We start from the raw sequence: 238,178 nt of genomic DNA on the forward strand, positions 1-238,178 counted from the left end.
TCTTCTGCGGGCCACATTTATATATTTGTAAAGCTACGCGGGCCGCAACACTATACTGCTATGACAAAATATATCATGAAACCCACCACCCCCGTTATAAAAGTTTAAAATGAGTGCTCCCCACAAAATATTTGAAATCCATGGGGGGGGGGGTTGTTACAGAACTTCGCTGAAAAAAAAATTCCGCACAGCCAAAAACATCATATGTAATTCCCCACAACAATTTTTCGAAACCCATGGGGGGGGGTACCTACGGAATTCCATTTCGAAAAATTCCTCACATTTTTCCGGTCGCAAAAAATATTATATCGCCCTTTCGATTTTTTCGTCGCCGATTCTCGTTCTGAGTAGCCTAAATGGCGATAAATCGCCTTCGGTTAGCAGCACTGGTAACCATTTAACTTTGGAGCTGTAAAAAATCTATGTGTTGCCACGAGCAAAATTATTTGCGCGCATATTTGTCTGTCAAATCTTTGTTTTTTGGAGATAGATCTAGCGTGTGCAGTAGCAACACTCTTATACCAGATCTGATGTTGACACGACAACGGCTATCTTCTTCGGTTTCAATGTCTGTACGTCAAAGTCGCAATTAATCTCAAATTAACGTGATAGGCTAGCTTTAGACTTGTAAGTTTTTTCGTAAATTTATGACTTCTAGCCAATGGGTATATTGGATTTTCAAAATGCAATATGCCCATTGGCTAGAAGTCGTAAATTTACGAAAAAACTTACAAGTCTAAAGCTAGCCATATAGAATGCCAGATTTTGTAAATCATGTTCCTGATATTAAATGTATTGAGGGCCGCACAAAATAGCTTGGCGGGCCGCTTGCGGCCCGCGGGCCGCAGGTTGAGTATGACTGCCTTAACCCATTACCTCCATGACGATGTCTATAGGCATCAAAAAAATAGATGAAAAGTATGATTTTTTTTCACTGTGAATAAAGCTAAATCCCACCAAGTTGTTATGCAGCATTTACAGATTGATACGTTAGCTTTCAATAATTAACATAATTTAATAAATTTTATTAATTATTCTATTTTTAATATTTTTTTTACTAACAGTAAACTGTTGCGTTCCTGAACCGCTGAATGTGGTGCATAAAGATATGTACGAAAAGCTGAAGTCTTATAATGCTTTTTAAGTGTTTTCATTATTCTTTGACGACGAAGTGATTCAGTTTATTCTTGAGAGGATGATCAAATACGCTCGATTTAAAACCAATACCGAATTCCAGTAAGATATATACGAATTGAAGCGTTTTCTTGGTTTCTGTGTTGACCGGCTACAATACATTGCCATCTACCACAGATTATTATTCGTCTGAACCGACCCTGGGTGTAAGCGTCATCAAAAAAGGAACCAACGTCCACATTTCGAGCTTATAAAGCGCTATATACATTTTTGCGATAACAACAATCTAGATATAACCGACAGAATGGCTAAGGTATGATAATGAACCTAATCCCGATTTTGAACTAAATCGGCAGAGAACTGAAGAAATCCAAGATGGATGCTGAAATTATGCATTTTGACATTAGATCCGAGTTCAGTGCACATCCAAACTCCCTAATCCCGATTTTGAACTAAATCGGTAGAGAACTGGAGAAATTGATTGATGCCGAAATAATTCATTTTGAAATTAGATCCGAGTTCAAGCCACCACCTACTCCGTTTTACCGACTTCGATAGAAGTCGGTAAAAATTTGTAGAAAACGTGTCCATCGGAATGATGTATTTTGAAAAACCTTATTCTTCTTTTCCTCCAGTGGAGCGGTCTCTTTCGGCGCTGTACGCGCGAGTCCCTTTATTATTTCCCATTTATGTGCCCCTTTATTATTTACGTATTGGTACCTGAAAAAGGTAAAAAAAAGTTGAGACCGTAACACAAGTTTCAAATTATATATTACAAAATAAATAATATTTAATTTCCACTTACCCCTTGGCTATAGCACCAATCTCCTCTGGATTCCTATTAGAAATTTGAAAGTTGGCCGAGGACTGGAGAATAAACAAAATAAGCGTGCTCTCACTTCCGAATTCACCTCGAGACTGACAGTGACTAGCGGTGTTCGGTCAAGCCATGGACAATGATTTCATCCATAGGATTTTGTATGACGGAAAATAATTGAAATATTCGGGAAGTTTAATTGAATCACAACAAAAATCCATATATGTTAAAGTGTTTTTTATTTATTTAAAATGACCTGTATCATATTTACTTTGAGATGACCGATGGATTTAAAAAAAAAATCTCTCTGATAGGAGCTATTCTGCTTCCAGCGAAGGCATTTTTGAAGTTTTACGTAAAGTTGCAATGTGTATTTCATATAGAATAAAAAAGTTTACGATAAAAAAAGTTAATTCACTGGTAACATAAGACATTTTTCTAACTAACCCTATAGAATTTTTAGATAAATTATTAGTGGTATTCCCTTTACTAGGTAAATACAAAGTGATGTTTAGCGCTATTTATGATACTTCCCCCTTAATAAATTGTATTTTCATTGAATTATAAATCATACAGTTTACTGCATTTTACCCATAGTTGACGTAAATTTTGCTTAGGGGGGTTACCTCCAAGCGTTGCGTTTAGGCATCAATTTTCTAGACGCTCCGGTGAGAGGGTGGGCTGGCAGAAAATTCTAAAACTGATTTTGGGCTCTCCTTTAAGTCTATACTATCGGATTATAATGATGATTCAAGTTTATAAAAATAAAAATAAAATCATGGAGGTAATGAGTTAATATTACGCAGACGAAATTTCACTAACTGGAGGTGTGGGTCATGTCCGAGACGGACTAACAGAGACAATAAGATGAATATAATTATGTGCTTCAAAGAGACAGTTATAAACGTAGGTCGGGTAGTTATACAAAGTGTAAACGTAGCGTAATATAAATGTTTTTTTTAATTATTTGGATAATTCGGAATATTCTTTTGCTACTAGCTTTTTGCCCGTTGCAGGCAACTAATGGGTAAAAATTACAACTAAAGTGTAAAAAAAAAAAATGTATTTTGGTGTTGAATGTGGATGAGGCAAGGAGTGTGTGCCTACAAATATATTAAAATATGTATGTTTGCATGTGGATGAAGCAATGAGTGTGTGCCCATAAATGTATTAAAATATATGAATATTTGAATGTATGTGTCTTAAATTAGCTTTTTGCCCGTTGCAGGCAACTTATATGTAAAAAAAATGTAGATGTTTTATGTATGAAGTAAGATGTGTGTGCAGGCAACTAAAAGGTAAAGAAAATATTTTATGCAATGAATGAATGTGGATGAAGCAAGATGTGTGTGCCAAATTACATATTTATGATTTGGTGTTTGAATGTGGATGAAGCATGAAGTGCATACTTGTAAATAAGCTGTTTGTCCGTTGCAGGCAACTAATTGGTAAAAGTGCTAAGCGATTTGATGTTTGCATGTGAATGAAGCAAGGAGTGTGTTATGTTGGAAAAAACATTGCTTTATAAACACGCAAAATGTAAAAACTTTTAATAAAAAAAGCATATTTAAAAAAACAATTCAATTAAATAATTTCTTTTTAATAGTAAAATTACTTTCCCAAGCTTCTGTGCTCCTGGTAGATTACAGTCATTTTTCGCAGAAATGGATTTATAAAAATTATCATTATGGAGGAAATATTGTCATTTCAAACATAATTTAATTTCATAAAAAAAATTACCGAAAACATATATACAAAACGCAATTAGGTACCTACTCATTAAAAAATAAAGGGATCATACTATATATGAATGGCTCCTGGGGCGACGGTACCCATGCCTGCTTCCCAAATTTAATGATTATTATAAACACGCGAAATGCAAAAACTTTTAACTAACTCTTTGCACACGGCCGTATCAACTGTTGTTACGGCAAAAAGTCCATACTCACACGCGGCTGTATCAACTGTTGATACGGAAACTTTGAATGCCGATATTCCAGCAGTCTTTCGACATAAATTTATTTCCCGCTCGCTTGAACATTCGTAGAACTATCACGATGCTGACATCTACAAGAATTTCTCGAAAATAAAATTGTATTTCATTAAAAAAAATCGATAATCAAGTGAGCCTCTTTGCGCCTTCGAGTGCTATGGTTTACAATTTTGTCAACGGATGGCGTTAGTCCAATTTTGTTATTATATTAAGTGACATTAAATTTAAGTGTTCAGTTTTAGAAAAAGTTTTCATAACTAAAAATGATAAGTGCTCATGGTGTCCCACTTGTGTCTATCAACGCAGTGGCCTAAGTACACACACGCCGAGTGAATGGCGGGACCACATTCAAAAGATACGGTACGTCTTTGTATGAAATTTTATGTTTTTGTTTTTATAAACATCTAAGAGTGTTGACACACGAGGATTTGTTATCATATTGTGGAGAATAATCTGTTCTGTCTATATAGTCCAATAAATCATGCCAGAATGCTATAATTTGACATTTAATTGCGTGCATAGGTATTTGAAAATCTGTACCGCGTACGGGTATAGATAAAACGGAACAAATTAACACATTCAAAAGGTTAAAAAACTGTTTATTTTACAAAAAAAATCGTTGCTTCAACCTACAAATACAACTGAGGAAATATAGGAATCCACTATTGGTTAGCACTGCATTGCATTAAACATCAGATACTCTGACAGGGGGCATGTTGTATTTTAAACAAATAGTCATTCCCATTTTGAGAACAATCTTAGTTCACTTAATCGCTGACCATATACCCACACCACGGGCCATTTTAGAAAGTACAAATCTATCATGACTGGGTATTAATAAGCAATAACATAATTAAAAATGTTATATTTAAAATAATTTATTTAAAAAAATAACACATAAATTTATACATAATAATTATAAAGCTAGTGAATACAGAAGATCATTTTATTTTTCGAGGGCTTAATGTCAAACAATGTCATCTACAAAAAACATACAAATAATTTTGTGACTTAAAGTCAAGCAACGTTATCTACAAAAAAACATACCAACAATTCAAGGGGCTTAAAGTCTAATAATGTTATCGACAAAAAAACATACCAATTATGTTATTATTATTTTGTTGTTGTTGTTGTTGTAGAAAATGTTGTTTAGCTTTTAAACCCTCGAATTATTGGTATGTTTTTGTAGAAATCATTGTTTGACTTTAAGCCCCTTGAATTGCTGGTGTTTTTTTATAAGTAATGTTGCTTGACATTAAGCCCTCGTTTTACAACTGCTGATAAGTGAAAGACAGCGCCAAGTTAATTGGGATAAAGCATTTATTGTCATCCTTCAAACCTTTTTAAGAAACAAATTAAGTATCTTTTTAGACAACATTACAATATTTGACATTAAGTTAATATGTTTTTTGCCTGTTGTTTTTTATGTTTGTTGCCTAATGAAGCAAGATATTGATTGTGAAATTTGTATTTGGAATGGTTCAAAAGATATTATAATAGTTAGGACACAACGTTATATTTAAAATTGAGAAATTATACAACAGATTTTAAGAATCAGTGCTCCAAAGGAACAGGAAACCTGGAGCATTGTACAGTATTATAAAGATCAATAGAATTTTTTGATCAAGAATTTGCTACCGCAAAATAAATTAGACCCTTTAGTCAGTAAAGACTTCAAAAAATCTTGGACTGCTTACAGCAGTACCTATAGATATTTTCCCCTTTAAATTGATAAATAACTAGGTTTGAGTTATATTAATATTGTATCCTTTTCTTGGTCTGAATATCGTCCAGCATGATTCTCAGCTCCTCATCCTCAAACCTCCCCTCCAGCGAGGGCAACAGAGCCTTAGCTTCCTCTGCCGCTTCGGGACACAGGTTGGCAATGCTGGCCACCTCAAACTTGTGGAGCTTTTTCTGCATTAGGAGGCTGGAAAATAACATTACTTAGATACATTAGATGTTACTTAAATATTCCCTCATTACAAAATCTAGAGTTCTATTCTAATCAGGGCCATTTCTACCACCAGGTAGAACTAGTCAGCAGCAACAGGGTGTTATTTAAAAAATAACAGTAACAAAATTGAATAAACTAAGCCTCAAGATGAAAAATTCCAGAGTTCCTAGGATTTGTGCTACAAATTGAGCACTAACTCGGCTAAGTTGTAGAGAAACCCATATTTTCTAAAGAACAGTGACGCGGCAGCTCTCTGCTCTGAACTTTCAAGAATGAGTCATTGAATACAAAAAATCTGTGCCAAATAAGTTAGGAAATGATTCCTAATTTGTTCCTATGAATAGAGCTATCTCTTCGTATTCTTTTGACTTTACTTCACTTTCAGTGAAGTAGAGTTTCTTAAAACTCAAATCGGTTAATTTTTACTTAAGATGACCGTTATTAATATGCATAAAAAAAACCTTTTATTCAACTTAATAACAATAAACAACAACCTTTTACATTTACGTTTATGGAAATAGTGATGTTTTACAGCTTCAGCATGGCAGGCAACCATTATGTTGATAAAACTATAGCCTATAATTCGTACTAAAATACTTTTTTAGGCCTTTCTTTTATTTGTGGCAGTCTTATGTAAAAATTTATACCTAAATAAATATAAGCCAGGAGACTCGCGGTACTAGCCATAATAATGTCAGTAGAAAAAGATATGGCTTACCAGATTGAAATTTGAGATTTTACTAAAGACTTTGCTAAAATAATTCAATGAAGGTACCATTGAATTGAGAGATAGAAACCAAAACATCATGGATGTTAGAAGAGAGAAATTTAAAAACTAAATAAAAATATCATGAATAGTACTTAATTTAGTTATTTAATGTTTGGTGTTTTATTGTAATGCTGTGAATATGACTTATTTTATATTTAACGCATTCATTCTTTTAACCTGGATGACATGGAGATAGAGGGAGTGGGATGTTTAATTCTCGCCTAGGACAGCAAACCTAGAAACTGCTCTAGTTCCAATCATGATATTAACACACTTCCGGCGGGAAGGGTAGTTCTACCTTTTACGCAGATCCTACTTTAATGGCGGAAAGGGCATGTATCAATCTCTTTGTAAGGGTAAATGCAGAAGGGAAAAGCAAGAACGAAGGGTCAATGCAGGTAACTCCATTAATGAAGGGTTGAACGCGGCTGGTGCTAATAAAAAAATTGTCCAAATAAGCGAAACTAGCAGTCCACAATGGAGTACTAATACCTACCCTGATGAATGGCAGGGAGGCATGGAACTGGCAGAGGAAGGATGAAAGTAGACTGAATGCTGTAGAAATGAGATCCCTGAGGCGTATGTGTGATAAAACCATAAAGAATGCAAGGCTGATGTAAGCGTAATGAGTGAGATTAAGAAAGGGACGCTTTGATGGTTTGGGCACGTAGAGCGAATGAACGAAGAAAGGAGAATATAGGACGCAAATGTGAATGGTAGAAGAAGTGGGGGCGCCCGAGGAAGATTTACTTGAAAGAATGCAACTTTCAAAATACAAAATACAAAACATTTTGGTAAATAAAAAAATTTTGTACATAAAAATGATTTAGCTGCATACATGAAAATCTTAAAAGCACTCGGGTCAAAGAGGTTCACTACAGTGACCACAAAAACAACTTTTCTTATTTTTGTAACCCTGTAGATCACATTTGGAAACATAGTAAGGTTTGTCAGATTTTTTCAGCCAATGAGCCCCTCCATTTCGCCTAAGCTAAACTTTTTCAGCAAGCCTTTATCCTGACTCTTTTCTTGCCTTCTATTGGGCTTCAGGATGCTGGACTGAATGACTGCATCCAGTGTATATGAGAGATAAAACAAGAGATATAATTTGAATTCTAATACACCCAATGGCTCGTTGTTAGGGTTCATTCCCCATTAAATCTAACAGTTTACTATTACAGCCGCAATTCTACAACACGTAGACCTCATATGAGGTTGAATAGTTTTTGCAAAGATATCAATATAAAAATGAAATAAAAAATGTTCCGATAGTTTCACACACAAGAAGCAAAAACAGAGCACATACATATATTTATATCCAGTTTACAATGGTCAAATTTCAATAATTATACATATGTTGTACAAAGGAGAAACTGAAATCGACGAAAAAAACTTTGATAATGAATTTTAAAATCAACATATGATAAAATGTCAATGTTCTTCAAGGAAGGTCTAAAATGGTATATGGTACAGTTGTATTTGAAAATATCATTGGAATGATGAAATGGTAACTTGTCAAAGATGACTAATTTTGGGGATTCATATGAGTATCTCGTGGTCGAGAGGGGAAAAACAGAGACTGGATATTGAAAGCAGAAACACTTTTAAATTTCCTGATTTCTAAGGTACCATTTCGATTTCAAAATCATTGGACATCTAATGTCATTAGTGAATTTTCCAAGGTTGTACAACGGCGTATTATAATTTTCCATAAAAATCTCAATCCAATTATATTAACTTAATACTACCATCTCATTTTAGGGAAGCAAGTATATTAATGTAAATAATTACAAGAAACTTACTTTCTCACACTCTGAATGGTCTCCTTGTTCTTGAACCGTTTGAAGCGATTCGTATAAGTTAGAGTCTTCATAAATACTTCAGAAAATTCTTGTTCGTCTTCTGCTGATTCGTTTTGAGCTTTCCTGTGCTCCAATAGCATATGAACTTCAGATATCAACAATGTTTCAGCATTCTCGAACTCTAAAACATAACCTCAAGTTAGCGGATACACGAATAAGTCGTTCGGACTAAGTTTATAAATGCAAGTCATAAAATACCTTTAGGAAATTGAAGATCTGCCGCGTCTTCTTCGACTATTTCGGTTGCATTTGGAGCAGCCATCGCTAAATTACTCGATTATTCGTGAAATAATTAACCATAAATAAAGCATTCACAATTGACCTGATTGACAATTGATTGACCATAGATAAGTCCATAGATCAGTCATAAACAAACCACGATCCAGTGTTGCCATACCCCGAAAATTAAAATTGGTAGATTTAGGCGGAATAAATCGGTAGATAGAGACAATGGTCGTCAAAATATATATTGGTGCAAAATCTGAAAAATAATAATATGAATTTTGAAAAGATTTTGCTAAAAAATTCAGAAACTTCCGTGCGTGTTTTCCTAAATTCGGTAGATTTTCAAATATTTCTGTAGATTTTTAGAAAATTTCGGTAGATTTTCTACGAATTTTCGGTAGGTTTTTGCCGAAATTGGTCGATCTACTGAAATGTTGCTAGATATTGCATCAATGGCATTTATTCACGAATTGATAAACATTACTATAGGCCCCATATATCAGTCAGTCCTTATGTAAGTGGTTTGTTCATGGTCCGTATCCTCGTTGTGAGAGATATTTACTTCTGTCAAGTTGCTCCCTGGTAGAAGCCCTGGCCATTGCCATAAATCAACTATCTAGCCCTGGCAAGTAATACCATTAAAAGACGTACCACTCAATTATCAACGTATTACCCAGTGTTGCCAACTCAGCACCTTTAGGGCTAGATTTAGTTCTAAATTGAGGCCGTCAGCTCCAAAAAAGTCGTTTAACTTCTTGCTTCTTTTTTAATACAACATAAAAGAGAAAAATCATTTTTTAGGGAAAACCAACAGCTAAAAAATCGCCAACGTTTCACCCGATATGTACCAGATGACAAGAAAATATTGTGGAGAATTATTCTTCGTGTAATTCTCTAGCCAACAATAGATTCGGAAAACGTTGTGGAGAATTATCCCCCGAAATTCCCTTTGTAAATATTGGAGAATAAATTTTCAAGAGAAATTCTCCAGCCACGCTTCCCCCCTGGATTCGAAAAATATTGTGGGCAAACATCCCTTGAAATTTCCTCTATTTTGTGGAGAAGACAGTACTGACCAAATGGAGAATACCCCTTACAAATCCATTCTGAAATTTAGAAGTTTTATCTTATCTTATCAGAACTCTTTCGGCCCCAACGGTTTTTAGCTCTTTTTTACTCCTTTTCGGGAGAAGTCTAGCTTTATTTTGAAAATCGAGTTGGCAACACTGATAAAAATAATAAATAATATTTTGATTATTTTGTATAGCGCCGTTTTTGTGCAAAATCACCTCAAGGGCGCTGTGATTACCACTCAAGACTTTATTGTACTCCATCCATAGATATACCACTCACCTGCAGTTTGCTAACTCGAATTTTAAAATAAAGCCAGACGTCATCCGAAAAGGAGCTAAAAAGAGCTAGAATCTAGCTCTGAAAGAGCTGAGTTGGCAAAACTGCACACCTGTACCAAATGTCCAACTCCAGTAAAATATTTGCAATATCAACAACTCTGGTCGCTAGAGGCGATAGTGTCGCATATTGAGGTTGACTTATTTATGACGTTGACATTCCTTGCAATGGCGTCAATTCGAATTTATGTTGTACGGGGTTTTCCAATAAGAGGTGTTATTTTGATATTCAATCGTAAAATATCAATGGTTTCGTTGCTTGTGTGGCACGTAGCGCCGTCTTGTTGAAAGTAAACGTTGTCCAGATCAATACCATCCAATTCCGGCCATAAAAAATCATTAATCATCTCCCGATAGCGCAATCCATTCACCGTAACTGTTGCTCCAGCCTCATTTTATAAAAAGTAAGATCCAATGACTCCGCCGGACCATACACCGCACCAAACAGTCACACGTTGAGGATAGAGAGGCTTTTCAACAATAACTCTTGGGTTTTCCGAGCCCCAGATGCGACAATTTTGCTTGTTGACGAAGCCACTGAGGTGGAAATGGGCCTCATCACTCAAGATGATTTGCATTTGATTCACTCAAGTGAATTTTAATAATTTCGATGCCTTGTTGAAGCGTGTATCGTTCCATTTTTATCAATGGCGTAGTTTCTACTTATTAAATGTCAAAAAATGACAGCTTCAAAAGTAACATCTACCGAAATAGCGGGCTATTCAAAATAACACCTCTTATTGGAAAACCCTGTACTTTTGGGAGCGGTGTCTTGCGTTTTCTAATTTAAAAAAATGTATAAAATTGTTCCAAAAAGTAGTTATAAATTCTTTACTTTATTTTAAATTAGACGAATCGAAAAAAAAAAATTAGGTAACCTACATACGATTTTATCACTTTTTTTGGTCACACGTTAAAAATATTTGAATGGATTTTGTCTTTGATGGCTTAGAAATGTAATTAAATACTCAGGGTAAAATTCGGTTTAGGGGAGTCACTCGAATAACCGAAATTGAACTTGATTTAGACTAATTTAGGGCTGGGGAATCCGAATCTGTAAGAATTAGGTGGGGGTCGGCACTATTAACTGAGTTATAGGGTCTTGAAATTTCGTACGCGATACATAGAAACCAGGATTCCCCAGCCCTAAATTAGTCTAAATCAAATTATTAATATTACTGGGTATTTGGTGTATTGTCCCTATTTATTGAAAAAAATACCTAAAAAAGTGCATCTTTTAATATTTTGAGTTTAAACATATATTTATATGTACAGGCAAGCAGTACATGGTTTCAGCAGCTTCTCGATGTTAACTGCTTGACCGGTCGGTGGCTGTGTTGACATCACGTTTGGGTCCCACCCAGGCGTAGTGTGTTCAAGTCCTCCATCATGACGCAAGCAACATTTTCCGCTTACTGTGGTGGTAGTAGGAGTTTTTCTAATATTGTCAGGTTATTCGTAACCCGGGAATGTTTGTCTGTTTTGTTTTAATTAATATTTTTTTTATAAGAAATAGGCACAATAACAATATCACAAAAGCATTGCAAATATATATGTAAATTTTCATAGTCTCGTCATCGCTCGACTAACTCGACGACATGCTTTGATGATGACATCCAATGGTAAATGCGGACGATAAATAGATCTGCAATAAGAGTTTACTGACTTAATATATACCTATAATACCGGTGTGTGTGTCCTTGCAGCGGGACATCGCACTACTGTTTGCACTATGCGACGGCAATGTTGATTTCACACAGGCCGGTTGTTTATGGAGGTGGCCTTAGTCGGGCACAGGGGTAATATTTTACAAGTAGAAATGTTAAATAAAAAAAAAATTCTTTGAATGCTTTTATTGAATAATAAACGAAACATCAATCACAATAAATGTTCCATTTTTACTAGATCAAGTTTTATCACATCAGTGGCAATGTATGTAAATGCATATTTTAATCTATGAATAATTCTGTATGATTTGTAATCTTTTGCCACCAGAATTTCAATATTATGTACACAAAATCCAATAAACAGAAGTTGAATATTAAAAATATGTCTAGCTTTAACAAATCAACATTACTGTACTTACAATATAGTTTTTAGTATTTTGCAAGTGAGATAATTTATAGGGATACAATCGTGTCAGCTTTAGACATTAACTTGGTGATTTATAAGGATCAACAAATATTTGGTCCCAATACAAAACACATTTCAATTTAAAATTAATATTTACAGATTAATAAGTACAAACATAAACCATAATAATGTGAACAATTTATTTTGATTATAGGTAATAATTTTATTATGGTATCTCGTACCACAATATTAACATACATGACAAAATACCTTTTTCTTTTTTAGAAATTAAAATCAGGCACAGAATGGCTAAGGCAGTTTTAGCAATTATTTGACCCACTTAAAATAAACCCACAGAAATCAAAAGAAAGTGAGGTTTGATAATTTAGAAGTTTAGGGGTAGGTACCTAACGTTTCACACTGTTACATGGGTTAATCTAGACTATGATTGCCCGCAACCAATTCAATCAATTTTGCAGATATTTCTTATATTATAATTGATATTAAAACAAAATAAATTAACGTGTATCATCTTCAGATTGTCTTATTAACGAGTTTTATCGAATCATTAAAGTAGGCAATCACTGTTATCAGGGCCGGCCCTGTGTAGGTGCAATTGGAACAGTATGCTTTGGGCGCCGACTTGTCAAGGTGCCAAAGAGCTAAGGGCCTGATAATACCTAACACAGTGCCATTGAGGTTTTTCCTAGCACCAGGCGCAGTTATTATTGTGGCAATCAGTATGAACAAGTGGGCAATCACTATATATTTAGCAACATATATTTTTTATTTCATGTAGTTATGGTGTAATACAATCGATGGAAGGATTTGATAGGAAATTTATTAAATATTATGGAACTATTTATTGTTTTGTGATAAGGATCAAACCTATACCCATTCAAAGTCGATATTTCCTTAAGCGGGGAATCCTTAGGTACCTATTTTACCCCTACCTACATTTATAAATGAATGAGACGATCAATAAAGTATTCAGTGCAATTTTTTAAAAGGGTAAGATTATTTTATTACAAATAAATTTCTAACACAGTGGAGTACTATTTTATATTCATTTTCATGTTTTATGAAAGTTCTATTCAAGTTCTGTTATTATTTCAATTATGTGAAATATCTGGTCAATAATGATATAATAAAAGGACCTTTACAGAACTTGAAGATTGATGAAATTTCATGAATTATTGAAATTCTGTGAAACAACCCATTCTAAATGTACTAGGTATGAAATTGTATTCATCAACACCGAACGTAATGACCTTCTAATGAGTAGGTTTATGTTTTAATTTTTTTTAAATTTTAGGTTCCCAATATTAGTTTTTATTCAGTCAAAGCGTTTGTTTCCATCAATGCCATGCACTTTATTTAGTATAAGTATTGTATATTCTCCTGTTCCTCTCAATATTATTACTATTCAATAACTACCTGTAAAACAATGGCATTTTGGTTAAAACTTACACAAAGAAGTAAAGGTAATTGAAAGTATGAACATCAATTAACATAATTGGTGCTTGTTGCCATTATCTACATACGAATATTGCTTTCATTGTAATTTTAGAATGCACATTATCACATTTTAAAATTTTAAATACATACATCTTTGTTTAACAACTACATCAATTTTATGATTGTTAGTTAAGCCTAACGTTTAAGTATTTGTGATGATTAAGTATCTACTACATCGAGATATGTTAAATGTAAGATTTTCAATCAGATTAACTCTTTAAAATTGGTGCAAAAGATGTTCATCTAATTGTTCTTAGTGGTCTGTACGGAGGAGGTGGAGTTTTGGGTATTTGTGCAGGAATATGTTGGCTTTGGACCACAACAGTTTCCAGCTGGCCAGGAATGGTTTCTCTAGAACCGCTTGCAACCGGTGTGAGAAGAACATTCAGAGCTGCAGCTGAAAGAATGTGAGAGTGGTTGTTGCTTCTGTCGCTCCCTCTCATGGAAGCATCCACACTCGTGGATCTTTGAATGCTGCTTCGGCCGTTGTTGGGAATGTGAACTCGGGGCAGGTGGTAGCCAGGGTTCAGCTTGATGGCGTCGTCGTAAGTGGGCGGAGCACCGGCCACCGAATCGTAATCTGGAGGCTTCTGCTGCATCACCTCATCATCAGATGGAACTGAGATGACGTGGATCGGGTCGTCAATCTGCAATTAATAATGTATATAATACATTAGCGAGCTAAAACTGAGTCAATGGCAATAATGGTGTACAAAGTACAGGCATTGTATATGTTTATATTATATACTAATGTATTGAAATACTAGAACTTAATATCACCACATCACAGTTTACTTCTCATAGGGATGATAACGATACAATTTAGGTCAAATATACAATATGACTGTGTAGTACGTATGTGCTATTTGCGTTGAGTGAGGCACATTCTGTTAACAGCCAAATGATGCATGATGAATGAATATCATGATACTCATTCAGTAGGTACATCTCATTACAGACTTTGAAAGGTAATCAGGCAGAGAAATGAGAAATAGCTTTTTTTAACTAGGATTAAGCTCGACCATAATTATTATTAGTAAGTAACTAGTGCAGACCCTTGAAAACGCACAGGATTTAAATAATCTAGAATCAAACTCCGATCAGCTGCTTGGAAGGCAACTACGCTGACAATTACACCAATAACAATTGTAAAACGGCGGCATAAATTCATTTTAATTAGGTACTGAAAATAGGTAAATATTTTTGAATTTTAGAATATAAAGTACATATTGATATATCACAATACATCTGAAATTATATTATTTATTAATAATAACCTGATGTGTTTGCGGGGGCTGCCTGGGTGCTGGGGCTTGTAGCCAGCAGCACATTGCGGCGCAGATGAGAAGCGCCCCGGCGATGATGCAGGCCACACCGATGTACCGCACGGGCTCCACGTAGTTCTCAGCCAGGCCCAGCCAGTTGATGAGGGCGCCGATGCACAGGAGCACCATGCCGTAGCGGTACGGCCGCTGCGACTGGCGGGTCTCGTCTAAAGACATTGCTGCAAAGGAAAACAAATGCACGTTAGCAAACTACATCATAAACATAAAACCAAATTTTGAAGAAAAGTGAAAAAAAAACAAGCCTAACCATATAACCTAACTTAACTTATTCCATCATGCTCTGATTTGTCACTGTTCTGTTTTAGATGTTTACCATTACAATATCAATTGATTCCATAATAGTTCTCAATATCAACTATCTACGGTTCTTATTAAGAATATGCAAAGTTTTGTGCTAAGACTCTAGAAATGTTGTTTTGTTCTTTGGTCAGAAGTCGACTGGAGTATTTATTTATTTATAAATACGCCTAAAAAGGCTTTTACATATAAGTGATACATGATGCAGTGTACATAGGAGAATATCTGTATTATACAGGAGATACTGACAGTAAATAGATGAAATGAATTGTAAAAAAGGTACAAAATACACAATTGTAAAATTGTGATTACAAGTATAATGAGAAAATATTAAGGAATAATTAAAAAAAACTAAATAAAAAAAAACTAAATATGAAGCAATATTAGTAAAACGTAAGAGTAACATAAAGTAAAAAAGAAATTACAACAACACTACATGTAAGACAAATCATTAAAACTAATTTACCAACGCTACTCTAATTTGTAGGATTCGACAAAGTGTTGGTATAGATTATGCTTAATTCTATAAATGCAGTCAATAAATAAATCAATAGCACCCCATACTTGTTGCCCAGATCATGCATCCTATTGGTCAGTGAGTGTGTCTGATAGTTGGTCGTGTATGTATTGCAGAAGAATGTTATATTTTGTCTTGTATTCCTAGTCGGCACATGTAGTTTAATAGTGGCAAGGATGGCAGGACTATCAATTAAGTTGTTAATGACTCTGTGTAACACAACCAGGTCTGAAATAATTCTCCTGTCAGACAGTGTTATTAGATGCAATTGATTCATCAAACTGACATAATTAATGTAATCAATAGGAATTCCGAGCTTAAAATTTACGTACTTAAGAAATTTGTGCTGAACTCTTTCTATATTATTGGAGTGAACTTTATGTAAAGGGGACCAAATAGGTGAATTATATTCCAATTGACTTCTGACTAATGAAATATAGAGGGTTCTCATACAATCTATGGACTTAAAATCAGTTAAATTTCTGCAAAGGAAGCCAATCATCTTTAAAGCCTTATTAGTTATAGAGTTGATGTGTGCAATGAACGACAAGTTTTCATTGAATATTACACCCAAGTCACGAATTTGTGACACTGGTATTAATTTAATATATATTCATGTAAGATATTATAACGAGTTTTGGAAAATCGTATTACTTGACATTTCTGAATGTTCACAAATAAAACATTTTATTCACATCATTGATGAAGCTGTTCTAAGTTAGTCTGTAAAATTTGACAATCGTATACATTTCGTATTCTTTTATATATTTTTATGTCGTCAGCAAATAGCAGAACATCTATATCATTAAATTGGTCAACAATGTCATTGATGAATAATAAGAAACATATTGGGTCGAGGTGGGACCCTTGAGAAACCAACCCCACCAAACCAATTCCTTATTAAATGCACCCAACAAACAAATTATAATATTATTAAGTATAAATTAAAATAATGTACTACAAACTATTTTAAAATCGGGTTAAAGTATTATTTTATCTACACTTACGATACGTACTTATTTACCATACCTACGTTGTGTTTTTAATATAATTTTCAGTAGCAAATCATAGAATGAGATTGTTATTTTTTTAACCTTTTAAGGACCACGCCCGAGTATACTCGGGCGGCTATTATGTGCCAGAATTAGGAATTCGTACTAAAGAAATTTTTTAATTTTATTTTCACACTATGCACCACAACATCAATATTCAGTCCCATTTTGGGTTTATACACGGTGTCCGGAAACTCGTAGTACAAGCGGGAAACTGGAGAATCTACACCACATGGGGAACCCAAATAAACATAAAGTTTTTTGATTTGAGCATTTTCACAAAAAAAAAAAACCAAAAAAAAATATTTTTCGGCTATTTTAGGGTTAAAGTTTTTTCTGGCGTTTAGGGTTGAACAAAAGATGTTTTAACCCTGCAGAGCAGATATATTTTATGATTACACCGGATTAAATGAAGGGTGATTTCAAAATAATGCTTCAAATCCGAGTTTCTTCATTTGTTTTACTTTCAAATAGTTTTAATTAGTTGGGTACTTTGATCTTCAGTAATAATTTATAAGAATTTGATTAAAAAAAAAAAAAAAAAAAATCAACTTCTAACTCGATTTACTCGATAACGAAAGCTCAAATCAAAAAAAAATATACTACAAAATCGACTCCAAATGTGATGTAGATTCACCAGTTTCCCGCTTGTAGATACTACGAGTTTCCGGACACCCTGTATAATGGGTTTTATATGAGGATATATATTTTGAGTAAATAAAATTCATTGATAAAAAAGGTGTTTTTTTTTCATTTTTAATTTTTAAATGATTACTGAAGGGGTTAATGAAATCTTCAATTTTATCTGCTTTCAGTAAGTGCCCGGGTGAAATACATAAAGCAAATAATAAAGCACATTGAAATGGCTTTCCCTATGTTTAGAGACCAGATTTGAATAGGCAGGTCCACACAGGGCCCGAGCGAAGCGACGCCTGGCGCGAGTAAAATTTTGACGCCCCTTGTCCAAAACCAGTAAATCCCTAGGTAGGTGATCACTGTAATCAATAATATTAGGATGATTTGCATATTTGTATAGCGCCGTTTTGAGAAAAATTATCTCAATAGCGACGTGTTAGAATTGTTAAGTGTTAGGTATCATCAGCTCCTTGGCGCTTTGAATCAATGCTCCAATTGCATCCGCATAGGTCCGGCCCTGACTGTCCACAAATAATCATAGGCACGTTGCTTACGCTTTCTTCTTATAATATTGTTAAAAAAATTGCTGACAACTAGTCCGTCAACTATTCCGATTGAAATTGCTAAACGATTATCCTGAAAATGAATGTTTATTCTTAAAACAACCGATCTCAGAAGAATTTAGGTGTACCCTAAAAAAACGAACCATAAAATATATGTTTTAAATGCGACAAGGAATTGAATTCATTAAGGATGCTGTTATTAAACTAATCCCAGCGAGAGCTTGTACGGGCGTCATCGACATTCGTCCTCTTCCTTCTTATGCTACGTATACATACGCGAGTTAAACTGCCGAACTGAACATCAACTTATGGGAAAAGAATGAAGCAACCGCAAATGGTGCGAAACACCGTTTGCAGTTACTTCGTTCCTTTCCTATAATTCGTGGCTTGTTTCGCATTTCGGTTCGCAAATTTATACTTACCATAACGCGTCTTGTTTGAAAACGAAAAGGAGTTTGGAACAATATGCAATTTCGTTGTTCGTTATGGACCTGCTCAAATGCAATATGCATTTAACTTGCAATACAGTCACAGAGGTTGACGTTCAAATAACTTATGTTATATTTTTATAATGTTAATACTAATTTGATTGAGTTCAGCGATTGTGGACGCCACAATGAAAATCATTGACCTTCTTAGCTTTATTCAGCGCTGAGATATTTACGATTACGATTCGATTGTATATTGAAGTTATTGAGAATATATCTTCAATGTCAATATTATTCTCAGATATTTGAACAATAGATCATGCAACTCATTCTCCTTGACTATGACCCAATTCTCAACTTAAACTTTATAAAACCGCGTAAATATTTCATATTTTATTTCACATAATATTTGTGTCTTCTATACGGTTTCCCGCTATCTATCAATTATCTTATTAATGGGAGTTATAAGATTTGTACTGCTTTCAGCTCGCAACGTCATTTCCATTAAGAGCTATGGACCTTTTAAATTCGCAGATCATCAAGAAATGAGAAGGCCATATTATAATATACATTTTAAAATGTCATATACTTATAATTTTCTCCATTTTTTTATAAGGCGAGAAGCCACATTGTTTGTTCCTTATTTTTAAAATGTTCAATAAGAAAAAAAAATCGAAAATCGTGTCAAAATCTACAGATAAAACAAATAATTTGGTTGAAACAAAATTTTAAAACGTTCAAAAATGATATACTATAAGTATGGGTTGTTTCAGAGAATTTGAACAATTCTTGAAATTTCAAAGTTCATTTTTAAGTTCTGTGAAAGATTTTTTCAAGTTCTGTTATTATTTCAGTTCAGTCAAGTAACTAGACTATAATGATGTAATAACAGAACATGAAAAGGACCTTCAAGGAACCCAAAAATGAACGTTTAAATTTGATGAATTGTTCAAATTCTGTGAAACAATCCATCTTAAGAACGGGTTGTTTCAGAAAATTTGAACAATTCTTCATCTTTCAGAGTTAATTTTCAAGTTCTGTGAAAGTTCTTTTCAGATTCTGTTTTTAATTCAGTTCTGTCAAGTAACTGGCCTATAATGATGTAATAACAAAACTCGAATAGGACTTTACGAAACCCGAAAATGAACGTTTAAATTTGATGAATTGTTCAAATTCTATGAAAAAAACCATCCTCAGTTGTCCGTCTTTCCGGTCAATCCGGACTATCTAGTGATTAGAACTGAATAAGATTTGAATGAATTTAAAAACAAAAAACAATAATATTATCATTGTAACGCGTGATGCAGGAAGATCAAAGGCTTCCAGAATCGCTTTGGTGATAAATAAGTACGATCTGTGGCCGCCGCGAAATTCCAATGAAATAATCCAACGAATTTGAGATAATTTTCCTGGGAAGGAATTTTTTTATCAACGGATGAGAGTGCGCATTGTGCATAAAACTGTCTGCACTATGAAATCAACAGTAAATATGTTATTAGTTAGTAGAAGAGTATTATTATAAATTTCGCTGAAGTAAGTTAAAACTTTAATTTCCAGTTTCCTCCTTTGATCTAATGTTTAAAAATATACACATCAAGTAAAATGTAACGTTTTATTACAAATTAAAAAAAAAAATCATTATGATACAGTAATAAAACGACAAGTACAACTAGCATTTTTATGAAAGTAATGCATTTATATCAGGTTTTAAAATTTCGTCGAAATTGATGACATTATTTATCAGAAAATTTATAAGTACTTCAATCTGTAAAAACAGTTGATCGGCATCTAGTTGCATTCTTGGGGGGATAATTATTGTTACCTAGCACATCTGACTGAACTCCATACTTTCCATTGTCAACATATATCTTGTTTTGGTAAAGGTTACGAATTCCGCTTCACGGTAAATATGAAATGTTTACTTTGAATTAATACTTGAATTTAGTTATATTATTACTAAAATATCCCAGTTTTCAAGTAGTTTGTGGGCTACGCTAGGTTTGTATAGACTGGTTTGTTATTTAATTCTAATACGATATTATGAATATAATCCAACTCTTGATATGAACATAGTCGCCGTCGGCTGCGACTATAAGCGCGCCGCATACTAATTGACATATCGCGTAAGTGACTTAATAAACGAAATTAAAATTAAAAGTGCGTATTTTTCCGTCTCCCCCGACATAATAAATCATGTTTTGAATTAATAAAGCTAAATCCATTATTTGAAAGTGAAATATTGCGTATTAAGAGAGAAGCGGAATAAGAGAAAAATAATCTTGTTTTATTCTGTAGATTAGAATAAAATATCAAATCCTCGCCGTCCGCCCGTTTGCCCGCCCGCCACAGACACTCGGTGATGACCATGATGATATAAAAATATTTTTACAATAGATCAACTTTTCTATACATTCTATAAATATAATATACATGTACATTATACATATAAATAAAGAAAGAATTTATCTAAATGATAGTGAAAACCCTATCTAAATCTAGAGGATGCCGATTTTGTTTTATACTATTTAGAGATAAATAGATGAACTGAAATCTCTGTTTCACCATGAATCAAAAACGGAAATAAAAGCAGTATGTTTTTGATTACACAGATAGGATGAACACGGGATTTCAGTATCCAACAGCAACAAAAAAATTACACCTGCGTACTGCAACAATACATGATACCGGCCGCGGGTTGAACACGAATGATTTTGAGTTTAAAATTCAAAATTCTCAATACTCTCAAATCGTCAATAGTAATACTCACTTTCCTATTTAATTCGTCGAGTTCGATTCTTCAAGTAATGCACTTGAACCTGAGATATCAAGTATTGTGTATTGTGTATTGACATTGAATTTGACTTATGAAATTCATATTGAGAAACCGTGTATTGACTTGGATGAAGACATTTTTGTTTGTTTAAAATTCATCGTAATTCGTACTCACGCACGACCTCGAATAATGTCTATTGATAAGTCACACGCCTTTATTCTGACCTTAGTGTCGCCTTAGGTACTTGAAATATTTTTGATTCCAGTGCGTTTGATGTTCTATAGAAATGCAACGATAACGATAACCGGAGGGTATAATATATATTTTAAAGCTAAGTTAGTAAGTAGTAAAAGTATGAAAAAAAAGTGTCTGTTAAAATTTTATACCTACTTTATCGTATGTCTGAATCTTTCACACAATGAGTTCTAATCATGAAAATGACACTTACATTCAAAGCAAAGCGTTCATTGAACCAGAGTTACAGACAGACACACGACTGATTTTTTTTTATCTCGTTTTTTTAAATCTTACGGCACAAGTGTCCAAACTGCCCAGAACAAATTTAACGGTTGTATTTTATTTTATGAAATGTTCGGAGGATGGAGAATGCGTGGGAAGGAAACGATAAAGGGTTGAGTAAGGTTGGAAAGTACCTTTTTTGATAATCAATCCTGATCACTAGCTAAAGCCACTTCAAACAACGTTTATATTCTGATTGGTAGTCCCACAACATGGCGATACTGCTTCCGCTCTAGTAGTAGGTAAATAGGTATTCAAACCTGAACGTAGAATACTGTATTTTTTAATTATCCACTATAGTATTGTACATATGTACATGGAGAAAACTTACTGATAGGAAATACTGTTAATTTATTAAAAATCTGGTCAAATTATTCATTATCCTTTTCAAAATGGGACTGCAGGCCTATAACGAATGAATTGAAAGATAGCACGGAGAACTTATAGTAAATACTGATAATTTGTTAAAAATCCAGTTAAATGAATCATTTTCCTCTTCAAAATGGGACTGCAGGCCTATAACGAATGAATTGAAAGATAGCACGGAGAACTTATAGTAAATACTGATAATTTGTTAAAAATCCAGTTAAATGAATCATTTTCCTCTTCAAAATGGGACTGCAGGCCTATAACGAATGAATTGAAAGATAGCACGGAGAACTTATAGTAAATACTGATAATTTGTTAAAAATCCAGTTAAATGAATCATTTTCCTCTTCAAAATGGGACTGCAGGCCTATAACGAATGAATTAAAAGATAGCACGGAGAACTTATAGGAAATACTGATAATTTGTTAAAAATCCAGTTAAATGAATTATTTTCCTGTTAAAATGGGACTGCAGGCCTATTACGAATGAATTGAAAGAGTTCCTAACAAAGTTTCAGTCAAAAGCGAATGTACGATATTGTATGTATGTTTGTATGATATTGATATTTACATAATGATATTGTCGTATTTCGTCATGATATATATTAGGAAAAGAACACGTGTTCTCGATATATACTGAATGGCAAATATTTTATCAGGAAGTTGGCACGCTGTCACTTTTTAACAGGATCATTTTTCTCAGTATGTTTTCACGTTGTAATCACGATCATCTAAGCAGGAAAAGTTCTAGCACTGTTTTTGTTATATTTGTACGATATAAATTAATCCAAAATGAATAAATCTTGAGAACTGGGCTTAACTTTCATTTACGATATAATTTCATATACCGTCCTTTATTCCAGTTCTATTATCTCAAATTGCATGACCCGTAACACCAATTGTAACATTACGTCCAACGAAACTGGCAAACTAGGATTTACGTGTGAACCATGGACTAACAATAGTCCAATACAAAGTTAATGAGTCAACAAATCTTGAGTGGCATTGTCCACTTCAAGAATGTAAGTCAAGGAATCATTACATACTTGCTTATACTGTTTTCAAAGCATATATTGTTAGTCATAACATTGATTCCTATATTTAGGTATTTTACACTTACTGCACTGATGTGTATTCTGTGATTTTTTGTTTTTACTAGGATTCGGATTTGTATTCTACTATGGTACATAGGTAATTTGGTGACAGGATAACTCATCAAAATGACAATTCAACACACCTATAAACATTACATTTGTAACCAATTTAAACTAGTTTTTGTTTCATCACTTTTAATAATTTTGTAACAATTGCCATTTTGAGTAGGGAATTTTCAAATATCGTCAGGTTATTCGTTACCTGGAAATGTTTGTCTTTCCTCAAAAAAATGATAACTCCTCAAAATGACAATTCAACACACCTATAAAAAGTGCTATAAAGTTATGAAACAAAGTGTGTTGAATTGTCATTTTGATGAGTTATCCGGTCACCCACCACCACTATTCTAATTGAAATATAAGATACAATCAATATGGCGTCTGAGGTTCCATGGCTAATGATGAAAATAACATAGGGAAAAGAAAATAAATGCGTTAACCTAAAAATTCATGTTAGAAAAATATAGAATAAATAAAACAGATGAAGTGCCTCGTGATCAAATATAAGCCCAATTTGGGCCTACATTTCCATACAAAACCGTGTTTTACCATGATTACGAAATTCAAATGTGACGAGGAGAATGTGTGATATACAATTTCGGACAAGTGTAAGAGAGACAGACCGCGTGCTAAAGGGTCTAGAATCAAAAGGTACTAAGTAAATGCCACATTTGTTTCCATTCAAATTTATATGGAAGGTAATTCTAGTTATCTTCTTTTTGTATGGAAAAAAATGTGCACATTTTACGATCATAAAGCTCACTGTTGGAGTTTTCAGTGGGATATGTGTATAAGCATAATTTGTGCTTTATAGTTAAGATGCATCAGGAGACAAAATGGTGCTTATTATACGTACAGAAATAATTCCCTCGAAAACCAATTAAAATATACATCAATGTTCTTTCGAAGGCCTCTGACAATGGCTCATTGTTGATGTTCCCAATGGTTTTCTGCAGAATCGTGTCGCAAGAGACAGGAAAGGTCACAGTAAATAATAATTTAAACATTTTTTATTAATTAAATACTGCAAATATATTTTTATGCATCGATCACTGACCCCCCAGATAATTGTTGGATTTGCCAACTCTATTTTTATGGTGTGAAGAAATTGTGTTCTTGAACTTTGTATGGAGATACCAAGATGGATATGGTTTTTAATTTATTTATTTTTATTTTGAATGATCAACCTCACAAGAATACGAGCATACGGTGTAAATATTGAGTAACTATACAACCACCCGGTTGGACAGCGTTGTGAGCTGGGTTAAGGTAGATGCTGTAGACCATACCAAGAATGGAGTATTTTCACAACTATGAATATCGTTAAAAATGTGTGGAAGATTAATAAAGTTAATCCTTCTGATTCTGATCATGATACTAAAAGCGTATAATTATTTTTTTTTTATTAAAAATTCCATGTGAGGTTTCAACTGGCTACAACGTCATTATGACTTAGAAACACTAGTGACTGGTAAGACGGCTGTCACCGACGTTACCTGGAGTGACGTCAATACCGCTATATTCACGAATAAAAACGAACTTTTCGTTTTGGCGGCAAATCGAAAACGGTACAATTTAAGTCGTTTATTCATTCGACAATATAAAAATAAAATAAATATACCTTCACTATCGTATTTTTTTCCAAAATAAACAGTGAAAATAACCTATTTGGTGATGCCATAGTCCCATTGCCTGCGGACAGATGGGACACTGCAATATTCACAGTTAAAAAAACTCAAATCCTTTTGTTTCACTACAGATTTTTCACCATTAACATTTTCCGTTAATAATAAAATCTCTCGTTCAAAACTGCCAAAAGTAGTTTTTTTAGTGTAGATTATTTTACAAATAATGATGGAACACATAAGACAAAATTACTGAGGAAAATATTATTATATAGTATCTACTGTTCTGAAATTTAGCATTCGATAAAAATTGATAACGCGGCGATCGTTTAAAAGGTATTAAACATATTTTTATTTTATTTTAATTTTTTACTTTAACCAAACTGTGGAAAAGTTCCCAAAGGAGATAATAAGACAATTTTATGTTAAAACTTTTTTTGCAAGGAAGATAATTACCCCGAACTGTCAAACTCGAATGTGAAGAAGTTTAATGCGAAGAAAAAATTTCAAAGATAAAGTAAGTTCCTACTCGTAGTTTGGTAATGAAATATTTTAGTAGACAATTTTTTATGTCAAGCCCTTTGTTACAATATTTTTCCGGAAAAATGCATTTCATTGCAGCAACGGATTTGCATTTACGCTTGTGAACTACTTACGCGTACTTGGTTTAAAATAGTCGATGAGCTGGCGCGGCGTGTTGACTGTCACCCAGGCGATTCTTAGAAATAAAGTCAGACAATAATAGAAGGATCTCCATTGACACTATTATTTTTATAAATTAGGTACAAAAAGTACAAACAATCACAACCTGACGTCGTCAGAGTTTCTACTCACTTTTTTCATATTTTTTCTCATTGAACAATTTGAAAAATATGGCCAGTAAATTGTATTATTTTTATTAACTAGCTTATCATGGAAATGATGATGATAGTTGAAAAAATGCTTTGTACTAATAGAGCTACAATTAGAGGCCCTACTATGTACCTACTAATATATCTTTTCGAAACTTTTTCCACTATCGATAGACCCGATTCGGTAGTTTTAGTTAGAGCGTTGGGAGACTCGGAGGTCAGTTCGAGGTAAAAAAGCGGAACCTATTTTTTCGCTTCCTATCTCATCTACATATAATACATCAATGTTTGTACTAGTGCACAAAACCAGAATCGTAAGATATTAGCTGCTTCAGAAAATAGAGTTGTATGTATTATTTTAAAATTATATTTAGCGTTATAGAATGTACGATAATGAATGGAAAAATACACACCATCTACTCTTGATTTTTTTGTCAATTTTTCATTAAATTATATTTGTAATAATTTTGGTAAAAACCTAATTTTTCTTATTGTACTGATTAAATGTGGGCAAAGATTTAATACAACTTGTACCCAGTGCCTGGTTAGGTCGGTACGTGTACTTAGTAACGTATTAGTCATTCATAAATGGGCTGCTTAGTGCTTATCGATAAGCCACTGCAATTTTATTATCCATTCAAAAACATGACCATTAATCAATCTAATGAAATGTTATTACTTATTACTTATTGTCTTATTATGCTAACTCGGCTTGCTTGCACAGGTGACAAAAAACAACGTGATTTAATACAAACTCAGTCATTTAAATTAAAATAATGCACACGTATTTACTGATGTGTTTGTAAAGATTCGTTAGAACGGAGTCTTTTTACGCAGTGTATTTATTGAAAACTTTCTCCGCCACGCGCTGCTGTGGTTCAGTCTGTCTGTGCAGACAGAGATAAAATAGCGTGTGTTGCTTTTACGCCCAACAGATGGCACTGTTTAATAAAAACAGTTTTATCCAACAGATAAAAAAAATCACAGGTGACATCTATATATAATATATATGTTTTTCTCTAAAAGCAATCTGGGAAGAACTTTCGGAGATTTAAGATTTTGAACAAACGTACATTTACATTTTTATTTATATATATATTGAAGCAACATCAACACAACCTACAGTCAACCAACATGAAGATGTAGATGTAAACAAACATAGTCAACAAACATGAAGATGAGGAATTCCATAAACGTAGTCAGCAAAAATGTAGATGCGGAATTCAGCAAACACGAAGATGAGGAATTCAACAAACTTGAAGCTGAGGAACTCAACAAACATGAAGTTGAGGAAATTATGATGACACACCAACACAACTACCTTCAGTCCGCCTCGGAACAGGAATCCCTAATGAGGAGGATTATGAATAAACTACTTAGTATTTAAATCGCCATTAATAAATTTAAAAACTAATTTTATATACAACCTGATTTTTAGAGTCTAATATTGGCACGAGTATGTGACTAACGACTTGCTAGTTGATATAATTGCATAATAAAATAAATTTCAAAATAAAATGTCTTTGGGTTAGTGGGATGCAATTATCGTCATCCTGTTTTTAAACGTATATCTACATTAAGGTAATTACGACCAAGACATTTTAATCGTTTGTAATGTCTTTTTATCACTTTTTAAAAGTGTGTTGAATTGTCACTGTGTTGTGTTATCATGGAACCAAAAATACATATATGGAACTGGCATAAGTTATTATTTTGTTATCTTACTAATAAGATAAATTTATTTTCTTAAAACTGTGTGGAAGCATAGATATTAGATGTTTATAGTAAGCATTCATATATAGATAAGAAATGAAGCAAAAAAAAATGTTTCTCTTTTTTTACCTCCAACCATACCTCCAACTGACCTCCAACGCTCCCAAGGCTCTAACAAAAACTAGCGAATCTGGTCTACGCGCACCGCTTATCACGTTCTAATAGTCGAACATGTTTCGGCGAGATCTTAGTACGCAATAGCTCCTCTAATTGTATATCTTTAAGTGGGAAAGTCTATTTTATATTTTCCTTCAGAGAACCATATTTCTGCTTTTCACTAAAATCTATTAAAATTCCGTAAATTCCTACCAATACTACGTCGTGTATTACTTAGAATGGAGATACTCGTAAATAATGCATGAACAAAAATATAATATATTGCTTAGCTTAGGGCTAATGATATATTTAATCTAACCTACGTCATAATCTGTCAAATATGGCCTTAGGTATGCCCCCAAACAGAAATTAATTAAGCATTTAGAAGAATGACTGCAACGTAATTAAATTATAGATATACGAGTATGTATCCTGGATATTCAGACGTCATGATATTGATCCGATGCAATAAATTATTGTTTACTTTCGTAGGATAATATTACTGGATAATAAATTATGGGAGAGAGGGAGATGCTTACATATATATATTATTATTATTCTACTACTCCATAAGTTGAGCTCCAGGAGCTCATGTGTATGGGAGGAGTATTAATGATTTTTTAAACAATAATCAAAAACTTATGATATAAATACAAACATAATATTAACATAGGTACACAAATTAGAAAAGTGTATTTTTAAAGATGATTAAAATAATATATCTTTTTACAGATTAAGTAAGCGTGAGGAAATTAAGGGTACAATATAATATCAGGTCCACAAATTAGAAAAATTGGTTTTTTGAAGACAATTAAAATAATATATCTTATTACAGATTAAGTAAGCGTAAGAAAATTAAGGGTACAATATATCAGGTACACAAAATCGAAAAATATATTTTTAAAGACAATTAAAAAATGTATATTTTTTTACAGATTGAGCAAGTGTTAGAAAATTTATCATTAAATCATATAGGGTTTTAGTTGAATTCATAGAGTGAAGCTACGTTACTGAGACAACGCGCGTGGTTTCACTGAACTATGTAGGTCCAGTGGACGTACTACAGCGGGCCGTTCGAATAGCTATTTCACTCGTGCTCACATATTCTTTGAATGGCTATCCTTTTCATAAGCGGTGTTACATTTTTTGTTCGATTAGTATGAATATAACGTGTCTTGATATTTTCATAATGTCTTTGCATGTAAGTAGGTACATACAAATATCTTCAACAAATGTTTTTATTAATTAATACCGGCATATCTATATTTTTGGAATTTCTGTAATCATTGATATAATTAATAAAACAGATGATACCGACAAGAGCTAAGTTTGATAGTCACTAAAACCCAAAAAACCATTTGTCATCCATTTTCAAAAGTTCTGTTACTATCCGAGTACTGTGAAAGAATCGGCCCATGATGAAATAATAACTGAACTTGAATAGAACGTTCATATAACTAGATTTTGATGAATTGTTCAAATTCTGGGAAAAAACCCGTCCATTATATTTCTGCCGCATTAGTTCGACAACTATAACCAATTTCTCCGTTAGAACGGTTCGGGAATTGAATGAAGCAACTGCAAGCGGCGTTTCGCCCCATTTGCGGTTGCTTCGTTCCTTTCCCATAAGTTGAGGTTCAGTTCGACAGTTCAGCTCGCGTATGTATACGTAGCATTAAGCATCGCTTTGACTGTAGCTTAATTTACCCCTCCCCCTCTCCGCATTCTGTTGAGAACTTTATTATGGAAAATAAACAAAAACAATTATGGATAAATCTTAAACATATTTATATGGCGTCTAAGAGTCACACACGGTTATTTTTTATTTATTTATTTTTTTATTATTTATTGAGTTAGTTTATACATTTGAATATAAACTAAAATAAACAAGATCATATTTCATTTTGTAATTTTACATATTTTTACAATAAATATAACATTTCTTTTTAAATACATTCATTCTTCCTTCATTCTTCAAACTTTCAGGCATTTCATCATACATTTTTAGTCCTTTGTACATTAGGCAGTTCTGTGATTTTGTTTTTTTCATATGTGGCAATCTAATCCTATTTACATTTCTGGTTTCGTAATTATGAACATCTCTATTAAAAACAATTTCATCCTTAAAATATTTTGGCATTTGGTTGTTCATGATTTTATGTATATAAAATTTCATAAAATATGAATAACAAAAATTAACACATTATAATAGTCTATTTTTTATAGAAATCCAATTTAGCTGTTCTCTCATTTGATCTATGCTTGCGTATTTTCCTTTTCCTAGTATACATCTCATAGCTCTATTCTGTATAACATCTAGCTTGTTCAAGTTTCCTTAATTGGCCAAATACAACATAGTAGAGCAATAATCTAAATGTGGAGCAACTATAGTTTTATAAATCAGCTCTGTAGTGTTTCCATTTAGTTTATTTCTTAATCTTCTAAGAAAATTGACTTTTTTAGATACCTTCTTTAGCACATATTCAAAATTTGCTGCGAAAGTTAGTTTTGAATCTAGTATCACACCCAGGTACTTAATTTCATTTACTTTTTCAATTTTTTCGTCATTAATTGTCAATTTTAACTCTGTGTTATGCGTTTTGCTGCCTATTTCCATATATTTTGTTTTGTTGACATTCAGTTTTGATTTGTTTAATTTCAGCCATTTCGCTATATTTTGTAGGTCTTCATTTAATTTATTGATTGCATCTATGTACTCTTCACATGAAATATAGATTAATGTATCGTCTGCAAATAATCTAATTTTGCAATGTTTTATGGTTTTAATTATATCATTAATGTAAATAATGAATAGAATTGGACCTAATACCGACCCTTGTGGAACACCGAGGTTGTTTTCTATCGGTTCTGATTCTGAGCTTTCCACTTTTGTTACCTGTTTTCTTTCATGGAGATATTCTTTGAAAAGATTTAGGGCTGCTTCAGAAAGACCTATATCTTCTAATTTTTCCAAAAGTTTTTTTCCTTTCTATCGTTTCAAATGCTCTTTTAAAATCTAAGAATGCTGCAATGGTGATTTTTTTATTATCTGTTTCTTTCTTCCATGTATCAATCAATTTTATGGGAAATAATCATACATATTTACCTCCTTACTAATAAACGTGCTTTAAATTTAACTTAAGTGACAAACAACCATTTACCCCTCTATTTTAAAGACAACCTCGCTTGTATAATGGTGTACTGGATGGCTAAAAAAATAATTTTGTTTTTATTAAGAATGAACATTATCGAATTGAATCGCGAGTTTAACTTGAAACGGAATTGATGCACATCGCTACGCACACAGTATCTTTGGGCATTTTCGGGGTAGGAGGGGACTGCGGACGGTGTCCTCAATTACTTTTTGAAACTTTCGATACTATCGGTGTGCATAAATTTTCCTGTACCTACATAAAATAAATTGAATACAAAATGTGCAAATGCAACTAATGTGTAATAAACGTAACATTTAATTGCAATAATAAATAAATACATAATTAGAAAGGGTTGGATATTGACGAAAGGTTAGCATAGGATGTCGTATACAGGGTGTGCGGTGGTAAAGTACATTAACTTCGGGAGGTGATTCTACATTACCTACATTAAAAGTAAAAAACGATAAACATCTTTTTTCGAAATTTCAATATTTATTTTCCAAAACAAAAAATTTCAACTTTTTAAACTAAACTTACCTTAAATCACACATCCTGTAAGTGGATCTTTATAGGTCACGGAAAAATAAGTAAATTTATCATTTTGCTATCATATATAATATGTAGATATTTATTGCTAACCACATAAAATCCGGAAACTGACCAAACCTACATTGACATAATTTGTATTCGGAAATAATACTTACCAAGGAAAAATATACTAAAATCGGTTCAAATTCCCAGAATTACAATATATGAATAACTAGATCTTTATCAATTACTTTAACATTTACTAACCAACCTAACAATTTACAATATTTAATCAATCTATCATTTATGTTGGTTATTATGAGCAATTTTCCTTGTTTGGAAGTTTGATGGATTTTCCTACAATTTCTCGGTACACCGAATGAATGTGTAACTTTATCGCGTATTGCTAACCGAGCTTCATCCACACAGAATAGATAATATTAACCTTTAACATAGAATACCAAAGAGAGCACAAAAATGCCATGTGGACGTGTTTCATGAACTAAAGTGAGAATTCTTCTCTTAAATTTTATATGCGGAACTGTATTTCTCCATCATTAATTCAAATTGTATAGCGATATACAATGTCAGACAAGTGTAAGGGCCAGTTGTTTCACAGAATTTGAACAATTCATAAAATTTTGTTATTATTTCAGGTCTGTGAAACAACGGACCCAAAATGGAATGATAACAGAATTTGAATAGAACTTTCACAAAACTGGAAAATTAACTTTGTAATTCAACGAATTGTTCAAATTCTGTGAAGCAACTGACAATTATGAAATTACCATATTCCTGTTAAAACGGGACTGCAGACCTTTCACGAATGAATTGACAGGTTTCCCAACAAACTGTCGGTAAAACATGGATACGTTATGGGGATGTCGGAACACGTGTTCATAAAAATTACAGATATTTTCGCAATTCGTCATTTTATTTGTTAGGTCACGCGCAGCTGCATGCACACGCGTTCAGATATATGTACTGATAGTTTGTTAGGAAACGGAGTGCCATCACCATGATTTTAATATATCAGCCATACTCATTTTTCTCCGTGCACATCGCAATTCTTGCGTGTTCTGTTTATTCTATGTTCATCCACAATGATGGTATTACAATATTTTTACTGCTGCCCGGTTTCGTCAGAGTAACATGACAAATTTTTGCATTTTCGAATCGAATTTTTTGAAAAAAAAATATATTCCACCACAGACATAGGAATTAATAGACGAGAAGATAATGGCGAGGGGTAAAATCAACTGTTGAAGAACGAAGGGAGTGAAGCTGACTGTGATTCGTCAATAAATCAATCTGACAGTAAATAGGCATCTCGCATTATAATATCACCATTTACTTCTTAAAAGTAAAATCTGCTTTTGAATGGTGCTTAAGTGCTACTATTTTAACGGAGACCACCAGTGATACCGCAACATTGGAACCATCAAAAAAAGTGACCAACAAAGCTTCAACGCCCACTTACCAACCATCAACTAATCTAGAAGAACTGCAAGAGTTAGTCATTTATAAAACGACTAATTTGGAAAAAAAACAAAATGATATTTTGGACCAAAATAATAAAATTCTAGAAAATATCCAATTCATAAGTGCGCAGTATGAGGACTTTCTTGCCAGATTTCGTAACATGGAGCAACGGAATGATGAGCTCACGAAGAAGAACGCCGTTTTGGAAGCCAGAATTACGGTCCTGGAGAATGGTCTAGAATTTCAAGAGCGTGCCCTCAAAGCAAATAATGCCGAAATAAGAGGCATTCCTGAAATCAACGGGGAGAATTTACAAGACGTAATGTTCAACATCTGCCAGACTACAAAATCCTCGATTCAAACTAAAGATATCGACTCTATCTATCGGTCAGCTAAAAAAAATAATAAACAGAATCATCCGAGAGAAATAGTTATCAAGTTAAAGACGAATCTAGCTAGAGATCAGCTGCTAGCGGATGTGAAAAATTACAATAAAAATCAACAAAATACCGAAGACAAACTTAACACACTGAACATTGGAATTGCCGGTCCTCGCTCGCCTATCTACGTTTCCGAACAACTGACCTTTCGATCAAAGCAGCTCTGGTTTAAGACACGCCAATATGCCAAGGAACGTATGTTTCGATTCGCGTGGGTTAAAGGAGGGAACATATATATTAGAAAAGAGGCGGGATCAAATGCTATTCTCATTTCCGATGAATCAAAATTGTCAACACTGTGATAAAATTGTACCAATTTCGCTCTCGAGGTATATTTCGTCTCGCTTGTTTACTATTATATTTAGTCGTTGTTCCCGCTTCATCAAGTCTATTGCTTTCCACTACCTGCTAGGAACTTGTATTATCACCAGCTTCATAGTAATTTTAGGTGTCAATAAAACTAAATTAGATATTGTATTAAAACTTATATTATGCGAAAGTTTATCACAGCACCACGTTAATCTAAAATATAATAACTATGTTACGCAATACTACACTTATTTAAAATATACTAAATATGTTTCGTTTACCATATAATAATTATAATGATTCCGATATAAATTATAACACAAATGTTATTTATGATCTAAATAATCTAAACAAATACAATTGGGGCTCATATAGTCTAAAAATCATTCATCAGAATATCAGAAGCATTTCAAAAATCGATGATTTTTTATTATTTCTTGATCAATTTAATTACTCATTCGATGTTATAATTTTGTCGGAATGTTGGATAAATAAAGAATACACCTCCAAAATTATACAAAATTACTCTGAATATCACACTAACATAAGTTTAAATAAATCAAGTGGAATCGTTGTTTACATCAGAGACGGAATACAAGCACAAGTAGATGAAATTTTATTATCACAAGCAAACTGTCTGAAAATTGTTTTGAACAACAACTTATGTATCTTTGCAATCTACAGATCACCCGCTTTCCAAAACATCGACACTTTTTTGAGCTCACTTCAAGCAATCATCAATAGTTCAAAAAAAATAGAACGTCAAATCATCATAGGCGATCTCAATATTAATACTATTCCCGAATACCATCGTCAATATAACGATTATTTATGCCTGCTTACTGAAAATGGATTCATTCAGACAATTAATAGCCCTACTCGAGAACAGGGCATGAGTAAATCTTGCCTAGACCATATCAATGTTAAAAATGTTAACCTAATCAACTCATTTGTTTTTCACACTACAATTTCAGACCACTACACCACAGCTCTCTGTCTTAAAAACAAACCTCCCACTGATGCTAAAATTAAATATGTCCCTCGAACAAATTACAATAACTTAGTCGAAGACTTGCGATCAGAAAACTGGCAAAACGTTCTAGACCAAATTGATACTGACTCAGCAATGAATGAATTTATCACAAAATTACATTCATATATATCTAAACACACTAGTCACATACACATAACAAATAATCAAGTAAAACTCACACCTTGGATCTCCCCTGGCCTTGTCAAATCTATTCACAGAAGGAATCAATTACACGAAAAAGCGAAAAGATGTCCTGAAAATATTTTAGTACAAGCTCATTATAAAAAGTATAGGAATTTATGTAAACATTTAATTAAATCGACCAAAGAAAATTATTATAAAAAAATTATTTACGAAAATAACTGTACGCCAAAACGTCTGTGGGAAACTTTTCGTAATATATCTAAAACAAAAATTAATAAATCTTCCGAAATTAAATCGTTATACATTAATAATATAAACTGTTCAGACCCAAAAATTATGGCAAATTTTGCCAATAATTATTTCACTTCAGTGGGTACTGTACTCACATTTATTCATTGTTATTGGCAGTTAAATAAAAAATTCCTACCATGCATCTGATTTATACAATGCGATTGATAATTTTTGTGATTGATAATGTTTATACAATATGTTTTCATGTACCTTGTTTATATGTTTCTTGATTATGTATATTATATTATATGTACCTTGATTATGTAAATTAATACACAGCACAGTAACAGCGATCAAATTAAGAAACCCACCTAATATTTTTCTTATATTGTAACTATAAATTGAATTAATTTAATATGTTATCATGTACCCTGATACAGTGTTCCTTAATTGCATATTATTACATGTACCTTGATAAAATTTATCAGGTGTTTTCATAAAAAAAACTAATATTCGGGTGTACAAATATGTCTGAAAAAGTTTTTATTTTTATTACTTTGATAAATATATATGTATATAGACTATATTACTAGCGTAACTATTAATGTAAAGTATGGAAATATAATTCATAACAGCAGCGTGTACAAATGTTAACTAAACCAGGCAATTTGGCTGTCCTAAAACGGGAAAATTTCCTAGTTGGACAGCCAAAGCTTCCTTAATATGTATGTAATTATTTGTATCTAATAAATAAATAAAAATAAAAAAATAAAAAAAAGAATGAATAGACATTTTTACATGGGAGCGCAAATTACTCGCCACGTTATGAACAAATTTGCGAAGTCCAAATTCGGCAAAAAAATTCGGTTCTATTTTCAAATTCGAGTCGAATATTTCGTTTAAGTATTTAGTTAAGACACTTTTATAAATGTTCATAATTTACTTCCCAGCAACCAACCAGCTTTGTGTTTCGCGTCCAGACGTTTCTCGATGTGATAGTAACAACTGATTCATATTATACGATGTGAATATGCTTAAAATAAAGTAAAATAATGCTTATATATGGAATGTAATACGACAATTGGGTTTATTCTCTTTTTCACATCTATTTTTACAAGTTTTCATAGTACAAGTCAACATTTTGCCGTGTTATTTCGTAAAATGAACCGATGATGCCTCGACAATAGTTCGCACAAGAATGATGACGTCACGTTTTCAAATTTCACTTGAGGCCATACGCGAGCACAGCCGGCTCCAATGGATCCGGTATGGGGAGTGGGGATAATACGCTTTTAATCACTTAGGGCTACTAATATTCATATGTCTATGTATTCCACTCACGACGAAAATTACATTGCAAGAATGAAAATAGTAACATTTTACTTTAGTATTTTCAAATTAATCGCCTCTACTTGCCTATAATAATCAAATTATAAATTCAAAATAGATAGTAAAAACGACTTAAGGCGAAGCTTAAAGCTAAACCACTATTTTGATTAATCTTTATAACGAATACATTATGAATAACGAGTACATTATGAATACCAAAAATATGCTTTAGATAGATTGAAGGTTTTCCTATAATTTCGCTTGAGTAGAATACAAATAAAAAATAAATTACTCAATAAAAATAATAAATGTAAACTACAAAAAGAAATTTTTTTTCAATAGAAATGTATGAACGCGTAAAGGAAACAACTTTAAAAAATACAGTATTATAGCTAAGATTATCTGTGACAGTTTCACTTGATTAACTTTTTTGCTTTCCTATAAATTTACAAAATAAATAAAAACCAGTTTTGTGTTTGAAATCGAACGTTTCTAAACTCCGTTTGTTAAGCGATTTTAATGCCTATCACCTACAATATAAGGTATATCAAGAATATACACATTTTTGGCTTGTAGCTTCCTCTCAAGCAGGATAAATAAAATAACGCAAGGCGTGTTTGAATTTCAACATTGAAACTTTAAACATATCAAAAACAACTCTGTAAACGCTTTATAAATTCTTCATTCTTCAAAACAAAGCGAAAACTACCGCGGAATTAAAATATATTACGTATTCCAAATAGCTTCTTCCACGGTGTGTCATTAATATGCGAATCACAATTATATAAAAATAATATAACCTGACAAAAGTGTGTTCGGGACGTGCTGTTGTCTTGCATCGGGTTTGTATAGTATTTAAGTACGACCAGTGTATTCTGAATTAACAATATAGTGACATCGTGTTCTGCATACGCATTATAAGAACAAGAACCTACCACATGCCACCTTATTCACTAAGCTAAGTACTCAAGCTACATAGGTAAGCACATAGACTTGAATCGAACTTATTGAATCAAAATGAATCGGTCGCCTAATGTGCTCGTTCATCATTATATGAATAGATAATACAACGTTGATTTTCGTAGGGTGAGGGGGGCATAATTATTTTATATTCACGTTGTTAAAAATATTGAATCTGTATAAATTCTCGATTTTTATCATTGTTTAATTTCACTTCTAAAGTTTGATTTTGTATGAAGATTTTCTGGAGCCCAAGAATTGCTCCATTGAATCTTTGACCAATTCACCAAAATAAAATTATAAACTCCGAATGACGTTAAAAAATTATATAATACACACTAGTTAAACTAGCAAACATCATAACAATATAACTTAACCGGGATGTTTTAAAAGAATAAATAAGATACATTTTAAAGATTTAACTTTGTACAATGGCGGTGTACCGTGACACGCAACAAGATCATAATTCAATTTGTTTCTGCGTTTTATGTCAAGGTGAATGATTTTTTCAATCATCTATCACAATACTTTATAGTCGAATTCAATATTACGGTGAAGGTTTTCAGGTAACGGAGTTAGCTCGCAAAAAACTGAGACACGTGATAGATGAGTTAGTTCAACTTCTGGATTTCAAAATGCCGACTTCTATGGTTGGGAATCACCGACGAAAAGTAATATCAATATCTATGTGCTCGAATAAGGATGTGTAGGTTACAGGACTGTTTCCCCATTGGAGTTTAAAACATAGACGATTGTGTCGGGGTTGAAGTTGGAGTTGAAGGTGAAGTTTTATTGGAGTTTAATACATAGAAGATTGTGTGAAGAACATAAAAGTTTTTTTTTTGCTTTAAATATTGATCTAATCCTATTACAATACACATGAAACATACAAAACTTTAAATGAAACACTATATTTTAGAGTTCTTGCCTAAAATGACTTTTGAAATCTTCAAGGCCCCTCTTGTCATACTATGTTGGGCCAGAACGTCCGTTTTGCCGTGTAGACTGTGTAGAGTACCTACAGAGCAAGTCGTGGCGTCGAACCTGACGGTAGTTGTTCGGTACAAACAATTTATAGCATTCCAAGAGGTATGGGCTTTAAGGGTCCCATTTCTCCTAGATTGGAGACTTTCGTAGTTTCGCGTTTCGGAGAGCAAATCTATGTGATGCATAAATCGTGGGTATTCACCATGCGTTCTCATATAAAGATATATTTTCTGAATTTGTTCTAATAATTCTATGTATTTTTGCTGGTATGGGGCCCAGACAGCAGAAACGTATTCTAATTTAGATCGTATAACGCAGTTGAACATCGATGTCATTGCTTCGGGCTTGGAGACTTGTATGCTTATTCTTATCACAAATCCAAGAAGTTATCATGTATTGTTTCATAGTGCTTTCATACAAACTAAGTATTGAATTCCGTAATTCTAAACTGAGCTTAAAACAAGTATCAAATGTAATTTATTTAAATTATTCTAAGTAAAATCGATTAAAATTAAATCAAATTTCATTCGAAACATTTCAATTTTTAAAATGGTCGATTAAAAATTTATTATGAATGTTTCGATTCCAAAAAGAACCGATTCATTTAAAAATTTAAATTCATTCTAATGCATACGTACTATCAGGTATCAACTATTGATACTTGAATAACAGTTTGCATTGACAGCAAAACATAAAAAGGTTGATGACATTAGTATATGAGGATGGTTGTCTAACATGTACATGTCGTAAAATAAATGGGTGTTGTTAGAGTGATTAATTTGATATTTTTATTATATTTCTTCGTTCGTCATAATGTTTTGATAATGTCGAATATTAATTTATTCGTAGTTGATTTCATGTTTAAAGTTGACCTTCGTCAAAAGTGACTAAAGATGCCGCAAGGTATATTGATTATAAAAACATGGAGGTAATTTTATTATATTTTAACAAATTGGTGTTTTCAACCTTCGACATGCATTAATGCCTTTGCACAGTTTTGCAAGAACTGCTGATCTTGTCTTGTCAACATAGAGCTAGGTATATGGCTTTTCAACTAGTTTTAATGGTGTTTTCCATAGAAATCTAAATTGATAGACTTGCCCTAATGTGAAATCCGAGTTGGCGGCAAACCACGTAACCATTGTGGGACTCTTCTGAGCAGGATCGCAATGTTAATAAAAACGGTTACAAAATCGGGGTAAAAGTGTTTAACCAAATATTCAGTTTCGGAAACAAGTCCGAATTTTTGTTCAAATATATGTAGTTAAGGGTGACCAGAAAACTCATCAAAATGACAATTCAACACACCTATAAAAAAGTGCTATAAAGTTATGAAAAGCGATGAAACAAAAACTAGATTAAATAGGTGACATATGTAACTATTTAACCCAATTTTTGTTTCATCACTTTTCATAACTTTACAGCACTTTTCATAACTTTACAGCACTTTTTATATATGTGTGTTGAATTGTCATTTTGATGAGTTATCATGGAACCGTAGTTAAGTTTTTTAAGCAGCAAGCAATTTGCGTGCCATTGCAAAAATGACTAGTAATTCGTAAGCAGATTTTATTTTCTCGGACTAAATAGTGATATTACAATGCGAGTTGTGTATACTGTCCGATTTATTTATAGACAAATTACAGAAAGGGAGTCGGTCCCGGTTTTTTCCCTTACCCTGATGGGTTAGTCTATAAATTTTGATGTCTATGGGCTATACGATCATCAATGCTTTTCAACTAGTTTAGGCGTGTTTTGCAATCTCGAGGTGTGCAATGATCCCTTCTAGTTACAAAGATTGCCACGAAGTGTAAAACCACCGCACAAAGCGTAGAAATGAAACATTTTAGTGCAGTTCAGAATATCCACAAAACGCTATAGTTTGCCATAAGTTGGTAATTTTTCTAATGTTATTTATATTACAGGAATGATTGGTCAAATAATTTTACAACCGCATATAATACAAATGATATTACAAATCACATAAATATGAGTAGGTTTCAAGTGCAGTTATAACAATAAAAATTCAAGTAATTGAACTCAACTAATGTATTTTATAGGCTATTTACTGTAAAGACGCGTGGGTATATCTGACGGGAAGTACTGAACCGTTTAAATAACTTTTACGATACCATTACGGTAATGGATGCCACGTTTAATAAAAAAGACAATATTGGTTATATTAGACAAATGTTTGTAGATTTTTACAAAAAAGTAGGTAGGCATCATGTGAAGTTATCAACAAACATAGAAGAGCTTGAAAAACTCATAAAATAAATAGTTCAACAATTGCTTTGAAAGTTTTAATAACTGCATTTTATTTAGATTCAGAGTGGTTGTGTGTTGCGTTCAATACAGTAGCCGCTGCATTATAAAAATAAAATCGTTAAAAAACTAACGCAAATGTCTTTAATGCACTTGGTAAATACGTCCTTTGAAAAATATCGTCGAAACGCTGCAATAGCGCGGGAGACCAAATACCGTAGCTGTGTTTTAGAGTAGCTGTACATAATTAATATTATAATTTAATTAAACAATATAACTTTGTTTAAACGCCGACCGGTTTCGGAACAACCTTCATCAGAGCAAAATGTGTACTAACTTAACATAATATTACAATGTTTTGGGTGAACATTAAGTGTCGAAGTGGGGGTGGAGGTGTGACTAGTAACATAAAAATATAGTGGTTTAGATTAAGTTATATTGTTTCATTTGATTACAACGATATCCGCAAAGTGACAGCAACAATTTAACAGTATATATATTAATTATGGATATTCATTAAGAATGATCAACGGCGTAATATTGTATATTTCACTTCCTGATAGCATCGATAAAAGCGACTTGCACGTATTTCTAACTAATTTTATAAATGCAGTATGTATGCAGTGCTTGCAAAACTTTTTACGAAGCATAAAAAGCGGTTGGCATATAAGATACAGTATTTTCTGACGATGCCTCCATAAATTGTAACGGAGTGTCGTTGCCACCTGCAACGATCTTCCAATCGCCTCAGTAGAGCGCCTGGTGGTTATTTTACAGTTAGAGGTTAGACAACATTGAGTTTTGCAGAGATGGTTCGAGAGAAAAGAGGCTGTACTAGATCCCACTCAAAAGCCTATTAAGAATGAGCGTACCGTATGAATAGTTTTTTGTAGGACTACTTTATGCGCGTAACAATGCAGGTCACAAGAATTGATTAAGTATATTCTGTATAACCATATAATATGTAGTATGCAGGTAGGTAATCTAGGTACTTAACCTATTTGTTTAAATAATTATTCTATTTGTCTGCATAATATTAATTTAGATAGACAATTGCTTTAGAAACGTAATTGGAAAAGAGAATTTAGCTTGAACTAGCTATGTTCCCGACGCTGTCCGGGCTTTACGCACAGTTTTTTGAAATTAGACGTTGTCAGTAATTATTTTACTCTCGTCTTAAAAATATAATCAAGAATAATCATAATTCATGTCGTACCTAAATACTGTGAGTTACATTCATTACACTCTAAAAACTAGACTACTAGAAATTTCAAAACTAGAATTAGATTAATATTAAAAAATAATAATTTCTCCGAGTTCGCTAATCATTTGATAGAGACAGGCCATAGCTTCAACCGGGATAAAACTACATAAGTTTAAACATTCTAACATTAATAAATATTTTAATTTGTGCGCATTAGAAACATTAGAAATTAACAAAAACATCAATTCAAGCATTAATATAGTTAATAAAATAATAGCACCTTGCAAATCACCTCTATTGACAATGTTCCGCGTTATGTTGACTCCTCCCTCCGTTTCCCTCTCAACCCCCTCCACCTCCCTCAAATCCCCTCCCACCAAAGAACCAAACTAAACAAAACCCCATATTTCTGCACTTAAAAATTTAGTTTTAAAATAGCTAGTTAGTGACACGGACGTGTCGAAACCGGTCGCTAATTAATAAAATTTATACGTAATAAATGTACATTGTGAATAATAAAACTCATTAAAAACAAAAATGTATAGAAATTGTTACAAAGTGAATGCCAAAGAAATACAAAAAAAAAACATATTTTATAACTTTGTTAACGCAAAATCTTGATACAATATTTCGCAATAATTATTTATGGTCATTAAAAGATAAAATAATATGTTGTTATTATTATCAGATTAAATAAAATTGATTCGTTTTGTCGATGTTTTCAAATTCTCTAATTGAAGAGTCTCGGAGAACAGTAATTTGACATCATTTAAATTCATAGATACTTGATCAGGAACTTGATTCAACCAAGTCATTCGACTCGAACGAGTGGTTCAACTCACTAGTTGTTCTGACGCACAATTCTGACGTTTGGCGTATGCAAGTATGTACCTTCGATGAGACTCAACAATAAGAATGTCGAACAATGTATGTACTTTCGAGGGCGATTGTGAGCGGTCATATATCCACTACCTACTACTTGCGGTCTGGTCGATATAATGTCACGTACCTAGTACCTACTGTACATACCGCAAATCGGTTGTATGACTTACCTCAGTATATTTTTAGATATGACAAAAATCAATCTGATGACATTATATCGTCGTTATTATAACACGTATGACGTCGCGATAACAAAGGAAGTCCCTTTACCTATTTTCCCAGGGGGGAGGAAGGGAGGTGGGTTCAGGGTGATGGGAGGTGTGATGTGACAGGTGAGGAGTGCGGTGGGCCGGGCCTCCAGCATTAGCAAGTATAACAATTTAGCTGTGTTATTTTATTCGTAGAACACTGTCGCTATTGCAATAATGAGCGACATTATCGTTAGGCTACCGACGTTTGGTATAATATATGCTGTTACTGTCGCTAGCGGAATACATGTCATTAAGATAATGCTTTGAAGTGACTTAATTAATAAAAATTAGAGGCTTATTTTCTCGTGATAAGAAATTTAATGGAAAATTTGTAAGACATGAAATACAATTAATGCATCTTGTTTAAACAAAGTAGGTAGATACATAAAACTAAGAAACAAAAAGTTTATAAATAAACTCATTTCATAAAACAGTCTACTCAAGTTAAAAAATAAATTATTTACTCTACAAAGAAATATGCAGTATTATTCTATAAAATTATTTAATGTCCTCCCTTTTGAAATAAAAAAACATTAAAAAAATAACTGACTTCAAAAGAAACATTAAGAAATGGATTATGGATAAGGGAAGGATGAATATAGATATAATTTTGCAACCCAACAAGGACTAAAGCTTGTATTATGTTTTATTTTTCTCTAAATATTGTTTTTTTAATTTTCTATATAGTATTTTAACATAAGTACTTATACTTTTTCAAACACACAACCACGTACAATGTGTCCTTAGAACGGGGTACCCCAGTAAGGACACATTATCTTATATAAAAAAATTGTTAAATAAAAAATAAAAAAAAAATAAAAAAAAGTAACGGAAAAAAACTCAATTGGATAGTAGCTTAAGAATTGAATTTGAAGGAAAGGAAAATTATACACAAGTTATTGGAATGACTTTGAAGGTTATACCAATCAACGTAATATTGAATCACTGAAGAAGATAGTACTAATAAATCAAAACAGAACAAGACATAAACAATAAGAAGGTTACGGTTGCAACAGGGAATCGAACCCAGGATCTCTATCTTACCGGAACCTTACTTAACCAATCCCTGCCATGTTTGGTGACTTAGCAGGGATTCCCGAGTTCACGGGGTGAGTTTTGTCTAAGTCTTGGCGGAGGATGCGTTTGCCCACCTACTGCGTGGCGGGCCGAATCGGAAGAAACTGGTTGAGAGAGACCTTTTGACCTCTCCAGCCGGACTCTTTCGACCCATCGCCTTGCACCACAGTGGGAGGGATGGATTCATCATCATATTTGTCTCACCTGGACACATTGACCCACAGATTCCTACCCACCCCTCATACTTTTTTCCTTCCTAGAACTATCACTTCCTTTCCATAAAAAACATTCATCCCCAAAGATGACATAGGGCCTGAAGGATTTTTCCTCAGGCCCTCCTGTGTAATAGATAAAAAAAAGCACTCGGCCATTGTGACCCGATTTTTTTAGTATTTTTGGTCGACCTCATATTTCATTCTCAGAAATAACAATATTATTATACTCAATTAATTTTTACCTATTTTAAAATTTATATTTATTTTATTTTCTGTGCCTTGTTCTGTTTAATGATCAGATTTATTAGTATTATCATTTTTTATGATCACGATTACATATATTTATTAATTACTTATGCAACTAATGTTTATAGCACGGTAAATTTTGCTGATACACATTTATTTATTTTTTTAAAAGAAAGACAAACATTCCCGGCTTACGAATAACCTGACAATGTTTGAAAACCTCCTACTACCACCACAGTAAGCGGAAAATGTTGCTTGTGTTGTGATTGATGGTGGACTTAGCCAGCCGGGAAATTGAACACACTACGCCTGGGTGGGACCCAAACGCGATGCCAACTCTGCCACTGACCGGTCTATCGAACATGTTTTAAGACCTTTGGTGTGCGCATTATTTTGTATGCTCGTTAATCTAGTATGTCATCATATTATTGCCGCTAATGAAGGGAGGTCATCACCTGAAGTGTTTAGAGTTCAGTTTGAACTGTGTGGGTTTTTTGGAAAGGTTAAAGTTATTCTTGTAACCAGTTACCACTTATATTATAAGGCTTATTTTTTTCAAAAATATAATCTAAATTCTCGTTACTCCGTTAGTAACAAAATAAAAATAATTAGTACTGGATAAAACACTCACAATACAAAAAGGTGAACACGTATCTACGCCATAGAGGACTTATAAAAAACAAGATTTCTCTAAAAAAGATGAAGAAAAACAAAAAGTTTAATATTTATCATTCAGTGATCATTAGTCAAATAGTTCATTGCACAAACAAGAGTTCTCACTTAGTACGTCAAATAGTTCACTGTACAAACAAGAGTTCTCATTTAGTACGTCAAATAGTTCAATGTACAAGCAGGAGTTCTTATTTAGTACGTCAAATAGTTCACTGTACAAACAAGGGTTCTTACTTAGTACGTCAAACAGTTCACTGTACACACAAGAGTTCTCACTTAATACATCATTCACTGTACAAACAAGAGTTCTCATTTAGTACATCATTCACTGTAAAAACAAGAGTTCTCGCTTAGTACATCATTCACTGTACAAACAAGAGTTCTCACCTAATACGTCAAATAGTTCACTGTACAAACAAGAGTTCTCATTTAGTACGTAAAATAGTTCACTGTACAAACAAGAGTTCTCACTTAGTAGGTCGAAAAACAACCCGTAAAAAAGGTTGTTTTTTTACCATAATATATCTATTTTTAACTATCGACATAGTTGCGCCATCTCTTGGGCTAGCTGCAGCCAATTTAAAAATATATTTTTTGGTTAGACTGAGGATTGAAGTTTCCTCCCCAGAGACTAGAGTCAACACCGCTAACACTTTAGCTAAATCTTGAACGATAGTACTGACATTCATTTCGTATATTAACTGCTGTAAATTTTTATATATAATCTCATTTAATTTCAGAAAAATGCGTGTGTTTCACCAACAAAGAGTCTATCTGATGTCGGGAAGTGGGCTATTTGCCACTTCCAAGATTCCATTCCATTCATTCAAATAGATGTATTTAAAAATGAAATTTTTTGCCCTCAGTTCAAAGTACCTAATTTGATCAAATAATGTCATAAAAGATATACGTCACCTACCAGTTTTTGTTTACTGTTTCCATTCGGTAAATAACAAGTCAATTTTCAGAATAGAATAGACAGAATAGAATAGAACAGTATACAATATAATAGACAGAATAGAATATCCATTGAATCTCTACTTTATTACTACATACTCTAAATAATATTTGTCTTAACTCTAACATTAACATTTTTGCATTCACTGCCCAAATTCAAACGTGGCATCATGTCAATAATTTAAACTGTTCAATGCGCATACATACAAACACACACATGCACACACCCTCTCACACATACATTACACACGTCACAGACACACACCTATATACTACACACGTCACCTTGAAATTAAGGAATAAACATACCACTTAGCAGACATTACAAGGAAACATATCATAGGTACACAACATGAAGTATCTTATTCCTGTATATTGTTTCATCTCTGTAAATCATGTACTGTTTGTTTCTATAATATAAAATAAAATAAAATAAATAAAAATAACCTCACATTGACACAACCATTCGTGTCAAAAAGCTCATAAAATCTTAGTTTTGTCGGGAATATAAATATGTAGGTAAAACGGTATTTGATTGGCTTTTGATAGCGTGTACATTAAAGTGAATGTATTCGCTCCAAAGACCTATTTTCTGAATATGCCGTAATGAACAAGTTGCAGTTAGCTCATAAACCAAAACTTGATTTTGCCTGAGCATCAGATCTTACCTTCCTGAAACCAGTTTCAAGTACCAACAAAGGGCGTTTGTCAATATGTGCGCCGTTATATCGATTTTGAAATTCCGCTGTAGTTATATATATAATTTGACAACATAAATACATAAATCAATAGTGTATATCAGGATTTCCAACCTTTTTGAGTTCGGGTGCTACTTTTACCATTATTTTCTTAGATAGACTTCTAACATAAAAGTATTTTTTTTTATTACTCTTTTTGCTCTTCAAAACTTAAGTTTTCCATAACAGCTTCGATAACTTATAAGCATGAATATAGCACGTACCACTATGTCCTCAGACCACGATATTATTATTTTGTCAGTCTATAAAATTTTTAAAAAGTACTATTAGTTTTGTGAACAGTAGACCTCAAGTCCACAAAAATATTTTTTTAATTTTCTCTTATTTTATAAATCAAAATAAAAAAAATGATCTGCATTTAAATTAACTTAGATTATTTATTATCCAAATTTAAGGCAAAAAAGTCCCTATAAACTGCTTTTTAGAAGTTTTTCTAGCGGGTTCTTTACATTATAAATCTTATTATAATGAGTTTACAATTATAAATATAAAACAAAAAATTAAAAATTTTACAGAAATATAGCAAAAGAAAATTATGAAAAAACATAAATAACAATTTTAAAAGTCTTCGGAATAATATTCTTTCAGTAAGTCTTCAATAAGTTCACCAATTATTGTTTGTTTTGGGCACAGTTTTTAATTTCAGCAGGTAACATATTAAAATAACTGGGAATCATATAGGTAGTTCAACGTTATTTGTCCATATTTATTTGTATGCTTAGGTACAATAAGTCCTTCATTAAAGTTAAAACGAGTTTTATGATTGTGTAATAGCCTGTTTATATATAAGGGGTTATTTATGTGGTGAAATATAATTTTGTACCACAAAATTGCTCTCACTGAAAGAATTTTGAGACTCGAAGATGAAAACGAATTTAAATGAAATATTTAGAAAAAAAATAATAAAGGCAGTAATAAAAAAATTTGCAATATATGTTTGTGAAATATAAATTACCTTCTTACTTAATTTTATTAACATGTTTTTTTTTTATATTTCAAATTAGGAATTATACAATTTGTGCAAAGAGATGGCCACATCTAGATGGCAATTTTTTTTCAAACTTTCTTCAGGCCGTTAGGTATCATAATATTGTTATTGAGATAATATGACCACGATCGAATCGTGAACTCTGGAGTAGTATCCAACAAGGCCACCATCTTGAACCGGAATGGAAAAAAATTACAAACAGATGAAATGCCAAATGATCGAGTTAAAACAGGATGCTACGGGACGGCTACGCTCAGACAGTTATTATTTTTCAAATTGAACATTCGTAATTATTAGGATCAACCAAATTTGAATCCGCGATCGACAGGTTGACTGGGATCGCTGGTTGCACGTTTATTATTATCTCTAGGGGTAAAATAGTCATTGCTTTGCCCTAATACCAAAAGCAGTAGTTTGGACTCTACAACAACTGCGTCAAAAACTTTATTCCCTTTGCACGGACTGTGAAGTTTCCATAATATATATAAAACTTTTTGTTTTGTATACAACCAATTACTCTAGTATACTGCCGTGGTTACTAAAAACACAGTACCTTCCTTGAGAGTCTCAAGCAAGACCCTGCGTTTCTAGTTACCACGGCAGTATAATGATAGATTAGTTATTTCACTACACCCTTTTTAAATTCTACATTCGTCGTTCAGAATAACAACACATGAGAAATTTGCTTTTATCTTTCAGAACTCAGAGTTCAAAGGAGTGAAATCTTACAAAAAGTGACACATTGTTGATATTGAACACACTTTTGTTCATTAACAAGTGCACACTGCTGTACACATTAGTTATCACAGAGTTTGTTAAACCCACTTACTCCGGATGATTAGTGACTACAACAATGGACGTTACAATCATTTACGTCGGAACGGAATTGATTCGACGTGGAGTACGACGGACTTTATTGTAAGCATGACAATATATTTATTTTCATAGACATTACATTTTTAGTGATTATGTTACTGCGAATGTCTAGAATGGCCAATTAATTCCTTTTGGAGGACTCAAAATTCAAACATAATAATTTTTATTTTGTAATTAGATAGATACTCGACACAAAAAATGAGGAAAACAGAACATTTCACAAAAAAATTAAGAAATGGATTAAAGAACAAAAAAGTGATTTATTGTTCATATTTTTTTTTCATTTAAATTCTTTTGATTTAACATATTTTCAATACAATTCATTTTATTTACACACAATGTGTCACATAAAATTGGGGCCTCAACACGGTGAGGCTCACTTTATCAAATAATATTTTATAAAAATAAATACTTGTAGTGTATCACCAATAGTTTCCCCCCGAAATAATATTATAGAAGCACCTACCTAATTTTTTTAAACCTAGCTTTGTGATTTGTACCTTACACTTTCTTTGTAGGAAATATGAAGAAAAATTGCATTGGAGCGTAAAGTAGTGAAACTTTGAATTTGTTCCTGATGATATCTGATAAAATCATAAACTTACAATTAAGATGATAGGAATAGTAAGTTCTAAGATAATAGAATAATATTAAAATAAATGGTATAAAATGAAAGGCTGTAAAAATCCGGTCTGTCTTCAAAAACGACGCCATCGTTAGTTTGGCGAAAGTGAGAGGAAAGATTCTCTACGAGACATTGAATTTATTCGAAATAACTAGTTAAACCTGTAATTTTATTTAAAAAGCGTATAGTAAGGAGGTTATCAAAATGCCAAAATTCACACATGAAGTCTTTTTTTGCCTAAATTTACATGTTTCAACATCCTCGTAAATTATTAAAACTTTACATGTTGTCACTATAAATCATTGATTTACACCAATTAAGTTGAATTTTTAAATGATTTATTATTATTCTTAATCGAATCAATAATTTATTAATAAATAGTTCATTATACTGTTAAAAAGTTATACTGAATGAATTGATAGGTTAATTTTGAGTTTTTTTAACACAAAAACGGATGCTGTCAGGAAGATATACCAATGATTGTATTTTTTATTTTAATTCTATACATTCGCGAGAATTCTTTAAAATCCACGGCATGTACACTTTTAGCATGCATACGTATACTGCATAATTTATAGAAAATTCCTATACAAATTTTAATATGAGACTAAATCAATTACAGAAGGAAACGCTTGAAAGTAGATAAAGAATTTATGATTACTATAGGATATAGGGTAACCGGATAAATCATCACAATGATAATTAATCACATCTTTAAAAAGTTATATAAAGTCATGGAAAGTGATGAAACAAAAACTTTATTAACTGGGTTATGTAGGATAGGTTAAGTTAGGTTAAAAAAAATTTCATCGTTTCTAATGACTTTATATCACTTTTTAAAAGTGTGTTGAATTGTCACTGTGTTGAGTTATATAATACATGTACATTATACTTGTAGAAAGTAGAGAAAAGTCGAAAATTATTTCGGGTGCTTACATTGCTAATGCTGGCTAAACCTTCTGAGATACATCGAAATAATGTAGTACAGCATTGTACGACTTGAAAAGGCCTACAGAAAAATCCAAGACGGTATATGTCTATCTCCAAAGGATAACCCCCAGCAGCGCCTGGTTATATGTCAGCTAGTTGTAAATAAGGCCGACTTGCAAATTGCTCAAGTATGGTTGACCCGTAAAATGACGAAGAAAGTTGATTTTCAAAACGATGTAAAGATTTCGTCAATAAATTAATTTTACTGATTATTGATGTTAATTCGAGTTATGCGTCCGGTATTTGTATCTGTGTGTGCCTACCTATAAAGCTATAAAAGATCTCAGCCAACTGCAATAAGAAATCCCATTGAAAAATACTATAATTTCAATTTTCGTACCTGTTCCGTATATACTCGTACATAATACGTAGAATTAATAAAATTTTCTCAAAATGATATGCGATTGATATCATCAGTTCAGACGTCTCAGTTACAGACGCCACTAGCTACGAAAGTGCCTAGGAGACGGTCAATATACACTGTCAATAAAGCTTTGTTACATAAAGGATTAGTATCAAGGTATGTGGCTACTTCTAATTGATGTATATCTATGGTTTTGGTGTGTGGTCCCTCTTGTATTTACTCGATTAACCATTGCGCATTGGTTAGATTGCCAACGCTGCAGTATATTTTAGACACACTTCGGTAGCCACACTTGCGCTCTGAAGAACACCTGAGCAGTTCAAAATCAAGGACTGCCATTCACTGCCATTCCTTGATCGACAGCCGAGAGCATTGGGCCACCTCTGGACTGACGGAAGACGGACGATGAAACTCGTTAAATAACGCCACAATTATTAGTGAAGGATTGTACATTTCACGATAATTTAATTTGTTGCCAACTAATACCTTGGTAACAGCTTTAATCAAAATAGTCATCATTCGCCGCCATACGGATCGCTTCCATTGCCTCTGCCTTTTGTTACAATCAATAAATTATTGGCATTAATGATGCGTTATTAATTTATGTTGACCGTCGTCTCTGGGCCGTTTTAGAGTGTAACAGGACAAATCAGAACACTTGTAAAGCTATATAAAGTCTGGAAAAGAGCTGAAAAACCACACTATCTTATTTGGCTAGTTTTTTGATATTTTTAACAACTTTTCAAAAGACGTAATATTAAAAAATGCTACTTATTTTAGTTATTAAACATACTTATTTCAGTTGTCAGTGAATGGGTGAATTTGAAATTCTATTTCTGAGTAAGGTGTAAAATTTAAAATAACGTTGAACTTTTAAGTTTAAAAATATTTTAGAGTACCTACGTTCATATAGCGGTGCTACATTTATAGTTCGATCAATATGAATATAATATTTAATATTTATAGTGTCTAATATTTTTATAATGTCGTAATTTTAAATCCTGGGAAAAATATATTTTTTAATAAATACTTGTAGCTTCACAAATCCTACAATTATCTCGTGATTTTTCATTTAGACCTCTTTTCCTAATGAAATCTGCAATACGGCTTTGTTCAAGTTCATTTGATTCTAAATGAAATGACCCGTGTTTTTAGAGAGCGTGACTCTTTATTAACAGTGTTGTAAATATATACTTCTGTAGATTTTATTGAGGAAGTAATTCCAATGCAGCAATGGCTTATCACGTATTTTATTATAACGACAGTATAGTTTTAATAAAACAAATATTTTAAGCACGAAATTAGTATGTTACACGTGCGTTCGTTCAAATGTAGCCAGCTATCACGTGTTTACGATTTCACAAAATATTTTATTTGAAAAATCAATTGAAGCCAGAGGTAATGAGCTCAAAACTCAACGTGGACGATTAATGGGTTTATTAAAATACAGGACTTAAATAATTTGAAATTACATAAATAAGCGTATGTATAGCTTGGGTCAGAGTTCTAGATCCTCACAGCATTGCTCTGGTGAAGAAGAACCCTAAACATTTTTTGAAATTACCCTATCTGAATCTCTAAACTTCCTCTTTCCATCTCCTACTCCTGCCCACTTCTTTCAAACTCACGAAATCCCCCAAATTGAGGATACCATAGTCCCACTGAACCTGGTAGGGACTCTTTTTTTTCAGTTACACATTTTATCTATCTATTTTTGTACAGAAGAGGGAGGACGAGTGGCGTGGCTTTGATTTTTTATATATCAATCTACAGTTTTATTGAGAGATTGGTGAAATTTTGCTCATTGACATTCAAAACAAAAGGAATATCATTGTCTATAAGGGATTTAGAAAAAAACCATCCCCAACTTCTTTTTCTACCTTTTAAAGCAGAATCTTAATACTTATTGATGAAATTTTGCACACCTGGCATCAATGCTATCTACATCTGATTTAGAAAAACTCTGCTTAAAGCCCTGGCAACGCCGGGGACTTCAGCTAGTCTATCTATTTACATAAAGAAGAGCGTCTGCGGAAGGCGGTGTCGGCGTGGATTACATTTTTATACAAATCTACAGTTTTATTTCGAGGTTGATGAAATTTTGCACAATTGACCTCCAAAACAAGAGCAAGGTCACTATCTACATGATATTTAGAAAAACCATCCCCATCCCCTTTTCCCACCTCTTAAAGCAGAATTTTGATACTTCCAGAAGAAATTTTGCACGTTCAAAATACTAGACAAAAAATATTGCCAACAACTGATTTAAAAAACGGGCAATGCCGGGGACTTAATTATATTATAGACTTTATAAATTTAAAACCTTTTGAAAATAAAAGTATATTGCTGGTAGTTAACTGCATATAATGCAAATGCTATTAAATATTTATGTGCACGGGTGCTGCATGTCAAAGTGAAATAAATCTCATTGAAGGAAACCCCTCTACTGAAGGCTTAATATCCGGCAAAGGTGTGTCAAAATATTATTAATCGTTGGTCTCCACCCTAATATATATCTAATTACCCATTCTTCCATAGTTTCATGTTTATTTTTAATGACATATTTCAAGCCTCATCAAATGGTTATTTGATCGTACAACGGACTTACGACGGACTATCGTACAATTTTATCGGACAACGAAAAATTATACATCTCTACAACATCCTCACGCAACAACACTCAACAACTCAACACTCAACATTCCCAATATTCGGGGTACAATTAAAGTTGCAAATCTCCAACCCTTTTCAAAGCCCGCGGGATTGGGGGATTTTTACTAAAAGGTGTTAAATTGAAATATACTCAACGCTTTGTAAATATATTTAAAAAAATATTTGTTATTAATCGTCTTTATAATACAATTTAAAAATTATTTGTATCGGACAACGAAAAATTGTACATCTTTACAACATGCTCACTCAACAACACTCAACTCAACACTCAACATTCCCAATATTCGGGGTACAATTAGGGTTGCAAATCCCGCACCCTTTTCAAAGCCGGCGGGATTGGGAGATTTTTACTAAAAGGTATTAAATTGAAATATACCCAACGGTTCATCAATATATTATTAAAATTATTTGTCATCACTCGTCTTTATCAGTACCAGTAATACTATAAAAAACATAGAAAAGGTACATAATAAGTCAAAAGTCTTCAATAAAATAAAATAAGATCGTTATAACCATAAACTATGGAGAATGAAGAATCCTATCACCCATATATGAACGGACATTCAATTTGTGCACAAAATCACGGCAGCAAAAAACGCTTCCATACTAGTTGGTGGGACTATCATCAAGAAGCTGTGAGAGTTATCTGAAGGTATCCACATCTGATATCTCAGTTCTCAAAAACGGACATCTTTCCGAGCAGGATATGCGCTATATATGGCTAATATTGCTAATCGCAAGTGCGTTCAAATCAAAACAGCACGTTTTTATTTATTTCTATCCTTTTTTATATACAGTTTACACAAGTTTTGTTAACACCTCATTAGGAAGACCTGTGCTGAGGTATTTGCATATATTAGGAAAGTGTTATTATGATCGTCCTTGAGGTACTTCAGGGAGGATACTATGGTTTCACTCATGGCGGCAGTAATGTATACATAATAGTTTAATAGTTGTTACATATTACATAAACATAATTTTGTGAAAATAAAAGGATAGTACATGAAGTGTACTTAAAGATACAGTTAAGATGAAAGATATTTGTTATTGTAAATTAACTTTTTTTCTATCCTGCAATCCCGCGGGATCTAATATTGCTGAAACTACGCGAGATTGCGTGATATAGAATTGGAAACCTTTGAATTAAAATGCGATTGGTGCACGCTTATTGGTTTTAATTTCAGAATATAAATGTTTTTTATGGCGGTAGATTTTTTATCACGTACAGTAATATAAATTTATTTCCATGATTAAAAACAAAGCAAAATAATATATTTTATGCTTTCTATAAGCCGGTCAACATTTATGTTCCACTATGTTTACTGGCGGATATTTTTTTCTTATTGACAATAGAAATAAAAACGAAGAATAATACTATGGTGACTTGTTTTATTATACAGTTGAAAGAATAGTCTTTCAAACTACAAAAAGAGTTCTGACGACCTAGAATATACAGACAGTATGTTTTATCGATATATTCGATTAATTCACTGCTTCATAATATTCATACGCACGGATTTTCTAAATTAAACTTTATTTACTAAATTACAACACATAAATTGGTTGCAATATGTTGTTCAAATCATAATTGATTCAGGCAATTAATTAATGACAGCTTCCGTGGTCGAGAGGTAATTTGAGATATTTATTTCACTACTTATTCATTAAAAATAATATATAGTATCGCCCTGGTGAAAGACCTCCATCCAGTATTGAAATATGCCAGATACTTTCCAAACCTTCCTCTTCCCATCTCTTTCCCCTCCCCACTACCTTCAGCTTCATTGACTGCAGACGGTTGGGAGCAGTTACAAATCTTGTGCGGTATTCACACAGAAATATCCACAGAAAACAAAGGAGATACGTTAATTTATTTATTACTTACATTATTTGACTAGGTGCAATACGTCGTACACGTTTTAGTCGTTTAAAGTTCACAATAATATAAAGCTTATTATATATACAAGTAAAAACCAAAAAACAAACAGCTTTTTCAACCAGTCTGACATGACTCATGAGCTCAATATTTTCGTACGGATCAAAGAGTCGACTCAATTGAACGACGGCTCAATTGAACGACTGCTCAATTGAACGATTGCTCAATTGAACGAAGGCTCAATTGAATGGAGGCCATGAGCTCAGTTTAGTTTGTGCAATACCGGGTTCTGCCGGTAGAACCGTGTACAACTACCTATCCTCAGTCAGTATGCTAGACCCTGCATTGGAAATGTCGTCCTTTCGATTGCTGTGAATTTTTTGGTGATGGTTGTTTTGTGTGTTCGTCATTTTTTCGAAGGCTGATTTTGACTGTGAAGTTTTTAAAACTGGTAGAGAAACTCTTGAAATGTTGAAAACGGCCTATAATGATGATTCTACGGGAAAACGACTCCTCTCACATCGAACAAACAAATCAGCATTGTCTTGATGTTTGATTTGACTTGACGAGCTATTTTGGGGGGAGGCGAATTTGGAGTTTTCCATTGGATTGTCGCTTTGTTTAAGAGTCTTATCCATAACGATTCGTCACCAGTGACGACCTTGGATAAAAAATTTGGGTCATTTGGAAAGCGTTCACGAAAATCAGCCATCACAAAATGACGACCACAAAAAACAACAGTCACTAAAAAATTCACACCTGTCGAAAGGACGACTTCTTCAGCGCAGCGCTTGGCATACTAAAGGTAGCTGTAGACGGTTCTACTGGCAGAACCCGATGTTACAAAAACTAAACCCCCGCAACATGTATGAAAGCGAATATGTATGAATGATCGTATGATTTGGTACCGGTACGAGAAAAATAAGATGCTAGGTAGTTAGCAGGTGTGGGTTGGTACACAATATGTCCAGATATCGGACTGTCAGACCCCGTTTACGTAACTGGGTATATAATAACGATTAACACTTGGATAATTTTAATGGCGCTAATTTTCTATAATATCTTCCGATAAAAATAGTAGTCGTTCAATTGAGCCGTGGTATACGGCTCATCGAGAAGAGCTAGCTCAATTGTGCGGCTCTCTCATGAACGACTCATCGCACCAACGTAAAGATGCAATTTAATATAACAACGAAAAAGATCATAATAAACCTCGGAACATTTCGGTGAATAAATAAACGGCGACTCGGGACAGGTTTATTATGGATGACATCTAATGGCGTATTCAATAATCTAATAACTTCACCCGATCCATTAAATATTAAAGCGGCATAAGATGGCTGAGCCATGAATTCAATCGATACTTCCCGACCTTTCCGTTGCGAACGTTACTCTCTGAATTAGTGAACGACATTTTGTTGACCCGGTTCTATTTTAACGTCTGCTAGATGTACGGGCAATTCTTCCGACACAATTTAACGGGACAGCGAAGTTTGGTTCAGTTTGTACTGTGACTCGCGAAACTGAATTACTAAATCATTGAGCAGGCTGCCCTAGTTCAAACAACTTTCTGAATTGGATGCGATTTGAAGATCGATACTAGACATCAAGAAAACAAAGCCTTCAATCCAAGTAGGCAACAAATAAATAGGATGGAACTGTTTTTATGACAGTTGGGGATGATTTTGGCTAAGATTAATAACTGGTAGTTCTGTGAACAGTAGACCTCGCGTCCAAAAATTATGTCTCTAATGATCTCTTATTTAATAAATCAAAACCAAATTTTCTTCTGAAATCATAAGATTTGCAAGTAGGTACTTACTAAACATACCTACTGAATTTTAAACCATATTATGTTTTTCTAACATTTTTTTCTTTCAAATAAGTGATCGTACAATTTGTTCAAAGAAACGTCACTATCTCTATCGAATTCTTTTTAAAACTTTCTTCAGGCAGTTAGGTACCTATTATAATATGAAAAAATTCGAATAAGAAAATCGAAATAAACACGGAGACTTCACATTTGAAAAAATAAACTTTACTGAACCATTAAAACGGCCACCATCTTGAACCGGAAACGGAACGCACAATGAAATTTACAAACAGAAAAAATTACGCTTATTCAACCTATAGTTTTTGTCGTAAATATGTCTAAATGTTTTTGTTGCCACTAAGTAAGTTAAGAAATATAATTATTATTACTACTTCTACTGAGGTCATGACAAGTCAAGACTTGTCACTTATATTTTCTATGTTCTTTCGTTTTTGTTTTCTTATATCTTCCTTTACTTATAATTTATATTTTTCTTCCAAATTTGTGTTGCTTGTTTTGTAAATCGGACGTTCAGTCCGTTAATAAATAAATAAATCAGCTATTTCTTGATAATGTTTATGGCAAAAAGTGTAATCGCACGTCATTCTTTTGTTAAAAGTTTCCCAATAGATTATTTTTAAATGCAAAAAGGCCCCGCCTGTAGATATCTAACAAATAATGACAAAATTATATATGTATGTAGGTATTTGGATTTTTTTTTGAGATGGGATGAGAACTTTTTTTCTAGTTGCGAGTATATTAATTAATCCATAACATTTTACACACTTTTTTTAACGTTGAATTGTAAAAAGCATATTTTTATCTCAATAATAAAAGCACTAAGTACATAATTGGTTTCTTAACGAGTAATAATAATATAAAACAGTCGCATGCGCAGAACACTCACGGAACTGCTCAGCGTTCGAAATCGGTTGTCCTGCAGAGTTTTGTTTAAAAAAAAATCCACAGATTTCAGAATTAGTCCCTATGAGGTACGTAAGTACTGAATTCCGCCTTGAATATTTATTTATATCTTGTTTGTTATAGGTTCTAGAGAAATTTAAAGTTTCCAGATTTAGCCACAGAGTATTTTGAAATTATCTCAGATTTTTCCCCAAAAAAGTTTTTTTCCATACATGTAGGTAAAATAGTAGGCAAGCATCTCATACCATCATGTATGAGATGCTCTGTGTGTGTCAGTAAAGCCATACCGCGAAAATGAAAATCGGTAGATTTGGATGAAAAATAGGTAGAATTTCAGAATGGATTTGTATGGGGTATTTCTCACTCAGTACTGGATTCCATATTCACGGGAGGGGGGGAGGTTGCTAGAGAATTTCTGCGAATAATGATTCCCCACAAAATTACAATTTTTCGGTAGATTTTCAAGAAAATCGGTATATTTTCTGCAAAGATTGGTAGATTTATGCCGAAGTCCGTAGATCTACCGAAATTTCGGTAGGTATGGAATCGCTGGTGTGAATTCTGCGCTATTATAAACATGCAGTATACAATTTATGTATATGTGCCTATTTTGTTATTATTTTTTAAGTACTTAGTAATATGTTTGTGTAGTACGTGATCACGGACAATTATTTTATCACCCTATAATTTGATTTTAATTCAGGTGCACAGCCAATCACGAGACGACCAAAACGCTTAGGTTTACATTCCTCCATTCATCTTGTAACTGTAGGTAGTTTTATGATAAGCTGATATTAAATCTAAAAAAGCTATTTAATCCTTCTTCACTGAAGGAATTAACTGACAACTTAATAATGAAGATTAACTATGCTATTTTTTGCTGTCCTTTTATTTTTGAATCGCATTAAGTATTTCTTATGGATTATTTATTATTTTATGATAATTTAATGCATGTATTTAAAACGCACGTTACTCAAGGATTGGAGACATATATCCTGATATACTTCATGACTTGCAAAAGACAATAATGTCTAGTGGGTAACACGTAAGCATAGATATGGAATTAATATTGTGAACATGACCTGCTGACAAACTGCTTGGGCAGTTTAGCGGGTGTTTATATGAAGAATAAAAAAAAATAAAAAAAGGTTGTAAATAAAACGTTTTGACTGGAAAAAAAAAGATTCATATTAGTGTGCAATTAAACACTGATTACATTAACTACTGTTGATTTGATTTAAATCATTTCAATTAAAATATGACTTTCTTAGTAAGTATTGTTTAATCTAGATAACAATAACTATATAGAAATTTTCCAGGTGCGCGTCTTAGATTGAACCCTTCAAACTCACACAAGTCACACAGCCATCTGTCGTCTAGCGGTTTATAAATAAAATTCCGCTGTGTGTTTTAAAATTTAGGTGATTTTTTTTTTTTAGGTTTTACTGAGGATTGAACCTTCCTCCCCAGGACCTGGAGTCAGCCGCCCTAACAACTTAGAAAAATCCTGATTGGGTAGGACCGATATTTATTTCGTATATTATATTAAATCTATAAATTTGACTTAGTACATGTGTTTATTCGCCTGAATAGGGTTTTTTTAACTTTCTACCTACAGCAGGATACGGAAATTGGATGAAATTGGCATCTCTAAAAAGTGATTTGACGTCATAAAATATAATGAAACAAAAACTAGGTTAGGTTTGGAAGATGTTTATTCATCTCTCTTAATCAATGATGTATACAGGGTGTATCGGCACTAACCCGACAAACTTTAACCAGCTATTCCTTAGCACATTTGGAGTAAAAAATGTTATGTACACTTTGCTGTCCGGTAACATTTTTTTTCTTTTAAAAACAAAAAATAAATAAAATTTCCACACTCCGCTACTGCCCACAGTATAGGGGTAAAATAATTGGCAACGCCGCGCTACTGTCATCTCTTTCACACATATTCTGTCTCAAGTCCCGTGTGGTTCCCGCCACCCCGTCTCGTATCAGTGGTCAGTGCTGTTTTGGGAGTTCGCATGTCATCAAGTTTCTAGTTTCGTTTTTGTTTTGTTATCTAAGTTTTTACTGTTGAAATATGCCCCTCAATTATCCACCTGCCGAGCAAGCAGATATTGTTTTTGTTTATGGATTTTGCAATGGAAATTCACGAGCAGCCGTAAGGGAGTATCGCATGAGGTTTCCTGGAAGACGCGTCCCACACCATGCTACCTTTGTCCAGGTTTGTACCCTATCAATTGTTTATTGAAACTATTTACATTCATTGATAATGCCAAAAAGCGCTTTTGAAATTTAAACTGGGAACATTAAAAACATAACAAGGGGCCACCAACTTTAAAAATGTAAATTGTACTTTAGGTGATTTGTGTTCAGTGGTCACTAAACGGCGTTTTAAAAAGTTAATTAATTTTAATCTCTAATAAATGCATCATTCACTGCAATTGAATTCACTCCCTTTCTCACCATGGGATTATTTAAATTACTTGAATTCAATTTCACCCCTGTGAATCCAAGATATCAACCGTACCTAGTTAAGAAAATTATAATTTAAAACACTTTGTTATACATTTTACTATAAAAAAATGAAATAAATGAAGAGAAAACGTAAGTTTTCTGATATGTGCCTAAAATAAGTGTTCTTTAAAAATAAAATGAGTGAAAAAGCCCGCGATTGTTTATTTGACATTATTACTGAGCTGAATAATAAAAGCAGTTGTTATTTGTTGTTTTGTTTCAGATGTATCAACAATTGCGTGACTGTGGCATCGGACGGATTGAAGGCGCCGGCGGAGGACACAACATCGTTCCTGTGGCAGTTGAGGAGAGAATCCTGAACTTAATTACCGAAGACCCCACGCTGTCCGTGCGTCGGGTCGCTCTGATGATAGGACACAGGGAACACATGGCGGTATGGAGAGTTCTGAAGAAGCACGGGCTCAAACCTTTTCACTATAGGCGCTGCCAAGGCCTCATGGAGAATGACCACTTTTCCAGAGTCGTGTACTGCAGAAGAATGCTGCATAATGTCATAAGAGATGCAGACTTCATGAAAAACATATTGTTTACCGACGAAGCACAGTTCACTAAAACAGGAGTGCTAAATGTGCACAACTTGCACCATTGGGCTGAACAAAACCCCAAGCTTGTTCGGGAGTCGTCGAGCCAGGACAGATTTTCCATCAACATGTGGGCAGGAATCCTGGGAAATCAAATACTCGGTCCAATCGAGTTGCCTCCCAGACTAAATGGACCGATGTATTTGGAGTTCTTACAAGTGCAACTGGGCGAGATTCTGGAAGATGTGAACCTCGAATTACTACGGAGAATGTGGTTCCAGCACGATGGAGCCCCACCACACTATTCGATTGCCGTGCGGAACTACTTGGATGTCGAGTTTCCTGGTCGTTGGATAGGCCGTGGAAGTCCGGCCATTGCTTGGCCACCAAGATCACCCGACCTGACCCCCCTGGATTACTACCTGTGGGGGGCTCTCAAGGAAAAAGTGTATGCTAAGCCAATAGCCTCAAGAGAGCAACTGCTCGAACGAGTGATGGAAGCCGCTGCAGAAATTAAAGCAAATCCTGCAAACTTAAATAATCAAAATATAACAAGACTACACGCTTGCATCGAAAATAATGGTAGTCACTTCGAACAAATGCTCCAATAAAAAAATTAACATAAACTACATGTCCGCATTTTCATTTATTATTTATTGGTAAAATTCTCACAATGTCATTCATTTACACATCAATATTACCTACATATCAATATTTAATAAAATCTGTAGAAGAGTATGCCCGTCGGCATTCAACAAGTTTTTCGACAAGTGTGTCGAAAAGCGTCTTCTCTCTTTCCTACACACTAAATATTAATGGTTAAAAATGAGACGACTGATGCTTGTAAGCGCGCCAATACGTAAAAACAACGAAACTCGAATAAGAATTGCCAGGTGGGTTTTTTAATCGCTTTAATCTGACTTTAAACAATAATTAAACACGTAAAAATTATTTAATATAATATTACAGTACAGTACTTTGAACCTTCGCAATAAATTTATTTGATTTTAAGTTTAGTTTGTAGAACTCCATTTCAATTTAGAGATTTTTTTTATTTTAACAGTCTTATTAAAAAATTTATAAAAACAGTGTGTTTATAAACAAGTTCTGCTAGTTGTAATTATTATTACGCGTGACAGCTGTTTCACCTTCTGACGGCATTATCAAACTTTGGTAAAGCCACTTACAGACGACGTAAGTGATAACTTTCTTTTTTTATTATTCTGGCTTTATTGATTTCCGAGTAAATTGTCGTAAATTATTATTTGCTAATCCCAATATTATTTGCTAATGCTAATAATTAAGTGAAATTTTAAACAATGCAATAATAGGATTATTGCATTGTTAATTTCACTTAATGTCGTTGGTATTTCCAACTGATGACTCAGGGGTTTATTTCCCTGAATAATTAAGTATTTTGGGGTCTAATTATTATGCATTTCATTACATCCGATAATTTAAACAATTTTTATGTTGAATTGGGGTAAGTTTTATGGCTAAGGGAAGGAGTGGAAGGTGAGGAAGTACCTGGATATTCAGATCTGGTCACCAAATACGGCTAGTCATTTCAAGCAACGTTTAAATTCTAAACCTGGATATTCAGATCTGGTCACCAAATACGGCTAGTCATTTCAAGCAACGTTTAAATTCTGAACCTGGATATTCAGATCTGGTCACCAAATACGGCTAGTCATTTCAAGTAACGTTTAAATTCTAAACCTGGATATTCAGATCTGGTCACCAAATACGGCTAGTCATTTCAAGCAACGTTTAAATTCTGAACCTGGATATTCAGATCTGGTCACCAAATACGGCTAGTCATTTCAAGCAACGTTTAAATTCTAAACCTGGATATTCAGATCTGGTCACCAAATACGGCTAGTCATTTCAAGCAACGTTTAAATTCTGAACCTGGATATTCAGATCTGGTCACCAAATACGGCTAGTCATTTCAAGCAACGTTTAAATTCTAAACCTGGATATTCAGATCTGGTCACCAAATACGGCTAGTCATTTCAAGCAACGTTTAAATTCTGAACCTGGATATTCAGATCTGGTCACCAAATACGGCTAGTCATTTCAAGCAACGTTTAAATTCTGAATTAATTAATCAATTACGAAAAAGCGTGGGGTTAAGAATATTTTTTTTAAATTATAGTTGTAATTTATTGTCGATTTTTTAAAAAAATTGCGATATTTTAAATAAAATTTAATAATTATTGTTTAAATAAATTAGCAATCTGGCAGCATTCATTTGCAGGTGGTCAATCCAATGCAGTCATGACGTTTGTGTGAGTGCTTTCCTTTGTCTCAGTGTGTTGCGCAGCAGTTTTATATGAACCGTTTTTTGATTCATCGGGATTGTTTTTAAAACTATACATTCTTTGTACCTTCAAATTAGTGGAAATAAACTTAAGTGTGTCAAGCTGCTCGTTATATTCCGGTAATTCTGGAAGGCTTTTAACATAAGCAATAATATTCATAAATCACATTCCGCGAAGTTGTAAATAACTAAATTTATTAAAAAATATACGTTGTAGGATAGCCTAGCAAGTAACATTTTGACAGAGCACTTACGGTGATTTAAAAAACAACGGCGCTGTTCAAATAATCCAATTATTATTATTGATAAGTACCTAAGTGAGGAAAATTGTTTTTAAAAGTGCTCAGAATTATTGGACTTCGATTATAAATTCAGGAAATCTACTAATTAGTTTCTTAGTTTCAAAATTAGACTATTTAATACGTGAAACGCGTAAGAGGTGAAACCAAAGCATTCCAGAGGTGAAACAATTTAGATACAAAAATAAAACTGATGTGTACAATACAAGAAGACAATCAGTGATTCGCATACGAAAAATGTGAATAATCATTATTGTTAAATAAAATATTTCTTTTCTGGTACTGGATTATGTAATACGGGCTTCGTTCGCAGCAACACGCGAGAGTTGCGATGTTGCTTTCAAATTTTGACAAAGGATAAAACAGTGGTGACATGTGGTGAAAATATGTTTAATTAATTTTTTATTAAAAAAAAACGTTACCGGACAGCAAAGTGCACATAACATTTTTTACTCCAAATGTGCTAAGGAATAGCTGGTTAAAGTTTGTCGGGTTAGTGCCGATACACCCTGTATAGATAGTCAGATTTGGCGTTCGAAGTATTGCATATCCGATCATTGTCCGATGTTAGATATCACGGGCATCTGTCGGTTACAAGCGTTCGACGGGCACAGGTCGCCGGCGATAACTTAAAAATGGTGAAATGCACACTGAGATATTGAACAAGTCGTACTGGAAAATATAGGGAAAGCAATGGTTAACCCTTTCATCGGTAAGTAGGGTTTTACCATAATCAGTAGCCGTGATTGACTTAGTAATGTTAAAAACTAGTAGAGCATTTGCGTGGCGGCGAGCGGCCGCCGCCGGTCTCCTTCGACACGTTCGTTGAGTTCGTTCGCGGTCGGAAGGATTCGGGCGACACCGACAGCCGCCACACCCCCCTTCCTACTTCCTGCACGGGAACAATATTTCACAATGATATTGCAAGGAATGCAGACTCTATTTATATATAACTCTTAATGACTTTATATCTCTTTTTGAAGGTGTGTTGAATTATTATAGAACCGATGAAATTACTGTAGGTACCTACGTATGTATGCAATTTAACAACGTTTACATTCACCACTAATGCACAAATTTGCATTATTTATTTAAAGGCGACTAAGGTTAATGTATGCACAATATTACGTTAAACCGGTCTTTTGGCAAGCGGCTCAAAACGTGAGGTTTTCAATTAGGCGTAGCAGGTTCAATTACGTACAAGGGATTCATCATACCGCATATTTCGAAAAAGAGAGTAAATCTACCGATATAAAAATTCAATTCCTGAGCAGAGAAGCTGGAAGCAAAGATCGTATTTTTTTTTCGACCTGATTCAAATATAACGAGATAAATTAGGAGTTACCTGTTACGGCAAGCTGTTACCTTGTTGTGATTGTTCAACGCCTCTAGATTCAATTTGAAAAGTATTCTTAGTTCATAGAGCTTTGTGTTTGCGATAAAAACCCTCTTTGGGTTCAATATATTATGACATAATATTTAGTAGTTTGCCTAAGAAAGTTTTCAAGCGCTTAGCCATGGTTACGTCCGCCTAGTTTTTTGCAAGCCAAAATCTTACTGGTTTAAGCGGTGACCGGATAAATCATCAAAATTATAATTCATCACATCTTTAAAAAGTTATTAAAAAGTGATGAAACAAAAACTTTATTAACTGGGTTAAGTAGTTTAGGTGAGGTTTAATATTTTTTTCATTGTTTCTAATGACTTTATATCACTTTTTAAAGGTGTTTTGAATTGTCGATGTGTTCATTTATCATGGAACCCTTTCAATCCGTAAAAATAATATCTAACCGCACGACACGTAATTTGCTGTGCCAAATAATATTACTCAAAACTTGAGGAATATTATTTGGCACACGTTGAGTTTTAATGTCAGTTAAAGCATTTTTTGTAAAAAAAATTTTTTTAATTTGAAGTATGCGTTCGGGTCTACATTCTTTAATTTAAAAAGGGCATGACTAAATTAAATGGGGATGGGATTTCGCATTTCCTTTTATTACTGACAAACAATGCTGTAAATAATTCATCACAGTCTGAAGATATTATTTCGAACAATTTTTTATGCCGTAAAAATATATTATGCCGTTTTGTCGTATATTTGACGGTTAGATGGATATTTTAAAGATCTGTAGAAGTTACGTGTAAAGTTACAATAAAGCTTTGAATATTTATGACGCGAGGTAAGCATTTCGTCCGAGATCATTTTGGTGTTCTTTTATATATATATAAAAACATATATATAGTTTGTACACTTGATAATATGTCAAATTTCTTTCCAATTTATTTTCGTTTGTAATTCGATGTGCTTTTTCTTATTTCAAAAAATTCTAGGTTAGTTTATAAACTGCGATGTAATTGCATACGACGTAATGTTGTTTTAACATTCCCAAAAGCTTTTGGATATCTACCAAAAGTTCTTCAGTGTTATCATTTTGGAATAAGAAACCTTAATCATCGTGGTGCATTTTGGAATAAGAAACCCTGAATCATCGTGTTGCATTTTGGAACAAGAAACCCTTAATCATCGTGTTGCATTTCGGAATAAGAAACCCTTAATCATCGTGTTGCATTTTGGAATAAGAAACCCAATCATCGTGTTGCCTTTCGGAATAAGAAACCCTTAATCATCGTGTTGCATTTCGGAATAAGAAACTCTTAATCATCGTGTTGCATTTTGGAATAAGAAACCCTTAATTATCGTGTTGCATTTCGGAATAAGAAACCTTTAATCATCGTGTTGCATTTTGGAATAAGAAACCCAATCATCGTGTTGCCTTTCGGAATAAGAAACCCTTAGTCATCGTGTTGCAATATAGCAAGAGAATAATGAACTCACACGAGTTATGGATTTATGTAGGTATGTCTTTAATTATCCATCAAGAGACCTTGTCGAGCGTGATAATTCGTTCCATAGGCACGGGGATACCACACCTAAAAATCATTATAAATTGGCATTTTTTTCCTTTGATGTAATGGTGGCGAAAAACACAAGCAGGTAAAACGCAGCAGGTAGGAAATATTCGTTAACACCTTTTTATTTCACGTTTTAAGGCTGCATTCACCCGGAAAACCAATTCGGCTCGAATCAATAATGAAAGAACTATGGAGGCAGAAGCAGAAGTAATTTATAATAGACCATTTATTTGGAAGAAATTGTTATTCCTGGCACAATGGACAAACGTTTCTAATTAGTTCAAATATCCCGGCACGTTACGTAAGTTTATGTCTCTCAATTCTGATATCAAATTAAAGTTCGGACATCTTAGTTGCATTGTCCAGTTGTTTGGCAAATTTTAACAATTCACCAGTTGGTTAGTTCAAGTTCCGTGAAAGTTCTATTCAAGTTCTGTGAAACAACTGGCCTATAATGAAGGGCTGGCCCTGAACCAAATGGCGTTTGGCGCTAGTGAAAACCTCGAGGGAGCCGTATTACGCAGTATTAGGTATTAGGTGAGTACACGCAGTATTAGGTATTATCAGCGCCTTGGCTCCTTTCGGCGCCCGGAGCTGACTGCTCCCTTGCACAGGGCCGGCCCTGCCATAATCTCCAAATAGTATAAAATAAAGTCGCTGTCCTCGTCTGTCTGTGCGCTTAGTTCTTATAAACTACGGATTTTGATAGGGTTTTCACTTTTGTTTGGAGAATTTCTTCCGGAAGGTTTACATGTATGATACGTTCATATTATAATTATAGAAATTAGAGAAGGTATTTTATAATCAAGTCGTAAAAATATATTTTCGGGCACTACATTGATAACGCTGGCTAATCTTAAAAAGGCCTACTGCTATGGTATATGTCTATCCCCTAAGGATAACCCCCCTGCAACGCCGGGTCAGCTAGTGGAATAATAATAGAATATGAATGATAACTTTGAATTTGCAACTGACCCCTAATATTTATGGGGTTATTGCTATTTTCTACGGTATAGTCTTGGAGCTTTCTCTATCTATACAGTTGTTAAGGTGAAAATTATTTTACTATTAATATTCTGCTAAACAACTGGCCCATAGCTGAATAATAACAGAACTTGAATATTAACTTTGAAACTTGATGAATTGTTCAAGTTCTGTGAAACAACTGGCCCCTGATATTTTTGGAATTATTGCCATCTCCCACGGAGTAATCACGGAGCTGCTTTCTCTACCTATGCAATTGTATAATCCAGGCTGCGAACCCGTTTGTGTGCCACGTGACCTTAATTGGTTCCTTTCCGCTCCGCTAGATGGCTCTTGTTTCCCAGATTGCTTCGTTTCCCGCGCGAATGGCGGCGGGGATTCCCTCACAAAAAGATGGAGGCTAAGATTATTTCAATATTGCCTCCATGTCAAATCTATATTTACACCTGAGTGAAGATTGAGTGAGTGGATGTATGATTTGCTGATACTGGGTTAGTACTTAATAGTCAAATAAGCCCACATGAATACGTACAGCGTATACACACTCAAGGTGTATGTTTATCGTGAAATAATCGAAAGAAAATTCATTGCAATCGTTTCTTGATAACCTTTTTTACACTTTATGATAAAAGATCAACGTAACAACGAGTGGGTTCGTATCCATCGAACTTGAATTTGATTGCATTTTTTAATAGTTGTGTAATACGCTATTCCTCACACATTGTTTTGAGATGGGGTAAATAATAATATTTAACAAATCTGTTCAATATTGACAAAGTTCTGCCAACCTAAGTATAAAAAGGCAGATAGTAGCAACTAGCAACGACAAAGATCAAAGGTATTTGTTTGCCGTTTACCTAAGTAGCAACTGGCAACAACAAAGAACAAAGGTATTTGTCCTCATTAGTATTAATCCTCGTCTAAACTGCACACCAGCCAAAGAACAGTACTAAATTGATTGTGGGCGCATACTTCATCGTATACAACCCTCCCACCTGCTACTTAAACGTTTGTTTAACCCTTTCAGACCCGACTTAAAATTGGCAGTGGTAGAACATATTTGATGTTTGGAGTTATTTGAAAAATGTAGGTGTTTTTTTAATTCTTTATTTAATACCTTACATTAAGTCTCAGGGCGCATATTTCAAATTAAATGGCCAACTTGATGTGATGTGATGTGATTACAACCCAAAAAGTGTGAATGGATTACATCCCCAAAAAAGGGCCATGAAATGAAATACCCAAAAAATAATTACGATAACCTTATAACACTGCTGACTATTCCACCCCAACATAATATCTACCACATTATTTCCTACTAAAGTACCTAAAACCATTGGTAGGTACATAAAAATATGAACCATTCAAATTTAAAAAATAGTTAAAGTAACTTTTCTTTAACTTGTGAAGGTTATATCCATCAATATAATAGATAATTGAAGAAGTAGTTAGTAGACCATATTAAAAAAATATAAACGAAACGTGAAATAGAACCAGACGCAGAAAATGAAAAGATAACGGTCACAACTAGTAATCGAACCCAAGATCTCTGTCTTACCAGGACAGTGTAAAAGGTCACAACTAGTAATCGCACCCAAGATCTCTGTCTTACCAGGACAGTGTATAACGGTCACAACTAGTAATCGCACCCAAGATCTCTGTCTTACCAGGACAGTGTATAACGGTCACAACTAGTAATCGCACCCAAGATCTCTGTCTTACCAGGACAGTGTAAAAGGTCACAACTAGTAATCGCACCCAAGATCTCTGTCTTACCAGGACAGTGTATAACGGTCACATCTAGTAACAGAACCCAGGATATCTGTCTTACCAGGACAGTGTATAACGGTCACAACTAGTAATCGCACCCAAGATCTCTGTCTTACCAGGACAGTGTGTAACGGTCACATCTAGTAATCGAACCCAGGATATCTTTCTTACCAGGACAGTGTAAAAGGTCACAACTAGTAATCGCACCCAAGATCTCTGTCTTACCAGGACAGTGTAAAAGGTCACAACTAGTAATCGCACCCAAGATCTCTGTCTCTCCAGGACAGTGTATAACGGTCACATCTAGTAATAGAACCCAGGATATCTGTCTTACCAGGACAGTGTATAACGGTCACAACTAGTAATCGCACCCAAGATCTCTGTCTTACCAGAACAGTGTGTAAGGGTCACATCTAGTAATCGAACCCAGGATATCTGTCTTACCAGGACAGTGTAAAAGGTCACAACTAGTAATCGCACCCAAGATCTCTGTCTTACCAGGACAGTGTAAAAGGTCACAACTAGTAATCGCACCCAAGATCTCTGTCTTACCAGGACAGTGTATAACGGTCACAACTAGTAATCGCACCCAAGATCTCTGTCTTACCAGGACAGTGTGTAACGGTCACATCTAGTAATCGAACCCAGGATATCTGTATTACCAGGACAGTGTAAAAGGTCACAACTAGTAATCGAACCCAGGATATCTGTATTACCAGGACAGTGTAAAAGGTCACAACTAGTAATCGCACCCAAGATCTCTGTCTTACCAGGACAGTGTATAACGGTCACATCTAGTAATAGAACCCAGGATATCTGTCTTACCAGGACAGTGTATAACAGTCACACCTAGTAATTGAACCCGAGATCTCTGTCTTACCAGGACAGTGTATAACGGTCACAACTAGTAATCGAACCCAAGATCTCTGTCTTACCAGGACAGTGTATAACGGTCACAACTAGAAATCGCACCCAAGATCTCTGTCTTACCAGGACAGTGTATAACAGTCACAACTAGTAATCGCACCCAAGATCTCTGTCTTTCCAGGACAGTGTATAACGGTAACAACTAGTAATCGCACCCAAGATCTCTGTCTTACCAGGACAGTGTATAACGGTCACATCTAGTAATCGAACCCAAGATCTCTGTCTTACCAGGACAGTGTATAACGGTCACAACTAGTAATCGCACCCAAGATCTCTGTCTTACCAGGACAGTGTATAACGGTCACACCTAGTAATCGAACCCAGGATATCTGTCTTACCAGGATAGTGTATAACGGTCACACCTAGTAATCGAACCCAGGATATCTGTCTTACCAGGACAGTGTATAACGGTCACACCTAGTAATCGAACCCAGGATATCTGTCTTACCAGGACAGTATATAACGGTCACACCTAGTAATCGAACCCGAGATCTCTGTCTTACCAGAACAGTGTATAACGGTCACAACTAGTAATCGAACCCAAGATCTCTGTCTTACCAGGACAGTGTATAACGGTCACATCTAGTAATAGAACCCAGGATATCTGTCTTACCAGGACAGTGTATAACGGCCACACCTAGTAATCGAACCCAGGATATCTGTCTTACCAGGACAGTATATAACGGTCACACCTAGTAATCGAACCCGAGATCTCTGTCTTACCAGAACAGTGTATAACGGTCACAACTAGTAATCGAACCCAAGATCTCTGTCTTACCAGGACAGTGTATAACGGTCACATCTAGTAATCGAACCCAGGATATCTGTCTTACCAGGACAGTGTAAAAGGTCACAACTAGTAATCGCACCCAAGATCTCTGTCTTACCAGGACAGTGTATAACGGTCACAACTAGTAATCGCACCCAAGATCTCTGTCTTACCAGGACAGTGTATAACGGTCACAACTAGTAATCGCACCCAAGATCTCTGTCTTACCAGGACAGTGTAAAAGGTCACAACTAGTAATCGCACCCAAGATCTCACATCTAGTAATCGAACCCAAGATCTCTGTCTTACCAGGACAGTGTATAACGGTCACAACTAGTAATCGCACCCAAGATCTCTGTCTTACCAGGACAGTGTATAACGGTCACACCTAGTAATCGAACCCAGGATATCTGTCTTACCAGGATAGTGTATAACGGTCACACCTAGTAATCGAACCCAGGATATCTGTCTTACCAGGACAGTGTATAACGGTCACACCTAGTAATCGAACCCGAGATCTCTGTCTTACCAGAACAGTGTATAACGGTCACAACTAGTAATCGAACCCAAGATCTCTGTCTTACCAGGACAGTGTATAACGGTCACATCTAGTAATAGAACCCAGGATATCTGTCTTACCAGGACAGTGTATAACGGTCACACCTAGTAATCGAACCCAGGATATCTGTCTTACCAGGACAGTATATAACGGTCACACCTAGTAATCGAACCCGAGATCTCTGTCTTACCAGAACAGTGTATAACGGTCACAACTAGTAATCGAACCCAAGATCTCTGTCTTACCAGGACAGTGTATAACGGTCACATCTAGTAATAGAACCCAGGATATCTGTCTTACCAGGACAGTGTATAACGGTCACAACTAGTAATCGCACCCAAGATCTCTGTCTTACCAGGACAGTGTGTAACGGTCACATCTAGTAATAGAACCCAGGATATCTGTCTTACCAGGACAGTGTATAACGGTCACAACTAGTAATCGCACCCAAGATCTCTGTCTTACCAGGACAGTGTATAACGGTCACACCTAGTAATCGAACCCAGGATATCTGTCTTACCAGGATAGTGTGTAACGGTCACATCTAGTAATAGAACCCAGGATATCTGTCTTACCAGGACAGTGTATAACGGTCACAACTAGTAATCGCACCCAAGATCTCTGTCTTACCAGGACAGTGTGTAACGGTCACATCTAGTAATCGAACCCAGGATATCTGTCTTACCAGGACAGTGTAAAAGGTCACAACTAGTAATCGAACCCAAGATCTCTGTCTTACCAGGACAGTGTATAACGGTCACATCTAGTAATCGAACCCAGGATATCTGTCTTACCATGATAGTGTATTTACTAAAGACTCTGTAGAAAGAGATTTAGATTTGCTAATATTATCTTCTTCTTAAATTATGTTAAAATAGTTTATTATATAGCTGGGTAAAGCGAAGAAAAATAGCGCTATGAAAGTTACTAGGCATTAAAATTGTTAATTTATTTCTTTTACATTTCTCGGTGTGAGTCTGAGTTCCGAACATGTCACCGGGTATGCAGTGTAAGCACGTTGACCCAAAAACTGTGTCATCCTTCCTTGATGACTGTGAACTGCGACTTTTTGGAAGTTGGCCAACACATTCTCTCGGCAGTCTTCAAGAGAAAATGTGACGGAAGGATTACCAGCCTATTGGAGCCAAATGCAGGCTGGCGTATTTTATTGGTATAATAACATACATGCAACCCAATCAGCGATAGCCATAATATGATATTCTTCTGTAGGCAGCTGTAAAATTAACACTAACTCTTATGATGTGAATAAATTCTAGCAGAATCTAGACGCAAACTGCGGTATATATTAGATGCGCACAATGCCAATTATAAATAATTTTATATTTTCAGTTACTAGGGATATCTACGTAGTATAGATAACCACAGTACGATTTTAGGAACATTCACCACTCACAATTCACATAGGAAAATTCACCGCGGAATGTTCACCGCGAGGAACATTTACTGCACAAAAAAGATAAAATAAAATGTCTCAAATGACTGTTTGTAGTATATTATATAGTTACGAGTTAATCTAACCTATCCTAAACTGTTTAACAGATCTGCTATATCATTTAATATTAGGCTATGATTAGTTCTAAATAATTTCAGACAAAAAATACACTTAGGATTTTTTCAAGTTCTGCTATTATTTCAGTTCTGTCAAGCAACTAGCTTATGATGTAACAAAATCACAGCTTTTTAACTGAAATACTCCCCAAAAACATACATTTCCAACACAAAAATGGAACACCACTTTTGCTCAACATCATTACATATATCTAGAGAAAAAATACGCCTACACGAAAATATCAGAACAACAGAAAATGATAAACACATACTAAAAGCAATTAAAGAGAAGTTCAATGTAAAAATACCAAAATGATGAAACTATCTTTCTAATCAATTATAAATTTTAATATTCATAATTACAAACACTAAGGACGGGTTGTTTCGGAGAATTTGAACAATTCATCAAATTTCAACGATCATTTTTGGGTTCTGTGAAAGTCCAATTCAAGTTCTGTTATTATATCATTATAGGCTAGTTGCTTGACAAAACTGAAATAAAAACAGAACTTGAAAAAATCTTTCACAGAACTTGAAAATGAACGTTGAAATTTGATGAATTGTTCAAATACTCCGAAACAACCCGTCCTTAATATTCTTCATCTTGATGCTCACCACTCTTTTAGACGTAAGCGCCAGCTTCTATAGAAAAGGAAAATTCAAAAATCCAAAGCAGTGAAAACTAATTGTATGTATTATTTTAGTAAGCATTATTGATTATTTTCTGTAAATTGATTAATTATTTATTTAATTTTTAATAAATATGTTTATGAATGTAAAAAAATGATACAATGACAGAACTTGAATAGGATTTCCGCAGAACCCGAAAATGAACATTAAAATTTGATGAATTGTTCAAATTCTCCGAAACAACTCGTCCTTAAAATGGCAAATAATTTTCCCCGCGGTGAATTGTGCTTAGTATATTTGAATAATTCTCTATGGGTAGATCGATAACAATCGGTCGCAAATAATACCTCGGATAATTGGTAATTGATATTAATGATAGGTACCACTGATTTGGAACGTTGTCATAGTTGAATATTGGGTTCAGTTTATAATTGTACAAGCCGAGAGATTGGACCATCCAAAGCCCAAGGTAAACTGCTCTGGATCATACGTAAAATTCTGTACCTAATTAACGAAATTGGGGTGCTGTAACATGTGGTTTTGATGGTATGGCCAATGTGTAATTCGAATAGTTTTCTGGTAATTATTTTGGTATGAAAAATTTCGTACCTTATTTAAGAAGTACTATTAATTTATGATGAAATCTCAAGGGCGCCATATTAAACAAAACTAATCTAATTTCCATAGTAAAAAAAAATACTGTAACATGATAAAATAAATACTGTTCCCAGAAGAAAAATCTTCAAAATCTCAGGCGTCCGGAGTTTAATTCCTCGTCTGGCAAAGTTCTCCATCGCGACACAAGCAACATCCGCTTATTGTGGTGGTAGAAGGAAATTTTCAAATATTTTCAGGTTATTCTTAAACAGGGAACACTTAAAAAATATGTTTCAAACAATATGGCGTCTTGATGGAAATAACTTTTCGAGCTTATATAGTTGTGCTGGCCTTAAAATTGAAGAAAGAAAAAGCTGTGTGACTTTCATGACGTCAAAGCTCACCGTTAGCTGCTTTAGCATAGAGTTATCTATAAGTAACGTCATCGGTCATAATTATTTCATCAAAGTTGTTTCTTGTCAAAATATAATTTTTAAACAGGTAGAAGCATAAATGATATTATATTTATTTACGTGCAAAGAGGTTAACTAGCGAGTGGGGAATCACGCAGCATAATTAGAATACATTAATGAAATCGAAGTCAAATCGTGTTTGAACGTTGCAAATGAATTTGTAGAATTATCAAAGTATTTCTTCACAAGAGACGAAATAGTGCAATAATATAAAAAAGTGATGAACATAAGCATTGATACTGAGAGGAATATTATAAGTTGAGAATAAGAATAGTTGATTTCGCCTTTCTATTCATTTTTTTGATAAAGTCAAATGAATTTACACATACGGAGAAAAATGACTATTTCTAATTTATTGAGAATGTCTTAAAATTATTGGCTTTTCCGTTGAAAAACGGGATTGAAGGACTTATGAATGAATTGACAGATTTCCTGAAAAAACTTTTAGTAAATTACTAATGTAAGTAATTTTAGTAATTTAGTAAATTATGAATGTTATCGTAATATTGCAAAACGTGTTTGTGAAAATTCGAATATTTTTGCATTACAACGAAATTTTTTTGTATCCTCAAGATATATTATCAAGGCAATTCAATAAAATATTCGTAAATTGATGTTGTTAGTAAGGTCTGTTAATTTATCGTGAGGGTAAAAAACGATTTCGCTTTGTGTAGACGTCATGTTTTTTGGTTTCTGCAGCAAATTTTATAAAATAAACGATAATCTGCAAGGTATAATTTGGGTATCATAATGCCTGTTTTATCATAAAGAAGCGAATTCAGTTGTTTGAATGTGCTACCTGTAATCTAATCCTACGAGGGGTAGATAATGTCGCAATTTGATCAATATGATTGAGTGTGGCTTTATTAGATTTTGAAATAAGCTTCAAGACTAATACTAATTTTCTTTCGTATAAACACAACATACACATACAAAACGTATGAGTAATAATGATTTTCATATAAGATAATTATAAAAAAATATGTCACAATAAAACCTGCAATGTTCGTGTGTTTATAGTGCACCTACATGCTAGTAATATCCGTAGGTAACTACCCAGCTTCGTTCGAATTCTAACAGTCTTTTTCGGAAAATATTTGTTTTTTTGACTTATTTTTTAAAGAATTTTCAAAACTACGTCACGATTGCGTAATAGTTACGTTTACCTTAAAATTCAATACCTACATAAATTTACTAATCAATAATTATTTTATTGATGTAAGAGCTAATAGTGCAATACTGTTTCCTGCTTTAGATATAGAGGAGCGCAGAAAACGACAGTATTTTTTTTTAAATTGTACTATTTTTTTAAATGCATTTATTTGTATGTAGGTATGTAATCATTAAGGTGGAAATTTTAGCAAGATCAAACAGATTGTAGTATTATGGTGAATATTATCGGGTTCAGCGCCCTCTAGCCAAGTCCTTGAATTGAGCGAAAAGACTATTGCCTCAAGTTGAACGTTGTCTGTTGAACAAAAAAAAATTCCGGCTGAATTCATTATGTAGCTTAACCCACACCAAGTGCAAAAACCTCGCTAGATTGCTTCGCATGCATTGACGAATTATGACATAATTATAAAATAAAACAATGTTCGCATGGTATGTATTAAAACCGTCAGAAATTACAATTACACGCCCAGACAGATTGAAACTAAACCATAGATAATTAATTGTATATCATTAAGACTTTGTAAAAATAGATTCAAACTAATTACCAGAAATAAGCATGAAGCAATGCACAGTGATTCGACCTTGAAGTGCAATGATTTATCCATTTCCGTGTAAACGCTTGAAAACAACAACCTACTCAGGTGTGATTTTGGCAATAGACAATAAATTGCGTGAATTAGCGTAGGATGGTTCAAAATGTAGTCTTCTGAATGCTGCAAAGTTCTTGAATCTTTTGAAAGCTGCAATTGATAAAAAAAGTCCGGGTAATGAACTCCATCGATGTTTTAAACAGAATAAAGCAATTCTTTGACTCTCACGGCCACAAATTGATGAACAAAAAATGTTATATCTGTTTTGTTTTTTTTTTTCAGATTTTCTTGATGAATTTTTCTTGTCTAAATAAACACAAATAAAGAGAAGTGAAAGATTTTTGCGGTTGGGTTTAATTTTACTGTCTTTTTTGTTCATTCAATGAATATTAATTTAACGGATTTATTTCTAGATTTGTGATCATAAAACGTTATACTCGACGGCCTCCGTGGTTGAGGGGTAAGGCTCTCGACTAGCAAGGCGGAGATCGCGGGTTCAAATCCCAGCGTTAGTAAATTTTATTTGATTCATACTATATGTTATTTCACAAAATACTCTTTTAAAATAATATATAGTATATTTGAGGTACGTTTGCTTGAAATGGCTTTGGACATGTTTGGTGACCAGATCTGAATAGCCAGGCACTTCCTCACCTTCCTCTACCCATCTCCTTCCTTTCCCCACTACTTTCACCCTCACAACATACCCCAATTGGAGTGGCCATAGTATCACTGGTTCCAGATGTTTGGAAGCAGCTCTTGTGCGGTATTCACATATTTTTTTTATTAAAAAGAGAAAAAATATATTTTTGCTGTGTTGCAGAAATAATTATTTATAATTCTTGACTTGTATATTTAAAATCTACAAGTATAAAGTTCTGCATAATTTAACTACATCGGTAAAAATAAATAAAAAATACATTGTTATATTCTTAACGAGGTCTGCCAAACTTAGTTAATTCTCTTTATAATCATTTAATTCATTTGTTTTGATGATTTTGGGAAATTAATGATTTGTTTATATTTAACTATCATATACAACTAATATTCATGGAGTTTTGTTTTAAAAATAAGAGAAGGGGCATTTTATTTAACGAAAACAAGGAAGTGTTGCTCATTTATTAAAATATGCTTTCGATCAGGATGTTAATGAATAAATATTTTTTGCGGTTTATATCCTAGATAAATAAATCATTAGTACAAACGTATGGTTCGTTATCCTAATGCCGGTAAAGAAAAAGCATTCACTAATTCTATCGCCAAATCCTTGAGAATATTTCGGAGCAAGGAATACGTTCAATTTAATATTATTGAATGATTTAATATTTCCACGGCCAATAGACGTAATTACTTTGATTGCTTTTTGGTGTGGGACCGCGGTACGACTAAGGTACTGAATAAAACTAAAACCAATAAACACGTCAACCCCAGAAACGTTCACTCCTTCTCTTAGAAACGTTCATTCGCAAGGGGGGGAAGCGTAAAATTAGTAGCGAATGCACATTTATGCCTTGATAATAAATCATGACGAAATGCTAAAATGTTAGGATTTACGCGTTCCGACATCGTGAAAATGTATTTATTCGCTAAGGGCCTGCAATCCCGTTTTTAACCGGAGGTTGGGGGAAGCTTAACCCTTTCAGCCCCAGTGTTAATTCAAATTAACACAAACTTTGTGATTTTTTTACCGTAACGGTAGCGATTTATAAAAGTCATGTTTGTGTTTTCTTATAGCTTGTAATCTTTTCTGTGGTGTTTATTTTTTCCGCTCGGTTGAAATCCTTATTCCCGCCACAAAAACGATAAATACTTTGACATCTGCTGATTATGAGTTTCATCGAATTTCTGCCGTCATTGATTATTTCATTGAAGGTGAAATATCAATATAATCTACTCGAATTGCAAATATTTTAACGCAAAAAGATGTGTTCTATAATAATAACATCAGTTCAATTCACTGTTCACAGTCATTAGCCAGAATATCGTAAATGAAGTTCAATGTTCATTCAAATTAACATTGGTAGTGACGGACATATAATTTTTAAAGTCATTTTTGTCAAGACGCTCATTATTTCATGTTTCCAATTTGAAAGACATTTCTTATAGTCGATAGGCTTTGAGACTGTTGCAGACTTATAAGGGAGAAGCCTCTTGGATGGTCGGCTATCTCACATCTTTGACAAGTGTCCTGTCCTGTCCAGTGTTCAGAATTGCGAACTCGATTATTTAAATCTGGCTCTTCAAACAATTAATCGATACAGCTCGTGTTTCTTCCACACATGGCTCTAAAGATTCGTCAAAAGATCGTTCTATCAAAATATTCCAGAATAATATATGAAGTTTTATAATACTACTAGTGGACCCCGAAATGCCACGCTATTGCTAATTTCTTTCCCGGGCGTCTCTGAGGTCTTCCACCATTCACTACTGTATACCACAATGTTACTGTTAAAAAATTACATTACATCGACCTTAATTCGACTCCATATCTAATTTCATATTGCGTTAAGTATTCCTTAAGTTAGTTTCCGACCTCTTCTATCTACCATTTATAACACTTCTGGCACTAATAAGAACAAACTTAAAATTTTCATCGATATCGTTTGACTACTTTTAAACATAAGAAGGCTGAATTATTACATATTAAGATTAAATAATTTAGTAATGATGTCAACACAAAAAATTTGAATATAAACTAGATGATGCCCGTGACGCAGTTTGTTGTTATTGATGTCACGTAGTGGGCGTAGTGGTTTCCGTGTATGACATAAACTCTTACCAGCAAACTATGGCAGATTCTCTCAATTACGTCATAATGGGTAACACTTTGAAGAACTTACCTGCAACAAGAAAAATACATTGTGTTAGTAAATAGTAGCGAAAATTCTTTTTTTAATGAATACCTAGACATAAAAGATGTACACCATAGACATATGAATATTAGCAGACCTGCCCTAAGTGATTAAAAGCGTATCATTCCCCACTCTCCATACCGGTTCCATTGGAGCCGGCTGGGCTCGCGTATGGCTTCCCGTGAATCTTGAGATGAATGTGACGTCATCATTCTTGTTCGAACTAACGTCGAGCTATGGTCGAGGCATTTTATGAAATAACACGGCAAAATAGTGGCTTGTGAAAACTTGTAAAAATAGATGTGAAAAAGAGAATAAACCCAATTGTCGTATTACATTCCATATGTAAGCATAATTTTAAGCTTATTCACGTCGTATAATATGAATCAGTTGTAGAAACATATACTATCACATCGAGCCAACATTGGTCGAATGTAGCGATTCTCAAGTGTGCGCATCGTTGTTACTGGGAAGTAAATTATGAACACTTATAAAAGTGTCTTAACTAAATACCTAAACGAAATATTCGACTCTGAAAATAGAAGAATTTTTTTTTGCCGAATTTGGACTTCGCAAATTTGTTCATAACGTGGCGAGTAATTTGCGCTCCCATGTAAAAATGTCTATTCATTCAAAAGCAGATTTTACTTTTAAGAACTAAATGGTGATATTATAATGCGAGATGCCTATATACTGTCAGATTGATTTATTGACGAATCACAGTCAGCTTTACCCCCTTCGTTCTTCAACAGTTGATTTTACCCCTCACCTTTAATTTCTAGTCTATATATTCATATGTCTGTGATGTACACAATTAATTGAGACTGATCAAATCTTTCAGAAGCGAAAATGATAAAAAATCAATTCGAGTTTTGTGAAAATGTAGATAATTATATCTAAGTAATATTCTTAAGCATAAAACATATGTTTCACGGAATTTGAACAATTCTATGAAAAGTTTTGAAAGTTCTTCACCGATTGACACAACGTTGCATTCGAATACGCATGTATTTTAATGTGTAAAAACATGCTTTTTTGAAAACACTCGCTATTGTTTCTCTATTTGCAAGGACAGACTGCGGCACAGCAACGCGTGGTACGGTACAGCCAGTTTGTAACAAAATGCAAAATTCTCATTTCGCGACGTGACATTGATTTTTCCAATCGCTGTGTAAATTGGTCTCTGACGTTTTAAATTATATTTATTTAAATTGATAACTGGATTCATAAGCATTTGATAGTATGATAATAGAATATTTTGTTGTGTCGTCGCTGTGGGGGAGAATGTTAAACAGGTTGGTGTTAGTAACTTACCAGGAAACTAATAGATATGGCAGAAGTGTGGTTGGAATATTAGTTGCATGTTTGTGCAACTTTGGCACTTTTATTGTATGATAATAATGATGATCGTAAGCATAAACAGAATAGACAAACAAAGGATTTGGAGTTATGCTAAGAATGTTTTTATAGTTCCCCAGTTGTTTGGAATGATCAATAATAAATATATGGTAAAACTATTTATTTAACTGTTAGACTAATAGCTATGCTAACAATGTAATAACAGTAATAACTTTAAGCCTGTGACAGACAAGCTATATTTTCGTGGCTTTGCCTATTTCGGGGCATGCGATAAGCGTGTGTCGCCACTTTACCCAGCGTGCGTTATTTCAGTAATATTGTTCTTCTATAATCAATAAAAATACTAATGACTTGTTGTTCTCCCAGACAATTTATTTTATTGTTTCCTCAAACCTGTTCATTTAGACTTTATCGGTCATAAAGAGGATTTTGTAAATATGCAAGCACAGGTTTATGTCCAAACAAATTAATAACGCTTAAAAAAAACAATGAGATCAAAAGAGCATAACATGAAAAAAACTATTTTGAAACCGAAATCGGTTCTGAAATGTGGGTGTGGTATGGTATCATGTAATTTGCGCACTTCTTTCTGTTAGTAATCTCTAGCGTAATTTTTATCTATGAAGTTAACAACAAAAGTTAATTTTTATGTTTTTCTAACAAGACACAAGGACAGTCGGTCACTGTGACAGGAACTGTTTCTCTCATGGTCAAATTTATTTCCCAATGTAATTTTGACAAATTTCAAAAACACCAATACATGCTGGCAGATGATAATTTTCAAAATATCATCTATCGCTCCAGAAAAACAAAAAGGGCGTAAGCGACAATTTAGTCTAAAATGAGTTAAACGTACAATTTTGATTAGACAAAAATTCTAATTAAATTTGTATGATTAACTAATATTTGACAAAATTGTCGCTTACGCTCTTTTGCCTTTACGGCGTCGACATGATGAAGTGTTCACGGTTGCGTAAAAATGGGAACAAAAAGGGAAAGAGCCAGGTACGAAATCAATTGTTATTTTAAATAAAACAACATTGTTCTCACGGTGCATAAACACAACAATCAAGAGATAATTATATTATATTTTAACAATAATAATGATGTCATTGTTCCTTTTGTTTGTTTTCAACTTTCATTTCATATAAATATTGCATAATCGACATTCAACATTCACAATATTTATTAAATAAAAATTACTTTTACTTTGTGGATTATCGCAAATCGCATAAATAACTAAGCATTCAGATCAAATTGCAACCCTTTTCTCGCGATATGAAACAATGTAACCTTCAAAATCTTAAATAAACTTGCTGTGTAAACAATAAGGAAAAACTAACAGGATATCATTAATAAAATGGTAATATTATTCTGCTTTAAAACACGATATTTGATACGATGAATGTGGTTAATACTGTTTTGTTGCTTTTTTATGTGAATACTCCACAGAAGTCGCAACTGCTCCCAACTTTATGGGAAGGAAAATGGTGTGAAGGGTGTCCAGTGAAGGATGCGAAACCATCCCTCCCGCTGCAGTGCGAGACGATGGGTAAAGAGAGATCAAAGGGTCTCCCAAAACCGGCCTCTCCTAATCCGGCCCGCCACGCAGCTAAATTGAACTATAAATAGGTAATAGTTAAATCTCTAGATAAGTACCTACCACGATTACTAACCTGTGTTACAGAAAAAAAAATAATATAAAATAATTATTACAATTTTGTATGTATTTTAATTTTAATTTTACTTTTAATATTTTTATTTCTATTACTTTAAAATATCTTCTTATCAATCAGTTTGATCATTATTTTTATTTCTAATATGGTTTCTATAGTAATAATTTAATTTGAAAAAAAATTGTTTTACCATACATAACATGTCCCTTTTTCTCCTTATGTTTTATAATTTGTTCTACAAAATTTTATCTTACTGTTCTTATTCTTAAATAAATCATGTAGGTACGGCTATCATAATCACTAAAATTGTAATCTTTTAAAATTTATAAAATAAAATACAAAGAAATTCAGATCTCGGTATCGATTCTCCAGTCCAGGGAGCTCGTAATCATCGTCGAAAGTTCATACATTGGTCGACGTTCTTATTCTTAAGCTCCATTCGAGAATCGAGGCCTTGGTCGATAAACATAATGCCTAAATATATTAAGGCGATGCACTACGTTGTGTAATATTTTAAATTGAGCCGCTATCAATAATAACCCTTACGTAGATGGCGATAAGGTTTAAATTCCCGCTTAACACCATCCGCCTGTTTTGATTTATGCAAGAAAAAAACATCGCCAAAAAGTGCCTTTTATTTTGTTTTGTGGATGTTCAGGCATAAATATTTAAATTTTTTTCGATCATTTTATAAATAACCTAATTTGCCACATTATACAATAAAATCATAACCGAAAATGGGTTCGTAAGTAGTAGATTTTGAACTTTGAAGCAGTTTTCATAGGCCTCATACATTATTTTTTCTGGGCTTATAAAAAGGCTTATCTAATAAATACACGATTATTTCAAAGGCCAAGATGTATTCTACTCGCAGTATTTAATTAAAGATTTCTAGGCGACCAAACTTTCAAACCTAAAACACATGATTTCTCATCGCCTTAAGACTAGCAATGTTTAAATTCTACATGACGTTCTTCCGGTGGGGTAATACTAAAGCTTTTTCCCCTCTTGATAAATAAACATACTTGCTGTTAGCATCTCGCTGCATAATTAACAATTATTGTGTAATCAATGTACAAAATCAATTATCTGTGATTGCATTAAATGCCATACGCAGAACGAGGTGTTCTAGACCTTGTAAAAGGTTTTACATTTCAAAGACCAACGCAAGAGCCATGACAGCCAACAACCGTAACTGGCTGCAGCAGTAATTATACCTATTTTATATAGTCAACACTCTGCACTTCCTTGTTCACGATGTAAATGGAAACTACGAGTAATCATCATCACCGGGTTGCGGGTGTCATTGCTATGAAAATAATTCACGTAAAGGCATAATTATTTTATTGGTTGGCCTAGAAAAGCACCGTTTCCATGACCTAAATGTGAAAATAAGGTAAACATTATATCTTAATTTTTATTTTATCCGTATAAAATATAATACATAATCATTTAGTATTATAACATTTCCTGATTACCTCTTCCACATTCGTAATACACCATACAATAACGCAAGGTAGTCGCTGTTATGACAAAAACCTGAAAAGGCTAGATGGCACCAGACGCGGCCTGTGACTGTAATTACCAGCAGTGCATTTCACTTTTAAAATGTACCTAGTCTGTAATTTAGGTGGAGCAAATTAATGAATGGGAACACCTACTGCAATTCATTCTATCTTCTAAGTTATATTTGTAAAATAACTGATTAAATAATACAAAATTATCTTGAAAGTAAAGGACACTCAATTCATCGTTGAAAATATAGCGAAACCGTTTGATTTCACCGCGAACGAGTTCCAATGTGTTAATGTTGTTGCGTTAACATTGAACATTAGTATTTCTAAGCGAATCCATTCCAAACGCATTGGATTACGCATGATCAAAGTGATGCAAAATTCACTTGCCGTCAAAGCACTTCGATAATGCACGGATGGGTTATGTATCTGCACTGCTCTAACACGTAATTTGACGTTAAGAGTGTAATTTGACGTTAAGAGTGTAATCTCTCTCGCTCATGTCACCGTTTCGGCTACTTCGGGCTGTCTCGATACCGCCCGATGCTGTTTTAGTAGTATAGTAAAAGTTGGTTCTGTGCATATCTGGGTATGCACGACCGCTTGCTTTTGCGCGGGATTTTTTTACTAGAAGATAGCTCAAATAATGACCTGACGGGAATTACGAATTTCTTACATCGATCACTGGGGCACAGATGTCGTTGTAATTTGTTATGTAGAGATTGAAGACAAGCAGTGCAATGCACAAATGCACGTACCAAGGAACCGCCTCTGGATGGCACGTGTACACTGTACATCCCTCGTGCGGTGGTTTATTTAAGAAAGACGATTTAACCCGGCGTACACATACACATGAGTAGTACTTGACAAATTAAACAAAGGCAGAACCGTAGGGTATCTAAAAAGCGGGCATATTTGGTATAAAGTAGGTCCACTCTACACTAATTATAACCATTATCAAGATTCGTACGTACATCGGTTGTTAGTTACATATTTTATGGACTGTTCCAAATTTTTTATTAAAAAAAATTTTTTTACATTAACTTATTTTTTCGGTCCAGTTTTAATATTATATTATTGCAATTATTATTGAAAAATTGAATCAAACGTTAAACGACTAATTTGGCAGTTAACCTCTAAGACTAATTTGTTTGCTTTTGGGAACAGCTGATAATATGGTCTTATAAAAATCGCTGTGTCTCCTTTACTGTCATTATTAGAAATATAAACGATGTCAAAAAGAGAAATTACCACGCTTTATATACAAATCTAGAAGTTAACCCCAGAAGAAGTGAAATGTATACCTGTATGAAACCAAAGGTTCCGGCCGCGATTTGAGAAAATTATTTTTATATGAAACGAAAATAAAATGAGTGACAAAAGGTTTATAGAACATTTGTATAATAATAATAATAAATTTATTTCACATAAAAATCATACAATAAAACATGCGGAAACTTTGACTAGCCAACTAGGAATGGATCCTGTTTTAGGCCAGTCAAATTGACAAGTTTAGTTCATATTATAATTTAGTACTTAATATAAAATGTTATTAAAATGTTATTCTTCCTATCAGTAATTTGAGTTAAGTGTTTAGACAAATAATTTTATGTTTGCATTTATGAATATTTAAAACGAATTATATGTTTATTTCCGATAGTTTATTTTTTAAAGTGTATTTTATCACATTTTTACTTTTCGGATATTCATATTCCATTTATTTTGATTTTATTGCAAAGCGGAAAACCCACAACTTTCTGACAACATATGCCAGAGGCCTGATGGGTTAAATTATTACCTCAAAGCTTCATGGCTAATGATCCAAAAGAAGGTGCAAAATGAAATTCAGATAGAAAAGCAATGCAAAATCTATACCATAAAAACTCACAGATTTATTTCTACTGGCTTTAAAGTTAATATATAAATGTAAACACAGTAAAGAAAATACTGAATTGTATTTAATATTGTAAAATTCTCGCAATTTTGTGTTGCTGCCTTAGATAACAACGATAAAAGGGTAAAAAGTTCACGTAACAATGTTGAGAGTGTTTACGTAGCAGACAGTCGTCCCGCAGCGCAACACGCAACACGCAACACGCAACACGCAACACGCAACACGCAACACGCAACACGCAACACCCAACACGCAACCCTTATCAAATCACGCAGATAGGTCGGGAAAGCGACTGCTTTGTATCCATCTTCGCTGAAAAGCGCGCCGGAAGTTTTCAACGATTCGGGATTTTCAGGAAAGCTAACGGATACGAGATGCGTGCTGCAGAGCTTAGTGAGTTTGAATTAATACGATTCCGTGACTTTCGAAGCGAATTTCCCGCTGGAAAATCAATGGATTGTGCTTTATTTAGACTAGAACTGAAGTTGTTACTACCCAGCTGATAGATTTTCTTCGCAATAGATGTATAAGTATAAATATCTCTTAATTTAAACGGGTTATTTTGATCGATATCAAATATAATCTAAAATGTTTTGAGTTAACCTCTTGGATGCCACGGGATAGTAATATATATGTAATGATAGATTTTTTTCAGCAGGACAGAGTATCGAGCGCCATTTGAACTATCCGCCTATTTGTCGGGGCAATATTTTAAAGAAGGTTTGTATGACCCACATGAAATGTCAGTCCAACTGGGAAAACATAAGCCCTTATCCCCATTATTTCATAGGATTATCGATCCTTAACCTTCTCACGACCATTTTTGTGCTTTAACTATATTATTTTTTAAATGATATTTGTATCATCTCTAAATAGTATAAAATGAAGTAGCTATCCGTGTATGTCTGTTTATGCGCTTAGTTCTTCTAACCTACGCAACGAATTTTAATAGAGTTAATACTATAATTTAGAGAATTTCTCCCGAAAGGTTATATATATAATCCACGCACATTATATTTATAGAAAGTAGAGAAAATCAATGTTTCAAAAACAAGTAGTAAAAAATATATTTTTGGAAGCTTACATTGCTAACGCTGGCTAAACTTTATGAGATATCTGATATTATTATTACGCTAACGTCTGGACGGTTTCGGCCCTCTGATTGGTCAAATTCAAATCTTTCTGCCGCTGGAGTAGTTTCTCTATTGGCCGACAGAGCGCACCTCTGGCGGCATAATAGCGAAATAGTGTTTCATTTGAAACAATCCATAACAAATACGTACAATTTCATTTATTCAAACAACGGTTATTCATTACGTACTACCGTCATAATACGCATTTAAATATAAAACAAACATTTGATTCATCTTAATGACAATAAAAGAACTCTTTGAACTTACTATTTAAAAAAATATTGATATTAAATATTATTTACGTAAATAATAATTTTGAACCATTTTGACAGAAAACCGATATTAAGTTCGCGCATAATACGCGTTTGTTTGTAGGAAGTGTAGGCACTGCCAACCCAATAAAAAAACATGAAACATAATTGGAAGCTAGAAACGCTTCGTTGATTGTAAAATTAGCCAACAAATCTCTAATCTGACATGTACAAATACATAATAAAATTATAGAAATTAAAAAAATTAAAATTATAATAAGTAATGACATGTACTTATATGCATAATAAAATGATAGGTTATTATAGGTTAACTGTTGTTAGTATCACTTAAATTGGGCGAAAACCAACGAAGTGCCGCCCGCAGGGCCTAGCAGAAAAAAACGCGCTCCGCGGGTTTTTAACTGCTAGTCTTAAATAATGTACTACGGAATTGTGTATCGCCAAAAGGTCTACAGAAAAGTGATCGGTGGTATACGCCTATCTCCTAAGGATAACCCCCGGCAACGCCAGGTACACCTAAGCTAGTTTGAATTATAAAAATGTGACAGCAACCGTTTTTACCACGCAACGTCATTTCGTTAATGAATTCTTTAACTATTGCCAACATTTAAAAAATCTACGAAGCTGTCAAGGAATACGACTAAATGGCATTATAATATTAACAGGACGTAATGATCATTGTCTTATATAGGGTTTTCCAATAAGAGGTTTTATTTTGATATTCAAAGAAAAATGCAATTTTTTAATATAAATTATCGAATGTTTATTTTATTATAAAGAAGAAGGTATGCCGTTAATAGTGAAAAATAACATCAGTCAAATAACCACCACGACCACCCCTACAGGACCATATCCATTTTTTCGTGAAATTTTCCATAACCAAATCGCAAAGTGGCTGCCTTATGTCCTCGATAGCCTCACGAATTCCATCTTTGAGGTCTTGAATCGATGCTAGGCTGTTGGCGTAGACCTTCTCTTTCAAGTGGCCCCAAAGAAAGAAGTCGCAAGGTGTTAAATCACAAGATCTCTGTGGCCAGTTGTGATCACCTCTTCGAGAGATAACACGGTCCGGAAACTTTTCCCGTAAAAGATCAATGGTTTCGTTGCTTGTGTGGCACATAGCGCCGACTTGTTGAAAGTAAACGTTGTCCAGATCAACACCATCCAATTCCGGCCATAAAAAATCATGAATTCCTTAATTAATATTCAAAATAACACTTCTTATTGGAAAACCCGTATTATGCTAGAGTTGTCTTTGTTGTTGAGTTGCCATGTCTTATATTACATCAAAGATAGTTTTTTATTTGTTTTTGTTTAAAATGAACAAGGCAATTTTTTTTAAACAGCTATTAAAAAGATTAATAAATTCGAATCAACTTAAAACATAATAATTGTACATTGGTTTCCTAGGATTTTTGCATAACGTGTATATTTTTTTTAGTTACATTCAGCCCATCTCGCCCGTAAGTCGACGAAAGCAAAGCGACTTCATAAATGTCAGGGGCATTCGTTCAAGTTACTACATAATATTACACTGTATAAAAAATAAATTTATTATGCATCGTTTGTGTAGTAAAAACAAATTCTATTTTTTAAGTTAAAAGAAATAAACGCGTGGTGATAATTGATTTGATATTGTACAGACATATGACATATGTGTGAGGTCAAAAATACACTGGCGAATACGTGATATTCTAACAAGGTCTCCGCTAAAATTAACTGAAAGAAATTTGAACCGCAATATATCACTATGCCCTAGTGCTAAAAGAACCATGTTTTATATTTCTAAGCTGCCTCAAAAAGTACCTTACTTATTTATTTGTACGTGTTTTTTTATTATATACGACATCTACAGAGTAATGTTTGTAAGGTCCACCAGTTTTAATAATCTATATCTTATTATGTTGAATGAAAAGTCCCTTTTAACATACTTTCCGATTCAAAACTACACTCGTTGATTAATCTATGTTGTCATGACTTCATTCTACATTCATTACAGAAGAGGTTGAATTTTATTAATGAAAAGGTCATAATACACCACCTACTTACTTTAGAGACAAACTACATTACAATAAAGACTTCCACACACACCATAAGAAGACAGAAATAAATCATTAATCTAAAGAGATTGAACAAATTGATTTAATTAAACACACAATTGTTTACTGTTAAAGGCATACATAGCTAAGTTCTCGGTGAAAATGTACTTATATGTATACGAAAAACGTTCAAACTATGTATGTAATAGGTATAAGAAATAAGCAAAGTGTAAATTAAAATATAATATGTTTATGTTAGACCACACAATGAGGATTTATTTTTAGTTTAATAAATAAATAAAAAATACTTGTTGATTCATACAGAAGTGGTTTTGATGGTGTTTTTTTTGTCTTTCCAGTATTAAATCAAACGCTATGTTACATATAATTATATCTAAACCATGAATCAATTATACGTAAAGCTTACAAAACTAAACCAGTTCAATATGTAAAACAAATAATTATATAATTAATAAATCAATAATCGAATAAAAACCAATTAGTATTCCAATTTATACATTTGCATGAGCAAGATTTTCAAATACCTGATTTAAGCAAGAATCTCAGGTAGTGCCAAAACGAATGTTAATCAGTTGTGGTGGCAGTGAAATTACTTCTTTTGGTACGCGTGGCTGCTTGGCCACATTGTGTCTGTAATTATTATATAATGTGAACGTTAACGGTGAACGCTATGTTGAATCACCAAGCGAAACTAGCGTCGATTAATGTTTCAATGCCCCCGAAAGTGGTTTTCATTACCGAGCTCAAATGCGAGATTGCTTAGGCGTAAGTAAATCAAAAATTAACGTAGAAGGCGAAACGGCTGGTAAAATAGTAAAGCACTATCATAATTTTGATAAAAAGTACTATGTTGTTTAAACCACTTTATTATATATAAACAAAATGTCGGTTCAGCCTAAACCTTCTTCAGGGCTGTATAAATATATTATACCAAAATGAATAAAGAATTGCTGTAAATTTGGAAACATAGCAGAGGGAGACCGAACATCAACATTATTTGGAGCGGAGGGAAGGGGGAGGGGGGTAATTAAAAGAGAGGGGGTAAGTGTGGATGTAGAAGAAGGGGAACATGATATAACTATCTAAAATTGGGCTGCTCGATAAATGTAATTATTTATTTAGTAATTGGTTTTGTGATTTTTAAATGTATTTCTAGAGCTTCTAGATTGTTTAGTTTAGTTTATATGGTATTTCATGGCAGAAAGAACTTGTTTTTTTTGTTGTATAAGGCAATTTACCCTAAACATATTATATTTTTAATTTAAAATTTGGTAAGTATTTTTTACAAATTTTTCATTACATTTTGATTGATCAAACTCATATATATATATAAGGAATGAGTTTTATCAATTAAAATGTAATGAAAAATTTGCAAAAAATACTTACCAATTTTTAAATTAAAAATATATTATTTTTAGGGTCAGTGTTAACAGTCTTAATGTTAATTTAATATACAAAGGAGGATGGAAAAGAAACAGACCAATTATAAATGTTCACAGATTTGGTAATATACAAATTTCAAATTTTAGTATTTAGTGAATGTGGACTAAAATATAAAAAGCAGGAATAAGTAACAAATTTAAAAGCCGAACTAAGCAACAAGTATAAAATGGAAGTAGAACAAATGTAATACACCTATATAATGCATTATACAAGAATATATGTGTTTTTAAGTATACAGGACGGATGTGGGAGTGGGAGACAGGTTTTGGCTTTGTAGCGGGATGGGGGAGGAAAGGGACGAGGGAATGTTTCCGCGTGAGTGAAATAAAAAAAATAGCAATTTAAAGATAAAAATAAGGTACAATTAATTTAATCATTGTGATTTTGTGCTATTCATACCTAAAATTTGATACAATGAACTTCTGTAATGATAGTAACTAGCAGTGAATATGTCAGCATGTATGTCTATATTTATATTTGCAAGGTTTTTGATGTACCAACTGCAGGTTCTGTTCACAAATTCATTTTGATTGGAGTTGATGTTACGTTTGTCAATATAGAATATATAATAATTGAACATGTAACAGGTATCGAAATGACATACACTGAATAAAACTATTTAAATATTATATTTAATAAAATAAAACGATAAACAGACAACAATTCTTACAGAATTATATGTGGTTATATGATACAAATGACCTCTCATAAGGAGACCTTTATTAACCTATCCAAAAACTCCGCAGAACAAGAATTTGCAAAAATTTCTATGACATTCAATTAATGTTTGGAACAGCACTACACATACACAGGGATTATTTAAGCTCGGGGAGTTAAGCTTTAATAATATATTAATGTTATAAATCCTTCGTAGGACTTAAAATATGGGGGTAATAAGACTGATTCACGGCATATTCGTTCCGGTTCACGCATTTGGATCTTCCTCTACCAAAGTAGGACAACGGGATCTGAAAACGAAGTATAAATAACTTCGCCTGCGGCGCTCACATTGGGGACGGCGCGTGCACACATCATGTTGTCACTTATACACACACAACCTGAATATTTACCGCACACTATTGCGACATATTTATACCACTATCAATTCAATAATGCGACCAATAATATTGATTGTCGCAAACACTTGGCGGCTGTTACTCCAATTTTATTATTGTGTTGTTGGACTCAAGTCCTCAGATTCAAATGAAACTACATATGTGCTGGTAGCTTTTATCGTCCAATGATAAAATAAAATATGAAAAATATCGAACGATAAAGAGGGGGTTTTGCTGGGATCGTGCTAAAACAGGAAAATAAATCGTGATTATTATCATCTTGATTCGTTTTGGATTACATAATTGAGTATATATGTTTTAAATAAGTCTAATCATTTAGGTGCACAAAGTATACAAAGTTGTACTGAAACATATTTACTTAACTAGGTACAACAAAACGAATATTCATACAAAACACCAAAAAATCATTATACCCGAGAAAAATCTAGAATTTAAGAATGCAATCATCGTTAATTTACCATGCAAAAATATGTCTAAAAACAAAAGCTATTTGACTCTAAAATAGGTTGTCAAATCAATCAATAATAATTTTGGTTTTTTAAATTATTTGTATTTTAATACATTTATTTTAATTTCACTTTTGTTTTCGGTAATTAATGAATGAAAATTTTGGAAGCGAAAATTAACCCACTTCCCGACTTCGTCGACTAAAACTCGACAGATAGATTTGTTGTTCATGAAAATGCATTCTGTCAACTTTTGGTAGCTTGCAGCTGCGTGGCGGGCAGGATTTGGAGAGGCCGGTTTAGGGAGATCCTTTGATCTCTCTCTCTTGTTTTTTGATCTACTTAACCTCTCTTTTTTTTGTACTGTATTGCATGTGAAACTTATATTCTATTGTATGTGAAACTTATATTTTTATATTGTATTGTATGTGAAACTTATATCTTTATTTTTATATTGTATTGTATGTGAAACTTATATCTTTATATCAGATATAAAATCGTACCTACGAAGCGAAGCGTCGTGCTCTGTCAAGCTATCGTTAATAATAGTAAACAACTTTATAATAAATCCGACGGAAGATAAAACGTAATCGTCGTTAAAAACAACGAAAGTTTAACACGTGGTAGTGTTCTCCAGTGACTTTTTAACATTTTACCATTGTTTTTTTAATAATATAAACTATAAAATTCACTGCATCCCAAACCAAAGTGTTGTGTACAACGGATAAAGTGCGCGGATGGGCCGCTTTAATTATGAGCTCACCTTTCAGGGCTCCTATTGGTTGCGTTTGTGTTGTGAATTTGTCATACCCCTTGTTTACAATCGAAACTATCTAAATTCTGTGTATTAAATCCTTTTAAAGTGACAATTGTGCGTCGAAAGAGATTACTCTCATCTCGCAAAATACTTTTTAGTATACATTTGTGTATTTTTTCTTTTAAATAAAATTATCCAGAACCTACAAAAAAACATATCCGATAATTTCGTGAATAAAACAGAAACTTTTCGGTAAAACCGGTAGTGGATTTCGTAGATACATTCATAGTGATAAACTGTTTAAAGTTATTTGTGCTCAATTAGTGCAAATATAAAAAAAATCGTGATATAAAAACTCGATACGGCGACTTTTGTTTTGATTTACATAGAGCTAGACCGATTGCCCACCTACGAATTTTCAGGCGCAAAGCTGAACAGAACTAATACTCTGTTTCAAACATTGTTTTTTTTTATGTGTCCTTATAAAGTAGTGTTTAATAATGAATCGTCCTAAAAAACGACACATAAGCACCATGATGTCTCCTAGTCCAGACGATATAGGAGGAAAGTGCGTCACGATTGAGGATGCGGATGAAAACAGCTCGGTTACGTCATCCAAAGGCTCGGACGTCACCGAAGCGGAATATCCTTGCGCTTCAGGAGTAGATGTGCTCAATGAAACCCAAGCACATTTGACAGCTCTTCAACTTGTGTTAGCAGAGAAGCAATCTAAGGTCTCAAAAGACCAGCAGCTGAGGATCGCTAGAAACGTATCGGAAGTTTTCAGATCCGTATCTCAGCTGTTGTTGGAGCGAGAGACGATGCGTGCGGATTTAGCTACAGTTACAGCACAACTTAGAATGGCAGAAATAAAAATACGCCACGAGAAGAGGGAAAAAAGGCACCTTGAGCAAAAAATCATACAATTAGAGTCTGATCTCGGGCCTGTAATGCGGAGAGTGGCAGTGGCAACGGAGGCTACCCTCTCTTTTGCTGACATCGCCCGAAAACAGCCATATGATGCTCACCAACCCCCACCAATCACTCAACAAGGACATCGCGTCGGACCACCAAGACCTGCCGTTTGCATCTTTCCAACGGATGCGGACGCCACAAAGGACAGTGACGGTACGAAAAAAATGATTGAAGATACAATTCGGCCATCTGAACTAGGCGTTCGGGTCACGGGAATAAAAAAAATAAGAAATAAAGGCATCCTGATCAATACGGCAACCACGGGCGAACAACAAAAGCTATTAAATGCACCTTGCTTCGACAACTCGAGCAAACTGAAGGCCCGACTACCGTCAAAGCGTCTACCGAGACTGATATTCTTTAATGTTCCCCGGGACCTGACCGACGAAGATTTTTTAAGGATGGCTCTCACTGGTATTCCCAACGTTGAAGACATTGAAGAAACTATTGCAGGCTGTAAACTAAGTCACCTGGCTGGTGCTCGCACAGGTAACGCTTGTCACCGTATCTACGCAGTACCCGCTACCGTACGTAAATTTCTAGTCGAGCAAGAGAAAGTATTTATAAGCTGGACTATTTGCCGCGTCCGAGATTTTATTGGCCTTACTGTCTGCACCAAATGCTACATGATTGGTCACTCATACAAGTATTGCAGAGATACCAAACCCACATGTGGACATTGTGCTCAACAGAATCATACTGGTGAGTCCTGCCCAAATTCCACCATCAAACCAGTTTGCGCGACATGCACCAGATTTGGTAAGCCTGCTGATCACTCAACTGGAGATAGGGACAACTGCCCGGCCTACATCGCTGCACTCAAGAACGACCTTGCAACTATAGATTATGGAGTGTAACATACATGAGCATAAGTGCCTCACCATCGAGAATTATAATCCCGTGACGAACTGTCTACGAATAATGTATATGAACGCGAGAAGCATCCGTAATAAGTTTGATGAGATCGAAGAAAAAGTAAGAAGTTCGCGGTACATTGTACACGTGCTCGTCATTACGGAAACGTGGCTTAAGATTGGAGAGGAAAAGTTTTACTCCCTGAATGGTTACAAAAGTGTTTTTTCTTCTCGCCCCAACGAAGGAGGAGGCGGCGTAGCAATATATGTGATTGATACTATGAAGTGTGCAATTATTGAAAATTTCTCAAATGAAAATTCCTTTTTAGGTATAACGCTTAGTAGCAGTGATAGGAAACCAGTTAACATCTATGCTATCTATCGAAAACCCAACACAAATATGCAGGATTTTCTAATACATCTAGAAAAAATACTGAACGAAAGTAGACAAGATACATTAATATTCGGAGACTTTAACATTGACATATCCATATCCACACATTCTTCATTAAATTTTTGCAACATCTTACAATCTTACAATTTTTCAATACATAACAAAACATTTCCCACGAGAGTCACTGATACAAGCTGCACCTTAATAGATCACATCTTATCAAATAGGCAAAACATTCAGACTACTATATCGAATATTGATGATCCACTTAGTGACCATAATATACTTATTGTTGATTATAAGAACAACTTAAAAAATGTTTTAATAATAGAACCAAATCCCGGATTACGAGACCTATCATCAACAGTATGTCAGTAAAATCCTATCTTCTTGATAACAATTTCACGATCAACTTAAGCAACTCAGAAGACCCTTTTAAAAGTTTCAATTATCACATTAAAAAGGCAATAGAATCAGGTACAACTACACCAAAAACAGGATTAAGAAGTCGGGTACAACTGAATACTCCGTGGTTTGATTCCAAATTAAATACATTAATCAAAGAACGAAACCAGATTCACAAGCAGTGGAAACAAGACCCTGGTAATCTTACTCTTGTAACACTTAAAAAGAGATTGAGAAATACCATTACTAATTATAGGCGAAATCTAAAACACAAATATTATGCGAACAGCTTTCAACAAAACCAAAATAACCCCACTAAAACCTGGAAAATCATAAACTCTATTCTATCAAACCGAACACATAAACCAACTAACGAAATAGAATCCCTCGTGGTAAATGACTGCGTAATTAAGGATCCGAGCCAAATAGCATCCGCATTTAATGAGTTTTTTCTCTCAATAGGAAAAAAGCTAGCAGCTACCATTCCGTCATTCCCGGATGACTGTAATACCGTTTTTGTGGAACCGAAGGCTTGCCAATCCTTGTACATGGCTAGGACAAACAAAGATGAGGTACTGAGGATCATCTCTAAAACTAAGCTGAAAGCAGCACCGGGACTCGATGGAGTAACACCATCAGTTCTTAAGACTTGTAATGAAGAATTAGCGGGTCACCTTACAGAACTTTTTAATTGGTCACTGTCCTCGGGAAAGTTTCCAAATGAATTAAAGTTAGCGAAGATAATACCTATACACAAAGGAGACTGTAAAACATGTATCTCTAACTACCGTCCTATATCACTTCTATCGGTTTTTTCAAAAGTATTTGAGACCATAATCAAAGATAGACTCCTAAAATACATATCTGCGAATAATATCCTTACACCACAACAATATGGCTTTCGGAAAAATTCTAGTACTCAATGTGCCGCCTTTGATTTTATCTCCAACCTTCAACAGTATATAGACCAGGGTGAATATGTGGCAGCCATATTTATAGATCTCAAAAAAGCCTTTGATACGGTCGATCATGAAATACTCTTAAAGAAATTGGAATATTTGGGAATTGTTGGGAAGCCCCTAAATCTCCTCCGAAGCTACTTAGATGATAGATTTTGTCTTGTTGAAGTCAAAGGTGTCTCGAGTGGCTTAGGTAAAATCACATGTGGAGTGCCACAGGGATCAATTCTTGGGCCTCTGCTTTTCTTGCTATATGTCAATGACATAACTAAATGTGGTATCTCTGGAAACCTCCAACTTTATGCGGATGACACTGTAATCTATTATCACAGTACAAGCCTGAGTGACCTGGAGTCTCAAATGAATGTAGATGTCTCAATTCTAGCTAATTGGCTGCGTATTAATAAATTGAGCCTCAATATAAAAAAAACGCACTACCTAACTTTCGGTAATAAGGATTATGTGCCAATGAATATCACACTTGGAACTGAGAAGCTCCAAAATATAGAAGTCACGAAATATTTAGGGCTATTAATAGACTCTAAACTTTCGTGGAATTCCCATGTTGAGCATGTGAAATCTAAAATATCCCCAATAACCGGCGTACTGTACCGACTCCAAGGTCTTCTCTCTACATCTCTACTAAGGGCCACATACTATGCGATGATTCACTCCCATCTGAGTTATTTAGTTAGTATCTGGGGCACTATTACTAAAAAACAAATATCAGAAATACAAGTGATTCAAAATCGAGCAATAAGGAATATCTACCGTCTACCGTGGGATATACATATCAAAGATATATATTTAAAGACAAACATACTTCCTTTTACGGTTCTACCTAAATACAATATCACTTGTACAATATTACAAATCATACATAGATCCTCACACACTAACATCAAACCAGCATTTAATTCAGACATACACCAGCACAAAACACGGTCCCAAAATCTAATACACCTAGCATCGTCTACCCACACAACAAAATTTGGTATTAACTCATTACAATATATTGCATATAGACAATACAATGCATTACCTAATGAAATAAAGCAATCAGTAACTAACAAAAAAATATTAGTTAAAACGCTTAAAGATTATTTCCTGAAAATGTTTTTAAACCAGTGAATTTTCGCTCGCTTTCATATGTTGGTTTACTATGTTTCATGTGTATTGTCTCTCAGTATTTCTAAAATCTCTATTCTTAACAATGTATTTTTCCTTTTTTATTTATTTTTCTTTTCCTTTTCAATATGTTGTATTTTTTTAAAAGTGTAATATCCTTGTAAAATGTATTTTATGTGTCTGTACTTCCCGTAATGAGTTTTATCTCAACTCATTGGGAATAATGTGTTACTTACCATGTTTTTTGTAATACATTATAAATAAATAAATAAATAAAAAAATATTGTATTACATGTGAAACATATATTTATATATGGTATTATATGTGAAACTTATATTTTTATACCGTACGTGAAACTTTTGACATCAAAATACATATGTAAAAAAGTATTACCTCTTTTTTATACATTGTTAAGTCTTCTCGTCCTAAAATGTGTTTGTTGAGAAACAAAAATACTTTCTAAATTTTTTATTTATTATTACACTGCCTAAGCAGGTACATATTTATATTACCTCGTCTCGAAGCACAAATTATCTCCATTTTTTGTTAAAAAATGTGCCGAATTCAAATAATGGCATATCTCAAGACTGTCATTACAGCAGTTTTCACTAATGAGAATTTCACCTTTATATGGTATTGTAATAATGCTGAAAATATACAAAAAAAAGTTTTGCAGTATCGTACCTATAAATAATAGTGCACGGCGACACAAAACTATTATAACTTCTAATTAGGCACTATACTACTGGGTCCATAAATGTGAACATGATTATGAACAGACCTACTTGTATATATATTTCTCCGAATGCAAATTTTTTACAAGATTTCGCAATAACGGTTTTCAGATTTCAGATTTTTATGGAATCAAACAGTCCATTGTCTTAAAAAGAATCCAGTTATATAACTAAATTAATAATTAATTACTGTGTGTTTTCTCGTAACTGTTAATATCTGTATAATTAATTACACTGACCTTAGATGGCACTTATCAAAGTTCATTGTCCAGATCTCAGACTTAATTACCAACTATTAAAATGTGATATTTCATCAGATTCTTCAATAATGATAATGATAGCCGAAAGTATCTTACTTTCAAGAATATTTTGTGAAAAAAACAACCCGTAAAAACAAATTATCTTTAACATTAATTCCAACTTTTGGGATGCTGTGTGGAAGGTCTTTTCTAAGGAAAGGAAGGATATGAAGTTCTGGGAAGTTAAAGGGTATGAGGGGTGTCCAGGAGTGACGGACGTATGAATCCATGATGGATGAGAGACCATAAAGAGAAAAAAAAAACAAAAAATTTTAAAAAAAAACAAATAATGAATTAATAGGTTTCCTGTTAAAAACTTTAGTAATATACAAATTTATTATCACGATGTCGTAAAACGTGCTCACAAAAACCTTAATAATTTGGCATTTCGGCATTATATATTATCAAGGCAAATGCAAGGAACACGTCTTCCGATATATTAAGAATTTACTAAAAGTTCATCAGTTTGCAAATTTTGCAATCCCGTTTTCAAAAGATTACCAATAATTTGAAGGAATTCTTAATAAATTAGCAATATTTATTTTTCTTAGTCCAAGGAAAGAATTAACAGAAATGTGCTTACCCAGTCAAATTTAGGTACAAATATACTGGTGACGGGATAACTCATCAAAATGACAATTCAACACACCTATAAAAAGTGATATAAAGTTATGAAAAGTGATAAAACCAAAACTAGGTTATATACATATATATCTACTTAACCTAGTTTTTGTTTCATCACTTTTAACGACTTTTATCACCTTTTAAAGGTGTGTTCAGTTGTCATTTTGAGGAGTTATCATGGAACCAAATATACTATGGATGATAACAAATAGAGGGGAAAAAAGGAGGGGAAAAGAAACAAAACAAAATAAAACAGGAAAGTTACGTAACCAGGGGTTAATATGTTTGTTAACGCCGAGTAAATTAAACAGAGATTTGGATTCTTGATTTCAGTACGCTCAATGTTTTGACCTTCACTCGAAAGCAAAATTTGTCGAAAGGAAATATTGATAACTAACTTGAAAACCTGTATTGAAATCGCTAATTTCAAATAATGCACTTCAAGATATAAAATAATATAATTAATACACATTTCTCACGTTTTCACATTCCCACATTTAACGTCATATGCGTGAAGGAAGTTGGTGAACTGATGATCTAAGATCAGAAATAAACTCGTATAGTGATCTAACAAAAATTATATAATTACAGTTGATTAACTATTCACCGTGTTCTGTCGTCAGATTAAGATCGCACACATAACGCTTAGCTCATATAATAATGATGTGTCGAAAATCAGATTATGATTTTCCTAACTTACTTATGTTCTCATCAGATCTCGTCATAAAGTGATTTTTCTTCAGTATTTAATTTTATATTTATATTTTTTCCACCTGTAAACAACCAACTTTATTTTTGTAGGAAAGGCTTTGTAAGTGCTAAATTTCTCACTAGATGGCGTCGAGACATATTATATCTTCATTTATTGGTGAAATATTTTTGACTTGTCAAATATTATTATTTTTCAATGACAAACTAATAAACATTATAAACATAAGACAAGGTTTTATGCATAGCATAAATTTTATATGGTGGTATCATTAAAAAATAATTGTTTGTTTTTTTCACGTATTTACTTTTATAAACAATACCGTACTTCCCCGCGATACTAGACAGAATATTGTTTGTTTTGTTTTTACTTTTATAAACAATACCGTACTTCCCCACCGATATTCTGTCTACTATCGCGGGGAAGTAGGGTATTGTTAATTTTATAAACAATAACGTACTTCCCCGCGATAGTAGACAGAATATTGTTTGTTTTGTTTTTACGTATTTACTCACAGCTATTTCTGACTTTCGAAGAAAAACATTTTTACGCCCGCTGGCATCGTGCCGCGGCCAGCCACCATATGTACGAGTATATGACATAACTCAACCAACCAGCTGTGAGTCGCCGGTCTGAACTTGACTTCAGGTAGGACGCTACTTTTTATCAATATTTACAAATGTCACGTAGAAAATGTAAGTACCTATATACACAACATTTTGGTAAATTTTTGGGATCGCTGGCCCCTGGGATGGCTGGATTTTTACATTCGCTTTCCAATATTTATATATCAATATTTTAAAGAGGACCCGTTTGAATGTATTTGTGCATACTGATCTTAGATGAATTGAAAGAGATACCGATAGTATCAATACTTTCAAAAAAGTTTCTCGAACTAGTTTGGAACAACCGACCGCAATCCCCTCTTACCTCGCAAATGCCCAAAGATACTGGCTACGTAGCTACCGCCACTCACTTCTAATTCGAAAATGTTCTTTCAATTTGTTTTTGTTTCATTCTTCAGCTTCCTAACAAAAATAAAATAATTTTTAAATTTAATTATTTTTTATTAATTCATTACACCACTGAACAAGCAAAGGTCTTTAAAGAATGATATCTTTACAAGTAATATTGCAATTTTGGAACAGCACATTCGTGCAAATAATTTATTATTAGAAGCAATGATTACTCGTCAGAAATATCCATACAAATTGAAAATATCTCCCGAGTAAAAATAAATACCGGCGATGAGAATTGAACCCGCACCGTCTGATTGCCCGTCATTGAACCACTAAGCTAAAACAACCCGCCAAATAATTCAGTGTGTACTAGTAATTCAATCAACAATTATTGCCTATAAAAATTTGGTATCTTTTGTGCCATGCATAAAAAAATCATGTTTCATACACATTAGTTTATCATAAAAAAAAAAATGTATTTTAATAGCTATTTTTATAAAGTGGCCCAAATTTTATATGGCGACTTTAACCTAGAACTTCTACTCGTAACCTTTCATATAATGCCTGTGACTTTGAAAACGACAAATATAAGTCATAAGTCAAGATATAATATATTATAGCAAAGTCGTTGACATTTTCAAAATAAATTTATGGTTATGGATAAAAAGAAAATTCTAACGTCGCAACTTCTCCAGTGTGAGAAAACAACATGAATTTGTTTCTTGTTGTGTTTTAATGTCTCTTTAAATACTAGTCGACTACGAATATGTAAACATTTTTTTTTGTTTTTTTCCCCATATATTTATTTTACAAGTCCCCGGCGTTGCCTAAGGCTTCACATAGAGTTTTTCGAAATCAGATGTAGACAATTTTTTCCTGTTATTTTGAATTTCAAGTGTGCAAAATTTCATCAAGAATATCAAAATTCAGCTTTGAGGGGTGGGAAAAAGGGAGGGGGCGATTTTTCGAAATCTTTTGTGGACAGTGACGATAGTGATATATTTACCTTTTTAATATACCTAATTATATTGAAGTTTTATTTTTACTATTACTTCGTTAAAGGTGTTGATACATCAATAAAAAATATTTTCGCTGTGTCATATCGCATAAAAGTCCCAACTGCCCTGAGCAGATCTGGACTGTGGGACATAAGTTTATTATAGTAAGTGAAGTGAAATAAGTGCGCTACGCACATGTTATGTCATCATTAACGGAGATAAATGAGTATTGCTGATTTTTTTAAAATCCTTTTGAAAAGATATAAACCATTTCCTAATAAACTATAAACTAGTACTTTCATAATATATCGGAGCACGTGTTCTATTATATAATGACGAAATGCGAAAATATTAAAAATTTTATGAACACGTGTTCCGACATCGCCATAAAACATCTATCGTAATTATCTTATCTACATTCTATCATAAAACATTCGTGTTTTACTGATAGTTTATTAGGAAATCTCTTAATTCATTCGTTAAAGGCCCGCAGTCCCGTTTTTAACGGAATTACAAAAATACAGATTTTTTATTAATAATATAAATTAACAATGTTTTATACCAGTAAGTTTTCTTCGCGTTTGTTATTAGGCTGAAGGAAATTAGGAGAGAAAGAAGACAGAGAAAATTAAGGAAGGAAAGTATCTAGCAACACTTATGTGACCAGATAATAAACATAGCTACATCTCACAGGTTCAAACACGCAAAAAAAGTATTTAAAAATATATATTTGCCTTAGCTTCAGCTCTGCCACTGAGGTCACTCTGTCCTCATTAGCAATCTGTTTCGGAATGATTTAAAGTTCATGGAACTGTTTGTCGTTGTACCTATGTACATAAGATTTACTTCAGACGGACATTATTATTAACTGTGCATATACTCGTATTGTTCAAATTAAAGATCCTGGCAAATAAATGACAAATTAAATAAATACGAAAATATTTTCCATGAAATTAATTTCAGCATTAAACTAGAAAAGAAACTACGTGACGCAAAACATGTTTTCCTGCGATTTCTGCTGCTTTCATCTTTGGCGTCAAGATAAAAAATTCTTCGAAATTGTACGTTAATGCTTCAATCACTCTACACTTACGATAATTAAAATTAAGTTTAATATTAATTGGTGAGTAAATGGGAAAAATTTACTCTGCCTTATTAAAAAACGAGAACCAAATCATATTAGAGAAATAATAAAGGTAATAAATGATAAACGGAGAAAAAATAATTAATTATATCACACAGAGTAAACAATAACATGTTGCTCTGTCTACCTGCATATCGTTTTATGGGGGCAATTTCGGCAGAAGATAGTAAATAATAAACAGTGTATGTAATCATCAGAATTAATCGTAATTGTCACGTATGGCTATTTTGTTGCAAATGAAAGATCGCAATATTGAAATAATCTGCCGAATTGATAAAACCATCCATTTAAAAAAAGTTTAAGTAGGTACGTAATTTTTTATGCAGTTACTTCAATTAATATCTACTTATTTATTTACTGGTTAAAAATGCAGATAATTGTTTTTGCAAAGAAATCGATTTACATTTTAAGAAATATTTTCTATTATGCTTATATATCAGCCACCGATTGCGTGGCGTTTGGAGGGTGGTTAAGGAAAGGGCTATAGGAAGTGGTCTATTGATGCGGCTCTCAAAGAGGCCATTGGAAAGAACTTGCTCTATAATATCTTAATGCATTACTTTTTATTATCGTCAGCAATATAGTAGTAAAAATTTATCACATTCTCTAACACGTGGATATGTTTTTAATAATAATGATTTGTTATTATATCTTTCCACAAAAACAACATTTTTTATGAATTCAAAGCATCAAATAAGAAATTTCCCAGTTTATCGTACATCCAATTACTAAATAAGTATTAGTACACGTAGTAGACGCGTAATTTTACGTATGAAACATGGCGTGTTGACTTTCCGTCATATGTATATTAAAATAATCTCTTGTTATGTCAAAAAGATAAACATGATGAATTTCGTTTTTTTTAGCCCTAAACCCAGGTTTTATTTTATAAATGACCTTCGCGTGACCTGCAAAAACTACCACAATTTCCATTTAAAAAGTCGTCACTCACAATCTCAGTGCCATAGATAATTATTTTAATTGAGCGTGTTTATTTTATTTTATTCACGAGTTGAAATTACCACGGATACCTCGCACATTCACATAATCAAAATGTTTAACTTTGTATAGAACGCATGGCTAAGGCGACACAAAACTAATAACAGAGGTTTGCTCGATTCTCACATTTTAATTAATTCCGACGAATTCGTAACTATAATATCATTTTTTTTCAGATATTTAACATTAATAAAAACAATACGTAAGAATTAAAATATTTACGTAAGACAGTTTGAAAATTTGATTAAACGTTTTACCAACTATAAAATTAGCGGCTCACCGCTACTTGAATTTATTTTTCTAGGCGATGAATTTGTAACTTCCCGTGGTATTAAATTAGAAACATCTGAGATTATCAGAATTAATTAAAAGGCGGAAAGATTAATTTTCTAGGCCTGCCAGGGCAAATTGGACCGTAGATGGGTCCAATACGCAGGGCATCGCGTCATAAATTTTTGTATACGCCTTCTTCACTTACGTCGTTAAGATTCTGACTTTTTTTAGGATATTGTGTCGTCTTGCGGTATCCATGATATTATTATCTTTATACGACATTTTATCAATTTACGATATTAATAAATACGTATTACTTAAGCATTTCTACTGTTGAGCTTGTGTAAAAAATTGACCCGTTTATCTTAGTGTCAGCGGTAGGAAGATAGTGATACATCTCTGCAACCTATTTTTTTATCTCCTCACCTTCTAAAGACAAGATTATTGTGTATTTACCCCGCATTGGAACTCTGATATCAACAAATCCAGTAAACACAGCAATAAAATACTAACATTCGGTAGAGCAAACGCAATATTTATATAATATATAAATGATTGTTGCACGAACTCCAGTGTGGAATTATTATTGAAAACATTCAATAATAAACACTTGTTTGGCAGAATTTGAACAATTCATGAAGTTTCAAAGATAATTTTCAAGTTTTGAAAGTTTTATACAAGTTCTGTTGTTATTTTAGTTTAGTGAAACATCTGGCCAGTAATGATATAGTAACAGAACTTGAATAAAATCTTCACAGAACTTGAAAATCAACTTTGAAATTGGATGAATTGTTCAAATTCTGTGAAATAACCCATCCTTATTATTTAATGTTTATTTAATTTTAATTTGTAAATAATGTGACATTTCATGTTTTCAATTTATATTTTAAAGCTTTATTTACACAACACTTTTACAATTTAGAAAGCTTCGAACTCGTGAATATCATGTATTCGAAACTTTATTCCTCCAAGATCATACAAATCGTCATCCCAAAGCAATAGTGGGATATCTTGAAAAACTGTTCTGAAACAAAAAGGGCTTTAAGGTTAGAATGACGTCTAGTACAAATAATTATAAAGTAGATTATGCATATTTTTTTAATATGACGTACCTAATAAATTACACATTTAATTTTAGTGAAAAATAGTCATATTAAACTTAAAGCTTCTAATATATTAGAACAGTTGTTAAAAGATATCTCACTGTTGCTTTGGGCTGATGAAATTATAACTCTCGATCTAGTTAGTTCTCGATTATTTGGTAAATTACTAAGATACAGACATTTTTAATTTTGAGAAACACTTAAACGCACATTTTATTTAAAAAATATATTCTAGCAAGTAGTATTTCAATTTCCGGAAATTGAAAATAATGCTTTTTAATCGTTATTTCGTTAAAATTAAAACTAATTGTTATTCTTATTTATGTCAAAAATTTTAAGATTAGTTTTTTTTCGTCCCTAATTTAAAACAAATTATGAACCTATGACCCTAAAATAGGTTCTTATGTTGTCAGTTTTGGTTTAATTAAAACATAAAAAAAACTAGCTTAAGAGGAAACTACAAGCCAAAAATGTGTATATTCTTGGTATAACTTATATTGTAGGTAATAGGCATTACAATTGCTTGACAAACGGAGTCTAGAAACGTTCGATTTCAAGTACAAAACTGGTTATTATTTATTTGGTAAATAATTTTATAAGAAAGCAAAAAAATTAATCAAGTGAAACTGTCACAGATAATCTTAGCTATAATACTGTATGTTTAAAATGTTGTTTTCTTTACGCGTTCATATATTTCTATAAAAAAAATTTTTTTTGGAGCTTAAATTTATATTTTTTATTGAGTAATTTATTATTTTATTTGTATTCTACTCAAGCGAAACGATAGGAAAACCTTCAATTTATCTAAAGCATATTTTTTGGTATTCATAATGTACACCAATTCGTTATAAAGATTAATCAAAATAGTGATATAGCATTAAGCTTCGCCTTAAAGTGTTAACCGCGTAATTTTCGTATTTTAATTTTAATAAATTGTAAAATAGTCGTCCATTACTGAGCAAATAGGCCAATTATTAGCAATTGAATATGTTTGAAATGTCACCATCGAATCGTTGCATTCCGGAATAATTATAACATAAACGGTTTCTTTAATGGTGTCCAATGTTAGCACCGAAACATAAAATTGGAATCTAATTGAGTCCGGTATAAAGGAATGCGATCGCTTTATATTGATGCCATCAATGCTCTTTATTGACAGCTATTAAAATCAAAGTGATAAAGTGCTTATTCGCAAACTCACTCACAATAATTACACGTGTTTCGCAAATTACATTTCAAATTATCATAGATAGAACATAACTATCGCTTTGTGTGAACCCATAATTTAATTTATTTTTTATTTTATGTAAGTAATCATATTTTAGTATGGCCCTGGTGTAAGACCACCATTCAGAATTGAAACGCTTTGATGACCAGATCTAAATAGCCAGGTACTTCCTCACCTTCCCCATATCCTTCCCCTCCCCACTGCCTTCAGCCTCACAACGTTACCCCAATTGGGGATGCCATAGTCTCACTGGCTCCAGACGGTTGGGAGCAGTTGGGACTCAATCAATAATATTGTTATTTAATTTATGAAAAAGACAGTTTATTTCACAAATATAAGTTCTGCGATGTAATTATCATAACGCGAGACAGCTGTTTTGCCACCTGGAAGCGTTATCAAACTGTCGACTACTATCACTATCAGACTGTGACACTTTGATTAAGGCGAAGCTTAATGCCAAGTCACTATTTTGATTGATCTTTATAACGAATTGGTGAACATTATGAATACCAAAAAATATGCTTTAGATAAATTGAATGTTTTCCTATCGCTTTGCTTGAGTAGAATACAAATAAAGTAATAAATTCCTAAATAAAAAATCTAAATGTAAACTACTAAAAAAATATCTTTTCAATAGAAATGTATGAAGGCATAAAGGAAACAACTTTTAAAAAATACATTATTATAGCTAAGATCATTTGTGACAGTTTCAATTAATTAACTTTTTTGCTTTCTTATAAAATTATTTAGAATATAAATATATACAGTTTTTTGTTTGAAATCGAACGCTTCTAGACTCCGTTTGTCAAGCGATTTTAATGCCTATTACCTACAATATAAGGTATACCAAGAGTGTACACTTTTTTGGCCTGTAGCTTCCTCTTAATTTGATAATTCCTTCAAAAGGCGAAATAGCTGTTACGCGTATTAATTATCTCATAATAATAATTACCAAGCAGAACATAATTATAAATAAACTGTTTAAAATATTTATAAATTGAATAATAACGTTATTGAATATATAAAAGAAAAAAACTTTAAATTGAATTGGAGTTATACAATTTGAACTTCACAAAAATAAATACACAAAACGAATGGTTTGTTTGACTCCTACAGATGTATCTTATCAACTTTTAGTTTTTTTTAGGTAAATGTGCCTTTATAATAATAGGTAATGTCCTGACGCATCTCACAGGTATTAGTAAAAAGGGTAAATTCAATAAATTGGTAGTTAAAGCAAATGATATTTTTTGTTTTTATACAGAAATATATGATTCGAAACTTCGCGTCGACAAACGCTTATATTGATATGAATTGTTAGTTTGCGGTTGTAAGATACATTAATCCGTATAAATTGTTTTTGTACCTATAAAGCTCAAGTTTTTAAAGCAAATTTTAAAACGTATCACTAACACACGCAAAAAACATTTGCTAAAACTTGCACAATATGTGTTATGTTGTGAATAGCGAATACTGGTTAAGCACCATAATGTAATATATTTTTTGACATGACTGCGAAATTCTACCCGAATTTGATTGCAATTTAGGTAGTCTCATATAACTATATACCTTTAACATACGACATCGATTGATATGGACATCTATTGAGTAAGTGGTCGCAATCGGAGCAGTCCGCTCCGGGCACGATGAATAAATTTAATTATTTAATAATTGATTTAATGATTTACTCAATAAGTTGTCCCTGTAATTTTTCGCTATTGTACCTATTATCCATGGCTTCCTTGGGCGTCCCAGAATTCTTCGGAAATTCAAACCACTATCTAAACACTCCTGGCACTAATAAGAATTGATATTTTCAGCGAAATTGGTGGAGCAGTTTTGTAGTCTATAGGGCACACTCATACGAAAATTGCCCTTTATTTACATAGACAGATTATGAAAAATACATTTGGCTTGAAAAATTAAAAAATATTTTATTGCTTTATCAGTTTTTAGAAAGCAGAAAACAGTCATGCCATATTTAATACATACGAGGTTGTTCAAAAGAAAAGGTGAATTTCGAATTTTTTCGAAAAGTATTTATTTATTCATCGATATCCATTTTCTCCCCTTCAAATTAATCCCCCTCAGATATAATGCACTTATGCCAGCGCTTCTTCCAATCCTCGAATCACTTCTGGAATGCGATTTCGGTATGGTCATCAGCTCGTTCTTCAATTCTGACTTTATCTCATCAATTGTGGCAAAACGCTTTCCTTTCATTGTTCTCTTCAGTTTCGGGAATAGTAAAAAATCGCAGGGAGCCAAATCTGGTGAATACGGAGGTTGAGGCATGATTACGGTGATGTTTTTGGCCAACAAGCATTGATGTGTGAGCTGGTGCATTATCGTGATGCAAAATCCACGATTTCAAAATTTAGCAATTTCGGAACAAATTTCGCTGCCACACGTTTCATGCCCAAAACATCCGAAAAAATTATAAAAACTTTTTTGAGACAAAGTAGACTAGCCGAATGCCACAGTCAACGTTTTAAGTGCGTTGGAGCACTTTATTCCATTTTTAACGCAAAATTTAATACATATTCTTTGATCCATTTTTTTCAAAAGTAAAAAATCAAAGAACACACAAAAACGTGACTAATCTTTCCAGTTGTGAAAAACAAACCACTAATCCAAAATGGCTGATGATGCTAACATATGTGTAGCAACATAACAAAAAAAAATCGATAATCGAATGTACACAGCCCGCGTTTTTTCGCAAATTCACCTTTTCTTTTGAACAAACCTCGTATAATAATAGTCTACTTGCTAAGTGCCTACCCAAGAGCTACACTCGCTATCAGATATAAACTTAAATGTTTGAACTAAGCCAGACTTGTCTGCAAACAAAGTTTACGCTATCATTTGTCAAAAACATGTCAACATTTCATCGCATAAACCTAAATGTTAAATGAACATAGCTTTGACCTTTGATTTAACTGGGCATTCCATTACGTTTCATACGAGTTTGTTTTTCGGGCTTAGTGCTTTTGTCGGTCAAATGGTATTCTCTGGGGTCAGCAAAGCGTAATAATTAATGAATCATAAGTCTATGACCGGTAATAAATGGGGCATCTTAAGAATCATGCGATTGTTTGTTCGTTTTCGGTTAAATATCAATAATATATCATATTTTTCAAGGCGTGGAGAAAAGATGTCTATGCGGGTTGAAAAAGAAAATATTTTATTTTAATTGAATTTTCCTTTATTTTGTGACTAGATCTGAATAGATAGGATTTCAACATTCCGCTATTCTTACGGTAACTTTTTAGAGTATCTGAACACGATTAGCACGAATATTTTTTGAAATAACACTTCGTTTCAACATTTACTATAAAAGACAACTGGACGACGGTAAAAGATGTAAAAATATGTTTAAAAATTTGGTGGATGGTTTTAAAAGTTCGGTCAAGTTTTTTTTTCTTGTTTGACGTATTCGTATCCAGCATGTACAGTGATTCAAAAATGTTACCATTCCTTCATAAAATTCCTTAATATTGGGGGTTCCCATAGACATATGAATATTAGTAGACCTGCCCTAAGTGATTAAAAGCGTATTATTCCCCGCTCCCCATACCGGTTCCATTGGAGCCGGCTGGGCTCGCGTATGGCTTCCCGTGAATCTTGAGAATGTGACGTCATCATTCTTGTTCGAACTAGCGTCGAGCTATGGTCGAGGCATTTTATGAAATAACACGACAAAATAGTGGCTTGTGATATGAAAACTTGTAAAAATAGATGTGAAAAAGAGAATAAACCCAATTGTCGTGTTACATTCCATATGTAAGCATCATTTTAAGCTTATTCACGTCGTATAATATGAATCAGTTGTAGAAACATATACTATCACATCAAGCCAACATTGGTCGAATGTAGCGATTCTCAAGTGTGCGCATCGTTGTTACTGGGAAGTAAATTATGAACACTTATAAAAGTGTCTTAACTAAATACGTAAACAAAATATTCGACTCTGAAAATAGAAGAAATTTTTTTTTGCCGAATTTGGACTTCGCAAATTTGTTCATAACGTGGCGAGTAATTTGCGCTCCCATGTAAAAATGTCTATTCATTCAAAAGCAGATTTTACTTTTAAGAACTAAATGGTGATATTAAAATGCGAGATGCCTATATACTGTCAGATTGATTTATTGACGAATTACAGTCAGCTTTACCCCCTTCGTTCTTCAACACTTTAATTTCTAGTCTATATATTCATATGTCTGTGGGGGTTCCGAAGGAGTACTTGGCTTCGTACAATGGTTAATCACGATTTTTAGTAAAACTAATTGAAAATTGAGTTTTGAAAATTCCGCCTCTCAGGAAAACCACGTAATATATCAAGACCCAGTGTTAGACAGTTAATAAATTTAGATCGACCAATGCCAAGGTGATTTTTCATTCTAAATAAAAGTGTCACATAAATCAATGAAGCGTAGAAAAATCCTGCCGTCTTTTCTGTCACAGATGTTCCTGTCACTGTTTCTGCCAGACGCAGACGCTCCCGCCGCTATATCTGCCATAGATGTTCCTGTCACAATTTCTACCATAGACATCCGTTCCACTGTCTACAATAAATGTTTCAGACTGGTACAGTGCACCTGTCACTTATTTTTGCACAACTTGCCGTGGGATATCGATGGCCGTGTTCTATGTGGGGGAGATGTACATCTTTTCATATCCGTATTCTACTATCCAGGAAGAAAATTGTTTGGCGGTGAGACAGTTTGGATTGAATATCGTCACTTGATCATTCACACCGAGCGTCAGCGCTACTTTTAGCTACAGCTAGAAACACTCTACCAAGATTGTGTTTCCTTCCAAAATTATTTGGGAAATGTAATTTTAACGACAATTCGGAATTTTTTTAATAATTATAGTCGATGCGATGAATACACTAAGTCTGTGTATTCAGCGCATCATAAATAACATCAGTCATTGGTATTCCATGCAAAATCAGAATTGAGCAAATAATTGCGTCGCTTCAAAATAAACTCCATTTGCGAATAAGGCTTTGGTGGTGTTATGGATTTTGAAAAGGTTTTTCTTTGAAGCTTTTTGTTCATCCCAAGTTTTACAAAGAGTACGTCCCATTTGTATGGCCTCCGTGGTCGAGGGGTAAGCCTCTCAACTAGCAATCCTAAGGTCGCGGGCTTAAATCCCGACGTGCATTGATGAATTTGTGTTATTTAGCGATTTATTCATTTAAAATTATATATAGTATACTTGCGGCACGTTTCAGAGCCAAAGATTCTCTCAGAATTGCCCTGGTGTAAGTAAGACCACCATTCAGAATAGACGCGTTGCGTGTAATGGCTTTAGTCGTGTTTGGTGACCAGCTCTGAATAGCCAAGTACTCCCCAATTTTTCTCTTCCCAATATCCTTCCTCTCCCCATAACCTTAGCCTCACAACATACCCCAATTGGGATGCCATAGTCTCTCTGGCTCCAGACGGGTGGGAACATTTGGTAATCTTGTGCGGTATCCACATTTAAAAAAAGAGTAAAAAAAAATCTTAATTAATTTTGCACTGGTGTCATTTTGGAATTGATTTCTATATTTGAATACGTAAATGCAATATATTTCTAGAGTTCTGCCTATTTGTAAACAAAATATTGTAATTTGTCTTAAAATACAATATTATGAAGAAAAAAAATTAAAAGAAAGACAAATTTTCCCGGGTGACCAATCCTGACAATGTTTGAAAATCTCCTAATGCAATAATTATTTTTATTTACAGGAAAATTAAGGCATCGTCCATTAAGGACCAATACTTTATCATAACCTACCATAAGCCTTGAAGGAAGCCACAAGTCTTGGTACTTTTGGTAAAAAAATGTAGTTAATAAAATTATTTTACTTTCCCTTATACAACAGTATTATCACTTAAACTACATTTTTATTCTATTTTCGATTTCATATTTTTTTCCTACTAGATGTTTGAAAAATCTTACACAAATCTAAATAAAGAATCATTAACATTGAAAAAATTGTTAATTCATTGTAACGAATTGTTCATTCTTGATTCAATCAAATTTGGAAAGTAAATAACTCCTTTTTTCTAAATTTTTTATTTTATTTAATGTTCTAAAGTATTATTCCGTAAAACTACAATTAATTTCCTCAAGCGTAATGGATACTTCGTCAAGTTGATCAGTATGCTCCAACAAAAACATATGAGTTTTATCTCAATTTATCTGGTTATCCCGAAAACAAAATTGCATTAAAAATAACAAAATCGTCAAAAGCAGTGTGTTGCAAAAGGCCAGTCAACTATGGGTCCGATTCAATAAAATGTTTTCAAGCTTCGCCCCAACTATAAATAATTTAAAAAATATGTATAATATACTCGTATAAACAAAATGACATATCGTGTTATCGTTTCACAATTTAATGCATTTAAAATAGTCGCTGATCTTGAATTTTCTTAAGCGGAGAAAAATTAGTTTTGCTAGAATATCTTCAAATTATTAGTAATCTAGTTAAAAACGGGATTGCAGGCGTTAACGAATTAATTGGCAGGTTTCCTGATAATGATAATGCATGTCCATTTGCCTTGATCATATAGCATGATGAAATACGAAAATATTGGGATTTCATGAACACGTGTTCCGATATCGTGACAATATGTTCGTAATTCACTAAATTTTTATCAAGAAACATTCCTTAAGGCCTGCAATCCCGTTTTTAACCGGATTACTAATATTTTGAAGTGATTCTTTATAAATTAGCATGAAGTGATTCATTTTTCTCCTTGTACAGTAAAAGCTGTACGAATTTCAAGACGAAATTTTAGAGGGACATACATTCAGATCATCTGCTTTTTGTTGTAAGTTGTGTAACTGAAATATACCGCGTTGTAAAGTCTCGATTAATTTATTGAAATCGTAGTTCTAATACAATCAGCAACAGGAACCAAACAAGAATCTGTTCCGTTTGTTTTTGCTAATTCATGGAATGGAGTCATTACGGAGGTGGTTGGCAGAGCAAGGTTCTTCCGTGGGCAGGTACCTACTAATTTTGTACGTACTCTAATAACACTACTCTTAGCTTAGACGTATTTAATTTATACTTTATACAAACTAATACTGGCAACTCATAAGGAGGTGGATTCTGTACACGAACTTCAAGAAAATGAAAAATATGTATTATATTATGCAGGTACTAAAAAAACTATCACATTTTAAATTTTGCAAATATTCAACTTCAAACAGGAGACCTTGAGTTTTCCCTCATAGCCATAAGTTGTGCAGTAGAGGTGAGTCGTACTAGCTCGTCTTGATACTTGGAATAACTAGTACAAGTGAGAATAAATACTTATTCCAAATACCTGTTCCCTAGTATTACGCACTTGTACACACTTACTAATTGTAGTCTTTGGAGAAGAGGAGTCTCGTTAACATTTGAACTGTTGAACACAAGAAAAACCTTTCTTGTGCGACAAATAATAACCATGTTTGAATGTTCATTGTTTCTCATTAGAATAATTAACTCATATTCTCGTATACATCCTATTATCTGAGAGCTCATACCTCAAAAGAAATGCTGTCATCCAGGGTTATTCCAGAATTTTCTTGTTCAAAAATTAAAATATCCGGAAAACCTGTTGTTAAATAACTTAATAATCTTGTCAAATTACTATTAATACGCAAAACATATAAACAGCACTTGGTTTCAACTTAATGACTACAAGAAATAACTATGTATGTGGTGGGAGACGGTAAAGGATGCATTAAAGTTCCAGTTTTCTCAATCATAGTTAAGTTTGAAGGTTAGGAAATACGCACAAATTATTAAAATAACCCAAAATAAACACTAAAAACCTATTTTGTGCATCTTTACTTAACCCCCCGACTTAAATAATTGTTTCCATTCGATATTTAAGTTGAAATCAAGTGTTGTTTTTTAAAAGAGCAGCGGAATTCGACAACTCTCCCAATAACTTGAAAAATCGGTAAACATCCAGAATTAAATTAGTTAATACATACATTTTATTTTAAAAACACTTTGCATCAGTTTAATAGTAGTGTGACGTATTTAAAAAAAAGAACAATGAAGAAACAACTGTTTTAACAACAAACATTTAGTTAAAAATACGGATAATTTCACGTATTCTGTTGACGTTATATTTTGACAAGCTAATTTTACAATAGATTTTATCTTATTTTTTTACTAAACCCAAATTAGGAACCTGTATTAGGTTTGTAGTTTTGATTAAATTAAAATTAGAAAACTAACCTTATAACTTTCACATCAATAATTGCCGCAAATTGCTGCAAGTATACAAACAATTTTAATGTATAACTATTTTTCATTTGCGGTTTGAAATAGTTGTTTCTCATTTCTCACACTGAATCAAATTGTTTTTATAATAATTTGTGACAAATAAATAAACCAGCAATGTGTTCTTGGGTGCAAGATTTCAATGTTGAAAACCCGTTACTGAAGTTGGATAGCACCACCGCGTACGCTTTGTGTGCAAGTCACAAATTTGATTAGGACAACAATACCTGAAATAAAGTTCAGTTCAGTACACCCACCTGCCGACTGAGGAACGGAGACTGGGCGGAACCATGCGGAACAGATTCAGGTGACCTAGCTTCAACGGAGCGGAAGCACCAGCAGAGAGGTCGCGCCAGCATACTATGAGATTATTCTGCAGCAGTTCCGAATGAGATAATTTTAGTGTTGCACATGTTTTATATTGTAAATATTATCAAACGCGAATTATACTAAGCAGGTACATTTCCCCCAGTCAGCTTTTGATCTGTCAGACACTAAATAATATCGAATAAACACGTGGAGAAATTGCAAATTCACTCCACTTATTCTATTATTTCTACTATGGGCACTGTTTAGATTTTTGATAGTAGTTACTGCCCGACTAAAAAATGTTTGTTTAAGATCTCAAAACTCCGAAAGATCTTAACTGATTGCTTTGAAATTTTGACCCAAAATTGCATTCGAATTCGCGTGTGTTTTTATATACCTATATTATATAGATGTCATCTGCAACAGGTAAAACATGCTTTTAAAAAAAAACAGCGCCATTTGTTGGACGTAAAAACAGCACTCGCTATTGTTTCTCTATCGACACAGACAGACTGAGTCACAGCAACGCGTAGCGGGATACATCTAGTTGAACAAATAAAAAAACATTACATTTTTCAAAGTTCCATAGCTAAAAAAATAAAAATTGTTTCTGTGCACACAGAGAGCTTTACAATTAGAAGCGCAATTGCGTACTAATACTCGTATCTCGTCAAAAGGTGTTCCACTATTAGAATGCTATAAACGGTGGGCATAAACCGAAGTAGTTTTAGTTAAGGGCGTTGGAGGTCAAATGAACTTATTTTATACTTCATGTCTAATCTAAATACAGTACATCAATGAAAGATGTGTTTTCCATTTCTTAAACGCACATGCAATAAATAACAATTTGCGGTAAAACCTTCACTATTGCCATTAGTTATGGGCAGATTCATGTGAATAAAACAATGTGATTCACTACGTCGCGTCAGTTGAATTAATTAGATATATATTCGGTAATTAATTTGATTGGGAATGCTATTACGCGTGTTTTATGAACCTCGCTATAGTTTAGTAATAAAGATTCTGTTGTTGAAAGTACGCCATCTAGCATTTAAAGAATATATTTAAATAAAAATACCAAAAGTTTTTAAATTAGTAAAACACATTCAATAATTAATTCCACATATTATATTTTACCTCTTTCATGACTAGATTTTTTACAGGTTTTGGGGAATTAATGAAATCATGATAGTAAAATATTTCATTTAATTTTTCTTACCCACATTTAATCATCATGCTTCAAAAAATAGGTTGTTTCATTCGTTTCCCCTCTATAAAAATTAGAGATGTGCCGATTATGACTTTCGCCGACTAGCCGACTAGCCGATTAGTCGGTTGTAATAAGACCGACTAGTCGGCCGACTAGTCGGCTAAGCCGATTACGGTTTCGGGTATAGTTCTAGGTACCCTGAAATGTCGCGCATGGCCAAAGTGTACCTCTGCTGTCCCGCAAGTTCTGTTTACAGTGAGAAGCTGTTCTCAGAGGCCGGAAACATATATGTTTTTATATATATATGAAACAAAAAGAAATCGATTGCTACTAGAAAGGGCAGAAGCTTTAGTCTTCTTACATCATAATTTACCCTTAATTAAAAAATATGAGTAAGTTATAAAAAATATAAGGAGATTGTTGTCACAATTGTGACTTTGATTTGATTAGATTATGTAGGTATGGTTTTAAATATTTAGTATTATATTTATTTGGTTAGAAATATGTTTTTTTCATCTTTTTTTGTTTTTATCAAACAGTTCATGTTTAGAATTTTTGGATATATATATAATTTATACATATATTACTGTGCATCTTGTACATACAATCTTGCTTGAATACATATAACTGAGTTTGTTAATTTAAAAAATCTACTTTTTATTTTAATAATAAGAAATACTTATAAATGTTCATTGAAGATAAGAAAATATTATGTTGTTTTTTATGTTAATTAGGATAGGTACTAATTTTGTTCAATAAATGTCATAATTATGTTTTCTTTACAAGCAAGTAATTTTAAAAACTGATTGATTACCAAAGGAAAGATTGCTTTACATTTTTTAATGTATAAGACTGATTATAAAAAAAAAATATATATATATATATAATCAAGGTTTTTATTTCATGTAGTTCCCCCGCATTCATATTATTGAGAAATACATACAACGTAAGAAGCCGGATAGTCGGCGCTCTTTGCCGATTAGTCGCAGACTAATCGACGACTACAATAGTGGCCGGATAGTCGGCTTTACCGACTAGTCGCCGACTAGTCGGAACATCTCTAATAAAAATATAATATCTATCATTCGATCAACAGAATTTTATATTCAGTTTCAGTTTCAGTGCCGGCAACCCGGGCGTTTATTCAAGGTTGGTTCTGTACAGATTTTTTTTTTCATTACCCTCCTCACTAGACATAGTCTGTTCTGAGGCTGGTAATTAACATTTTATATATAAACTGAATGTTTAGTAAAAAATATTTAAAAATAATAAGAAAAAATAGAAGTAAAAAAAATGAGTAATATAAAATAGAAAAATAAGTGTAGTACTATATGTGTTGGAGAATTATGTATAAAAATATGAAATGAGTATTTTGTATTTTAATAAATTGTAAAATTTTTTAATTTTGTTAGAATTTGTGTGCAGTATGGTTTGTAAAATGCATTAGATGTTTAGAATATTTCTAATATCTGTTCTTTGTTTTATCATCAACCAGTTTACAAATCTTTTGAACACCCAATTCAAATTATTTGGTAAGACGTAAGTTTTAGTTTGGGTTAGGAACATGTTGAATATGTGAGGAGCCAGGTAAGATTCATGTCTTTTAGCGATATTTGATTTGATATACGGTACTTGTAATTGTTTGTGTGTAATTGCTCTCGTGTTTTGCGAGTGAGTTATGTGATGTGGTAATTTTTTTATGCAGTTTTTGTAGATGATCTTCTTTATGAATAGTCAATCAATGTCTAATAAGTTATTTTCAATCATTAGCTGTTCTGTCGGATGTTGATAAGGCTTTCTGAACATAATTCGAATTATTGATTTATGGTTAATTTTAAGGGATTTGAGATGAGTGTCTGCTGCTACTCCCCATACTGAAATACCATACATTAGAATACTTTGACAAAGTGCAAAGTATATATTTTTTAGCTGATTTAATGACATAATATGTCGTATTGTTTTGAAGATGTATGATAGTTTCCGGATTTTTTTTGTTATTAGGTTAATTTGGAGATCCCATTTTAGATTATGGTCAACAGTTAAGCCGAGATATTTGATATTATCCGCATAATCTATTTTGTCATAAGTACAGCGTGTGTTATTTGTGGAAATATTGGTGCAGGGGTGAAGATGTAATTGTGGGCGACTATCTGGCTGATCAGGTTTTGTTTTACTAAAAGTTAAGTATTTTGTTTTAGAAATGTTGAGTGTAAGAAGATTATTCATTAGCCATTTATTTATTTCAGTCATCCCTCCTTCTGTGTGTTTGTAGACCTTTTCCCATGATTGTGCTTTGAATAAAATTACAGTGTCATCTGCGTAACTGATTACTTTGTACTCTATTTTTCCAAGGTTTATCTCAGTTAGACTATTTATGTAGATGAGAAAAAGTATGGGACCCAAGACGCTGCCTTGCGGTACTCCATACCTGTTACCTACCTTGTCACTTTCGTGTTTATTGATTTTTACTATTTGTTGTCTATTTTCAATGTAGTTGATTAACCATTTTAGTGGTGGACCGGTTATGCCGATATTTTTGAGTTTTTGTTGTAGTAATTTATGTGAGATTGTGTCGAAAACTTTTGCTAGGTCTAAGAAAGCCCCTACCACCTTTGACCCGCCATCTAAGTTTTTGACTATGTAAGTAGTTAGTTCCGATAAGGCGTCTTTTGTTCCCATTTTCGCTCGAAACCCGAATTGGCTCTTTGAGATCAGTTTGTGTTTATCAAGGTATGCGAGCAATCTTTTTTTCATATTAGTTTTTTCTAGTAGTTTGGATAGTGAATTTAGCAAAGTGATAGGTCTGTAATTTAAAATCATAGTTTTGTCTCCCGATTTGTGTATTGGAGTAATACAACCTATTTTTAGGTGATCGGGGACAATGCAGAGGCTAAAACTTTGGTTGAAAATATGTTAAAGAGGTATAAGTATGTATTCTCGCAGATTAATCAATATTTGATTGGAAATGTTGTCTGGTCCCACCGCGCAATTTGGTTTGAGAGAAATAATGTAATCCGAGATTTCCTTAGTACTTACTTTATGTACATTAAACGTATGATTTGGTTGTATGGTAGAGCATAGTTTGGCTAGAGAGTCTTCTGATGTGCCGTTTTTTAGAAAAAGTTTTTCAGCCAGGGTAGAGCCAACTTTTGCAAATTGTGAGTTAATGAAATTTGCTATTTTACTAGGTTCATTCTTTGCTAGGGTTTTTTTTTCCATTTATTGACAGTTCTTTGATGTTTGAGTCTTTTTTCGGATTGGAGTAAGTAATATCTTTTACGAGTATCATTCGATCAACAGAATTTTATATTACGAGTATCATTCGATCAACAGAATTTTACATTAAGAGTATCATTCGATCAACGGAATTTTATATTACGAGTATCATTTGATCAACAGAATTTTACATTACGAGTATCATTCGATCAACAGAATTTTATATATATATATTTTTTTTTCTTAAAAAGAAAGACAAACATTCCCAGGTTACGAATAACCCAACAATGTTTGAAAATCTCCTACTACCACCACAGAAAGCCGAAAATGTTGCTTGTGTTGTGATGGAGGACTTAGCCAGCCGAGGAATCGAACAAGCGACGCTCGGGTGAGACCCAAGCGCTATGCCCACTCATACACTGACCGGTCGATACTGATATTACGAGGATCATTCGATCAACGGAATTTTATATTACAAGTATCATTCGATCAACAGAATTTTATATTACGAGGTTCATTCGATCAACAGAATTTTATATTACGAGTATCATTCCATCAACAGAATTTTATATTCAGAGTATCATTCGATTAACAGAATTTTACATTACGAGTATCATTCGATCAACAGAATTTTATATTACGAGTATCATTCGATCAACAGAATTTTATATTACGAGGATCATTCGATCAACAAAATTTTATATTACGAGTATCATTCGATTAACCGAATTTTATATTACGAGGATCATTCGATCAACAAAATTTTATATTACGAGTATCATTCGATCAACAGAGTTTTATATTACGAGGTTCATTCGATCAACAGAATTTTATATTAAGAGGATCATTCGATCAACAAAATTTTATATTACGAGTATCATTCGATTAACAGAATTTTATATTACGAGGATCATTCGATCAACAAAATTTTATATTACGAGTATCATTCGATCAACAGAGTTTTATATTACGAGGTTCATCCGATCAACAGAATTTTATATTAAGAGGATCATTCGATCAACAAAATTTTATATTACGAGTATCATTCGATCAACGAAATTTTATATTACATCAGCAGAATTTTCTACTCTTTTTAGTTTTTTAAAGCAGTCATCAATTATTAAAGTTATAATAAATAGGTATATAATATTATGTTATGTTAGGAAACTGGTTTTTAATCGATTTCAATATGAATGAGTAAAGGTGCAGGATAAAAACACTATAAAAACTATTTTCGACAACAACAAGAATAAGCTAGTTATTTCTGGTGATACCTTAGTAAACAAGTAAACAGTAAATTAATATAATATTAAAAGGACATATTAATTAAGGTCACCCTAACACTCTAGACAGGTCGACGGCGTATTTTATAATTATTGTTTTTATTTATTTCTTCTAGAAGCCTTTTATATAAATTAGTTGAAGTTCTAAGTAGATACGGTTTTTTCGTATATAATTTAAGTTGTTCTATATTATTTATATAAATCTACTGTTTAATTAAGAGATTGATGAAATTTTGCACACTTGACCTTCAAAATGAAGAAGGTCACTCAAAAACAAACTAGTGTATAAATTGTATTAAATAAATTCGCTATTCGCGTGTGTCTTGTTTGTGCGCTTAGTTCTTCTTAATGACGTAACGGATTTTGACAAGGTTTTCAATATTATTTACAGAATTTCTTCCAGAATGCTCTTTCTATAGAGAAAAATCGATGTTTTGTAATCAAGTCAAAAAGATTTTTTTTCGAGCGCTTAAATTGCTACCGCTGTCTAAACCTTAGTAGATACATCAAAATAATTATTACGGAATTTTATATATAAAAATGGCCTACAGAAAAGTCTATAGTTGTATATGTCTATCTCTCAAGGATAATGAAGTTATGCAATATAATGTGTATTTGTTGGGTTAGCTGGAAGAAATATGATTTAACCTATAAGCTATACCCTTTGTACTCTTTTTGTGCAATAAACATTTTGAATTTTGATAACCCCCAGCAATGCCGGGTTCACGTCAGAAAATTTAAAATAAATTTACATTAAGCTATTATATTTTATGAGGCTTTTAATAATTTCTTGATTCAGAAGTGTACTCAATTTTTTTGATATACTAGAGATGTTTTTAAGAAGAGATACGAACATCAATTTCGAAATTTTACATAGTTTTTTTACGGTTAGGTAACATCGACAATTAATATTACCTCCACGTGGGTCGCGCATAATTTCAATTGCACTTAAATAGAGAACAATAGGAAAAGTAATTAGCTGTAACAGTACCCTCCTTTGTATTGAATAACGACCAGGTACTGCCCGTTCAGTAGCTGGAGCTGGTAGCTAATGTGATTCACAGCATAATATGGAGGCGTTAGCGAGGTATTACGGATATACTGCCATTGTCAGACTACAAATTGTGCGATACGCTTAAGGCGATGCCATACGTAGTAATGAAATATCATGTGTTTTTGGTTAAAAATTTGGTCCCCTAGAAATGTTTCAGATGCTTTAATTAAATACTGCGAGTATAATACATCTTGGCCTTTAAATAATCCAGTATTTTTTAGATAAGTCTTTTTATAAGCCCAGAAAAAAATAATGTAAAGGCCTATGAAAACTGCTTTAAAGTTCAAAATTTCCTACTTACGAACCCATTTTCGGTTATGATATTATTGTATAATGTGGCAAATTGAGTTATTTATACAATGATCGAAAAAAAATTAAATATCTATGCCTGAACATCCACATAATAAAATAAAAGGCACTTTTTGGCCATGTTTTTTTCTTGCATAAATCAACACAGGCGGATGGTGTTAAGCGAGAATTTAAACCTTATCGCCATCTACGTAAGGGTTGTTAATGATAGCGACTCAATTTAAAATATTACACGACGTAGTGCATCGCCTTAACGCTATACGCCGCCTTTACTAACGGAAAACTAGAAAAAAAGTAACTGTTTGTCCGCTCCATGACTTACGACGCTAAACGTAGTGCATTTACATTTTGTAAATACAAATTAAAGCTAACTGATCTTGCGTATCATATAAAGCTTTTAGAGTGATGTAATCATTGTCATACTGATTTTGCAGGGAATCAAATAATTTTGCAATGGGTTTTATTTTAAAAGCTTAAGAGATTTCTTCAAGGTGGCTACAGATTATGTAACTATCGAATGTCATTGTCATTAATTAAGGACGGGTTGTTTCATAAAATTTGAAAAATTAATAAGATTCAATGACGATTTTCAAGTTCTGTGACGGTTCTATTTAAGTTCTATTTTTATATCAAAACAAAAAAAAATCTGACACAAAATTACAAAATGGATTAAAGAACAAAAATGACAATATTACCAAAATTTCATAACATTAAATAATAAAACCTACACGTAACACACAAAACAATATAAAACACACATCACCCACAAACTGACAACATAGGTATAATATAAATATACCGATTTTTTTTTTTTTTTTATTTATTTTACTTATTTTTAGTTTAAATTTATCTTAATCTTATGTTTTTTTTCGTCACCAACATTATATATACTTTCTTTAAATGTGTTATGAATATTTTTTGTATTATATATAAGCCACCCAGTGAGACCAACATTACTAAATTGTACTAAGAAATGTAAAATATTGTACACGCAAGCTGTTGGCGGCAGTGGGTGACATTTCAGAGGGACAAAATCTCGCGGGAAATGGCGCGAAATTTGAACACTGAAAGAGAAGAGAAGCCCTAATCGCATAGAAACAGAGATGCTATCTCACCTAGGAATATTCTGGATAAGGAAGGCAACATAATAAGAGTTTTAATGGTAGGTAAAACTCCAATATTATATATAAGCCACCCAGTGAGACCAACATTACTAAATTGTACTAAGAAATGTAAAATATTGTACCAAAAAAATTGAACAAATACATTTTTTAAATTCATGATAAAAACGTTAGCGTCGCACGTCGTCGTGTCTCTAGAAAATTAATACAAAGAACAAACTAATAGTACGCAAGAAAACAGCGTCTAGTACTCGTGTGAATATGTTTTTTTATCTGCATTCTGAACGATGCACTACGTGTATTTTTCTAATTAAACGTGTCAAAACAGACACTTATTACGCCTTTCGTCATTAAATATAGGTAAGTATTCAAGTACACATCAGTGTGACTATTACATGAACAAATGAAGTCGCTAAGAATCAAGAAAGGCAGGTCCCTGTATATTTTCTTTGTAATCTCTCGCTGGTAACGACATGGATATAAGGTCTGCTGAACACGCGCCTGTATGTTATATTTCAAAGCTAATCCAAGAGACACAATTAAAAAATAACTTAGTAGTTTAGCAAGCGACCTGGGAAGTGTAGATTGTAGAGAACACTTTTTTAAATATCTGATTTTTATATCGAGAAAAAAATTGATCACGTTTTGGCAAGTGGATCCCGAAACTTATCTCTGTTAGGGCAAAACCACATAGAGCACAATGAGGTTTTGGTTAGGGCCGATATTTCAATTGTTCTTTATGCTCGCTAATTGAGATATTTACGTCCGTCAAGTTGCTCTCTGGTAGGAGCCCTGGCAAGATAAGCCTAGTGATACCATTACTAAAACATACTAATATACCAGTCCATATTATTTATATCCAACAATAATAATGAACAACTAAAATTACAAATCTTACTAAAATAATAGTGTTTGAAGGAAGATTTATTATTCTCCATTATTATTAATTATCATGCAAAAATATTATTACGAACATAAAGTTAATGCACTTATTATTCCGCAATCATATTCCCTATCTTTATTAAAAAGATTGTAACATACTAACTGTATTTATCTAATAATTATTGTTACCTTTAGAAGTGTCAGTGTTAAAGTGATTAGTTGATAAGTTAACAAGCGTGTTTCACAATGGGATGCACTGATAGATCACTAAACAATAGCTACACGAGTGGGCAGATAAGGGATTGGCAAATGGGTGAATTGTTCTGCAAGAATAACTTATGTACATATTAATATGATTAATATATTGCTGACATTATCTTTTCTACACTTTAAAGGGTGCTATAGTTATGTGAGGTGTCATAAGTTTCCAATATCACGTTCCGTTTAATAATGCACGGAAAAAAATAAGTATTGCTAAATTATTAAGAATCTCTTCAAATTATAGAATTAAAAATGCCTTATATCAGGCCTTAACGAATGAATGAACAGGTTTCCTGATAAACTTTTAGTCAAGTGCGAATATATTATCGCTATGTCGGAATCTTCTATGGTCTTCCCAGGACTTCAGGAAAACATCCAAAGTAATGGACGATTTCAATTCAATGCTCGGAAATAATTGCCGATTTGTCTGGGTGGCCGAGTTTACATGCTCGGAAGTGTTCTAATATCGTTCTAATAAACCTTTTCAAATCCGGAACAGCTGAGGTTATAAACTCCATATGTCTCAAGAGGAATCTTGGATTTTGCAGGCCTTGGCAAGCCTAGTATTTTTGTAATGCTGTCTGAACTTTGATTGAAGAAGGAGGTAGCGTAACATGGCATGATAGTCCAAAAATAAATCACTATAGTTCCAAGAGCGTTTCACACGATTAAGAGATCTACAAAAATATATATTTATGTGATATAACACGAGAATGTCTCGAACGGTGAGTATGATAAGTTTAGCAATGAATTTTTTCTATGGTATTTTTAGGTAAACACAACTATTTACAGCTCATACTGGCATTTTTTTAAAATAAAAACAATGAATTTTTAAATATCCACAAATTTTCCAAAAATAAAACAATAAAAATTATAATTCAAATCTCTGGCCAATTCAGATTGTAAAACAATTAATTATGTGTGTTTTCTGCAAGGCCTAGCGGAAAAATCCCACCGCATGGAGTTTTAAGCTGTTAGTCGATAAAATTCTTAATTTGGTAGCATTGACGTATAAAATACTTAGACACTTTTTGCTCATTGCTTATTAACGAATCACAGTGAGAAAAAATTCGCGTTGTTTTTTTTAGTTTATATCTTGCCTTGAGGAGTTAATTTAACACCATTTTTTTCATTGTGCAAATCTATGTCTTGGGTGAGACTAACTCAACACGGCGGAGCGGCGGTGACACAGACACAACAATTCTCTCATACCTAAACAAACTAACGAATTTTTTGACATTCCAAAAGCTGCGAAGTGCAAAAACTTACCTAAGAAACAATCATTTTGACCAGTATTTTCATGACGCAAATGATTATTTATTAAACCTCTTACCGATAAAAGCTTTTTCCGAGTCAAGAATATTTTTTTAACAGATTTAATGCCAAACCACAAGATCATTGAAATTTTGGCCAGTGCTGTTATCTAGTCGGTTACCAAAGTTTGCCGTAAATCTGTTAAGTCTTTATTTTTAAATCTCATTTGTAACCTTGTCAGTAATGTGTTTTCGAACAGTTATTACTTACAAATTAAATAAAGTCAAATATTAAGGCGTTTTTGGTCTCAATGGATGGCTAATTAATTATGATTATTGGTGGTTAAATTACTATCCGAAATACATTCGTTAAAAGTCCATTGTTCATTTTTTGCTGAGTTACAATGCAGAGCATATTATAAATATACAGCATAAGACCATGTCAACAATATTGGCTATTATAATATTATATTATATATATTAAATGTTATGTATGACTTTATATTACTATTTTATGTTTTTTTATACTAAAACTTATACTTTAAGTAATGAAAAAAAATATAAAACTATGAAAAGTTATAAAGAATAAAATAACTGTTATTTTATGTTTAATAGTTCTTTACACTTTATTCTTGTAACTTTTCATACTTACCTTTATATATTTTATGACTGTATACTTTTTACACTTTATACTTATATAATTATTCATAGCTTTTATCAAATGTAATTTTATTCTTATTTTTTATGTTTCAAAGTATTTGTAAATTAAAATTATACTACCAACCATGTAAAAGCCCTCTGGGCGTTAAATAAATAAATTAATGGAACACGTTTTGCCGTATGTTTTAAAATAAAGAAATTAACGAATTTTTGTTGGGAAATCGTTGATTTCAAAATTGGATGACACAACTGCTTAAAAGCTACACTGCACCGAGTATGCATAGTTAAAGCTACACTGCACTGAATATGCATAGTTAAAGCTACACTGTACTGAATATGCATACTTAAAGCTACACTGCACTGAATGCATAGTAAAGCTATTCAAAGAAAATTATATATTTTCTTTAGGTAGTTACATTATACTCATATTTTCTTCTAACACGCGAAAATCTGTAAGCAGGGAAATTTTAAAAGTAGAAACCCAGAAGAGAAAAGTTGTTTTCCGATAGGAAAGAACTTACACAAAGTCTGTCACCCGAATGATGTCACGAATTGCATAAGAATAGATAAATGTTTCTCGGTCAATTGTACTCTGAAAATCTTCCAATAGAGTTGCAGACTTTTATGTGATTCGACGATTTTACTTCATTCAATTTAATATAATTCTAATTTTGGGTGCCACGTGATGGGAAATATTCCTGCGTAATGAACTCTAATTTCCTTTGAAATAAAATAAATGGAACTGATGATTGTGTAAAGACAAGAGATAAAATGTAATTAATTATATAATGTTAAAAATGTGTGTGTAAATTTTAAACAAATTATTTTTTATGTTTACTAACTGTTTTAATTCTAAAGGTGAATTTCAGACGTTTCTTTAATTTTTCAACAAAGAAATGTAATTATATTATAAATAAAATCGGCAAATTTTATTTTTGAAAGACAATGTAATCCCGAAGCAAATATTTTATATATACTTTCAGCTTCACAAATCCTGAAGTGATTTTAATGTGAGTTCTTAATCATGCAATCACAATTATTGAACAATATAGTAAAATTCACTTGAAAAAAATTCACTTGAACAAATTCACTTGAAAAAATTCATTTGAAAAATATCACTTTTTTATTGAAAAACATTTCAGCTTCCGCAGTACGTTATAGATATAGCATGCACGTACTTGTAAAACTGTGCTAATAAAACCAAATTTTCTCATTTCTAGTGACTCCCCGTTCTAAGAAAATGGGGGAACGTTTTTAGTTGAAGCTCCATTGGAAAATATCCAAATTCTAAAAATAAATTTATCTTCGTCAAATCTAACATTTTATTTTTTCAATCGTCATGTACCGAGATAATAGAGCTGAAAATTTATAGTCACTATAATATTCATGATTATTATGAACTGATTTAATCAAGAAGAAAAAACGTTATCGTTCCATCGCTAATTTGAGAATACGGTTAGCAAAATACAGCTATTACAATGGTACCTACATATAATTTGTATGCTATTGCAATTATATTATGTTGATATTACTAGCGCAGATCCGTTAAAATAACGGGATATTATAAATGATATTATTATTATCAAAATTATATTCTTATACAAAATCGTGAACAATCTTTTTGATTCATCATATCTGCTAGAAAAGATTGCATTTCGCTGCCCTGAACACAATACCAGATCGAACGACTTATTTACTTTACTTTACTTAACACCACACTGTAAAGCCAAATATGCGCAAAACTCTGTAAAACTCACAATGCCTCTAGAGGTGTAGACATTTTCAACTGTAACTTGAAAACATATAAAATGCAACATACTAAACTGATAATTTTTTTTTTTGTGAAATAATCCTATGATCTTAGTTTATTTTATTGATTTTATTATAATCATGCGAAAACTGTATTAGTAATCACTGTCTTTAATTGTTTTATAACATTTTGTAATTCCTTATAATGTTTTTTTTTTTAATTTTGTCATTTATAAATATATTGTGTAGGTGCAAATATTGAAACAACGACTAGAATTAATGGAACATTATTGGTCTAATATTGTAAATAATTGCTGATTATGCTAAATATGTAAATGACTCTTTGTTTCTTAAATAAAATAAAATAAAACATGTAGGATTTGTCAAGCTGGCAGTATTTATAAAAAAATATATATTTATCTCAGGATCATTGCCGTTCAAAGGTCGATCAGAATGTTAGTAAAATGTAAAAATTACACCTGTCATAAATTTAAACAAAAAAATACACATTTCAAATACGTAATTATTAACTAACAAAATATTTTTTGTCTCTAGTTTATTGCTTCTCTGAATCGTACCCACAATCATTTCCATTCGGAAATCAAATCAAATCCAAGTTTTAGATGGAGTTAGTTGGAGTCACAGACACACCACTGAAATTATTATTTTTAATATTCTCTTCTCTCAGTGTGACAAATATTGAATTGAACTAAATTTAATTTTTACCATTCAATTTAGGTAGGTACCTAGTTTTTGTAGCCCTTAAAAAGTGACCATATTAAATATTTAAAAAAAAAACTACAACTGAGTTACAGACTATATTTGTTTTTGTTCCAACTTCAAATTGCGAGACACGGAAACTTTTTACAGAACTTCGGTAGGTACCTATTTGTTATGGCAAATCCACTATCAATAAATAAATTATATAGGTTGAAAAACGCAATCATTCAGTACCTAGAAAGCATCGATTTAAGTAGATATAAACAATAATTCATTATTTCGCAATGCAGTTTCCGCGGCCTAATGAATGGACTACGCATAATCAGTTATATTATTTCATACTTGGGCGCAGGTTAGGTGTTGTGAAGTTGCCTGGGTAAGTTGCCCTTAGAATAAACCTTGTAAGATGGCTAAACAGCTAACAGAGATGTAATAAACGATTATTATTGATATTTCCTAACCTTGAAACTCCATTTGCAGTCAAATTGATTTAAAGTTAATAGTGTAGAATGTATCGGAGTGTAGAATAATCTAGAATTATTGCACAACGGAAAACGAATCAATGATTCATCTCACGAAAGACCGGGAATATATTATGATTACATGAGAACAACTTTTTCTTGCATAAATTACACATAAATTATAAGAAAGTAGGTGCATAATGAGAAATTATATTACGAATTACGAACGTAGATGTAAGATAACATCCTACAAATATATTACATTGTTGGAGTGCGTGATATAAAACGTTTACTTTCAGCATATAAAAAAAAAACAGTATATATTTTACTAGCACAGAACCGTTAAAATCAAGGGAAATTATAATTGTAGGATTTATGAAGCTGAAAGTATTTATTAGCATTTCAAAAGACGATAAGATATATACCTTTCGAATGAACACCGTTAGTTAGTAAACTTGAAAAATTACGATACATCTGTCAAAAATTTAAACAAAAGTATTACAGATTTCAAATAATGAACTATAATTTTGTTACATATTTTAACGCTAGTCTGAATCGTTCCCACAATCAGCTCCAATTTTGAAAATCAAAGCTAATCCCAGTTTCACAGGTCATTGATCTGGAGTTATACAGAGACACGCTCCCGAAATTATTTTTTTAACACTTAAATTTTCTTTGCAAAGCTATGCTGGGCTTATCACATTGTGCGGAAATTTTATGTTTATTACGCCTAACAGCCATTTCGCCCTTCAAATCCATTGTGAAAATGTTGCAAATTCGTAAACCGCAAGTTTCATAACCTAAATAAATAATGGTTTAGCAAGTTAGATGTATAACGCACCGCAATCCAACGGGTATCGGGTATAACCACGGTTCTATGAAAGCCCTCATCGGGGATAGGTTTGCGCCACTTATATGGAGGGTGGCATGAATGGGGATCGGGTATACCCGCGGTTCTATGAAAGCCCTCATCAGGGATAGGTTTGCGCCACTTATATGGAGGGTGGCATGAATGGGGATCGGGTATACCCGAGGTTCTATGAAAGCCCTCATCAGGGATAGGTTTGCGCCACTTATATGGAGGGTGGCATGAATGGGGATCGGGTATACTCGCGGTTCTATGAAAGCCCTCATCAGTTATCCCTAATGGGTTTAGTTTAGATTCTAACATAAACAAGTTTCATGCATAACGCACCACAATCCACCATCTTAGATTATTGTTACCATCCACATAATGAATTATAATGTTTAGTTTGTTTTACTACATTGCTCACAGCAATGATAAATATAATATATTATTTTTTGAGAATAAATGAGAATTGGATACCCTGCCAAAATCCCGGAATAAACAAATTATAATTCGCAATTAGTTTTATAAAATTTTTACAGATGAAGAAAATAATTCAGTTTGAATTAATTTAGTATAAATATTGTTAAATGATACTGAAGTGAATATGGCGAATCTATTTCAGAGGAAAGTTGTAAAATAATCGTTTAAACAGATGGGCAAACCAGGCCAAGGTAGAATTTAAATTTGGCAAATAAAAACAAAAGAGACGACGTACATACGAGTTAGCCAGTTCAAATCTTGGACTGGCGTGGCACTCGTTACTGGTAACAACAAACAATTATAAATCATAACAAACCCAGTGGGCGTACTTACGTAGTCAGTTGTTTTGACACACGATGCAATAACACGTATACGTGATAACTCAGCAATCCCGGGAAACTCCGGAAAACAACGCGAACATGACTCATTATCACTCATTGTGATATGTAATTACAGTAAAACAATGAAAAACCATTTCATTGTTTGTCCCTTTCCGTGAATTCGGCATTTCCAAATATCGCTTCGCTTGACAGACGGACTTCCCGCGTGAAAATTGAGAACAAATAATAAAATTATATTTTAACGGCCGTTATAATACAATCACAATTTATTATTACCTGACGACCGCCAATTTTTCCGTTAGTTGCATCACTAATTTTTCTTGCACACATTTTCCAGTGATGAATCATCCTTTTTTGCTGATTTTTGACAATTATATAGCGATATGCCACGGAGATTGTGGGTACAGTTAGTCTTTTCAACTGTGTTAACCAATGACCCATTGGCGTATTTCTACTAGAACGGTCCTCCCCAGAAATTTTTACTAAACCACTCGCAACATAATGTACTATTAGTGTATAGAGCAGTTCAGCCGTGTTGCGTTTCCCTCTATTTTCACATCTGTTCTGTTCCATATAATAAAGAATAACACAAAAAGTGCCTCGTTGGGCTAAGTAGAACAATTGCTTCTATTTAAATTTGTGCAGAAGGCACTTCTAGTTTTCTTCATTATTCTATGGTTCCTTCTATCTATCCACCAATTTGGATAGTTTTGCAATATTTGCAACGTCCATCTCAGAATAGATACGGCGGCGTGTGTAGAACAATGTATGTTTTTTGTGTTGCAATGGTACCTTGTCAGAGTAAATCCTCAAACGAAGACGAGTGAAATTAATGTGTTAAGTTTTTAAAATTTTCTAACTTTTGCGAAATAGGAAAAAAAACCCACGAGCTTAACCTTTGTACGGGATTATTTTTTTTTAATCTGAATAAGAAAATGATTATGTACGGGATTATTTTTTTTTAATCTGAATAAGAAAATGATTATGAAGATAATACGAGTTATGTTATGTGTAGCTCTATCCACTTTCTGTACTACTTCGGAGTGACTAGTGCAATTTCTCTTTTATCCTTTATCATCGATTCCGACGTCCAAAAATTATTTAGAAATTATTTTTTTACTAAACCTGAAACGGATGTTTCGAATTTCCGGTTTACGTAATTATTTCATTATTTATTACCCAACTTTCAGATTTTTTCAGATATTTCAGAACAGATTTTTTATATTAAACAAAATAATACATATTTTAACCCTTCAGGCTAAGTCCAATCGTTGATTTTACCACTGAAACTGACTACCACTAGATTTGGCATGTACAAAGACGCTGTACCCAAAGCAGTAGAGTTAAATTAAAAGAGGTACTTATTTTTTGTTTGTTTACTTATGCGAAGCGGTGACGTCAGATTATTTTTTATAAATTATAACCATTTTAACAAATATTAAAAAAGGAAAAGATATTTGGCTAAGCAAATCAAAGCTGTAGCAGTAGGTAGTATTAAAATTCTGAAAGATATCATTTAAAATATTACTACGTCAGACTTCTTGGCGCCTATTGGAACTAAGCCGATTTTTCTTTTTGTTTTTGGCATCCATTGATTCTAACTCTAACTCAATAATACTGGCTACTAACCCACCGTTAAGCTTGCATCACGATTATTTACTGAAATAATGACACAATTCAAAATAACCAATTTTTAAGCAAACGATTTTTAACGTTTTTAATGATTCTAATAATATCGTGAAACAATATTGACACTTACTGCTGTCTCGCGCAACTTTTGTTAGTTCAGGTATGTTGTTATATCAGTAAAAAGTATTACATGGTTAGTTTTTTACCAAATAAGTTAGATGTGGATATGTTTTATATTAGATTTAGGTTGTTATTGGAGCAAACAATCGAGTTGTACCTTGCGTTCGTCCTTGCGTAAACTTATACTAAAGGAAAGTGGGAGGGGCTGCTTAGAAAGTATTTGTCTATTCAGATCTGGTCACTAAACTCAACTAAAACCTCACCAGGTGATACTGAGAGTCAATTCACACCACTGAGTACATGTGAAAATAATACCTACATAATAACTCTTATATGCTATATTACCTCTTGACAGGTCAAGATGCCAAACAAAACGTCTGTAACCAAGTGGGTCTTCCGACGACCCCATGCATTTTTCTGTCTTATGGGGTTTCAGACTATAGAAATCCCAATTACTCAGTCAATTATTAATGGTAACTTTTGTGTTTGCGCAGAAAAATGTAAAATACTAACATGATATGTTAAGTATTTAAGCTATTATAAGGAGGATAGTAATTTTGGGTACTACCTACTCCCCCACTTGGCAGTGGGATAGTTACTTACATACATGACTGATTTAGTTTGTATTTTCAAAAGGCAGATTGGTCGTCATTGATTTAACGAACCTTAATATTTGACACAAGACAGACTGCTCTCTATAGCGTTGCAAAGCCTGATAATAATTATTTCGAAAAGTCGTCTACAAAGACTAGGTAATAATTATAGTTCAATCGATGTTTACCGCCACCACTCAGTTACCAAACAAAAAAAAATATTAGAATATTTGTAAACGTTCCAAAAAAATTATTTTTCTTACATGCACACTTTATCTTTATATATTTTTTTCTATGTTCTATAAAACACCAATCGGTATTAATAAATGTTTGTTGATTTCAAATTTGCTTTACAACAAACCGTTTTTGTTTAATATGTTAAAGTTATGTTCTGACATTTAAAAGGTTTGCTAAATACTAACATGCTCAAGAATAAATATTTCATATTTATTTTACTAACATCAACATTGTTATTGAATATAGATCCGCTACTACTTTCATAGTAACTGAAGTACCTATCTTGTACTCATTATTATTTATTGAACAACTATAACTTGAATGTACAACACCGACGACAACTAGTATTGTACCTGCTCATAGTGTGTGTACTCGACATATTATGCTATGTAATATACACTCATTATTGCACTCCTGATCAGTCTTAAACATTGTATACATGTAAAAGCCTTCATAGCGTGAATAAAGAAATAAAATAAATAATAATTTCTAGCATTTTTTTTTTCAAATAAGATGAACTGCATTATATGTAAAAGCCTGTATGTGGGCTTTCAAATAAAAATATATAAATATTCGTGACTCGTATATGTTGTATGTATACATACAAGACCCTAATAAGATTCGTTTTTGAACCTGTGATCTCCGAGTCTTAAACCGATGAGCTAGTTTGTCATGCGCTTTTATTATTTGTTTTATTTTAGATTAACAGATGAAAGGTCATTTCTAAAGATTGACAATAACGATGGCTGTGTTGCGACCCTTCACATAATATTTGCTAAGTCCACACACCGTCCTTCAGACCGCGTGTAAACAAACTCCGCACTCTTCTCCCAATCTCCTATTATTGACTATCGCCTGTCATCACAATGATAAGTTCGGTCGAGGTTAAGGTGGGATCAGTTGATCGCCCGGTGATGCAACGTTTCTTGAACCATCCAATACAATCGATGACGTTTGTAGACATTAATTCATTGCCAAGCGGACGATGTTGGTTTGGTATTTCGCAAAAAAACAAGCCAAATATTTTCCCAAATAATCTACCGGAAATAAGTCGCGAATTAACATAACAACGCTAGTGATAATTTATGTTTTTTATTAATTAAATGTTTAGGGTTATTATTTCACCCCGGCGGATAATAATTAGTTTTGTAGTTAGACGGATGTACTGCATGTTTAACAGTAGTTAGATCTAGTGGTTAACGTTGGTTAACTTTTAATTAACGGTGAAAAATTATGCAACTTAATTGGGAAAGCCAATTCAGACGGCCTTAGGGTAAAATTATTAATCATAGGTCTGGGATATACGCCACAAGCACTGTCTTAAGTTACGTTGAATTCGCCGCTTGTCGTGTGCACAATACGAAGTGCATTCGTACAATGTACGAGTAGCTCTAAGACATTTTACCACCCTATAGTAACCTAGAATTTATCTCGTGTGGTCAACGATTATTAATGTTCTTTTAAAAGCTAACAATGCTATGTTCTTTTCTATTATTGCCCTATAAATAATATTCTTCATAAAATTCAATGGCACGATTCCAGAGACAGACAGTAATACTTAAGTTGGTTGGAAAACAAACCGATGAAGGATTATTTTCTTTACACCTACCTAGAAGTACTTAATTCGGAATAAATTTAGAAAAACACGTGTTATTACACTGTCCTTGTGTTAAATATTACAGATAACGATTAATAGCCTGATGCACTGGATTCAACCAGATAGTATACATTGCTTTTAACAAAATATATTTACAAAGTCAAAGAATCATCAACAAATAAATAAGAGACCGATTCATTAATCTATCGTCGATTAGTTTTAAAGGAAAACGTAGTACGAAAATGTAATATAAACTAAGTACGAGTGAATCTCTGACAGACGTATCATCACTTTTATTGGCCTTCACTAAAATCACCAGGGAATCTAACACGGTCGAACGATAAAGGTTTTATCGATAATGTCGGTAACTTGTCACCCAAGGATGGGTTGTTTCGCAGAATTCATTTTTCACAATTCATCAAATTTCAACGTTCATTATCGGGTTCCGTGAAAGTTCTATTGAAGTTCTGTTGTTATATAATTATAGGCAAGTTGCTTAACAGAACTGTAATAATAACATAACTTGAAAAAATCTTTCACATAACTTGAAAATTAACTTGCTCAAATTCTCCGAAACAACCCGTCCTAAGTGTTCTTCATTTTTTCGAAGTGAACTGTGGTTTGTACGTTAGCGATCTGCAGTCGTACTTGGGAACGATAATAAGTTAACGACCGTGGGAAGCTTTAAAATACGTATCGAAAACCGGTTTTAACTTAACAAAGTTTTAACTTAGTTTTAACGTTTCGCGTTCTTAAGTTAAAACTTTTTTTTAAAGTTTTAACGAAACAAAAGTTTTGACTTAAGGCGATGCACTACGACGTGTAATATTTTAAATTGAGCCGCTATCAATAACAACCCTTACGTAGACGGCGATAAGGTTTAAATTCCTGCTTAACGCCCTTGGGGTGATTTTTCACAAAAACGGCGCTCTACAAATTATCCAATTATTATTATTATTAACACCATCCGCCTGTTTTGATTTATGCAAGAAAAAAACATTGCCAAAAAGTGCCTTTTATTTTATTTTGTGGATGTTCAGGCATAAATATTAAATTTTTTTTTCGATCATTTTATTAATAACTTAATTTGCCACATTATACAATAAAATCATAACCGAAAATGGGTTCGTAAGTAGGAAATTTTGAACTTTAAAGCAGTTTTCATAGGCCTTTACATTATTTTTGTTCTGGGCTTATAAAAAGACTTAAATCTCTAAAAAATACTCGATTATTTCAAAGGCCAAGATGTATTCTATTCGCAGTATTTAATTAAAGCATCTGAAACATTTCTAGGCGACCAAATTTTCAAACCAAAAACACATGATTTTTCATTACTACGTAGTGCATCGCCTTAACAAATATGATCTGACAGTCCCTAGGCGGAGAAAGAAAATGCAACTTTTTGTAAATGAAAATGATATCATTGTCTAACTGAAGTTAAATGTGTTGCATTCATCAATGTGAATTCTAAAACAAATTCCGCAGCCGCAAGGTTGAAAGAGATGAATTATTAATGAATATAAATAATATCACAATGATTGCACAGCAGTCTGTAACTCTTGCTACAAGGTTGCCACTTGCTTACAATTCATCACTTGTCAACAAGTAGAGACAGCAGGCGACTTGCTTACATACTGTTAAGAGTAAGCAAGAAAATTGTTAAGAGTTTAAAAGTTTCCCTACCCCGGCATAACCCGCTCTGAGACCACCAAAAAATTTAATAATTCGCTGACGAAACCGAATCTGACGGATTATTCACATTCCACTTAATTTACAAAGCAGGTGAATAATTACAGCGGAAGAGAGAAATAAAACGAATGTATTAGTTCTACTAGGATCTTTAATTATTTATTGAAATATCTCTATATACCGTAATTAATTATTCTCTCTTCGGACGATAAATTTCAAAAGTGTTTAATACTTATTTTTATTCTTAAAAAACACATTTTGAGATAATTGATCGATTCGTAGGTAGTAAACAAATATCACAAGTCAATGCGTGCAATCAAATTCAAGGTCATCCATAAACTCTCTCTACCCGGGTGAATAAACTTGTTTTATTCGTATTTGATATTACACTCTTCAAGTAGGTACAATAATTTTCAACATATTTTCTCTGAAAATTTGTCATAATCAAATAAATTCATAAACATTTCTCCAGCCGTTAAAAAAAATACGCAATTTTAATGATAGTGTCGATTGTTACATAGATAAAATATGTTACGTTCTTATTTAATTGGGCATTATTCTTAATCGGATTTCTAATGATTCGTGAAAAAAATGACTCCCTCAGAACCCCTCCTCCTCCGTTCTACACATAATATTAGGAAATCATAAAAGGTGTGTAAGGTAAAGTGACATTTTCATTTAATTCGAAAATAAATTCATATGTAGTTTACAGAATCATAATAAACAAATCTATTCGTAATGTACGTCTATAGTTAAAAAAAGTGTAGAATTTATAAGTACCTACAGCCGAGAATACAAGTAGAATGATTATCTCGTCGAGAGAAGTGAAGAGATTTACGAGTTTGAAAATAGTGTTTACTTTGTACCGGTTTAAGTTGAGCACATACGAATATGAGTACGGTTGTTCATGACCCATTAAAATTTGCTTAAACGTGGACAAGGTGAAAACGTCTTTTTAATAAATTATAATAAATCACGTCCATCAATTTTATCGGCATATACGACAAGAAAATATACAAATGTAATGGATTGATTTTGGATATTTTTATGTATATTTTGTAGGATGTATCATTAAAATATAACTTATCTTTAGAAACATGCATACTTTTCGTAAAGCCATTGTATTGTAAAGCAAAACAGAAAACCATGTACACACAGGACCATTGATTACCATTGAAAAACAAGTGTAAAAGCCCACAGGAATCTATTTTAGTAACAAACCCAACATTTTTCAATTACTACAACACCCATTGTTTTAAACGTAAATAAACATTTCTACATTACCAATTACCAAGGAGTTATAAAAATAATATTTAGATAATAAATAAAAGTGTTTGCTGACTATACGTTCATGTATTTGGTAAACACGACACCCACAATTTCAATAAATACTCGTAACAGCATTTAGCGTGATACAAAGGGCACGGATTTTTAAAAATGTGTACGTAAATAGCTGTTAAATTTAGAAATAATATTTATTTATTTTTTAACTGTTTATTATAAGATAATATATATTATAAGATATTTATCATTAGAATTGTAATATTAACATAAAAAGACCATTAGTTAGTTCTAATGTTTTTATTTTTTTTAAACAAAACACATAACTTGGTTGGTAAATTTAGTTAAGTTTAATTTCAAGACAATGTCTATCTGTAATGTACTGGCCTTAGGGTTTGTAGCTGCATCCTTTATTATGTTTCCACTATTCCTCCCCTGGATTTTCATTTGGGTAAATTTAGTACATATATCAAATTCAAACACACTTGGTCGTTAATTTTTTTTAATTCCTCCGAGTATCAAATAACGGGTAAAATTTGCGTCTCGAATTCAAATAAAACAATCGGGCGAGTATTTTTTTTAACTGTCGGAGTAAATAACAATGACATCCATAGATACATGTTTTTACACGAAAAACGAAAAATGGAAAAACGCACACTTTTGCACATTTATAAATTTTGTTAACAGGAACTTACATCAACACAACCGTAGGTACTATAGAAATTTTAAATCAGAATCATTACGAAGCATTATCACATGTATGATAATGGCTCCGATATAGAACATGGTTGTGTAATTCGTTTTGATAGTGCCATTCGAAGGGAATACGGCTTTCATGTTCTACGTACTTAGGTATGATTTGAGATTTTCATTATATATCTCTTTCACTATATATGATTATAATCTGATTACACATCTGCCCTGATGATGGACACTGCAATGCTGTCCGAAACGTTGGCTAAAGAAGGAGGTAGCGCAACACGGCATAATACCCCAAAAACAAATCACTATTCTACGTACTTTTTTGCCACTGAAAGGCAACTCAGCTATCGTGTTATTGGTTTTAAAAAAGGCTTTTGAAATTTGGAAGGGAGTTCAGTTTATGTGTAGTTATTGGACGATAGATCTGTAATTTTTATTGGTGCCTTCGTAAATCAAGATGTCGTGGATTTGAAAATACCCATTGAAAACAACACAGCTGTTTTGTATTTGGTTTCGATAGTGGGTTTGTAAGGTAATTCAGCTTTCATGTTCTAGAACTAAATGATCAAATTTTAAGTTTGATCGTGCATAAGGCATTTGGCATTTTGAGGGCTTTACAGCATTCGTGTTCTAGATCTAGATGATCAAATTGTAAAATTGATCATGCCTTCATAAGGCATTTGGCATTCGGAGGGCTTCACAGCTTTCATGTTCTAGATCTAGATTATCAAATTGTATGTTTGATCATGCCTTCATAAGGCATTTGGCATTTGGAGGGCTTTACAGCTTTCAAGTTCTAAAACTAGATGCTCAAATTGTAAGTTTGATCATGCCTTCATAAGGCATTTGGCATTTGGAGGGCTTTACAGCTTTCAAGTTCTAAAACTAGATGCTCAAATTGTAAGTTTGATCATGCCTTCATAAGGCATTTGGCATTTGGAGGGCTTTACAGCTTTCAAGTTCTAAAACTAGATGCTCAAATTGTAAGTTTGATCATGCCTTCATAAGGCATTTGGCATTTGGAGGGCTTTACAGCTTTCAAGTTCTAAAACTAGATGCTCAAATTGTAAGTTTGATCATGCCTTCATAAGGCATTTGGCATTTGGAGGGCTTTACAGCTTTGAAGTTCTAGAACTAGATGCTCAAATTGTAAGTTTGATCATGCTTTCATAAGACATTTGGCATTTGGAAGGCTTTACAGTTTTCATGTTATATATAATCTTTTACCTATATTATACTGTTAAACTTATTGTGAAATCAGATATGAGTGCATCAGCAGAATGCTGCCTGCTCATTAAATAATAATAATAACTGATCTTAACTAGTTTTATAATGCCTCCGGAAGGTGACACATATGTGTTCACGAGTTTTAAAGAAATAACGATGTTTCAATCACTGAATAGGGGTCTCGTTTCGATTAAAAAGCACGCGGTACAATTGAAGCTCATTGCGATGCAATTTGTTCAATTCAGATGTACCATTGACGATGGAATACTATCTGTTTACGTCATTCTACAACGTAAATTGACATGAATAGGAGATAAATTGATTTTACGTCATGGAAGGGACGAGAAAAGTGAGTGAGAGCTCTACGCAAAAAATAACTAGAAGGCTAACTTGCAAACACAGTACCATTTCCCTGCAGTGATAGGCAGAGAAGAGTGACCACATATGGTCTTGGCACCCAATCTTTGCTACATCCACGTTCATACATATATTATGTAATTTTTGTTAGTACGGCTGTTCAACCAGCTCATTTTATTTTTTATTTTAATCAATCTTGCTATACTTTCATAGGGAATCCCCGATCTATTCCATTTATAGTACCTACAAACAGTCCGCAAACCAGGTTAATGTTCATAGGAAAGATCACATTTTTCTTATTAATCCAACCTACTCACTTAGTAGTGTCACAGAATTTGAACGTTTCATAAAATGACAAAGTAAATTTTCAAGTTCTGTTATTATTAAACCATGGGCCGGTTATTTTACAAACTGAAAGAATACCAGAACTTGAATAGAACTTTCACAGAATTTTCTTTGAAATTAGATAAATATTCTGACAACAAACTGGCCCTAGAATTTGACTCTGATAGCTCAGATAAGAATTATGCATTTTTCACTAAGGTGATTTGAGTTGACATGTTTGAACATTGGAACAAAACATATCTTTTAATAAAGTTTATTTCTTTTCAGCACAATAATTGTGACTTTATTGTATTGTTTAAAAAAATGCATTATTGCGTACGTGCCTGGCAATTTTTCTAATATGAAATATGTTTTTAATGGCAATAATTTATCGATTTTCACCAATGTTTTTCTATTTCAACATAAATTCACATTCTAACAATTTTTATGATTTTTATCATCAAATCTGTTTTTATTAGAATTGCCACGGCGAAGCCTTCGCTTTAACCATAAAAATTAAAATTAATATGTGTATTAAAACATTGACGTAGAAAAAACCAATCACCTATTAAAATGATATTATTTATATACAAGCAGTTATTACCCCGCTAGCTCGGTTTAAACGCCTTTTTTTTACTAAACGTGGAACAAACCAATCGATACAACGATACTTTGAGGTCCCAAAATTACATTTCCAACTGAAAATTCTTGCGGTGACCCAGAAATTATAAAAGAAAAAAAGAGAAAAGTTGGACAAATTTCGTGATGGACAAAATACAGTTTTCGAGAGCTTTTAATATGGTAAAGCTTCAGGATTCGTTAAAACGTACCTTCGTTTATATTTTGGCTGGCGTAAACTTTTGACAGACACGTAAAGTTTCGTAGACGACTTGTTTTGGGGTTGTTGCTAAGTAACCTTTGATTTTATGGAAACTACATGCTGACCGATAAGAAACGCTAATGCATTACAGTCAACTTATTTGTACACAAGTAACTATACACGGTGTTCGGATACTCGTAGTACAAGCGAAACAAACTGGTAAATCTACATCATATTTGCAGTCGATTTCTGGTATAATTTTTTTTTGGTTTTCGAGTAAATCGAGTCCGAAGTTGAAGTTTTTTACGTCAAATTTGAAAAAAAATCGGTCTCCTGTTGGTGTCTTTTAAAATGTGTAGAAGCGTTAAAACTGTTAAAAATAACTGGTAAAAGTTTTTTTTAATCCTAAATTGACAAAAAATTAGTGAAAAAATTACCGAAAAAAAGTTTTCTATGTGATACAGAATCACCAGTTTCCCGCTTGCACTACCATTGTATATGGTTAATTCGGTTGGAAAAGATAATCCAGAAAAAAATTTAAAAAAAAATCAAAAATGGGTTAGTGTGAGGTGTGTGTTATTGCTTCGGGACAACTTCCAGCATTTTTTATTAGTTTATTTTTTTCTCATCTTTAGGTTAGTAATAAAAAATTAAAAGGTATTATGAATCAATATTTAGTTAAAATGATTTTTAAGGGTTCTATTGGGCTTTTGTATTTTAAAAAAAAAGTTTCTTACCTCCACAGATTCTTTTGAAATATCCAGAAAATTTGTTGCAACAGCACATGTCAGTTAGAAAATAGAAAAAAAATTCTAAACTATTTGAAAATATTATAAATTCACTAAGAATCTTATTAAATTATCATAGGAATTGTTTTGACTAGTTATATTCTTCTTAGAAATTAAAAAACCACTTCACGGAGTTATTGTAGTACGTATGTTGCGGAATTGTTTGTTTACATTGTGTTACAATAACTTATTCTGATGTCCACCAGATGTTTAAGAAATCTTTTAGTGATCATGACATTGATTATCGAACTACAAATGTATTGCACAATATTTCATAACATCAAACATGGGAGGTTCTCGTCAAAAAATGTAGTCATAATTTCCACAGTTTTTTTTTTCACGAACTAAAGAGCGGCTAACTTTGAATTGAAATGGTTTTGGCAGGTAATGCACTCGGTTTTAGGCACGGCACAACGATAAGGCACCTATTTTGAGAACAATGATTCGCGCCAAGAATATATACGAAACAGTCGCGAAGAGATATCGGCGATTTTGTAAACATGACACGCAAACGTGACTGCGTGACTCGCCGCGCTGCGCTCAAAACAGACTGAAAATCTGAAAACGGAAAAGTAACTTCGGCGGCAATCGACGGACGGCCGCGACACTGGCGCCGATACAAACAGCGGCAACAAGTCCAACTCATTTTAAATTGATTCTCATTTGCGATATCGACGTGACATGTTACTTTATTATTTATGTAACTGTATCAGTGTATCAACACGGTGGCCAAACATTGGAACGGCATAATGGCATGTGTCAATAACATTGACAATTGACGTGTTTTATATACACGCGAGCCGAGATATCAAGATATCTTCGGTTTATTGAAATCTCGTGAAAAGCGTTAGGCAGAAGGGTTCCATGATAACTCATCAAAGTGACAATTCAACACACCTTTTAAAACTGATACAAAGAGACATCAAAAGCGATAGAAAAAAATATCTTATAAACCTAACTTACGTAACCTAGTTTATGTTTCATCACTTTTCACGACTTCACATAACTTTTTAAATTTGTTTTAAATTGTCATTGTGATGAGTTATCCGGTCACCAGGCAGAAGACACTAAAACTGAAAACCTGTAATATTGACCTGTTCAGAAGGAATTAGCAGGATAGGGCAGGATCGAAACATTTACATGATCGAAATATTTTAATCGAAACATAATAAAAGAAACGAATGATTAATCGATTTAATCGTTCGGAGTTCAGCAAGGGGTAGCTGCGGACAGAAACAGCTTTATTGGAACATTGACAATGTATGGTACATTGGAATGGCAATATTTTGATATGTAAACACTCCATTTGCAAAAAATGGGCAAAACCAATGTTTTCATACTGGCAATGATACTTATTGTTTACTTGCAGATAGAAACACAAAATTGTTATAATGATATGAATGGCTACGAATTTGAATGTGTTTCATAACACGTTAAATTTATAATATCTACATTTAAATTGAATAAATAATAACATGAAACCTGGACACTAAAATATTACCAAATGTAATATTAAATATATCGGACGATTGCGTCTTTCAAAACAAATATATACATAACCATAAATACATGCAGTTGTACATTCTTTATGGAGAGCCCTCGTGGTGATTTTCCACAAAAATGGCGGCACAAAAATTATAAATTTTTTATTACTAATAAACTTCTCAACTTATTATAAGTTAGAATGCTATTTTTACTCACACTAAAAGTACGGGTGTCGTAAATCCCAACCTAATATATTAAATAATTGTTCACATACTCGTAGCTTCTCCGGTTGGTAATATTCTAAATAAGCAGCTAATATATAATACCTAACATTCAACTATTTGACAAAGCAAAGAATAATTGCGTAATAATTGCAAATGCGTGTCAAATAGGTAGTACGTAACACAATATATCCACGGGCATAATATCTCGTTTGTCAAGCAATCCGGGAATCGAGAGTCGGAAATCGATTAACGTTTTTAAATTATGAACCCGTAAAGGAAACAACTTTAAAAAAATACAGTATTATAGCTAAGATTATCTGTGACAGTTTCACTTGATTAACATTTTTGCTTTCTTATAAAATTATTTACAAAATAAATAAAAACCAGTTTTGTGCTTGAAATCGAAAGTTTCTAGACTCCGTTTGCCAAGCGATTTTAATGCCTATTACCTACAATATAAGGTATATTAAGAATATACACATTTTTGGCTTGTAGCTTCTAGCTTTTAGTGAAAAACTTTGCTAGGCAAAAGAGTGCGTCGTACTATAAATTCCAGACAAAAGGTAGATAAATAAAAGTATGTAATTAATAAGCGCATGGGTTTAAGTTTAAGCTTTATTAGGCTACGGATTACCAATACAGTACGAGGGATTATATACCTATTGTAAAATGAATTTATTAAAACCTTTGGGTCAATATTGGTTTGTCTGATCCTGCGATTACACCACAATCCGCCATTACCTTGTGCCAAATGTAATCCTTATTGGTTCGTTGTTATTAGTATTGTATTATCGTCTATGAAATAGTACATCTTTTATGAGACGAAGTACAATTACTAATTATATTTATATGAGATTCTAAACTGTGGGCTGTATGGAAAATTTGAAATATTATTTTCCGATTTCTGTGTATTTTCACAGCATCCTCAAAATGACATATTTAGCCTTTTGAAACTTATTTCCCATCGGGGCTTCCTATGTGTTAATATAAAAAATGGGTTCAGGGCCTCCCTGAGATGACGCGTTAATTCTGTGTCTGGCACTAAACATGTCACATTTATTATTAAAAAAAATGTTATTTTGTCACCGGTTACGAACGTTTTTTTCCCTTAATTTTTTTAGTAGTATTATAAAAATCCTTCAATTTTATCCGATTGTTATTAATTTGAAGAGATTGAACCAATAATTGGTTTTCGCTCATTATCAGTGATTACAAAATAAGAAGAAAAAGTTACAATACTCTATGGGGATGGAATTGTGGGAGGGCGAGGTTCTATTCTGTGATTTTACGTTTGAAGTTGTGAGGTGCTGAGTTAAATAAATCAAATTCACTTTATGAAGTGTTAAAAATGTGTGAAGCGCTGTGAATGAATGTGTTTTGAGTTAGTGTTGCATCGGGGGAGGTTTAATGTGTGGTTTTGTTTGTTTCGTCTGACAGACAATCTTATTTGAATTCGTAGACCACTTAATTTAGGGAAATCTATCACAGGGGTGACTATTGTTGAAGAGAAAGACGTCTCACCGCATGGCTTCAGATACACACGTGAGTCGATACGATAAGATAGAATTCCGATCAAATCTGTTTGACACACGAGGAATAAATTAATTAATTAATCATTAATTCTTCGCCTCATCTGACTCTTGCAATATTAAATATCTCATGTCAAGTCGCTTTATGGTGTATTTCTAAATAATAATAATCTCCAAAAATATACTAATGTACAGCGTATTTCGCGTCTCGGTATGTTTGCTAAATAGATGGTCTATCAGACTATGGATGTACAGTTGTACAATGCCTTCAGGAGGCATCTGGCACGCGTAATAAAAAGTACACAGCGGTAAAGCAGGTTAGTATGTAGTACAACTTATAACATTGTTTTGAGATAAAATTATCATTTGACTTACTTTCTGGGTTCCTCTGAAATCTAGTTGAGGCATACATCACTTCCATGGCACTCCTAACATCCAAACTAACAAGCATCTAATTCCAAATCAAATTACGTTAGTTGAGAGAAAAAATAAGTCACTCATTACATAATCCTACTTTAGGGATAAACAGTTTCGTTAATAGTAACCGCGTTATTATTTTCGGACAAATAAAACTTAGCTAATGTTCTCGGTGGAAATCACAAAACGTAGTGAGTCAAATTTAAAAAGATTTTTGTTTTCTGTGTTACTTTTTCCATTAGGCTTTGTTGGTTATATTAACATTCTGATAACCGGCAGTGATATGCGCAATCTTTATAGCACGAAAATAATTCAGATATGAGACATTCTTAAACTAGCTTTACTGCATAATTCTTTCTCATGTTTAAGATGAATGTGATTTCTTGTGACCTTGGCCTTTTAAAGATTCTGAGGAGTACAGCTTCGATATGAGCGCTTCATCAAAACAACTTCAGTATTTTAGCTGCTGGATGTGATGGAGTTCTCCCAGACTTTCTGAAACATGCTGGACCACGGACAAAAATATGGATCGCAAAACTATTTACTGAAATTTTCAAAACTGGAGAAATACCAAATACCTGGAGAAAGTCTAAAGTTATTGCGATCCTCAAACCCAACAAGCCAGCAGAGGATCCGAACAGCTACCGGCCAATTTCACTTTTAAGTACCATGTACAAACTTCTTGAGCGAGTTGTGCTCCGCAGACTTACTCCAATTTTGGAGAAAGTGGTCCCACAAGAGCAAGCTGGCTTCAGACCAGGCCGTAACTGCTGCGATCAGGTGTTAGCACTGACAACACACATTGAATCTGGTTTCCAGAAACGGCTGAAGACTGCGGCAGCGTTCATTGATCTCTCTGCGGCCTACGACACGGTGTGGCACAAAGGCCTCCTTGTTAAACTGTACGACACCATAGAGGATGGCAACACAGTACGACTCATTGAGCAACTGCTAACTGGCCGTACCTTCAGGGTTTTTCTAGGAGGGCGAAAAAGCAAAAAAATACCCCTCAATAATGGCCTTGCCCAGGGCTCAGTGCTGGCCCCATCGCTATTTAACATCTACACTCGAGACCTCCCTCACACTGAAGGCAGAAAATTTGCTTACGCAGATGACATCGCCGTCACAGCTCAAGCCAAAACCCTTAAAGCAGCAGAAGATATCCTCAATTCTGACCTAAAGGCTTTGGAAGAATATTTCCTCAATTGGCGACTAAAGCCAAATGGGTCGAAAACAGTTGCGACAGCTTTTCATCTTAGCAATTCACAAGCGGATGCCAAACTCTGTGTTCAGTTTGATGGAAAAAATATTTACCATGACCCCCACCCCCGCTATCTCGGAGTTACTTTGGACAGGAGCTTGAACTACCGGCAACACATGGAAACAGTGGGTAAAAAAACCAGGACAAGGCTTAACTTAGTTAATAAGCTAGCTGGAACTAGCTGGGGATGCGACGCCAACACGCTCAGAACAGCATCCATTGCCCTGGTTTTCTCAACGGCTGAATACTGTGCTCCAGTATGGGCTAGAAGCGCCCACACTTCCATGGTAGACGTTCAGCTTAATGCCACAATGCGAACCATCAGCGGGACTTTAAAATCTACTCCTCTCCCTTGGCTCCCCGTACTTGCAAACATAACCCCGCCAAACATCAGGCGAGAAATTGCAACACTGAGGGAATACAAGAAGGCGCTGCAAAAAAGCGCAATACCTCTACACGAAGATGTCGTCTCCCACCCGGCATGCCGCTTGAAGTCCCGAAAGCCCTTCTGGGCGGAAGGAGAGAGGCTCCTCCGACTACCTCTCACCCCAGAAGATAGGTGGAAACTTGAGTGGCAAACGGCCAACGTGGGAAATGCCCATCTCATACAGGACCCCACCGAGAGACAGCCTGGGTTCTCACTGCCTCGCAAAACCTGGTCCGCCATCAATAGGTTAAGGTGCTCCCATAGCCGCTGTGCCCACATGATGCACAGATGGGGCCTTAAAGAGTCGGCGATGTGTGAATGTGGTGCGGTGCAGACTACCGAACATGTGGTCAACGAATGCCCGCTCCATTCATTCCCCGGCGGGATTGATGAGGTCCACATGGCGACGCCTGAGGCCCTAAAATGGCTCGCAGATCTAGATGTCCCCCTCTGACCCCCCACCATACGAAAGAAGAAGAAGAAGTATTTTAGCTGGATGTTTCAGTGCGAAAATCCCCTTGAGTAAGCGCCATTAGTTTTTTTAATTTATCATACCATAGGATTATTACACAAGTTCTTTTAAACTTTATTTTTTTATGATTATGAATCAAATAGTTTTAAACAAGCACTTGCCTACTATAGATACTGTTTTCGCTGTACAAATAAATAAATTTCGAACCCAAGTATTTTCATATTTTCTGTCAGCTTAGTTGCGTGCCTATTATTAAAAGTCAGATAAACTTAAACAATGTTGTCATTTTTTGACTTATTTGTTTTTTTTCAATTCAAGTGGAACGACTAAAAATTATAAAAAAATTGTGCTGGAGTTTTTCGTTTATTATTTAATGTCCGATCTATGCGTTTCGGTATTAATACATTATATTTATTAACTTCACAAACGTGCTTCAAGGAGCGCAATGAATATTGATAGAAAGTAAATAGATAGTCATCATCACCTTTGCTGACGACACAGTTTTATTATTTGAAGACAAAAGCTGGAATGCTGTTCACAGTAAAGCAGAAGTAGGTTTAAATAAGGTTAAACAATGGTTAGACAACAATCTCCTCACTCTTAACTTAGATAAAACCAAATTCCTCCGTTTCAGTGCAACACAAGCAGGAAAACCAAAAGAAATACACAACATCCTTGTACACCATTGTAAGGACCAAACCACTTGTAATTGCTTAAACTTAGAATGTGTCGATAGCATAAAATATCTTGGAATCATGATAGATAAATCTCTGAGATGGGACGAACATATAGTCTCAACTTCCATAAAGATCAGAAAACTTACTCATCTATTCATGTCTGTTAGAAATATTCTTCGCGTAAAAGATCTGAAACAAATGTACCATGCATTGTGTAACTCTTTGCTAGAATATGCATCCTTGGGATGGGGCGGCTGTTCCAAAACAATAATGGACCCTCTCGCAAAAGCACAAAAATCACTTCTAAGGGTCATCCTTAAGAAACCCTTCAGGTATCCCAGTGATTTATTATTTGGAGAGATGCGAGTTCTTGATGTACGGCAACTATACATAAGAAAAATTATTTTACACACACAAAAACACCGACACCAATATTCATCCATTGATCATCTCCACAACACCCGCCATGCAGGGAGGAATCCAGTTGTTCCACCTACTATAAACACATCACATGCCCAAAGACAATACTCCTACTTAGGGCCTAAATTGTTCAACATCATACCCGATACATGGAAACTGAAAAGTGCAAGCACTTTACGGAAATGGGTTAGCAATTGGCTTCTAGACATGGGGAGAGTCAAGAGCGAACATATGCTAACGCAATCTCACATACCTAATATGTACTAAAAAGTCTAAGTTATGCAAAAAAAAAAAAAAATATATATATATATGTATGTAGGTATATATATGTATGTATATGTGTGGGTGTGTGTATATGTATGTGTGTGTGTGTTACATGTGCACACACATATATGTGTGTGTGTATGTACACACACACATGTGTGTGTGTGTATATGTATATGTATGTATATGTATATATATGTATATATATATATATATATATATATATATATATATATATATATATATTTTGCTCTGTTTTTTATTATCCTTGTGATATAACGAGTGTTCTTTGATTCTTGTAAAATAACGACTAGCCATTTCAAATATAAATTTTGAAATTCCCTTGAGATGCTCTATACAAATACATTGGATATTCATATGTCATAATCTTATTCTGGTTTATAAATGGGTTTTTTTTCTATAACTTACTTATGGTACTTACTAAAAATTAAATAGTCATAAATACAATGTGAACTAATATGTCATATATTGATTTAAAAAATGTGGAAACTCTATTATGCAATTGTTAATAATAATTGTGTAATTTCTAAAATGCAATTGTTATGTTCTACAAAAAGACCTGAAAAGAATTTGAAAAATTGTGATCGTCTTCTGAATGCAATTATCGATGTAATTAAATGTAGTAATTCTTTGAAAAAAAAAAGGACTTAACTCCTTATCTAAAATATTAAAATCCACAGTTCCGAACCCCTGCAACTACAGGAAGGTAGCGAGAGGTACCTAATGTACATAGGTACTCGACTCGTACCACAGCGCTTCGGCAGTTTGGCACTGTATGAGTGGTTTGGTATATTTATGGGCACTGTGATTAAACGTACTCGTGTTATTGAGGTTATTATTGCAATTTTGGAAACATATGATCACCTTACTTATTTTTTCTTTGTTGTATATATTTTTAAATTATGTATGTATTCTTTTTCATCTTAAATATTTGATAGAACATATCTCACTGTACCTTTTTACTATTTCCTTGTTAAAAATATTATGAACTGAATATACAATTTGGCTGTCCTGAAACGGGTATCATTCCCAGTTGGACAGACAAAGGATCATTTTGAAATGTATTGTAATATATATGTACATCTATGAATAAATAAATAAATAAATAAATAAATAAATAAATAAAGTCTCCTGTGCCAATATTTAAAAAAAATGTGAAATGTATATTTTTCATGGCATTCGAAAAATTTTATACCTACACAGCGAAACATCCCAATGACCACCACCAAACTACAAACTTGTATATCTACACAGCGCAACATCCCAATGACCACCATCAAACTACAAACTCTTATATCTACAAAGCGCAACATCCCAATGACCACCATTAAACTACAAACTTTTATATCTACACAGCACAACATCCCAATAACCACTATCAAACTACAAAATTTTATATCTACACAGCGCAACATCCCAATAACCACCATCAAACTACAAACTTTTATATCTACACAGCACAACATCCCAATAACCACCATTAAACTACAAACTGTTATCTACACAGCGCAACATCCCAATGACCACCATCAAACTACAAACTTGTATAACTACACAGCGCAACATCCCAATAACCACTATTAAACTACAAACTTTTATATCTACACAGCGCAACATCCCAATAAGCACTATTAAACTACAAACTTTTATATCTACACAGCACAACATCCCAATAACCACCATTAAACTACAAACTGTTATCTACACAGCGCAACATCCCAATGACCACCATCAAACTACAAACTTGTATAACTACACAGCGCAACATCCCAATAACCACTATTAAACTACAAACCTTTATATCTACACAGCGCAACATCCCAATGACCACCATCAAACTACAAAATTTTATATCTACACAGCGCAACATCCCAATAACCACCATTAAACTACAAACTTTTATATCTACACAGCACAACATCCCAATAACCACCATCAAACTACAAACTGTTATCTACACAGCGCAACATCCCAATGACCACCATCAAACAACAAACTTGTATAACTACACAGCGCAACATCCCAATAACCACTATTAAACTAAAAACTTTTATATCTACACAGCACATCATCCCAATAACCACCATTAAACTACAAACTTTTATATCTACACAGCGCAACATCCCAATGACCACCATCAAACTACAAACTTGTATAACTACACAGCGCAACAGCCCAATAACCACTATTAAACTACAAACTTTTATATCTACACAGCGCAACATCCCAATAACCACCATTAAACTACAAACTGTTATCTACACAGCGCAACATCCCAATGACCACCATCAAACTACAAATTTGTATAACTACACAGCGCAACATCCCAATAACCACTATTAAACTACAAACTTTTATATCTACACAGCGCAACATCCCAATAACCACCATTAAACTACAAACTTTTATATCTACACAGCAAAACATCCCAATAACCACCATTAAACTACAAACTGTTATCTACACAGCGCAACATCCCAATGACCACCATCAAACTACAAACTTGTATAACTACACAGCGCAACATCCCAATAACCACTATTAAACTACAAACTTTTATATCTACACAGCGCAACATCCCTATGACCACCATCAAACTACAAAATTTTATATCTAGACAGCGCAACATCCCAATAACCACCATTAAACTACAAACTTTTATATCTACACAGCGCAACATCCCAATAACCACTATTAAACTACAAACTTTTATATCTACACAGCACAACATCCCAATAACCACCATTAAACTACAAACTGTTATCTACACAGCGCAACATCCCAATGACCACCATCAAACTACAAACTTGTATAACTACACAGCGCAACATCCCAATAACCACTATTAAACTACAAACTTTTATATCTACACAGCGCAACATCCCAATGACCACTATTAAACTATAAACATTTATATCTACACAGCACATCATCCCAATAACCACCATCAAACTACAAAATTATATATCTACACAGCGCAACATCCCAATAACCACCATTAAACTACAAACTTTTATATCTACACAGCACAACATCCCAATAACCACCATTAAACTACAAACTGTTATCTACACAGCGCAACATCCCAATGACCACCATCAAACTACAAACTTGTATAACTACACAGCGCAACATCCCAATAACCACTATTAAACTACAAACTTTTATATCTACACAGCGCAACATCCGATTAACCACCATTAAACTACAAACTTTTATATCTACACAGCACAACATCCCAATAACCACCATTAAACTACAAACTGTTATCTACACAGCGCAACATCCCAATGACCACCATCAAACTACAAACTTGTATAACTACACAGCGCAACATCCCAATAACCACTATTAAACTACAAACTTTTATATCTACACAGCGCAAAATCCCAATGACCACTATTAAACTATAAACTTTTATATCTACACAGCACATCATCCCAATAACCACCATCAAACTACAAAATTATATATCTACACAGCGCAACATCCCAATAACCACCATTAAACTACAAACTTTTATATCTACACAGCACAACATCCCAATAACCACCATTAAACTACAAACTGTTATCTACACAGCGCAACATCCCAATGACCACCATCAAACTACAAACTTGTATAACTACACAGCGCAACATCCCAATAACCACTATTAAACTACAAACTTTTATATCTACACAGCGCAACATCCGATTAACCACCATTAAACTACAAACTTTTATATCTACACAGCACAACATCCCAATAACCACCATTAAACTACAAACTGTTATCTACACAGCGCAACATCCCAATGACCACCATCAAACTACAAATTTGTATAACTAAACAGCACAACATCCCAATAACCACTATTAAACTACAAACTTTTATATCTACACAGCGCAACATCCCAATAACCACCATTTTTTATTTATTTTTTTATTTGGTACATTATTTTGTTACAATTTATGTTTTCCAGTAATGTAGGCCTCACTGGGTGGCTTGCCCGTGCTGAGGCACGGCTGATTAAACTACAAACTTTAATATCTACACAGCACAACATCCCAATAACCACCATTAAACTACAAACTGTTATCTACTCAGCGCAACATCCCAATGACCACCATCAAACTACAAACTTGTATAACTACACAGCGCAACATCCCAATAACCACTATTAAACTACAAACTTTTATATCTACACAGCGCAACATCCCAATAACCACCATTAAACTACAAACTTTTATATCTACACAGCGCAACATCCCAATGACCACCATCAAACTACAAACTTGTATAACTACACAGCGCAACAGCCCAATAACCACTATTAAACTACAAACTTTTATATCTACACAGCGCAACATCCCAATAACCACCATTAAACTACAAACTGTTATCTACACAGCGCAACATCCCAATGACCACCATCAAACTACAAATTTGTATAACTACACAGCGCAACATCCCAATAACCACTATTAAACTACAAACTTTTATATCTACACAGCGCAACATCCCAATAACCACCATTAAACTACAAACTTTTATATCTACACAGCAAAACATCCCAATAACCACCATTAAACTACAAACTGTTATCTACACAGCGCAACATCCCAATGACCACCATCAAACTACAAACTTGTATAACTACACAGCGCAACATCCCAATAACCACTATTAAACTACAAACTTTTATATCTACACAGCGCAACATCCCTATGACCACCATCAAACTACAAAATTTTATATCTAGACAGCGCAACATCCCAATAACCACCATTAAACTACAAACTTTTATATCTACACAGCGCAACATCCCAATAACCACTATTAAACTACAAACTTTTATATCTACACAGCACAACATCCCAATAACCACCATTAAACTACAAACTGTTATCTACACAGCGCAACATCCCAATGACCACCATCAAACTACAAACTTGTATAACTACACAGCGCAACATCCCAATAACCACTATTAAACTACAAACTTTTATATCTACACAGCGCAACATCCCAATGACCACTATTAAACTATAAACATTTATATCTACACAGCACATCATCCCAATAACCACCATCAAACTACAAAATTATATATCTACACAGCGCAACATCCCAATAACCACCATTAAACTACAAACTTTTATATCTACACAGCACAACATCCCAATAACCACCATTAAACTACAAACTGTTATCTACACAGCGCAACATCCCAATGACCACCATCAAACTACAAACTTGTATAACTACACAGCGCAACATCCCAATAACCACTATTAAACTACAAACTTTTATATCTACACAGCGCAACATCCGATTAACCACCATTAAACTACAAACTTTTATATCTACACAGCACAACATCCCAATAACCACCATTAAACTACAAACTGTTATCTACACAGCGCAACATCCCAATGACCACCATCAAACTACAAATTTGTATAACTACACAGCACAACATCCCAATAACCACTATTAAACTACAAACTTTTATATCTACACAGCGCAACATCCCAATAACCACCATTTTTTATTTTTTTTTTATTTGGTACATTATTTTGTTACAATTTATGTTTTCCAGTAATGTAGGCCTCACTGGGTGGCTTGCCCGTGCTGAGGCACGGCTGATTAAACTACAAACTTTTATATCTACACAGCACAACATCCCAATAACCACCATTAAACTACAAACTGTTATCTACTCAGCGCAACATCCCAATGACCACCATCAAACTACAAACTTGTATAACTACACAGCGCAACATCCCAATAACCACTATTAAACTACAAACTTTTATATCTACACAGCGCAACATCCCAATAACCACCATTAAACTACAAACTTTTATATCTACACAGCACAACATCCCAATAACCACAATTAAACTACAAACTGTTATCTACACAGCGCAACATCCCAATGACCACCATCAAACTACAAACTTGTATAATTACACAGCGCAACATCCCAATAACCACTATTAAACTACAAACTTTTATATCTACACAGCGCAACATCCCAATAACCACCATTAAACTACAAACTTTTATATCTACACAGCACAACATCCCAATAACCACCATTAAACTACAAACTGTTATCTACACAGCGAAACATCCCAATGACCACCACCAAACTACAAAGTTGTATATCTACACAGCGCAACATCCCAATGACCACCATCAAACTACAAACTCTTATATCTACAAAGCGCAACATCCCAATGACCACCATTAAACTACAAACTTTTATATCTACACAGCACAACATCCCAATGACCACTATCAAACTACAAAATTTTATATCTACACAGCGCAACATCCCAATGACCACCATCAAACTACAAACTTTTATATCTACACAGCACAACATCCCAATAACCACCATTAAACTACAAACTGTTATCGACACAGCGCAACATCCCAATGACCACCATCAAACTACAAACTTGTATAACTACACAGCGCAACATCCCAATAACCACTATTAAACTACAAACTTTTATATCTACACAGCGCAACATCCCAATAAGCACTATTAAACTACAAACTTTTATATCTACACAGCACAACATCCCAATAACCACCATTAAACTACAAACTGTTATCTACACAGCGCAACATCCCAATGACCACCATCAAACTACAAACTTGTATAACTACACAGCGCAACATCCCAATAACCACTATTAAACTACAAACCTTTATATCTACACAGCGCAACATCCCAATGACCACCATCAAACTACAAAATTTTATATCTACACAGCGCAACATCCCAATAACCACCATTAAACTACAAACTTTTATATCTACACAGCACAACATCCCAATAACCACCATCAAACTACAAACTGTTATCTACACAGCGCAACATCCCAATAACCACCATCAAACAACAAACTTGTATAACTACACAGCGCAACATCCCAATAACCACTATTAAACTACAAACTTTTATATCTACACAGCACATCATCCCAATAACCACCATTAAACTACAAACTTTTATATCTACACAGCGCAACATCCCAATGACCACCATCAAACTACAAACTTGTATAACTACACAGCGCAACAGCCCAATAACCACTATTAAACTACAAACTTTTATATCTACACAGCGCAACATCCGATTAACCACCATTAAACTACAAACTTTCATATCTACACAGCACAACATCCCAATAACCACCATTAAACTACAAACTGTTATCTACACAGCGCAACATCCCAATGACCACCATCAAACTACAAATTTGTATAACTACACAGCGCAACATCCCAATAACCACTATTAAACTACAAACTTTTATATCTACACAGCGCAACATCCCAATAACCACCATTTAACTACAAACTTTTATATCTACACAGCACAACATCCCAATAACCACCATTAAACTACAAACTGTTATCTACACAGCGCAACATCCCAATGACCACCATCAAACTACAAACTTGTATAACTACACAGCGCAACATCCCAATAACCACTATTAAACTACAAACTTTTATATCTACACAGCGCAACATCCGATTAACCACCATTAAACTACAAACTTTTATATCTACACAGCACAACATCCCAATAACCACCATTAAACTACAAACTGTTATCTACACAGCGCAACATCCCAATAACCACCATCAAACAACAAACTTGTATAACTACACAGCGCAACATCCCAATAACCACTATTAAACTACAAACTTTTATATCTACACAGCAAATCATCCCAATAACCACCATTAAACTACAAACTTTTATATCTACACAGCGCAACATCCCAATGACCACCATCAAACTACAAACTTGTATAACTACACAGCGCAACAGCCCAATAACCACTATTAAACTACAAACTTTTATATCTACACAGCGCAACATCCGATTAACCACCATTAAACTACAAACTTTTATATCTACACAGCACAACATCCCAATAACCACCATTAAACTACAAACTGTTATCTACACAGCGCAACATCCCAATGACCACCATCAAACTACAAACTCTTATATCTACAAAGCGCAACATCCCAATGACCACCATTAAACTACAAACTTTTATATCTACACAGCACAACATCCCAATGACCACTATCAAACTACAAAATTTTATATCTACACAGCGCAACATCCCAATGACCACCATCAAACTACAAACTTTTATATCTACACAGCACAACATCCCAATAACCACCATTAAACTACAAACTGTTATCGACACAGCGCAACATCCCAATGACCACCATCAAACTACAAACTTGTATAACTACACAGCGCAACATCCCAATAACCACTATTAAACTACAAACTTTTATATCTACACAGCGCAACATCCCAATAAGCACTATTAAACTACAAACTTTTATATCTACACAGCACAACATCCCAATAACCACCATTAAACTACAAACTGTTATCTACACAGCGCAACATCCCAATGACCACCATCAAACTACAAACTTGTATAACTACACAGCGCAACATCCCAATAACCACTATTAAACTACAAACCTTTATATCTACACAGCGCAACATCCCAATGACCACCATCAAACTACAAAATTTTATATCTACACAGCGCAACATCCCAATAACCACCATTAAACTACAAACTTTTATATCTACACAGCACAACATCCCAATAACCACCATCAAACTACAAACTGTTATCTACACAGCGCAACATCCCAATAACCACCATCAAACAACAAACTTGTATAACTACACAGCGCAACATCCCAATAACCACTATTAAACTACAAACTTTTATATCTACACAGCACATCATCCCAATAACCACCATTAAACTACAAACTTTTATATCTACACAGCGCAACATCCCAATGACCACCATCAAACTACAAACTTGTATAACTACACAGCGCAACAGCCCAATAACCACTATTAAACTACAAACTTTTATATCTACACAGCGCAACATCCGATTAACCACCATTAAACTACAAACTTTCATATCTACACAGCACAACATCCCAATAACCACCATTAAACTACAAACTGTTATCTACACAGCGCAACATCCCAATGACCACCATCAAACTACAAATTTGTATAACTACACAGCGCAACATCCCAATAACCACTATTAAACTACAAACTTTTATATCTACACAGCGCAACATCCCAATAACCACCATTTAACTACAAACTTTTATATCTACACAGCACAACATCCCAATAACCACCATTAAACTACAAACTGTTATCTACACAGCGCAACATCCCAATGACCACCATCAAACTACAAACTTGTATAACTACACAGCGCAACATCCCAATAACCACTATTAAACTACAAACTTTTATATCTACACAGCGCAACATCCGATTAACCACCATTAAACTACAAACTTTTATATCTACACAGCACAACATCCCAATAACCACCATTAAACTACAAACTGTTATCTACACAGCGCAACATCCCAATAACCACCATCAAACAACAAACTTGTATAACTACACAGCGCAACATCCCAATAACCACTATTAAACTACAAACTTTTATATCTACACAGCAAATCATCCCAATAACCACCATTAAACTACAAACTTTTATATCTACACAGCGCAACATCCCAATGACCACCATCAAACTACAAACTTGTATAACTACACAGCGCAACAGCCCAATAACCACTATTAAACTACAAACTTTTATATCTACACAGCGCAACATCCGATTAACCACCATTAAACTACAAACTTTTATATCTACACAGCACAACATCCCAATAACCACCATTAAACTACAAACTGTTATCTACACAGCGCAACATCCCAATGACCACCATCAAACTACAAATTTGTATAACTACACAGCGCAACATCCCAATAACCACTATTAAACTACAAACTTTTATATCTTCACAGCGCAACATCCCAATAACCACCATTAAACTACAAACTTTTATATCTACACAGCACAACATCCCAATAACCACCATTAAACGACAAACTGTTATCTACACAGCGCAACATCCCAATGACCACCATCAAACTACAAACTTGTATAACTACACAGCGCAACATCCCAATAACCACTATTAAACTACAAACTTTTATATCTACACAGCGCAACATCCGATTAACCACCATTAAACTACAAACTTTTATATCTACACAGCACAACATCCCAATAACCACAATCAAACTACAAACTGTTATCTACACAGCGCAACATCCCAATAACCACCATCAAACAACAAACTTGTATAACTACACAGCGCAACATCCCAATAACCACTATTAAACTACAAACTTTTATATCTACACAGCGCAACATCCCAATAACCACCATTAAACTACAAACTTTTATATCTACACAGCACAACATCCCAATAACCACCATTAAACTACAAACTGTTATCTACACAGCGCAACATCCCAATGACCACCATCAAACTACAAACTTGTATAACTACACAACGCAATCCCAATAACCACTATTAAACTACAAACTTTTATATCTACACAGCGCAACATCCCAATGACCACCATCAAACTACAAAATTTTATATCTACACAGCGCAACATCCCAATAACCACCATTAAACTACAAACTTTTATATCTACACAGCGCAACATCCCAATAACCACTATTAAACTACAAAATTTTATATCTACACAGCACAACATCCCAATAACCACCATTAAACTACAAACTGTTAACTACACAGCGCAACATCCCAATGACCACCATCAAACTACAAACTTGTATAACTACACAGCGCAACATCCCAATAACCACTATTAAACTACAAACTTTTATATCTACACAGCGCAACATCCCAATGACCACTATTAAACTATAAACTTTTATATCTACACAGCACATCATCCCAATAACCACCATCAAACTACAAAATTATATTTCTACACAGCGCAACATCCCAATAACCACCATTAAACTACAAACTTTTATATCTACACAGCACAACATCCCAATAACCACCATTAAACTACAAACTGTTATCTACACAGCGCAACATCCCAATGACCACCATCAAACTACAAACTTGTATAACTACACAGCGCAACATCCCAATAACCACTATTAAACTACAAACTTTTATATCTACACAGCGCAACATCCGATTAACCACCATTAAACTACAAACTTTTATATCTACACAGCACAACATCCCAATAACCACCATTAAACTACAAACTGTTATCTACACAGCGCAACATCCCAATGACCACCATCAAACTACAAATTTGTATAACTACACAGCACAACATCCCAATAACCACTATTAAACTACAAACTTTTATATCTACACAGCGCAACATCCCAATAACCACCATTAAACTACAAACTTTTATATCTACACAGCACAACATCCCAATAACCACCATTAAACTACAAACTGTTATCTACACAGCGCAACATCCCAATGACCACCATCAAACTACAAACTTGTATAACTACACAGCGCAACATCCCAATAACCACTATTAAACTACAAACTTTTATATCTACACAGCGCAACATCCCAATGACCACCATCAAACTACAAAATTTTATATCTACACAGCGCAACATCCCAATAACCACCATTAAACTACAAACTTTTATATCTACACAGCACAACATCCCAATAACCACCATTAAACTACAAACTGTTATCTACACAGCGAAAAATCCCAATGACCACCACCAAACTACAAAGTTGTATATCTACACAGCGCAACATCCCAATGACCACCATCAAACTACAAACTCTTATATCTACAAAGCGCAACATCCCAATGACCACCATTAAACTACAAACTTTTATATCTACACAGCACAACATCCCAATAACCACTATCAAACTACAAAATTTTATATCTACACAGCGCAACATCCCAATGACCACCATCAAACTACAAACTTTTATATCTACACAGCACAACATCCCAATAACCACCATTAAACTACAAACTGTTATCTACACAGCGCAACATCCCAATGACCACCATCAAACTACAAACTTGTATAACTACACAGCGCAACATCCCAATAACCACTATTAAACTACAAACTTTTATATCTACACAGCGCAACATCCCAATAAGCACTATTAAACTACAAACTTTTATATCTACACAGCACAACATCCCAATAACCACCATTAAACTACAAACTGTTATCTACACAGCGCAACATCCCAATGACCACCATCAAACTACAAACTTGTATAACTACACAGCGCAACATCCCAATAACCACTATTAAACTACAAACCTTTATATCTACACAGCGCAACATCCCAATGACCACCATCAAACTACAAAATTTTATATCTACACAGCGCAACATCCCAATAACCACTATTAAACTACAAACTTTTATATCTACACAGCACAACATCCCAATAACCACCATTAAACTACAAACTGTTATCTACACAGCGCAACATCCCAATGACCACCATCAAACTACAAACTTGTATAACTACATAGCGCAACATCCCAATAACCACTATTAAACTACAAACTTTTATATCTACACAGCGCAACATCCCAATGACCACTATTAAACTATAAACTTTTATATCTACACAGCACATCATCCCAATAACCACCATCGAACTACAAAATTATATATCTACACAGCGCATCATCCCAATAACCACCATTAAACTACAAACTTTTATATCTACACAGCACAACATCCCAATAACCACCATTAAACTACAAACTGTTATCTACACAGCGCAACATCCCAATGACCACCATCAAACTACAAACTTGTATAACTACACAGCGCAACATCCCAATAACCACTATTAAACTACAAACTTTTATATCTACACAGCGCAACATCCGATTAACCACCATTAAACTACAAACTTTTATATCTACACAGCACAACATCCCAAAAACCACCATTAAACTACAAACTGTTATCTACACAGCGCAACATCCCAATGACCACCATCAAACTACAAATTTGTATAACTACACAGCACAACATCCCAATAACCACTATTAAACTACAAACTTTTATATCTACACAGCGCAACATCCCAATAACCACCATTAAACTACAAACTTTTATATCTACACAGCACAACATCCCAATAACCACCATTAAACTACAAACTGTTATCTACACAGCGCAACATCCCAATGACCACCATCAAACTACAAACTTGTATAACTACACAGCGCAACATCCCAATAACCACTATTAAACTACAAACTTTTATATCTACACAGCGCAACATCCGATTAACCCTCATTAAACTACAAACTTTTATATCTACACAGCACAACATCCCAATAACCACCATTAAACTACAAACTGTTATCTACACAGCGCAACATCCCAATGACCACCATCAAACTACAAACTTGTATAACTACACAGCGCAACATCCCAATGACCACCATTAAACTACAAACTTTTATATCTACACAGCACAACATCCCAATAACCACTATCAAACTACAAAATTTTATATCTACACAGCGCAACATCCCAATGACCACCATCAAACTACAAACTTTTATATCTACACAGCACAACATCCCAATAACCACCATTAAACTACAAACTGTTATCTACACAGCGCAACATCCCAATGACCACCATCAAACTACAAACTTGTATAACTACACAGCGCAACATCCCAATAACCACTATTAAACTACAAACTTTTATATCTACACAGCGCAACATCCCAATAAGCACTATTAAACTACAAACTTTTATATCTACACAGCACAACATCCCAATAACCACCATTAAACTACAAACTGTTATCTACACAGCGCAACATCCCAATGACCACCATCAAACTACAAACTTGTATAACTACACAGCGCAACATCCCAATAACCACTATTAAACTACAAACCTTTATATCTACACAGCGCAACATCCCAATGACCACCATCAAACTACAAAATTTTATATCTACACAGCGCAACATCCCAATAACCACTATTAAACTACAAACTTTTATATCTACACAGCACAACATCCCAATAACCACCATTCAACTACAAACTGTTATCTACACAGCGCAACATCCCAATGACCACCATCAAACTACAAACTTGTATAACTACATAGCGCAACATCCCAATAACCACTATTAAACTACAAACTTTTATATCTACACAGCGCAACATCCCAATGACCACTATTAAACTATAAACTTTTATATCTACACAGCACATCATCCCAATAACCACCATCAAACTACAAAATTATATATCTACACAGCGCATCATCCCAATAACCACCATTAAACTACAAACTTTTATATCTACACAGCACAACATCCCAATAACCACCATTAAACTACAAACTGTTATCTACACAGCGCAACATCCCAATGACCACCATCAAACTACAAACTTGTATAAGTACACAGCGCAACATCCCAATAACCACTATTAAACTACAAACTTTTATATCTACACAGCGCAACATCCGATTAACCACCATTAAACTACAAACTTTTATATCTACACAGCACAACATCCCAATAACCACCATTAAACTACAAACTGTTATCTACACAGCGCAACATCCCAATGACCACCATCAAACTACAAATTTGTATAACTACACAGCACAACATCCCAATAACCACTATTAAACTACAAACTTTTATATCTACACAGCGCAACATCCCAATAACCACCATTAAACTACAAACTTTTATATCTACACAGCACAACATCCCAATAACCACTATCAAACTACAAAATTTTATATCTACACAGCGCAACATCCCAATGACCACCATCAAACTACAAACTTTTATATCTACACAGCACAACATCCCAATAACCACCATTAAACTACAAACTGTTATCTACACAGCGCAACATCCCAATGACCACCATCAAACTACAAACTTGTATAACTACACAGCGCAACATCCCAATAACCACTATTAAACTACAAACTTTTATATCTACACAGCGCAACATCCCAATAAGCACTATTAAACTACAAACTTTTATATCTACACAGCACAACATCCCAATAACCACCATTAAACTACAAACTGTTATCTACACAGCGCAACATCCCAATGACCACCATCAAACTACAAACTTGTATAACTACACAGCGCAACATCCCAATAACCACTATTAAACTACAAACCTTTATATCTACACAGCGCAACATCCCAATGACCACCATCAAACTACAAAATTTTATATCTACACAGCGCAACATCCCAATAACCACTATTAAACTACAAACTTTTATATCTACACAGCACAACATCCCAATAACCACCATTAAACTACAAACTGTTATCTACACAGCGCAACATCCCAATGACCACCATCAAACTACAAACTTGTATAACTACACAGCGCAACATCCCAATAACCACTATTAAACTACAAACTTTTATATCTACACAGCGCAACATCCCAATGACCACTATTAAACTATAAACTTTTATATCTACACAGCACATCATCCCAATAACCACCATCAAACTACAAAATTATATATCTACACAGCGCATCATCCCAATAACCACCATTAAACTACAAACTTTTATATCTACACAGCACAACATCCCAATAACCACCATTAAACTACAAACTGTTATCTACACAGCGCAACATCCCAATGACCACCATCAAACTACAAACTTGTATAACTACACAGCGCAACATCCCAATAACCACTATTAAACTACAAACTTGTATAACTACACAGCGCAACATCCCAATAACCACTATTAAACTACAAACCTTTATATCTACACAGCGCAACATCCCAATGACCACCATCAAACTACAAAATTTTATATCTACACAGCGCAACATCCCAATAACCACTATTAAACTACAAACTTTTATATCTACACAGCACAACATCCCAATAACCACCATTAAACTACAAACTGTTATCTACACAGCGCAACATCCCAATGACCACCATCAAACTACAAATTTGTATAACTACACAGCACAACATCCCAATAACCACTATTAAACTACAAACTTTTATATCTACACAGCGCAACATCCCAATAACCACCATTAAACTACAAACTTTTATATCTACACAGCACAACATCCCAATAACCACCATTAAACTACAAACTGTTATCTACACAGCGCAACATCCCAATGACCACCATCAAACTACAAACTTGTATAACTACACAGCACAACATCCCAATAACCACTATTAAACTACAAACTTTTATATCTACACAGCGCAACATCCCAATAACCACCATTAAACTACAAACTTTTGTATCTACACAGCACAACATCCCAATAACCACCATTAAACTACAAACTGTTATCTATACAGCGCAACATCCCAATAACCACCATTAAACTACAAACTTTTATATCTACACAGCACAACATCCCAATAACCACAATTAAACTACAAACTGTTATCTACACAGCGCAACATCCCAATGACCACCATCAAACTACAAACTTGTATAATTACACAGCGCAACATCCCAATAACCACTATTAAACTACAAACTTTTATATCTACACAGCGCAACATCCCAATAACCACCATTTAACTACAAACTTTTATATCTACACAGCACAACATCCCAATAACCACCATTAAACTACAAACTGTTATCTACACAGCGAAACATCCCAATGACCACCACCAAACTACAAAGTTGTATATCTACACAGCGCAACATCCCAATGACCACCATCAAACTACAAACTTTTATATCTACACAGCACAACATCCCAATAACCACCATTAAACTACAAACTGTTATCTACACAGCGAAACATCCCAATGACCACCACCAAACTACAAACTTGTATATCTACAGAGCGCAACATCCCAATGACCACCATCAAACTACAAACTCTTATATCTACACAGCGCAACATCCCAATGACCACCATTAAACTACAAACTTTTATATCTACACAGCAAAACATCCCAATAACCACTATCAAACTACATACTTTTATATCTACGCAGCACAACATCCCAATAACCACCATTAAACTACAATCTTTTATATCTACACAGCGCAACATCCCAATGACCACCATCAAACTACAAACTTGTATAACTACACAGCGCAACATCCCAATAACCACTATTAAACTACAAACTTTTATATCTACACAGCGCAACATCCCAATGACCACCATCAAACTACAAACTTTTATATCTACACAGCGCAACATCCCAATAACCACCATTAAACTACAAACTTTTATATCTACACAGCACAACATCCCAATAACCACCATTAAACTACAAACTTTTATCTACACAGCGCAACATCCCAATGACCACCATCAAACTACAAACTTGTATAACTACACAGCGCAACATCCCAATAACCACTATTAAACTACAAACTTTTATATCTACACAGCGCAACATCCCAATGACCACCATCAAACTACAAACTTTTATATCTACACAGCGCAACATCCCAATAACCACCATTAAACTACAAACTTTTATATCTACACAGCACAACATCCCAATAACCACCATTAAACTACAAACTGTTATCTACACAGCGCAACATCCCAATGACCACCATCAAACTACAAACTTGTATAACTACACAGCGCAACATCCCAATAACCACTATTAAACTACAAACTTTTATATCTACACAGCGCAACATCCCAATGACCACCATCAAACTACAAACTTTTATATCTACACAGCGCAACATCCCAATGACCACCATCAAACTACAAACTTGTATAATTACACAGCGCAACATCCCAATAACCACTATTTAACTACAAACTTTTATATCTACACAGCGCAACATCCCAATAACCACCATTAAACTACAATCTTTTATATCTACACAGCGCAACATCCCAATGACCACCATCAAACTACAAACTTGTATAACTACACAGCGCAACATCCCAATAACCACTATTAAACTACAAACTTTTATATCTATACAGCGCAACATCCCAATGACCACCATCAAACTACAAACTTTTATATCTACACAGCGCAACATCCCAATTACCACCATTAAACTACAAACTTTTATATCTACACAGCACAACATCCCAATAACCACCATTAAACTACAAACTTTTATCTACACAGCGCAACATCCCAATGACCACCATCAAACTACAAACTTGTATAACTACACAGCGCAACATCCCAATAACCACTATTAAACTACAAACTTTTATATCTACACAGCGCAACATCCCAATGACCACCATCAAACTACAAATTTGTATAACTACACAGCACAACATCCCAATAACCACTATTAAACTACAAACTTTTATATCTACACAGCGCAACATCCCAATAACCACCATTAAACTACAAACTTTTATATCTACACAGCACAACATCCCAATAACCACCATTAAACTACAAACTGTTATCTACACAGCGCAACATCCCAATGACCACCATCAAACTACAAACTTGTATAACTACACAGCGCAACATCCCAATAACCACTATTAAACTACAAACTTTTATATCTACACAGCGCAACATCCCAATAACCACCATTAAACTACAAACTTTTGTATCTACACAGCACAACATCCCAATAACCACCATTAAACTACAAACTGTTATCTATACAGCGCAACATCCCAATAACCACCATTAAACTACAAACTTTTATATCTACACAGCACAACATCCCAATAACCACAATTAAACTACAAACTGTTATCTACACAGCGCAACATCCCAATGACCACCATCAAACTACAAACTTGTATAATTACACAGTGCAACATCCCAATAACCACTATTAAACTACAAACTTTTATATCTACACAGCGCAACATCCCAATAACCACCATTAAACTACAAACTTTTATATCTACACAGCACAACATCCCAATAACCACCATTAAACTACAAACTGTTATCTACACAGCGAAACATCCCAATGACCACCACCAAACTACAAAGTTGTATATCTACACAGCGCAACATCCCAATGACCACCATCAAACTACAAACTTTTATATCTACACAGCACAACATCCCAATAACCACCATTAAACTACAAACTGTTATCTACACAGCGAAACATCCCAATGACCACCACCAAACTACAAACTTGTATATCTACAGAGCGCAACATCCCAATGACCACCATCAAACTACAAACTCTTATATCTACACAGCGCAACATCCCAATGACCACCATTAAACTACAAACTTTTATATCTACACAGCAAAACATCCCAATAACCACTATCAAACTACATACTTTTATATCTACGCAGCACAACATCCCAATAACCACCATTAAACTACAATCTTTTATATCTACACAGCGCAACATCCCAATGACCACCATCAAACTACAAACTTGTATAACTACACAGCGCAACATCCCAATAACCACTATTAAACTACAAACTTTTATATCTACACAGCGCAACATCCCAATGACCACCATCAAACTACAAACTTTTATATCTACACAGCGCAACATCCCAATAACCACCATTAAACTACAAACTTTTATATCTACACAGCACAACATCCCAATAACCACCATTAAACTACAAACTTTTATCTACACAGCGCAACATCCCAATGACCACCATCAAACTACAAACTTGTATAACTACACAGCGCAACATCCCAATAACCACTATTAAACTACAAACTTTTATATCTACACAGCGCAACATCCCAATGACCACCATCAAACTACAAACTTTTATATCTACACAGCGCAACATCCCAATAACCACCATTAAACTACAAACTTTTATATCTACACAGCACAACATCCCAATAACCACCATTAAACTACAAACTGTTATCTACACAGCGCAACATCCCAATGACCACCATCAAACTACAAACTTGTATAACTACACAGCGCAACATCCCAATAACCACTATTAAACTACAAACTTTTATATCTACACAGCGCAACATCCCAATGACCACCATCAAACTACAAACTTTTATATCTACACAGCGCAACATCCCAATGACCACCATCAAACTACAAACTTGTATAATTACACAGCGCAACATCCCAATAACCACTATTTAACTACAAACTTTTATATCTACACAGCGCAACATCCCAATTACCACCATTAAACTACAATCTTTTATATCTACACAGCGCAACATCCCAATGACCACCATCAAACTACAAACTTGTATAACTACACAGCGCAACATCCCAATAACCACTATTAAACTACAAACTTTTATATCTATACAGCGCAACATCCCAATGACCACCATCAAACTACAAACTTTTATATCTACACAGCGCAACATCCCAATTACCACCATTAAACTACAAACTTTTATATCTACACAGCGCAACATCCCAATAACCACCATTAAACTACAATCTTTTATATCTACACAGCGCAACATCCCAATGACCACCATCAAACTACAAACTTGTATAACTACACAGCGCAACATCCCAATAACCACTATTAAACTACAAACTTTTATATCTATACAGCGCAACATCCCAATGACCACCATCAAACTACAAACTTTTATATCTACACAGCGCAACATCCCAATTACCACCATTAAACTACAAACTTTTATATCTACACAGCGCAACATCCCAATGACCACTATCAAACTACAAACTTTTATATCTACACAGGGCAACATCCCAATGACCACTATCAAACTAAAAACTTTTATATCTACACAGCGCAACATCCCAATAACCACCATTAAACTACAATCTTTTATATCTACACAGCGCAACATCCCAATGACCACCATCAAACTACAAACTTGTATAACTACACAGCGCAACATCCCAATAACCACTTTTAAACTACAAACTTTTATATCTATACAGCGCAACATCCCAATGACCACCATCAAACTACAAACTTTTATATCTACACAGCGCAACATCCCAATAACCACCATTAAACTACAAACTTTTATATCTACACAGCGCAACATCCCAATAACCACCATTAAACTACAATCTTTTATATCTACACAGCGCAACATCCCAATGACCACCATCAAACTACAAACTTGTATAACTACACAGCGCAACATCCCAATAACCACCATTAAACTACAAACTGTTATCTACACAGCGAAACATCCCAATGACCACCACCAAACTACAAAGTTGTATATCTACACAGCGCAACATCCCAATGACCACCATCAAACTACAAACTTTTATATCTACACAGCACAACATCCCAATAACCACCATTAAACTACAAACTGTTATCTACACAGCGAAACATCCCAATGACCACCACCAAACTACAAACTTGTATATCTACAGAGCGCAACATCCCAATGACCACCATCAAACTACAAACTCTTATATCTACACAGCGCAACATCCCAATGACCACCATTAAACTACAAACTTTTATATCTACACAGCAAAACATCCCAATAACCACTATCAAACTACATACTTTTATATCTACGCAGCACAACATCCCAATAACCACCATTAAACTACAATCTTTTATATCTACACAGCGCAACATCCCAATGACCACCATCAAACTACAAACTTGTATAACTACACAGCGCAACATCCCAATAACCACTATTAAACTACAAACTTTTATATCTACACAGCACAACATCCCAATAACCACCATTAAACTACAAACTGTTATCTACACAGCGCAACATCCCAATGACCACCATCAAACTACAAACTTGTATAACTACACAGCGCAACATCCCAATAACCACTATTAAACTACAAACTTTTATATCTACACAGCGCAACATCCCAATGACCACCATCAAACTACAAACTTTTATATCTACACAGCGCAACATCCCAATAACCACCATTAAACTACAAACTTTTATATCTACACAGCACAACATCCCAATAACCACCATTAAACTACAAACTGTTATCTACACAGCGCAACATCCCAATGACCACCATCAAACTACAAACTTGTATAACTACACAGCGCAACATCCCAATAACCACTATTAAACTACAAACTTTTATATCTACACAGCGCAACATCCCAATGACCACCATCAAACTACAAACTTTTATATCTACACAGCGCAACATCCCAATGACCATCATCAAACTACAAACTTGTATAATTACACAGCGCAACATCCCAATAACCACTATTTAACTACAAACTTTTATATCTACACAGCGCAACATCCCAATAACCACCATTAAACTACAATCTTTTATATCTACACAGCGCAACATCCCAATGACCACCATCAAACTACAAACTTGTATAACTACACAGCGCAACATCCCAATAACCACTATTAAACTACAAACTTTTATATCTATACAGCGCAACATCCCAATGACCACCATCAAACTACAAACTTTTATATCTACACAGCGCAACATCCCAATTACCACCATTAAACTACAAACTTTTATATCTACACAGCGCAACATCCCAATAACCACCATTAAACTACAATCTTTTATATCTACACAGCGCAACATCCCAATGACCACCATCAAACTACAAACTTGTATAACTACACAGCGCAACATCCCAATAACCACTATTAAACTACAAACTTTTATATCTATACAGCGCAACATCACAATGACCACCATCAAACTACAAACTTTTATATCTACACAGCGCAACATCCCAATTACCACCATTAAACTACAAACTTTTATATCTACACAGCGCAACATCCCAATGACCACTATCAAACTACAAACTTTTATATCTACACAGGGCAACATCCCAATGACCACTATCAAACTAAAAACTTTTATATCTACACAGCGCAACATCCCAATAACCACCATTAAACTACAATCTTTTATATCTACACAGCGCAACATCCCAATGACCACCATCAAACTACAAACTTGTATAACTACACAGCGCAACATCCCAATAACCACTTTTAAACTACAAACTTTTATATCTATACAGCGCAACATCCCAATGACCACCATCAAACTACAAACTTTTATATCTACACAGCGCAACATCCCAATAACCACCATTAAACTACAAACTTTTATATCTACACAGCGCAACATCCCAATAACCACCATTAAACTACAATCTTTTATATCTACACAGCGCAACATCCCAATGACCACCATCAAACTACAAACTTGTATAACTACACAGCGCAACATCCCAATAACCACTATTAAACTACAAACTTTTATATCTATACAGCGCAACATCCCAATGACCACCATCAAACTACAAACTTTTATATCTACACAGCGCAACATCCCAATTACCACCATTAAACTACAAACTTTTATATCTACACAGCGCAACATCCCAATGACCACTATCAAACTACAAACTTTTATATCTACACAGCGCAACATCCCAATGACCACTATCAAACTAAAAACTTTTATATCTACACAGCGCAACATCCCAATAACCACCATTAAAATACAAACTTTTGTATCTACATTTTTTTATTTAATAAAATATAAAAATCATAAGAACACTTAGTAGTTTATTTTGTTGAAAACGGTAGTCCGGCGAAGCTGCTTGTCTGCCGATTCTACCTCAACATTTTGTCTTAATTAAAAAGAATAAGGGGAAGAATTTATTTATTTACGCCCTAATAGGCTTTTACAAAAGAAGTTAACAATTAATACAGTTGTGTTACATAGTTTACAATAAATTATGATTTTTGATTAAATTAAGGTAAATTCAAATTAATAGTGTGGATTACGGAAAGCTAAATATGTATTAAGGAACATATACATAACACATTCATATAAAAGTGAAAAATATTATTTTTACTGTGTCAACATCATAAACTCAATAATCTGCTGATTTAAAGTTATCGACTAATGTTTTAGAATGTGTTTAGTTTAATGTTTAATTATAAAAAATAATATACAGATACATATGTTTTATTTATTTATCATCCACTTGTTTAAAATTTTAGTGTTGGGTTTCTCATTTTCCTCAAGTGCAATTATGTTTTCATTGCTTTTTAACCATGTTTTTTTCTTCGATGTACCTGCTTCCTGCCGAAAATTGAAAAAAAACTACATAAAATGTACGCCAGCATCCGTTTAAATTAACACAGGTGTCAAAATTATAATTTGCACGTAAATTATTGAAAACCTTCGCATTACTGACCTTAAAAACATCTGTTTTAATATTTTTTCCTGGCAACCTCACGAAAGGTCATCGCTATCGACTCCGCTTGCAAATAATACATTAAAAGGTCACTACGATGTTCCAAATTATTTGTATTTAATGTCTTGCTAAATCATTTTCTAACCATTCGCTAAAAATATATTAAATATTTTTATTCGGTTATGGAACGATTTGCCGACCTCCGAGTTTTCTCCCTTCTACATCAACACTTTTTCAAAACTCGGGTTTATTCCCTCTTTTCCTCAAAAAGACCTCCACACAACATTCCCAAACATGACATAAGCCCAATAGAAATTATTTCCATCTTCGCTTCCAATTAATATTAAAAAAAAAACACTTTTTTCAAATGATAGTAGGTTACTAGGGGGTATTTTGCTGGCCAAAAAAATATAGACATCCAAAAGGCTATGAAGCCTAGTAGTTACTAGCCAAAAAAAGATTCTGAAAAAGAGGCATTTTGGACTTACATTCAAGATTGCGGGGGCGTATATTAGGCGGGGGAGCGGTTAGGGGTTCAACCCCCCCCCCCACCCCATTCGTTAAAGGCCGGCAATATCGTTTTAACCGGACTACCAATAATCAGAAGAGATTCTTAATAAATTAACACAATAATCATTTTCTCCGTGTAGGATAAAAGAGATTAGTAATCGTAGATTGCATTCCTTGAAGATACAAAAATATTCTTTGCAAATCTCTTTGATCAATGTGATGAATAGAATAAATAAGAAAACTAGAAGTCCTTCCGTACAATTTGAATGCAAACAAATGCATCACTTAGTTGTTGCCTTTTGGTTCTGATTCTCTTACACTTGCCTGAAATTGTTTATCGCCATACTGTCTATCCCCCCTTCTCTTCTCCTGTGTCCCCAAGTAGGGTCTAACACCCCCATAAGTGAATGTAATAGCTACGCCACTGCTTACATGTATATGTACCGTATATCGTACCTGTACCTGCGCAGCTGCTCGCGATCTTTATTATATTTATATATTAAAATGGTCAATAATGAATGGACGATTCGGTGATGTTAACCTTGTAACGCATCCAGTTCAGGTTAATCGGCCAGTTCTTGTAAATCTGCTACTTTGAACTAGTCAGGTAGCAAACAGCAAAAGGTCCACAATTCATGTGCAGTACTTGGCACGTACCGCTTTACTTTTATCAATCTCTACTTATTCTGAATGCGTTGTGTGCCAGGAATATAAGAAATAAGGTAGGTACCTACAACTTTCACTACCCGGTTTTGCTCAAGGTTTAAACATCTTCATATTATCACGGCTCTCTCGAGCTTGCTACAAACTCCTGGGGTTTTTCATCAGAACATCAGAACAGTTTAATGACCATGCAATAATATCCATTTTTGATGGCATTAGAAGAAGAAAGCTTGAGTGTGCTAGTGTTGTATGGATTCCGCACCAAACTAGATATAAATATGCTGGGACAAACAAAAAAAAATCGAAAAAATCGACCTTGAACGCGATGATATTTATACATAAAATAATAAACAACCTAAAATTATCAATCAAAATTAAATGTAATAATCTATGGACGTAAGTTATAATAAATTATACATTTTGTAAGCGTGGATGTACAATGACTAAAATAAAATTGAAAATTTAAAAGATGCCACACTGCAGAATGTGATGAAATCTTGTAATAATAGGTTATTAATTTGCCGTCCAAAAATTTAAAAAAATGTAAAATATACGAACAAATTAATAATGTATGACGTCTTGCTTTTTTCACATTCGATGGATATTTCAAAGATTCATCACAGATCAGAATCCCTAATCATTCTTCATGGTTAACATACCACAGCACCTTTCACGATTGTGGGTAAAGTGATCGTGCATTACAATACAAATCATTATGTATTATGTATTCCACAGTGGAAGTGGTTTATTATATACTCGTATTACACGGAGGAAGGTCGTACTTAACGAGGAATTAAGGCAACGTCATTATAGTGACAATGAGGCTACCTTTTGTCTACAACAGTAATAATTTATTTCTAGAAATAATATTAGTTAGTATGCATGTAAACGGCGAAGAACGGCGCTAACGTGTTTTAATATTTTATACGTATACGCGTACCAGATTTCTACCAATTTATAACAAGTTTCTCGCTAACGCTTTCAATTTTTAAGTTCCGTAAGTAAGTTATTTTTTAATATAATATCTATATATTTGCTATGCCGAAACGTCAATTATATGAAATTCCCTCGATAGAAAACATCGGAAAGAAAGCTCTGAAAATTATTAAAAACATTTTTGTTATTTAATATGTTATCGGCATGAAAAAAATCACAATTGTTGGGAAGTAAGAGCTTCACAGATGCACTCATAGAGGGCAGTGCAAAGAGCTTGCTTGGAAGTCCGCAAGATGGCAGCTAGTAGCCAGTAGTCGCCAGGGCCAGTGTTTCCAGGGTCAGTGACAAACTTAATGTTTCAGATCTCAATTATCCAGCTTCTAGTTAGGTCGACTATCGAGTCACCATTGTAATACGCGAAGTATTAATAAATCCCTGATTTATCACAAAGAACCAATTATTTATAATCTCCTTCCACGACGAGTTGGAGCTGTTTGTGGGAATCACTATTTTTTTCAAACCGATACCCTGGCATGAAAAGTCACCACCAACCACTTTCAATCAATATATGCATTTGGAAAGCTATCATGCAATGATTCTCACAATAGCCGTATAAAGTCAATAAATTTCTCACAGTATAAAAATGGCTTCACGGTAACAAAGGTATCATATTTGGCGTTTAAAACAAAAGGCCGCTGGCCAGCTGACTCTTTGTTGGGCGGAGATGACGCATGGTTGATTCTACATAATACGCTGCAGTATGCACATTGCACACACGACATACGACACAGGAGACAGGAAGTAAGAAGCAGGAGGCAGGAGCGGCAGAACACAGGAACGGGAAGTTCTCAATAACAGTAGCAGACGTAAAGCAGACGGTCGGTTTATGCATATTTTAAAACGAAACGAGACACCCATAGATTGAATAAATCTATTAATATTATTATAACATAAACGTATCACGTTTATCACGTTTACGTTTAATGCTAAATCAATCAAATGCACTTGTTCGAGGAACGAACAAGGGTTGGGATAGCCGTATTTTGAAGGGCTATTCCACACAGATAAAGCATGGATAAAGCCTATGGCTTATGACAGGCGAATGCGATAACACAATTTGTAAGGTTAATTCACAGTCAGCTTACCGGGTGGCGAACGAAATCTGCATCTCGAGAATCATCTGTCAGCACTGGAACGGTGATCGTTGTACGGTAGCACTCGTTATGTTGAATTGGATTGCGATAGTTGCGATAAATACGTTTGAGGGATTATTCCGATAAATAACCGGCCAGAGTACACACGTTGGTTTTGGCAAGACGAACGTTTCGATGCAATTTTACGGCTCACGGCACTCCGTGATTATAGTTGACGTGTGTGAATTCAAACTGTACAGTTCAAATTCTGACAATACTATTCGTCAGCACACGGCCTGTCAAAAGCAAATCGGCGTGACGGAATAGCACATTCTTGCTGTGGTAAAAATACCAATTTCTTTTATCTTGATTCTTGTTCTTTCCATGTTTTCCTGCGGCATTCCTCTCATTCCATTGTTTCCTATGTAGATGCTCAGAAAAACTCTCCATTTGCATGTTCTAGGTCTAGGTCAAGCGAAATATCGATTTACCTATGAAAAATTAAATAAAACGCCGTTTTTTTGGCCAAAATTGTGTAAGAAAAAAAGTGTTATAATTCGGGCAAAGCCGGGTAGTAACTTCCAGTTAATTGTATTTTATTCAACCGACACACCTTTTTTCGTCTTCATACTACATATATATTGCCGTGCCAAAAAGGTAGCTGTGACCAGTTTACCTCCGAGTGAATCCACTTAACGGGTGCAGTCAGCACACACGAAGGGCGCGGGTACAAGCTTCGTGAACTCGGTGAACTGGGCAGTCGGTGGATACTGAATAGTGAATACCCATAACTGTGAAGGTAAAGTTGTCTATTGATCACTTCGTCTGGCGGAGGAAATGACATTGTAAGGGTGTGAGGTGAGTGAGTATCGGAAGGTCGCTGCATGGAGCATTGTGCAATGTGCATGGTCAATTTATATATATATATATATATATATATATATATATATATATATATATATATATATATATAAATTATAGAAATCCAGCAGAAGTACAGGGTGGGGCAGAAGTAATGACCCGGTTTTGAGGAGGTATAAAAAAATAATAAACATTATTTTTTTAAGTCTTGGGCTGATTTTTTTCACATTTCCATTGGTATGGCGGATGTTATTTTATAATTTATGTCGACAAGCTCTTCTAAAGTGTGGGTCGATGTTTGAAAACTTTTCCTTCAAAAAATCCCACAGGAAAATGTCATAAAATTTAAAAAATCTTAAATCTTAAAATAATAAAGTCGAGATGGAAACATTTGTCTCAATTTGGCCATAGAAATCCGAGCTGTGTTTGCTGGAGCCCCATCTTGTTGTAACCATAGATCTCCAAGATAAGTTTCGTTACTGAATTGTTGCCAATTGTTGCTGCAAGAAAAGCAGCCCAAAACTTCAGAAATAGATTACATCAGTGTATTACTGCTGAAGGCCGCCATCTTGCTGAAGTGGTATTCAAACTTTATGAAAAAATTGGTATTATATATACATCATACTAAAAAAAGTTTTCTGTCTCTAAAGTTAATATCATTAGTTCTGCCCCACCCTGTACTTTGTTGAGATCTTAAATAAATGCACTTTTGTATTTGCGACCGCGAAAGCCTGAAACACATGTACCGAATCAATGCACTTTTGTATTTGCGACCGCGAAAGCCTGAAACATATGTACCGAATCTATGCACTTTTGTATTTGCGACCGCGAAAGCCTGAAACATATGTACCGAATCTATGCACTTTTGTATTTGCGACCGCGAAAGCCTGAAACATATGTACCAAATCTATGCACTTTTGTATTTGCGACCGCGAAAGCCTTAAACATATGTACCGAATCCGCTTTATGGCAATGTTAAACTGTTTGTGATGTTCGAGAATAAGTAAAATATGCATTGCGATTCACGATACCCTTCGCCCAGGGTTTTTTATATTAACAGATATCTGCATTTTGGCACGAAGGTCGCAGTGCATGTAGGTATTTTGGCTCAAAGCTGAAGATTAAAAGGTGTATATACTGTACCTACGGGTAAGATTTAAAAAAATAGATTGTTTGATGTGAAACATGTTTTGAATGGGCGCCTAGGGGGAGTAAAACCGACTCTTCCGAAGACGGGAAGACGCGGAACGTCGCTTGATTCGGCCAGCCTCGTGACTCGTCGGCTCTTTCAGCCTAGCCGCAAAACTCTGTGCATTATATTTGCTTCTATTCTCAGTAAAATTGCCAATGGATCTATTCAAAATGATGATCAATTTTCAATTTGTAATTTATTTTTTGTCTTTAATATATTATCAAAAACTAATATGAATCCTTCATTCAATATAAATAAATTTCGATGTTTCACATCTGCCAGGCTTCCCGTGAGGGCTATTGTTTTTCATCTTTGTTTTACCAAGCCATTTTTTTGAGAAAGTCTTAATTTTTAGTACCATTACAACGATGATTTTTACCAGAGTAGGTAATTGGTTTTTTAAGGTAGTAGTAATGTTAAAAATATAGGTATAACGCAATTCATCCGAATCAATTTATTTTTGTGACACTTCACAAAATCGCCCATGTCATGCGCACTACGTAGGTAAAAGAAACTATGGCCAAAGTTTGGACTGTAGGGAGAGATTTTTTAATGTGGGCTTTGAAGAGGCCCGGATCAAATGTAGGAGGAAAGATAGAAGCCGGTTGCTTGTTCCGCATGCGGGCTCACGTAAAAAAAACTAGTCTGCAAAACAACTCTTTCTCATAACGTAAACAACACCAATGACTGCGAACGGGTTGCATTATATTTCACTGTTGAACCACTGAAATATAATGCTGCATATACACTTGCGAGCCAAAACGCAAGCCGAACATGGGAAAGACATGAACCAACCGCAAAGGGCGAGAACCACCGTTTGCGGTTGGATCGTTCCTTTCCCATAATTCGAGGTTCCCAAGTCACCGTAAAAAGAACCCATCAGTTTTATTTAATCATATTTCATAATTCGTATCGGAGAGGGTTAAATAAAATAAATCACTTTACCATTAAATCAAAATAATCGATATGTTTCGAAACCAATGGTTTCTTCGCAAGAATAAACATAGGTATATTTTATATTTATTCCTTGTAGTCAAAATTTTATACCTTTGGACTATTACAGCGCAGCGGTGGACCAGTTTCCTCTTAAACACGTCCTTATTCCAGTTCCGCCTAAAAATAAAAGATTTTTTCCTACCTACATGAAGGTGCCGTGCAACGATAAATGGCATATTGGTATTTCAGTTGAGCGTGGGTCGGAGATTGTATAATGAACGGTACTGTACATCTCTGACTATCTTGTGTGTGTATGGATGCGAATGTAGGGTGTAAAAATCATGTAATCATGTAAAATAATCTAACCGTCGCGTCATGTTAAAGTAAATTTAAATAAATTATACTATATCGCAGATTTACCAAAAATTACACAGATAAAACGTAAAAACGTATTACCTACAATGTGCTACGTGAAAACAAATTTGGCTAAATGCAAATTCGAATGGCTAGTCGAGAGCTTTACCCTTATATTGGTACGTAGGCAGTTCGTCTTGTCTTTAAAAAAATCAAAGACCCCCTTGAGCACAAACTCATGCAAATGAGGTAATCAAATGCTGAAATGAGGTAGGTATATTAAAGTGAAGTGTGAGGTGTGCGGTGTGATTTTTAAGGTGTGAGTTGTGAGATGTGAGGTGTGAGGTGTGTGGTGTGATTTTTGATGTGTGAGGTGTGAGATTTGAGGTGTGAGGTTTGAGGTGTGAAGTGTAAAAAATCCAAAAAGGAGATAAAATCTTGTACAGTCAGAGTACGTACTCCAGTTTTTTGGAACTCAGTAAGACCTAAGAAAGAGTTTCTCATCCGTCATTGTATGCTGAACGTAAGAAAAGGGTGATTACGTTGAGGGTCGCATAGATTCTCGGCACTTGGCACCGGCAAAAAGAAAACCTTATCAAGTGGAGAGACGGACTATCAGACAGAGAGGAGGTAGATCTCAAGTACTATTTAACGTATATGTACATGAATTAACTCACTCACAAGATAAATATTTATATTATTGTAGTAATACAAAATATTTGCGGTAGTAAAAAACCTTTTGTAGTAATACTAAGGAAAAGAGTTTCAAAAATATTTTGTTAGGTGGTGGGACATTTTACGTTGTTGTATGGTACTTTTGTATTGCATCCTGTATGAGGTACGCATGAGGCCTTAGTCAATAAACACGATAATATTCGAGAAGAGCAGTAAATACATTTGTTTACTGAAGTAATGTATTCTTTATTTGGATAAGAAGTGACTTGATAACAATTTGAGAGACAGCTTATAAAAATAATCCACCCTGAGCGAAAAACAGAATGCATCATCACGCTAATGATGTCGCAGAATTAATGTATTATTGTTGATTGTCCTCCTTTATTTTACCTCTACCCGCTGTTACATTTTGTTATCAGAAATAAAATATTAACAAAGCACTAAATCATGCTGGCGAGCTCGACACGTTTAAGGTTGTACCTACCTACTTACCTGGCCGAGTCTGATGACGAATTAGATACTTACAGGTAAATCATTTTAAAGATATTCTTTCTTGCGTAGTGGTGTACTGGATGAATACAAAAATAATGATTATTTAAATTATTATAAGCAATAATTAGTCGTCTGTTATATCAATACAAATTGAAAATATCTACTAATTTTTTACTAATTATTGCTTATAATAATTTATTATCCTTTGTGCTATGCATAAAAACCTTGTCTTATAAACATTAGTTTATCGTTATAAAAAAAATAATATATTTGACAAGTCAAAATATTTCACTTACAAATGTAGATATAATATGTCTCAACGCCATCTAGTGGGAAATTTAGCCTTACAAAAATAAAGTTGGTTGTTTACAGGTGAAAAAAATATAATAATTGTTGATTGAAGTATAGGGTTTTCCAATAAGAGGTGTTATTTTAAATAGCCCGCTATTTCTAGCCCGAAATTATTAAAATTCACTTAAGTGAATCAAATGCAAATCATCTTGAGTGATGAGAGCCATTTCCACCTTGGTGGCTTCGTCAACAAGCAAAATTGTCGCGTCTGGGGCTCGGAAAACCCAAGAGTTATTGTTGAAAAGCCTTTCTATCCTCAACGTGTGACTGTTTGGTGCGGTTTATGGTCCGGCGGAGTCATTGGACCTTACTTTTTCGAAAATGAGGCTGGAGCAACAGTTACGGTGAATGGATTGCGCTATCGAGAGATGATTAATGATTTTTTATGGCCGGAATTGGATGGTATTAATCTGGACAACGTTTATTTTCAACAAGACGGCGCTACGTGCCACACAAGCAACGAAACCATTGATCTTTTACGATTGAATATCAAAATAACACATCTTATTCGAAAACCACTAGTACATATTGAATTATTTGGCGGATTGGGAATAAGCCAACGTGGGTCAGTGGTCCAGAGCATCTGACCGGACATCAGAAGGCGCTGCTTCAATTCCCGTAAAAATGTGCGGTGAAAAAATGAAGACAATGTTGGTAGTTCTTATTCGAAGTATGATACAATTAAAAGTGACCGAGGGGGATAGGGTCCCATTAGCTCAATTGGTAGAGCGGTGTCCCGGAAAGACAAGGGTTCTGGGTTCGTGTCCTAGATGTGACCGTATCCTTTTCTGATTTTTCTGTTTCAGATTTTCGTTTAGAAATCGCTAATATTGTCTTCAATAATTAAATATTACAATTTGAGGTTTTACTCAATAAAGTTATTCCGAAAATAGATATTTTTTCCTACGAGATTGTGTATGTTTTGTTAGGAATCACAAAACATCGTGAAATCAAACCGCTAGTCTAATTTTAAAGGTTTTCTTCTAAAAATACATGTGTACATTGATGTATTACGTTTGGAAGAGACATTAAGCGAAAAAATGGGTTCCACTTTTTACCCTCATATTGACCTCCAATGCTCTAATTAAAACTGCCCAACCGATCTACACGTACCGCGATATATATACGACGAGATATATTATTAGTACGCAATAGCGCCTCTAATTGTGTAGCTCTATGCATGAGTACTGTAGCTGTAGTTGAAGATAATTATTTTTAATTCATTATTGTATTTTTAAAATAATTATTATTGATAAACGCCGCTATGCACCCAGTATTGTTTGGCTTCTGTAGGGAAGTAGGCGGGCAATGTTCTGAACCAATTCGTATCGCATGCATGCGCATATTTTCTTCTTATTGACGGAATCCTATGGCGAAGCTTAATGCTAAATCACTTTTATGATTAATCTTTATAACGAATTGATGTACATTATGAATACAAAAAAAATATGCTTAAGATAAATTGAAGGGTTTCCTATCGTTTCGCTTGAGTAGAATACAAATAAAAAATATGTAAATATGTAAAAATAAATTACTAAATAAAAAATATAATAAAAAATATGTAAACTACAAAATAAAATATTTTTTCAATAGAAATGTATGAACGCGTAAAGGAAACAACTTTTAAAAAATATATTATTATAGCTAAGATCATCTGTGACAGTTTCACTTGATTAACTTTTTTACTTTCTTATAAAATTATTTACAAAATAAATAAAAACCAGTTTTGTGCTTGAAATCTAACGTTTCTAGGCTCCATTTGTCAAGCGATTATAATGCCTATTACCTAAAATATAAGATATACCAAGAATATACACATTTTTGGATTGTAGCTTCCTCTTAATGCCATCTCACATATCAAATAATTTATTTTCATAATTCTGATTATCATCCCGTAATTATAATCCGTACTTCCTCAGATACGAAGTACCGTCATCAAAACGATTGTTATTTTTGTGTAATTACACAAGCTGTTATTTATGTACTGTAAATATTTATTATACATTAACCCTTCAGTACATTCATCACATTTGTTCAGTTTGTAATGTTTTCTGTGTATTTCAAATGGGCTAGGTATATACATTTTATTTTTTAATGTTCTGTAAAAACAAATACTTTTTTAAAAACTAAATAAAATTATCCTTCCGGTGTATGCATTAAAAAAAACATTACTATTTCTAAATAATCGAATGTTAATATCAAACGTCAAAAACGCTAACCAAATTTTTACTTAATTTTTTACTCCAATCATAGAAAAATTGAGAGAACTCCATATTTCGAAAACACATTCGTTTTGTTTGGGGAATTTGTAGGAAAACTGGGCCTTCACTTTTATCTCGTTCATATAATAAAAAATATGTTTTAAAGTTTCACGATTGCGGCGCGAAATGTGAATTATTAATTTTGGCTATTTTTAGGATTTTATTAAATGATTCCAGTATAAATATTTGAAGCAATCTGAAAAGAATTAATATTTCTCTTTCTAACGTCAAAAAATTACGTATTTCCGCATGATAAAAAAAAGATAAAAATACTTTTATAAAATATGGACGCCCGGTCAAATATAACCCTCAAACGCTGGAGAGGTTAACTGACGTGTACAGTGTACACGGCGTTGGTCGGGGATTATGAATGGTTAGGAGTAAAGTTTTACGGTTGTGAATTCTAGTACCTGAAAACTGTTTTTTTTTAGGTAAAAATAATATTATTCTAATTAATTGAATAGTTTATTTGTTATAAATTGATCAAGCTATGTCTTTCTCGAATGTGCCTGACTTCTAACATTCACTACTGTATACCACATTGGTAATACTAAAAAATACTATATTATATCGATGTTACATTAAGTCTTCCTCGGGCGTTTACGACTTTTCTACCTTTCACTATTTTATTACTATTAAAAAACCACACTATATCGACTTCGTATGTCATTCCCGTGCAGAGATAATGCGAAGTCTACCCGGGCGTCCCCGAGTTCTTCTACCATTCAAATCACTATCTAAACACTCCTGGCAATAATAAGAACAAACTTTGATATTTCCAGCAAAATCGGTCCAGTAGTTTTTGAGTCTATAGAGGACACACACACAAATGCATGTTTGTTTATATATATATAATTATTTGTGTAACGCATACTTTGGGCCACGTTATATAAATTTTTTTTTGCGCCATTTTGTTAAAATCAGCCTTAAATACTACCCCCTAACAGCTATGTACGTTTATCATGAGCCGTTTTAAATATATATCGAAACATATATCTACCGTGTAGTTTGAAGACATTTGGCTTTTCGATATAAACTATAAATTGAGGACTGTCTTCAAAATATGCGTTATACATAAAATGCCCCCGTGGTCCCAAATAATGCGTTACACAGAGAGGTGTAGATTTAAAACGTAATTATCATATATGTATAAATAAATTTGGTAACGGATATGAATAACTTTCAAGCGGCTTTCCCAAAAAAATATGAATGGGAATTAATGATAATGATGAGGTGGGTATGTACCTTATATTGTGCGGTTTTTTTGGTCAGCAATACGTATTATGTTTGCGGTAAATGTGGATATGTGTTGTGTATCATATCCGTCGTAATCGAGATATATATTTTAAAACTTCGTTTTTCAGATCGTAATATGCGTCTGAAAAACACACACGAGGAAAAGGGGTAATTACAGCATCCGGAAACAGAAAAATCAGAAAATGATTTTGGTCACAACTAGGAATTGAAGGGGAGGCCTTGAAGGGGATTTGCTCTATTATTGAACTAATTCGACCCAGTCCTGGATTTGTCAATAGGCCTTATAGGCCGCGGCCTAGGGGCGGCAGAGTTCAGGGGGCGGCACTCGCTCGCTTTGGTAAGCCGTGTATGCGATTATCAAAAATATAAATACCTATCAAAAACTGTCTGCGACGAGTTCATTTGCTTAATGGCTGAGAAAATACTGAAATGCATTAGTGATGAGATAAAAGAAGCTAAATACTTTTCTTTAATTGTAGACTCTACACCGGATGCAGCACACGTAGATCAACTGACACTTGTGATTAGATATGTTTTAAATAATGGAGAGTCATGTGAGAGATTTCTTAAATTCTTACCTTCTGTAGGACACAAAGCTCAAGATATGTTTGATGCCATTACTTTAGAGCTAGAAAAGTTGAACATAAATCTAGAAGACTGCCGGGGTCAGTCAAATGATAATGCCTCGAATATGTCAGGAATTTATAATGGTTTACAAGCCAAAATTCAAGAACAAGCACCACTTGCCATGTTCGTCCCTTGTGCAGCTCATTTATTAAATTTGGTGGAAACCTCGGCCGCTGAGTCTTGTACGCCTGTCACTTCTTCGTGTTGCTGGAAGAGGTATATACTTTCTTTGTGAAGTCAACCGATCGTTGGAAAAAATTGGCTAATGAAATAGGAAAACGAAAGACGCTGAAGAGAGTAAACCTCACACGTTGGTCATCAAGAGCAGATGCCTGTCAAATTGTAAGAGATTCCTGGGATGAAGTACTTACGGTTTTAAAAATGATTGAAAATGACGCTACACAGAAACCCATCCCACGAATTGAAGCAAAGGGAATTCGCGTTAAATTGAAAAAACTAGAAACGGCATTTATGATCGTATTTTGGAATGCTATTTTGAACAGAAAGTGAGTGCTCAGATTCAGAACTCATCTGTTGATGTACTGACGGTATCTGATCTTTATGGATCTCTTCTCGAATTTACAATAGCAGAGCGAGAAAACTTTGATTTTTTCGAAAAAAGTGCAATTGAAATGAGCGCACTTAAGCAATATCAGGGCGACATTAAGAGTAAGAGGAACCCTAAGAGAAAAAACTTCATAGACGAAGCATCAAATGAGGAAATTGAAACAACCTCCAGAGACTCTTTCAGAGTCAACACCTTTTTGGTAATTCTGGACAGACTGAGAGCTGAGTTAGAGAGAAGACATGGTGCATATATATAAACTTTAAAGAAAAAATTTCATTTTTAACAAGAATGAGTGAATTTTCAACACAAAGAGTCTCAGAAAAAGCTCAGTCTCTTGTGCAATATTACTGTAATGATTTAGAAGACGATTTAGTTCAGCAATGTGTACACTTTTGTAGTCACATTTCCTCTAATAAGACGGCAGAGAAATCTGAATCGACATAATTACTGAATCTTTTTAAGTTTTTGAGGAAACAATCTCTGTGTAATTTTTTTTTTTTTTTTTTTATATTTACTCCACACAGGAGGCCCTGAAGAAAATAATTTCCCTCAGGGCCTATGTCATCTTTGGGGATGCTGTGTGGAGGGTCTTTTTGTGGAGAGGAAGGAGTGAACATGGGTCTTGAAGAGTCCCATGTTGTAGGAGGGAGGAAACACAGAGGCCGGCAGTTCGTTCCACAGCCGAGCTGTTGAACTTAAGAACGAATCATAGAAGCGACCCGTTCTCATGTGACAAGTGTCAACTGTGTACAAATGTTGGGCGCGCGTTTGGCGTGTATCCCGACTACGCACCGGTGCCGAAGGGATCAATGACGCTAGTTCCTCAGAGCATCTTCCATTGTAATACCGATAGAACAAGGACAGCATACCTACCTGACGCCTGTGCTCTAAAGATTGCAGTCCGTTTGTTAAGATTGGGGAATCTATCAAACGGACCGCCCGTTTCTGCACAGAGTCAAGGGTTTTTTTCAGGTATTTTGGGGCTCCAGACCAGAGATGGCTGCCAAATTCGACAGTAGGGCGCACTTGCGATTTGTACAGGGTGAGCAGTTGTGTACTATTAAAGTATCTGCGGGCCCTGTACAGTACGCCCAGCTTCTGAGAGGCCAACTTTACTCTAGCTTCGATGGAGCCCCCGTACCTGAGCTGGTCACTTATAGTTACACCAAGCATATCAATGGAAGGCCTGTTCGGAAGATTGCTTCCGTTGAAGGAGACTAGATTATCATTTGGATCCCTTTTAGACGTAATCAGACAGGATTGGGTCTTTGAAACATTAAATTCGACGAGATTATTTTTACCCCAGGAGGAAATACTCTCGAGATAACCGTCCATTCTCTGCTTCAAAGCCCTCCGAGCCGTTGGAGTTTGTGTGCCCTTTGGGGGCTTGTCAAACAAAAAGCTATCATGAACTGTACTGTCATCCGCGTAACAATGAATCGGTGCACATGTCAAAAGGTCATTGATGTGCAACAAAAACAAAGTCGGAGACAGAACCGATCCCTGTGGGACGCCAGCATTTATGGAGTGCGAGGAAGAGGTGAAACCGTCAGCAACCGCCTGAATCGACCTATCCCTTAAAAAGTCAGCAATCCACGTACACAGGGATGCGGGAAGTCCGTAAGAATGCAATTTGTTGACAAGTCCTCGGTGCCAGACCCGGTCAAAGGCCTTGGATATGTCTAGTGCGACCGTTTGGGTCTCACCGTGACGTTCCAGGCACCGCCCCCAAACATGCGTCACATACGCGAGAAGATCACCGCACGAGCGGTTCCGCCGGAATCCGTATTGACGGTCGTTGATAATTTTGTTCTTCTCGAGGTATGTGAGCAGTTTGTCGTTGATCACACGTTCCATCACTTTGGACAGAACTGATGTGATCGCTATGGGGCGGTAGTTGGCCGGGTTGGAGCGGTCACCTTTCTTGGGAATAGGGTGAATTACCGCTTTTTTCCAACCAGAGGGCACAGTGCCACACTTCAGGGACATTTTGAAGAGCTTTGTCAAAACTGGAACTATTTCCGCAGCACACCTCTGCAATACCAGGGCAGGTATTCCATCAGGTCCACTAGCTTTGTTAACATCGAGCCCCCGTATGACGTGGAGTACATCCCGATGCCGGATCCTCAGCTTTTTCATATAGAAGCCGCAGTGAGGAACCGACGGCGGAACAGCACCCCCGTCGTCGAGGGTCGAGTTTTCCGCAAACATTTTCCCTAAAAGGTTTGCCTTTTCGGTGGCGGTGTTTGCTAGTGAGCCGTCAGGTCTGGTAAGAGGTGGCAAACTGGGTTTGCAAAAATTTCGACCTATTGAGCCCGCAAGCGACCAGAATGCTCTGCTGCCATGCGGGCAGGCAGCCAGCTTTTTGCTGATCTGCAGGTCGTGTTCGAATTTTGACCTATTGATGATTCTCTTGCATTCCTTTGCCGATTTGTTGTATGCTGATCTGCTTTCGGGCGTTCGAGATGTGTTGTAGGCTCGGTAAGCCGCGTTTTTTCGTCGAACTGCTTCGGAGCATTGTCGACTGAACCACGGCTTTGAGCCCACACCAGTTTCTTTAGTAGTCGATTGTATGAAGCCATCCATCGCCGATTTGATGACTTCACCAATCTCCTGGGCACATCTTGAAGGGTCCGAAGTCCGAAAACAAACAGCTGACCACGGAAAAGCATTGAAATGGGCCCGCATACCGAACCAATCTGCTGACCTATAGTGCCACACTTTTCTCCTCAGCCTCTCATTGGTTGGTCTGAGGCTAACGGGGATTGATGTCGTCACTAGGCAGTGGTCAGATGATCCCAGAGGCGCTGTGACGTCAATCTTATAACCGTGTGGCACAGTAGTTAAGAATAGGTCTAACAGATTGGAGCGGTGAGTCTGGACATCAGGAACCCTTGTAGGCTCCTGAACCAATTGCTCTAATCCGTAGCAAATGGCAAAGGATTCCGCCTGTCGGCCAGCCGAGTCCGTTGGGCCTGAGAACTTCAACCATGGTTCGTTATGAACGTTGAAGTCCCCCAGAACAACAAACTCGGCCGAAGGGTAGCGGGGCAAGAGATCATCAATAGTATCGCTCAAATGTTTGAAGAGCTCGGAAGTGTCTGATTCGCTATGGTTCGGTGAGCGGTATAGACATGCGTAGAATCTTGCCGTACTGGCAAGATTGACGCGCACCCACATTACGTCGAATCTGGAGTTTTCCAGACTCAATAGTCGCACACAGTTGACGTCAGCTCGACTATAGAGGCAGACTCCTCCTTTCAGTCGGAATTTGCTTGCGAGGGTAAAGCCCGGGCAGTCCAGATAGGAGGAGTCTGGCGGCTCGGCTATCTGAGTTTCGGATAGGAAAAGAAGGTTGGGACGTTGGGACAAAAGATGGTGATGGACGGAATTTAAATTTGTGTGCAGGCCGCGAATGTTGGCAAAATTTACCAACAGTTTTGGCCCGCACCGGGGACGCCTGCTACTCGCCGCTGTAAAGATGTTATGTTTGTTTTTATGTATATTCATGATTTTAATTTTTTTTTTTTTTTTTTGTTTTTTTTTGTTTTTAAGGATATGAAGTGAAAGGAAGGTCTGGAATGGAAAGGTGTGAGGGGTGGGTAGGAATATGGGGTTCAGGCTGTCCAGGAGTGATGAGCGTTTGGTTCCAGCCCACCCATGTAATGTAATGTTTATCCAAACTTGTATATAGCTCTCCGCATCGCACTTTGCACCCCGGCCACAAATTGTTCTGGAGAAAGGAGTTTTTCCTGTTTAAAGCGTGTGAAAAATTACCAAAGGTCTTCACTGTCGCAAGAAAAACTTAACTCTTTGGCTCTTCTGAGCATTGAAGCAGACTTAATGAATACTATAAGCTATGAAGATATTATAGATGATTTTGTCAATAAAAAAATTGTAATTGTTGTTATTAAATTTTAAGTTTAAAGTTTATTTTATTTTTGATTACCTACTTCCTACATTTGAATATTTATTTTGAAAATTGTGTGTCACCTAATGGCAGCCTAAAAGTGAGTGATTATGTTTTTTTTTAATTTTTTTTTTTTTTTTTTTTTATGATAGATATTATCGGTGACAATTTCCAAGAAGGGGGTAGGGGGCGGCGCAAACGAAGTGGCCTATACTTGTGAAAAGTACAAATACGGCTCTGATTCGACCCTATCCTCTTCAGTATATTCCTGTTTCACATTTTTCGTTTGAGAGACGTTAATATTGTCTTCGATAATTAAATATTACAGTTTGAGGGTTAACTCTCATTAAGTTATTGAAAAAAATCTAGACCTGGAGAAAAATCACTAGATGTCGCACATTAAAATAAAAATGGATATATTTATATGACACTATCTAGACTGCATTAAGTTCAGCTAGAATCTTGTAATCATACATAAAGATGGGTTAAAAAAAATGAAGATAATGTTTGTAGCTCTTAGAGGAAGTATGAAAGATTAATTATTATTGGGATAGAGTCGAATTAGCCCAGTGGCAGAGCAAAAAAAACTGAGGCCCTGGGTTCAATTACTTGATGCAACGGTATATTTTTAAATAATGATTTTTCTGTTTCAAATATTTCATTTGAGAGTCCTCAATGATTAAATATTAAAATTTGAGGTTTTACTCATTAAGCCATTCCAAAAATGAAATGCAATTTTAATTCTTTTTACTCAAAGAATGTATTCATGTTTTACGTAGCCTGTTATTTTAATTTTATTTTTATATCATTTGAATTGATTTTGAAATTTAAATTAATAAATGTACGAGGACCAATAAAACTACTTTTTATTTGCACTAATTTGGTATTATTTTGGGGAGTATAAAATAATTTATTTTTTTTCTAATCCTGTTTTCATTTTATTTATTTCATAGTTATTATATTATTGGAGAGGAGAAACCTCCTTGGCACACTTCCATTGAAATTACCATTTTTTTTATTACACTAGAGCAGACAAGTGAAAAATTACGGGACATTAAATAAAATACAGTTAAATAACTTACAATTCAATTCATCAGCAAGATATCAAAAAACTATCAAAATCCCAAAACTCAATACAAAGCACACACAAAATACCTATCTCTATCTAGGTATAACATATTTTAACATCCTTCCATTATATCTAAAAAATATTGAAGATATTCAGGAATTTAAAATAAAATTAAAAAATTACCTAAAACTACTATAAAAGTCCATATCTTACTCTTATTATTATTTCCTTCAAATCTTGAAACTGTATTATTGATAAATCTTGCCTATTTCTTACTTATCCCTTTGGTTTTGAAAAAATATTATTTACTTACTTACATGATTCCATATAATTGAGCTAGGATTCACTCACCAAACACAAGAGCCTCGTCTCTTTATGGTGAGGAAAAGCTATTATTATTCACCTTTATAACACTGTATAATATGTATAAATTGTATATTTATTATTATTATTATTAGAATTGTAGACGTTTTGAATCATTATTTTTCAAAAGAAGTTTACCTACTTATTGTTGGGAAACTTGAAAAATTACGATATTTTTCAAACATTTAAACGAAAGAAATACACATTTCAAACAAAGCATTATTACTTAATAAAATAATGTTGGTACCTTCTTTATCGCTTGTCAGATATGATTTATATTTATCAGTTCCACTTTTGAAAATTAAATTTATGCATTACGCAGGAATGCAATTTCAAATCACGCACTCATGCACTGACTACCGAAATTAGTGTGTTTAATTAAAAGTGTCTAATTTTCAATAAATCTTAGTGGAACATGTTGAAAATAAAAATATTAAGAAAATAGTACACTTACCAACTGAATCCATTGATTTGGTCAAAAGACAAAAAGTTCGTTTTCAGCATTCAAGTTGTAGAGGTGCACGTCCGCGATATTTAAAAAAAAACACACTTATCTCAACCCATCGATCGAAAAATTATAATTATTACAATCTACGTTTCGTTTAAATTCAATAATGCTACATTCACCATCACCATCTAATATTTAAGCTACGTATCTTTAAAAAGACGACAATAATACTTTATCCCATTGGAGTAAATTTTTACTTATCTCCCCACCAAAATAAAATATTAATTAATGCAATAAAACGATTATAATTTACACAAATAATGTTTCCCGATAAGGCAGGTTGATTTTGCTACATTTTGCCCGTGAGAGGAATACAGTTCGACGTTGACTCGATAACACGATTCGCAGCGAATAAAGACATCTTTTCTTCCATTGTTTGATGTAGGCAAAACGATTTTTGTTTGTGTTTGTTTAAAAGATTACCTCTCGCGAGATACGCCGCATGACTCCATTTTAAATTAAATCATTGCTAAGTAGCTAAGCACACAATTCCCTCAGTATGTTCTTATCAGTCTATGTACCTTCATTATTCATCAACAAGCGTCGCTACCTTTATAATCAGATCCGCCTCAACCCAGGCCAGGACACTGAATCAAGTCGGCCTGCTATTTACATAAGATCATCCTGTAAAGCCATTCTACCTTATGTTATACCTTCTTCATTAATACACTTAAAATTAGAAGGCAACTGATTGATCTGATAATATGTATGTTTAAATAAAATAAATTGATCATCTCGATACTATGATATTTCTTAGTAGAATTAAAATAAATGCTCCCAATTCTTATTGTTGATGCCATACGATGTTTCACCTGTATGATATCGCCTATTAGGCCTCTGACTCAAATATGTCTACTTATAATAAGATAAGTACTGAAGTATATATTTTCGTCCATAATTAATTATTATTTAAAAAAATATATTTTATGTTTACAATTACGAGATAAAGATTACAATTTTGGTGGTTTTCTCATCTACCATACTAGGCTCATCCTCGTATTATGGTAGTCGTACATGATTTATGTAAGAATTAAAAATATATATATATATATATATTTTGTAGAACATCCCAATTGGGGTTGCCATAGTCTCACTGGCTCCAGACGGATGGGAGCAGTTGGGACTCGCGTGCGGTCAGAGGCGGATTTGCAGTCTTGGCCGCCCTAGGCCCCAGACAATGTAGCCGCCCCTTTCTCAGTACCCATCATATTGACCAGGAGTATCCAAACTTTTCAGTAAGTTCCTAGGGTCAAAACCGTTTTGATTTTCCTGCCATTATCATTCATGGTTCATGGGGTGAGATTTGTCCAGGTCTTGGCGGCGGATACGTCTGCCCACCTGCTGCGTGGCGGGCCGGATCGAGAGAGACTGGGTGAGGGAGGCCTTTTGACCTTTCCAGCCGGACTATCTTGACCCATCGCCTTGCACCGCAGTTGGAGGAATGTATTCATACGTATGTCACTCCTGGACACACTAATCCCCAGATTCCTACCCACCCCTCATACATTTTCCTTTTCAGAACTTATTATCCTTCCCTTCCTTAAAAAGACCTTCCACACAGCATCACCTAAGATGACATAGGTCGTGAGGGAAAATATTTTCCTCAAAGCCTCCTGTGTGGAATTAATGTAAAAAAATACGCTTGCTAAATTCGCTAGTTCAATTACTGTATAATTGTCGATTGTCGCAGGCCGGATTGATGACATTGGCGGGCCGTTGTTTGGAGACCCCTGATATAGACTATAGACTACATCAGTGATGGGCAAAGTACGGCCCGCGGGCCAAGTCTGGCCCGCCAGGCTAGTCAATCCGGCCCGCGACATTGTTTTGAATAACCCTACCACAATTTACCAATTGAAAAAAATGTATTTTCTACGTAGATAGAATAGAATACTTAACGGTTTCCTTCTCATTGTGTTTTAAGTACGGTATTATTGCATCTATTATTAGTTTGCACACAACCTCGCGCTTTGCAGATCGGTAGCATGGCGAATGCATGGCGATGTGAAGTGCAATGCGTGTGTTGCTCGGCTAAGTTCGGGACGAATCGGGCGCTACCATTTTCGTTTCCTTTGTTGTCAAGGTCAGTGTTCAATCGTTCAATGTTCATCAGTATAGTTCGGACAGGTTCACGACGCGACGTCGCGTGCGTAGTCAGTGTCAAGTCACCTCTGCGGCTGTATGCCTGGCTCGTGTTTCTATGGTTGTGCTTTTTTAGTAGTGTTTTTGACATTTTTGATCGTTACATTGGCAAGTACAAAACGTAAAGTTGATTCAGAATGTCGTATTTTTAAAGATGAGTGAACTTGGAAATACTTTTTTACACATATTAAGGATAAACCTGTGTGCCTCATATGCAATGAAGCTGTAGCGGTATTTAAGGAATTCAACCTCTCACGACACTTCATGACAAAACATAACAACGCCACTTATACTCTTCTAATTAATTTTTTTTTTCCGGCCCGCCTAGATAATTTTTTATTTTATCTGGCCCTTTCCTTAAAAAGTTTGCCCATCTCTGGATTACATAATGAATTTACTTTATTGACAACTTTTATCGAAATCGATTCAGAAATTTTGCTAACTATAATAGCTGCTAGTTTGTAATACTTTCTAAGGTTTCTAGGATTTGAATAAAACATTGAAAACAGTTTTAGGTTTAATTTATTTAACTAGTTTGAGGTTTATTTTCTCACGCAATAATATATAAGTGTTTCACAGTTACAATTAGGGTTGCCAGATACGGGCTGGATAAAAAGTTATTATTAAGTCTCCAAACAAATAAAAGAAATCAGCACCTCTTTTAAATAAAAATCAACTTAAGGTACATATTCGAATATAATAACTAAACTTAAAATACAAATTAAAACGTTGGTAAAAAAATTTACGTAAAGCATTATCTAACATTAAAAAAAACTGAACTCAAAACAAAAATCTGGCAGTTACAATTCTCGTCTGCACTTAAGTGCAGCAAAATCATTAATTAGATCTTCGCAATCCAATTTCCTTAAAAAATCTGCTTCTATGTTAAGCAAAGCAAGATTGTTCAGCCTTTGCTCCGCCATTGTTGTGCGTAAATAATTTTTTACACGTCGTAAACAACAAAATGATCGTTCTCCGGAACAGTTACTGGCGGGAATACACACACACATTCGAAGAGCAATATCCACGTTTGGATAAATGGTTTGAAGATCTTCAGTTCGTAACCATTTTAACAAACTGACAGCATTGTTTCGATCCTTATTTTTCACACTGCAGTGAGCACGAAAATGGAGACATTCTTCTGAAAAATGGGCTTCTAAATCACTAGAATAAATCATTTGCAATGATTTTGCCTTTTCTTCGACTTCAGACGGGCTTAGTTTTGTCAATTAAGTAATAAAATTAAATTTATTATAAAGTGATTTGTAAGCACCCAGTCGTTTTTTTAGTTCTGCTGATTTCGGTCGAAAAATGGACAACGGACCACTTTTATTTTTCTGCGATTGATTTCGGTCCAAAAATGGACCACATTTCCTACCATTCGTAAAACATTTATTGTAATTATTTAAAACATTTTCTTGGCCAGCCGTTTATTTTAACACGGAGTTATTGCAAATTGCAATGCTTTATCTATTTTGACCATAGATGTCACAAATCCGAACTCCGTAGGCTACTTTAGAACAATTCTAAAAAGAAATAAAAATCCTTTGTCTCTTAATCCTATTCCTACGTTCCTCCACCCCCCCCCCCCCCCCCCCCACCCTTTTTCATAGATTTTAACAAAAAATATATATATTTTTATTTTTTAAAGAAAATACCTTTAGGTATAATGTCACACTTTATTATTCACTATCATGAGTGGAAAGTTCATAACAGGCATAAATAACATCTTATCATTGTATTATTTTATAATCTTTGATTTATTTATTTATTATAGCTTTTGTAAGGTGATTAAGAGCATGTTCACACAGAGCTATACTATGCGTGGGATGGCGTATTTCGGCATATCGCTCGCCGTACATTCCAAATTGGAATTTCAGCGATATGCTGAAATACGCCATCCCACGCATATTATAGCTCTGTGTGTGAACACGCTATTATGCATAAAAATACCTAACGCGGTTCAGTCACTAGCGCAACTGAATCACGGTAGGGATTGGAAATACGCGAGCGGGCGAGCGACGGAGCATGATAGGTGAGGCGAGGGCGGCTGCGGGACGTGGGGGCGCGCCGTGTGCTGTGTGTGAACACGCTCTTGCATATCGCTATTTCGTACGTAGAATATTTAGGTACTTAGGAAGTAATTTCTTGTTATCATCTGTGACTTTTTTGTCACGATTGGCCGCCCCTAATATCTGGCCGCCCTAGGCCCGGGCCTACATAGGCCTAAGGGCAAATCCGCCTCTGCGTGCGGTATTCATGTAAAAAAGGAATACAAGAAGTTAGGTGTCACATAAAAAAAAATATATTTATAAAAAAATGTGTTACATCCGTGTAAGTGCCCTAAAACTGTCCATTATTACAGATATTGAGTGAAAGTCCCTTGTATTTTTTTATCATTATTTGGGTCATCGCGATTTTCGGGTTAAATCGAAAAGCAAGTCTGTCCAAATAAAGCCCAATGCAAATGTTTTGCTTCCAAGAAACCATGGCAACATTAGCGTTCCCAATAATTCAACTGTGGGACTTAAAAATTGGTGTATTGATCTGGTACCGAATATAAAGTAGGTACTTATCTAAGTGTAGTTCTTTACACAATTTAGTGATTTGAATTATTTATGCAAGTCAATACGCCAAGAACTTTTGAATGTTTAAATACCAATACATATTCTTGTACTACTGTTAATCTACTACTAACGATAGATAATCTAATCATTTTACATGCTTCACCACTATTATTTAATCATAATACAACATATAGATACGTAAAATAAAAGGTATGAGCTTCAAAATTTTACACATAGGTACAGTAGAATCATTTTAAAAGAGAGTCTTGCTTTCGTAGTGGTTTATTGTATCGTAGGACTACTGCGGAGTAAGAGTGGATTGCAGGTGGGTTCCACATTATTTCGAGCCATTATCGTTACGCACAAATTCATTCAAACGAGCTCCCTTTATAATGACTTCCCACCTGGAGATATTTGGAACAAGTGATTTGAGGTCAAAAATACAAATATTTCAAATCACCTAGGTTTACCAAATATCTTGATTTATATTTTGGACTGTGTTTGTTTACATGTGCTAGATAGACATATCACTTATAATAGTGCTCTTACCAAGGGAATCCATTGATTTTACCAAAAGTAAAAGTAAAGTCAACGATGGTGACTATACTGGGACAAACATCAACAACATTTATAACTGACTAAGGAAGTATGCAAATAATAAAAAAAACGATTTCTAACGTCGTAATCGCAGGAACGAACAATTGCACCTACGAACTGCAAAACACTTAGCACTCATGCTATGCGGTTTGGCTTAACAATCAATTATTATTACAATAATTGTACTTATAAAAATTATATTTTAAAAAAAATGTGTTACATCCGTGTAAGTACCCTAAAACTGTCCATTATTGCAGATATTGAGTGAAAGTCCCTTGTTTTTATTATTAGATTGATATAATTAATATGAATAATACATCGTGTTCTACGCTCATACCGCGAAACTTAGCTTTTGCCCAAATAAAAAAGTTATTATAAATATCTCTATTTGTGCATTTTACAAATTCTTAGTGTAAACAGCGCCCCTGAGGTGATATCTCACAAAATCGGCGCTCTACAAATTGTCTAATAAATATAAATAAATAAATACATTTGTTATTATTATATCTCCGAGCTCGGTCAGCTTTTCAATTTTCTGTTGTAATTAAATTATATTGGTTTTGAATTTACACTTTTTTTATCTTTTACGATAATTGGAATTCCACGTGAATAACCATGGTTAATAGGCATGTACCTAACACCTCTCAGGGTTCGTAAAAACTGGACAAATTTTTTACAAGCCAAACCATGAATTACGGGAAAGGAACACGTTTCACTCTGTTTGCTTCAATTGATTAAAATTCAAACTATTTATATTATTTAAATAATAATTATGAATGTTTTATTTTTAAACAATAATATATATTGCATATATTCCGAAGAAAAATACATGCCGCCGACGGGAAATGAACCCGCAGTCTTCTAATTGCCGGTCAGGTGCTCTACCAATTGCGCTATTCGGCTTATTCAAAACCCACCAAATTATTCAATATGTACTGGTATTTTTCATTCAACAATTATTGCTTGTTAGATTTTTTTCACTAGAAAACAACCAACTTTATATTTGTAGGAAAGGCATTGATAAAGCTAAATCTCCTACTAGATGGCATATAGACATATTATATCTTCATTTATTGGTGAAAATATCTTGACTTGTCAAATATTATTATTTTTAATGATAATCTAATGTGTAAGAGACAAAGTTTTTTATTCATAGCACAAAGGATAACATATTATTTTTAAGCAAAATTTATTAATATGTTATTCTTTGTGCTAAGCATAAAAAAAATCATCTCTTAAACATTAGTTTTTTCATTAAAAATAATAATTATATAGGATAGGCGATATAAGGATAACATGGGTATGAATATCATTCTTGGAAATGAAAAGCTACAACATGTTCAAGTAACGAAATATTTGGGGTTGCTCATAGACTCTAACCTCTCGTGGAACTCCTATGTTGAGAATGTAAAATCTAAAATTTCCCCGATAACCGGTGTACTCTATCGACTCCAAGGTGTGCTCCCCACATCTCTACTGCGTGCCACATATTATGCTATGATCCACTCCCACCTGAGTTATCTAGTTAGTATCTCGGGCACCATTACCAAAAAAAAAAGTTCCAAAATACAAGTCATTCAAAATAGAGCCGTACGGAATATATATAATATGCCATGGGATACACATGTCAAAGATATATACTCACAGACACAAATACTTCCATTTACGATTCTGCCAAAGTATAACATCACAACTGCCATTCTACAAATAATTCAACACTCCTCACACATCAACACTAAACCAGTCTTTAATGCTGACATACACCAGCACAAAACACGATCACAAAATCAAAAACACTTATCGTCATCTACTTACACGACTAAATTTGGAATTAACTCCTTACAATACATTGCACATAAGCAATACAACGCATTACCTAGTAACGAACAAAAAAAAAATTGGCAAAAGCTCTTAAAAGCTATTTCCTCAGCAGTTTTATTAATGACTAACACAATCTTTCATTGGAACTCCATAATGACATCTGCGTTTATTTATTTTAATTTATTTATGTTTTCTTGTCAATCGTAATTGTAATTGCAGTTGTAATTAATGTTGTCTTTCCCGAAATGAGTTTTGTAAACTCACTGGGAATAATACATGATAAATTTGTTATTATTTTGTAATGTATTATCTTGTAATAAGTAAAATAAAATAATCGGTCACATAAACGATGTTTGGATTCTGAAACAAATAAATGATCACAGCATGCGATTATTGGTGGCTGATCAGTTAAGAACCTCGCATCTGGATCCAGAGGCCGCGGATTCGTAACCCGGCATGCGCAAATAAATATTACTCAATTTAAATGTGTTATTTCACATAAAATTTAAATATATTTGTGGCACATTCCACATCAGTAGATACCGTCAGTATCACCGTCATGAAAGACCACCATCCAGAATCGAAAAGCCATGCTTAGTGACAAGATCAGAATAGCCAGGTATTTCCCAACCTTCCTCTTCCCCTCCCCACTCCTTCATCCTCACAACACAAATCAACTCATCAATTACCTCGAATCAAACAAACTATTATCACAGAAAAAATCTAGGAGCATCCAATGCCATAGCCTTAGTAATTGAATACATTAAAAATTCTCCGAACTCTGCTTCGGAATATTCCTCGACCTTTCTAAAGCCTTCCACACAATAAATCAATCACATCTTTTCGAAAAACTAATAAATATAGGAATTACTGATAACGTGATAACGAATTGATATTTTTAAAATTTTATATGGAAAATAGAAAGCAAATGGTAAAACTTAACAACATATCCAGCGAGTTTATTGACGTCAAATTCGGGGTTCCTTAAGGAAGTATTTTGTGTCCAATCCTCTTCTTAATTCTCTATTGACCTTTGCCACACAGAATTTGAAGGTGAAATCATAAGTTTTGTGGATGATACAGTTCTTCTAATAAATGAAAAAATAAATACCTTTATGTTCTAATCTTTATCATTATGTGTATATATGTACCTACCTAGTACTTTTAAATTAGAATGCTACCCAAGCAGCAGTTAATCTTTGTTTGATTGGATATTTTATTTTATTCTATTTCTTCTCTTTGTTATTCATGTTTATACAAAATATGTCAGTAGGCTTAGGCACCAGTTAAAAGTGCATATACCTATTATTTCATTATTATTTTAATACTATACTTATCAAACAAGTTATCAAAATGTTAATACTCATCCTAATTTGACTGTCCTGAAACGGGAATCCTCCTAGTTGGACAGTCAAAACATTTTTTAAATAATGTATACAGGGTGTATCGGCACGTACCCGACAAACTTTAACCAGCTATTTATTCCTTAGCACATTTGGAGTAAAAATTGTTATGGGCACTTTGCTGTCCGGTAACATTTTTTTTCAATTAAAAACAAAAAAAAATCCACACTCCGTCACTGTCATTGGCATTGTTTCTCGTGTTCAACAGCTGTTATTAGCAAGTGTGTCAAAAAGCGTGTTCGCTCATTCATACACACTAAATAATAATAGCTAAAAATGAGACGAATGGTGCCATGCCATTTCGTTGTGATCGTAAAAGCGCGCTAATGTAGGTACGTACATTATTCAACGAAACTCGAATAAAATATTGGCAGGTGGGTTTTCAAACTTTGACAAAGGATAAAACAGTGGTGACATGTGGTGAAAATATGAATAGTAAATTTTTTATTAAAAAAAAATGTTACTGGACAGCAAAGTGCCCATAACATTTTTTACTCCAAATGTGCTAAGGAATAGCTGGTTAAAGTTTGTCGGGTACGTGCCGATACACCCTGTATAAATAAATATACAAAAATAAATAAATAAAATAAAAATAAATAGGGAAAAAATTAAGAAATCAGAATATATTTATAATTACTTTATATTATCCACACTACTAAATTTCAATCACATTTAAATGAAATCCTCAGCACGGGAGATCCCAGTGAGGATATCATTAGGTCTATTTGTTACAGCAAAAAAGATAATAAAGCACATTATTATTATTATTACTTATATGGGCAGTAGAGAGATCTGTTGCCAATATTCGTTAGAAAAGTTTATTCTGGGATGAGTGGTAATTTTGATCAAATAAAAACTCAATAGATAGGCACATAAAAAACATATGTATATATATAAATCTTTATTTTTCTATGAACTAAATTATTAATAAACCTATGATTATTTGATATTGAAAAGTGAAGTACAGATTTCAGTCATTAAATTAGTGTATTTCTGCTGTGAGCCCCATCTCCGCTAGGATCAAATCAACAGCGGCATTATCAATGTAGATATTATATTCCCAGGAACTAACATAGGCTTCTGTGAGACACTCTTCTCGGCAATGCGCAATATTCTCTGAAAATATTATACCTTTATAGTATTGAGACTATACTGTAATATTTACTCTAATTTATGGATCAAATATAAATAACACACCAAGATATAAATATAATGAACAAATAAAGATTGGATAATAGTATTATTTAAGATCCTCTCGGTAATGAGAAATAATAGTAAGTTGTGTTGTGATGTGATGATTCATACTTATATACACCCACATAAAGTGCTTTAAAAGTGAATTTTCTATATGGGCACACATTATGCATGTGTATTTCATAAGCAATGAGCAAAAAATTATATACCAGTGACAAGTTTTTTCAATTGATGTTCCGCAGCAAACCTGTGAGTGCATGTTTCCACTTCTAGAGCCAGTTTAGAGGCGGACCAAGTGTTGACAATAGCTTCAGGAGTTGAGCACAACTTCGCTAAAGCATTTAGTTGTTTGGATAATGTTTGCATTCCTAAAAACGATAAAAAACCATCAAAATTAACTAAATATAAGGAATATATTGATTAATAACACATTGTGGGGTAAAGTATTTAAATAAAAAGAATATTTTTTCACATACATCGGTATCTATCCCTGTACGCGGATCTCGCATATTACGTTGTGATCCATGAAGTTTTACTAAAACACATACATTTTGTCACATACAAGTGCCGCTGATGGGATAGATTGCGTTGTCTTTAAAAAGCCAGCGTTGCAAAGGTTATCTAGAATACATAGTTGATTGGAACAACTAATATTGTTCGATTCTGTAGCAACTAAATTTATCGATTTTTCACGTGGCAAGTCAAATTACAAAATTAAAAAAGGCTTCTAAGGTATTTAGACTTTAGAGACTTGGGGTACTATCCCTGGTTATACTTTGCTGATAATGGCCTATAACCTCTTGGATGGTCACGTCAGCAATCCGGAGATTTTAGAGACTTGGGGTACTATCCCTGGTTATATCCGTCAGCCTTCTTATCTGGAATGCTGGGTATTAATTTGTGACTAATAAACACATTAAACTTGTCGAATACCGCTACACGATTAATACATAAAAATATATAAGTAGCAGTTGGTTTCAACTTAATTTCTACAAGAAGTAACTAATTATGTGGTGGGAGATGGTAAGATGCATGCAAGTTCCATTTTATCACAAAGTTAAATTTGGAGGTTAGGAAATACGCATAAATTATAAAAACAACCCAAAAAACCTATTTTCTGCATGCTATTTTGTGCATAACTTAAATAATTGCCTCCATTAGATATTTAAGTTGAAATCAAGTGTTGTTGATCAAGCCTGCAGCATGCAGGGGAATTCGACAAGTTACCATAAATACATAATTAGATATTTAAGTTGAAATCAAGTGTTGTTGATCAAGCCTGCAGCATGCAGATGAATTCGACAAGTTTACCATAAATATATATTTAAGTTGAAATCAAGTGTTGTTGATCAAGCCTGCAGCATGCAGGGGAATTCGACAAGTTTACCATAAATACAAAGTAATTTAAAGAAAAACCATCCAAACCGTTACCTCCAACAACATGCTCCATTCCATTACTAGCTTCTAAGAGAGATTCACATAGTGACATCAACTGGGAAGGATAACCTCCGCCAACAAGTTCGTGTAGTTTCAAGGCCTGAATTGTCCTGCAAAGCAACAAACCTTTCTTCTGTAGACTATTCCAGGTTTCGACATACGAGTTAAGTGTACAGGAATGGGTGTAGGCAGTTTTCGAAGGTCCGGTGAGTTCACGATTAGGTGTTCCTGTTTTCATAAATAGAAATAAATCAAAATCTGATTTTCACTAAAATAGAGGATTAAATGTTACACGGTTAAAGTATGTGTACCGATTGGTGAAAATGATGAGCTGATATTTAATTTCTTATCCGGTGTTTTCAGTATACTCGCTACTTGCAATTTTGACATTTCGCAAACGTTTCTGCATAAATAAACCACACCTGACCACACCATTGGTGTCATAAATTAACCACTCACATTGGTGCCATTGGTGCATAAATATACCATTGGTGTTATGTTTTCACTTTGAAGATGGCAGTGCTTTGACTGCTTTGACGCATAAATATACCTGCTTTGACGTCTGGCCAGTGATGCCATACCGCGAAAATAAAAATCGGCAGATTTTAGTGAAAAATATTGGTAGACTTGATAAGAAAATCGGTAGAATTTCTGAATGTATTTGCGTGGGGTATCGCTCACTACATAAATAAACCAGTACCATAAATAAACCACTCTACCAGTACCAGTACTGGATTCCTCACAATAATTTTTCGAATCCATGGGAGAGAGTACTTTCGTGTACCGGATGACAGCCATTTCAAATAATTTCTGTCAATTGATAAGATATAAAAGTTGGCAAAACTACAAAAATTTCCACATCTTTTCCCCGCCTGATTACGTTTGACTCCTTAACCATTTTAATAAAACCCCCTCCTTTCTAATAACATAAAAAAACAATAACCCAAAAGAACAATAACACGACATGATAACATTTTTCGCACGTCCCGCCAAGTCCAGCCGATAAATTAATTATTTTGGACGATTAATTGGTAAACGGAACGGCTAGAAACAATTGAATAACGTAAGTTTAAATAAAATATTAATTAATATTTCGTCAAAATAGTGCCTACTTATAAAGCAACTTATTTATTTAGGTATTATTATTATTTTATATAACCTAACCTATAATAATCCAACCTAACCTTAACTGTACTAACTCAACATAAGATATCATATAATAACCTAACCTTTTTTTAAATATTTCGTTTTTTATATGACATGCCTAAATACCTTTATTTTATTTTTCGAGTTCGGCCAAAATAGTACCTACCTAGAATTTGCATAGAGTAAACGGCAAAAATTTTAGCCACTAATATGGTATCAGGAATACGAACAAAAGAAAATATCAACAGAAATTATTCTGGCTGTCATCCCACACAACGAAAGCGATTTTTCATTTTACGTAATTAAAAAAATACAGTGTGTGGCAAGCCTACGCACGACGGAAGTCAAACTTTTAGTATTCTTCTCTCTCTCTCTTTTCATTTTCTCTGTCTATTGACATATTTATAAGTAGCATGTGATAAAAAAAAAAATTAAAAGTTATAAAAATATGGGATACGAACCCGGGTCCTGCATAACGAGTGTCGAACGCTCTGCCTCTAGACCGCGAGGAGAGGTATCTCGCGCCGCTCGCGCGACGAGATCCGCGCATAAATAGGATACGCGTATACTCCTCAATTGACTTGTCCCGCGCAAATTTTCGTTTTCAAACACGGCAAATGAATAATATCACATAACGTCTCGTTAACGCTTTATATAGGGTCGAATCGAAGATATATCGGCAGTGTGAAGTCATATCTGTCGTTTTTCAAAATATTTCCGTATATTTGTCCGTTTTGGAAAAGATCTATCGTGTTTTAACAGTCTCATACCCGTATGGAGTCTGAATTTGAAAAACATTTCTAAATTTTGAAAAACTCAGTAGATATTACCATTCCTGCTTCAAAGCCCTCTGAGCTGTAGGAGGTTGTGTGGTGTATATATTACCATTCCTGCTTCAAAGCCCTGAGCTGTAGGAGGTTGTGTAGTGTATATATTACCATTTCTGCTTCAAAGCCCTCTGAGCTGTGGAGGTTGTGTAGATATTACCATTTCTGCTTCAAAGCCCTCTGAGCTGTTGGAGTTTGTGTGTAGATAATACCATTTGACAATATTGTGTGTATTTGGACAACGTTTTGTCAAATGGAAAATATTTTTGTACATTTAGCAATCATTAAGAAAATATATGTGGATATTTTAACACATTTTACAACTTTAAAAAAAATTTTGGGCCAAATCATGTGTGTTCGCAGGCCAGACCAAATGAGGATGTTCCTGCTCTAGAGCCTATATTATGCAAGTGGAAAGGATAATGGAGATAAGTCAATTAATTGGCATTTATTAAAATCAATTTATTAATATACGGCCCAATGAACTTATACATTATCATATTAAATTATTAAAACACATTTTTTTATTATCGAAGTATGACTATTTACAAAGGTACTTATATAATCATTAAAGTCTAACGATACAAGCTTAGAAAAGTAAAGTATACATCAAGAAAAAGTAATGATTACAGATTTATAGGTAACTACATATTAGTGAAGGAAAATAATCATTAAAGTATAATTATAAAAGTTTAGAGAAGTGCAGATCAAGAAAAAAAAATGTTTAAAAGATGTATTATAATTATGTTTGCAAGAGTATATATTTATATTTTGTAATCTATACACAGTAGTGATGAAAATAATATTGAGCACAAACAAACACGGCTGAGATGGCAAAACTGGAGATGCAGGTAGAATTCACTAGATATAGGGAAAACAGGTCATCGATGCAGCCAACTTTGCCACCAGGGACGGCATTCAAAAAAAACATTATTGAAGAGATCCCACAACACACTGCCATGATTATATCCTCAAAAAGACGAACAAAAAAACTATAATGAAGCGAGACATGAGGTCATCGGTGCTACTCCGGGATATGTTATTGGAAATGTTTTATCCATTTTTAGTTAAATAGACATTTTGGAATACTTACCGAAGCATTCCTCACTTACACCATACCTTTTAAATCATAAAGACACATCTTTTAATTCTTAATCCAGCTACAACTGCTTTTCCTATCCTAGAGAAGTACGCTTATCTCATTTTACACTACACCGAAGCTGATCACCTAGCAAAAAGATATAAGCATAGTGAAACTTTTAGAAGTCCGTAAAATTTTACATTATAATGTATAGAAGAGATATGAACATAAAATAAAGCAAGGTATGAACATGCTAAGATCGACATTTCATATCCACCGTGCATTTATTTTCCGTTAGGTATTAAGAGATAATGTGTACCATATTGAAACTGGCATCGAAAGATTCTGCTGTATGCAAAGGCATATATCTCTGCTACTAAAACTACTTTCCTCAAACAGGAGTAAAACAGTGCTACTTTCAACAGTCTTGTGCATGAGAATAACTTCAATTAAGCTCTTCCCCTTATAGATGGAATCATTTTGATGCTGCTACAAATTGTTGTGAAGGTTTTCCAAATGCCTTACCAATATTTCATTGTAGTACCCAAAACATTTGGAACATATTCAATAGAATTTGACGTAATATAACGTGCCGCGATTATTACTGCAGGTTGGCCATTCGGCGTAAAAATCCCAATTTGTCATCATGGTCTTGATATTCTTCTACAACTATCGCCACTTGCAAACTGAGGTTTTCATACTTTTTTTTTTTTAGCGCTGGCTGACCTGTGTTAGCATCGGCTAATAATACTCGCTGGCGAGCTATATCTTTTCTTAATCCATCTAATAGGTTCCAAACGCTTGGGTGACTACAATGAAACAATGAGTTTAAGACAACGTGAAAACCTTCACAACAATTCGTAGTCTTAGGAGTCCTTTCTGCAGCAGCCTCAAAATGATTCCATATTTCAATTGGAAAGAGGGGTTGTCTGCCTACAACTCCTTCAATGAAAGTGGACGCGAAGTATGAGAGAACTTCACTGTAGGTATCGTCATCCGGAAATGTGGCAGCTAGTTGGTTAAAAACAGTTTTAACGTCTGACATTGGTACAAAAGAGAGAGCAGGTAGGGACTTCAGTTTCAACTTCATATCAATATCAGATTCAAACACTGTTTTTAAGCCAACGCTGTTGATTTTCTTTACAACACTCTGACAAAGATGAAAGTAGCACCCTTTTATTTCTGCTTGTGGAAAAGCAAGTTGAGCTGCAGACATACATGCTTTTTCATAGTCCAACAGAATCTTTTGGGGCATTATACTGGGTACCAATTGTTTCATTATGGTAAACATTCTGTTGTATGTATCCATATTTTTACTTTGTAACAGAAAATAGATGCACGGTGGATATGAATTTCCAATCTTAGCATGCCATGTATAGAGCTGGAATAACATACTAGGTGCTTTATCATATGTACCGTCTCCATAAATAGCATCCTTGTGCAATTCTGCGACCAGATAATTATACCCAATTACCAATATCCTTTCTGGGTCTTCAGCTCCCGTATCATGTAAAATGAGGTCTGTGTACTTCTCGGGGATATCAAAAGCACTTGTAGCTGGATTAGGGATAGGCTTTGTTTCTTTATGTGATAAAAGGTTTCGCACGAGTGAGGCTTGCTTTGGTAAGTGTTTCACAATATCGTCACTCACTACAGATAAAATTCTTTCAATAACAGTCCTTGGAGTTGCACCCTCTGCCTTTATGTCTTGCTTCATCATATTCGTTAGAAAGTTTGCATGTGCTTTTTGAGGATTCGAATCATGGCAGTGTTGTGGGACCTCTCCAATGATGTTTTCTTCTTGGGTCCTCAATACTGCCTTGCATCTGGTGGAAAAGGACACCCTGCATCTCCAACTGATAACTCCACTCCCGTTTTCCCTAAATTTGGAGTATTCATACCCTTGGTACATAACAGTTGGATTCCCCCTTTGTGTCTTAGAGAACTCTAAAATCTTCGCAGTTGGGTTTTCCATGATACGGGATCTAAATAAACATAACACATTTATTAACTTTATATGTAAGTACTAACTATGTGGTAGATCAAAGACTCCCAACCGGTCAATCGCGGAGCTCATTTTGGTGGATCTCAATAATTACGACTGGGAATTTTGATAATAATTAATATTTCCTTATTTTAAATTTATAACCATGGATGAAAAGATTTTTTTTTTGCATCGAACTATAAATATTTTTTAAATGGTTTCTAATTTGTCTCTCTCGATAAGCAATTGAAAGAAAGATGTTTATGACCTCTTGGCAATGGTAATGGGGTCCAGAGACGATCAATGTTAATTGTTAATGTGCTTAAGACATTGACAATGTGCAATGAAGTACAATTGACGGAACTTCAATCAACCAGTCAACAGTTGACGTCTGCGGAAACATAACCTAAAGTGTGGGAATTTAATTACTAGATTTATAATTGTAAGGAACGAATGTCAATCGCACAGCGAAACAATCATTCCGCTGCATCAAATCAATGATGCTTGTGTGTTCTATGCGCTCTATCAAAATACACATTATTCTCCTATCAATGGTAAATCTTGACAAATTGTCAAACGCTTCAATTCAAGGAAAAGATCAATTAGCAATAATTATCAATTGCATCAAAAACGTAACTCAATTGATATTGATTGGTTTAAGGTTTGGAGGTTCTGCAGTGTTCTTATTAAGAATTCTATACACGCTACCCAACCTTGCCTTAAAATGAAGAGAATAATCGAAATTAAGGGAATGTTTATACTGTTTGTTGACAGATTTAATTGCATTCTTACTAAATTCTGAAGGTAGATTTGGTGAGGTTAATGCTCCACTCATACAATTAAATTGTTACCTGTTGCAGTTTCTCAGCAGGTTCTATATTCTTAGATTCCAGCCTCTTTAAGCTCTGCACTGCAGCTCTGTGGAGCTCTCCTCGCTGGGCAGGGAATCTACCAGGAACCAGGATATCAATGTCTTTATCAAATCAGGAGATGAGGTAGGCCAATAGAATGAAGGTGTCTGGTACACGTTTCCGTTGAATAAATCCACTTCTGTAAATTTATTGGTGTAGAAATTTGCTGAAGAATACGGATGTTATTGCAGAAATGCTCGGCTTGCTGAAATAAATAGAAATTATGTTCATCATTGATCATTGTGGTAGGTATAAGAATTCGTGAAACAAATAATTTTAGCATTTGATATGCTGAGATATCAAACTTGGTTGATTGCGTCTTGTAGTTGAGAATAGATCAGCCAGAAAATCTATACCTACGTAATATGCTAACAAACTTGTTATTTTCTGAAGAGAAGGTACTGCTAGCTACTTGAAAATCAGTTTGTTTTAAAAACGTGGTGTTTGGCACTTTGATAAACTGCTTCATGCTGGTTTAACAAGGTGCTTTTTCATTCAGTTTGTCTATTCGTATGAATATGTATTATATTCAAGATGAAAAAGAGACTGTCTATTTTTTACAGTTTTTTGTAGATGGCGGTCATGGTTTTACTTAAGGCGATGCACTACGTCAATATTTTAAATTGAGCCGCTATCAATAACAAGCCTTATGTAGATGGCGATAAAGTTTAAATTCCCGCTTAACACCATCCGCCTGTTTTGATTTATGCAAGAAAAAACATGGCCAAAAAGTACCTTTTATTTTATTTTGTGGATGTTCAGGCATAAATATTAAATTTTTTTCCGATCATTTTATAAATAACTTAATTTGCCACATTATACAATAAAATCATAACCGAAAATGGGTTTGTAAGTATGAGAATTTTGAACTAGCAGTTTTCATAGGCCTTTTACATTATTTTTTTCTGGGCTTATAAAAAGACTTATCTAAAAACTACTCGATTATTTCAAAGGCCAAGATGTTTTCTACTCGCAGTATTTAATTAAAGCATCTGAAACATTTCTAGGCGACCAAATTTTCAAACCAAAAACACATGATTTTGCATTACTATGTATGGCATCGCCTTAACTAAATAATGTGGAAATGTTATGTGTTTATTTCGTTTTATATTTAAAATGTTGATAGAAATGCTATAATATGTGTTTATTACCGATTGTAGACAAGCATTACTGTTCGGGCTAAAGTTGCGAATTCTGCTGCACGTTTAATATGCAAAAATTTGAAAAATAACACTGGATTTGAACGTAATTTCTAGGTACAAGAAACAACGATTTATGTTGGGATAGAGGGTGTTTTCGGAAGAAAAAAAAATTGCGTGCGTTAAGCAGAATTCGGAAATTTACCCTGTTCAGTATTGTGAAATTCGCATGCATTTTTGATGATTGTATTTGAGGAAATAAGGTAATAATTTCCCTAACCGCCGCACTTTTAGGCTCAGATTATGGTAAATACATTTCGTTTCAACAATTACTACAAACTATTTACATGTACAAAATAGGTTATTAGGTTTTTGGTTTGGGTTAATTAAGTGATTTGTGTGTATTTAGATTCACTACATACAAAAGATTTCGTTTTATATGGAAAATTATGAACTTTGAATAAAAATGTAATTATAATGCATCTTTTACCATCTATCCCGACGTAAATCGTTGTTTCTTGCAGAATTAAGCCGGGAATACACATGCCTGTAGCTGGCACACTTGCATGCAAGCTCCTTGCACATGCCAGCTACTATCATGTGTATACGCTAACTTGCATGCCTGTACCTGCCTTGCAAGTAGATTGCACAACATTTGATTTACTGGCATGCAAGTTGAGGGAGGGGACGAGGGGGGCTATGAAACCGGCATGTGTGAACGTCGCGACAGGTACGGGCATGCCAGTAGCTCAGTCTCTCATTAAATTAGCCACACATTGTACTGCCAATTGCAATACGATGATATTTAATTCACTTCGAATGTTTTCCATTGCCAAAAAGCTTGAGACTACTCAGTCTCAGAGTGATTTGAGACACGTACTGTCTAGTGACTGGCATGTGTATACGTCTTGCAAATACAGGCATGCAAGGACGCAACTTGGATGCAAGTTTAACTTGCATGTGTATTCTCATTGCGCCAGTAACTTGTACATGCCATTAACATGCATGCAAGCTACTGTTCCATTTTACAGGCATGTGTATCGCCGCCTTTAAGTTAAAACGAAGCGTAACTTCAATAATATGTTCTTATTAAAAGTGCGACGGTTAGGGAAATATTTACCCTAACTTCATAACGTGACATAATATTTTTAGTAAGTAATGGATAGAGAAAGGGTTTGACAGCTATTGCATACAGCTACAGCTATCTGCGGCAGTTACAATAATTGCAACGCCATTGGACATTGTGGAGAAAAGCGTGGCATTTCCGGCGTCACGAATAACGCGGCGCACTAAATATGCTGGACACAGAACATTGACATCAAGACCCTGTTTCCTTCCAAACTATTTTAGGATGCCAGATGCACAGTTCATGAAAGTTTTTGGTTTACCCTTTGATAAGTCACTAAGTAAATAAGATACATTGATGAGGCAGGCAATTTCGCCAAGGTTCACGTACTTATAAAAATCATTACGAAGGTTCAAACCAATGGCTAAAGATAATGCCGTTCTCTATTCAATTGTTCAAACGACGAACGATTAAACAAAAACATCGATTAGATAAAGCCACAGCTAATGCAACCCGCAAATTAAAGATTGACAAAGATACACAACATTCCTAAACATAAATCATGCAAAATATAAACAAACTTACCATAAAAAAACCGCTCACCTACGCTCACATTTGCACCATAGATAAACCCATAAACATAAATATACCACTCTCTAGATTATTAGTGATGGGAATGATCGAAATAATTATATAATCGATTTTTTTTAACCGAAACATCAAAAGAATCGAATGATCCATTCGAATGAATCGCTTGGAGTGCGGGAGCAATAGCTACGGACAGGGGCAAAAATTTTTCCTCCGGGGGGGGGGGGGGGGGGTAGGATTCGAAAATAGAAACTCGAATATCAAGACTATTCCTATCGTAAAAAAAATTGTTTGCATATTCCGGTTGTAATTTATTTTCATTAGTATGGCAATATTTTTGGTAAGCAGGTACTAGTGAAATTTCAATCACTAATTTTCATTCCTGGCAATGATTCCCTTGTTGTCTGCTAGCAACATTAGTATTATTCCTGCTAGCCACGAATTTAAAATATGTATGCATATGCAATTAACATTTTTATAAATAATTAATAAAATTCGAATATCTACATACGTACAATTAAAATAAATTACTATACAAGTTTTTTAAGTACAAAGAAAAATATTTTCTGAATTTCTTTACGTTATTTAGGTGGATAGGACAGGTACTGTAAATAAGTCCGAATTATTTTTGGTTTTTGGGGAATTTCCCTCTTTTCGAAATGCACCTATCTGTCTATAAAATTATTCCAAGCTTACTCTCTTGTCACTTTTGCGTCAATATTAATAAAATCACATTATTTTATGTTATTTCACTTGAAGCTGCTATTACAACGCTAGGGACTAAGAGACACCGATGTTAATTTCATTCATGTTAATTTCAAATAAATTAAATATATTTGTTCGTAGCATAGGTAGCAGATATATTATGTTTATATGAACGAACACATGTCACTTGATGAGTTTAATATATACTGAATATTGTATACTGCCCGAAGAAGCTACGGTTGTAGTGAAATCCGATCAGCATTAAATATAAAAATGATGTTTACTAAGTTATTGGTTTATTTTATTTTAAATATACACTACCCGAATGTCCCGAATAGATGATACATAACCTAAAAATAACATAGGTAGGTATTAAACCTTCAATTGTGAAAAACTATCACCATGAAAATCTTTTACACATAAACTATACCTACTGGAAACGTAAATCGTCACCTAAAAGTATTAATTCATAATTTAAAATTCACACACGAGGTTGATTATAACATCAACATGCTTCAGTAGGCAGCCAACAATGTACTTATAAAATATTTCGTTTGTCAAGCAATCTGAGATATTTTGACATATCGAAATATAACCTCTCGAATGTGAGAATCGATTTGCGTTTTCGAACGAATTCTGACAGTTTGCAAACGATTGTCTCGGACTGAACATTCGAATGATTTTTGACATTTCAGAGAGATTGTCTCGATTGCACTTTCGATGACATTTGAAAACGATTATTTCGGACCGTGCATTCGAATTAATTCTGACCAATCACAACGCTTGGCTGGCATCGATTATTTCTGACCAATCACAGCGACGACTTTCGATGACGTTTTAAAACGATTGTCTCGGAGTTGCATTCGAATTAATTCTGACAATGAATCGAGATATTTCGAATGGTAAAAAAGATCGAGTAAACCATCGATGATTCATCGATTCCGCCCATCGCTACAGTCTAGATCGATATCTTCGGGCTTTTTGTATGTAACGGAATTATACAGTACTTAACCACAGATATACAAGCAGTACCTACCGTGCGGAGCAAAGCAGTAGACAAGGTAGAGGAAACTCAAGGCCATCTAAAAAAGATGCGACCATAGACAACATAATTGATCTCAGCCTATTCTGTTCATTCAATAGCCCAAAAAAACTATTATAAAAATAAAAATGTCCTTGAAGCAGAAAAATGTCGAAATGTTTTCCGAGGGCAAGGTTCATCTGACTAAGAAAATGAACTTTTACAGTTGATGGATAGGTACTTTAAATATATTTAGGCCTAGTACGAATCTGTACAAAAGTTGAACATAGGGCCTACCACAAGTCTTTTATTGTCCAAAAGTTAATTATATTTGCAGGAATTAGAATGTGGTTGCCATACCAAACAGTCTTTATTAAGGCTTTGGAATCGACTTTATGATATTGGCCCTATAGTAATGTAATCTAGCCAAATGAAATCAAGGTGCAAGAATCGTATGAAACGAAAGATGATAATCAGCTATCGGCTGCTCGGCAATATTCGGAAATGCTCGGCCGTGACGTCACAAAAAAAATCTGAGCGGAAAACCAATTTCAAATAAAGCGCCGAAACACTTCACTTCGGGTATGCTCGGATATGTTGGCCACGCCTCCTGTCGACTAGTCGCTGTGCATATAGCGACTCCCATCACCCACTCGCCCATAAATTAAACCACTCACCACTCGCCATAGAAGATTTTTTTTTTATAAATTTAATGGCTTTTCACCCCAAAGGAGTGTTCTAGCCAGTGCCAAGTAATGTTCAATGTGAATTTGTAAGTAGTGTCTTATATTGTTTTTGTCTTTGTTTTTTTTCACGCACGCAATCAGATACATATTTAAATATAAGTAAGTGAAATATGACAGATTTAGAAGTAAGAACTAGAAGACTACATTACATAATAATATAATACAAAAAATACCTTAGGCATTAACTATACAAAATGTCCATTTTTGGGGAAGCCAAATAATTAATTAATAACCTGCAAATTTGTATCCAATCACGAACGCGATTAGATACACATTTACAAGTTGAAAACGTGATTCTTTAACCAGATGTCAAGGTTTTTCATGCATATGTTAATTACTTCCTCCAGAAAGTGATAATTTGTCCTGAAATATAAATAAAAAGATCATCCGCATACTGAAGTAGTTTACAAGATGGATGCATACTCCGGTGCAGGTCAAAGGTATATATATTAAAAAGGATAGGACTAAGGACGGAGCCCTGAGGCAGACCCTTGTTTACTATTCTTTTTAATGAAGGGGAATCCGGCACCTGGATTTGAATTTTCCCAGTAAGAAGGAGGTTAATAATAAAACTGGCAAGCTTACGAGGGATACCAATTTTTAATAATTTTCTGAGTAAAACGTCTAATAAAACATTGTCAAAAGCTCCGCACACGTCAAGGCAAACACCGTTTCCCCATCGGCCAGGGCCAACTGGATATCAGAAGTCAGTATGGACACACTTTCGATCGTACTTTTTCTCTTTCGAAATCCAAACTGAGAGTTGGGAAGAATTTTCTCATTTTCTACAAACCAGTCTAAGCGTCTTTTGATCATGTTCAGTTATTTTAACTAACGAAGACGACAGAGCTATAGGTTTGTAAGAGAGTCCGGAGCTAGGATCTTTCTGAGGTTTCAGGATGGGAACTATTATTTGAGTTTTACAGGATGATGGTATTTTTCCGGAGTCAAAGATCAGATTTATAATCGAAAGAAAATAGTTTAGTGTAGTAACATCGTAGTTCTTAATAAAGCTATATGGAATTCCATCTAAACCAGGAGATGAGTCTGTGAGATCGGTTAAGACCTCCGTTAGCTCTACTAAATTAACGTGGGTATCCATCCAGCCCCGTGTTTTAAAAGAGTATGTTAATTCTGTTTCATTCCAATTACTCGCAGTTTGAGGAGCTAGTTTATCAGCAAATTCCTTCACCCACTCTGAAGAGAGTGGGCGAGTAACCGATGGGACGTGAGAACCCTTAAACCGACGAATTGAATTCCAAACAACTGAAAGAGGAACTTCGGGAGATAACGATGAGCAAAAAAATTTCCAGCCTTGCCTTTTTTTGTTTTTTAGAAGACGTTTGGTCTTAGCTTCAATCTGTTTATACTTTAGGAAGTTCTCCAAATTCATATTTCTTGAATAAATTTTTGCATATTTTTTCCTCTTATCTACTGCATCTGCGCATTCAGTATCCCACCACGGAGCTGGGGGAGGTTTCCCTTTGTTGCGTGTCCTTTTAATGGGAATAAATTTTTCTGCAGCCGTAATGACTGCAGACACCAACAACTCGTAATATAACATTCCGCAACATTTTCTGTAGTAGGAGAGGGTAGATTTTGGACGGAGGACTTTGTATGATTTGAATAATCATTCCAGTTGGCACTGGCAGTTAAGAACTTCGGTTTTCGACTATTACACTTGACATTCTTGTTGGGATGAAAAATATTTGAGGATTCAATGAGGATGGGGTAATGGTCACTCCCATGCGGGTCATCCAAAACCCTCCACGACAAAGATGCGGCTATGCTGGAATTGCAAATAGTAAGATCAACCATGCTGGGTCGCTGACCAGGAACTTGAAGGCGGGTAGGAGAACCATTATTGATTATGCATAGGTTTAGTTCGTCGAGTAAATCAAAAATATCTCTGCCCAATCTGTCACAATTGTGAGCTCCCCACAATCCGTGATGGGCATTAAAATCTCCTAGAATAAGTGTAGGGGAAGTAACCTTGGAAAACATTGCTTCCAGGACTGATTTTGAAGGATTGTTAGATGGAGATATGTACAAAGAAATTATTGTAGTGTCAAAAACCTTTGCGGCAGTTACTTGAAAGGAACAACCAATTGGTTTAACATCTACTGGGGAGAAGGGTAAGGATTTTTTAATGAAAAGAGCTGAGCCGCCCTTCCCATCTTGACGGTCGTCTCGAAGACAGTGGTACCCCCTGACTCTGAAATCAGAATCCGGCATCAGCCACGTCTCCGAGACGGCAGCCACTGAAATTAAGTTTGAGTTTAATGTGTATAAAAATTCTGCAGACTTGTTTTTAATGCTATGACAATTCCACTGAAGAATCCTCATCAGAGGAGCCATTTCTAGTTGTATTATTGATAAAATTTGAGTAATTTGTTTAGCAACGTGGGACGGTATCAGAATGTTGTTGGTGTTTAAAGTTTCTAGGATATGTAAAAATGAAGAGATTAATGTAGAGTTAAGGTCGCTATTATAATTATGTTCTTTACTAGACTTTGAAAATGCATTGGCATATGAAGAGGAAGGAAGTTTTCCGTTGGGGAACCAGAGGAGGGAATCATGATTAGCATTATTTTTTTTGTTAGCACTCTAGGCTTGGAGATCTTTTTAACAGTTTTCCTGAATGATGAAGATGAAGGTTTAGAAGGTTTAGAAGGAATGGAATTTTTTGAATTTTTGGAAGTTATTTCTGAATAAGATGTTACGGATTTATTAAACATTCTTGATGCTTCCGCATAAGAGATGCTTTTCTCGGCCATTGTATGTTTTATATTACGCTGTCTAGATAATTCAGGGCAAGTTTTGCTGATGGACATGTGATTTCCGGAGCAGTTTAGACATTTATAATTTTCTTCTTCTTTATTGCAGAAATCGCCACTATGAGACGAACTGCACTTAAAGAAGTTCTTCGTATGTCCAAATCTGCAGCACTTGTAGCACTGCACAGTTGGGAACACATAGAGCTCTACTGGTAGGGAGACATGGAACATGGAAAAATTTTGTGGGAGGACTTTACTATCGAAAGTTAGGACAACAGATTGGGAGGTTCTCCATTCTATGGAGTTTCCCGTTTTAAATCTATAATTAAGTCGGCGCGCTTTAATAACTTTTCCAAAACCTTGGGGAACAGTGACATTCTCCAAGATGTCTTCTATAGACCAGTGTGGTGGAATCCCCTTTGTAACTCCTAGCTTTGTAACCTGATATGTAGGTATAAATACGTTATATGAATTTTCATACTTTTTCCCTTCCATACTTTTTCCTCTCCTTCCTTCCATCCCCAAAGATGACATAGGCCCTTATTGAAAATATTCTCCACTGGGCCTCTTGCGTGGAGCTAATGTAAAAAAGTAAATTAAAACCCCAGGTTTTAATTTTTATTCATATAAAGCCAATGCTTTTTATAACACATAATTTATTTATATGAAAAACCCAAAGAATCAGTAAGAAAAAAATAAGAAGAAATACGAAGGAAATAAGAAATAAAAAAGAAGAATGAAGAAGGAATAAGAGAGAAATAAGAAAGAAAGAAATATAAAAGAAGTGGGGTGGGGTAGGGTTGGGTCTAGGTTTAAGCCTTCTACGTTAAGGCCGTCTAGTTTTAAGCCGTTTAGTGTAAAGGTGTCTATTTTTAAGCCTAAGTTTTTTTTTATGGACAGGGTTGAAGACTTTCTTTTAAGTTTAAAATTATATGCATTTGTTAAAAGATATGTTTTTCATATAATGTTTTTTTATAACGTTGAATCTAATTCAATCCTCTCTGCTAATCAATATGGCTTTAGAACAAACCAGTGCACCGACGACGCTATCTTTAGTTTAACCAAAAACATATACTCTAACCTAGATTCTAACACTAAGACTGTAACGATTTTTTTAGACCAAAAGAAAGCGTTTGACACGGTCAACCATAAAATTCTATTAAACAAAATTTCTAACGTTGGTATCAAAAACAAAAGTCTCATGCTATTAAAAAGCTACATATATCGCCAACAATCCACAAAAATAGGATCAACCTTAAACACTTATTATCTAGTAAAACATGGTGTTCCGCAAGACAAGGAACTGTCTTAGGGCCACTACTCTTTTTAATCTACATCAATGATCTATGCAACATAGTAATACCAGGTAAAATTCTCTCTTTTGCCGATGATACTGCAATAACAGTACAAGGTAAAATATGGGAAGATACAATAAGTAAAGCCAACAAATGCATTGCAATAGTCAAAGATTGGCTAGACAGAAATCTTCTTAGTCTAAATTATGATAAAACCGTTTTTATTCCCTTCTATAATTCCCAAAAGGCATCCCCTAAAAATAATCCTAACCTGAAGTTCCATAATGTTAATTGTAACCCTGCGACATGCTCAAACTGCGAAGGTGTAAAATTAGGAAATTGTATCAAATATCTAGGCGTAACTATTGACTGTCAACTCAAATGGACTTATCACATAGAAAAAAAACTGTCAATAAACTGAGGCACCTAATTTACATATTCAAACGCATAAGAAATATCGTTAACATAAGAACCATGAGGCTTGTTTATGATGCATTAAAATTTACAAAGATACTAAAAACATTTCTGATTATTCAAATTTCAGCATGCTACGAAAAAATTGCAATAAACTATCGAACATTTGTTACAAGAATTATATTAATAATGTTGAACTTTCAATTGGAAATAATGTAAAACATTTTTTTAAGTATTATAAATCACTAAATAACAATAATCTTGGAATACCTGAAACTATGCACCATAAACAGAAAACTTCCTGTAAAATTAATGAAATTGTCAATTTATTTGCAGATTTTTTTAAAGATGTGTATGAAGCAGATATACCTAACGAACCAATTCCAAACTTCGAGTCAGATATAAATTTAGAATTATCCCAGATTAATATTGAAATTAAAGACATAGCGGCTTGTATTAAACTACTGGAACCTAAATGTTGCTCAGGACCAGATAAAATTCCCCCCATATTCCTTAAAAACTGTGCAGGTAGCGTCTCTTACCCACTACACCTACTCTTTAAACAATCACTTTCATCGGGTAAGTTCCCGCAAATATGGAAAAACAGCTTTCTTACTCCAATATTTAAAAGCGGAGACAAGTCTTTTGTTGAAAATTACAGACCGATATGCATACAATCGTCGATACCGAAAGTTTTTGAAAAGTTAATTCTTCATAAAATATGTTCTTGTGTAAAATTTAATATTTCTTCTTTTCAACACGGTTTTGTCTCTGGCCGATCTACTCTAACTAATCTTACATTATACGAAAACTTTATCTCATGTGCTCTCGCTAACAGGCAACAAGTCGACTCAATTTATACGGATTTTAGTAAAGCGTTCGACAAGGTTTGTCATAAAATCCTTATAAATAAATTGTCAAAACTTGGAATAAGTGGTAAACTATTACACTGGATTAAGGATTACTTATCAAAACGTATACTGACTGTATGTATCAAAGAACACTTGTCTTACGAATTCGAAGCCACTAGCGGTGTGCCTCAGGGTTCACACTTAGGACCAATATTATTTATACTGTTTATAAACGATGTCACTTCTATTTTCTCTGATGTTCACATATTATTATTTGCTGATGATATGAAAATATTTAAAATCATTAAAAATATCAATGACTGTTTGTCCCTACAATCCAATTTCAAAAAATTTGCAGAGTGGTGTTCCATTAACAAACTTACACTCAATATTAAAAAATGTCAAATTATGAGTTTTTTCAGAATAAAAAACCCCATCAAATATAGTTATACACTGAACAACCACATTTTATTATCTGTACCTGAAATTAGGGACCTCGGTATAATCTTTGATAGTAAATTATCATTTAATAATCACATAAATGTCATTACTAGTAAAGCAATGAAAATGTTGGGCTTCATTACTAGAATATCTAAAGATTTCAAAAATATCCATACATTAAAATTACTTTATACAACTCTAGTCAGAAGTCAATTAGAATATAATTCGTCTATATGGAACCCTTCCTACAAAAACCATGCAAACTCCATTGAAAGAATCCAACATAAATTTCTCAGAACAATTAACTTCAAATTAGGAATTCCCTCTGACGACATTGATTACGATTCATTATTACAATTAATGCATCTCTTATCGTTTAAACATAGAAGAATACTTAATGATCTAATTTTTTTATTTAAAATAATCAATCACTGGTTTGACTCCCCTGAATTAACTTCGTTGATAAACTACCATGTTCCCTGTAGACAAACTAGACTCAAGTCATCTTATTATTGCAACAATACTGGAACTAACGCAGAACAAAATTCAATAATACATCGCTTGCACAGATTAGGCAATGAATATTCCAACATCGATCACGCTGATTGTCTATTATCATATAAAAGATGCATAAAACAAAAATTGTCGAATAATACCATACCATCATAATGTTTATGTACTTCAGATTAAAAACTACTAGTACTCGATAGTTAGAAGCTGATATCAGTGCATTATATATTATCATAGTCATCATAGGTACTATGTAAAACTTTATCGGACTGTCAAGCAGTGTCGCACATTATTATTATACACGCGATTCTCCCATTTATTACTTTTGTTTCCTTTTCATATTATAATAGTATATATTTTATTCTTTTCATTTTCTAATAGTTTATACCTCTCTAAAAATTTTTATTTTATTTTTTACAAACTCTTATTGCCTTTCAGACATTTTATAAGCACTTCATTCTTGCTTATACTACTTTATTGTAGATTATTACATATAATGTCTTACTTTGACTTAATACTATACTACAGATTGCTACTTATATTTTATTTATGTCTCTTTTTTTCATACTTTTAACCTTACTACTATTTACTGATTATACCGTTATACTTACATTTATATTGTTGCATTCCTTATGTTGCTGTACTATCCTCTGTAATTTAGTATGTGAATGGCACATGTTGTGCCGTATATGTGAAAATAAATAAATAAATAAATTGGTATTTTCATCCATCTCCTACGGAATAATCGCCTGGGGAGGAACATACAATAACCATGCGAAACCTCTAGAAATTATTCAGAAGTCTATCATCAAGATAATGCACCAGAAGACCAAGACATATCCCACCGATCAATTGTTTCAGGAAACTGAGATTATGGAACTGAGGCGGATCTACTGTGTCCAATGTCTTAAATTTATATACACTCCTCCTTTAATTTCTGTAAAAATCCAAATTGTTCTAGCCAGAGACACAACATATGCGTGTACACATTAGCGATGTGTAGGTTCAGCCGGATTGAGTCCTTGAGCCCGAGTCCTTTGCGGGAAGCGGGTCCTACTCCCACTCCTTTTCGTAATCAACCACTCCCAGAGAACTCGGTCTGGGACTCGGACCCGAATGCCTCCAATCAACGACTCCCAGAGAACCCGGACCCGAGAATGCCTCTAAGGACTTATACTCGGACCCGAATGCCTCTAATCAACAACTCCCAGAAAACTCGGACTCGGGGTCTCGAACCCGAATGATTTATTATTTTTATGTTCAATTCTTATGTTTCTTTTGTTTCATGATCTTGTTTTAAAAATCAACACGTTGGCATTTTGAGATATTGCCGATTAGTTTAACGGTTTTTATGTAAAATCTCAATGATTTATCGCAATTCTTTGATGTTTTATATTTTTATTTTAGCCCCTCATATTTGTAGGCGCTAGGTACCTACTGTAAGTAAAAATTATTGTTTTATTTTAAAGTTTTATTTTAATTATCGTTCACTATTTTTATTTTTTGTGTTATTAAAAATACAAATTTCAGTGGTGTCTGTCTGTGTATCCGTAACTCTGGTTCAGTGAACTCTAGAATATGGATTTGCTTTGATTTTAAAAATTGGAACTGATTGTCAACTGGTATTGGAAAGATTCAGACAAGCGATAAATTAGGTACCAAGATTATTTTATTCAATAATTGTTTATTTAAAATGGCTATCTTTTGTTAAAATTTTTTAGCTATGTCGTAATAGTGTTCATTCGAAAGGCAAATTTCTGGCAAATGTTTATTTTTAATGATCCTGAGACATATATATGTATATATTTGTGAAACCAAAAGGAAAAATATACAAATCAAGTATATAATATACACAAATCCTACAATAATATATTGAACAAAGTGTGTATGTATTGTAAAAGTAAAAAAAAATGGACTGGAATAAATAGATATTAAAACATGTTGTTAATTGTTAAAATTTTAATAGTTCAATGCTGTACCTAACTACTTCCTGACTTTGTTTTTAAAACATCTCGCCTTTACTGAGTTTCATTTGATAGAGGCTTCGACCAAGTACCTTTATCTATATCGATGGACAGAGATTATGAAAACGACAAATTCTCAACGACAACCGAAATTTATGTTACTACATTTGATTTATTACTGCTTACGCGTGTGCTAAAATTATCATCTGGAACTTGGAACCTAATACTACATCCGTTACGGCCTCGCATTAGCCGTAGCCCAATCAGCTGGAACACGACAAGACACGAATGGATTTCGTTGAACTTCGCCAAAATGTAAACTGCACAACTCGCGACTCGGGTGCGATGGGTGACGGGATTGACTCCGTGTTCTCGTGTGGGTCCGAGTTCTTGTGCGGGTCCTTGTCCTGCTACGGGTCCGAGTTCTTTCGCGGGTTCTATCCGAGTCCGAGTGCCGAGTCCTTGGCCGGACCCGTGCGTCCCGGTAGTCGCCCAGTACCCAGTCCGCACCCAAGAACTCGGACCCGGGACCCACTCCAAGAACTCGAGTTCTTTTAAAAGGAAGCAGTCCTCGGATGCCTCCGGAAAAATGCAGAACTCACCCACCTCTAGTACACATTGCCTCACTGCAAAACTAGGCTAGCCCAAAGACACATTAATTATATTGGCCCAAAATTGTTTAATTCCTTACCGAGTTCCATCAAGTTGTGCCAAAATCTAAACTCGCATAAAATAAATGTCAAAAGCTGGGTAAAAAAGTATCTGGAAGTGAGAGATTTTTTTCAATAATTTATACTACGAATATGATACCTAAAATATGCCATTACCATCTACATTTGAAAAAGTTAACTTCTTTTAAAGTGTTTTTTACTAAATACGCAAAACTCCAGTAAAATCATAATAATCTAACTATATGTACCATATATATTTTTTCTTTATTCATTTAAACCATTGATAATGTAACCACAACTGTTTTGAATACATAACATATAATGCCCACGCACAGGCTTTGCCTTTGTGGGATTTTTTTGTTACTGTCTTATGTTTTGTATAATTATATTATGTACCTATACATATAAAAAAAAAATGCCAATTAAAAAAAAAAAACGTAATAGGTATGTAACTTTTAGTTTATTATCAACCACGAGGGTATTTTTTTGATTAGCTCTCCACAGGAGACCCTTAGGAAAATAAATTCTCTCAAGGCCTGTGTCATCTTTAGGGATTCTGTGTGGGCTAATTAGTGTTATTTCAAAATTTATTAATTGGAAATATTATACAGTACGTTTGCGGCACATTCCAGAGTGGAAGATACTCTCAGTATCTCCTTGGTTTTATTATTTATTATTTATCAATTTAAAAAAGAAAGACAAACATTTCCGTAATACCAGTATTCGGAACTGAAATTTCATTCAGTTTTAGCCGAGTTTGGTAACCAGATCTGAATAGTCAGGTACTTCCCCACCTTCTTCCCCTCCCCACTACCTTCAGCCTTACAAGATACCCTGATTGGGGATGCCATAGTTTCACAGTTTAGAGACTCAATTATAATACAGGGAGCAGTTGGGACTCTTGGGCGGTATTTTAAAACATTAACAACCCTTCTAAATTCATATTTTTCTCATCACTTATTAACTCATTCCCAAATATTTGTCCAGTCAGGCGCCAGCACACGTCTCGCAGCAGTATTAGGTACGGGCGACGTGCACGCTAGGTAGGTAAGTAGGTACAAGTGCGAAATACTAGGGAATAGGTAAAAAGGAACCATCACAATTTTTTTTTACCAAAAATTAAAGAAAAAAATTACAAACTGGAATATACAAACAATTTTTTTACTTCAGGAATAGCCTTTCAACAACGTTTTGAATATTCACATTTCCAATGACGACCGAAACGCTTTCTTTTGCGCGTTTAGGCTTGTGAGTCTTGTGACGCCACTGCGCCCTTGTTACATCTTCCAGCCGCCTACCTACTTTTACCTACACTACCGTTTTTAAAGCATTTTTTTAAACAAACCTTTGATTTAACTTAATTACTATAATATGCGACGATTTGCATTTACGATTATGGAAAATAGTTACATTTGATATTATTTTCGTAAATATTAACATACGTATAAAACCTTACATTTGACAAAACAAGCTGATCGATGTGAGTTTCGATAGGAAGGTACTGCCAATCTAAAAATCACTAACCTGGGGCTGTAAACACCGGGTCCCCCTAGTTAGAAATGAGGTACGAAAAATGGAGTGTAAAAGTAGCAAACAAACCTTCTAATCCGAATAACTCTCAAATTATGTAAATAAAAGAACCTTATGGTATAAATACATTAAACATATTATTTATTATTGTGAAATATTATGAAATAAATATTATTTACTATATGAAAATGAAACCGTAGAAGAATTTATTGCCACCCTACAAAATCTGAGTCAAACTTGCGAGTTCAGAAATTTACAGTCATATTTAATAAAAGATATTTTTAAATGTAACCTAAACCGTAATCTCCATTATCTGAAGGAGAGACTATTACAAGAAACCACCCTAAAACTTGGAAAAAGCGATCACTTTGTCAAAAGCTTTTGTGATTTCAAGAGAAAACACAAGAACTGGGACCTACACTATACATAATTTATGTAACTATAATGAAAAAACTGTTCTTTTTTGTTAAACATTTTGTATTCGCAGATGATACGGCATTGGTCATATCACATAAAGATCTAAAAATTGCAATTGAACTCATGCAAATTGACTTTAATCAACTTTGTAAATGGTCACATGATGCAGGACTATTAATAAATGCTAAAAAAACCAAAGTTATGCATCTAAGATCACCTAATGCCAGATTTCAATTTAATCCTAATATTATTTCTCATAATTTCAATTGCATCCATAAAAATATCCCGACTAATTATAAATGTGAAAGCATAGAATTAGTTAGGGAATATCTCTATCTTGGTGTTACAGTAGATTGCTTTTTCAAGTGGGACAAACATATTAAAAAAACCTGTGAAAGACTCAGATAATTTGCTGGCAGAATGTACACATTAATTTTTTTCCTATCAATTGAAACACTTAAAATAATTTATACTATGTCAATGGCAGAATCTATTATAAGATATGGATTAACCATATGGGAAAATACTACTATAACCAATCTGAAACAAGTCCAAGTTGTACAAAACGCAATTGTAAAATTACTAGTCGTCCCAAATATTTTTAAACAGAGACATAATACACCGTTGCTGTTTGAGAGTGCAAAAATTTTACCTGTTAAGGCTATTCTATGGCAAAAAATCATAATTCAGTATATATTTACCCCACAGCATAAAGAAAAATTAGAACATAAATACAGTACTAGATTCACGCGCAATGACGGGTTAATAGTTCCGAAATTTAATAATAAATACGGACAGAGAACGGTTGAATACAACATACCGAAGATATTTAATTTATTACCTAACACTTTAAAGCAATGTAAGTCTATGAAGAAGGTTAAATATATGGTGAAAAATTGGCTATCGGAAAAAAATATTTACTTTCATAATATGTATGAAATATATTGATTCTGTAGATACAAGATGTAAATTATAAATTATAAAAATGTATATGTAACTAAAATTTAAGAACCTGTTGACAAGCCAATTAAATTGGCTTAGCAGGACTTTTTGATATGTATTAACTATTTATTCAATAAAAAAGAAAAATAAAAAAAATAAGCATTGCAAATTGCGTGATGGTGATGTCGGTAGGTGCAAGTCGATGGCGCCATTAAAGTCGAGTTCAGGTTAGCTGCATTGCTTAAGAGTTGTGTAGATTGCGGAATCGTGTTTTGGTAGGCGCAAGTCAATTGCGCCTTTTAACTCGAGTTCAGGCTAGCAGCATTGCCTAGAAGTTGTGAAGATTGCGGAATCGTGTTTTGGTAGGCGCAAGTCAATTGCGCCTTTTAACTCGAGTTCAGGCTAGCAGCATTGCCTAGAAGTTGTGAAGACTGCGGAATCGTGATTTGGTTGGCGCATGTGAATTGCGCCTTTATAGTCGAATTCAAACCAGCTGCATTGCTAAGAAGAAGTGTAGATTGCGGGATTGTGTTTTGGTAGGCGCACGTCGATTGCGCCTTTAAACTCGAGTTCAGGTTAGCTGCATTGCCTAGAAGTTGTGAAGATTGCGGAATCGTGTTTTGGTAGGCGCAAGTCAATTGCGCCTTTTAACTCGAGTTCAGGCTAGCAGCATTGCCTAGAAGTTGTGAAGACTGCGGAATCGTGATTTGGTTGGCGCATGTGAATTGCGCCTTTATAGTCGAATTCAAACCAGCTGCATTGCTAAGAAGAAGCGTAGATTGCGGGATTGTGTTTTGGTAGGCGCACGTCGATTGCGCCTTTAAACTCGAGTTCAGGTTAGCTGCATTGCCTAGAAGTTGTGAAGATTGCGGAATCGTGTTTTGGTAGGCGCAAGTCAATTGCGCCTTTTAACTCGAGTTCAGGCTAGCAGCATTGCCTAGAAGTTGTGAAGACTGCGGAATCGTGATTTGGTTGGCGCATGTGAATTGCGCCTTTATAGTCGAATTCAAACCAGCTGCATTGCTAAGAAGAAGCGTAGATTGCGGGATTGTGTTTTGGTAGGCGCACGTCGATTGCGCCTTTAAACTCGAGTTCAGGTTAGCTGCATTGCCTAGAAGTTGTGAAGATTGCGGAATCGTGTTTTGGTAGGCGCAAGTCAATTGCGCCTTTTAACTCGAGTTCAGGCTAGCAGCATTGCCTAGAAGTTGTGAAGACTGCGGAATCGTGATTTGGTTGGCGCATGTGAATTGCGCCTTTATAGTCGAATTCAAACCAGCTGCATTGCTAAGAAGAAGTGTAGATTGCGGGATTGTGTTTTGGTAGGCGCACGTCGATTGCGCCTTTAAACTCGAGTTCAGGTTAGCTGCATTGCCTAGAAGTTGTGAAGATTGCGGAATCATGATTTGGTAGGCGCACGTTATTGCGCCTTTAAACTCGAGTTCCGGTTAGCTGCATTGCTTAGAAGTTGTGAAGATTGCGGAATCGTGATTTGATAGGCGCACGTCGATTGCGCCTTTAAACTCGAGTTCAGGTTAGCTGCATTGCTTAGAAGTTGTGAAGATTGCGGAATCATGATTTGGTAGGCGCACGTTATTGCGCCTTTAAACTCGAGTTCCGGTTAGCTGCATTGCTTAGAAGTTGTGTAGATTGCGGAATCGTGTTTTGGTAGGCGCAAGTCAATTGCGCCTTTTAACTCGAGTTCAGGCTAGCAGCATTGCCTAGAAGTTGTGAAGACTGCGGAATCGTGATTTGGTTGGCGCATGTGAATTGCGCCTTTATAGTCGAATTCAAACCAGCTGCATTGCTAAGAAGAAGCGTAGATTGCGGGATTGTGTTTTGGTAGGCGCACGTCGATTGCGCCTTTAAACTCGAGTTCAGGTTAGCTGCATTGCCTAGAAGTTGTGAAGATTGCGGAATCGTGTTTTGGTAGGCGCAAGTCAATTGCGCCTTTTAACTCGAGTTCAGGCTAGCAGCATTGCCTAGAAGTTGTGAAGACTGCGGAATCGTGATTTGGTTGGCGCATGTGAATTGCGCCTTTATAGTCGAATTCAAACCAGCTGCATTGCTAAGAAGAAGTGTAGATTGCGGGATTGTGTTTTGGTAGGCGCACGTCGATTGCGCCTTTAAACTCGAGTTCAGGTTAGCTGCATTGCCTAGAAGTTGTGAAGATTGCGGAATCATGATTTGGTAGGCGCACGTTATTGCGCCTTTAAACTCGAGTTCCGGTTAGCTGCATTGCTTAGAAGTTGTGAAGATTGCGGAATCGTGATTTGATAGGCGCACGTCGATTGCGCCTTTAAACTCGAGTTCAGGTTAGCTGCATTGCTTAGAAGTTGTGAAGATTGCGGAATCATGATTTGGTAGGCGCACGTTATTGCGCCTTTAAACTCGAGTTCCGGTTAGCTGCATTGCTTAGAAGTTGTGAAGATTGCGGAATCGTGATTTGATAGGCGCACGTCGATTGCGCCTTTAAAGTCGAGTTCAGGTTAGCTGCATTGCTTAGAAGTTGTGAAGATTGCGGAATCATGATTTGGTAGGCGCACGTTATTGCGCCTTTAAACTCGAGTTCCGGTTAGCTGCATTGCTTAGAAGTTGTGAAGATTGCGGAATCGTGATTTGATAGGCGCACGTCGATTGCGCCTTTAAACTCGAGTTCAGGTTAGCTGCATTGCTTAGAAGTTGTGAAGATTGCGGAATCATGATTTGGTAGGCGCACGTTATTGCGCCTTTAAACTCGAGTTCCGGTTAGCTGCATTGCTTAGAAGTTGTGAAGATTGCGGAATCGTGATTTGATAGGCGCACGTCGATTGCGCCTTTAAAGTCGAGTTCAGGTTAGCTGCATTGCTTAGAAGTTGTGAAGATTGCGGAATCATGATTTGGTAGGCGCACGTTATTGCGCCTTTAAACTCGAGTTCAGGTTAGCTGCATTGCCTAGAAGTTGCGAAGATTGCGGAATCGTGATTTGATAGGCGCACGTCGATTGCGCCTTTAAACTCGAGTTCAGGTTAGCTGCATTGCTTAAGAGTTGTGTAGATTGCGGTATCGTGTTTTATAGGCGCAAGTCGTTGCGCCTTTAAACTCGAGTTCAGGTTAGCTGCATTGATTAAGAGTTGTGTAGATTGCGGTATCGTGTTTTATAGGCGCAAGTCGTTGCGCCCTTAAACTCGAGTTCAGGTTATCTGCATTACTTAAGAGTTGTGTAGATTGCGGTATCGTGTTTTATAGGCGCAAGTCGTTGCGCCTTTAAACTCGAGTTCAGGTTAGCTGCATTGCTTAGAAGTTGTGAAGATTGCGGAATCGTGATTTGATAGGCGCACGTCGATTGCGCCTTTAAACTCGAGTTCAGGTTAGCTGCATTGCTCAGAAGTTGTGAAGATTGCGGAATCATGATTTGGTAGGCGCACGTTATTGCGCCTTTAAACTCGAGTTCAGGTTAGCTGCATTGATTAAGAGTTGTGTAGATTGCGGTATCGTGTTTTATAGGCGCAAGTCGTTGCGCCCTTAAACTCGAGTTCAGGTTATCTGCATTACTTAAGAGTTGTGTAGATTGCGGTATCGTGTTTTATAGGCGCAAGTCGTTGCCCCCTTAAACTCGAGTTCAGGTTAGCTGCATTGCTTAAGAGTTGTGTAGATTGCGGTATCGTGTTTTATGGGCGCAAGTCGTTGCGCCTTTAAACTTGAGTTCAGGTTAGCTGCATTGCTTAGAAGTTGTGAAGATTGCGGAATCATGATTTGGTAGGCGCACGTTATTGCGCCTTTAAACTCGAGTTCAGGTTAGCTGCATTGATTAAGAGTTGTGTAGATTGCGGTATCGTGTTTTATAGGCGCAAGTCGTTGCGCCCTTAAACTCGAGTTCAGGTTATCTGCATTACTTAAGAGTTGTGTAGATTGCGGTATCGTGTTTTATAGGCGCAAGTCGTTGCCCCCTTAAACTCGAGTTCAGGTTAGCTGCATTGCTTAAGAGTTGTGTAGATTGCGGTATCGTGTTTTATGGGCGCAAGTCGTTGCGCCTTTAAACTCGAGTTCAGGTTAGCTGCATTGCTTAGAAGTTGTGAAGATTGCGGAATCATGATTTGGTAGGCGCACGTTATTGCGCCTTTAAACTCGAGTTCAGGTTAGCTGCATTGCCTAGAAGTTGCGAAGATTGCGGAATCGTGATTTGATAGGCGCACGTCGATTGTGCCTTTAAACTCGAGTTCAAGCTAGCTGCATTGCTTAAGAGTTGTGTAGATTGCGGTATCGTATTTTATAGGCGCAAGTCGTTGCGCCTTTAAACTCGAGTTCAGGTAAGCTGCATTGCTTAAGAGTTGTGTAGATTGCGGTATCGTGTTTTATAGGCGCAAGTCGTTGCCTCCTTAAACTCGAGTTCAGGTTAGCTGCATTGCTTAAGAGTTGTGTAGATTGCGGTATCGTGTTTTATAGGCGCAAGTCGTTGCGCCTTTAAACTCGAGTTCAGGTTAGCTGCATTGCTTAAGAGTTGTGTAGATTGCGGTATCGTGTTTTATAGGCGCAAGTCGTTGCGCCTTTAAACTCGAGTTCAGGTTAGCTGCATTGCTTAGAAGTTGTGAAGATTGCGGAATCGTGATTTGATAGGCGCACGTCGATTGCGCCTTTAAACTCGAGTTCAGGTTAGCTGCATTGCTTAAGAGTTGTGTAGATTGCGGTATCGTGTTTTATAGGCGCAAGTCGTTGCGCCTTTAAACTCGAGTTCAGGTTAGCTGCATTGCTTAAGAGTTGTGTAGATTGCGGTATCGTGTTTTATAGGCGCAAGTCGTTGCCCCCTTAAACTCGAGTTCAGGTTAGCTGCATTGCTTGAGAGTTGTGTAGATTGCGGTATCGTGTTTTATAGGCGCAAGTCGTTGCGCCTTTAAACTCGAGTTCAGGTTAGCTGCATTGCTTAAGAGTTGTGTAGATTGCGGTATCGTGTTTTATAGGCGCAAGTCGTTGCGCCTTTAAACTCGAGTTCAGGTTAGCTGCATTGCTTAAGAGTTGTGTAGATTGCGGTATCGTGTTTTATAGGCGCAAGTCGTTGCGCCTTTAAACTCGAGTTCAGGTTAGCTGCATTGCTTAGAAGTTGTGAAGATTGCGGAATCATGATTTGGTAGGCGCACGTTATTGCGCCTTTAAACTCTAGTTCAGGTTAGCTGCATTGCCTAGAAGTTGTGAAGATAGCGGAATCTTGATTTGGTAGGCGCACGTCGATTGCGCCTTTAAAATCGAGTTCAGACCAGCTGCTTTACATAGAAGTAGTGTAAATTACAGGATCGTGATTTGGTAGGCGCACGTCGATTGCGCCTATAAAATCGAGTTCAGGTTAGCTGCATTGCCTAGAAGTTGTGAAGATTGCGGAATCGTGATTTGGTAGGTGCACGTCGATTGCGCCTATAAAATCGAGTTCAGGTTGGCAGCATTGCCTAGAAGTTGTGAAGATTGCGGAATCGTGATTTGGTAGGCGCACGTCGATTGCCTTTAAACTCGAGTTCAGGTTAGCTGCATTGCTTCAGAGTTGTGTAGATTGCGTGATCGAGTTTTACTAGGTGCAAGTCGATTGCCCCTTAAAACTCGGGTTCAGGCTCGCTGCATTCCTTAGGCACTTTCTTCAAATATTCTTCACAATTTTTACTGAACTCTCAGCTTAACCATTTGACTGAGGATTGTTTGGACTGGTAGTGAGAGTGATATGTTCTATATCCCACTCCTAACAAAAAAAAATAAAAATGGCCGACTTAAATGGTGGTCCATTATCACTTTCTAATGTTAACGGTATCCCATGATGTGAAAATAAAGATTTTAAATGTTTGACGACAGTTTCCGCCTTATAATTGTAAAGCAATAAATTTTCTATGTCACAATGATTCAAAGTTTATGTTTGATGTACACATAAATGATATTATAAGTAAATCAATGAAAATGATTGGATTCATTCATAGAATATCGAAACCATTTAAATACCCCCAATCCATTATAACATTATACAACTCGTTGGTCAGAAGCAAATTGGAATATGGGAGTGTTATCTGGAACCCACATTATATAAAATATTCTAAAAGTATTGAATCTGTGCAAAAAAAATTCCTAAGACTGTTATCATATAAACTTGGATTAAATGCCTCACTCAAATCTTATGAAGAACGTCTACTAAACTTCAAATTTACGACATTGGAAAAAAGAAGACAATTTGCAGACTTAATATGTTTATATAAAATTATTCATGATAAACTTCTTACCACTAATTGTCTGAGCAATATTCATATTAAAGTCCCTAATAGACATAATTTAAGGAGCCAAAATATATTCCATATTGATATATTTAATAATAATATTGCATATTTCAATCCACTATCTAGAATGTGTCGTCTGTACAATACAGTTGAATGCGACCTTATAGATATATTCGCAAACAGTCTCGCATATTTTAAAAAACAAATTAACCATCTTCTACCATGATATGTTATGGAGAACAGTTAAGAGATATATTTGCTTTATTATTTTCTTTACTTTTCTTCCTTATCCTTTCTCTGTACATTTACTATATTTTATATTTCATACTTAATATTCATGTTTTATATTTCTTTTTAATTATTATTATATTTGTATTTTTCTTTTCTTTCACCACTAGCATCTCCGCCTAATATCAACTAAACCTTGTTTACGCATGCTGTGAACATTTTTAATTGGGGTGTTAATATATGTGCACATTCCCACCGAAATAATATAAATGTTATAATTGTTAACACTCTGTAAATGTTTCAAACAATAAATAAATAAATAAATAAATAAATAAATAAATAAATAAAACAATAAGATAGTTTGACTCGTTGAAAGTCATTAAATCGACAACTACCTTTTCCCAGGGGAAATTAGTGGCAATTGTGGCAAAAGAGGCTGTGACGGGTTGTTAGGTTTGAATTTGGTACAAATCTGACATTGATCGACAACATTTTGAATGTGAGAGTTGATATTCGGCCAAAAAATCATATTTCTGACTAATTTTTTTGATTTTGACATACTTGAGTGACCTTTATGAATATCTTTTAATATTTCAGGACGTAAAAATAGTGGTATAATTAAACCAGGTCCCTTAAATACCAAATCATTAACAATATGTTTTTCTACTTGAAAATTCCAATATGGTTTAACGCAACAATCGACTTTATTTTTGCTAGACGGCTAACCGGTTTCGTCGCCTCAGTTAGTGATTTGAGTTTTTCTTCTGAGACAGCTAGACACTTGACATCAATAAATTAATTTGGATATAATTTTCTTTTTCCGCATCTGTTACTTCTGTATCATATGATAATGTATCGGCAATACAATGTAATAATAATTAACAGGTACATATTTCACATCTAGATGATAACATTGAAGTGACATCATCATCCGTTTGTAATCTCGCAGGTCATTCCGCTAGTGATTTTTTAAAAAGCGTGAATAATGGTTTGTGATCTGTTTCTACATCTACCAAGTGACCATAAATATATTGATGGAATTTTTAACAACCGAATAAAATTGCATATAGTTCTTCCACCACAGAATTAGCCACTGATGCTGACAACCTAGACGTTGGCCAATACCTGCTGGCTACCGACTGAATTAGCCAGTGCTGCTGATCACCTAGAGCAGGGGTGCTCAAACGGTCGATCGCGATCGACCAGTCGATCGCGAGTGCTTTTTGAGTCGATCTCGAGAAAAATTTCCCATTTTCCATGTCATCTTTTTTATTATTTATTTGTAGTTTGTAGAATTCAAAATATCGCAATCGACTAACTGACGAACATATGTCATCGTGCTTGCGATTAGCACTCGGTAATTACGTACCATCGTATGAAAAGTATGCTGAGGACATGCAGTGCCACGCTTCAACATCCAAAGTCATTATTCAGTTAAGTTTAGAAACTAGAACTCGTTTGTTTTTTGTAAGAACCAATAAATTTGCAATTTTGAATAAATATAAGTTTTTTTATTGACTTTTTAGTGCAGACCTCCACCTACCTTGACTAAAAAAAATGCATATTGCCAACTAATTTCTCTCGTTCCTCCAAATTCTATGTGGATTCGTGGCCATTCAATTATGCAACGTCGTTATATATACACTTATACCTGCGCCACGATACACCCTACCCACATAGATGACAATCCTGCATCACACATACTTGCAGCCTCTCAGAGTCGATCGATCGGAATCTAATAATGTTGAGGTAGATCGCCAGCAGTTCAAGTTGGAGCACCCCTGACCTAGAGGCTGGCCAATCCCTGCTGCTGCAGATTGCTGGTCATTGATGCTGACAACCTGGAGGCTGGCCAATTCCTCCTGGCTACCGACTGAACCAGCCACAGATGCTGACAACCTAAAGGCTGACGAATACCTGCTGGCTACCGACTGAATTAGCCAGTGCTCCTAATCACCTAGAGGCTGGCCAATTCCTCCTGGCTACCGACTGAATTAGCCACTGATGCTGACAACCTAGAGGCTGGTCAATTCCTCCTGGCTACCGACTGAATTGGCCCCTGATGCTGACAACCTAAGGGCTGGCCAATTCCTGTTGATCACCTAAAGGCTGGCCAATTCCTGCTGGCTACCAATTGAACTGGCCTCTGCTGCAGCAGTTGCCTGCGCCATTTGCTGTATCATATGCACTCCAATCTGAAATTGTCGCTGAAAGAATTCCGATTGTCTCAATTTCTATCTGTGTATTAAAACCCAGTTGTATTGAAATACATATAACTATTTCTTGTGAATTGGGTTGGCTGTAAGAAATAGGAAGTACCTATGAGCTACACCCCTTTGTACATTCTGTATACCAGTACAATATATCTAATTAAAATGTGAATATTGATTTGAATCGTCTTTCTTTTATGATGGTTTGGATAGAACACCTCACGGTATTTTACTTAAATCATTACCCAGGTTGAGGACTGATGTGTGCCGGTGCTTATTATTTAGAGTATTTTCTTGTACAGGCAAACACGTCCCGTACAGTATATTATCCATACACCATAAAAAACAGAAAAACGGAGTGACAATTTATCTTAAAAATGAGATCCAAGGAATCGTAAAGGAAATTCAACTCATATATGCTAACTGATTACTCATAAACATTAATAATGTTTCAGTATTCGGGAAATACAGATCACCGTCAACAATAGACATATCCTCCTTTGTTCACTCCCTGGACGATGAGCTCACCCAACTCTGAGATGTTCGGAGTATCAACCTACTAAATACTGGATAGAAACAACCGCAATGTAATGACTACCAACTACTTCTGCTGCATCATGGACTGATCAGTACAGTTAATATACCAATAAGATTACGAAATAACGAAAACGCTCAAAAGGTATCTGCCTCCTGTATTGATACAAACAGATATGTATATGATACAAACTAAGCATACGGTACGGCCGTTCACAATCCAATATTACTGACCACTTCACACTACTACTCACTATTCAACTTCAAAAGACACAAACTTATACATTTTAAAAACACATCTGTCAAAAACAGAATATTTATTTAGATATGTCCGTAAATAGCTCAGTAAAAAATAATTCAGATTAGTCGTGGTTAAAATAATTATTGAAACGGTAGAAATATTATTATTTTATTATCAATATAAAGTTTTTTTACAGGTGTTTTTCGATTTCTGTCTCACTAGGATATACCTGTGTCGAGACAGACGTATTGGATACATAAATTAGTGTTACATATTATTTGATACACATAAGATTTCATTACATTAAATGACAATGTGAAAATGATAAAAAATAATAAATAATAATAAATGATACATTGGTTAATCAGCATCTAGTTGGAGTACATACTTATGAAGTGGTTTTTATAAAAATTTTGATCTTGGATCTGTCTTGACTGATGATTAAAGATGGCAAAATTTCGTTTTAACTAAAAACGCGAAAAAATATTTATGGTTCGAAAATAGGGCATTTATAAGTTTTCTTTGCGTTTCAAGACATTTGAAAGTGTTTCCAGTGATTTCTATTTCGCGAATTAACGCGAAAAACGTGATTTTGGCCGTATTTCAGCTAAATTATTCTATTTAGCGAAATAGGCGCGAATTTCCCGAAAATACCGGGTATTGACTGACAGGCGTACGAGAATGAAGGAGCCCACTATTGAAACGTGCGCAATGCTATCATTCAATCAGTAAAGTGCCTTTTCCATTGTTTTTTGTATTTACCTGTATTTCAAATATGTCTACTTTATTTCATTTTTGGAAGCCTGTCCTACCTCTGTTTACAATTTTGTTACTATTTTATGTGTAAATATTTAATATTTTTAATTTATACTGTACGCTGAATTTAAACGCTTTCCGAGAATATAGCGTATTTCAGAAGTCAAAGAACCATACAAATTGGAGAAGCTGATACAGTAATATTTAGTCCAGCACAACTAAAGAAGAATTAAGAAAAATGCATAAGTAAGGTAGTTTCATGTGAATGTGCAGGGAAAAGTATTATGCCTACTTTATTTAATTTTTGGAAGCCTTTCCTACGATTTTTTATAATTTTGTTACTATTTTATGTGTAAATATTTAATATTTTTGTACTGTAGGCTAAAATTGCTTTTTGACATAACACAATTTGTGCGAAATAAATGACGCCTATTGATGTTAATCGCAATCTGCATTTGTTGTGTTTGTGTTCGACCCGTACTTAGAGTTTCCTTCCTTATTCATTTAATATTAAAATTAATTATTTATAATCTTTCACATGGAAATACTTGCAAATGAAGGTTAAACATATATTTTACCAAAAATACTTAAAATATGCGCTAAAAACATTCAAGATATACATTTTTTTCTATTTTGCTACAAAACGCTAAATTATGCCTCAAAATGCTATAAAACGCTAAATTTCCAATTTTTAATGCTAAAAAATTTGAAAATTAATGCTAAATTTTGCCATCTCTACTGATGATCCAAGACTTGGTATCTGTTTCATATTTCAAAAAAAAAATTGTTCAGTCTAATGGCTAGTGGGAGAGCATTATATATAACCTTGTTGCAAAATATCTAAAATTTCTCTGGCCATAAGTTGTTTTAGCGAAAGGCATTTGTAAGAGATTTTGTCCTTTAGTTCTAGTATCACGAGCAGTTTGGACATTGTCAAAAGTGGTTTTGTGTTTGAAGAGGTATGCTAGTATGTTTTTGGCATAAAGTTGCCTAATATCCATAACACAGATTTTCCTAAAGATTTCATCCGAGCTGCTTGTTTAGTTTGAGGATAATCTTTATTATAAGTTTCTGAGCTTTAGAGATTGGATCAATGGC

General features: G+C 34.3%; 4 protein-coding genes across 9 annotated transcripts; all 4 read right to left on the minus strand.

The window, feature by feature from the left end:
* Nucleotides 1-4,089: 4,089 nt before the first annotated feature.
* On the minus strand, nucleotides 4,090-8,880 carry Polr2D (RNA polymerase II subunit D). The gene is made up of 3 exons (XM_089636150.1): nucleotides 8,731-8,880; nucleotides 8,473-8,653; nucleotides 4,090-5,874 (listed from the first exon to the last, which is right to left on the minus strand). Exons 1-3 carry the CDS (start codon nucleotides 8,792-8,794, stop codon nucleotides 5,700-5,702), a joined length of 420 nt encoding a protein of 139 aa, XP_089492276.1. The 5' UTR covers nucleotides 8,795-8,880; the 3' UTR covers nucleotides 4,090-5,699.
* A 2,894-nt stretch (nucleotides 8,881-11,774) lies between these two features.
* Nucleotides 11,775-193,040, minus strand: LOC149420457 (uncharacterized). Of its 2 annotated transcripts, none has more exons than XM_089636153.1 (3): nucleotides 192,650-193,040; nucleotides 15,035-15,261; nucleotides 11,775-14,404 (listed from the first exon to the last, which is right to left on the minus strand). In XM_089636153.1, the coding sequence occupies exons 1-3, from the start codon at nucleotides 192,660-192,662 to the stop codon at nucleotides 13,997-13,999; spliced, it is 648 nt and encodes a 215-aa protein (XP_089492279.1). In that variant the 5' UTR covers nucleotides 192,663-193,040; the 3' UTR covers nucleotides 11,775-13,996. The 2 variants fall into 2 exon arrangements, with proteins under 2 accessions (XP_089492279.1, XP_089492278.1); XM_089636152.1 differs by lacking the exon at nucleotides 192,650-193,040 and adding an exon at nucleotides 142,672-143,307.
* Nucleotides 193,041-201,997: 8,957 nt separating this feature from the next.
* Nucleotides 201,998-204,405, minus strand: LOC149420458 (uncharacterized). 2 transcript variants are annotated; one of them, XM_089636155.1, is made up of 4 exons: nucleotides 204,176-204,405; nucleotides 203,991-204,092; nucleotides 202,637-202,795; nucleotides 201,998-202,349 (listed from the first exon to the last, which is right to left on the minus strand). In XM_089636155.1, the coding sequence occupies exons 1-4, from the start codon at nucleotides 204,306-204,308 to the stop codon at nucleotides 202,216-202,218; spliced, it is 528 nt and encodes a 175-aa protein (XP_089492281.1). In that variant the 5' UTR covers nucleotides 204,309-204,405; the 3' UTR covers nucleotides 201,998-202,215. The 2 variants fall into 2 exon arrangements, with proteins under 2 accessions (XP_089492281.1, XP_089492280.1); XM_089636154.1 differs by having other exon boundaries at nucleotides 202,004-202,349; nucleotides 203,859-204,092.
* A 1,912-nt stretch (nucleotides 204,406-206,317) lies between these two features.
* On the minus strand, nucleotides 206,318-212,668 carry pre-mod(mdg4)-U. 4 transcript variants are annotated; one of them, XM_089636157.1, is made up of 3 exons: nucleotides 212,604-212,668; nucleotides 209,754-210,018; nucleotides 206,318-208,903 (listed from the first exon to the last, which is right to left on the minus strand). In XM_089636157.1, the coding sequence occupies exon 3, from the start codon at nucleotides 208,891-208,893 to the stop codon at nucleotides 207,520-207,522; it is 1,374 nt and encodes a 457-aa protein (XP_089492283.1). In that variant the 5' UTR covers nucleotides 208,894-208,903; nucleotides 209,754-210,018; nucleotides 212,604-212,668; the 3' UTR covers nucleotides 206,318-207,519. The 4 variants fall into 4 exon arrangements, with proteins under 4 accessions (XP_089492283.1, XP_089492284.1, XP_089492282.1 ...); XM_089636158.1 differs by lacking the exon at nucleotides 212,604-212,668 and adding an exon at nucleotides 212,409-212,586; XM_089636156.1 differs by lacking the exon at nucleotides 212,604-212,668 and adding an exon at nucleotides 212,341-212,586.
* Between the last annotated feature and the right edge of the window lie 25,510 nt (nucleotides 212,669-238,178).

Source organism: Hesperophylax consimilis, chromosome 10, assembly GCF_061612785.1.
Source record: "Hesperophylax consimilis isolate HC1 chromosome 10, BYU_Hcon_1.0, whole genome shotgun sequence".
Classification (NCBI taxonomy): domain Eukaryota; kingdom Metazoa; phylum Arthropoda; class Insecta; order Trichoptera; family Limnephilidae; genus Hesperophylax; species Hesperophylax consimilis.

Coding starts and splice junctions, on each gene's coding strand:
- Polr2D (XM_089636150.1), bottom strand. CDS start 8,794: ATGGCTGCTCCAAATGCAACCGAAATAGTCGAAGAAGACGCGGCAGAT. Junction 8,654..8,730: donor AGATCTTCAATTTCCTAAAG/GTATTTTATGAC, acceptor GTTATGTTTTAG/AGTTCGAGAATGCTGAAACA. Junction 5,875..8,472: donor ACCATTCAGAGTGTGAGAAA/GTAAGTTTCTTG, acceptor GTTATTTTCCAG/CCTCCTAATGCAGAAAAAGC.
- LOC149420458 (XM_089636154.1), bottom strand. CDS start 204,308: ATGACACCAATGGTGTGGTCAGGTGTGGTTTATTTATGCAGAAACGTT. Junction 204,093..204,175: donor CTCATCATTTTCACCAATCG/GTACACATACTT, acceptor TTATGAAAACAG/GAACACCTAATCGTGAACTC. Junction 202,350..202,636: donor ATTGAAAAAACTTGTCACTG/GTATATAATTTT, acceptor TAATATTTTCAG/AGAATATTGCGCATTGCCGA.
- LOC149420457 (XM_089636152.1), bottom strand. CDS start 142,720: ATGTGCTGTTGCAACAAATTTTCTGGATATTTCAAAAGAATCTGTGGA. Junction 15,262..142,671: donor TTTCAAAAGAATCTGTGGAG/GTAAGAAACTTT, acceptor TTTCCTTTGCAG/CAATGTCTTTAGACGAGACC. Junction 14,405..15,034: donor AGCCCCCGCAAACACATCAG/GTTATTATTAAT, acceptor TATTAATTGCAG/ATTGACGACCCGATCCACGT.